The following is a 288,358-nucleotide window of genomic DNA, read 5'->3' on the forward strand; positions in this document are numbered from 1 at the left end:
GGGACAAAACAGCTCCCTAAGAATATCTCTTGAGGCAGAATTAGCTGAGATAGAAGTGGCAGCACTCACTTTATGCTGGCCCCTCTTCCTGCCCTCTTTGTAGGATCCATGGAGAGAATGCCCAGCATTTCCCTGCTTTTCAGGTCCATTCTGCTGAGGTGGCTAGAAGCTATATACCAGGGGCCAGCAAAACCTTTGCAGTACCACAAATACAAATATGGGCCAAAATTAACTGCATCCCTCTGTCTCTGTTTCCTCCAGTGGGAATTTTATACTTGCCTCCCTGTAAATTATGTAGCTTAATTTGTAAAGGAAGATATTAGAGCAATGGAAGATACTATTGCTCAAGTAGGGTATGTCAGTAAGAATAGTGCTTTGTAATCCAAAGCAGGTATATAGCAAGCATCTTAGCTGTCTTCAGAGATACTGAACTAGTTTCAGAATCTCTAGGGAAGTAAGGAAGTGTTATAAACTGGAGAAATTGAGGCACAGAGAGCTTAAATGAGGTCACACAGTTCATCTCCAGCAGGGCTAGTAGTATAACCTAGCATTCATGACTCCCAGACCCATGCTCTAGCTGCTAGACAATGCTCCTTTCAAACCAGGATGTTATCAAAAGCATTTAAGAAAATCTACCAAAAATAAAACCCTCAACATCCTTCAGTTAATCCAATTATCTCTCTCTAAAAAAAGGTTTTAACACCTCCTACACAGAACAGCAGGTTCAGTAATTTGGGGATGATAACACCGCATAATCAAGAAACATAAGGCTGTGCTAGAGGGAAATATATAGCCCATTTTGTGTATAAGAAAATGTCCTTTTACTTTAGTAAATATGTCTAGAAATGTTTAATTTTTTAATGCCTTTTGGACTATTTGCCAGCCTGATATAATTGCTGTGAATGTCTAACTGCAATAACTATAGATTGGTAAATTGTGCAGTTCCTGCTGATGGTAGGAGGATAGATTTTATGTAAGTACCACTGTAATATTGATGGTTGTCTGAAGATGGGAAAAACTCTGGGTAGTAAGAAGATCAAAGGACTGGGAGTTCAGTTACATGGAACTTTGCCCCCCGACTGGCTGTGTACCTTGAATGTATTATTATAAAATGGCATGTTTACTAGTACCTTTGATGATATCCTAGCATTAAATCCCAGATGATATTGGAACATGGCATTTTGTCAGTAAATTGCATCAAAATCCTGATAGTCAAATATGATGCAGTAGATTGTGAAATAAAACCGCTTGCAGCATTTAAAGCAGCATTAAGTACTTTTCTTTTCACTGCTGAAATGAGAATGTTATAAATTAACTGATGGGCAACAGATGTAATATAATCCAATTGTGTATATAGGCCCATAACCCATATCCTCAAAAATACCTAGACATCTATATCCCATTAAAATCAATGACAGTTAGGTGTCTAAATCCCTTGAGGATACCTTAGACATATCTAGGCAGGAGATGGGATATTTGATAAGGGTGAGGAGGTTTTAAAAGTATTCTTGGTGGGGGTGTTATATATATTTTTATTATTAAAAATGCACAGGGCCTGATGTCCCTCTTATTTTCATAATTGTATACCAGAGTTTTGGCAACCCTGTAAACAGTTACTCTTAACTAGCACTAATGTAAGTAAGAAAAATGTCAGGCCCAGACAATTTAGGATATAAAGTGTTACTCATCTAACTCATAGAATCATAGAAGTAGGGTCAGAAGGGACCTTGTAGATCTTCAAGTCTGACCCCGCGCCTGGGCAGGAGAAAAAACTGGGCTTAAATGAGTCCAGCCAGGTAGGCATCAAGCCTCCTCTTAAACACCTCCAAGGTAGGAGCCAGCACCACTTCCCTTGGAAGTTGGTTCCAGATCCTAGCCGCCCTGACTGTGAAGTAGTTCTTACGGATGTCTAATCTAAACCTCCTCTCCAACAACTTGTGTCCATTGTTCCTTGTCATGCCAGGGGGGCGCTCGGGGAAACAGTGTCTCCCCCAAACCCTTCTGGTCCCCCGTAGTGAGTTTATAGGCGGTCACCAGGTCCCCGCTCAGCCTTCTCTTGTGAAGGCTGAACAGGTTCAGGTCCTGCAGTCTCTCATTGTAGGGTCTGCCCTGTTGTCCCTGGATCATGCGGGTGGCCTCCTCTGGACCCTCTCTATGTTGTTCACATCCCTCCTGAAGTGCGGCGCACAGAACTGGACACAGTACTCCAGCTGTGGCCTGACCAGTGTTGCATAGAGGGGGAGGATCACCTCCTTGACCCTGCTAGAGATGCACCCGTGGATGCACGACAAGGTCTGGTTAGCCCTGCCAACCGTGACCTCGCATTGTCAGCCCATGTTCATCTTGGAGTCAGTAATGACTCCCAGATCCCTTTCTGCCTCTGTGCTCTCAAGAAGGGAGTTTCCCATCTTATAAGTGTGCTGCTGGTTACTACTGCCCAAGTGCAGCACCCTGCACTTGTCAGTATTGAAGCGCATCCTGTTTTTGTTAGCCCACCCCTGTAACCTATCCAGGTCTTGCTGCAGTCTTTCCCTCCCTACTAGCATGCTCACCTCACCTCAAATTTTGGTATCATCAGCGAATTTAAACAGGTTGCTTTTCACCTCGTTATCCAAATTGCTGATGAAGAAATTGAACAGCGCGGGCCCAAGGACCAAGCCCTGGGGGACTCAGCTGCGCACTTCTCCCCAGGTCGAATATGACCCATCCACCACCACCCTCTGAGTACAACCCTTCAGCCAATCTGCAATCCATCTGACTGTGTAGGCATCAATGTCACAGTCGCCCAATTTTTTAATGAGGATGGGGTGGGAGACGGTGTCAAAGTCCTTGCTCAAGTCCAGAAAGACTACATCCATGGTGACACCTGCATCCAAGGCTTTTGTGACCTTGTCATAAAAGGCAATCAGGTTGGTCTGACATGACTGGCCCTAATGAAATCATGCTCGTTGCCCTTGAGCATCATCTCTGAGGCTGGCCCATCACAGACGTGCTCCATGACGATCTTCTCAAAGAGTTTCCCTAGGATTGAGGTAAGACTGGCGGGCCTATAGTTGCCCGGGTCCTCCCTCCTCCCTTTTTTAAAGATGGGGACCACATTGGCTATCTTCTAATCATCTGGCACCTGTCCCGAGCACTCATTCATCTCCCCAGTAGTAGCAATGGCTACTTTACACCATTACATTTGTGCTCTGGGCAGTCACATACATTGCTGTCATGATTTTATTTTCTGTGTACTGCACCTTAAACTTTCTAGCCTACTGTCTGCAGAAGCAGCAGTTATTTGGTGAGACAAAGTTAAAATATCATATTATAAGAGTGACATACTCTCATGGTAAATTTATTTTTGATCTTTTTTTTTCCAGCTCCTGAGATGGGCGTGAAGGTAACTAGGTAAAGGATACCCTGGGAGCACTTATTGCTGGAACTGAAATCTTTATAACCGGCAGCCTAGGCCATTAACAATAGTTTACTCTAAATCCCAAAAAAGATGCATTCAGCATATCACAGTGCAAGAAAAATGTAATCCTGAGAAGGAAATACAACTCTGAGAAGGAAAGCTAATTAGAACACCATAGGAATATGGGTCATCTGGTAATGCAATTGGTGCTAGCAAGCCAGTGATAAGATAGGGGCAGACTACATAATAGGTGGGTGGTTAGATTTTAAGTAGATTCCTTCTCTACAGGGAAAATGACCTTAGGAAACTTGCTTGAAGACACGGGAAGGATTTGGGTCCTGGGTTTGTGTACCCTTGATTTATACAGGTTCAGTATGTGCAAATTGGCTCTTATGCAATGACCCTTTTTATACCAAAAATTCGTTATATGCGAGGTAAATTCACTCTTATGCGATCAGTGTGGTAGAAGCCTGCAGTCAGCTGCTTTGTGCGATGCATTGCGGGAGTGATGCATGCCAAAATATAGTCTCCTGTGAGGATCTGTGCTCCTCACTCATTGTCTGCGACACGTGTTTTTGTAGTTGCCATCCCCATTATGGCTTCTAGGCATCCTGCTAGCTTATCTCCTACCCCTCTCTGCTGCTGGTGAGTACCAGAATTGTCTTGTAAAAGTGGTAGAAATGGGTCTGGGGTCAGTACAGTCGAGGTCTTGGAACATATCCCTATTTGTTACATTGTAAAGTGGGTTCCCTTTATGCGAATTCGAGTTATGCGCCATTTTCTAGGAATGGATCTGCAGCACAAAGCGAGGGCAACCTGTATTTGGATGTACATAATTTCATTAGTTCATATAGCTGTTCTTTGAGGAAGTCCCAGTCATTGAACATGTCTTTGAACAGTATGTGCTCCCAAAGCCTTATCTAATCTCTATGTAATTAGACCTCTGCTAAATGACTGAAATGGGAAATTTCATTCATTCGTCATCAGTGATGATCAAAAAAAGGAAGCCCGAATCTATATATTTCTGTGATTAAAATGAAACATCATTAATCTATATTAGTAGTGTTTCATTTAAATCACAGAAAAGTGTGGATTGGGGATTAATTTTTTTAAAACCAAAAATTGGGGATAAAAAAAAAAAATCAAAGAAAATCACGATCCCCGTGTCATCACGTATTTCTCATTGTTTCTTCATTGCTGGAGTATCTCAGCGTTTACCTCGATTAAACCATCCCTCCTACCTCAACTGGATTTTTATTTATTTCAGACCAACGATGCCCCTAAATCCTCACCCCAGCGCAGGGCGAGCTCTTCCCTCCCCTGAGACTGTCCTGCAGGGGGCGCTCTCCGCCTCCCTCCTAATCCCGCTTCCAGCTTCCTTTTCCGCGCCCACCGCCCGAATCACCTTTATTTCCTGGTTGGCCAATCGGGGCTTCAATCTCGAATACATCCCGCCTCCGAGGTGCCCGCCTCCGCGCCCTAGATGCAGGCTGATTGGCAGGAATGTTTGTCAATCCCGCATTCGGACAATCCCACCGCCCCGCTCTCGTCTACTCCGCGCGGGTTGGCGGGCGGACACGTCCATCGCGGGTGAGCCCCGTCCAGCCACTACTCCCGCCTCTTGGGCGGGACGGCTAGCCCGATTCGTGCGGAGGCGTGTCAATCCTCGCTTAGCCCCGCCCCGCCCGCTAAGGCAGCCCGGAAGATGGCGGCGGCGGGTGCAGGGGCCGGCGGGGGTCTGTGAGGGTCGCGGGCGCTGCGGGCTCCGATGCCGCGGGCGGCTGGGTCGTGGGCAGCGGCCGTCGCGGGGCCTCGCCGGGGCCGCTGAGAGCGCGGACGCCGTCGTGCCGCCCTGAGCCCGGCGGGCGCGATGCCGCGGCGGCGGCTCCGGGGGCCGCTTCTGCCCCTCGGGCTCGGCCTCCGGCTGCTCCTCGTGCTGCTGCTGCTGCTGCTTGGAGGCGGCGAGGCGGCCCCGCTGCCGCGCGCAGGTGAGGCGGGGCGGAGGGCTCGTCCGGGGATGGGGACGGGGATGTAGCGCCCGTGTCCGCGCTACTCGGCTTCTGCTCGCCCGCCCCCAGTATCTGGCGCCGGTTGCTGAGCGAGGCGGGAGGCGAGTGGTGGCCTGGCCTGGCCTGGCCTGGCCTGGGGCAAGTGCCGGCCGTCCTGTCCCGTCCCGCCGGCCTTGTCCGCCCCTGTGTCTTGGCGGCTCCGCCGCGCCGCCCCGTGCCGTCCCGCCCTGTCCCGTGCCCCCGGGTTTCCGTGCAGCTCCTGCCCCAGCGCGGGGACCTCTGCCGCTTCCCTCTGGGAGTGAATCACCGGGGTGGAGGCTCCCGAGGGCAAGCAGTGCTCGCCCGCTTCCGGCCACCTTTGTAGTCGTGTCTTTTTTTTTGTTTTGTTTTATTAATCCGCATTTGTGCGTAGGTGAGAGCGGACTTCCCCCGCCGGCCTGGCTGACCCATTTGCAGCCTCCCCTTGGCTTCCTCATGCTTTGTCTCTGACGTGTCTTGTACCGTACTTCACTTGTCTCTAGGTTGCAGTTTTTTTTATGTGGAGTCCTGCTAGCCACCATGGGTGGTGCAGGGCTGTCAGTTCTGTGTACGGTTATTTTCCTCTTTCTTGTGTTACTTAATGCTTTTAGGCCCCAGCATGAGACTGGGATCCCATTTTCCTAGTCCTATCCACACACTTAGTAAGATCTGGTCTTTAACCCCAGTGACCTTTTACTTAGAATAAAACAATATGGTCTGAGGGTGAGAGAAAGGGATGCAGCACACAGGCAGAGATGCTGGGATTAATTTGTCCAGCATGCAGGTTTGCTAACCAGCTGTATGATTTCTGCTTGGCAAATTCAGGTTTGGATTTTTCTCCTCCATTTTCTTCTGTCTTGGAATGCAGCACTTTTCTTCCCCCCACGGTGTAGCTCAAAAGCAGAGTACTTTTCCTGAATACCTTTATGACTCGTTTTCTAAGTATCACTGCTTTGTGTGTCGGTTTTTTGTTTTTTTTTATATATAATTTAAATTTGCTATCTGGGTTATGCAATACATCTTGCAAAACTAGGGACTCAAAACCTGACTTGTTTAGTGCTAGTAACAAGCTTTATTCTCTGTATGGAAGACTGGGTGCAAACCCCTGTACTACAAGACTACATAGGACATAGCAGTAGTCTTATCTATCTGAATAAGCCAAGCACAAGGTGCTATGTTCAGTTCGGTTGAATAAATAAAAATTATGTATAGAAAATATCATTGAATGGGACACTGCATTCTATTTTTTGATCATAAACTGATTTGTTTAAAGCAAGCATTTGATGTTTTTTCAGTAGCTCTTACGCTTTCCACACTGGGGGTGCTGGGTACCTGTGCTGCTCGGCCGCTCCGTTTCTGTTTGTAATCTGCACCATTGGGAGGGACCTATGCTATGTTCTGGGAATGAGTATTTGTAGGAAGCCAGTGGCTAGGGAAGTCTGCGGTAGACCAGAGGACAGTCCAGCATGGAGTGGTTTCTGTCCTTCTCTGATATCCAACAAATTATTCAAAACTTGGTCATATAAAAGTCAATTAACTTTGCTGAAAGTGGAGATACTGATATGTTGCTGGTGGGAAGTTCAGCCAAGTGTTTGAGAAGTACCTTTTTCTGTTTCACTGACATCTTCGTTGCTGGGAAAGCTTCCCAGTGAATGGAGCAACATGTCAAAATGTCTTGGTATGCAGTAGACTGGATTCTAGTCCAAGTCTGCTATGTGCTCCTGTCCTGTCGCAGCTCAGGCTTTAGCAGTGTACATAACAGTGTGACCATACTGACCATGCAGCAAAAGTCAGTTGTTAGAAAGGTTCAGAGAGATTCATCCTGTAAAATGGTTGGTTAGTGGAGAACGAAACAAGCAGCCCCTATAGGGATTTGTCATACTGGACAAACATTAAAGCTATTTAGAAGAAGTGCCTTCTACATCATGTAGTGATGTATATTGGGAAGTAGTGGCTATAATGAACTTGGTTTATGAGCATCTTGGATCCCATTATGATTTTAAGGTGGATGAATTGTCCACTCCCCAAGTGCAGGGGAGTTGGACTCAGTGGTCTGTTAAGGTCCCTTCTAGCCCCCAACAACTATGAAACTATGAAATTATTAGAATGAGAAATTGGTTTGACTTGACTGATGGAAGCAGGCTCCTACACAGCACAGATGACCTTTGAAACAAAGGTGCAGTCAGTGTTCCCTGTTACACTGTTTGCAGGAGCAGTGTATGATGCTTGGGGGACATTCCTATTTATAGGACTGCAGTTAATTAAATAGCTTTATGAGTTTGTAAACAAAAGCTTTCCTTTGCAGGAAATTCAGTGGATTTTTATAATTGATTGATGCTTTTCAAAGAGCTGGATTGCCTTTCCTATTTTATTGGCTGTACCTTTACTCCAGAATCTTTTGCCAGCTGCAGTTCCTTTGAAGTATCTTGGTAGCTGACAAACATTCTGGTCTGTCTTGTTCTGTGTCTATTAAAGAAGGAAGTGGAAAGAAAAGTATGGGTGTAACTGTCCTGTTGTTGTGTTCCGAGAACAATGCAGAAAGCATAGAGTGTAGCCTGATCAGCTTCTCTTTGAGGGGAAAGCTAGGGAGAAGGGAACAGTTCCAGGCAAATTTAAAAAAAAAAAAAAATTGGCCACTTGACTAGTGAAGCTGAATTTTGTGTTAAAAGTGCTCCATGGAATTGCAGAGTTCCTGGGGCCTGGTTTGAGATGAATGATCTTACATCTTTTAGAGCTATTGTTTTAAGTTGTTTGCAGAGAGGGAGAGGCATTAATGAATTGCTTTATGGTCAGCTGGCCTTCTTGAGGTTCTTCTCAACTATGGAGCTAGGAATATCTTTTTTAAAAGAAGACGGGAAAGGGAATAAAATGAAGGAGGGCTTTGCCCTCCACATTGTTCAGAGTTGCTTATAAAAATTGAAGGAGTCCTTAAAGACAGTATCAACCAAAAGTAAGTAAATTGGCTAAGATTGACTGAGTTTTGGCAGTGAGGGTAAAAAGCTGACTGGTGACATGTATGGTTATTGTTTGATAGCTACAGTGACTGCTGCTGGAGTCTTGTGTGCAGAAGTGGTGAGGGAAGATGACTAGATATCAGCTGCTTACTATATGCACCGTATCTTTTCATCATGGACAAATCCATAGAATGAAGCAGCAAGGTTAGTTGTGCTTGGAGCCAAAGGGACATTAGCAGTTGTAAACTTCAGATTTCTTGTACAGCTTTTACACTGTGTGGGAGAAAAGTAAATGGGTTGGGAAAATAATCTTTAGTTATGATGACTTAATGTTTCACAAATAGATTATAGCACACTAAATTTATTTAACTTTTACCACCCTGAAGACTTATGTTCAAAATCAACCTCCTTCATAATGCTGTCAAATTTGCTGCTTATGTCAGATTTCATACTATTAAGAGCTGATCAAATCTGCAAAAGGATGCTTATGTTTAACAAGATTATGTGCATAGTATCAAACAGTGATTGTAATCATTATAGTGTCTGAAGACCTGAGAACAGGTCTCCACAAATATTTTTTTTACAAAACATAAACAAGGTAGAATTTTCTCAATTGGCATATTTGAGAGAGAGATGTGTAAGAAATATGTGTTTCATATTATATATTATTTATAATTCATATCTGGCCTGTCTCCAGCTTCATATATATATGAAGCTGGAGACAGGCCTGTTGAAAGTCTCTGAGTTGGGATCAGAGGGGAGAGCAACAAGGGTGATGATGTTGTGGTGGGGGGTCTGCTATAGACCCCCAGACTAGGAGGATGAGGTGGATAAGGCTTTTTTCAAAGAGCTGGTATAAGCTTCCCAATCACAGGCCCTGGTTCTCGTGACTTGAATCACCCTGACATCTGCTGGGAGGGCAATACAGTGGTGTACAGGCAATCCAGGAAGTTTTTGGAGAGTGTTGAGGACAACTTCCTTGTGCAGGTGTTGGAGAGGCCAACTAGGGGCCAACTCTTAACTTGCTGATCACAAACAGGGAAGAACTGGTGGGGAAAGTAGTATAGTGGATGGCAACTTGGGCAGCAGCAGCCATGAGATGATTGAGTTCAGGATTCTGAGGAAAAGAAGGGTGGAGAGTAGCAGAGTAAGGACCCTGGACTTAGAAAAGCAGACTTTGACTCACTTAGGGAACTCATTGGCATCATCCCCTGGAAGGCCAGTCTAAGGGGGGAAAGGAGTCCAGGAGAGCTGGCTGTACTTTAAAGAAGCCTTACTGAGGGCAAAGGAATGAACCATCCTGATACACAGGAAGACTAGTAAGTATGGCAGAAGACTAGCTTGGCTTATCAGAGAGTTCTTCAGTGAGGTAAATACAAAAAGGAAGCTTATAGGGAGTGGAAATTTGAACAAATGACCGGGTGCAAGAGAATTGCTTGGGCATACAGAGATGAAGTCACAAAGGCCAAAATGCAGTTGGAGTTACAGCTATCAAGGCATGTGAAGGGTAACAAGAAGGGTTACTACAAGTATGTCGGAGATCAGGGAAAGTGTGTGTCCCTTACTGAGTAACAGAGGATGCAGAAAAGGCAAAAGTGCTCAATGCCTTTTTCATCTCTGTCTTCACAGGCAAGGTCAGCTTCCTGACTTCTGCACTGGGCAGCACAGTTTGGGGAGGAGGTGAGAAGCCAACAGTGGCAAAAGAACAGGTTAGGGACTATTTAGAAAAGCTGGGGCCAAGATGGGATGCACCAGAGGATGCTGAGGAAGTTAGCTAATGTGATTGCAGAGCCGCTGGCCATCATTTTTGAAAGCAAATGGTGATCAGGAGAGGTCCTGGGTGATTGGAAAAGGGCAAACATGGTGCTCATACTTAAGAAAGGGGAAAAAGGAAGATCCAGGGAACTACAGACTGATCAGCTTCACCTCAGTCCCCGGAAAAATAATGGAGCAGATCCTCAAGAAATCCATTTCTAAGCACTTGGAGGAGAAGGTGATTAGGAACAGTCAGCGTTGATTCACCAAGGGCAAGTCATGCCTGACCAACCTGATTGACTTCCTTCTATGTTGAGATGACTGGTTCTGTGGATGTGGGAAGAGTAGCGGATGTGATATACCTTGACTTGAGCAGGGCTTTTGACACGGTCTCCTACAACATTCTTGTGAGCAAGCTAAGGAAATATGGGTTAGATCAGGGGTTTTCAACCTTTTTAAACAAGTGTACCCCCTCTGTCTTGGAGTTTCAGCACATATACCCCTTTATATTTTTTTCTTGTTTCTAATGGGGGGGGAGATCAAGGCCCCTGTGGTGAGGGAGGCGGTGGGGCAGGTGCTGCACAGCTGGGGCAGGGTGGGGTGTGGGGCAGAGCTGTCAGTGGCTCATCCAGGTGACATGGGGTGGGGGCATGCAGCCCAGGAGGGCACGGGTGGTGTGTGCCACCAGATCTGCATGCAGGGCAGGTTGGGGTTGTGGCAGCACTGGGAGGGGGACTCAAGGGGGGTTACAGCAAATTTTTGGGTGGCTGCAGGCCCCTTCCCCCATAGCCCCATTCCCAGCATCACTGCCACCTGGCCTGAGCACAGCCTTACCCTGTGTGCAGATCCAGGGGCACATGCCTTCTGGGCTGCATGCCCACACCCCCTCCCTGTGCCCCGTGGATGAGCTGCTTGTGGCTCTGTCTTGCACCCCACCCCACCTATCCAGGGCCTGCCTCACTGCTGTTGGCGGGGTGGGGAGGGGAGGGAGGGTGCAGATCAAGGCCCCAGTGATGAGGGAGGGAGCAGGGACTGGGGGAGTATATATACATATACAGAGAGAGAGAGATCTAGATCTAGACTTAGATAGATAGGGGCGTGCATGTGTGCGTGCATATCTAGATATATTCACCCCCATCCTTAATGTGTGATTAGCTGTTATGGGAAGTGCAGTAAAAAGGTGGACTTTGCATACACTCCATCTGCATTCAGAAGTATATGTGGGTTGTTTTCTTCCAGGGATGAGTAATATAGTCTTCAGCAAAAGATGTGTGGTACTCAGGAGCTGCCCTTATTCACTGACAGTTCTGCTATTCCAATGGGATGTGGATGTTTGGGATAGTTATGGTTATTAAATGGGATATAATCTTTTCTGTAACTTGTGCCAATTTTGTGTTGGGCTTTGAATATTAGGACAGACCATCTTTTAATTATGCAGAGAACAAAGCACGGGAGTGATGTGTATGTAACCACCTGAATTGGATTGCTGTTTTTTTACTAGTTGTAGTTCTTTAAGGATATGATTTCATTCCTAGTTATGACGTGAAATAATGCAGCTTCTTGATCTCTGTGACCACATCTGTGTTTGATAGAATGAGGTGCAGTTTTCTAGGCAGCTGCAAGTGGAGGTGAGATTCTTTTACAATAGAGGCCATTTGGGAAGTTCAGAATGCTCTTGAGTTCACAAATCTACTCTATGTGTAATAGGTTTATTTTCTTCTGAATGGAATGTGATAGGGTCTGTCTTACGTGGGTTCATCTTGCCTCTTCTCTTTTTTGTCCTGCATTGGATTTTCTCCTTCCTATGTTTTTTTCTCTCTTTTATAATAAGTGCAGTTTCTGTGTTCACTCTCAAGCCTCAGAGCACTTTTGGATGCTTTGAGGATGAGAGTTTTCCCCTATCGTACACGTTCCACTGCCTGTCGTGCCTCTCCCCTTTCAGTGCCTGTCCCTATTTTAGATCAGTTTTACAAAGCTTTTGGTGGTTTTCAGCCAAGTGCAGTTGTGGAAACTGAGCATCTGCAGAGATACTAGCACTGTCTTGTAGACATAGGCTGTCTGCTCCACAATAGAAAACCTAGGTCAGAATAGCTGTAGTTAGTGGCCCACCTTCCTGGTGTATATGGAGCCTGTACCTGGTGAATAGCTTAGCTTAATGTGTCCAGTAAAATAAGCTATATTAGCAAAATTACAGGTATACCATGTCTATATAGGTCTGTCTGCATGAGGGCTTTTGCCAGTATGTTGCCTCGGTGATACCCTTAACCAGCATTATTATACTGGCAAACATTTAAGCAGTAGACTAGCTTTTGGGGGACATCATACCCAGGTTAAATCAATGGTGTGATTTTTAAATGGTCAGCTGGGCAACCATAAGGGTATTTGAACCAGACCACTGGAGAGATTGTATGGTACATGATGTGGCAGTGATATTCAGCTTAAATGTTTTGTAATACCCAACCCTTGGGTATTTAGTTATTTCTTTCTTTAGTTTTAAATGAAAGCTATTTTCATGATTTATCAGGGGTAAGAATAAAAAGGTACCTTAAAATAAGGTAATAGCATTTCCTAGCATTTTTTAAAACCTTACATTGAATATTTTACATAATTCAAAATATTTTGTACACAAACAGTTAATTCATATAGCATTATCAAATGTGAAACTATGTTAATCAGTGGTATACTGTGGACATCTAAGATCCCATTCTAAACTTTCAGCCTTACTCAAATTGAGGGGTGTCTGTCATACTGTGTAATTAGCTCTACTGGTGTCGGTGGAAGTACTTCTTGATTAAGGTACTTACTGAGGCTGAATTAGAAATTGGTAGAATTAGGCCAAAATACATAGAACTGATATGTTTAGGTATTTTAAACACACTTTGTTTGGCCTTTGTAAGGAAAAATGGAAAGATTGAATATCTCTGCCAAAGATTGTTTAAGCTACAAAATGAACTAGGCAATGTTTCTGTTCTTGCATGTGTTAAGATTCACCTATCTGGAAAAGCTATAATTTTAAGAGCATGTGCCCACAAAATATAAATGCATTTAACTCAGATTTGTGAAATTGCATGCCTCCGTGAATTACTTTTCTTGATCTTGCCTCTGAAGTGGATACTGTTATTTTTGTGGGGGAGTGTGGAGGTGGGAGGAGGGATGGGAGACTAGCTTTTCCAGTCAGGCAGTGACTAAAACACTTTCAGGGAAAACACTGCTACCTTCCTCCACTGCGAGTTCTATTTAGGGAGAATAGACCCTGTCATCATGAAAGAGAAAGGGCTGGTTGTTTTCCAAAACTGTTGTCTCTGGTCTTCTCTCATCCCTCAACTCTGAAGGTGAGCATGAGTTAAGAGACCCATTGAATGAAGGGTAAGTGGAATATTTCAGCTCTTGTCTAGAGCATTTGGCTGGAAGTCACACGCCCTTTTGCCAGCTACTGCTCAAACAGGTCCCGTTGCTATGCAGTTGGACATGAGAGTTGTTCGAGAGTCTTGTTGAGGTCATGTATAAAGGCAACTCAGAACTAAGCAGGGAAAAGTTCATTTTGCTCTGTAAACCACATGCTGAAAGGGCCAATATTAATGTACACTACAAACCTTCAGTACAAAAAGCAAGCAGATAATTTGGACAGCTATAATTTCTGGTTTTACAAGTTCTTTCTTGAAGACTAGCGATTAACTTACTCTACAGTAAAAGGAAAAATAGAAGATCAACTCGATGAAGTGAAACAATCTTTTTGTTTAAACATATACTTCTAAAGCTAATACAGAAGGGCACTTCTGTGTTTAGTTGTGCAATTTTACTCTTAAAATGAAATGCTTTAGGAACTCTTTGAACCTGGAACTCGTATCCATTAATGAAAATTATGAACAGCTGTTTGTTCCAAAATATTGCTTTTAATGTACATATTTTTCTTTAAGACACTTGACTTTCCTTTGAATTGTGGCAGGAATTAAAAAGCCTGACAGTTTGGTCTTAGTGAGAACTAAAACTCTACTTGGTTATATCTCTGTTCCTTTTTAGGTAGTATTGAATAATGAAACATTTCTAGTTGTTGCTTGCATTAGCTTGTCATCAAAAATATGTTGTCTTTGACTTCAAGAAATTGCTAACATTGTGCTGAACTTACAAAGTCAGCAGAAGGTGGTAGAGAAATTGGTTGTGCAGCTACTTGATGTTGTTGTTAATACATGTTTACAGTGCAGGACTAGTAAGAGCTGACTGAAGCTGCCTAAAGTGCGTCCTGTCTGAAATTCTCTCCTTTTTTAAGTTTGAACTATGGGTTACATTCCTTTGCAAGTTCATACTAACCTTTGCTTGTTGCTCGGTGGCCATATCTCAGTTGAAGGTGATTGGTACTTTTGGATTAGCAGTCCTAATGGATAATTGTTAATTAAGCCCAGCGATTTTAAGGGCTGATATTATAGTGCTGCACAGCTAATCACTGGTACAGCTGCAGAAATAGCTGTTTAAGGTGTAATAGTAAAATGACATCCTTTCTGGCTCATAGCTGCTGAATGGAGTACAAAAGGAAAAATGCAGGATGACAAATAGAATAATTAATTAAATGAGTTTCAGAGCATCCATATCCTTAAGCTAGGCATGTCTACTGAATGAATATTCTGTTTTAATTTCCTTCCCTTCAGTCCCATGGATCATGTATTGAAATTATTTTCAACAGGCTCTGTTTTAAAGTTCTGTCTTGTTATCTGTATGCATTCAGAACTCAGGGACTTGAGAGAAGTAATATCAGAACTGGCACCATTGTGACCATGTATATTGGATCTCTGCTTAAAATACAGTAGTATCTAAAATATGTTCAAAGACTATAGAACAAATGAGGGTTGGTACTGTCCTAGTCCTGAAGTCAGTGATCCAAGAATCTGATTTTTGCATGAGCCATAATGTTTCTCCATTTAAAATCAGATGTTAACATGACAGCAAATGTTTCTCACGAAAGTCTTTCCATTTTGGAACTAACATTTATACCCCAAAGCTATTGTGTATTTATAGTTTAGCTATGACAAGATTTCACACTTCAAACACTTTCTCTCACTAATACCTAACTAGTTGTTAACACAGGCTGTTCAAATAGTAAGTTGTTGAAAGCTGTATCTAAGTTAGATAGTAACAGGAAGTATCAAGTATTAAAGTTGAAAAATAATGAATAACCATTGAACTAACAGCAACACCACTGAAAATGAATGGCATATATGATTTAGGGTCTGCTTTGGCCATGACTTTGTCCGGTATCACAGAAGTGTTGCATCCTGGCTTGGGCAGATAATACTGCTCACTTCCATGCTTCCACACATTGGGGCTCTGGCTTACGTGCTCATTGTCATGGTTAATACTAGCTGAGTTTGCTTATAAACAAATAAGAATACATTTCCCTTGAGGTTCTGACTCTGCTCATTGCCTATTCAGTTGGCACTCCTAGGATCATAGCAAGATTACACTTTTGTGCTCTGATAGCATTCCAGAAGTTACTGCATTGCTTCTTATTTTGCTTGGCATGTCAGTGGCTTATAGAAACAGTTTTTTGACTTGATCAGTTCTACTACCATTGCCATGTGCTAGAAATAGGTGTAGTTGCTAGCATAAAACTGCCATGTGTATGTACCTGCTCTCAAAAGAGAGATCATGGGAAAGTAGGGCTGGAAGAAACCTCTTGAAGACCTCTAGTCCAGCCCCTGCTCAGGGCAAGGTCACCCTTGATTAAATCATCCCATTGAAGTCTCTCTCTAACCTGCTGTTGGAAATTTCCACAGTTCATATAGTGGGTTCATACTGTGGAAATTCCACAGGATTTCCACAGTACATATAGTGGGTTTATTGCAACATAGAGCAAACAGTAGGGAAGTACTGAGTCTTAAAATTGGAGATCTTCCTGCAGCCTACACAAACTGAACAGTTCCTTTTTATATATAATTTTTTTATATCGCCTTTATCACCTTCCGTTAGTGCACTGAGTGGCAGGACAGTTGCAGGTAGCTTGCTTTTTTGTACAGTCTTTCTAAGCTGAGAATTGTGTGTAGTGTAAGTGTTTTGTTCTGGTTCAGTTTTTGTTTTAATACATGAACACCATGTTAATTGTTGCATTTGGAAGTATCTTGCCTTGCTATTGGAATTAGATACTCAATACACTGTAGAGATGAGAGAACACCTTTGTTTGCTTAGTTTCTAAAATTGGCAAATTACCTCATGCGTGGAAGAGTCTACTTACAGCCTCAAAACAAAATCAGACAGATCTGAGAATTGGAGCCTTTATAAAGTTTTTTGTAAGTTGTCTTTCAAAAGCAATATTGTACAAATGTTGGGAGTAGTGAAATGCATGAAGGCATCTTATGGTTATGCCAGCAAAGTTTTATCATCAAACATTCTTCACTTATGCCCAGTGCCTGTATCAATGGCATTTGGCTTCCTGGATGCACACTGGATGGTTACCTGTGGGTTTTTTGCTCAGGCTTCTTGTGAAGGGACTACATTTTATATTCAGAGGTGCTAAAAAAAAAAAACTGTTCAGAACCTATGGTATCAGATATTTAATGGGTGCTGACTGTACATGCAACTTGGATGCACAAAGGAAAAACAAGAATCCATTTTTGCAGGCCTCCATTGCCAAAAAAAAAAGTTTTAAGTGAACTAGAATCATAACTTATTGTTAAATGCTCTCTATTAGGGGTGCACTGATGGGAATTTTTTTGACCGATACCAGTGGCTGATTTTTTGAGGAGCTGTATCAGCCGATACCTATCTGATTCCAGTATGTACCTGGACAGCTTGGACACCAGTGTTGGGCTTGTTAGTCTGGTATGGGGGAAGGGGTGGATCGAGGCCCCGTGGGGAGGGAGGAAGTGGGGCAGGGACAAGTGCTGCTCAGCCAGGGTGGAGCACAGGACAGAAAAAAATCCTGCAGCACGCTTATGGGCTTGGCAGTGCTACGCTTGCTAGCACCATGGCCGAAAGACTTGGGGGTCATAATTGACCACAAGATGAACATGAACCATCAATGCGATGTTGCAGCTGGTAAAGCAAACCAAACTCTGGCTTGCATCCATAGATACTTCTTTAGTAAATCTCAGGATGTCATCCTCCCACTTTACTCAGCCTTGGTGAGCCTGCTGCTGGAGTACTGTATCCGAGTCTGGACTCCACAATTCAAGAAGAATGTGGAGAAGCTTGAGAGTGTCCAGAGAAGAGCCATGTGCATGATCACAGGACAAGAGAATAGGCCTGATGAAGAGAGGCTGAGAGCCATGGGACTCTTCAGCCTGGAAAGGACAGGCTCAGGAGTGACGTGATGGCAGCCTATAAGTACATTGGGGTGTGCATCAGGTTCTGGGGGAACGCCTCTTTACCAGGACACCCCAAGCGATGACTAAGTCCAGCGGTCACAAACTCGTCCAAGTATATTTTAGGCTGGAATTAAGGAAAAACTTCTTTACCATCTGAGTCCCCAAGGCCAGAGGTGGTGCAAGCACCTACTCTGGGCTCTTTTAAGAGACGTTTGGATGCTTGTCTCGCTGAGATCCTTTGACCCTAGCTGACTTCCTACCCTTGGAGCAGGGGGCTGGATGTGATGATCTTCCGAGGTCCCTTCCAGTCCTAATATCTATGAAATCTATTAAATTGTCTGGGGTGGGGGCAGCTCCCACCCTGCACGCACCCTGGGAGGGCACGGGGGGGGGGGAGCATGTGGCCCCAGATCTGCAAGGGCTGGAACAAGATGCTGCTGTTGGCTGGGGCCAGAGCTGGTGCCGGGCTCTTTCTGGTGGGGACTGGGCCGGGCCAGGCTGGGCTGTGCTTGGGGTGGGTGGTAGTGGTGCTGGGAGTCAGGGTTTGGGAGGGGGCTGCAGCCCCCCCCACCAAATTTGCTGTAGCCCCTCCAACCTCCCCCCTCCCAGCACCACTGCCATACACCCTAACCCTACAGCCCCCCCGCCCCCTCACAGATCCAGGGACATGCATTTCCCACCCCCTTGCCTCCTGGGGTGTGTGCAGTGGTGGGAGCTGCCCCCTCTGTCCACCTGGCCCAGCTGAGCAGCGCCTGCCTCAGCCAAGCCCCACTCCATCCCTCTCCCTGGGGGCCTTGATCTGCTCCTTCCCCCTGCTTTTTCCCCCCTCTCCTAGTCTTACTAGCCAGTGGCTGCAGCCCTGAGCTGCTCTTTTAACTCCCCCCTCTTCCCCTTCCCCTGCACTGTCTAATTTTTGCTGCCCCCCCTGCCCCCTCAGCCAGCACCTCTCAATCCCCATCCCACAGACTGCTCTGGGTGCAGCTGCTTTTATCAGTGTTCACTGCTGATAGAACCAAGCAAGTAAGTCTGGGTGGGATGGATAGGGGTAAAGGTTTGCTGGGGGGGTGGACCCCACCCCACCCCACCCCACCCTTTATCCCTTGCATGTCATGCCTGTCACCCCACCCCACCTACGGGTTGTGCCTGGCTTCCCACCCCACCCATGGGTCGTGCCTGGCTCCCCATCCCCTGGTGGGCCCCGATCCCCTCCAGTCTGCTGGACTCCCAATCTCCCAGCTAGCCTCCTCCTATCGTGGCTTACCTGATACCTGGCATGCATTTTCAGTCAATTTAACCTTCCCCTAATGCCCCCAAATGTCTATACTTAGCCAAAGATAAAGTATAACCTTTATACTAAATTTGATACTTAAGCAATAAAAGATTAATGGTTTGAATAATTGTATACTATTGTGTACATTTTACATTATAAAGCAGGAATGTTGCATTTGTTTACTAGGTTTTTTTACTTCTCCAGTGAAAGGAAGCTCAAATTACTTTTAAAATAAACACAACATATTGTTGAATAAAACTTTGTGTAACTGATTATTTAAGAATGGAAGCATTTGTAGCTAATGAAAAGATGTAAACTGTTTCCAATCATCAAGTCTTCTAAAATTTTAGAATAAGTAGATCTCATGCCCTCGCATTTTCATTGTAGGTTCATAAATGGGGAAGAAAGCAAGAGTTCCTGCTTTTGCAGCGTTAAATCAGTTACTCAATTTTGAATGAATTAGTCACTGAACTGAACCAGTTGATTAAACTGAAGTTAAGAAAATGTTCTTTGCACCTGTAGAGGAGTCTACTGCTGATGTAGCAAAGTAACAAACCCAAGGTGCTTAGTCAGAGGCTTTCACTATTTCAGTAGTTTGACTTTAAGGATTCACCAGCAAACATGTTTTGCTTGAATATTTAATGCAGTTTATTTCATTAGTCCTTTTGCAGATGTTCAGAGATGCAGACACTGACTTCTCAGGTGCTTTATTTGTCTCTCTAAACTAAAATACTGTAGCACTCATGGCCAAGGGGTTGCAATAGCAGAAATAGTCAGTTGTTAGGTGGGAGGGTTTTGGTTTCTGGGAGGAAGGGGGGGTGAAGAGTGTGGTGCGTTATGTCACAGGAAGAAGGAGTCTTATGGAAGAGGGAGAGGGAGCAGTTTAAGGAGTAGCATGGAAACATATAGCAAATGTACAAGGAAAAACTATTTGTAAATTAACATGTTTTAATTGTCATAGCAACCAATGAAAATATGCCTTTAAAAAACCCCAAAGCAAAATACAATGGGAAAGTTAATAGAAATGAGTGAGTTAAATCAGGCTTTTTGCTTGTTGATTTAAATAGACTTTATATCAGTCAGTCAATCCACCCTGCATTAAACCATAATTCTTCCAGCTGAAATGGATTTAACATCTAATTGCTTATACTCTACAGCCGTAGTCAGTGATGTTTCCAAGTCAGGTCTGAGATGAGCTAATGTTCCAACCTAGCCACTACTGCTGCTTTTTTATCCCATTGTTTCTCCTTGGCTGTGGTGCAGTGTAGCGTCTTACTGCCTGGCCCCAGCAGAGGCATGGGCATGGATGAAACTCCATGCCATCCAAATGTCTGAAGTCTCCTTGGCTTTGTGGGTTGAGTCCATTTTTCTGTCATTGGTTATTCTCAACATAGAGAAGACTGGATTTATGTGCACTTGGTGCTGTTCTGGTGAGGTAGCTTACCAGTTAAACTAGCATTTTGTTCACCTTTTGCTCTGAGTGGACTCATGAATCTGATCCAGCAGCATAATTTTTGTTCTCGTTTTATCAGGAAAAAGGTATATAGTGTGTGTGTGTGTGAGGGAGAGAGAGAGAGAAAAAAAAAGGCGAATACTTATGAGCTACGAAAAGCTTTCCAACATCCCAGAGGAAATAGATTCATGTACAGAAAGCAGGTGGGAAGGCCTAAGGTACAATGTAAACATAAAAGTATGACATACACTCTAGAAAGTTTCTCAAAATGTAGGTATTAGTGCAGTGGTGTTTAACCTCTGGTCTTTGAGGCCATGTCATCCAGCCCCTGGGGCATCCCATAGATCTAGAAATTTGGCAGTGGGGGAGTGCCTGCCAAATATCTGGAGCCATGGAAAGCTCCACAGGCTAGATGTGTGGCTCTGGGTACTAGATCATGACATATACAGTTTGATCAACATGTGATCAGGTCTAGCACGTGGGGTCAAGCTGATGTGTGCACCTGGACAGGCGCACTGGATTGCATCTCCAGACTGACCATGCACTGGGGGCTGGCCTGTGGACTGGCCCTGAACCACTCCTCTGGGCCACGGGACCAGAAGGCAGAGAAGCACTATAGTAGTTGGCTGTAAACTTGACTATAAATTAAGGTTTGATATTGTTGCTCTTAGAAATCAGAAAAAAAGGTTGAGTTATGAGGGTGAGGGTAACTTCATGTGCCACATACATTTTTATTAGGGACATTTGATTCAGGAAACCAAGAAAGATTGACCAAATTGCTGGTATACCTCCTGACTATTGCAGATTAAAAGTACGTACAGATATTATGTAGAAGACTATTTCAGTGCATATAATTAACTTGCTATATGAGGGAGTTCTTCTCATGGCTTCATAACTGACAAAAAGGCAGTAGTTGAGTAAGAGTGTGGTCTTCTAGGTTTGTGCCTAAGTAATGGACAATAATCACAATAGCAGTGTGCATATTATCTATTTAGATTAGCATGCTAGAAACATTATGCAGACAATGCGTTGTGCCAACTAGAAGTCTCTTAACATCTCAACAGTGTTTATCATTGCTACATTAATAATATTTCATAAGCTGTTAATGTCTAGAAAATGTTTGGTCTTCCTAAAACGCATCTATGATTTTTGGAAGAAATGATTTTGAGTTGTGAAGTAAAGTGAATTAACTTTAAAATCTGTAGGAATAAGTAAACGTTTTTCTGTGTCATTCTTACGTTTTGTGGACCAAGGCAAAATACTAGGTTATGATGAAACACTCAAAATACTCTTTCTGTGTTACAGTTTGTAACTCAAAGAGCTACATGTGAAAGTGTTTCCTTGTAACAAATGCTTGACCCTCAATAAGGAATTTGGTCAATCATGTAATAACTGGTGTCTCAAGAATATATTTGTGCTATGGTGGTACTAGGAACCTCAATTTATTAAGCAGTATATTAAATAGTCTCAGAACAAAAAATATGCTCCCTGCCCACTTCTAAATTAGCTAGCTCAGACATTGCCAGCAGAGTAGCCAAAGCACTGTGGAGGTTGGTGCAGGCAGCTCAAGAAGCTGAGAAGACCCATTTCCCACTACATTGTGGTTCACCTTGCTGTGGCAATGCAGTGCCCATGTTAGGGTATGGTTACACAAACAAGCTACCACAAGGCAAGTTAGGGTGTCAGTTTAAAGTAGGGTGGGCAAAAATATGGCCTACAGTCTGGTTCTATCCTACCAGGCCCTTTCATCCAGTCCTTGGTGCCCATGTGTACATATGCCCCAAACATACCCTATTGCATGTTGCTCCCACCCTTGTGGGCAGAAGGGTGCATCCAGGTGGGGCTGCCACCGCCAGGGACTTGCTCATCTTCCCCAGTGTCCTGCTCACTCTCGGCAGCAGGTAGGGAAGTGCTGGGGGGTGGGGGCGAAGCTGCAGCTGGGTTGGAGTGGCATTGTGGAGCCCATGCCCAGGGAGGTGATGGCAGTGTGGAGCTTTGGTGTGTGGGTGTGAGAGAGCGTGGAGGGGTCTGGGGCCCCTCCCACACTCCTCCCATAGTGTGCATCCTCCGCAGGTGGTGGCAGTGCAGCAGCAGCAGGTAGGGGTGCTCAGGGCGTTTGTGCCTCGCACAGGTGCTAGTGCCTGGTGGGGCACAGCTCCAGCCAGTGCTGCACATTGTGGTGAGGCATGCAGCCCCTGTTGCTGGGCAGTCGCTATTGCTGGTGCTCCCCGCCACATGCATGCAGCCCCCATACTTGCATGGCAGGGGAAGGACACATTCATGGCGCGGGGGTGGTCCTCAGTGCACATCTGGAAGTGGACCAGAATCACTTCTGGGTCTGCCAGGGAACATATGGGGCACCCCCGCCTCCAGCTCGGTAACTGGTGCCTCCTGGGTCTTGGGGGGGCCACCTAGGGTCCCTCTGTTGCCGATTGCTGAGCTGGAGGGGTGTGGGGCAGGGGAGGTCCCTATGCACTTGTTGGCGGACCTGGAAGTGGACTGGAAGTACTTCCAGCGGACTTCTGTTGCAGCGTTCATGAGCCATGCCTGGAACCTTAAGGTATATAGAAAAAACATTTAAAGCTGTGTCTGTTCTCCGAATTGGCATCAAATCTTCAGATTTGGATGTGGCCAGATTGAATCAGGACAGTGATCCAAATCAACAAATCAAATCAGTGCTGTAGGCTGCTGACTCCTGCATTTAGTTTTTCCTGCTCCTTAGTCATTTTCAGCATTACTGCTATCCTTTGCTTTGCTGCAGACTTGGTGGTACATTCACAAGGTTACTCCTTAATGAGTCTTGTAAACTAGTTTGAGTAAGTATGTAATATCTATGTTTGTATTTAACTAAAAAAAACTAGAAACTCTCATTTTTAAGATGTATGCTTTGGTCTCCCAGCTAACCGCACACACGTCTGCTTCCATTCCCACTCCTGGTTATTGTGTTGGCATCCTAACTTGTTCTCATTTTAACTGAGCTCTTCTGGCAAGGAATTAATTATTTTATTTGGTAAAATACCATGCACATTTGTGGTTCTGCAAGTAATGATAATCTAACTCCACTCCAGGCAGTATTTTTAGATATTTTTATTAATATTTCTGCTGGAGAGGAATTGCGAATCTACTTATGTAATTGTCAAAATTGTTTTAAATCTCTGAAAGTAGGAAGGATTGCTTATGAGAATTTTGTTGTGATGCTGTTGGGACAGGTTTTCAGTTCTGACTGTGCACTACTTTTCAGTTATATATTTGCCAGCATTGGTAGAAATTAATCATGTTGGCCCCTTCTTATGTGTGAGCATTGTGTAAATGTCTTAAAGTAATTGCCAGCATCTCCTCTGTTTCCCCAACTGAAGCTTAATAATTTGGCCATGACTAGGAATCATCAGCAAAAGTGATCAAACTGTCTTACAAAGTAAATAGTTGTTGGCAATGTGTATTTTTGAAAACCTTTACAATGCTCAAAAGATTAACGCCCCCTGTATTAATTTCTAGGGGAAGCAGTTGCAACTGAAGTTTCCTCCTCTTTTGTGATTTTGTCCGCATGTACTTTAGTAGTACTGGTAATACTGCTTGTGAACTGTGTATCCTGTTGTAAAGATCCAGGGATAGACTTCAAGGTAAGCACTGAATTTTAAAATGGTTCAGAGATAATCTTGTGCATTACATTGTCATGCAACTCACATACGTGAGTCAGAGAATCTTTCCATGGTGGTAGTGTTTAAGAAAGTTTTCTTACCACTGTATTTTCTTTCCTGAAACAAACAGCTTCTACACTTACCTGCTAGGGAGCACCACTGACTGAGAATAAGTACAGAACTTCATAGATTTCACAGCTGTTAGGGCTGGAAGGGATCTTGCAAGATTATTGGGTGAAGTCCCCTGTCTAAAGGGCAGGAAAGTCAGCTGGGGTCAGCTTAATTCAGCGTGTATGTTTTCGCAAGGTATTTTAACGTAATAGAGTAAAGTATCTTTGCTAGTAATCTTACTTTTTATTTAACTTTTCAAAATTGTTGATAAAATGAGGGTTTTCCATATTGCCCATTTGGGGTTTCTTTAATTGGTATTTTAAGTAATAACAGGATTTAAGGTAGCTTAAATCAGTAAGCAGTTCGAAGGTTATATAGGTTAACCATAGCGCTACTCTTTTATCTAGTGGAGAAATTTTGGTAAGTATTCAAATACAACTAACTTTAACTTCTGAAAGCTTGGAATCATTTTATCATTGCAAACAAAACTCAGCTACTTTGAGAATTTAGCCCAATCATGTTATTACAAGGGCAGCATCTTATTGAAAGATAAGTAATTTTTGCTCATCAAACAAGAAATACTTCAACCTTGTAACACAGCTTATATTAAAAGTAAAGAATGGGAAAGTATAGAGTGATTGCTGCTGTTTGTTTTTGGAAATACTGGTCCTTTCCGGAAAGCCTGTCTTTTTTTAAATGAAGTGCATTTTAGTAGTAACGCACGGTACCTTATCTTACATTTTTCTTTTTCTTAGAGACATTAGATTAATTTAACTTAAAAAACCCAAACAAACAAAGACTTCTTAAGTTATAATATACCACAGTGGAAACGGTATGAGGTGTTTGACACCTGGATTAAGGTAGTCAAGTTTGTGTTTAGCTCTGAAAGTGTAGAAGTAATACTTTGGCCTTCTAGTTTAGAAAGTAAGATTCCTTGCATTTTGTTTTATATAAGTATCTTTCCCCTTGCAGGAATTTGAAGATAATTTTGAGGATGAAATTGATTTTACGCCCCCAGCAGAAGATACTCCATCTGTTCAATCTCCTGCAGAAGTTTTCACTCTTTCCGTTCCGAATATTGTTTTACCAGCTCCGTCCCAGTTTCAGCCTCTTCCAGGTAATGGGAGACTACTTTGAATATGAAACCAAAGATGACCAGAGCTATTAAGGTTGCTTTCTAGTATATGAAATTACTGTTTAATGGAGATATAACTGAATACTTTGGATATTACTCCTCTGTTTATCTAAACTGCATGCAACTATTTCTTTGTAAATAAGGGGGATGCCTTTATTGCAGCACAACTTTATAAACTAGAACAATTATTTTTGATAGTAAATTAAATGTATTCTTACTTCCTTTCCCCAAATTTTCTGAAACACTGGGTTTTAAAAAGGTGCTTTCATAATTATATAATTCAGAAAATTATGCTCTATAGCAAATATTTTACTAATATGAGTGGAAAAATAAATGCATGCTGCTAGATGTAATTCGGACAGATACAGCATTTGTTTTAATTGTTCTGTCCCATGGAGCTATATCTTCTTCCAATGAAATTAATAGGACTTTGGCTGTTGATTTTTATATGGAAGAACGTGCCTCACACTTAGGGAATTACTTTAGGGCCTGAAATTTGAGCTGAAACCATGTTTGTTACAACATTGTTATCCTCATTGTAAACTTCCCTTGCTACAAACATGTAATACTGATATGAGATGGTATCAGCTTGATTTTTTTTTTTTCCCCCCCCGCCCCAATGGGATGAGAATTATTTTTTAAACTATGCGTTGGAAAGCAGAAACTATAAAAGAAAGTCAGTACCTTTAATTTAATTAAAACATCTCAAATATTATACAAATTGCGTATTTAGTCTATAATATGGAATTATTGATTTCATATGCATATAACTCTGAACACAAAATAATCTCTCATACGTTTGATCAAATGCAAGTGTTCATATAGGAGAACCAAAGAACTTGGTAATTTATTTTTTTGAAAGAAAACCACTGAGTAAATGGCCCTTATACTTCACTGTGCCTGTATTTGTACATGCAGTTTGCTGTGCAATTTTATACCTATGCTATTTATTAATATGGTCTTACTCAGGTTACCAGTTACTCTATTAAAATACTGTGGTTATAGAGTATTTGACCACATCACGACAGGTTTCTTTTGCCAAGCACTTAATACGTTGGCTAGAATGTGCTTTTTAAATGGTTGACCATCTTGGAGTTGAATGTGAATTGTAGATATTAGTGATTTCAGATATTTTTACATGAATCAATCAAAAAGGCCTTGTATACAACTTTGCAGGTCATCAGTTCAACAGTAGAGTAGATACTTGCACATTTTGTGTGGAGTAGAAATGATTCAGAAACTGACTAGGAACATCAGGTTATCTTGCATGAGCACAAGAAGGTTTTCATAAGAAAAAAAAAGTTGTGGTATGTCATTAAGGCCATTTGTTTTCATGTGGTATCTCCATGTATTGAAGGCTTTTTCGCATGATATAATTATTTCATCTTACTGTGACTCAGATTAGAGAATCTCTTAGCTGAGACGTGATGAATCAGAGCAGTTCCATGGGAGCTGTCCTAATGTATCATGTCTGGAATCTACCTGTTGAAGGAAGGCTGGGATAACCATCTATGCAATGGATCAATGGTTCCCCAATCTCAGTTTGTTAGGATCTGGTGATGCAATTCCTGGGATGTACTGAAGTCTGACAGTCAATTTCCTTCACATCTGTACAAACAAGCATGCTTCTGCAGCTGCGTTAAGGGGTCCAGTGCTTGAAAAAGATAGCCACTCACTACTGATCTGACTAGGTTAAGTCTAGGAAGAAACATGAAATTCTTATGCTGCCATCCTCACAAATTCACACAACTTTAAGAAGTTAAAACTTAAAAGGATAAGTAGCTGTCTGTATGCTATATTTAATAACTTCCAGAATACAGCTTTAAAAATATTACTACAGTGAGTGAACAAGAAGCAGAGAAAATACTAAGCATATTTAGTGCAACTTACTAATTTATCAATGAATAATATCTGTTGTACAGCATTTAATGAGACCTATTTCTTTGCTGTATTCCACCTGTTATTTCTTCTTCCCCTTCTGATTTCTTGTAGTAGGAAAAAAGACAGCATGTTCTAAATGCTCTTTCCTGTGTTTTTGTGATATATTTTTTTTCCAAACAAAGTTTCAGTTCTCTCTTTCCTAATGTTGTGCTCTCTTTCCTCTGCCTTTAATCTTACTTTCCCACAAAATTGTATATCTTTTATTCCCTTCCACTTTTTGAATCGGTTGTATGCATCTTCCTGTGTTCCACATGTAGATGACTGGTAAATATTTCCAAGACCTTGTAGTCAAAGGACTACATTTAATAGACACAAAAATGAGTTTGAAGAAGACCTCCACCATAGTGAGGGGCCAACTGGGGATTCTTTTATTGGGGTTTTCTCTGGATCTTACTTGTGAGCCTAGCCTGTCATACTTGCCTGCACTGTTTATACTCCAACCTCAAGAACCTTATACTTGAAATAATGGTTATACACCTGAACCTCATGTGCCATCTCCCAGTCTTTTTTTTGTAAGAGAGAAGGAATCTCTCCAGCCTCCTGGCTACAGCAAAAGATGGCTCTACCATCAGTGGTTCTCAGTATTTTTTAGAGCCAAGACACTTCTTGGAAAATGTCAGCTCTTAGTTTTCACTCTTTTTGTCTACCAGAAAGCAATAGAATAGTTTTTCCATTGCAAATAACTTAGAAAGACTAAATCTATGAATTTCTATTTGAAATCTCCGGATTTATCTGGCGAATCATGTTTGCAAACCTAACAGTGCTAATGTTGCATAGCACCCCACAGCTATGCAACATTAAAGATCTCATGCACCTTGGTTAAGAATCGCTGATCTACATCTCTCAAATAACTTAAGAAAAGAACCCCCCACAACTTTCAGCTGCACAGGTTGAGGGGTGCTGTTATTGCTGCTTTTATTTTTTCTCAACAGCAGAACAGGATTTTGAAAAGAAGTGAAAACTGACAAGTAGAGGTGCACTAGTATATTGGTGCCAGTGAAGGAAAATTAACACTATTGGCTATCGGCTTTTTTTTTGGCCAGTGTAGCTGATATTGTCACCAATAAATATAATATGCCTTCTAGCTGGGGCCCCTGGATGATGTGTGCATGCGTGCAGCTGCACTTGTGCACGTGGCCCGGAATGCAGCGGGCAGTATGGAGAGCAGTGTCCTGCAGGTAAGTCTGTGAAAGGGAAGAGGCATCGGGGTGGGGCAGATTGAGGCCCCTACAGTGAGGGAAGGAGTGGGGCTGGATGTGCAGCCCAGCCAGGATAGTGAATCGGACCCAGGGTGGGGAGTGGCATGGTGCCGCAGGGCGTGGCTCATCCAGGGCGTATAGGGAGCTGGGGGGGACAGAGGCTCTGCGCTCACCTGGGGGAGGCATGGGGAGGGCATGTGCCCCTTCAGATTTGTGCGTGGGGTGGGCTCAGCTGCGTGGGGTAGGTGGGTGGTAGTGACAGCGCTAGGAGGGGTGGCTACTAGAGGTGTGTGCTAATTGAATTTTGGGGTGGCTATAGGCTCCCCAGACCTCCCCTTCATGGAGTTCTCTGCTGTGTTGCCTTTTTCTCGGAGACCTGCACCAATTGCATGCTCCCTGCCTGCCCCACAGTAGTGGGGTTGCAAGTTGTCCCCTGCTTCTGCTGGGTGGGCAGGGAATGTGTGGCTGGCATGGGGCTCCTGGGGCAAAGGCAGCAGAGCAGATATCCCCAGCCCCACAGCGATGTGCACTTGGCTCCACTCTGTTTAACAGTGTCCTAGCGCTTAAATGGTGGCAGCAGTGCTTGAACTGAAGCTCCGTTGATGAGCTTTAATTCAAGTGCCAGGACACTGATCCGTTGGACAAACTGGCCGTGGCTGTGTCCCACTACCCTCCCCAGCCCCATGTCCCATTCACTGCCCTGGCTGAGCAGCGCCCCCAGCCTCAGCCTCTGCCCCACTCCCTCCCTCACTGCGGGGGGGGTTTTGATCTGCCTCTGTCCCTCCACAGACTGACCTGCAGGGCACTGCTCTCCACACTGCCCGACTGCATTCCTGTAAATTGATTATCGGATTGGTATTGGGTGATACGGCTGCTTAATAATCAGCTGTTGGTATCAGTCAAGAAAATCTTTATTGGTGCACCCTTACTGACAAGACTAGTTAATTCAATATTCTTCTGCAGCTGGGAAATCTTAGGAGTAGATACATTGGTGATGTCTCCAGTATTGGGAGACTAGCACTAGCTGTTAAATTTCCAGGTATGAAAAGTGTTTTTTTTTTTTTTTTTTTTTTTCCAACCTTAAAAAATGGAAACATCTTTAGAAATACAGATTTTGCAGTTAATTATTCTCTCCTGAGGTGTCCTTCCCCATTCTTAGTGAGTATACCTTTTAAAACTGAATAGACCACCATTCTGTACTGCAGACACCAAGTCCTCTGTCAAATTTTTCTTTTAAAAAAAAAAAGAAAAAAAGAAAAAAAGTCAGGGCTTGTGGAAGTCATGAATCTGCTGTGATAGGCTGTGCACCTAAATTTTTAAATATATTTTACTGTACTTTGTAATATAAGTGTATGTGCTGGAAGCAGGAAGAGGCAAATCCAGCTAGTTGTTACCTTTTCATCTGCACTGTATTTGAATATGTTTTTAAAAAAAAGGTTTACATGTGATTCATAACATTTATTATTATTATTATGATGAACAGGTTTTTCAGATTTAAGAGCAGTGTCTAATCCAGTCTATTTAGAAGTCTAAACTAAAGTAGTGCCCTCCTGGACTTCCTTTTTTTGTTTTATTTTGTTACAAGGTTTGCTTTGTTTAACTTAATACTTCCATTGTGTATGTTTACCAGAATGTGTGTGCTTTGCATTGCTGTAAAATACTGTAATTATTGATGGTGTTGTTAGGATTAAAAATAAATTATTGTCAGATCTTGCATTATTTTTTTCAATTGCAATAGATAATTTTAGCCATTTGACTGGCTTGATGTGTGTTGTGTTTTGTTTTTCTTTGTTGTTGTGTGTATAACAGAGGGATCAAAGTCTCAAGTTGCACGACAGAGTCTAAACTATATCCAAGAAATTGGAAATGGCTGGTTTGGAAAGGTGAAAAGATCTTCTTTAATATTGTAGTTCTGCAATTTGGATTTTATTTCTGATTAAGTAAAGACCTGCATGTTCTGTAAAATCATGCTGTTTTAAAGTAGTAACACAACAAGGACATTTTCAACTGAGATTAAATTTATATTGCTGTGGCTTGCACTTTGTTAGATCTGATTACTGTTTTAATGTAATTACAGTGCTGTTTAACAGAACTTATCACTTAAATAGTCACTAACTTCAGTTTAGTAGAGCTCATAAATTGTTCGATTTTAGCTTCTGAAAAAAAAATTAAGCATCGAAACTCAAATTTTGTATCTTACAGAGTTTATGTACTTTTAAATAATGGAAGACTAATGTTGCTAGTCAGAATACTTAATTTCTTAGCAGTGGAAGCATATTTATGAAAGTGTTGATTTCTTTGCCAAAAAATAAAAATCCATAAAACATATTTTGTCACATGCTCATGTTCCTGTTTTTCTTTGTTGTAATTGAGATGCTTTTATTTTTATGTGTGATTCGCTCTTTATTATAGAACATTTTTCTTTTTTTCCAGGTCCTACTTGGGGAGATCTACACAGGAACTAGTGTAGCAAGAGTAATAGTGAAGGAATTAAAGGCAAGTGCGGGTTCCAAGGAGCAAGAACAGTTTTTAAGAAATGGAGAGGCTTACTAGTAAGTATCATCCCGTAACTGAGTATTTGCAATTATAGTGTATGTTATTAAGACTATATTTAACTGTGGAAAACTATGCTGTTTCTCTTTTATAATATTTACCCCTTTATCAGGATGATAACTTAACTTAAATTAATTCATGGAACTTTGAGAAATAAAAATAATACACATTTTAAGTCTAATACTAAGTGATCAAAAATTAAATCAGTCCTCCCAAGTCTCCCTCCTGCCACGGCATTTGTTGGGGTTTTTTTTTCATTTGTTTTTGTAACTAGGTTGCCTCAAAAATGTATTTGCACTTCTGGCAGGAATACAGAGATAATTGACAGTGCTGATTTTTTTTATGTCCTGAGAAAGCAGGAAGCATATCTTACAACATATACTGCTGTAAATGTTCAGAATGTCCACTGTTGACATCCAAACTCTCAAAGCAGTATACAAGAATGATATGCGCTTGAATATTGGATGCTGTTGTTGAGTACGCTTGGCTTGCATTATCAAATTTTCCTCCGGTTAGGAGGGCTAGGAACTTACCTTTCTAACTTGAATGCTAAGATTTTCATGTAATTACTTGCTTCCAGGAGCTGGGGAATTGTGATAAAATTATTTGTAGGCAATATTCCATATATAGTGTTTAAATATGCAGACCTTTTCAGGATATTGTAAATTAGCTCCATGCCCTCTCCCAGTACCACTCCAAATTCCCTTTCCTCGTGCAATCTGCTGCTCTGTTTTCTGTTTCCTGCTGTATTGTTCTTGCTTGATCTGATGCTCTGCTTTGTGCTCCCTGCCTTGTCTGCTCTTATGATGCATGTCCCCTCCCCAATCAGCCACCTGCCACACAGAGGTTGCATGTGCCACTTCTGACATGTTAGAGGTTGGCCCCCCTGTTCTTATCTATTGATATATGTAGCAGTTGTCCTGACTTAAAATAATACTTGGTGTTTTTTTATTATAGTATTCTTCACCATCCAAATGTTGTCCAGTGCATTGGGCAGTGTGTAGATGCTGTCCCTTATCTGTTGGTGTTTGAGTTCTGTGACTTGGTAAGTAGGCTTAATAGTGAAAATAGTAAAATTAAGAGCTTATATTCAGAAAAGAATATTTTTTGCTAGTGTACTTACTAAAAATTGTATTTTTAACTTGGTTGGTGAGATGATATATCTATTTTGGAAATACGTCTTAAATATTCATGTAGGTATTTTTAGAGAGGAAACTTTTGCTGAAAACAGTACAGTAACCCAGAAAAATGATTTTTCATAGATTTCATAGATATTAGGGCTGGAAGGGACCTTGGAAGAACATCAAGTCCAGCCCCCTGCTGGAAGGGCAGGGAGTCAGCTGGGGTCACAGGATCCCAGCAAGATAAACATCCAATTTACTCTTGAAGGTGTTCAATGTAGGTGCTTGAACTACCTCTTATGCAGGTTCCAGACCATGGGGGCTCATACAGTAAAGAAATTCTTCCTTATATCCAGCCTGAAACAGTCTTGCTGGAGTTTATAACTGTTTGACCTTGTCATCCCTTGGGGCGCTCTGGTGAACAAACGTTCACAAACTATTTTTATTTACTTATTTTTTATTATAACTTCTGAAATTTTAACATTTACCCCCTTTGGGACTTTCTGAAGAGGAAAATAATTTATCATTTTGTACAATAGTTATTAGTATATGACAAAGTTCTGTATATGGAATGTGGTAAGGGCTTGCGGGGAATACATTGTTGTGGAATAAAGAAAGTGCCATAATGCATGTGCTGGACAGGGCCACGTTAAAGTTGTTCAGGCAACTTTTATTTTGTATTTCCTGACTTTTGCAGGTCATTAGAACTAGTAAGCTTTATTTACAGAGTTTTATTAGAAATATTATGGTTGAAAGCACAAATAAACAGAACCCTATTCTAGAAATTCCATTATGGAATTAAAGCAACTGTTAGCAGTAAGAGGCTGTTATCTTCTATGTGGATGTGCCACTAGAAGCGGGTGGAGATGTTTGGCTTTTTCATCAGGTGGTTCACAGCTTTTTGCTAGACTGCAAAGAAATGTTGGGACCAGGAACACTGGGATTAATCTAGGGTCTGTATGGACAAGTTCTCTAATAGTTAGATCCTTCTATTCACCTTCCCCTAGCTTCTGTGTAGTCCACTTTGCTTCTTCCCCTATTCTACTGTTGTCTTCTAAAGGCCTTTGTTCCTGCTTCTATCCTGTCTTCAACCCTATAAATCTCCCTTTCTCTAATTCCCTCTTTTTCCTCCATACTGTCTGGACAGCAGTAGAAATATTGAGACCACAGGAATCATATTGTGCATTTGGTGCCACAAGAGCCCACAGGGACTGGAAACAGCAATTATATGAAATATCAGCTCAGCCCTTATAAGCTCTGGTAGTGTATACTCAGCCTCTGGTAAGGTGGTGTATGTACCATCTGTTTCTTTCATAGGAACTGCAAAATTTTCTGTGCTTCATGGTCCAGCTTCAAAGAATTTAGCTGCTGGAATCAATTGTTGAACACCTGTGAAATGAGATTTTTTCACAGAGTAATAATTTGGTTCACTAGATAGTTGTTTTTGTTTAAGATTACAAAAAATAACTTGTACTAGGGTACTGCCCTTTAACAACTTTGCATCTGTGCTCCTATGGGCCAGCACAGGGTGTTTGCGGTGTGTGGCACTGTGCCAGATCAGCCTTGTGTGCTGGCTCCAGTGTGACCCAACCAGCCCAGCCCTGGATCCAGTGTGCTCAGCCTATCTGGCATGGGTGTCACATTCAGTAAGTGCCCCAGACCCAACCCCCTGTGCTGCGTGGAGCATGTGTGGTGCTGGTGTGAAGCACATGCCTCATGCACTACATGGGATTTGTCTTGAGACCCATAGACCAGATCATATGGCTCCGTGGACCAGAAGTTTGACACCTCTGCTGTAGTGGATCTAGAAAACCAAACAGTAGTAAATGCTTTTAAACACAGGGGAAAAAACATTTTTCTTAAAACCTGATTTTGGAGATGACTGAATTGCTTAAGCTAAAATTTTCCAGAGAATTTCATCCTGAAGCAGATGCCTCAGGATGGAAAAATTTAGCTCTCGGTTAAAATCTGGCAAAAACAAAACAGAAAACAGGGTGTTTATATTTGAAAGTGTCAAGTGATCTTAACTGTTGGTGGTGCTCTATTTTATATAACACAATATTTGGAAAAAATACGTAGCTGAATAAATTTAAAGACTAGGTATACAATTAGCTTTTAAAGGACTGCCTTGAAAGGTTACTTAAAGCAGAGTTTGTTTCCAGAATTTCTGAATACTGAAGTGAGCTCATAGCTGATGCAAAAAAAATCTTCCAGAAAGAAACCTCTTAGATTATTTATTTTATTCACTCATCTATTCATTTATTTTAATTTTTTTAACCAGTCGTCATTACAGACTTATTTCCCTGAAAGTTTTCCTTTGTGGTACAGGTCACATGTGTGCTTATAGTCAAACTGAAGTAGTTTAGATTAGAATACAAGTGTGAACTTTTTAGTTCTCTAATAGAAAACATCAGTTAACCTTTAGATGCAAGTGACTAGTGTGAATCACTGCTTCACTGCTTAAGTTTTAATGTATTCAATTAAATGAGAGAGGTTCTGTCAGTCACCTTTTCACTTTATAGGAAAATGATTTGAGCTTTTTCATAGTGAGATTCTTTAAGTCCTAATCAAAATAAATTATCTTGTTGGGCCAGGATTTTGAGAAGTTTGTTCCTTATATTAAGAATCTACTTAGGTAGCTTAGTTTTTCAAAGTGTTGAAATCCAGTAGTTTCCATTCACATAGCCCTGTCTCTCAAGCTTTAAAACTTTGGAAAAAGTAGTATTTTACATTTCTTATGTTAATAGATACAAATCTAATCACTTAACCATGACTTCTGCCATATTTTCAAGTAGCTAAATAATGTAATGCTACTTTAAAATTACTCAGTCTCCAAATGTAAAGATTGCCCTACTTGTCTTCATGCAGAATTATATTTTCATACTCATTTGATTTGACATATAACAGTTAATGCCAGAAGTTGTCATGATCCTGCAGAGTAATCCAGAAAAGGATTTTACTTAGGAGAGCAAAATACATTTTACTTTAATTGGGGTCTTTAAGTTTGACAGCAAAAGAAGTAGCTTTCATAATTTTGAATGCAATTAGATAATCTTATTGGCATGGGAAATGAGTGTTTTTGCTGCAAACTTTATATTTTTTCCAGACAGAAATGTTGAAATTCAGAAAATGTAACAATATTTGTCTTTCTCCCTAAATTTGATCTGTAGGGGATGAATCTTCCTATTCAGATACTGCATTTATTAAGTGCACAAGTGTATTTGGTGCTAGATGGACCAAGAGAGCATCATAGATACTTAATGAGTTTAGTTTTAAGCACAAAAATTCTAAGATGGAGGAGGAGGTAACGTTAAAAGCAAAAACATGAGTTAAGCTAATGGTACTGCACATGTTCCTTGCTTGATATTTTTTCTTTTTTTTGTATGGGTGGGTGGTTCAGAGAAGAAGATTGTAAAATAGATTAGTAATATTGGCATAAGGAAGGAAGGAGCGATAGAGATGACAGTGAAAGTGGGTAAAAGGAAGGGCAGCAAAGTTGGGAGTACTGTGGTTGGAGAGGATATAGCCCAAAGAGGACTCAAGTTTGGGTAATGTTTTTGATATCTGCTGCTGTTGCTGGCAAGTTTGATTTCTGGTAAATAAATGGGGAGGTAGGAGAAAATTCAGAATCTGCCAGCTTTCCCAATGCTGGCTGTTGCTGAGAGCATGGAGGAGTTTCAGAGGACCTGGGCCTTTCATACTCTGCTGGTCAAGCTTCCTCCAATTCTGCAATAGTGCTTGTGAAGTGTGGGATTTCAGAGCCAATGCATCTTGGTCCAGTGCAAGGCATTGTAGACAGCTGTTTTGTTTAGAGCAACATAATCATGAAATAAACTTCATCTTGTTGAATTTTCAGAAATACCTGCATAAAACTAAAAACAACAGAACACAAGAATCCTTGTGTTAATCTCTGACAAATGCAATCTGGGTTAAATAACACATGATTAGGGAATTTGTTAGCAAGGAAGGATTGAAATAGAGCTCTCTGCAGGGGACTGTAAGGCTTTTGATTCAATCTGAAATGAGCATCTTGTCTAGAAGTGGGTAGTAACTTACCATTCATAGAACTTTCAGCTGTAAGTTTGTTCTGCAAAGTATGTGAGCTCTAAGTCTCTTTGACTTTTTGGATGTGTCTATGCTAGATGCTTTACTTGAGATTAGAATAAATTATTGCATGGTGAGCGCTATTGTCAACACATGCAGATGCTTACTGCACAATAATTTACTCTAATCTTGAGTAAGTTTGCTACCTTTAAATACAAATAGATTTACTCAGGAGTAATTAATGAGCAGTACAGCATGTGTAGACAGCTGACTGGGAGCAAATTTGCTTCCAGGAAGCAAGGGGAGGGAAATTACTACTTGCCTTCAGGAGATGCCTGCTGCTGGCGCAGGCTCCATCACTGGAGCCTGGGTGGGGACAATGTCCTCTTACTCCCAGCCCCTGCTCAGCAGTTGTGGAGCAGGGGCTGGGAGCTCCCTGAACGGAGAGTGTTCCCCCAGCGTAGAGCATGGGACAGCTCCTGGCCAGCTGTGGGCTGTGCAGGGAAGTCTGCATGTGCATGGGTGGGGACTGTCCCATTTTAGGTAGTCCCTAGCCAACTCTGGACTTTATGTGCAGCCCAGGACTTGCTGGGAACTGTCCCGGTCAGAAGTTGGTCTCATCCCCATGCCCTGATCGCATGATTGAGGTGCGTGGCGTGGGAGGGGTGGCTCCCAGCCCCCTGCCCTAATCTGCTCGTGGGGCAGTGAGTCCCTGGCTTGGCAAGGATTCCCTAGCTAGCTCACTGCTAGCTGCCCAACTGGTGGATTGGGGCAGGGGGCTGGGACCTGCTCCAACCCTGCAGCTCTTTCCAAGCCCCCTGCCCCCAGTAAGGGAGCCTGGACCAAGAGCTCCTCCTGCTGCTGGGGCAGGGGGAAATTGTCCCTGCCTGGACTCCGGCAGCAGAGCCCGCCTTGGCAGCAGGCAGCTCCTGGGGGTAGGAAGCAATGTCCCAGCCAGGAGACAGCTGTCTCTTGGCCTTGTGCTCCTTGCCAGCCCCTGGGCTAGCACCCAGGAGAAGCCTAGAGCTCCCTGGAGGCAGAGCAAGGCCAGCAGGGGTGGGAGCAGACTGCTGACATGAGCAGCAAATCTACTCCTGCTTCCCTGCCCAGGGTGGGTTTACTAGTCTAGGGTAAATTACTTTAGAGTAAACCCACCATGTAGCACTTGCATATATAGACGCACCCAGTGGCTCTTAAAGGAACAGACCAGTTTGTTACAGAAGCTGTAATTGGTACCTCTGCGTTGCAGACTGAAGCCTAAATATCTGAGCTATTTTCACATAAGCTAGCCTGAGTACCAAAAACAATCTAGCTACAGCAGCATAGAGTTATGTATAGGCTCACTCTACCCTCAAAGCTGGTAAACTAACCTGTGTGGCGCTCCATGTTGCTGAAGCTAGACTGCTTCCGGTTTCTGATCTAGTTTATCTGTGGTACACTTAAGTCAGTGGTCATCAATTTACTTCACTCCTCTTTACAGAGAAGAACATTGAGAGGGAGATAAAATCCTATGAATTGCACAGATGTGGCTGAATAGAGAGATTGCATTCTAGCGTTTGACTTAGTAATATGAAGTGGGTAATGTTTCTTTAAAATGGTTAGTCTAGGTGATGTGCTTAACATGTACTCTCTTAAATTATCCTGTAGTAGTTTACATGATATTTTTAGTGCAGTCTTCTAATCTACAATTACATTAAGGGTGTAACATTTACTATCATAGGAGTATGCCAAGTTATAAATAGTGGTAGCTGGCTTATTAACTTTAATATATTATGTAGTTCTTTGCAGCCATTCTTTTGTTAGCACAGCGAATTCTGTGATAGAATGACATAAATTATGAGTAAAGGAAACGTATTCTGAAGTGGATGTAGTTAGTATTTGTGTTGCGAGGTTGACACGACTTATCATTCTACTTCTGTAGGAATTCTTGCCAGGAGCCCTAGTGTTTCATGCATAGATGAAGTCAGCAGTCTACAGTTGTTTGAAGTGTTCTGCATTTGCCTACAATACTCTACAGCTTAGACATTTGGGAAGGTGCTGATAGGTGTTCTTTATTGTCTTTTATTTCTCAGTTACTGTTACTTGACACTTTTGTGTCTTTCAGACTAGGAAAAATGTGTGCAGTAAAGAAAAAACAACTTTTTACCAATAAATATTTTGCTAAATCTATTGCATACCAAAATTTGCCAGACTGCTATATATCCTTGGTCTGTGTAACTATATAAGCTAGATGCTAAACATGTCTTAAGACAACTTCAGAAACTTTGGTCTAGCTAGTAGGCTCATTCATTCTAAAAACTGTCTTTAATATGGGTTTCTCAAACTGTTTCATACGTCAGGCCATATATTAATAGTCTGAGGATCATATTCCATCCCAGTTGCAAACAACATTTCTGTGGAAACTAAAGTAATTTATTCCATTGAGGAGAAGTAATGGACAAGTTCTTAATGTATTGTGTCTAAAGGCTTGATGTGGGGGTGTGGCGGGGGAGAGAGAGAGCATTAAATAAGCAATATATGACTTAATAGCTTTCCACAGACTCACATAAAATTGTCATGAGGATCTGCCCTTTAAAAAAGAACACCTGTAGTAGCCATGCAGAATTACAACAGGCAAATATGTGTCATTGTTCAACTATTTTGGACCATTTGTAATTATAAGGTATTATAAGGTAAGATGTTGCTAATAGCTAGGGACTTCTAATGAGTCATACTGAAGTTGTCTGAAACTACAGAGAGCTGCCTTTTGGTGGGGTTCTACACCTAAATTGGCTGGGATTTACACTCTTGGGTACAGTGTCTTTCAGGGTACACTCAGGGGATGAGTTCTTCTGCCTCAGAAGCATCTCTGTGGTATCCCATAAAGTTCTGTTCTCTCCACTAAACCTTTAAGATGAGCCTAAAACAATTGTGGGTAGGTGTGAGGGCCCCCTGACACATGCCCACTTCCCTACCATGGCACATGCAGATGCAGGTGGTGGGCCCACCCCCTGTGGCATGCAGCTCTGGCTGAGTCCTGGGAGTTGCACATGGCAGCAGGGAGCTGTCCCAGCCTGTTGGTACGTGCCTTCGGACCAGACTGGGCTGGCTCTGTGCCAGCATGTGGGGCTTGTGGCACTGCAGGTGGGAGCCACACACCATTGGGCCAAGCCAGGCTAGCTCCACGCTTCTGTGTGGGGCTTCCAGCAATCCAGTGTAATGGCAGGAGCCCCACATGGAGGCCCAGGGCCAGCCTGGCTTAGTGGTGCATGCTCCTAGGTATAGTGCCAAGAGCCCCACATGATGGCATGGAACCAGTCTGTCTGGCCTGATGGCACGTGGCTCCTGGTCCACGCGTCGTCAGGCTGGGCAGGCTCCATGCTGCCACTTTTGGCTTCCAGCACTCCTGTGAGCCATGCGTTGTTGGGCAGGCCAGGTTGGCTCCATGCCAGCACGTGGGGCTGCCAGCACTGCAGCCTGGCGTGTGTGCCACTGGGCTGGTTCAGGTTGGCTCCATGCCTCCATGTAGGGCTCCCAGCACTGCCCCCACTCACCAGCTGTCCAGTTGCGTGCTATCGCACTCCGTGTTCCACATAGGTCTCCTAGCTGGAATGCCAGAAGCCCTATGGAAGTGGAGGCATGGAGCCCGCCTGGTCCAATGGTACGTGACCTCTGAAAGCCTGTGCCTCCTATCAGCTTTCAGAGGAGCAGCCACAGGTTGGTAATATTTTTATTTCTTTTTGGAGTAGCCCTGGGGGGCTGGTTAGAATGGCCTGGTGGGCTGGATGCAACCTGCATGCCTTATTTTGCCCACCCTACCTGTAGACTGTGAGTGGAGGGGAAGAGCAACCAACTGCTTGTCTCTGATGTGACAGGAGAGAAAGGGCTTTGCCCTCCTGCTCCAGTCCCTCCAGTAACAGGAGAATAGGAACAGTGGTTATTCCCCACACCTTTCCTAGACCAGGATCACTGCAGTCTCAGGATGATGCAAGGAGCAGGGGAAAGGGGAAAATGTCATGGCTAGAAATAAATAGCTATACACAGCCACAATGATTATTGTTGGTAGAGTTTCAAAATAGGTGAGGATTGCTTTTTGTCATCTCCCCCACCCCCTTTAATGTAGATAAATGCCGAGATCTGTTTCTCAGACTGCCATCAGACTCCACTATTGTTGCAGCTGTGTGAAATAGAAGCACTCACTGAAATTGAAATTCTTCATTGTTACAGAATTTACTGTGAACTGACAGGAGAAAAATTGGAATTTTTTAATGCTTGATTAGTTAATAAATGAAGAGGCGTGCGTATGTTACCCCAGAATGACAATTCCACAAGTTGGGAATGTCTTAAATGTCAAAAAAACCCCAAAACAAAAGAACACCACAGTCATATAAACAGTGATGGAGGGCATAAAGAGAATTTGATCTTTTTCATATTCAATTTTACTTTGACAAATTGCTGCAATTAGTTTAGACCAGGGGTTGGCAACCCCTGGCACAGGTGCCGAGCGTGGGACGCGCGGCCATTTTGCTCAGCAAGCTGTGGCCAGCCCCAGCTCCGGGTAGCCTGGGCTGCTCCCAGCTGGGCTTGCAGTGTCCCAGCTAACGGCTGGAAGCAGCCTGGGATCCCGGCTGGCAGCAGCTCCCCAGAGCTGGGGCCGGCTGCAGCCAGGAGGCTCCAAACGGCTGCGCTGGGCTCTGGCATCAGCTCTGCACTGGTGCATGCAGGCGTGCCTCAGAGCGGGCGGTGGGGGCAGGGGCTGAGGCAGCGCAGCCCCTGTCTCTACCCTGCTCCTGGCACAGGTGATGAGCCCGGGCTAGCAGTAGGGGCAGTAGGACTGCGGGGCAGGGGCTTTGGGTGGGGGGCACGGGGCACGGGCAGGGCATCTTGCCATGTACCCCTTGTCCTCATTTTGTTTTTCTACCATGCCGGCACTCTGGCACCTTCCGAGGTAGGCATTGTGGTGTTTTTCAGTACTCTGGCCAAAAAATGTTGCCTACCCCTGGTTTTGACAAACTAGAACTAATATATTTTAAAATTCTGTAAAAAGGACCTATTTAAAAAAACGAAGATTGTTTTGTATATAAAATATCTGTAACCTGAGTTGTTTATTATATATGAGGCTTATCACACTAATATATTTTAAATTTGGCTATTGGAGCACTTCATGCACTGCAGGCACATTTGAATGAGAACAATTTCACAGAGGATAGTTTGACTGTTACTCTAGTACTTACTGCCATCTAGAGTCAGTTAGGTAATTCTGTTCTCAGTGCTTGTTAGACACGTTTCTGTAGCTAATCAATTGTATCATTTGAAAATGAGTTTTATAACAGGGCCTGCTTTTCACTTGGATATTTTTATGAAACTTAATGTTAGCGACCATATGTTTCCCTGGCAAGATAAATATCTCTCCTCTATCTTTTTCGCTTCTATTCTCTTTCTCCTACCCTCATATCCAGATAGATTTGATATTGTCAGGCTATTAAAAGAAAATTGAATATAAGCAGTAGGAAGAAAACCTCAAAGTGTTCTTAAACTTGAATTCTACTGCTGGGTAAAAATATAGCATTTCAAATACCACCAGTTTGGATAGCATGTTTTAACTTGCAGACACCGGGCTTTTTTTTGTAACACAATTATTTAAAGCAAGTTTTGTTAAATAAGTTTGGCTTTTGTTGATGTGTAAGTTAGTTTGCTATTTCTACCTCACTTGTTATGCTTTGACAAATAACAAGCAAGTATACACTTCCTTTCAGATACCACTTCTCTGCTCTTTCACAATCTTAGAGAAATACTTGTTAAAATATTACTTTGCTAAATCACACACGTGCTTGCTTGCTCAGTGTTTCTCCACAGAATCCACTGTAAAAATTGTGTGCTTAAGCCCATGGCCAAAGAATAATTTTTGCACAGTATCAGGCAATTAGTGTGCATTCATTCCAGCAATGCATTCGTGCCTCCTTGTCTTCTTTAATCATCCAAGACAGCAATTCTCAACCTGTGGGTCACAAGAATATATGAAAGGGTTACAAACAAACTTTAAAAATGGATTTTCTTTTAAAGGAGAAAAATGTGGGAAACCGGGGCTTTTGCCTTGCAGGCTGGCAGAGTTCTGGCCTGTGAGGGGCTGCTTGGGGTCCCCCCAGCCCCATACCCTGTTGGGCTAGGGCCTGGGGTCAGTGGGTCAGGAGTGAGGGGCACTGGGTTGGGACTGGCCATTGATGTTTACAAATGGGTCCTGGTACAAATCACTGATCTAAGAGATGTCATCTTCCTTCCCTCTTCCTTTTGATATTTTTTTTGTAGACAGACTGTTTATCTCCAGTTAGTTTGAAATGGGCATATTCTTTAGCTGCCGTGATTTCTGAGACACAACTTCACTCTTGTCCTTCTTTCTTTGTTATTGTCTACTTAAGGGGTAGTTTATCTGAATCCTTTTCAAAACTGCCAAACAAATTCTATGAGTTGATGCCTGCTAGGACTTGGACTCCTCTCTAACTGCAAGCAAAAACAAAACCCAACTTTTGTCTTTCTGTGAATCCTCTTGCAGGAGAGAGCCTGGGCTCCCACGATCAACAGGTCTATAGATGTGGTATAAAGTTTACTGGGGAGAGATTTAACTTTTGGTATTTTCTTTTGGTCTGTGCCCTGCTCTGAATCTTGCTAGTGCAATAAACTAGAAGAAACTTAATGTTGCATGATGTTTCTGGAGAGCTTAATCTCTTCTCTTGATCTTCTGAATCAGTTTGGGGTTCCTTAATCTCAACTTTTCCACATCTTAAAGCAAAAGCAGAGGAAGGTACAGAAGATATGAAAGCACCTGATTTTCACAGTGATCCTGAGGTGATGTAGCACACGGTGAATTTCCTTTGCTATTACATAAGCAAAGCTTGGTTATTTAGAAAAGTCTGAAGTTACTTCTTGTTGTCTTTTGAGAAAAAATGTAAAGATCATGCTAATATGGCTCAGGTGGTCTAAATGGATGGTACTGCATCAAGCCATGCTAAAAAGTAGCTGTTTCCTTGCTTTTAAAGGCCTCTTTCAGTCAAGTGATAGAAGCTGCAGATGCAGCAGTGATCTGAAACTTCTAGTGCTGCTGTATGGAGTTTGATTTGCATCATCATTGTCCTTAAGGAGTTTCTAGTCTTCTGGGTCTGCAGAGGTAAAATCACATAGGAAAGGGGATGATTACTACCTAGTAACTCATGTTCTCCAAGTACATTTCTTTGTATAGACCCACACTCTGATCCTTACCTACTACTTTGGAGACAAGCTGTAGGATGGTTAGGAGGAGTAGGGTAGAGCTACCTCTTGGGATGTTAGGCTTAAGGAATTTGTGTGCATTCCCATCTGCCTATAACACAAGTCAGAATGGATCAGTGACTTTGTGCTTAGCCTAGTGAAGGCAGTGGAGACCAAAGATAGTGAAATAATAATTCAGTTAAGGGAAAACAGACTTTTTGTTGTTGTTTATTTCTATTTTTTAAACTTGGCCACAATCTTTGCAGCTCTACAACTGTAAACAAAAGCTTACTTGTATTTAATTCCTTTTCCTGCAAGGGTTTGTGATCTATTTCTAAAATAACTGTCAAACAAGTCTCTGGATTAATTAACAGTTGTAGTATAATTTCATGCTTTTTATTTTTAAAAAATGTATTTTTTTCTGCTTATAATTGAACTGCAAAATGTTATGTTGCAGTGTAGGTATTACAGTTCAATTGGATGCTAAAATTCTTATTGTGTTAGTATTGTAACCTGCCAAAAAGGAGATTAATATTATACTTTGGAGGTCCTGTTTGAATAGCGGTAAAATATGTCCTTCTGTTGGGGAAGAAACAGAGGGTATTTGATAATTGAAGTTTGGTATTTGGCAGGGAGGTACAGCCCATTCTGCCTGTAGATCAGGAGAATGGTGGGTGCAGTCTGGCATTTTGAGGGTATAACAAAGTGAGCGGGCTGTCATTGGAATTAGAGAGAATTTGCACCAGCAGTGATTAGGGCGTAGTTACAAGGGAACACTCTGGAAAGTTCATTTGTTTCGAATTGAAAATGGATTAGTTAAACTGCATTAAATCTGTGGGCACATGCCCGATGCCTGCTCTGATGTGTGCTTATTAGTGCACGTTGGAGCAGACTTGATTTAATAGAGTCTGCTGGAGCATGCTCCAGCAGCCTCAGCATCATGTATATTCAGCATTCCTTCACTTCAAAATGACAGTGGGGGTACTGTAACTAAAGCTTATCGAACAGGCTTTAGGTAAAGCGCCTCCACTGCTTTTTTGAAGTCCGGGAGGCTAAGTACATGAGACACTGTGGGCACTTCAATTAGAGCAGCTCCTGAGAACTGCTATAATTAAAGTGCCTTCCCCCCCTTGACCCCAGAGCATGTGTAAAGTTTCCCTCATTCACTATTAAAGTATCTTTAATTTGCTTTAAATTTGCTTAAAGTAAATGAAGTTAAATGAAATGAATTCATCTTTGAATGAGTGTCCACATGGGGCTTTTCATGTGACTTAACTAATCCTCTTTAAAAGTTAATTTGGATTAATTTTTCTGGGTGTCCCAAAATGTACGAGTTAATGATAAAATGTGCCTGTGAATTCTTAATGGGCTGGTCTCATCCTCCCCTGCAACATGCACTAAAACATCTTTGTAGCATATTTGTTTCTGTCTTAGTTGACTTGCATTTGATTAAGTTATCATGCCTTAAACATTTCATGTAATTATCTACATGTAATTTTTTTATGTCGAATCACAAAACATCACTTTAAGTAAAAAATGGGAAGTAAGGTAAAGGAAAATTTAGCACTTTATTCAGGAAAAGTTCTATGAAGGTTCATCCCTGAATTTTCCTATCCGTTAGTTTTCCACAAACATATGATTTGTATTTTGTGCAGCCATTATTGTATAACCAGTATATTAAAGTTAGAATCAAGCAGTCAAAAGTTAGGTGATACCACAGGTAAGATTGCCTTAATTTATGGTAAATGTGGATTACAATGCAATACATAATTGTATAATATTTTTTCCACACCTCTGGGCTGGCTGCTTCTTCCCCTTCCCCCTTACTTTCTCACTGACAGCCCCAGAGCTGGGAAGGAAGCATGGGGCAGGGGAGAGGGGCGGTTCGGCTGCTGGATCATCCCTGTCTGTTGGCCAGGGCCAGTGGCGGCAGACTGTAGCCTGCACCTCCCCAACGCCTCCCAACCCAACAAATGAACATCTGTTGTGATGGGTGAACTTTAACTCGTGGCACTTTATGTAAAGCACTATGAGTTAGGATCCCTGACATCTGCTTTGCAACCTTTTAAATACACCATTTGAGCTAGTAGAGTATATGATATCACTTGTAGATTGTCACCTTCTATGTACCAGCCCTAGAAAGAATGAGATGATTTCCAAGAGGTGTCCCAGATACTTGCTGACATAAGAAGTTTGTTGAAACTTAGAAATCCTGGGGTTCTGTTAGTTTGTAAAGGTGTGTGCACTTTAACAAGCACTCTCCCCTTCAAGTTTGAAACGGTCCCTTCTGGATTACTTCAGTTCTTGCTGCTTGTCCTTCATTCTTTATTCTACAATTCTACTTTTTCTTGCCCATGCTATCTCTGTCTTTTTTTTATTCCCTTTCAGTCTCCAGCCCACCAGATATGTGGTGTGTAGAATTTCAGCACAAAGGTTGTTTTGGCAAAGCTAAACCTAACTGACACAAGGTCTCATTTGGAACAGTGGGCAATGTTAATACCCATTCTCATGAGTAATCATCCTTGTGCTTGTTACCTATTGAACTGAACTTTAATTTAGTGCAGCAGTCTTTGAAACACTGAGAAACTTGGGCCTCTCGCACACATTCACTGCATGGCACTATGTGATCTGTTCCCCGGTCCCAACAGTCTGTGCCTCGTGTGCATGGTGGGACAAAGTTTTGGGTTCAGGGATCAGATCCCACCCATCATGCCATTACTACTTGCCAGTGCAGGGGAAACCCAGGATCATGGGGCCGGACTCCCTCCGTACCAGCAAGTAGAAATCTGGGTGCCTGAAGAAGTAGTGCGGGTCTGGGTCTGCGACCAACAGTCACTTGATCAGTCTCTGCCCCATGATCACACTGGAATTGTAGGTTCAAGACTTCAGTGAAGTCCTGGAGCTGCAACTGATGGTCCTGATTGTGGGTCCCAGCCTCAGGAGTGCGCCGTGATTAGTCCGAGCCCTGCCATCTAGCCAGCATAAGGCTGCACGGTGAGGACCCTGCCACATGTCAAACTTCAGACGTAATGTTAAAAGGCACAAAATTATTATTCCACATTTTGTAGAATTAATTTTGTGACATTTCCCATTTTATCTTGCCATTAATTGCATGAATGTGTGACTGGCTTGAGATTAACTAGTTAACTGCATTTTAAGTGTAACATCTGCCTTGGTCACAGTAGGGATTTGTCTAACACATGGGTTCTTGAACTGTGGGTGGGTCGCAAGCAACTTAAAAGGGGGCTGCAAACTTCCTGGGGGCACGTGTGGCAGTGAGGGGCAGTGGCGTGCAGTGGTGGATGGCAGTGGTGGCTGCTGTGCGAGCTCCCCGTCCCCTGCCACTGTCGTCCAGCACTTGGGGTCATGGTATTACAAAGTTTGAGAACGCCTTGTCTAATGGTAAATGAAGAATTGTAATGACCTTTATTAATAGATCTAGTTATTGTCTTTCTGCTTTTTCTGGATGTTTTTGATGTCTGTTTGGGTTAATGTTCTCAAACATTCTGTTTAATATAAGCTGTTTTCCCAAATGTAAAAAGAGTTCTTTTAGCAGATTTTTCTGATCAGAATTCTCTTTGTCAGGATAAAAAATAGTTTAATGGATTCGGTAATTTTCTGAATTAAATGGTACTCTGTTGCCTAGTTCCATTCACGTGTTGCCATCGTTTGGTGCTTGAACTCTCATATTGGGTTGGTAGATTAGAAGACATTCCCATGATATCTATAGAGCTGGTCATCTGAATACTTTGAGAGACTCTTTCCCCTATGGCCAAGATCCTTACTCCATTAGTCTGAACACTGTTCGTTTGGAGAGTTGTCCTACTGTGGCTTCAAATATGTATGAAAAAGTGATCTAGAGTGCTAAATATCATATGACTTGATGAAGTACCTTTAAAAGGAAGGTACTGTACTTGTATGTCTTGGATACCTCCTATAAGAATCCTTATGAAGACTGGAAACTTGATGAGGAGTCTCTGTATTAAGTACAAACGTATTTATAGCTACTAATAACCTTGTTGACTGATGAGAAGTAATGCGTTTAGTTGCTTCTTCACTAAATATATGTTAAGTATAAACAGCATGTAAGGCAGTTGATAAGTGTTTTCAACTTATTTTACAGGGTGACCTAAAAACTTATCTCTGCAATGAGCAGGAGCATATCAAGGGAGAGTCACAAATAATGCTGCTACAGAGAATGGCGTGTGAAATTGCTGCTGGACTTGCCATAATGCATAAACATAATTTTGTGCATAGGTATGCTTTCCCAATAAGATTACCTTTATTATGCTGCAGTCACATGTAGACTTTTCTTTAAAGCAATGTGTATCCAAATAAAAGAGCTTTTTAAAAGGCATAATTTTCAATTTAATTAGGTATTTTCTTCCATAAGAAGAATGGATTTATATTCATAGAGCTGGTAATTGAATTGCAACACTTAAATATGCCTGATAAATGTTGCAAACCTAAACATAAGCATGCAGCCCACTGCCTGAATGGCAGTCTGTGCCAGCCTTCAGAAGATGTCATTTTGAAAACTACTTTCAAGGAAACTGATTTTGCGGTGCTCTTAACTTTCTCCTTTTACCTGACAGAACTCAGGTGCATTGCTGTGGTGACCTTCTTTCAGGAAGTATGAGCAGCAGTGGGTGTTGCTGGCAAAGTGTTTTTTCTCCACTTTAGGGAACCAGAGTTGCTTACGTTGATTGTCCTGAGCAAGAAGTTTAGAACAATTTGTCATGAATTTTCTTTCTCAAAAGATTTGGCATGTATGTAAATAGTGTTGTCTGTAAAGCTGAAGTCTAAAACCTACAGTTCATGTACTGTCAGATTGCATTACATACCCTCAAATCTCAGGTGTTAGTGAAAAATGTTAGAGAGTATCTGTGGGTGTCACTGTTTTGTCTGTGAGAAGTTATCTTTAACTTCTGGTGTCTTTCATCTTGCTGTCACTTTTTACAGTCTCTGTTTTTAAAAAGTGCAAAGCTTACCTGTAAGTTCTGTACTTTATGGGAGCTCTGAAAACTTAGAAATTGAACTTCTGTTTAACAGCCAATTTAACTTTGTTACTAAAATGGAAGAAAGAGGCCAGTGTTGCATTACAGGATGATTGATTTGCATCAGAGGTGTTTCTCTTTAGGGTTTTTTATTATTAGGACGGAGAGAGAGTTCTGTTGAATAGACATCAGCATTTTCATAACATTTTCTTCATGTGTATACTTGCATAATCAAAGTTGAATAGGTAGGGTTACAAAAATGTGTGAAGCTGTCTAATTTTTATAATAAAAACTAGATTAATTTCTTTTCTTGTTGGTTGAAATGAGCTACCCTGGTCAAGTTTGAAAATGGAATAGCAGTGGAGTCAAACTGGGGAAAAAATCATCCATGTATGATTAAACTCATTATAAGGGAACGTCTCAGTAACCATATTTCTGTACTTATTGTGCAGTCTTGCATTCTGAAATGGCTAACGTGGCAGCCTTGAAGCCTCGTCTAAGCTTCTGTAGCTGTAGCTGTAGCTAACGTAACATGCCATTCCCAACCTTCACTGGCTGGAAGCTTGGGACTTCCTGTTCCCTAGAGTCAAGGTTTTTTATTTAACATATTACTTGAATATCTTTGGACCAGTTCACTGAATTTGAGGCGGTAGTATTTTAGTACATTGCAAATGCTATATATTAATTTTAACTTTAAATGAGTCTTAAAAACAAATTTGGAAAATAGAAACTATTTTTTCTGTGTAAAGACAGCTGTGAATGTGAATCTGTTACTGTGCTTACCTCATCTTTTCTACATGCTGAGAGATGGGGGTTATTGAATTACACAGCTTGCATAAATTGTTGGGTATCAACTGCTGAAGAAACATGCTAAACATGTATTCCAAAATGAAAGGTCATTTCATATTAGATTTTTTTGCTGTAACTGTCTGAATTAGTGAGTTGTAAAGGATTTGTAAGTTTGTTCATACTTTCAAAGATACTGCATAGTTGCATGCTGACTCTTGGTTTGCTGCATGGACATATAGGGTGCATCCAGATGAGCGCAGCTGTACGGTATGTGGTGACTCAAACACATCAGCGCTACATACTGCACAGTAAGCTGTTCTGTGTGCTGCCCGTGCGTGTGCTGCTCCAGGTTTTTCTTCCGGTGGCTTTTTTTTTGATCCCTGGATATCCAGCGGTGGCAAAAAACCCAGAACAGCTTGCACACATGCAGCATGTGCCACTGAAAAGTAGAGCTGGGCCACCCAGATCTGTGCTGCAGCTGCCAGCCAGGCTCCGCCCATCAGGATCACCACTGCCGCAGCCCCAAGAGGCCTCCAGGACCCCAGGTAAGGCTGCAGAGGCCAGCACAGTGCTGGCCCCAGCCTCTTCTACCCCCACCCCCCCGGTTAACTTGCTGCATGCCAAAGTGTGCGTGGCACAGGTGTTCCCTAGGGACAAGTAGTTGCAGAGCAAGGTGCACCACAGCTGCTGCTTGTCCCCAGGGAACCAAATGTCTGCACTCATCTAGATGTGGCCATACAGTTTATAAAACACAGGGCTCGTCTTAAATATTTTCTTCTTATGACCCTTCAACAAGTCCATCAGATTTACATTTCTCTGCTTCAAAATAGAGCACTTTATACCCAAATCTACTTGCAAAGTTTTGATCATGACTTTTTTTGAGAGGGAGAGAAAATTTAAAACAACTTTTCCCCTAAAAAGTAGCAGTATTTGATGTGAAAGTATTGGGATGGGCATTAACCCTCACCATCGATTCTTTTGAATACAAGGAAAAACTTTAACACAAATAATGGGCCAGGGAATGCTAAATTCAAAGTTGCCTGGCTTCAGGAGGGAGAAAAGGCAGTTGTAAATGAACTGCAGTTATAAGTAAGTGCTTATTGTCTCTCATCTCTTTATTTGTGGTTTTGAATACACACAAAAATTAAGTATTTAACATTTATAAATGTCTTTATTCGTTATGGTAGGTTTTTGGACAAAGTTTTGGTAATGGGGCAGTAAGATTAATTTAACAGTTTGAGGTAATACTCCAGAGGATAGGCTAATTTAGGTATACTCTGTTCAAACTTTTCCCACAAAGTTTTACAGTACATCTCAGTCAGTTTTGAAATGTTGATGCTGTTTCTATATGCGTTTTAATGAGGCTTACAGTCATACCATATTAGTGGTGTTTTTCCAGGTCTAAGTACAGGTAGTGATTTACTAAAGAAAAAAAAAATCAACAAGGCATCTACTCCTCTTAAAATTTGGCCAGGATTAAAGTTATTTTTATACTCGCGTCCTTCAGTAGAGCTTTTGGTTCTGTCTCTTGGGTATCACAGCTCATGTATTGGATGTGCACTTGAAGATTGTGCCAGTGAGTGGGCATACTAAATGAGTTGATTAGCTTGAGGGATTTTAATAATTTGTTAGTTTAATGGTACTAGGTGTATATAAATAAGAAATGCCCTGATTCTGAATCCTTTTTGGAAGTTGTACTGAGTGTCGATTTGACTTCTTTTTACTTTTTAAGTTCCTTTAAAAAAAAAAAAAAAAAAAAAAGATTTTTTTCAGCTAAGAGTATGAGTGGTAACTACTGGCAGCAAAATGCATTAGATTTGTTCATTAGGGCTGTGTGAAGCTTTGGTAGCTGATTCAATGTGGAGGCGATTTGGCCCAATTTGGGGACCAAATTTCTGAATCGAATCGGGAGTCCAAATAACATCTCTGAATTGATTTGGAAAAGATGTGGCCGATTTGGAGATTTGGCCATAGACTAAATAGGTAGCTGGTAGATATGTTGGGGTTGGGTGGGGGAGGGTTTGGGGCTGGGACAGACTGCCCAGCTGGGGTGGAAGGCAGAGCAATGCTGGAAGTGGGGGCTCTGCCTCGCTGCTGTCCAGAGCAAGCTGTGCCTGCATCGCACCTCTGCCCCCCGCTGCTGGCTGGGCAGGCAGCAGCCAGGCAGAGCTCCCATGGCTCCCTCTGCCAGGACAAAGGTGGGCACAGCTGGGGGAGCTGCAGGAGAAGCCCCCATGACTGCCCTGTCTGGCCTCATCCCCTGGCTGGCCCAGCCTCTTGGCATTTAAAAAAGCCCTGCACTCGCTGGCTGCAGCAGTGGTGATCAGGGCCTCTGGGGCCTCCTGGCAGAGCCTCCCTGGACAGCCCCTGATCCCCAATCATCCCCCCCCCCCCCTTGCCCAGCCCCACTCCTGATAGCACCCCTGCCTGGCCCCAGCAGTCCAGGAATAAAGAAAATAAACCTGCAATCACTGGCTGTAGCAGTGGGGATCAGGGCCTCTAGACACTCATGGCAGAGCCCTACCCTGCACAGCGCAGGCAAGTTGGGGGGCATTAGGGATGGCCTGTCCTTCCTGGCACCTGCACAGCAGTTGCCCATCACGCGGGTGCAGCACAGCTCATCAGGGTGCCACACGCTGTCTGGGAGAACGGAGAAAGATCAAGAACTTTCTTTTTAAGGCTGGCTAGCACAGCAGCCTTTCAGCCAACTACACTTGTCCGTGTGGGACAGAATCTCAACAGGATAGCCTGTTCGCTGAAAGTAAAAACTGATTGTGTCAAACTAATGGCAGTTCAGTGGGTAAGTGTTTCAGCTGATTTACATCAGCTGGAGCCCAAGTAGTAATTTCAAGCCACTGATATAAAAAGTAGTTTCTTTAGTGTTCACACTCTGATCAAATTCTCTGTGCCCCTCAACTTAGCATAAAGGGTCTTTCTTTGTTGTCTTATGTTATCTCTTCGTAGGGGTTGGGAGGTGGAGGGAGGAAGAAACAAAAGAGATCATCTCAAAGGTTTTATGTATGAAGAGGGAACCTGAATTAAATAGTGACATTCTGAATTACTTCAATTAAATTTGGCTGCCAGTCCAAGACTTTATATAGGGCCTGGGTAAAGAGGTAGTTGTTATGACAGTAGGAAGATCTTCAGTTGGAGCTATAGTGACTGAACTGCTAGCTAGGTATGTCATCTGGGGTTCGGGATCCTAAAGCCCTTATTACAATTGTACATGGACTCAAGGTGGTTGCAAGATACTTACCTTCATTTTGTATACCAAAACAAGTATTGTAAAATTTGGGGAGAGTGTTTCACCCTAGCCAGACTATATAACTTTTAACAGTTGGGTTTTTCCAAGTAGGCTCTTCAAATAAGGCCATTCAGTTATAAAATATATCAGCATCTGTGGGACTGAAATAGTCTTTCAAGGTATAAAATTGTTGTTATGATTTCCTATCACGTGCTGTATTTAAAGGGATTTTTTTTATCTTAGTGCAAAAACGCAGGAAAGGAAAACTATAACAGTAGAGTTAAACTGCTGTGATTAGTGTCTTGATAAGCTTTGAAATCAGTGAACTAGAACTTTTTGTTACTGAAAAACTTTATTAGGGATATTAAACAACTATACAATTTTTATATTATGAGTATGCAAGTTGTTGCATTTTTTTCTTTGTTTTTTAAATGAAACATGCTGCATATGTCATTTCACTTGATAGTGATGCGTGAGATATTCAGATGGGAGAAAGTGATGTGACCCGTTTGAAGGTGTGAGATGATTAGGATCGACTCTTGTGTTCACTGGCTGCTTACAGGTGTGGAAAAAAAAATACAGGTCTTTAAGCTCAGTGTGTGCCCCTGCACTGAGTTCAGCGCATGCCCAGAAGAGGCACTGTGTTAGTTTGACCTGGCTCACCTAATGTCTGTATAGATCTCGTGCTTCAGTGCTGTATTTTGATGCTTTTATCTAATAGTTGATTGAATTGGCTTTAGATAAAAGGACCAAAAAGCTCTTTTGAAGTGCCCGATCTATACAGGCACTGGGGAGCTGGGTCAAACTAATGTGCAGTGCCTGTTCCGGTAAAGCACTGGTGTCTTGGGGTTTTTCCAGGTCTGTCAGCAGCCACTCATTCTATGCTTAGAGCTGGGAGCGCTACCTGTTATTGTAGCAGTACTACCAACAAGTTGAGGACAGGATTGATGAGCCCCAGAGCTCATTTCATCCATCAGTCAGGGAAAGTAGGAGAGGGCCTTATTTTAGCAGAGGTGGGAGTACAAAAAACTGTAGTCCTCCACTGAGGAAGAAAAAGTAAACTGTGATCTCAATTTAAGGCTGGCCAGTAGAAAAACTTAAGACTTATTTTGAGCGCCTTTTAAAATAAAAGTAATTTCAGTTTTAACTACCAAGGTGAATGATGTTTCTTTTATTATTGCAGCATGATTTTGTAAATACTAAAAATTAGTATTCTCTTGCAAAATGAGGCTAAATTTGTTCAGTAACTGACCATGGAACAGCAAGACTGTCATTGCAAATGTTTATTTCTGGCAGCACTATCCTGATGCTGTTTGAGTATGTGGTAAAGCTCCAGCATCAGTGATTTTGTTGTTAGTGGTAAATGCAAGCAGCTAAAGTTATTATCTTTATATTTTCTTCCAGGATTTTTATTCCAACTATGTTCATGTGAAACAAGATGAGAATATTTTACATTATGAGTGTTTATAGATGAACAAAAACTCTGTTGCTAAATTGTCAAGTGGTGACACATAATAAAAGGATTATCAGAAAATATGTCCTTTCAGCTAAAAAGGGAAAAATGAAGTTCTCTTCTCTCTCTCTTTTTTTTTTAGGGTTTATTCAGACTTGTCTGTATAGAGATGCACCCAAACTGGCTTAAATTAGTTAATTTGAGTACCACTAATAGAGTGCTGGGTAGGCTGCAGAATTTATCTAAGATGAATAGGTACTTGGTCAGTTAACTTGATGTTGAGTTCTCTGTGACTGCAGGCTGTATATTAGCAGTGCCTATGCTAGCTAGCTCAAAGCTTGTTTGACTTTGTCTAGGCAAACTGCAGGGTAGACATACCCAGAGGTGGAGCTGTTTCTGAAACTGCCACTGTTTGCTGCCAGTATAGCTATATTGTTGTGTTCCTGTGATGGATATAAGGTAGAAGCTGTAAATGAATATCTACGGGGTTTAAAGCTTTTTTTGGGTTGTTTTTGCTGGTAGGAATTTTTGTGTATATGTATTTTGCTTTGGTGTGTTGCCTTAGACAAAGTGCATATTAATTTCATTTTATGATATTAATATTTATAGGAATATAGTTTTAACTTGAATATTAGTTGTTATTGTTTAATTGTTCAGTGCTTATAGTATGTGCCTATACCAGAATGGATAAACTTAATTATCGGTAGCTTCACCTTACAAGAATTGTCCTAGCAGAAATGAAATGCTAGACATGTCATTATGGAAAGAAGGTTCTGCATCTAGGCAAGTTAAAAGAACTGAGGGCCTATTCACAAACTACTTTGTCAGTAGAATTAAATGAATTTGTGGAGCCAGTTCCTTTGTTTATTTTGAGCATTTTTATAGAGCATATATGGTTATAGCAGACCACAAGAAGGTGGTGATGATATTTTTAACAATTTTTTTTATGCAGTGTAACTTACTCATTTTCAGCAAAGTATGATATAAGTTTATTCTCTTGTTAGATCTAATCCACAGTATATAGTTTAAACACACCAGCTTACTTCCTAGAAATCCAGTCATTTAAATTGACCATACCCCAGTGTAAAGTCACTTTCAGGTAGGGGTGTGTGAAGTAGGCAGTATTTGATTCAGATTCAGCCCGATTTTGGGGGACAGTGATTCCATTTGCTACTCCGTATCACTGTCCTGATTCAATTCAGTTGAATCTGAAGATTTGATTCTGATTCGGAGAATCAGATGGAGTGGATAGAGTGTCCCACGGGAGTGTTGGGAAGGTTCCCCGTGCACTCAGTAGTGGACCTGGAAGTGACTGGAACTACTTATGGCCCACTTCCGGGTCTGCCTTGAGTGTGTCGGGGGCTCTCTCCTACCCCCAGCTCAGCAATTGGCCATGTGGAAGGGACCTGGATGCCCCCCTAGACCCAGGAGGCACCAGTTGCCAAGCTGGAGGATGGGGGGTTCCACTGTGTGCCCCGCGGTGGACCCAGAAGTGGACCAGTAGTACTTCTGGTACACTTTCTGGTCTGCTGTCGAGCGCATGGGGGGCCCCCCCCCATGCTCGCATGGCACACTCCATCTGCCCCACCACCTCAGCTTTCATAAGCTGTGCCTAGTATCTTGAGGTATGTAGAAAAAACATATAAAGCTGTGTCTATGACCAAATCATTGAATCTCTCCAAAGCGATTTGTAGCCTTCCGAATCAATTTGGACAGATTAAAGGGTCTCCTGATTTGATTCAGATTTGGAGATTCGGCTGCCAAATCAGGCCAAATCAGCGACCAAAGCTTTGGACAGCCCTATTTTCAGGTATTCTCTGGCATAAATGTTTGCATAAAATATTTAAATTTGATTCTTTTTTTTCTAGCTTCTGGATCATTTGAATATAATCAGACAAAATTGAAGGCTTAAGGGAAATTTTTAAAAGCATCGCTCTGAAATGACACTTCTGAAATTGTGCTAATAAACACAGTTCACATCTTGTATGACCCTTCGCTGTTTTTTCAGCCAGTTATAGTGGAAACCTTCAGAGTACTCAGTCATATGAAATAAATGTTATCTTTTTTTTAGAATAACTTTAATGCTTTATGGAATAAAAAATAATGGCAAAGGATTCATCTGTTGGCATTACAAAACAAAACCAATAAAATAAACTCTATGCATTACAAGTTTGTTCTAGTTTCCTGTGCTGTAACCTCCTTAGGGAACTTTATGATAGAAATTCTGTTAAGTTGTAGGAGTATTTTGCAACTGTAACTTCCAGTATCAGATGCAGTGGGCTAGTGCTTGGTCAGTAAGTTATAGGGGCTATTTATGCCACATGCAATATGATTGTAGCTTGAGTAGACGCAGTTGTCCTTAACTGTATTTAGCTTTGATAACAATAATACTGAAGATGTGGCATGGACTTCGGGGCACAGGCTAGCAACCTTGGCATGTTCCAGAGGCCTTGCTCAGGCTTGTGCAACTTGTACTAAGGTCTGTCAGTGGTGTCTTTGCTACTGTTACCTGAGCTAGTTAGATTAAAGCTGGTATAGCTTTGTGTATTCATGCTGCAGTTGGACATCTGATTGCAGTGCAGACATGCTCTGGATTGGTGCCTTCTGCGGGTATCTTCTATGCAGTCTTTACCAGTGGGACACTTCTGGACTTTTTGACAAGCACTGGTGTTAATTTTAGTGATAGATATCAGCATCTGCCTGTCCCTTGAATGAATACTTTGTAAAGTGTAGTGATCTTAACCTTAGCTGGCACAAGGATGGATGATTTATACTTTTTCATACAAAGAGATGCATCTGCCCCAGTAAGCCTACTGAAAGCGAAATAACGGCACATCAGTTATTTATACTTATAACCTTCAGGAGAGTGCTGTATAGAAGTGATAATTACTGCTAGTGTTGTAGTGCAATATAGTGTAATATATACTTTATCTTTGATTGGTTGTTGAAGCTGTGGTCTAGTCTTATTTTAACTTTATTACATTAGCCAAGTTAACTTGTCTCAGAAATTATACTGAAAATCCATTTGTCTTGTTTTTGTTCTATGTCTGTTTTCTAGTGACTTGGCCTTACGGAATTGCTTTCTTACATCAGACTTGAATGTAAAAGTGGGAGATTATGGAATAGGACTCAGTAGATACAAGGTAAGTAAATGTGTTTCATTTCTTTACTTAATAGTTTTAAAGTGATCAAATCGCGGCTTAGCAGTGTAAAATTAAAGTATAATAAATGTACATGAACAAAAACAAGGTATTTTATGGGGTGATCGCTTTTATGTGGGCATGTTTCTGAGTAACTTTTATAAACTAGTTTGTTTTCAAACTAGTACATGGTGTGTAAAGCTTAACAGAAAGTAAGTACAGTTAGATCACTTAATAGATGTCTAATATTGAGTACATGAATGGAAATATATGTGACTGGAGTGTCTAGTAAGTTGAGGACATTTGCTACTATTTAGGTATTTCACTTTATACGAGTATCCTGAAACGCGCCCCCCCCCCCCCCCCCCCAAAAAAAAAAAAAAAAAAAAAGGGGGGATGGTGGAGAGGTTAAAATGGAATGCATATCTTAAAAAAAAAAAAAAGGAAAATTGAGAAACTTTAAAGGAGGTAACATTTAGAAATATTGCTTAATGTAACTATTGTAACTGGTATCAATTTAAATTGCTATTCCCTAAAAATCATAAAATTGTGTAGGAAGATTTAAAAATGTATTCTTTCTTAAACTATTTTAGCAGTCAGGTTTTTAAAAGAAATTCTAATGTATTGAGTTGTTATAATACAGACTGGACTCTTAATATACACTGTTCATTTTTTGTTTGATGCATCTTTGCTGCATAGAAAATTGGCTTCATTTTTTGATGGTGTGAGGCATGTAGAAATGACATCTACACATTGGACTTTTTCAATGATTTTTTTTTTTTTTAAGGTGCATCAGGGAATACTTGCTTCTTGGTTTCCTGAAAAAAATTATTGAAAGGAAAAAAGAATAGGCTACACGCTTTGAAAGGGAAACCAGAAAAAAACCAAACCAACAACAAAAAACAAATCTGTAGCTCCTATAAGACATAAATGTTGGATCCTCTCTTACTTTGATTTCTTTCTGTCAACTTTATAGGAAGATTATATTGAAACAGATGAGAAGAAGTTTATTCCTCTTCGATGGACTGCACCTGAGCTAGTAACTAGCTTTCAGGACAGATTGTTAGCAGCAGAACAAACCAAGTATAGTAACATATGGTATGTAGTAGATTTAAAAAAAAATAATTTAATGAAAGCACTTGGATTTCTTACACTTTTCAATGTGTGGCATGCAGGGCTTAATTGTTATGCTTTAATTGTAAAGAAATAGATTAAATTGGTCTGATGTGCTGCCTGTCATCCAAGCATGAATTTTGTAACTCCCTAGTGATCTTGAAAATGAAACTTGGACTCCAGAATTGCTTAGAACTTTCCAAATCGTTACCTTAAGTCTGAAATCCAAATTCTGTACCTAAAGGCATTGAATAGTGGGATACATTTTCTAACTTAGTGAAATGAAAAGAATGCAGTGTTTCTTCATACTACTGGGATAGCAGTGGCCCATAACTTCAATTTTTAGTAGCTTTGCATCCTAACAGTCAGGTCTGGCTATTAGGCTACTCCCTGCAGTTTAAGTTGTATGTATTCCAAGTTGAATTCCTTGTTATGGCTATTCACGGTAGGATGTTCCTTTAAACTATTGGGCATGTTAGTTAATATTATCAAAATACTAATGTATTATATTCTTTTTTTTTTGCAAGGGGGAGGAGGGTTACAAAGAAGGGAATAGAGGACGGATTGTCTAGGCTGTTGGAGTTTCTCAGAAATGTAACCCTTAATATATACATAGATTTAAAAGAAAATATATGTTAAGATGGTTAGTAGATATTTCTGCTTTAACTAAGTGGCCATTATCAATCCACTTGAGCTGGTAGGAAGTCCTACATTTTTTCATTTGAAATAGGCAAATGCCCCTGTCCAGGAGTGAAATAACAATCTTTGTCATTTAGCTCATTTTTAAAGCTTTTGTGTTCCATGAGCAGAGAATTCTTTGTTTTGTTTTGTTTCTTGCAGGAAAGCAAAGGGCAGGAATAGGAGCTGTCAGCTATTTTATGTTTTGAGGAGGATTTGCCAAAAGTTAGCATTTCTAGTGTTATGTGCAGACACTTTCTTGGTCGTGAAGTCTTACAAGCATGTATATAAATATATGCATTGCATTTATACAGCCTTGAGTAAAAGAGAGGTCTTTTTACACTAATGCATACAATAAAAAGTTCTTAAATAGAAAACAATCACTTTTTTTTTTCTTTTTCAGGTCATTGGGTGTAACATTATGGGAACTCTTTGAGAATGCTGCTCAGCCTTATTCACACTTTTCTGACAGAGAAGTGCTAACTCATGTCATAAAAGAGAAACAGGTTAAACTCTTCAAACCACATCTGGAACAACCCTATTCTGATAGATGGTAATTTCCATTTGAAATTCTTCTGATATAGAAAGAAAAAGATCTTAATTCCTGAAGAGGCTTCTCAAGCAACTTAAATATTTTTACTTAAAAACCCCCAGGAAATGCTGTATAATCTTGTAATCCTGGAAAATAAATTCTAGCTAAGTAACAAAAGGAGTTGCTGTAAATAAGGAAAGAGTAAAGAGTTCTTGTAAAATATACAAATGGAAAAAAAGAAGCTTGTGTTAATTGCTTGATTGTAATATAATGCATTGAAACAATTATGGGAGGAAAATGTAGTTGTTGTAGATGAAAAATGTGGTTTGTTTTTTTTCATACAGGTATGAAGTTTTGCAGTTCTGCTGGCTATCTTCAGAAAAGAGACCAACAGCAGAGGAAGTGCACAGACTTCTAACCTATCTCCGCATGCAAAGCCAAAGGGACTCTGAGATTGATTTTGAACAGCAGTGGAATGCTCTTAAGCCAAACACTCTCAACAGAGAATCAACCAATTCTGCATTTCCAATCCTAGATCACTTCACAGGAGACAGACTTGGCCATGAAATGGAAGAAGTCCTGACTGTAACTGAAACAAGTCGGGGGCTCAGCTTTGAATATGTTTGGGAGGCAGCCAAGCACGATCATTTTGAATGTAATCAGGTGAATCCTGATGAAGCAATGACATATACAAGTATTTTCTTCCCAGTTGAGGTTTTTGAGAGATCTCTCTCAGAGCAAGGGTCTGGAGCACAGGATGAAAGTGGTCAGGAGGCATCACTTACTGTGCCTGGGGTGCTTCCTGTTTTTGATGCCCACAAACTTTCTGTTGGAAGTGATTATTATATTCAGTTGGAAGAGAAAGGGGGTGGCAGTAGCATGAACTTTGATAATCAGTCAGCTGTACTAACCACAGAAGTTGATCATCAAGAAGTTTTACTGGACAAAAATTCTCACTTTATGATTCTCAGGGATCTTGATGCTGAAGAATCTAGCACTGATGGGGACTTTTTCCACTATAACACAGATCCTAAAGATGAGATTTTGCATGCTACTAGCAGTTCTGAAAGCCCTGTCCAGAATATATTTAACGATATTGACAGAGCAGAGGAATTGGCAAATAGGAGGACATTTTTTGACTTGCCTGAAACAAATGATGACTGCATGGAATTTAAACCAGCTGCTTTAAGTTCTAGTTTAGAAGTATTGAAAGGAATCTGTCAACCTGAGAGAGAGTGCTCTAGTAATTTTTCTGAAAATGAAGCTGTTCTACATGAAGATATTACAAAGCAGTGTGACAGCCTCCTTACTTTAGAAGACTTGTCAGATAACTTTCTGTTTCTTCAAGAGAAGAACTTATTAAAGGGGTTATTGACTAACAAAGATAACAGTGAAGATTTGGGGTCAAAATCAGTAACAGGTATAAAAAATATATTAGAAACTCCAAATAGAAATACTCTGGACATTGAATTTAAATTGGCTGAAAATACACCAACCTTTTCAGAGCTTTTAGATTATCAGGTAATAAAGAAAGATGAACATTTAATCCACATACCAACAGGTAAGGAGTTGAGCATTTTGTCTCAGTCTCTCATAGAAATGCAGGTGCCTTTTAGTTCACCTGGCACAGATGAGAAATTGCATGATAACCATCAGAACCTCACCCCACTGAAAGGTGACACTATCTTTTCAAGGATAGCGGTTGATAAAAAACCATCTTGCAGTATTAATGATGGTCTCTGTCCAGAAACATCTCAAAGGGGTGAAACTGCATCTTCTGAAAAGTTACCCATTAATGCCAAAAACATTAGTACTGGAAACAGTTTAAGTCAAGAAGTTGCACTTGAAACTGGAGAGTTTGAGGGACAAATAAAAGACAGAATACCTGTTGATTCTGAAGACATAACTTTGGGTAGTGGCCTTGGTAGACAGAAATGTGATATTAGTCAGGAGGGTAGGAATAATGATTTGCAGAATAAGCCTTCTCTATTAGAAAAGGATAATGCAGGGTCGTTGGAGAGAAAAAAGGAAAATCTAGATTATTTTCAAAAATATAATAAAGATGTTTCTAAAGAAGTTACTTTAATATCTGTTACTACGCCATGTGAAAGTCAGGATAGTCTGTTGGGAGAGAGCTCATCTCCTGTGCAAACTGTAGAACAGTTCTTAGAAACTCCAGATTCTTTGGATTTGTTAGATGTAAATGAAGTTTTAGAGTGTTTAAGGGCCCAGAGTCCCCAGAAGCTTTTACCTCCTGATAAACCTGGTGACAGTGGCTATGAAACTGAGAATCTGGAATCTCCAGAATGGACTTCACATCTTACTGCTGATGATACTTCTAATACAGACACTGTACCATGTGTTGCTGGTGACAGCAGTGTTTTACCAGCCAATCCAGTAATCGTCGTTTCAGCAGAAACAGCTTGCTCAGATGCAGTAAATGACAACAGTGACTTTGAAATTACGACAAAGACTTCTGCAGTTGGAAATCAGAACTCATACAGAGACTCTGCCTATTTTTCTGATAATGATTCTGAGCCAGATAAAAGAACAGAAGATGTAAATATGTCAATACTAACAAGAGATAACATTTTCAGTAATAACTCTCATAACATTGAAAAGAATAGTACTGAAGAAGATTGTTTAAAAAATAAACAGCCAAAGCACAATCAAGTAATAGATTGCCAGGAAACCAATAATTTAGCCTCAAAACTAGAAATAAATGACAAGCTGGAGAGACGGCAGATAGATGTAACAATGCAGATGTGTCCTGAAAAATGGCTAAAAGAAACCCCGTTGATACTTGCAGTGAATTCAGAAGGTAATCACAGAGATGAAATTAAATTATCCAAGGATTCTCTCAGAAATGTCTCTTGTGTTGGCACTAATACTTCAGAATTTCTTCTACACAGAGACTTACCATCCATTCATAACATACGTCCTTCAGATACTGTTGTTAGTGAAAATTCCTTGTGCCACATAGAAGGACCTAAGCTGAAAGAGCCAGATATTGAAGGAAAATACCTTGGTAAACTTGATGTTTCTGGAATGCTTGATTTATTGGAGGATGGAGATGATGCAGATGAAGAAGATGAAAATAGCGACTCTGAGGACGATATGAGAACTTTCCATATGCATAGTCTTAGTTCAGACAGTGAAGATGAAACTGTGCATCAAGTTCCTGAGATATTTTCTGATAACAATGATGGGAAACATCTAAGAAGCTTGCTGAAACTTCCAAAGTCTCTTAAGTGTGACGGGCCATCTGAGTATTGGAAAAGTGAGAAGAAGGCTGTAACATTCTTTGATGATGTAACCGTCTATCTGTTTGATCAGGTATCTTCTGAGCTCTTATTTACTAAGCTTTTGATCTTAAACTTTAGATTTTTTGAAAATTAAAGAATGTAATCAGACATTCAAAGACCAGGTTCAATGCAATGTACCTGCACAATGATTTGATGAAAGAGTAGGTATTTTCTTCAGCCTTTACAAATTTATTTGCTTAACTAATTGAAAAAAGACGAGTAAGACTTTCTGCATGTTAGAAGTAATTCTCATCCAGGATGCCTTGGCACCCTGGGGTGCTGCCAGATCCTTTGAATGGTACCAAGAGGTGTGAGTAGATAGCAGATAAATGTAGGCTCAGACTTGTACCTGCCTGACCAGTCCCCCACCCCCACTGCCAGCCTCTCTGCATGGAGGTAAGTACTGTAATGTATAAATTAGTTTTTGAAATTTGGGGCCACTCAATTCACATAAGTTATGGAAGCGTGCTTCAAGTCCAGTGAGGGGGTGCTTTGAGTCCAAAAACACTGAAAGCCACTGAGTTAGACCTTTTGAAATGTGTTTTCAAGGTTGGATGCAGTGGTATATTGTTGGACGATGGCAGCATATTTAGAAAGTGGAATATAGTTTTGCTTTAAAGAGAATTAGGACGCTTGAATGAACATTACTTGTGCTGAGTGGAAGCTAGGATCTTAAATTTATGATTTTGACATTTTTCACAAGCATTCCTACACTTCTTACGATGTCTAGTGAAATATCTTTACACATAAGAACTGTTTTCAACTAATGGTATTTCATATTTAGTTGAGTTTAAAGATTTGAATTCTACTAATTTCCAATTAGTGTCCTCATTAAGAGCATGTCTGATGCATTGCCTGCATGCTATTTCTGGAACCACTTCTGAAAATCATGTCCTGCTTCCTTGTTTCTGCTTAGCAAGCATTAAATCCCAGAAATGGGGCCGATACCTTAAACAAGACTGAACGTGAGCTAAGAAGCATATGTGTGAGTGGTACTGGAATCATGCTCAGGGCAACTCTGAGCTTGGTCTGCTACCTCATTTGGGGCTTTGGCATGCACTGGGTTGAGGTATGCTTCTAATGATATTCCCAGGTGTCCTGTGTACCAAGTGACAATCCTTAAAGTACCTTTCTCTGTGTGTCCTGCATTGCATTCTGTAGTGCATTGCATGCACCAAAGGAAACTAAACTAAATGACTGTATTTACCTGAATCCAAGACAACCCTGAATTTAAGATGACCTTCCAGTAAATAGACTCTATATATGGAAAGTGTATTTAATTAGTTACAATTTTCCATGTGTAGAAAGACTCTACTTTTTGGAGGGTTGTCTTTAATTCACACTTCCTCCCTTCCCCACTGCTGCAGGGGGGCAGGCAGGGGTAGGTGGGGTGAGGAGGCTAAGCAGCTTTGTCCTCTCCTTGTGCTTGCCCTGTGGTTGCAGCCTTGCCACCTACCCCTCCCCCCCAGCCTCTGCTCCATACTTCCCCTTTTCCTACCCCTGACTTACCCTTGTTCTGCACTAGCAGGCTCCATCCCTGTTGTAGTCTGAGGCACAGAACATAGCTCTACCCTAGCTCCCATAGCTGTTCCCTCATACTCAGTTCCAAGATGAGGGGCTTTTCACCCCCCTGCCCCCCAATGTTAAATGTGGAAAAAAACCTTGTCTTGGAATTCAGTAAGTGGGTATTATGTAGTCAGAGTAACTTATACTTAAAATTTAATGTTATTACTTTTCCTTACTCTCGTGCATGTGATTCTTCAAGTTAGTCCGATTTTATAAATGGTTGACTTGCTTAGTAAAATTAAAGATTACAGTTCTGTTTCCTTATTTGCTTTATCAATTTTGAACATCTGTAACTTGATACTTTAACAGAAGGTGTCTTTTTAAACCATTATGGCCATGCAGACTAGCACAGTGAGTTTAGAAGTATAAAGACCTATTGTTAATTTTTGGAAATGTTACCTGGGATGACGTGTCTTTAAAAAACCCCCCAAGAACATAAAAGGATTACTGTATGTTGAACTAGAAAATGGAGGTGACACATACGTTTTTGGTTCTCCATTGGAGAAATAATCATGTTGTCACAGGAAAAAGCTACTACTTTAAAACTTGATTCTTAATCACATTTTGGCTGTTTTCTCAGTTGGTCTAACTGTTTTAAATGTTAGCTTCCTCATGTACCAGCCTACTGAACTTTCATTGTCTGGAAGCATGATTTAAGGGCAAAACTGAAATGGGAGAGGGGGTGGAAGTAAAAGATAAATTAGTTGAATAAATTCAAGTAGAGCCCCTTTCAAGCCCTTTTCACTTCTTACTATATGCTTTACCTTTTTAATAAGAAACTATTTAGAGGGTGGCGGATGGGCAGTGGGGGAGGGGGAGGGAGGAGCCCCACTTTCTGCATGCTGTATGCCCTTTTAATAAACAACTACTGTGTAGTGATTCAATATTTCAGTGAACAGACTTTATAAAAACATGCAGCTATATGTTTTCCTAAATTAAAGAATACGGTTAAAAGGCTGTGCAGTCCCTAAGTGGGTCTGATGGGAAATAATTGCATGCTTTTCGAATTTTAACATTCCAACAGTAGAATTAACTATGTTCTTTTGAACATCTTAGGAAACACCAACCAAAGAACTGGGAAATCGTGCAGCGGATTCGAAACACAAGGGCCCTGATGTCGCTTCTGTCCCTTCTTCGGGTCTTAGTTACTTGAACAGATTTACAAATTCAGAAAGCTCTACTGATGAAGAAGGTACATATTCTTAACAAAAGTGTATTTAAACAAAACCTAATTCTGGGTTTTTCTGGTTATAATTTAAATTGTGTTTTAGTGAATATCCCTATTCAGTTATAATCAAATATGTAATGCTGTTTCAAAAGTATACAAAGCCTTTGACTTTGCTTTTTATTAGTAGTTATTCTTTGACCAGGTGCTGTTCCTAGTAGGCAATGACAGCTCATACCTCTTTGAGTTTTAGTCTATAGGCATACTTGTAGATGTGCTGGAAGGCTGTTCCGACATCAGCACGTCAGAGCAGACTCGATTGAGTCTGCTGGAGTGTAGTAATTGCTGCACTCCAGCAGTCTCCTGTTTCACGTATTAGTATCCCCGAGCTTCAAAATGACAGTGGGGGCGCTTGAACTAATGCTTGTCAAACCAGATTTAGTTCAAACACCACTGCTGCCATTCTGAAGCGTTCTCAGAGCTGCTCTGATTAAAGTGTCATGCTCCCCTACCCCAGAGCATGTGTAAAATTGTCCTAAGGTGCTGTCCACCCTGCCTTCTGCCTAACTTCAGCCAAATGGAGCTGAGTACTGTCAGCTAATGGCTGAAATGCTATTTAGATAGCATGATGGGGTCTGGAAAACTATAACTGGTCCTGCAGTGAATTTTTTTACTACTTGTCCTCATCCAGGTATTTAAATGTGTCTTCCAATTTCTTAAAATATTTCCCAACTTTCTTTCCTTACTATTTTGCAAAATGTCCCTTCTAATGAGGCTGTTGAATACTTCATTTCTGTTCCCATACCAGAGGAGCCACTATGGCAAGAAGAGGAGCTAGTATTTTTTTTTTTTTTTCAGTAGTGATATTCTCTTTACTTAACTTTCAGTACATCATTTTATCCCCCTATACTTTAAAAGCAAACATCCTTATGATGCTCCTATGGGAGTTTGGAGCCTCAAATTACAATAGGAGAAAGGGAACAATGGTACAAACATCAAAAAACCCTTCCGTTTTGGTAAAATAATAGTTTCAAAAGATTTTACTTGGGAAATGCAACATGTAAACATGTTTAATAAACCCAATGGTGTGTTAAAAGTAAGAATTCTTATTTTGCATTCCCTTTCTGCTAATTTCCATAAAGTTGGCTTATCTTAAAATCACTGAGCATGTCTACATGAGACATTTACTGTGCAGTTGACTAAGTAACTATGCATTAAATGCCTCAGCATCTACATGTTATTTGGCCCGCATTGCTGCCTGTGAGTCCTGAAGCTGATCTAGGCTAGTCCTGTGCCCTTCATACAGCTCATGAGACCTGATGAGTTTGACACCCCTGCTGTGTAGCATTTAAGCTGGAGATCCAGCAGTTTTCTGACAGAAAGCAATAATTTCTAACTTTATCAGTTCAGTAACAGCCACCACAATCAGATTTTTCTTCCTACCCTACTGAGGTGGTAATAAGGATTATTGGGGTTTTATGGCCCCTGATATTGTGAACTGTCCAGTCTAATACCAGAAATGTAGTGATTTAGCGGAGTGGTTTCTTTCCATATTCATTTGTAGAACCAGTGGCTCTCTTAAAATATGAAACATTTTTGGTGACATTCCTATTTGTGATCAGCAGTTATTGTTGGTGTCCAAGTTCTACGCTGAATAAATGAAATCTTCCACTACTTATGGTTAATCTGATTTTAGCACTACTTTGAGTTGTACATCTTGGTTGATTATATAGTTGCTTGTTTGTTTTAGGTGGAGGTTTTGAATGGGATGATGATTTCTCTTCCCCGGAGCCTTCTTTTATATCTAAGGCAGCAAATAACCTCATTAGTTCGAAGCCGTCTCTTCCAACATCAAAGTACTTTTCCCCACCCCCACCTTCTCGGTGTCCTGAACAAAACTGGTCGCATTCATCACCTTATTCAAGGTTCTCTATTTCTCCTGCAAACCTAGCAAGTCTTTCTCTCACACATCTTACAGATTCAGATATTGAGCAAGGAGGTAAGTGATTTCATTTCCTTTCAAGTCGGCAATCTATAATCACTAGTACTTTTGTTTTGTTTCGTTAAGTTCTTCAAACTTGCTAACCTGATCTTGCATTGAAATCTTACGTAGTGACACAAATGCCATCAGTGCTATTGGGGAACATATTTAAGTGTTTACCTTTTTATAAATCAAGAAAAAACAGCTTTTTAATGTTAAGATCTTAACTGGTTCTTCTATTTAACTGTCACATCTCTTATGTTAAGTTGAGAATATTTGGATGCAAATTGCATTTAATTCTTGTGATACACTTTTTTTTCTGAAGAACAGTTAATAATGTTTCCAATTTTGGTTTTAGTTTATTCCCAAAGTGTAGCTAGAAAAATCTGTGAGGTTTCTTCATTAGCTGCTGCTCTGTGGAGTTGTGGAAAGAAACAAACTTCTGCAGCACTTGAAAGCCTTTCTTTCATTGCCCAGTCACAGATCATACTTGATTTATTTTTATTTTGCATGGTAAGGGCACTAAGTGGAGGAATAGATCATTGTATTGGGCTAAATTTATTTGTTTTATACTTGAGGTGTTTTTTAAGGAAAAGCTTTCCAGAGAATCACCTTGGAGTTTCAGGGGAGGAGGGTTATAACTTAAATTGGTATGGGTTGGTGGAAAGGATTCCTTTGCTTTAAGAAGAACACTGCAATCAACCTGTGGATAGTAATGTTAAATATTATAAATATTTCTTTATTGAACAGTCTCCTATATATCTTTACATCTACCAAAATGTTCTCTTTTGCCTTTTAGTACCAAAAATCTTAAGTAGTAGTAGAATACGAATAGGAACTGATTTGAAAATCAATCCAGAACGTAATTTTAACAGGAGAGTAAAAATAAATATTACTGACTGCCGAAGTTCCCTGGTGCTCAAAGTTTATTAACTGATTAAATCAGTACTACAGAGCGTTATTTGCACTTGGCATTATGCTTACTGATTTAGATATTTGTTGCTTAGTAACTTCTTGATAAGAGATGTTATTTTGGAGATCATACATTACTTTCTTTTGTGCTAAGCATTGACATTGACCCCACTAAGTTGTGGGGGGATGTGGGTGCACTAGAAGGGTGCAATAGGCTACAAGCTGACCTTGACAGGTTGCAACGGTGGGCGGATGAGAATAGGATGGGGTTTAACACTGATAAGTGCAAGGTGTTGCACATGGGGAGGAAGAACCGGCACCACACTTACAGGTTGGGGAACTCCCCTCTTGCCAGCACGGAGACGGAAAAGGATCTTGGAGTCGTCATTGACTCCACGATGAACATGGGCCGGCAGTGTGGGGAGGCAGTCAAGAAGGCCAGCCGTACCCTGTCATGCATCCACAGATGCATCTCGAGCAGGTCCAGGGAGGTGATCCTCCCCCTCTATGCGGCACTGGTCAGGCCGCAGCTGGAGTACTGCGTCCAGTTCTGGGCGCCACACTTCAAGAGGGACGTGGACGATATGGAAAGAGTTCAGAGGAGGGCCACTCGTATGATCAGGGGTCAGCAGGGCAGGCCTTATGAGGAGAGGCTACGGGACCTGAACCTGTTTAGCCTCCACAAGAGAAGGTTAAGGGGGGACCTTGTGGCCTGCTACAAACTGGTCAGGGGGGATCAGCAGGTATTGGGGGAGTCCCTGTTCCCCCGTGCGCTGCCAGGAGTGACCAGGAATAACGGTCACAAGCTGGCGGAGGGTAAGTTTAGATTAGATATTAGGAGGCGCTACTTCACAGTCAGGGTGGCTAGGGCCTGGAACCAGCTTCCAGGGGAAGTGGTGCAGGCTCCTAGCCTGGGGATTTTTAAAAGGAAGTTAGATGAGCACCTTGCCGGGGTCATCTGACCCCAGTGCTCTTTCCTGCCAAGGCAGGGGGTCGGACTAGATGATCTACCTAGGTCCCTTCCGACTCTAGCTACTATGAAACTATGAAACATTGAACTGTGAGATTTAAGCAGATGTGCCTGTGTATGAATGTGCGCCAGGTGTTTAACTTTGGAGGAGCTGAAAGTTAAAGGAGGGAAATATTAACCATGACTTCACCCAGACAAGTGTTACCCACAGTGTCAGGTTCTAAGAAAAGTCTTGCAGAGAAACGAGGAAAAACTTGTACAGAATTTGTTTTTATTATTATTAACAATAAAATTTGAATACCTATATCTTATGACTTTCCCTCTCCTTACAGGAAGTAGTGAAGATGGAGAAAAAGATTAGGCAGGTTCCCTGGAACTATGCTTGAGACGCATTCTGGACTAATATCAGATAAACTTGTGTGTCTGAATTGATATGGGTCGGCGGATGTAAAATACAGATAACTGAGAAACACGAAGAAATGAAAGTAAACACTGAAAGCAATGTTCAATCAGGACATTCATTTGAATGTGTATTTAACTTTGTAACATATTTTTAAATCAGTGCAATTTGCTTTTCATTATAAGATGATTCTGCCGCTGTTTTCAAGTACTTGAAGTATTTTTCAGACAATTGTAACAAACACTTAAAGCTATTACACTACATTATGATTTTATGTATGGGATTGTATAATCTATTTATATTTTTCCATGTAGTTCATTATCTATTTGAACAAACATCTGTTGTAGAATTCTGTATAATTGTCCTGTGCGACAGGAGTCTATATTGCTGAAACTGTATGAATGATAGTTGGTAAGTAGTGAGCCATATTTATTCTAAAAGATATCACTACATGTTGTTTTGCTTACTGCGATTGCACTATGGATTATTCTTCCCATATTCCCCAATATTATACAGAATCAAAATATTAAATTTTCCAAGAAAAATAAGACAAATTGAATTGGCCCAGTTAACCAGTTTGATTTGTCCTGTTTTGAATGTTTTGCTGTGCACGGTACTTGTAAAACATACCTAATTTCTGAGTGGTATCTTAGAATTGCTGGAATCTTATATGCTGTACCATTTCTAAGTGATAGCTGATCACAGATTGTTAATCTCCATATTTTATAGGAAGTTGGAGGAGAGAATGTTTGAGATTCTGGAATCTATTTCAGATTACAAAATACCTTTTTATTTTCACTCCTGAAAGTGAATACGCTAACTAGTTAGTTACAGTAGCACCTGCCTATATCATATTTAAGAACCTTCTGACATTTCCATTACATTATCTGCTTTGGAGAGAGGTAGGATATTTTGGCCCTACAAAATGGCTTTGAGACCAGGTGTGTTATTAAAAAAAAAACAAAAAAAAACCCAACCTAATTTCAGTTAAAAATAAATAAATAAATAAAAATTAGGTACTTTTGACTCCTCACTTTTTTTAACATCCTGTGAATTCTGAAGACCAGTTTGTTGTCTTATTTCTGTTGACTGTAGATCTGGTCTTCCATGCCTCCTCTCTCCCTCAATTACTGTAAAAACAGTTGAGTATTAGGGATTAATGGTTGGGAACTTTAGCATGCTAATAGAAACCTTGCTTTAAAGCAGAGTAGTTAGTTAATTGGCATTCAGGCTTTGTCACCTAGGGGAGTCCAGGCCTGCATGAAGACGTCTTCAGGACCCATGGGACTGCTTGAAACATGCACTGACGCAAAGTTGTAAAATAGTAGAGCTTGCCATGAAGATGTCCAAATGAAGTGAATATGGTCTTCCCTCCTGTCCAGCAGTAGCTAGCTTAATCCTTAAGTATGTTGTGTAGCAAGTTCCCTTCCTGTCTCACTCCAAAGTAAGTACTGTTGGGCAATAATCCCCTAGCCTCTTGAATGTGTTATGAAGTCACTAACTTGTGGGTAGGTTGAAAAAAAAATGAAATGAAAACTAAGCTTTGTAATCAACCAGTCTGTCTGGCTGCACAGCATACTGCAGCTTAGTGTCATAAACTTTTTACAGGGCTTTAACATAAGGCTAGTTTTTCTGTTGAGTGGGTCTGAGCACAACACAGCTAAGAATAGTGATCATCTCCCACAGCATGAAAAAACTTACTTTTTCAGCTGTGGGTAAGCTTTTATATTATATTTTTATACACAGTTTGGTTTAAAGCAGGGTATCTGTTTTAACTGACAGGAATATAAAAATAGTGCTTCTCAAGCATTGTTTTGCCCTGAGAAGCAGAATGGCTTCCATGCCCATCAAAAGATAGAGTAGTTACAGATGCTTTAAAGTTGCCAATGTATTGCTGACATGCTGAGTGTCTTACTGAGGAGCTTGGGTTCAGAGGAAGTCTGTGAACTGGTTGTACGTTAGTGTGAAATGAATAATATAGCATCAACTCTTTGTAGACCTTTCCAATGCATTTAATAAGTGAAGCCTTTTGTCATTATGTCCTTAAACTACATATTCTAAGAGGTTTAAAGGAGCCATTAGGTTGTGTACTCTTACTATCTGTTAAAATTTAAACGGTAGGCTTTTTGCAACAAGCATTGTGGCCTGTTCTATAATACTGATTTTTAAAAGTCCTTAAATTCACACACACCAGATATAGATATTTTATATCACTCTAGTACTTTTCTCCAACTCTTATTTCCGTACAGAAGTTGGGATATTCAAAATTAAGAACAAAACTCCATTTGTTGGGCTTCCAAAGAAAGCGTCAACGTGTAAATTGAAAAATCCCCATTGTTGGACAAGTTGTTCATCCTTAATTATGAATTTCTTGACTTTAAACATCGTTTCTGAGGTGCTCAAGTTGTTCGAAAGGGATGTAGAGACTCGGTGTCACTTTTGTTCCTGCTCGAATTTTAGAAATTCAGATTACTAAATTGTGTAGGCAAATGAATAGCCTTTTACACAAAACACTTCAGGTTTTTCCTCGGCTACACGGGATTTTAGCTGTAGCGTGTTAAATCTTGCATAATAAAAGTTTACTCCTGTGTCCAAATGAACTGTTTGCAAATGAACTGCCAAATGGGCATTTGTGTTCAAAGGGGGATTGTGAGGATATTACACACAGTAATATGCTTTTTTAGCTACATAAAAAATATTTAGTTAACCCTGTGAATAGCTACATTTCCTTAGTCCCAGTGGATTTTAATTTCAGTATAGTTCACTGGGTTAGAACTGTTATCTACAATTTTTTTTGGAAGTATATGTAGTTAATGTTGACCAACTATTAGCAATGTTTCGGGGGGTAAACCTGTATTCAAAGAATCAGTAGCACAATGAAGGCGAATTAAGTGGAATAATTCAAAGGTAACGCATTGGAATAATTGGGTTAAGGGGGTTCTATCACATGGGCCATACACTTAGTTCTGTAACTTCTTGCACTGGTTACTCAGTTGGTGATAGCAGTTTTAGAATTATTTGTATCTATCTATTTTCAGTAGTTTGTGAGGACAGGCTCCATTTTAATTTCTTCTGTAGTAGGAAGTCTTGATTATTAAATAGTAATGATATTGTCTTGATTTGGCTATTTAAATATTTAATAACAAAGAGGCTATTAGCAACTTAAGATGAAAGTTGATTAAAATTATTTGGCGCAGAAAGTCTTGTTTAGAAACTTGTAGAGAGAGGTCAACAAAGTAAGGATGTCCGCTTGTAAATTTTGAAACACCTGTACCATCCCAGATACCTTGCCATCAGCTGTATGTTGTGTGTGTATACTGCCATGTCCATGGAAAGTGGCTAATTAACTACTTTGTTCATATCCTTGGTGATGCACTAATGAAAGCCATTCAAGCCTCTTTCTTTTATCAGTATTTTAACTAGTAGATTTGTATGTAGTAGTGAGTCTTTCTTCCCCCCCCCTTGCTTCCCCCCAGGGGCTGGTTAGTAGGAGTTGTGTGGTTTTTAAACAGTTAAGCACTATGTTAAAATATCAGTGGTAAGTCTGGTGTTAGTGATATGGCTATTTATGTTGGATTCAGAGAGAGGTGGAATTGAAGTATATTAGCCTTATAAGAAATAGCCTTAAAATAAGAATGGAGTATACAAAATTAATTCAGCTTTAAGTCATACAAAAAACATCCTTAAATATTAGTGGGTTTTGGTTCAAGACTTTGATATGAAAACTCTGGAGGGAGAGTAAAAGATCATATAAATGTACTGAAAATAAGTATTTGTAATACCAGCAGCCTGTTTTTCAGATAAACTTGAATATGACTTACAATTATTAGTTTTCTTAAATTGTTTGAACTTGCACAGTTGTAGGTGTAACTTAATGATAAATGGTACTCGTGTGTATATATAATGTTTAATTCTATTTGTAAATGAGGAACTGTGTAACGAAATCATAGGTATGAGGTTTTCCTATTGTAATTTAATACAGGTATGAGGTTTATGGCAATATATCATAGTTAATAAAATTTCAGGTCAAATTGTCTTTAAAATGTGTACATTTTTAAATTGTAATTTCTACTGTATATTGATTATCATGCATAGTGTGATTCAATAAATTGCCTGTAATTTAAAAACACTATTTAATATTAAAAAAATAAAATACAGTTATATATTTATAACTCCTGTGTCTGTTTGTTCATCCTTAACAAACTTGTTCAACTCCTGATTTACAGTGAATGAAATTATTGCAGTTCCCAAAAGCAAAATTTAAGCATGTTCTTTAGTATGTGATGCATAGTCCCGTATCAGCCTACACACAACCATCTGTATTAGAGATTTATATTTTGATACCTGACTCTTTCCGTTTATCTCGCCTCATTTTTAACTTTGACATGCATGGACAGCCAATAGGGAAGCTGTATTCAAAGTACAAACAGAGTAGAAATTAAGTTTAAATCCCTGAGACTTCTGGGGTATGAGCACTTCATAACCCTGCAACCCCCTGGCAGGTAGAGAAATGAGGTGTAGTGCCTAAGGTTGTGGTTGGAGAGGGAGTTTCTCTGAAATTACTGGTAAATCCTGTAATCACTGGGCCATCTTCCTTACTAATGGCAACTTGTCAGAATTCATGATTTCTGCTGCTTTGATTTCTCCACAGTGCTCAGCTGTTGCCATGTTGGATCATTATTTTGGTACTGACACTGAGGGAAAGAGTTCTGCCTCTTGAATCACAATGTCACTTATTGCAGTAGCTTGGTACTCACCTGGAAGTCTGCTCTTTTATCTGAAATCTTTTCAGCCTGTGAGGTCAGATGGCATTGCAGCACCACAGGCTTGTGCGCTTGTTCCTCATAAGTCTGGATTTTTTGAGTTGAAGGCTACATCAGTTGAAATACAGTGAAAGTACGGATGAACGGTTCTTGAATTGTTTAGAGTTACTATTACATGTATTAGATACACAAAGAAAGCTGAATAGTTCATTTGTGTAAGTTCTCTGGTGGCAACTCCTTAACCAGATAGTTACTCGGGGGAGGGGGGGAACTTGCATGCTACTCAGGCTACAATTACTACTTATTTTTTGTAAATATGCTATCTGCCTAAAGGGCAGAACCTAAATCCTGGATTCTTACTCCTTCGAATGTGTACTGAAAATCAGATATCGGGTCTCAATATTGCAGTTGGGCATACTTTTTCCTTGTTACAAAAAGGACTGCGGGGAATCCTTAGCGCTTGTACCACTGATTTAGTTTGTGGATCTCATGACGCACTGTAAAAGGACTGATTCTGTTTGTAAGGACTCCCCCGCAGTGATGGAAGTGCACTTACTGACAACAGCCCTACAGTGGTGCTTTGCAATTTTCTGCCATTTTTATCATTTTGAGAATGTATCAGTTGCAACCAGGTCTTGCTCCTCCCCGTGGTTTGCATGTTGAAAGTCTCAACAAATCTCTTCAGGGAGAGGTAAGGCTTAGACAACATCCCCTTCACTGCATGGTGAGGAGCCGTGGACACAATCTCATTGTCTTCTCCAGTTCACTGCCCCTTCTGCTGCCTGTGGCACAGTCCTCATCATCTTGTGCCCTGTTGGGGATGCTGGATGACTGGTATTTAGCAGAATTCACAGATTTGTTAAAAGAGGCTGACAGGGCCACGACTGAGCCTAGCAAAGCTGCTGAGCGCAGGTCAAACATGCACCGGGCATGAGCCAGGTAGGACTAGGCTCTGTAAAACCACAGCCAGGCTCCCCACTTCCACATGCTCTGTGTCATCCTTAAGCAGCCATAGCATGAGCTGGAGCCCCCTGAAAAGAGGTGCAACAAGGAAGTGGAGGTTTTTTGCAGTAGCCTGGCCTGCCCCCAGCTCCTGCTTCTCATATTTCATAGACGTTTGGGCTGGAAGGGACTTCGAAGATCATCGAGTCCAGCCCCCCGGCCCGGGTGCAGGATGTCAGCTGGGGTCAAAGGATCCCAGCAAGATAAGCATCCAAACGTTTCTTTAATGAGTCCCGAGTAGATGCCTGCACCACTGCTGGAGGGAGTCTATTCCAGGTCCTGGGGGCTCGGACAAGAAAATTTTTCTTTACTATGTCCAGCCTGAAACAGTCTTGGAGGAGTTTATGAACATGGGTTCCAGTTTTACCTTGGGGCACTCTGGTGAACAGGCATTTCCCCCAGATCCTGATGTGTGCCCCTGATGTACTTACAGGCAGCCACCAGGCCCCCTCAGCCTGTGCTTTTCCAGGGTGAAGAGTCCCACGGCTCTCAGCCTCTCATCGTGAGGCCTGTTTTCTTGCCCTCTGATCATGCGCGGGGCTCTCCTCTAGACACTCAAGCTTTTCTCCGCATCCTTCTTGAATTGTGGTGCCCAGAATTGGACGCAGTACTCCAGCTGCAGCCTCGCCAAGGCCGAGTACAGCGGGAGGACGACATCCTGAGATGTGCTTGAGAAGCAACTACGGATGCAAGTCAGAGTTTGGTTTGCTGTACCGGCTGCGACATCGCATTGACGGCTCGTGTTCTCTCGCGGTCGGCCACAACCCCCGAGTCTCTCTCAGCCGTGGTGCTAGCATCTGACCTCTTATCAGCCCGAGGTCAATCTCTGGAAAAACAAGGCAGTGGCACTTGCCTGGAGAGGCCTCTTTCTTCTCTGCCCCAGCCGCTCTGGTCCCGCTGCTGCGGCTCCAGCCCCGGAGGAGCGGACGGTACGCGGGGAGCGGGCCGGGCCTTTGAGGCCCCGCGCTCGTTGCTGGTGCCGGCGCACGTGCATCCCCGAGGCCCGCGCCGCCCCCCGCCCCGCCTGCGGGCGCGGCCCCGCCTCCGCCTGCACAGCCGTGCCCCGGCCCCGGCCCCAGGTAGGTGCGCGCCGCTGCCGCCCGCGTGTCCCGGAGCTGCCCCTTGGCCCCCGCCCCGCGTGCCGCCCGCGCTGCTCCTCACGGGTCCTCCTGCCCCCAGGTCGCGTCGCCCGCCTCAGGCCCCGGGGCGGCCCAGGCACGGGTGCTGTGCGGGGAGGCGGGCGCGGAGCTGAGGGCGCCTCTCGGGCCGTGGTGCCTAGCCTGGCCCCCGGGCCCGCTCCGTGGGTCGCCCGTGGCACAGCCGGGGAGGTGGCAGTGGGAGAGCGGCCCTGAGGAGCCTCGTGAGCCGGGCCTGGGGCTGCGCCCCCTTCGCGCCATTGTACCAGTTTCTGGCATGTCGGGGTCTCCACTAGTGCTGTGCCGTTTGGGAGCTCTGTTAGTCTAATGCCCTCCGAGATTACAACCATCTCTCCCCTCCCTGTACAACAGCTTGAGATGGCAACAGTATTGTTGGACAACAGCTGAGAAAACTGTCACTGAGGAGCAGCCCGAGCTTTCTACCAGTCGCATACTCTGCTGACGTAGCCTGAACTTCAAAGGTGAGACTAAAAGCAAACAACAAAGCGGGAGGGCACTGGTCTGTGAACGGACTTTTTATGGATGAGAAGTGAATAAATGCTTGAACTTTGGGTAACATTTAGAGAAGGAGGAAAATATTGAGGAGTTTAGCTGGGAGTGAGGGTATCAAGAAAGGAAGGGGTGGAGGCAGAGAAGTGACCTGGGAAGCAAGGGGGGAGAACTCAAAAGGTGTGGAGAGGAGAAATCGGTGGCATTTGGAGTGGCTCCCCTCCTGACTTTTCTTCATAAGTGAATGGGTGATGCTCACTAATCTGGGGCTGCCTCCAAACAGCATAAGACACCTCCTTCATCTGAACATGTTGAAGGGGAAGAGACTAGTTTAATTTTTTAGAGCCAAAGACCAGGGTTCTAGTTTGAAATGCTTCTTTGTATGTGTAGGGCCCTCATGCCACATGGATTTGTTGCACCCTGGGGCAGAAGAATTAGAAGGAAAGGGAAGCAATTGGGAGAAATGTGGAGAGCTAGAAAGGGAGTTTATAACTAAGCTGCTGCCGCCAGTCATGCTTCCCATTATGCAACATGGTTTTTGGTTTGTTCATGCTAAAGATTATATTATTGTTTTTTGAAATCTGTAAACTAGAAAGGCAGTGTCTGAATCCAGCATGTAAATCCACTCTTTTCCCCAAGGGCACTACAACTACTACTGTGCTTTGCACTGGATTTAGATGTTGCTAGAATGCACTGTCACTTCTGTGTACCTACGGACCTGATATAACGACAGGTTCAGTCCAGCTCCACGTCACAAAACTCATTTGGCTTCTGCTTCAGAATTTTTCTTGGCAAAGAGATCTGTGAATGAAGGAGACCATTCTCTTAATCACAGTCTATGAACCATATTTCATGGTGTGCAAGTTGACGTGGCGTATAAATTGACCCCATTTTTCAGATCAAAAAAATTAGGAGTTCTCTGGATCTGGTGTATAACTCAACCTAACTTTTTGGATCAGAAATATGGGGTCAGCTTATACCAGCCCCGCTGCACCCTCCAGTGACAGAATGCTGTCGGTGAGGAAGGTTGAGACAGCGACGGGGGTCAAAAGTACTGATATGGTGTATAAGTCGAGGGACAAATTTAAAGGTAAATATTTTGTCTCCAAACCTCAACTTGTACACCATGAAATATGGTATGTACGTGTAGGGGAAGTCCCTCTAGCTTTGGTGAGACGTACTGGAGGAAGAGCATGGGGAGAATTATGTCTCCCCAAGATGCGATTGCTTCCAATGTCAGACTCCAAGGGTGTTAGCTTGGCAACACTTGCTGAACTTAGTTCTACTCAGTTGACCTTTGTAGCTCTTTGCCTATAATTAGGGACCTACCGAATTCATGATGTCATGATTTTTGCGGAAACTGCAAATTCAGTTGGTCTCCACGAGAAAGCCTGGTACCTGGGAAAAGGTGCAGGGACCATGAAAAGGTGAAAAATCAGCAGAGCAGGGGGAAAAAAAGAGCTGAAAAACCCAGAAAAGGGCAGAACGACCTGGCTTCCTGAAGCATGGAGAGAGGGAGAGCAGGGAGAGATTTTCATGGCATGACGGCCCTCCTCCCTCTGGCTGAGGGGCCCCGGAAGTGCCTCCCCTCCCTGGAGATTGGCAGATGGCTTTAGCAAATGGTCGTCTCTCCATGTCTGGGGAGGGGCAGGACTTCCAAGGCCCCTTGGCTAATCAGAGGCATGGGGGGAGCCCACCATGCTCCTCTGCAAAAATGGTGCCCAGTGCTGCACTTGCAGCACATTGTTGGGGGCAGCTGCCCTGAATTTGGGAGGTCCCTACCTATAATTGAAAGAAGAAGCCACTGTCATTCTCTGCAGAGGGATTCTCCATTGTCTCCATTCAGACAGGGGCTGGCAGCTTTCCAGATGACACTGGATGATTCAGAATGAGCCAACACTACAACTCACCATTTGTTTGGTAGGAAACATAACAGACAGCTAAAGATGTTTGTCATGTTTTTACAGTGCTTTGATGGTTAGCACCAGAAGATTCATTTAATGGGCGATCACATTTCCTCCTCATTTATTGAAACATGAAGACCAAAACCAAAGGAAAGAAGCGTAAGTTTACAGTTGACAAAGAAGCGTCGAGATTGAGTGAAGAGGAACTGGTAAAATGTTTGCGGCAGAAAGAAAAGAGAAGCAGGGGAAGCAGTAAGATTGTAGCAGCAAGGGCGAAGCATTCCTGGAACAGCAAGGACAGAGAGTCAAGAAGACTGGAAAGCAATGAGCGGGAAAGGCAAAGAATGCACAAGCTCAATAATGCGTTCCAGGCCTTGCGGGAGGTCATCCCTCATGTAAGAGCCGAAAATAAACTTTCTAAAATAGAGACTCTCACACTGGCCAAAAATTATATTAAGTCACTGACCTCCACCATACTTAGTATGTCCAATGGACACCTCCCAGATATTGAAGGATCAGGGCCCAGTGGGTCCAAATTGTACCAGCATTACCAACAGCAGCCAAGGGAAGATGAACGTGAAGAACAACTAAAAAAATACTCCACGCAAATACAAAGCTTCAGCGAAGGCAGCTAAAGTTATGTACTGGCTTTGTTTTCTCCTATCCCCTCTTTTTTGTGCATTTCAGCATTTGGAGAGTTAAGGGGTTATTTCCTCCAGTCTTTTCTTGAACAATCAGACAAAATTTAGTGACTGCATCTCATGATACACATTGAAATTATCTGAAATTGTACATGAAGATTTTCAAGGAGTTCAGTAATTTTGTTGGATGTCTCAGTGTTTGGGTCCCCAGAGAGTTGGGTACTTGGGACTTTGTGAAGATTAGGCTTCTTTAAGGTTTTTTGAATTGGCACCCAACTGTAGAAACATCTCAACTCACTAGTCTTTCTGCAGAATCCTGGCTGTAACATTTGTTCCTTCAGATGACACAATTTAGTGGAAAGTCTGGTGGACAAACAATGAAATATTGATACTCCTGTATGGTGCTTTGATAGCAGCCAGACACTTGAAGAAAATACTTAACTGATCTGAGCTGGGATAAAAGGAATAATTTGTTTAATTACAATTACAGGGAACTATACTGAATACTATATTGAATACTTAAATGTCCTGCTACTAAAGAGAAAGAATAAAGTTCACGACAATAGAAGTGTATTTGACCAGCTTGATTACTGCAGTCCAGCAGACAGGTAACTTTCTGTCATGCTAACAAAGTTGTATGGTGCATTTTGGTCCTACTTCAAAACTCACCAAAGCTAGATGTACTACTGTACTTAAATGCACAAGAATCTGAACTTTGCTGCACCATATACATTTGAAAGTTGTTGTTTTAATTTGAATACCAAGATGTCTTAGATTGTGAGCTTTTCAGGGCAAGGATGTTGATTTGGCTGTGTTGGCACAGCACCTAGCCCTGTGAAAACTTAGTCCCCACTGGGCCTTTTGAGTGCAATTGGGGGCAGTTGTAATATAGGCAAATCATTTATGATGTTTGTAAAATTAGGATGACAGAAATGTTTTATTTACAGTGTGTTGTTTGCAAGTTAGATATTGATAATATAATTAAATTGAAGTCTGCTAACAGCCTGCTTTGTGATCGGGTTGAGTTTATACTGGGTTTGTACTAGGTTCCCGTATCATGAAATTTGAATGAGGCAGAATTTCTTAAAACAAGAAGATTGTTTTCTTTTTATTCCTAAAGTTTGTATATGACTAAGAAAGCCTGAAATCCCCTCTGTCTTGCACTTTCCTCATTCCCACAAATAAGCTAAAGTCTCCTTGCTTGGAAATGTGGTGCATGTACAGTTTGTATTGCAGCTCCATCTGCCTGTGGTCACACAGTTCTGATAGTAGCAGGATAATTGCCGGACAGTTGGACTCCATGCAGCCATGAGGTGGAGCATCATGCACACTACCTCTTTCTCTTTGGTGGACGGGGCTGTGCCTGTTTCAAGCTGGGGCGGGAGGGGTGGTGTTGAAGAGACCTTTGTTGATCCTGCACCCTTGGGTCTCCACCTGCAGCTGAGCAGTAGTTCTGTCCTTCTGAATCCTCACTGCTTTAAGGCTTGATTTAATTGAGAGAGGATTTAGCCCTTTTATATGTAGTAACATGTTGTTTATTTAATTCTGGCAGGACTGGTAAAGTGATGTTTTCATTTGGAAGAAAGTTTAAGGTTTCACAGACAGGCCAGTAAAGAATACCAGTTCCTCTCTTCTGCCATAGCTACTTGCAGGTATGATGTAGAATAATGTTACATTTTATGCATTCAGCTAACAGAATTGTGGAGGGAAGGAGGGAATTGTGTTTTGCCTCATCAATTTAAGATTTTCCAATTCCAAATCTAATTTCTCTCCACCAGGGATTTGCCACAGCAGACACTGGGTGAACCAGTTAGGCATCTTACCTCATATAGTAGCCACAGTGTGCCCGTTATGTCCCTAGCCTATTGGATAACTTTCCATATGAGATGACTGTCTGTGTTGGGTCAAGTAGGATTGGGTTGTTGTTGTAGGCCTGATAGTTCAGGAAATATATATGTGAGGAAAGGATTTTTGGGTAATATCGTTTATTGGACTGTATGGTTGGGAGAGATGTTAGACAAGCACTAAGTGAACACAAGCACTAAGAACACTAAGTGCATTTGCCTAGGTCTGATGAAAGGCATTTTCTCTCACTTGCTTTTTACATGCATGAGAAGAGGCCCATTAAGTCTTAACTGCTCACTGATTTCACCTGCCACCAATCAGGTTAGAGTGACCCTAAAATCCTCTTCTGCAGCCCAGGCAGATTCTGAAAAGGAGGGGATCTGATAGACACTGAGGGTCTTCAGATTTCTTTACTTGATGTATTGGGAGAGAGACACATTACAGCCCATAAGCACTTTGCGTTGCAGGGGAACCTGTAGTTCAGGCTTGGATGGCAATACAGAATTTTGTTTGAGACCAGTGACAAGACGGTTTGCACAGGCGATACCTCCCTGCAGCACTGCAGACTCCCAAGAGAAAGCAGACCTGCTTATATTCACAGTTGATAGAGGAGCTGCATAGAGAGCCACTCTTTTAAGATGAGCTCCTGTTTCCCCCAGGTAGTTAAACTTCAGGGGTCACTGTGTATGTATATCTTTTCCTCCTTGCAAAACATCAGGGTTGAAATTTTGGCTTCATAGAAGTCAATGGTAAAACAAAAGCTTTCCTACACTTTTATTTGAAACACCCAAATTCTGGTGAATTGTCATTTAAATCATAGTGTTACATATCCAGGGGTCCAAAGTGAATTAGTTTGAGGGTTCTGATCTGCCTGCATAACTAGTGTCAAAGTTTAGACCATGTTAGCAAATGGGACTGCTCAGGATTTTGTCCCCTCGTAGAATTTGAACGACCTCCAATGGTAGCTGGAGAAAGCCAGCTCAGGAGGTATAAGGCCACGACAGCTGGGAAGCGGTCAAACTGGAAAGGCCAATAAAGGTCAGAAACATTTTTAAACAATTACAATGTAAACACTGGACTGTTTGTGTAAGTGGTGAGGCATGTGACAGCAGCAGCACAGCATCCATTACACCTGGTTCTGTGCAACAACTCCTTTTTTTCTACAGCTAGTTACTCACATTTTAAATAAAGAGAGCTACACTGTACCATTCCTGGGCCTAACGCAGCCTCATCCACTGGAGGCCATGGCAGAGGAAAGTCTTGGTAACATGGTTATCCAAGAATGCGGTCCAAATTGTTTGATCATAGGCTCCTTGTGAATCACTTTTCCCTTCCACAAATCCCCAAGGATCCCATCAGGTTTGTGGGCTACAATTTCTGGCCACAGGGGAACGATGATGAATTCTCCCCCCTTTGCTTCACTGAGCATGGGAGGAACTTGCTCAATTGATCTAGCCGCAGCTTCTTCTTGTGAGGTTCACTGTAGCAGGTGTAATAGACCCCCGCTACCTAGCTTTTCAAGACTGCTGCTGCTTACTACTCCAGGAATACCTATTCTTGCATTACTTAAAAAAAAAAAAGTTATTCTGTATGCATTTCTTGCAAAGAATCAGCCACAACAATTTTAGCAGCCATGTAAAAAAACTGCTTTTGTAACGATTATTTTACAAGGCAGTAGGAAGAATTGTGGTATGAACAAAAGCTTCTTTCCTTTTAAAATATACTAGAGAATTGATGTGAGTACACACTTCAGAGGGTAATTGACTGGAATTACCATAGTCCTTGGATTCTTGAACCAAGCAGAAAATGCTTTGGCCAGAAATCAGAGGGTACTGCATACAGTACTAGTTTTATTATTACGCCTAGTATTAGAGAAAATTAACAGTACAGCTAGTTATAACTGATATTGTGGCAGACTGTGGTTAATCTTGGAGATAGATATAGGCCCTAAATTAGTAAAAATGTAACTTGCTTAAAATGATCCCTTTTTAGAAAATCACTTATACAGATGCTTAAAGTTAAGTAGTTGTTTACTAAACGTTTTCATGAAACTATCCAGGGTTTCTAGGGACCCTATTTAGGGACAGATAACTTTTACAAAGTGGCAACAAATAGTGTCTAGGAAAAAAAATCTTCTAATTCTTGTAAGGTTCTTTAAACTTTCTCAATCCCATGCGTTACAGTGGAGATTCCCACTGTAGCATTCTGCAGACTTTAAAGTCCTTCCACAAAGGACTTTTCTGACAAGACAGCATTTTAGCTTCCATGTGTATCATTGATTGGACCTAATGCTTAGTACAAATAAGGAAGCTTTTTTTTAAGTTATTAAAGAATTTGACAAGCAATACTGCATTACATTGAACAAATGCAATATCAGGCAGTCAGTGGTACAAAGAACAGATCTAAAAGGTACACTTGCCCTGAGCAAATACTGGCCGTCAGCTGTGACCTGCTTATGACTAATGTGAACAAAACTGTTGGCTACTCTAGTACACATCCTATAATATACATGACTTCGTAGTCTCAGGAAAATAGCTAACCCTGGTGTCGCAGTAGCTCTTGTGTATGCAAATTAAACAGGGATCGCACAACAAGTAACTTATTTCTGACAAAAATCAATCTTATATTGTGCAAGACCATTTCAAAAGCTGCAGTCGACTTTCATTAATGAGCCTTTTTAGATCTGTTTGACTGTTTAAAATTAGCTTTTTGTAGTGAAGCAGACAGACGTGAGTTGGCAACCCAGGGAGAAATAAAAACATGCAAGATTACATTAATTTTAGAACAAATTTTATTGACTCAGTATTCAACACATAAGATTAGATTATTGAACATGTAAACATTGGATATTCAAAAGGAAAGTATCAATGACCTTCTGATATAGTGCAGAGAAAAAGCAAGCCTAGTAAATTATCTAAGAGTAAATGTGATAAATCTATTAACTATGTTTGAGACAACTTGTGTGATTTATAGAGCTGTGTGCATCTTTGTATTTATAGGAATTAATGCAAATACAGTGTCACTAAATATCTATACCACGATGTAGATGTAAAAATCACACAAAACTATAGTTACTTAATGGAAAGTTAGTAGTTTGCCGAAACAATATAGGATATTGGATATTTAAGAATCTTTATTTCACATTTGGACTTTTGAAACAATTTCTCTTGGCATTAAAATATGAAATATACATTTAAAATACATGCAAACAAAACAGCTTTACATCTACAAATGCCCTACTTGACACCACAACAGACTGTATGTAATTCATATAAAAATAACTCCATATATAGTCACACACACAACATGGGGAAATAGGCTGTAAACTCACACTTGAGTGCTATTAATTAGACACGTGAGTGTAGAGGCTGCTAGAAAATGGCAATTACTGTGCTCCAGCAGCCTCCTGCATCTCGTGTATCAGCATCCCCGCACTTAAAAATGGCAGTGGAGGCGCTTGAACTAAAGCTCATTGAACAAACCCCCTCCTGCCATTTTTAAGCATGAGGACACTGATACATGAGATGCTGCAGTGTTTTAATTAGAGCAGCTCTAAGAGCCGCTCTAATTAAAGCGTCATGGCATCTCATGTATCGGTGCATCAGCGACTCTTGGAGCCACTCTAATTAAAGTGCTGCCCTCCACCTCCGAAGCATGTGTAAAAGTGCCCTCTGACCCCGATTTTGCTCTCGCTGAACTCCCATGGAGTTGAAGGTACAAGATCAGTCCCTCAGCAAGAAATCTCTAAGCTTCTGACTTTGCCAAGTGTTGAGTGTCTTTCTGAAACCAGTGGCAGACAGTTGGCTTCAGCTCTTTCAGGGAGGTGACTGGCACCCACGGGATTGGTTTTAAAATAAAAAAAATTAGATAATAATTTAAGATTAACTAAGATTCCAAAGAAGGATGAAAGTGGAAGTTCTCTTTTGAACACTAGCACTACAGTGATGTGTTAATTCACTAGAAGAAGAGCTGGAAATATAATCAAGATGGAACATTTAATTCAAGCTCACAGCAGAGCCGCAATCTAAGTGCACAGGAGCAGAACTCTACATGCTTCATAGAATTAATTTGGATTTCTACCGGTATAATGTAAAAATCAGACTTATGACCTTTCCATTCTCTCTCTAGAAAAAAGACTCATACAAAAGCATGATTTGTAAGCAGTTGGAGTATTGCCCAGATTCTTAAATATATTTAGGTGCCTAACACCCCCTTACCTTAGTAGGAGTTTGTCATTTAATGCCTTTGAGTATCAGGACAAGGGAAAAAATAAAAAGCAGATTTGTCATTCTTAGGTTTGATATTTAGGCCCAGGTTCTGCCACCCTTATTCGCAGTGAACAGGACCATACCGTTCTACTGAAATCTGTGGAAGTATTTGTGAAATAGAATGTTACTTTGCCCCGAGTCAAGGTAGCAGATACTGGTCATGAACAGGCATAAGTAGGATTTGCAAAAGAAAAGATTTTCTGGTTCCAAATATGTCTTCAGAATCAGGCCATGTATTCTTTGCTATTGTGCAATTGCTTTAGCTTCCTGTAGATCAAATCACATTGATACAATTTTTAAAATCCAAAGAAACTGGAGAATAGTGTACAAGATGCATTTATATGAGGGATGTAGGGAAGGACATTAAATATTTTTTATAAAAAATAAATATGCAATGCAGATTTGCAAAGATAGTCACATTCATCTGGTTTTACAGCAGCTATGTCAAGGATCTTTTCTTATGGCTCCTAGCAGCGCCCGTTTGCCCTGACAAATTGTGTGTCAGTTCTCTCAGGTCATTCTTCATCAATACGGGTAGAAGCTATTGAATATTAAAAAGCACATTGCAAATTCCAGGTCTAAAAATACATCAAAATTATCAGAGAGCTACTTTTTTCTGAGCAGTAATGATGTCAGTTTGATAAGCCCTACAGTTTGTTTCTCTTTACATTGTTTTGAGAATGAGCAACGTCCAGTAGACAGGTGACAGAACACATTAACAACTAACAGCATTTCTGTCTAGTTCCTGTCCTTCAATAACCATAACATTGGCTTTAGAGTGGTCTCCTTTCCTTCCATTTTCCCCATCTTCTGGATCTATTGATTTTGCCAAATGTGCTTCAGAGGTATCTTGTAGAGCAACCTTAGGAGCTTCTGTTGCATTTCCTCTGACTGTAATGTGTTCCCATCCACCCTACAAGAAAATGTAAAATCATAATAAGGAAACATCATAATTCAGTTACACAATGTGATTCAATGCTTTCTTTGTTTAGAACAAGGAACTTACTGTGTTTATTCAGCTCCTGTCTAGAGAGAAAATTCCCTCCTAGGACTCTTTGAAAGACAGGCTTTCTGGTAAAACCCTGACATCATATCACACATACCGCATTTACTCACACACCACATGCACCTTTAACTCAAAGTAACCATCCAGTTGGGGTATGATTGCACGAGGCAAGTGACTGCCACACTGGAATGGAAACTTGGGGATGCTGGAATGGCTTTTGCGAGCTGTGCTTGGATCCTGGCCACATGGAACAGTGGCAGAGTCCACTTATCCGTGGGCACATCTACACAAACAATTAATTTGCAGCAATAAACTCTGGTGCACACTGCATTGGAGTATATTGCTCCTGGGCATGCCATTTGAATGTGTGCCTGGGACCACAGCACACTGAGCCAGGTTGGAGTATCCCTGGCTGGCAGAAGGCCCGGGGGAAAGCGGGAGTGTCAGTTTGCCAGCCCAGGGCTGCTCTGATCCAGCAAAATGTTCTGCAAGGGGCTGGTTGGGGCATAAGGGTGCTCTAGTGCAGGGCTAGCCAGCAGGAAGCCCCTGCACTGAAGCACCCTCATACCCTAGCCAGCTGGGTCAGAGTCTACATGTGTGCTGCTGTGCATGAAAAAACTGCAGCGGGACAGAACAAGTGCTGTCCTGCTGCAGAGTTTATTAGTTTCCTGTGGCCCAACAGGGCCACACATGTAGACCCAACGCATTTACTGCAGAGCTAACTGGGCAACTCCGCAGTAAATATCTTGTGTAGATGTGCCCAGTGTCATTCACCTTTGCCCTGTGATATGCTTTACCCTTTCTACAGCCACTGCCAAATTGCCAGTAGCATTTGGCAGTGAGGGGGGGCTGTGGAGCTGCAGATGGATAGTAAGTGATGGCAGGAAATGGACCCCATCCCTGATCCATGCAGTGAGTGAGCCCATGCTGTGGCAGATAAGACTGAGAAAAATAACTTCTGGATTCTGCTTTCCCAAAACAAGGTGTTTGTCTTATTCAGGGGGATGTGTCATGTGAGTAAATATAGTCACTTCCCTGGGGAGCTGCGTAGATTTACTGGTTCCACAACAACAAAGGGGTCAAATCTCCTAGGCTGTTACTTTCTGCGTACCTTAGTCACAATGACTAAAAGGAATTAGGCACACAAGGCAAGGAACCAACTTTTCTAGAGAATGGAGCATGGGTGAACTACTGACTTCACTCAGGTCAAGGGAAGTTCTGCTGTCAGCTTCAAAGGGGTCAGGATTTCTCTTAAAATATTAAAAAAAGCTGCACTCTAAATGCTGTAGAACTGCAATAGAGAGCAATGGGATTATCACATACAGGCCAAGACTTATTTTTTTAAATGCTGCTATGTTAGTTCCTGTATTTTAATTTTTTCTGTTCAAACCTTTTAATTTCCTATTTAAAATAATGAACCTTGAGAACAGGGCAGGTCAAAACTTCCTAACCCTTCCAGCTGCAAACCAAAATCCTGGCACAGCTGAGAGCTGTAGAACACAAACTTTTGAGATGTGTGTGTCCCAGAGTCAGCGATCTGCACACAGTGCCTCAGCTCACATAAGAATTAATCATTAAAAAATAATTTCTTTGAATCAATAATAAGACCTGAAGAAAACAAAAAAATAGAAAATAATAAATTAACAGAAAATAAAAACATTATTTTTCTCTCCAAGTCTCTTTACTGTCTTTGATAGACAGCGCTGAACAAACTGACAGTGCCCCAAAATTGAAACTATTTGGATACTAACTCTAGAACAAATTTTTGCCTTCAGCACTTACCCCAATGCCGTAGTCCCACGAGAGCCCTTTGGGTTCCAGTGGCTGAACTCCTTTCCGATGACAGACTGTCCCACAGCTTAGGCTATGACTTCCCTGAACTTTGTCAGCTATCACCCAGACCTTTTAAAAAGAAATAGGAGTATTTTAGCCCCCACAAATGAAAACTGTGACAATCCATGCAAGAACAGTCCATGTGATAGGACTCAGTGACTTTACTTACAGTATTAACCACCTAATTTGGGCAGAGAGAAACCTGAACAAAGCACACCTTGGCAGTGAAAACAATTCCAGGCAGTAAGACTTCACAAGTTTACAAACCATGCTTTTTACACTGTCTCACTGGGACAGCAAAAGGTGGTGTTACTATTTCACAGGGCATGGACAGATGTACACATATTCTGGTGTAATGTATAGCAGTTTGTATAGTGCACCAGATTTAGGACACAGACAGACAGCTGTCCACGCAATAGCTACTACTGTGCCTTGCCCTTAGGTGGTAGAAAAGCGCTGTTGTTTGTCTTTAGCAAACTGCTATCCCAGGAATGATTCATAGATTCATAGATGCTAGGGTCGGAAGGGACCTCAATAGATCATCGAGTCCGACCCCCTGCATAAGCAGGAAAGAGTGCTGGGCCTACATTACCCCAGCTATGATGTGGACAAATTAAAGCTAAGCTTGATTCTTACAGGGCCAGTTCTCCAATTACAAGGGTTTACACCATCTGTCCATTTTTTTGTTTTTAAATAAAGGTATAATACCAATTATACTAGTATATCAATATTTCATCTGTCTATGCCTTAATTCTCAGATTGCCATTAGGATGCATTTAGATCACTGCCTTATGGAAGAAATGAGATGAGAAACCAGTGTTTAATGAGGATTTTGCCATATTATTTATAATTAATGACATGGAAAGGAATTTAATACAGACCTGGTCCAGGGGCCCTACAGAAATTTTACGAATATTATTAGACACATGGTCCCAGCTAGATCCTTGAGGGTAGCTTGGTGTGATTCCTTGACGGTACCAGAGATTACCTATACAAATAGACAGGATTTAATTTATATAAAGAAGTGTGGTCTTTTACTCAGAGCGCAGATTTGATCACATAGGAGGCTGATATTAAGCACTATAAAAGATATCAGTGGTAATACATATTTATCCTTTACAGCAAGGGTTGGTAATGTTTTTGCGCCAGTGGCCACTTTAACGGAGCTTAATTCTCAGTGCAGGCAACATGCAATCCAGCCTGCGCTGCTGCTACTGAAGCTACTGTCATTGCTTCCCCTCCTACAGTGCTGCTGCTATCACTACCACTTCTCCCCACCATCCAGATGCAACAATATTACTAAAGCCCCTTCCACAACCCTCACCCCCACCAAAACAGTGCAGAATCCCCCCAGGTAATAGGTGGCCAACTTCTGCTTTAGGGGATCTGGTTGCATCCCCCGCCCCCCCATGTGTTAAGAATTAGAGAGATGTAATTCATGTTTTTGGAATTTATCCTTTTACAAGGATTCCTAAAGGATGGCACAAGTCAAATTTGTAGACCTCCTTGGGGGAAAAGATCTTGTATTCTAAATCTATATAAAGAACAAGGTGTACCAATGATGTTAAAGTAAAGCATAGCAGAAGAAATCTCTCAGGAAGCAGGTTGCACCATTAAAAACTTGAAAGAATACTTTAATTTTGTCTCTAGACAATAGACCAGTTTGTTTGGGGTGGTGTTCTGAATGTTACACTACACTTCCTGCTGTTTTGCACACTTCTGGGGTTCTGGCAGGGATCCTCAGGTACAAAACTCTTCTTTAGGAAAATCCAGCAACGAATTAAACAAATGTTGCAGATACAGTGTCCCATGTTATCTACAGGTGCCTACACACAAGCAGCAAGGCTGCTCCGACACGTTGTAATTACAGCATATTAGAGCAGACTCGATTAATTAAGTCTGCTGGAGTGTGGCAACTACTGTGCTCCAGCAGCCTCCAACATCTCATCAGCCTCAAGTGGCTGGGGCTCTTTATCTAAAGCTCATTCGACAAGCTTTAGATAAAGCGCCTCCACTGCCATTCTGAAGTGCAGGGACTAATTAAAGCATCCCCCCTGCACGCGCGCACACAGTCTCCCAGAGCATGTGTATAAACACCCCATGGTACTAGGTATGTGAAAATACAAACATAGATGTGAGAGACTACCCAGACAGAGGACCGGATAGTGAGCATAGTCCACTGACTTTAGTAGAGCAATGCCAATTTATACCTTGTCATTTAGTAACATAAATAATAAAGACAACTCACCATTTTTATCCAACACAAACACGGATGTCCTTCCTACTGAGACTTGTTTTAATTTCTGCTTCTGAGGTGACGGAATATGATACCAACAATCACCTAGAAGTTGGAAATAATTGAAGGAGGTGCTGAAAAAACAGCAATAAAAATATATTGCAATATACCAAATAAGCTTTGTATTGGACACTTGAGGTTCACAAGCATAAAAATACCCATCTATGCAAAACAAAGGTGAATCATGTATTTACTAGCCAGGCTTTATAGTGATGCAGAACAACTGTTTTCTCGTAACATACGGCAATGTGAAGTGAGTAGAAAATTAAGTGTCCTCATTAAAATGTTTACTTTTCAATGTACCATTTTGCTTGTCTGTTGGAAAGAAATCTCTCATGTAGATCAGGTATTTCAGGCACTGCTTTCCTACATATATATGTATTGTAGTTATTGATACCCATCTCTACTGAAGAGAGTCAAGTTTTCCCCAGTAGACACCTGTGTAAAGATAAATAGTAATCTTGTGTGGCTAGGCATATGATCTGGGAAAAGCTGGTCCTCCTATCAGTTTGGACCCCACGCAGTCTTTTCAAAATTGAATAAAAGGATGGTGGCTGGGCTATTCAGAGGAGCTTTGGGATTTAATAAGACTGGGTTTTCACTGATTTTTGGACTTTTTGAAAATTCCTGTCGCTACTTTTACAAATTCTTTTGTTGAAATCATAGGAATTTGTGAGAGTCTAAACTGGCAAAATAAGCTGTGGGGAAAAAAAGACTTTTGTCTGATGGGAAGGGTATGATAGGAGCTCTGGCAGAAACCACCTTAAAAAGAGTCTCCCAAAGTCTTACAGCTTTTCTGGCGACAGCAAAATATCACTAGGTGATATGAGAGGTGCTGGCAGTAAAGGCAGGCATAGCCAAAGCACCCCCTCTCGAACTACGCCTCGAATCTGCTTCAGCCAAAGCGATGTTTTCCCATCTCCTTTTCCTAACTCAACATTTTCAGCACTTTGGTGGGTGGAATACTTCCTGGTTCTCTCTAATCTGACCTCCTAGGGGTTTGGCTTGAGAAATTCAAGGTGGGATATCTTTCACAGCCTGGTAGGGGAGACTAGGAAACTTTTCTTGGCTTTCTAAGAAGTTACCCAGCTGTGTAGCAAAGAAAGAGGAATACATTCCATGGGTCTGTCTGTGCACATTACATTTATGCTTTTTAATGCACGTGAATGTAAGTTAGGGTACGCCGTTTAGACTGTACCAGCCTCACAGGTATTGCAGTGACAACATTCAAATACCTTAGCCCTGTGCCCATTTGGTGCATTATCCTTTCACTGTGAGAAGCCCTGCCGCAGAGGACAGCACTCACCTGCAGGTCTTTTAGGAGACACTGAACCACGGTAGAATGCCGAGCCGTCTCGAGCAATGGCCCAGACCTGGTAAAAAGCTCCAACTGATACTGAAATGAAGGGTTGATCTGTTCCCACATGAAGCCAGGATGCTCCCTAAGGAATGACAACAGTTTTGTAAAAACAAACCTTTTAGAGAACCAAATGATTTTATGTGCCTATTGACTACTCACCACCTGATTAAAAGAATCCTAGAAAATAAAATAGCTTTTGAAAAATAGTTTTTATTAAACCATTTGACTTGGAAACAGAGGTCCAGGTGGTTAAAAACTTATTTAGTTGCCAAATTCCCAGAACAATCAGTGACTCTGGCGAGCTTAAAATTGGACTCTGTGGGCATTTCTATGCGAGATGCTTTACTCAATATTAGCGCAAATTACTGTATAGTAAGCATCACTGTCTACACATGCAGACACTTACTGCACAGTAATATGCTCTAATAGTGAGTAAATTTGATGCCTATATATACAAATAGCAAATTTATTCATATTAGTTATTGCACAGTATGGCACATATAGACAGCTGACAAGGGAGCAAACTTGCTCCTGGTCAGCTGGACAGCAGGGGGCAGGAGATTGCTTCCTGCCCCTGGGAGCTGCCTGCTGCCAGGACAGATTTTGGCACCAGAGCCCAGGTGGGGACAGTGTCCCCCTGCCCTGGTAGCAGGGAGCTCCCAGCCCCCACTCCCTGCCCACGGAATGGGGGCTGGGAACAGGGCAGCTCTCAGCCAGCTCCAGGCTGCATTTAGAGACTTCCCCTGCAGCCTGGGGCTGGCTGGGAACTGTCTCAATCAGGAGCAGATCCCAGGCCCCATGCCCCAATTGGGCGATTGAGGCACGAGGCTTGAAAAGAGCTGAGGGGAGGGATGGAGGGCAGCATGGCCCTGCTCCAATCTGCCAGTGAGGCATCTAGCAGAGAGCCCCTAGGTGGGTGGGGAATAACCTGGCCCTCCCTTGCAGCTCTTTCCAAGCCCTCTGTCACCAGTTGGGGAGCTAGGGCTGGGAGTTCCCAACTGCTGGGGCGGAAGGAAACTGTCCTCACCGGGGCTTCAGTGACAGGTCTCAGGGGCAGGGAGCAATCTCCCAGCCCCCGCCAGAAGACAGCTGTCTCCTGGCCCCATGTTCCCTCCCAGCCCCTGGGCTAGCACCCAAGGGGAGCCTAGAGCTAGAGGCTGGAGGGGGCAGGAACAGACTGCTACCAGAAGCAACAAATCTGCTCCTGCATCCCCACAAGTATAGATGCCTGCCTGGGGTGGGTTTACTCTGGAGTAACTTACTATAGAGCAAACCCACCCTACAGCATTTGCACGTGTAGAAGTGCCCCATGTGTTAAAACTGGCGGCAGTTAGATGCCCAAATATCTCTGATGATCTGGGCCAGAGACCCTTTTTAATACCCTTTTGTTCAGATTATTCTATAGCTGAGACCCAATATTCAGTTCTGCAAACTTTTCTGTAACGGTGTTAAGAGTTCAGTCATAATTAGTACAATTCCGAGACAGAACTAATAGAAAACCCTCCCAGAAAATATTCATGAATTTTTTACTTTTTTCAAAACTTTAGGTATGAAAAGAAATGAAAAATGTTGGCCAGGTCTAGAAACAAATATTTTGTAAAATAATGCATCTTGGTCCTAATCTTGTAAAGTTAGTAACCACATGCTTAATGTTAAGAGTGCAAGTAGTCTTACTGAAGACCACTGTACTGTTTACTGGATTGAGAAACTTGTGTTGTAGTCTTTTCTCCAGTTTGTAAATAAATGTGATTCTATTACTAATTATATTAGGATTTGTAGGTGATACTGGGTCTTTACATAACAAGTCCTGTGAAGTTAATGGAAAGACTGACTTCAGTGGGTTTTCAAGTGAAGCCACAATTTGAACAGAGTCCTCTTTGGAGCAGCTTAGTATCTAAATCAGATTATTACCAGCAGTTCAAAGAGAAGGTGGCAGGAGAGCCTTCAGTGATGGAAAGGAAAGTGAAGGACATGGGTCTTAGGGAGGGGTATGGGGTAGAAGAGAAGCTGTTCCAAGCCTAGGAGGTAGCACTAGGTGAGGATGGAGACTGAGCAGTATAGGGCCAGAAAAAGGTTGCAACAGGAAAAGGCAGCTGAAGAATAACAGGGTTTACATAGGAGGGCACAGAGCTTCAGATCTGAAGCACAAAGGGGAAAACAACCAGAGAAGTAACCTGAGAAAGAAGTGACTGAATGCCGACATACACTAATTATATATAAATGAGACAGTGAAGATAAACAAGGAGTCTCACGGCTGGATTTTGCTGTGTTACTTCAAGCCTGCAGAGCACATCTCCCTTGTCACTGATTGCCCAGACAGCTATGGAGTCTTCCTCATCTGCAGCCGAACTGGGGATTATGGAGATGTCCCACAGGGTGATGGGAGGCACTTCCAGCCATGGCCCATTGGTGACTATTTTACATTTTCTGAAGAAGAAAAAACACAATGTCTTAGGAATATGTACTTTCTCCACTACATTTTCTCCACTGTTGACAGAAGTGATTAAAGTTCAGGCAGAAATAATCCCCAGACCCATTTGTTCAATGGATATCATTCAAACTAGTATTTCCTGTTTGCAAGAGGGCTGACACCAAACAGTCTGGTGTTTTTGGATCAAGTCTTGAAGCATATCAGATCAGGACAAGAGTGGTAATTTGTCAGAAATTTTTAATGAAGCAAAAGCAAGGCCTTTAAGGAATCTGCAGCTTGCTCTACTTTCCTGTCTCCCTTTTAATCATAGCCAAGCATAATCAAGACAAAGAAGAGACTGGGGACTCCACTGCAGAAAGCAAAACTCTGCAGCTGGTCCATTCCCTCCTCTGTACCGGCAGTGGGAGCACCTTCATTACTTGATTCAGGAAGGGGCTATCCAAAGACCACAGTTAGTGCGCTGTGGGAACAGCAGTTGGCGCGCTGAAGGGAAAGTGGGCAATTTCCCATTAAGACATACAGAAAAAGCTCCTTTTAATGGACTGTTCTGGAAAGCAACATTGCTTCAGTTTCCTCCAAAAAAAAAAGTATGGAATTAGGGATATACAAGCAAGCAGCATATTAGGGAAGTTGCACTAAAGTTCATCATCAGAATAGTTACCTCCCCACCACCAAAAAACAAACAGCATTCCTCCTTCCTCCAGCCTGAAACCAGGATGTAGCCCTAAGCAGTTTCCTGTTTGCTTTCAAACGTAAGTTTGTACCCTGACAGAAACGTTTGCCCCTAAGGATGGTTCTCAACTTGACTTATGTCATGTCACCCTTGAGTGTTTGAGTGCAATCTGCAGTTACAGGATGTACAATAAAACAACAGTTTAAGGCCCTCAGGCTTTGCTGAGGAGAAAGAAGAGACAAGTCCAGAGCCAAAACTTTGGCCCTGCAAGCACAAAACAAAAACCAAATATTTAGGGGAATAACATGCAATTTGTAGGCTTACAGCCCTTATTAGCGCACCTGTTTGATAGCTTGTCACAAGAAAGCACCCAGGGAAACTGAAGCTATTCAGTGTTAGCCCAAGTTCCTTTTGGAAATGCTGGGGTGCAAAGGGTCCTCCTGCTTAAACTAGAATATAATGGTGGTTTTCTCTTTTTTGTTTCCAGCCAATCAGAGTGTAGTCTGGTTTAAATCGATGTTAAGAAGTCATCAGTTACTTAGTTGGTGGTTTCTGCTTGCATTCAAGTTTATAGCGGGGTAATTCTATTAGCATGCAAAGCAGGGTTATAAACACTCATGGGAAAAGTTTATGAAAACTGTAACTAGTTAAAGTTAAAAGTCAGCAGCCTTTAAAATTAACTTGAGTTAAGTTAAAAGTTAAATATTTCTACTTTCAACCAGTTAAGAGGCAAGTTAAAAAGGGAGCAACTAGTTAAAAGTTAAAGATGATTTGTGAGAAATGCGTGAAACACAGTGAATTGCCTCTTAGCATCATTTTTCATTTTCAAATGCAATGAGTGGGTTTCTTTTCCATAAGCCCACAGAAGCCCACTAATTTACTTAGAACTCACCCTGTTTTACCTGAAGACAGTGTTATACTTGTCATATGGTTTTCAGACTAATAATTTACCAATACCTATGTAATATTAGATCCTTCTCACCCTCTCCATGTGAAGTACTTTGTAAAAGTCAATGCATCATATAGGTATACCAGAATAACAGAAAGGAGATATTCATAGCCAGGTGACAAATGAAAGCTGTTTCCACAGAAAACCTTTGTTGTTACAGTTTTTATTGCTCAAAAAGGTAACAAAAGGGTATGAAATACATCTGAATTAGAAATAATGTAAGTGTCTGAAAATCAAAATTAGACTGAAATGAGAAAATCAGTTTAAATGAGAAAAAAGAAGGTTCAGTTGCATAGCAGAAACTTTAAACATGCTTACTGAATTTCAGCAAAAGCTGCATTTCAGAATTTACATCTGACAATTTTCCTCTTCTGTCTTGCAAAACTAAACCCCCACTGCTGAACAATCGCTCTACATGGGCTGCTGGTTCTGATCTTCATTAAAATTAAAAAGTCATTATCTGCTTCACCCTCACTACTTGCTCCCAATCTTACTGGGATCAATGTCTCTGCTTGCTTGTGCTTGTTCCCTCTCCTGCAGCCAACTAACTGGCTGCCCTGTTGACTTCTGCAAATGCACAGAAACTAAGGAACTCTGGGACTTGTAGTTGTTAAGAGACCATATCTCATAGGAAAGCATACTACTCTGTCTCAAACAAGAAGTCCTAGAGTTTCAATAAAGAAGTATCGTTACATGCAAGTCCTAGAGAGCTGCTGTCAGGAAAAACTCTGAGAAAGTTGGATTTCATTTTTTTTTTTTTACTTTTAACTTATACTTTAAAAAAAAGTTAAAGTTAACCTTTTTTTAAAACAAGTTAAAGTTAAAAGTTAGCCATTTCTTTAACTAGTTAATTAACTAGTTAATTCCCATGACTGGTTATAAGCAATCTACTGACCTGGCTAACCTTGTAACAATGTGCACCTTTATGTCTTTTTGCTTAAAGATCTCACAGAGTTGCATTTCAAACCTTGATGATATTTGCTCATAAAGCCTGGAGTGAAAAATACAATACAAATAGTTGCTAAAGACCACAGACTGCCCCACTGCAGATTATGTCTTTTGTACTGATTGTCAAGTGAGTAGACAGAAGTTTTCCCCGTGAACTACAAGATATTTCAGGGAATAAGCAGGCAACTTTTGAAATTATCTTTTATCTTAGTCCCTTACCTTACCCAGCGTCTCCGTCGTACAAAGTCTTTCATTGTCTTGTGGCCATGATAGGATCTATCAAAGAAGATATATGGCTTAATAAGACCGTAAGGATTCTGAAATCCTTCTGATTTCAGGTATTGCCTGCTGGCACTGGGTCTCTTTAAGCCCATTGTTATTTGGTATCCTACTCTTTGTGCAAAACTCTCCCTGGCTAAGGACAGAAGTTAAACATAAACCAGCATAAGCAATCGGAAACTGGTTCAGATCTGTAACAAAACTGAAGTTCAGTTCATGCAAACCACTTTCAAAATGGCTGAAACTGGGTTAACATAAACCTGGATGGATATAGTGTCAGACTTAGCTGATTTAGATTAAATCACTTTACTGAACTTCTGTCCCAGATCCCCTCCAGATTCAAGTTAACTCCACAGCATGGAGAGCAGGCCATACGATGAGAGGCTGAGAGACTTGGATCTGGTTAGCCTGGAAAAGAGAAGACTCAGCGGGGACTTGGTAGCAACATATAAGTATATAAGGGGCCCACATCAGGGACTGGGAGAACATCTGTTTATCTGGGCTCCCCAGGGGAAGACTAGGACTAACAGTCATAAATTGCTAGAAGACCACTTTAGATTAGACGTAAGGAAAATTTTCTTTACAACTCAAGTGTCCACGGTCTGGAATCAACTCCCCCCAAAAGTGGTACAATCACCTACTCTGGATATCTTCAAAAAACATCTGGATGCTCACCTTGCTGGGGTCACATGACCCCAGCAGTATTTCCTGCTCAAGCACGGGGGGGCTGGACCTGATGATCTGGAGAGGTCCATTCCAGACCCTACCACCTATGAATCTATAAGCATCCCAGGATGTTTGGTGGGACCTCCCCCACAACACCCCCCCTTCCACCTGGCAGGGTGGACAGCCTAGGTTTGGCTCAATCTGTCTGCTCCAGCTAAGCAGGGAAGCATGCTCTAGCACCTGCCGCCACCCCCCAGCTTCTGGCCTGAGCTACTGCATGCACGTGGCTGTATTTCTGGAATCAAAATGAATGTCTGTTTGCTTTCTTATCAGTTCAATCTACACAGCTGAGACTAACCTGTGAAGATTGAACTGATTCAGCTTCAGGCTGTTTTAGTATCTGTATTTAGCCCCTAACTTCCAACATACAGCATTATGAAGATACTCGTGCATTGGCCTGGGTCAGTGGTAAACTACCCACTACAGAAAAACATGTGCACCTTACAATACTAGAAAACATTTGCTTGGTCCTGCGGGACTTACATTTTACCCACTGTCTACCTTCTAAACATCTATAGAGAGTAATACTTCGAATTCATACATGCTCCATAGTCAGTCCTCTCCTCCTCATTTTACAGTGAGGGAAAAATCAAGGTGCCAACACAGCATGGCAAATGAACACATATTAAGTATTCAGGGGTTAAACATGGCACATTGGCACCCAGGATATTAAGTACAAAAAATTAAATTCCTTACGCTGGAAAGTCTGCAGCATACTGCCAGCCTTCTCGGTCAGTTCCACCAGAGACATTGAAATCAATATACCAGTCAGACACCTACAGTCAGGGAATTAAATTTAAAGAGAAGCATGACAGAAAGCAAAAGTATAACATGGGAATTTCTTTTTAATGTTTACTGTCCATCTTTTGCACTTTACCTGCTGCAGAGTATACTGCAATAATACTTGTAGTACAACTTGGCATATCAAGAGCACTTTTTATTCTTGGGTCCCATGGTATTATAAACATTTAGGTTTGGATTCTTAAAGGACTCCAAGAACATTGAATGCAGGTAGGAAAGATTATCTTCATTTTATGGACAGGGAATAATGGAGGTTTAAGTGACACAAGTTATGGCAAAGTCAGGAATAAAACTTGCAGTCCAGGGGGTCTATTCAGTAGACATTACTTTTCTAACATTAATTCTTCTAAAAAGAATTCATTTAAAAACAAAATTTACCCAAGACCACTGTGGCGATGGAGGCTTTGTGTTAACTTTTGTGCATTCTTGTAAACCAGATGCATCGCTCCACATATACCGATCTGTGGGCAGACCCCTGTAGCAAACAATATACAAGCAGAGAGAATGTTAAGAGATAATAAAATCTTTCTCTTTCAGGTAGTATGTCCTGCACTCATATGTTAAACACACTCTTTAGTCATTAGATTCTCTAAATATTAAGAAATATAGAGTGAATGCAAGACACAATAAAAAGCACTTCAGTCAACATTACTTTTAGTCACCAGGAGTGATGGAGTGAGAGAGCATTCTGTTCATCCATCTATATTCCATTACGTACATCATGAGGAGAAGATGTATTAACCTATTACAGTGTGAAGAAAATGTTGTCTTCCTTGTTTAGCAAGGGCAAAGCTGATTTGGTTCCCATTATATTAAACCGTGAAAGAATGTTATTAAAGAATTTTATAACAGGTTATTAAATGTAATGCCCACGAGCCCCAGTCAGGATCAAAGGTTCATTCTGCTGAGCAGTGCACAGTGTACATGGTCCTGTTCTTCAAGAGCTCCTGATGAGTGTATGAAATGCATTCGCAAGATGAGTAACATTGCTGTACATGCCTTCTTTAATGAACACTGACAATACTAGGACCTCAAAGACCATGTATTTTCCAACCCAACTTAATACTAAACATTAGAGACGACCCATGAAATGAGTTCTAAAAGATACCTTGGATGGAGAAATGTAATAAAACTACATGCTTTTTATTTAATAAAATATAACTTACCGGCTACTATATCCAGTGACTGGATTCCACCGCTGGTTCTCATATATATAAACACATTTGACATCTGATTGCATGTAAATATTATCAGCACTACTGGCCAATCCTGCAGGAATTAAACCACTGGGATTAAAAACAATGCCAAAACTTTAGGGAAAGAAAACGCATGAAAGGTGCCATAGTCTCAATTCTGGCAGGTATACAGCAACACTTATGAATGTTTTATTGCTTGTTTTGAGACCAAGATATAAAGCCCACTTCCCCTGCAGGGATGGGATCTGCCCGTCACAAAACTCTACAGAGAAGAGAGCTGTAAGAATGGAAGATTGAAATAACTGGTTCTGCTGATGTTACACAGGGACTTTTAAACACCATGGTGGAAGAAACATATTTCCTTACCTTGAATGAAGCCTCCTCCATAGCCACCAGTATAAACCCAGGCGGTGTGATCGTACCCTATGCCCCACACTATGCCCTGGCTATTGCATTCTATCAGTCGGAGATGCCCTCCTATCTGACGCCAAAACCTGAAGGGAAGAGACAACATTTTAAAATCCATTCATAAGCATACTCATGAGCAATGCACATTTTCTGTTACACCTGAATTTTGACTGTGTAAGGGCAAAAGAAAAAGGTCAGCCCAATCAGCTTTGGTCCAAGCAGTTAAGAATGCTTCCTTTGGTCTGCTACGTAGTAACTCCAGACAGCTTGACTGCTTTTACTGCAACCCTGCAGGCTTCCAAGTGTTTCACTCTCATTAAAATTCAACTCTAAATTTCCTGGTTTGTTAAATTTCTTGTCTGTTTTTTTTTTAAATGACTAATTATGATGCTCTTATAAGGATTTTTACCATAATTATGGAGCCTCTTCTGCCCTGCATACTGATACAGGATTTGGACTCCAGATTTTCTGACTTAAGGCTTCCACATTATAAATGGAGTTGATAAATGAATAATGAATATACCATCCATTTATATGGCTATGACAATTTAGGGCCCGGTCCTGCAAGTTGTTTCAGGTTACACCCAATGAGATCAGATCAATCAGAGTCACAATACATGGCTCAAATATATGAAAGCTAAAATGTGATCCTTCATGACACGAGAATGAAGGGAAATATTTATTGGCTGACATCAGCAGCATACTGTGCATTTCATGCTGTGTGTAAAACCAATGACTTGCCCATTAAAGAAAATTCTGGCTTCATGATACCCACACTAGCAAGTGGCAATGTCAGAAATGTCTTACATTTGGTCACATGGCATCAGGTGTGGTGCAGCCTCCAGTTCTGGGCTCGGCTCACTAACAAAGATGTCTCCTTTGCATGTGACTGACCAGACTGCGTGATGGGAAGGAGGGCCTTGAATCCGTCTGCTTTCACAGCAGGACATGCTCAGCAAAGCAAGCTACGGTACAAGGATGGAACGAAGAGGTAGATGTAGGTCATGGTCTTAATGTTCTAACACGTTTCTCATCTAACACTAATGATCTAGCGCTAGGGAGAGAAAAGATGATAAGCTTCTAAACTCCTAGAACTCTGTGGTGAACTAGCGGAGTTCAGATCAAACATATCACAGTTCATTACTACTGATGCGATTAATGGACTCTGATATGTATATTGCACCTTGCAGGATCCCAAAGTGCTTCAGAACGTGTGGAGGTGTGCAAACATAAACCCTGTCATTATTGCTGAAATTCAGCAATCTCTGTGCAGTAGAGCAGGCAGACACCCAGCTCAATGCATAGAGAAAAGCAGGAAAGTTTTGGCTTACTGCAGGGGCCAGCAATGGTTTTTGGATGTGGGCCAGAATAAGCCAGCTCAGATCCAAGGTGGGCCAGCCCTAGGACCTGGCCCCCACTTCTCCCCTGCCATTGCTTCTCCACTGCCCAGAAAAGCCCCTCACCACCAAGACAGATAGATCCACTGGCTCCACATGCCAGATCCAGCCCTTGGATTGCTAACCCCTGGTCTACCAGATTAAACTCTTTATTAGAAGTATAACATCTGCACAGAGCAGAGCAAACCTTAGTTGTTAAGGTTATCTGTAGGTCTGGCCATTGCACAGTGCTGGATTTACTTACAATTCTGAAGAAAGGACAGGCTGAGGTGACCGTGCCACAACTTCTGTCTGTGGTTTCTATGACCTCGCTTACATTAGGGGATTTCAGAGGATAACACCAAGAGAATGTTTTTTTTTCATGGGATCACTTGCACTAGAGATAACAGGCAGCTTCAGATGTTTACTGTAGTGTCAAATAAGCTGTGGCAACACTTCTGTAGTATAGGTGGATTATCCTATGCCCCCCAAATTGGTTTCTTCAATGTAGAAATGGCCAAAAGAGCCAAATCTTGCAAGCCTAATGCTCAGAACTTACACAACCCGAGTGCTAAGAAAGAACCAGATTGGCAGTTACCCAGTCGTGCATCTCTTGTTCCGTGGCAGCTGCTAGGCGGATTGGCCACCGTTGCTTTGTTCTCTCAGGTGTGTACACGGCAAAGGAGTGCTTGGAGTCATTCAAAACTTCAACCAGAATGGTGACTTCATTCAGGAATGCATGGATGTACTGAGACAGTAAAAAGAGCATTGCAACCAAGGCAAACTCATGGAAAGATTCCCTCAAATTCAGTATAAGACAGCCCTATGCAGCCCCTGGTTAGAACACAAGAAGGACACAGTCTCATCTTGGAAGGAACCTTGTTTTTTGGTTGCAAGTGCTCAGGAAATGGGGCTAGCCTTATGGCTCTGTGCGACAGAGGTCCTATCTATCTTCTGGACCACTCCATCACCGTGCATCAACCCTATTCCTCTTGCCAGGCATCAAGAACTGGGCTATCAACAATATTGTTAATTGATATAATGCTCATGGTGGTTTCTGTAGACACCCACTCTGAAATACTTTTTAACAGGAGGCCAAAACAAGTATCAGAAAGAGTTTTCACTCCCTAATGCCCTGGATCAGTTTTGAACTGGTAACCTAGAGATGAGAAGAGTCATTTATGAAAATGCCCATCCTCCAAGCCACTCAACTCTCTCTTTTGTATCCACAGATTTCCTTTTTATCAAATGCAAGACTGGGATCACATTTTGTTAGGTGTACACACCTTCTTTTCCTCATGATGCATGTAGTAGATGAACAGAATGCTATCTCGCACTCCATCACTCCCAGTGAACTGCTCAAGAGCCACTCGAACGTCCATCCATTTATGAGGCTTCCAGCTTCTCCACCACTGTAAGGTCCCAGTTTTAACCCAGACAGACTGTAGCAGAAACACAAGATCACAAGAAGCTGAGAGGCCTGCCTGGCCCCTCCCCAAAATCCTTGCTGGTTCTTCCTGTACCACTTTGAGGAATAGGAAGTAGAGGGTAAAGTGATCAGCTGAAGACTAGCAAAGCTGGGTGAAAAAAACACATGTATGCCTCACTGATATATAGGGAGATGGAAAAAAAAAAATCACGAGATTGTTTGACTCTGGTGCCTTGCACACAGTATTAACTTAAATAAAAATAAATATAGTAGTTTCAGTCCAACTAAGATTGTGCTTTCTAACACCATCCTCTATTAAGTTGGATTAAAATAGGGTTATCATACAACTGGGTTTTCCCAAACATGATCTCTTTTTGGATCCTCCCATTTTCATCTGGGTGGTTTTTTGAAATCTGAACCAGTGTCTAGGATTTTGCTCTGCTCTGTTGGTGGGGCTATTGGAGGCAGGGGGCACTGCGTATGACTCCATATGCACACACACGTGACCACATGCAGCCAGGCAGGGTGGTGGGAGCAGCCCCAGCAGCTGGATGCAAGTAAGTCTATGGGAGCAGGGGTAAGAGGGCCAGGGCTTGGGGACTGTCGGGGGGTGGAGTGTGGAGAGGGGTGGGTGCCTGCCAGTGCTGGGGAAAGCTGTCTGGGCTCAGGCTGCGGCAGGGCAGGAGGGGTGGGAGGGGGATGGTGCCTGCTCTCCAGCAACAGAAGGGAGCAGACGAGCCCTTTGGAGGCAGCAGGGAGCTCTGTGGCTGGGCCAGAGGCACCAGGGCCAGTGCCCATGGTTGTGAGGGTAGGGAAGCCAGGAGATGCTGTCTGGGAGGGATGAAGACTGTGGCCAGGCTGCCTGGCATGGCACAGGAGCCCCAGCCCCGGAGAGGGGTGGGGGGCACAGGCCTTCCCTTCTCCTCCCTCCAGCCTGTGCTGGGGCTGGACTCACTCTGCCACCGCCTGCACAAATTGGAGTCACTGCTCTGGGGCTCAGTTGGGACGGGGCAGCTGGGTGCCTCCTCCAGCAGGGCTGGGGAGAGCGGGGGGTTGCAGGTTGGGAGTGAGTGGATCCGGCAGGGATGGGGGGGATGTGACTTGGGAGTGAGGGGCACCAGCAGGGACAAGGGGTCTGTGGGTCAGGAGTGAGGGGCACCAGCATACCTTGGGGGGGGGGGTGAGGGGCTGTGGGTGGGGAGTGATGGGCCCGGTAGGGCCAGGGGTCTGTGGGTAGGGAGTGAGGCGCAGCAGGGACACAGGGCTGCAGCTTGGGAGTGAAGGGCACTGGCAGGGCCAGGGGGCCTGTGGGTTGGAAGTCAGGTGTCCCCCCTGCAGGTGTCCTCTTTTTTGGAATTGGAAATATGGTAACCCTAGTTAAAAAAAAAAAAAAATCACTGTGAAATTCAAATTAAACCTAAATGTATTTTAATATTTTATAAAGATAAGACAATTTAAACAGCACTCCAATCTTCCTATAAATCTTAAATCTTTAGGAGGGTCCTAAATCTTAAATGGAATTTCTGAAGAGACCCAATTAATTCTATGTGATAGTAATGGTGAAGACAAGCTAAAATCCTATTATAATAATTACTTGGGCATGTTCTGTCCTCCCTCCTGTCATGGAGAGAACAAGTGTTACTCACTAGAGTCAAAAGCAAGCAGAAGGGCCTGAATTTGTTGAGTTCAGTGACTTACATCCTTGATAAAAAGACTTTAGGACATTCAGTGGCAAGTGCACTGGCATTGAAAGCTTTCTGTTTTCTAGCGAAGAAAGCATTTTTATGTTACTAGCCAGTGCTTTTACTAAGTGCGTACGTGCTTAACATTTAGTGGCTCCTACAGCTTCCAGTTTTACTGAGGCTTTGCCCAGATGCTCATGGACAGATCTGATTATAGGGATTCAAGGGTGAAGAGATACAAGGTTGAAGTTACAGTAGGTTTCAGGCCACATACTGGAAAATATCATCAATGATGCCCAAAACTGAAATGGTTAAATGATAATAACGGAAAAGGAACAGGAGACATCCCTACTTACTTGCTCAACTGCCTGTTCATAATGCCTAAAGTTTTCCAGTTCCCGCTTGGTCCTTTCACTTAGCTGCTGGAAAATCTGCTTTCGCCAAGCCGCTGTCTGGGCTGGAGTGATTGACAGAGAAAGGGACTGCACAGAAGACATCAAACCTAAAGCACAGCCAAAAACAGCACAGCCAAGTGAGCTCTGAGTGCAGTTCTCTGAAGTACCAGACACTTGAGGGAATACAATTTGTTTCTTTAAACACAATGGCAGTCCTGGGGGTAATATTGCCTTTACACCATCTTCAGTGGAGTTATAACAGGGACCTTGAGAATACCGTAAATGGCGTATAGAAATATTGATCAAAGGACTGTATAATCATCTAAAAAAAATACTACTCACATAATACCCATAGAGTGGAATATACATCCTATGGGTTCTTCCACTGAACTGAGAGGAGAACCAGCACACAAGACACACTGAGATGTTTTTAAATCTTGGGAAGCCACAGATTGAGTAAATTCTGGCAACCAGTTTATTTGAAAACATGGATGTACTTCCCTTCTTTCAGAGCTTCATGTTCTGACCCTCACAAGGTTGGGTTCTTGTTTATAATCCACCTCTAGCCGTAGCAGACATTTACAATGACAAATACTCTTCTCTGTCAAATTAACACACTGCTGAAGTTTAATTAAACTAGTAGGGTTATGCTATAGCATTTGTATTGTAAAGGGAATGTGTTCAAATTGCTTTTGATTTATAGGAAGATTGGAGTGCTGTTGTAAGGGCACTTTATGCCCAGAAGATTGTCCAACATCTTTTCCAACCATATGGTTAGTCTAGTAAAAGTTAGCACAAATTCCCCCCCTCCCTTTGACTCTTTTTGGTTTATATTCAATTATACAATGACACCATTTTGTTCTAAGCTCCCAGAAGGAACTAATGGGCTCCCAAAACATCAACAAAGTGATTATTTTGTGCATAATATTTCTGGCAAATGTGCCAAAATTGATATGTGTAGTAGGAAGTGCATTCATCTCATGCACAAAAGGTAACAAATAACTAGTACAAGGGTCATCTCTCGCCTTTTCTTATTTTTTTAAATGCCCAGTATTTTATTATAATTCTCTCTCTTATGGCATCGCAAATAGGCCCAAATTGTGGATCAGGACCCCACCATGAGGAACTGAAAGTACCTGGCTGAATAGTGAACCATTTCAGCGGGCTGTGCAGATCCACCAGGCAGCCTCCACCAGATACCCATGCCCAAAATGGGTGCTCATCAGTTCCATAGGGCTCTTCAATGCCAACTGGGAACAAGCCAAGGGAGGATACGCTGGATGTTTCTCTGAAGGCACTGGCAGTGAGGACTGGGTTTTTATGGGCTTCCTTTAAATCAATGTTTGTCCACTGCAGTTCTGCTGGATGGGTAACCTGATCCACAGAAGACTCAGGCTTTTCAAGACCAGCTTTCTCACTACTGCCTGAAGTAGAATTAGCTTCTTCCTGAGCAGAATCCAGAGGATCCACAGCCAGATGTGCACCCACTTCTTTCCGTGCGTCTATGCTGTTCTCATTGCTGCTGACAGCAGCTCCGGAAAGGGGAGCATTGGCATGATTTGGAGGCATGTGTGGGCTCTCGGTATCGGAGGAAATGTCTCCATCACTCTGAATGATTGAGTTTGCTTGGTCCCTAACTTCATCACTAAAGAAACAGCCAGCACTGGGGAACAAAGAGACAAATAACTAATTGGCCATCATTCACAGCACTGTTAGCTAGCACAGCTCCAGAGAGAGACAGAAGCTACTCAGGTTTCAGAACTCCAAGGCTCAATTCCATCCCCAAGGGAAGAAAGTACAACACGTGGTCTGCAGAAATAACCCAAAATATCAGACTCCATCTTACAATCACCATCTTTCTGGCCAAGAAACACCAAGCAGGACTGTCTAGAGTCTGTCGATGCTGTGGCTTTCCTCTCAGCTGGAGATGGTTTTTACATAGCTACCCTAACTCTTAGTGCATAGTATAAGACTTATGCAACATTCCCAGTCTCATGGCAGACAGGCCAACACTTGGCAAGGAGCCATTCACTTATCCTTTTTGGGAAGGAAAGTGGCAAGAAGCTGTGAAAGCCATGGTGAGACAGATAATCAATAAGTGGACATGATACCTCCAGGATAGCTCTCTGTAGTTCCTGCCTCCATAAAATCCTAGGTCTGCTCACTCTCCTAGAAGGCTGCACCATACCCCCCATGTGAGAACATCAGCTCTTACTTCAAACTGACGTTTGCTATTCACTGTACTTCTTAAAATCGAAGAAATATAAATGCACTTTGGCATATAATGGCAGGAGAATCCAAGTCTAGGGTTTGCTCCAGTGAGGGGCCTCCCTGTACTCTGTATTCACAGAAATACCTCCTGGACTCTGTCAGCATCATAATCCCCTGATCACAGAGTTCAGAGCATTTAGGTACTTTATTCAGTACCTGAGCAGACTAGTTGAGCTGCCAGTCTGAGATCTGTCACACTCTCTGCCAGATACAATCGCTTTCCATGTCTTCCCGCTTAGCTCACTCGGTGTGACACCTTGGCGGAAATAAATTGCTCGATCATCACAGGCGATTCCCCAGACCTATGGGAAAGAGAGGCTTTGAAGGGAGTGTCATTGTGTGCTAAATGAGTAATGGAATAGCATGCGGATAGGCATCATGTTAAAAAAGGAGCCTTGGGGAAGGGACAATTCAGGCAAGAGCTTACCTGAATCCAGAGTTTATCTTTTGAGTTTCTCTCTAGGGCTAGTATTTGAGGTGTGGTGCACAGCTTCTGTGTACTGTTAATGTTAACTCAAATATGATACACAAGAAACAGATCCACCAAATGCTTTCTCATTGCAAACTCATGGGATTTCATTCAGCTTTGGGTGCTTTATTAGTGGGTCAGGTATTTGGGCCTTTTGCTTATTGTAGGCCGCATTTTGGCTTCAAGTTTTTCCTGCGCTGAGCCCTGTGCATGCCCAGAAGAGGCAGTACGTTACTTCAACCCAGCTTGCCTGACATCTGTAAAGATTGGACGCTTTAGTAGGGCTTTTATGGCACTTTTATCTAATAGTTGATTGAATCAGCTTTAGTTAAAAGTGAAAAAAAAAAGCCCCAATGAAGCGCATGATCTTTACAGATGTTGCAGAGACAGGTTGAAGTAACACACTGCTTCTTCAGGTAAAGTGTGGTTTTGGGGGTGGGGAGGTGGGAGGAGGTTTGTTTTGCTTTTTTAAAATCTGCAAGTAGCCTAATTGCACAGCAGGAATCCAGGCATGTACAACTACTAAGATGTCTTACCTGGTCATTTAAGCCTACGTTTACCATCATCATTTCACCAACCATTTCAATCCAACTGGTGCCACATGGATTGTGTGAGTTTACCCCTCTCCTGAACCACACCTGTAATAAATGAAATTAAAGTTTGGATATGCCCTACCTACGGAGAGCAACTTAAAGAAGTGGTTGGGAGTCAAGGCTCTTGCGTCTTATTCTCTTACCACATGGCCTTCGGCTTATCTCTTTGCTTTAGTTTTCCTATCAGTTAAGTGGGGATAATACTGTAATCCTTAATCACCTTTGCAAAGTGTACTGTGGCAGTCTTATTAATACTTATAAGAGTGAATAATGTCCTTTACACAGCACAAGAACATGCAACTGAGGAATGAGTTCAATTGTTCGACTTGCCCCTGGAGTACCTGACTATACACTTTAAAGGCACCAACTCACCTCCAAGCTAAGAATGTCCCTGGACCCCCAGGCCTGTGCTTTTATTTGCCTTCTGCCACTTGAAGCACACATTGGTGTGCATGTCAAACATGGCTGTTAGCTGTAGCTTGTAAGGCTTAGATTCTCAATGGGGCCTAAGAGACTTAGATAGATAGATAGGTGCTTAATTCCCTTAGGCTCCTTTCAAAATCCTAGCTACAATTTTTACCATCTCACCTTATCAAAAGCTACCCTTTGCTAATTTACATACTAAAGGACTTGGCTATGAATAAAGGAGAGGATGCCAGATTTTTCATTTGCACTATGTTCCCTTTGCACCATTCTGCCAGTACCATGGCAGTTTTTCAGAAGTAAATGCCATGTCCTCCAGGTTTAGTGCCCCTTTAGAGTGCCTTCACAGTGCAAAAGGCTTACATTATGGTCTAAATAAGCGTCAAACCCATCCTGCGTAGAACTCTTCTCGGAAGTTAGAGGGCAAGTAGTCTCGGAGAGTCACCTAGTTACTTTCTGAGAAAATTTTAGTCTCTTTGGCACACTGGGAAATTACTCTTACAGCCCAACCATATATGCCTAAAAGGCTCTTAATGTCTCTGCTTTCAAGTCCCCCTTTCCCTGCATTTTTCAGTCATTTCTTAGGCTCTGATGTAATAAAATGTCTATCAGAATAACAGCAGGGTTTTTACAATAATCAAAACATACAATGAATTTAATCTCCTGTTAAAGTAACTATATAATTCTTTCCAAAACAAATCTGACTAAAGGTTTCTGTACACAGGAAAGTTTTCTAGTTATGCCATTATAATTAAAGTGGAATAATTAAATTGGTACAGCTATACCAGTTTAAGTCTAAGTCCTGCAAATTCAACATTTATTGTGGAATAGATTTAAGAATTCTGCAAAGATGCAAGTTAAACCAGAGAAAGGCCCTCTAACTCTCTTCAGGGAGTTTTATATCAGAACAACTCTAACATTTAAATTCACTTTTTTCTTATCCCAGAATAACTTATTCTTATATACAAGCCCCAGAAATTCTCATGTTTACTGTTAAAATAATAAAATTATCCAGCAATCCTCGAAAATACTGTGTCACAATAAGAACCTAGGATAATTACAGCAGTTTTAGTGTTTGGAATCAAACAAAGATTTTTTTTTGCAAGTAGACGAGATTTGTTGCTAGTCAGATTCAGAGTACAGTGTAGGTAGAGGGGGTTGATTGTAAATCAGCACAAAAGATAATTTAGGACATCACTCTGAAACTTGAAGTTGCAAGCGCATTGAGCTTGCATCCACCCATGCACACTAAGGCTGTTTGAGACTCCAAGGCTGAAGTGTAATGATGGTAGTAGTAGTAGTGGTGGTGGTGCTGGTGGTGGTGTAAAGCAGAGATTGACAACTGCTCAACTGAATCCATTCACTGCTCTTTGACTCGAGTTTGGCTCACTGTTTGTAGCTCTGCCTTGACCTACGCCAGCACCCTATTTAGCTAGAACACGTTCCTGTACTAACGAGTGGCTCAGCAGCATCTCAAAAACACAAACATTAGGGTTACTTGGCTGTTCAGCCAGAAAGAATTGTGTAGCAACCCTTCACCTTTGGAGGAAATGCTCGGACTCCCCCAGGACAGTAAAGGACTCCACATTACAGATGTTCCTGAGTGTGCATATATCAGGAAAGAGAACCAAGAACACAGCTCTTACTTTTCTGTCTTTGGTAACAGCCCACACCACATTTACTCCCACAGAGACATGCAGGATCCCATTTTCAGAGCCTGGGGATTCCACAACTGTCCAAGAAATTCCTGCAAAGACACAGAATAGAGAGTCCTTGTACACTGGATTCTTGTTACGATCTCTAGAAACCAAAGGCGCTTTTCTGTATGACAAGACAGAACTTTACCATGAGGGTTATTTCTGTCAATTCCCTCTCTCACAATAGCTTGTCCTTCCCAAAGAGTTGCCCATAAGAGGTCATATGGTCCACAGCTGATCTGTACTACTTCGCCAGGGGTGGCTACTAATGACCACAAGGAGCCTTCTGGATTGTGGTGGCAAACATCTTCTCTGTACCATACCTAGACAAACACAAAAGCTTTAGAAAAATGCTATTGCAACACAAACAATCACAACCTTTAGGACAAACATGCAGTGTTATGGAGAGTGGCCCTTCTTCAACCACCTCTCATTTGACTGCATTTGCTCTTTCCCCCTTTAAATGGCATTTGCTGATGCAGATTACTCAGCTGCAAACCAATTTCCCTGTGTACTCAGGGAGGAGACTTTTATAGATTAGCTTTTATGATGCAAGCCAAGTTGGATCAGGCACATGATCTGTTGCCACAAGATCCCTATGTGTTTCAACATTTAAAGCACATAAATGGGCTTCAGACACATTGAATAAATTAGGCTAAGTCTCCTTCTTTAGGAGAAAGTACATCATTCATATGAAGACAACATGCTCAGGTTATTATTGGACAATTTGATTAAGCATGCAGAACTGCTCACTGGGTGACACAGTTTGGATAGGAGTCAAGACTCCATCACATATGTAGCCTTTGATGGTATCCAGTCCAAACACAGTCCAATCCTGTGTTTATCCACAGCAGAGAGGTGTCACTTAGGAGTTCTGTACTTGCTACCCCTCACCATGTCTATATGTTTTCTTCTTTAGCATACATCTGTAGCAGGAAGGTTCAGCATGAAAAGCATCCTTTGATCTATCCATGTTCCTCTTTGTGGCGGATAATGAGCACAGCATTCTTACATTCATGAACATTTTACTTTTGTAGAAATCAATGCACATCTATACCATAATGCTTTGGAAGACCTAGCTTGGGTATCCTGGCAAAGCACTATATTGGTGTTGTGTAGATATAGTTTTAGTTATAAATATATAAGTCTAAGGCAGGGAGCTAAACTGAGGCATCCAGGGTTTGAAGCAAGTCATCGAAGGCTACAGAGCCAGTTGGTAGTAAAGTGGGCACAGAATCCAGAAGCATCTGTTATAACTGCTTGATTATAATCTCTTCCAGTACCATAACTACTAGGGCAGGGCAACTGCCCCCCCAGTGCTGACTCGGTGGGCCATGAAAAAAACTTGCGATCATGCCAGCAGCATGGCAGCAACTGGAAGTTTCCACTACCCCTGTGCCCAGCTGTGTTGCTATGCTGCTGCTCACTTCTACCATGTAAAGCTATTTCTAGGCCTGAGAATCACATGATAGGAACAGTCCAAGGACAGAAAGAGGGTAGCTGAGATTACACCATAAGAATGAAATAAGAAAAAGCAGAGCAAGATTCTTACAACACTGGGAAGGATTCAAGAGGCTTATGGAAACAATGCCAGTTGCTGAGAATTTTGGCCTGGAATATTTAATTATAATAAAGGTTTTATAGGGTTGGATTCCAAGGATAGCTCACTGCCAGCTCAGAAGGATTTAATCCCTTCAGCAAATTTAACTTGTCCCTCTGGTATTCTAGAAAACAATAATGGAGCTAGCCCTTGAGGAACTATCTAGATTGAAGGAGAAAAATGCTTATTTAAATCAAATTAACTAATGTGACTTAAAACCCTGTGAAGGGGTAGACTACCCCCTGTGTTAGACTGGTTTAAAGTAAAGGGTTATTTTAAATGACACCTTGTACAAGATACATTCTTTTCCTTTACACTTTGCATTACACATTTAGAAAGTAAGCTGTGTAGGCCAAGGACTGTCTCAATATGTTTGTACAGTAACTGGCATAAGAGAGCCCCTTCTTGTTTGGCTCATAAGTGCTTAACTTATTAAATATGATAAATAATGTAAATTAAATCAACTCAGTTAAAAAGATGCAGAAAGCTGCCTGGTCACTCATTGTGGATTAAACTGGGTTTATTTTGGTGTGGTTTAAGCCAGTTTGGACAAAGAGACGCTAAACCAAAATAAGCTTCTCCTTAGCGTCCTGTCACTCCTCATCCTCCTTTCCAGATCCTACCCTTCCACTTCAAACAATTTCAGAGCAGTGGCACTCAACCTTCTGGCCCCTGGGCTGGATGAGTGGTGCAGAGTCAGTCCATGGGCTGGATTCATTGTGGGGCTGATGCAGGAGGCTGGCTCCAATCTAGCCATGTGCCAGCCTAATCCCAATCCAGCTGCATACCACTCCATCTCATGCTGCTTCAATCCCATGCCAGCCCAATCTGGGCATACGCTGCCCTGATCCCACACCACCCCGATTCTATACCACCCTGATCCAGCCACACGCTGCCCTGATCCTGTGCCACTGCCCCAACCTGCCTATGCACCCCCACATCCTGCACTACCTTGCTCTGGCTGCAGGCCAGCCCATCTCTTGCTGCCTTAATCCCATATGAGCCTGATCCAGTCACATGCCACCCTGATCCCACAATGCTTTGTGGACTACCATAATCCTGAGTCATTATGATCCTGCTCTGCCCTGGAGCAGCATGTGGACAGATCAATCTCACCATGTGCTGTCCCAACCCCATGCTGGCTTTGACTATGGTGGGACAACTCATGGTGTAAAACAGGGCAGCCCAGCCTGTAGTATGGGTGTCACAGGTGGCATGAGCAGTCTCTGTGTGTGGCATACAGCAGATTGAAGAGAGGACATACAGCACAGTGACAGATAGGCAAGAGAACAAAAACCATAGAGTCAGGCCAGGTAGGGAGCAGAGAGTAGAGCTGCAGACTGGGTAAGGGAAAAGGATTGGAGTGGCACTCAGGAAGGGTGCGGAGCTAATTTTTGGCACCCCTGCCATAAAGCTTAATACTTACTGGTGTAAAGTAATGTTCAACACAAGCAAAAGGACTAAAAAACACCTACTTTGAACACCTTCAAGAGAAATTTGGATGTTTATCTTGCTGGGATCCTATGACCCCTGCTGACTTCCTGCCCCTGGGGAAGGGGGCTGGACTCGATGATCTTCCGAGGTCCCTTCCAGCCCTAATGTCTGTGAAAATTTTGCCCTTTTTGCTGGTTTAGTTTAACATTCAGAAGCAACTTTTTCCTATGGGATAACACTAATGAACTCTCCCTCTTTAGTTTTAATTTAGCTGAATCATTCAGCAGCCTGTCACATCTTCTGTCCCTCAGTCAGATATGCAATCAGCACAGATCCTGACAAGCATGTGATAGCAATGTGACAGAGCATCTGTCTGGGTTCAAATCCTGGAGTTCTTAGCCTCCTACACAATGATGACTTAAATACAAAATAGAAGAACAACACACATGAAAAAGATTATACCCTTCCTTGTAAAGAAACTGCCCAGACTGATAAACGGCCAGCAGGCTCATCAGTGATTTCCCATCCTCCAATGGAGATATCATTGAAAGGGTCTGGCAGTTGATGGGGATTTTCAAGGGATATAATCTATAGCAAAAAAAAAAAAAAAAAAAAAAAAGGAGTTAGAGAAAAGGAGGAAGAGGTAAAACCACATATTGTACCTGCAGGGAAATGAGCAACTTAGCTCAGTTGACTGCTGGTCAAATGGTTGGGCATGGAGGACAGTCTAATTGATCTCCTCCTTTTACTCAAAGCTCCATCCTTCAGGCAAGGGAAGGACACACTGGTGGAGAAGCATGGAGGAAACTTTCACTCCTGCTGCTGCAAAATATCTATTCTTTGGCTCTACAGAGGACAATCAAATCTGAGGCCTGGGACAAGCAGACAGAAATCCCTTTCCCCTCCAGACCTATATGAGCATACATAAGACTGGGCAATTGCCTGCATCCAAGTTAGACCCAAATATGCAGACAGTTCTTAGCCTTTAATATTAAAAAGTTTGGCAGATAGTGCTGGAATTTGCAGAGGAGCTAAGAGTTAGATATATAAATCCCACTGAATTTTTACAGGATTTGGACACTGAATAATCCCAGCCTTGAAATTATAATGCTAGCAAGAGGTGTTGCATTTGCAGCTGTGGAGTTCAAGGTCCTGTCTTTTCTTCCCACAGCATATAAGCAGTGACAGAAGTGTAGACTTGCCCACTTTCATGTCATCATTTTCTTCATACACTACTTAAGATAATAAGTGCATTAAAAAAAAGATAGAGACCTTTGCCCAAGTGTCTCGTGACTTATATCTCCTGTATCTGATCCATCTTCTGCGTCGGACACAGGAATTCCATTTCTTATCCTTTGTGTAGGTAGCTGGAAAGTCTATTGCATATGTCCAACCCTATGAACAGAGGTTTACTTTCATAAAGATCAGAAGTGGAGGAACACATTAAATAACATCTCAGAACATTTCTACAAAAGAGTCTCCCCTACAAATGTAATACAAATTACTGTGCATGTAACTTTGATCAGTGGATTTCCTAGTTCTGTATCAGTTAATGACTCTACAGATATAGACTGCATTTCAAATAACCCATCGCATACATACAAAACCAGTGAGCACTTTATTTTTGCTGTAATACCAATGTTACAGGAAATAGTAACGGCATTCAACTGCTCACATTTTAGTGCAAGCTCCAAACCTACTGAAGTTAACGGTGATTTCTTTTGGCTTTAAAGTCTTCTACAATACCCCACCAGTGCTATACTGCAGGCAAGCTACTTCCTAGAAAAAAAAGTAGCTAGGGGAGGATAAGAAATGCCTTTTACTTTAATAGGATGTGGATTCCCAGAATGGATCCCTTGCCGGTATTGTTCACCTACCCCTTTCTCTGTTGGTTCCCCTCCAATATTTTCATCCACATACCAGTCAGACTCCCACTCCCAGTGTGGTGAGGGCAGTGTGAAACTGTCCAGTTGCTGATGTTTTAGCCCGCTCACATCACTCCATTGCCAGCGATCACTGGGCATTAATTTCTCACAGAAGCCACCAACTGGATTCCAACGCTGCCAAGAGAAGAAAGGAACAACGATCACAATGATGCAGTGCCTTCAAGGTTGTGCTGCCTTGTTAGATTGCAGACAGAGCCTCAGAGGTCTTCAGTGGTCTATCTATCTTATTCTGCACCAGTAAAGGGTGTTGTTTGTTATCCTACCTCTTTCTTGTTCCCTGAACACAGCAAATCTTTTACTGCTATAATTCCACACAGGATCATAGGGCTGGAAAGGACCTCACAAGGCCATCTAGTTCAGCTCCCTGCTCAAGGCAGGATCATCCATCACAGTCATGTTATGATTTTTGCTAACGCAGTGTGGCAGGACCGATCTAGGGCGCTGTGACCTCCCCTAGCGTCCTTGCCTACCGTGCCAAGTCTGGGTCCTGAACACACCCTGTGTCTCACCTGCCACGTCTTTGATCTTTATATTATCAATGGGAGGCTGCCTTCCTGCCCTTCTTGGCATGGGGCCGGTCTTACTATACCGGGACTTTGGTTCTAGTCCCTGTGCTGGTCCTCTCTCGAGGCCTACTCAATGTACCCGCCCCGTCCTGGGGTGTCTCTCTGACTGCGGCCCTTCTCGCCCAGCCCGGACTTCCCAATGGGCTTATTCCCCTCTCGGGGCTTCGTATCTCACAGGCAGTGCCCCACTCGGGCCTGCCTCCCTTATGCTCTGCGGCCACTTGCGTACTGGCCTGCGCCCCATGCTCCCCGCGGTCTCTATGCCCACACTCAGGCCTGTGGTCGCGCCTCTCGCGCGCCCCGCCCGCACTCGGGCCTGCCCCGCCCGCACTCGGGCCTGTGGTCGCGCCTCTCGCGCGCCCCGCCCGCACTCGGGCCTACCCCGCCCGCACTCGGGCCTGTGGTCGCGCCTCTCGCGCGCCCCGCCCGCACTCAGGCCTGCCCCGCCCGCACTCGGGCCTGTGGTCGCGCCTCTCGCGCGCCCCGCCCGCACTCGGGCCTGCCCCGCCCGCACTCGGGCCTGTGGTCGCGCCTCTTGCGCGCCCCGCCCGCACTCGGGCCTACGTCCCACTGGGGCTCTTCCCAATTGGGGTTTCCAACTGGGGCCTGTCCCGGTAATGCACGCTGGGCTGGGGTTGGGACCCCCCACTACTTAGACCCACCTTCCTGGGCCCGCACCCTACTGGGCTTCCGCCCTACTGGACCCTTCCCGAAGTCGCCCTAATGGGCTGGGGTCGGGACAACCCCACAACACGGCACGCTCCGTGGTGCCAGGAACTCCCCCACCTTACTGGGGAGATCCCTTGAGGCCTCCTCCACCCCTACAGCCTCGCCCAGTCCTCCGGTGTAATAATCACAACACCCCAAACAGAAACGCAAGGCCCCTAGGCCATAACACGAATCTTTAAGCCAACCTAGCTATCCTTCTCTCATCCCTGTCAGGGTCCTCTCCACCCTGGATCTGGATGCTGCTGCACAACACCGCCCTGCTCAGTCTAGCAGAGCTCTCACTCCTTGAGCTGCCAGAGGGGAACTGCCTCTGGCCTCAGCCTTCCCTGCTTATGAAGGCCAAGCCTCGCCCCCTGGTGGTCAGCTGATCCAATTAGTTCCCATGTCAACTGCCACTTGCTGCCCTAATGAATGGCAGCTGAATCCATTTCCTATTATCAGTAGCAGGCACCCTAGTGCCCTGCTACACGCAGTTAGGGCCATTAGGGATGCGTTTTTTAGTTGCCATGTTGACACAACTTTATAACGCAGAGCACACAACACTGTTACTCTCAGTCAGAATGAAATAGCTATCACTATTCTTTGGATGGGTGCATCACATCTTATGGAACAAAGATCAAAGTGTATTCATATTTATATAAAGTATTATCTATACCTGCTGGACACCAAGCTAAATTGCGCTACACATTTATTTTCCCCTTCCCCCACTATTCATGGTCTGGTTGCTATGACTCTTTTTGTTTGTTTTCACAAAAAACTTCCTTTTCTGTTCTCCAATTTCTATTTTTCATGGTTTTAAACTACTTTGTAACCAAATGTTCCTTTCACATTTACATTCACAGTTGAGATAAGAAGATAAAAAGTTACGGTTTTCTAACCAATAACATGTTTCATGGGAAAAGGAACATTCTAAAAAGGAGTGTGTAATTAAACAATATATAAAAATGAGCCCAAGAAAATATTTAAATACCCTCCAATATTTAAACACAAACATAATCTATATTTATCCATCCATCCTTCAGAAGACAAAAGAAATATGCAGGAAATAATCTTTCAGTTTTAGCTTTGAAATGATTTTTACCATGTATATGAGAGTTTTTGGTTTTGTTCATTTTTTAAAATTGTTTTTCTTTACAATGCAATTATAAAGGAAAATGTCGATGCTCCTTTTATAGAGAAGCTGATAGTATGTGACAAGTAACAACATTCTATATTTTTTTAAGAACTATATAATGGAAAATAGCCTCCTATAGAATTGAAATCAACAGGAATAACATTTGCTAAAAAGCTATATAGGCTTTGTTGTTGTGAAGTGATATGGCATCAGTTTTTGGTCAGCAATGGGACCAGGTGATTCTGTCTGCAGTGGCTAGTGTTCAAGAGCGCCCTGTTTGCAAGTGATGTAGAGATTAAGTTTTCCTGCTGGGGAGCAGGGAGATATTTGGGAATGTGATCCTCTGCTGAGAATTGAACCATTAAAGGAATAGCCTGCTATTTGCTGTAAAACAGTTCTTCAGAGGATTGAAGTATGGATTAAAAATAAATCAACCAGTGACTGCTCAGGATGGTGTGTAGGACACAGAGAAGGCAGGGATCCAGCACAAGCTTGCCTGTCTGCCCCGTTCAATCTGAACACCAAATATGGCAACTTCTTATGCTTCTTTTTTGAATTCTCTCATATTTACCATACTGCATTGCAAACAACTTTATTACTGGAAAACTGATCAATATGGACAACTGAATTCTGATCTTACTGCTAACCCTGCCTGAAGAATTCATGGGAGTTTTTGCAGGTAGGCTTGTGACTTACACACCTGATTTTCATAGGTTTCCTCCTGGTATCTAATAGGAACATCAGTTGAGAATACATAGGTGTAGACCTGGTGATCACAAGCTATTCCCCAACAGCACTGTTTGACCGCAGAGACCCGTTTGAACTCCAGTTGCCCATCTTTGCAGAGTTCCCAGTACTGGCCTGTTGTGGCAAGAGTGTACACCCTCCCAAAGATATCAACTGCCCACAAGAGGGAGCTTGGCATCGCCATGGCTGAAAAACAAGAAAGACATTAGCAGAGAAGACCCTTATAAAAGGAGGGCTTGAGCTCCAACTTCAAAGTCTGAACAGTCCTGAACTCTGGGATGGTTCAAACCTGGACTCTGAACTGAACAACCTTGGTTATCTCCAAGTACATCAACTTCAAAAGTTTTGAGGGAGTCTATGGTGGTCAAGCACCCAAATCCCATTGGCTTTGTGACTGCTGGTACCTTACTACCTTTGGCTCCTTTGAAAATCTCAGTGGAGAACTTTATTGTCAGTGAAGAGGGATCCATTCTTTGATACAAATAGCAGCCAGAGTGTCCGGCTGAGGGGGGAAGTCAAAGGGCCTTGGCACGTTGATAAAGGAGCCTGCAAGAGCCGCACTGCTACTGCTTCCTTGCTAAACACAGCCCTTCACACTTCAGAGTGACACATTTTCCCCAGTCATACTATATGTCTGGCCCCACAAATTCATGGGACTACCTCATCAGCTTCCTCTTGCTTAATGGCCTAGATGACCAGGTCAGCTCAGAAGGAGAAAGCTCAATGGGGAAGCTGACTGTGAGACATATTTTCAGTCCATGATAGTCTTGTGACTCTGGGCAAATCCCTCTGGGTGTGACCTGTTGTCCTATACAGGTTTATGCCTATACTCACAGAATTCAATTAGATTAGTGCATTTTATCAGCACCAAGTCCTTTTTTTTGGTATGCTGTGCACTTCCTACCAGTGAAACAGTAACAGAGGCGTGTTCAGGATCACTCACTATGTGGGACAGCCACTTGGGTGTATTTGGGTGTTTTTTTAAAACTGTGTGATATGCAACCCATGTAGCCAGAGGCCAAGAAGGGAAAAGGACCAAATGCACAACAATGAGGAAGCACTGCCTAGAACCAGCATTCAGCTATTCAACACACTATTTCTTTGTCTGTTAAGGGCAGCTTTGCTCTCACAACATAGTCCTAAAGAAAGTAGCTTGCTTGCCTTCTTGTTGGTAATCAGCAGTGAAAGAGAATACCCAGTCTTTCTGACAGTGAACATAAAGTAACTGAGAGGGCAGAGAAAAGTAAGCCTGCATCTGAGAGCGCAGAACATGTTCACTTGGAATTTCAGTCCATGATGCTCAGGCTTAGACTCTGAGATGCTGGGGACTTCAACTCCTAGAGGTCACTAAGAGCTGAGAGTGCCAAGCACTTTGCAGGAGTGAGTGGGTGGGACAAAGACCAATAGAAGAGGAAATGTGCCAGAGGGAAGGAGATAGCAGCACAGAATGACTCCAACAACCAAGACAACATCTACCCCATCTTCTTGGGGGATCTTAATTTGAGCTCCAGACCTTCCCCTTTGGTTGTAGCCTGCTCATCCCAACAGATCATGAGCTGAAGGCATTCAGAAAGACTACAGCAATGAGGGCCAAAAAATACTACAGATTTAAGAGAAGAATAATTTTACACTTAAAAATGCAAAAGGGAAATTTAGGAGATGTCTTAATAGACTTCTGTCTGCACATAGGCAAATCATTTCTCCTCCACACCTCAGTTTCCCCCTCGGTAAAATGGGAATTGCAATCGGCAGCCTAGGGTTCCTGTTACTTCAAGGGAAGAAGTTGTAGCAGGTACAATCCAGGCAGCTGAACAGAGGTGAACTGCAAAGGAGAACACAGCAAGGAAGCACTGCTACCTAGGTGGAGAGCTGCACACTAAGTGAAAGGGGAACAGTTGCAATCATTCAAGGGAACACTGCCCACAGAAAGGTGGCTGCAAGAGAGCAGGCAATTAGATGCAAGAGCCAGGGTCCGATGCCCACAGCCCAAGTGGGCGAGGAGCCTGAGAGGGGCAAGATGTAGGTCCAGGGGCCCAAAGTCCTGGAGGGGTGAGACCAGGGCCAGGGACTCACAGCCTAGGGAGGCAAGAGCAGGCCAAGTGGCCCAAAGCCCCAGATAGTGAGACCAGGACTGAGCCCCAAACTACGAAGTAGGCAAGATGAGCTGAAGCTCAGAAGTCAGACACAACACAGTGGGCAGGGGCTAGAAGGTCCAGTGAGAAAAAGGAGCAGAGGTTGGGAAGGCTGAGGCCCCAATACAGGGGAAGTGACTAATCGGTAATATCTGTGAGGCACAGGCAGGACTGTAGGGGTGGCCAGAGGCCATGAACAGCCTGCAAGGCAGGAGGTGCCCTGGGGCATGCATGGGCCAGGAGGGCCCACCGAGTGAGAAAACTGGATTGGGTCTGCTAGGGTCTGAGAGGGATCCACTGGCAAGAAAACAGGGCAGGGCTTTCTCTAGGGCCTTTTGGCAGCTTCCCTTTCCAAAATTAACTAAGAACAGCAAGGCATGGCAGGCGGGAGTGAAGGGCAGAGACCCTAGAGCCAGAGCAGGACAGGAGTTGCATGGCCTTCAGGGGCTTCACAGCCACCCCTAGAGTGCTAATCGTGTTACAGACAGAATTATATTTGTATCTCACAAAAGCTTGTGCAAGCTGAAATTATTATTTGTAAGGAACATACTAGCTTTGAATAACAGGTACCATGGACAGTGTTGCTGTAAATGTAAGTACTTATTGCAAGTGGAAAGTGATAATGCATGAACCACTGGAAGAATGGGACCCAAAGAAAGGAGCTTTTCAAAATTAGTTTTAAAAACACTGTAGTACAAACCACCTTTCCTAACAAAAGAAAATAGCAAGCATTTAACCCAAGCGAGCGTAAACACAACAACAAAAATAATCACTATTTCTCAAGTGTGTTGGTAGGATTCCATGACTTTGGAACCTAGGAATAAACCTGGATTATGGTTAAGTATTTGACTGGTCAAATATACTTGGTCAACTGACTGATTAAATACTGGTCAAGTATTTATTAGAAGAATAAAGAGAGACTTTAATCTTCAAGAGGTTAGACACCTATGCTTATTACAAAAAAATTTAGCTGTTATGAATCAATTAAATTAAATTCTAAAAGCCATAATAATTTATTACAAGTGACAGTTTTAGATAAGTATAACTGTGGATGGTATTAAAAACTGAACTTTTCTTCTCTTTGGCTTTTATCCCAGAAGCCCTGCTGCTAGCTAGTTTTGGCTCCTCCCTCAGTACAGCATAGCTATTGCAGCCCCAGATGACTTAAAGTGGGAAAAGGAAAGGAGGCTGGAAGAGCTTAGGAGAGAGGAGCAGGCCACAGGAGGTACCCAAATGAAGTGTGTGCGTGTGTGTGCGCGCGCGCGCGCACATGTGTGTGTGTGTGTGTGTGTGTGTGTGTGTGTTGACTTCTGCAGAACCGGGGGGCAAGGAACTGTCATTCTTGTCCTTGCTAATAGATGACAACATGATGCAATAAGAAACGTAGACCACTACCTACCCAAGGGCTTTCTTGGCTTTGTGGAATACTTGCCCAGTCAAATAATAGGCAATCAACTAACATTATTCAACTGGTCAACTGACTGGCTTGCCAACTCAGGATCTGGCTGACTCAATGAAGATATCTGCCAAGAGCACAGCATCCATTAGAGAAATGGGATGCAAAGAGGACAAACAAACCTCTTCATATAGTACAGACATTAATCCACATATGGGCCTCTCTTTGCAAGAATACGATCAAGAAAGATAGAACAGAGATTGAAAAGATTCAGAATGTGGCAATGAAAGAGTTTAGCTTTGCAATGGGAATACAGAAGATCATCATGTTACTTATAGTTGGAAGAAGAGTTCGGTAGGACCAGACTGAGATCTAAACAGATAGTCAGGAAAAGGGAAAATGATCTATACTTCTTTACTCTTTCTATATAAAGCAATGAAAAACAGAAAGGCAACAAGTGTAAATCCAAATGAACAATAGACAAGTGTTAAAAGTAATTTACGCATATAGGACCTGAAGCCACTTGAAAATGGGACTGGGCATTTGCACAGCCTATGTCATTCACTGCGGCAGAAAGAGGAATACTGCCAGATTTTCAATGGCGCCCAGCACCTGCAGCACACATTCATTTCAGTAACTCTGAAGAACAAAAAAATATCAATGTTGTCCAAATCCCCTCCCACCCGTTAGGACAACTGGATAATTTTAACCATAAATGTGCACAGATACTTACATTAAGATATGTACAATTTCCTGCTACATGGTATAACATGATTGCTAGAACAGTCAAGAAAATACTGACCGCCCTTTCTACAAGACTGAAAAAATCATTGGGTTCTTCATAGAGGGCTGTTTCTCTCTTCGGGTACTGGCAGTTTCTGGAGGCAGGACACATGATGAGACTGTCCCCGTGTTGTGCCCCTATGGTAATTCTTCAGTTTCAGGGTAAACTCATAAATCTTTCATTCCTTCCAGATAAACATACTTGGCCAGCTTTTATAGTACTAACAGAAAAGGGCTTTAGCATAATGGTCTTGCTTAAGGGCCTTTCATTCAAATGGATCTGAAAGCACTCTGCAAACTGTACATAACGTGGTATATGCAGGTGTAGCCGGAATGGCCTAGAGGAAAAAGCAATCAGGGCTCATGGACAGAGGTGATATCTTTTATTAGACCAACAAGATTTTTGCAAAAAAAATGTTCTGCAAATGTTAAAGAATGTTTTTTTTTGCAAAAATCTTGTTGGTCTAATAAAAGATATCACCTCTGTCCATGGGCCCCGATTGCTTTTTACATAACATAAGAGCATTCATTTGCCTGTTATGGAAGGGGAGCTGCTTCCTGGGTGGAAACAAGGCCTCCCTACTGCACTGGTTATTCAGCCTCACTAACTCGGGTCCCCCGAATCCCAAATGCTGGAAACTCCAGCACAAACAGCACAGAGATCTTTCCTTTTGCCACTGATGATGCAGACAGGATTTGTCTAGTAGGAAGGACAACAGCTCAGTAGCACTGCACTGCCTTCGCCTTGCAGATGTCAGCAGACGCTCCAGATGGCCCCTCTTCAAGGCTCCTTCCCTCTGGAAAGCGAAAGGGAGCTGAGCGCGGCGCTAGGCTCAGTGCCTGGCTCTCCTGGGCGGCGACAAGGAAAGCATCGCCTCGCCCCTGGGACAGACAAGGGAAGGCCGGGCATGCTCATGACCAGGGACCCTGGTTTCCTCCAATTAAAAAAAAATCCCCCCTTTTCGGTAAAAAAAAAGTAACTTCAAAACCACATTTTCCCGTGATTAAAATGAAACACTACTAATCTATAGATCTATGTATAGTAATGTTTCATTTTAATTGTGGAAAAATGTGAATTTACTTTTTTTTTAACCCGAAAAAGGGATTTTTTTTAAACCAGAGAAAACCAGGATCCCTGCTCAGGACTGAACAGCCGCCCCTGCGAATGTGCGGAGCAGCGGCCGCCCCAGGGGGGAAGGAGGCAGGCGGAGCAAGCGCAGGGCGATGCCCGGGGGCAAGGGGCGGCTGCAGGCGAGGCCGCCCCCCCCCGGCAGCAGAGGCAGCCCTGCCCCTCCCCCGCCCCCCGGCCCCCCGCGTTACCTGCTGCTCCGCGCCCGGGCGCGCCGGCGGCAGCGACTGCGCCCACAGCTGCGCCGGGCACCGGGCTCCGGCAGGAAGTGCATGCCCTGGCAGCCGCTCGCCCATTGGCTGCTTGTGCTCCTCAACGCATGTAAGCGCCACAGCGATTGGGCAGAAGTGGAGGGGGCGGACTCGGATTCATGGCGTTCCGCGCGCGGCCGCCGGGGAGGAGCTGTTCGGGCATCCTGGTCCGGCCCGTGGTGCTGAGCCGGGCGCGGGGGCTGCCTCCAGACACCGCAGTGCCTGCCCTTACCATCTACACTGCTCGTGTCGCCCTGCCTCCCCTCCCCTCCCCTTCGTCTTCCTCGTTTCCAGCCGTTTCCTTTTGCCTTGAAGAACTTAATGACAGTAGAGTCTCCCTGGCTTACCTTTGGCATTATTTCCCCTTCCTTTCCTCCCTTCCCTTCCCTTTGTTTTCCTAATTTCCACTTCTTTACAGTCTCCCTGACCTCCTGTCACACTTTTAGCTTCTCTCATTCCTTGGAGAGCTCAGACCAGCAGACTCCCTGTGCCTGAAGAAGGGTGACAGCCCAAAAGGTTGTAAGAACTTTTTCCAACTACTCAGTTGGTCTAATAAAAGATACCACATGAGACTCCCTATGTCTGGACAAGGGTGATTGAACCCCAAGGCTTGCTAAAAACTTTTTTCCAACTACACAGTTGGTTTAATAAAAGATCTAAAGAAGCTTGCCTGCCTATATCCTTAGGCCAACACAGTTACAGCCAAAACCCCTCCACATAAATCACATGGTGAGCCAGAATTGCAGCAGGCAGGGGTCTGCGCGGCATGCTGAGAAATGCCCAGGAAGGTCTGCTCGCCTGTACACCCCCACGCTATAGCGTGGTATCCAAGCATGTTCCAGCAGAGCAGTGGTTTTCTACCGGGGCTCCACAGACTATGTCTAAGGGGTCCGTGAATGGCAACTATGACAAATCAAAGTATGTGAATACCCACGCTTACAAGTCAAAAGGGTCTGCACCTGCATTTGACATTTTTTGGGGGTCCGCAGATGAAAACAAAATTGAAAACTATTGCTGTAAAGGGATAAAGGAATCTGGAGAAGACAGCCATCCATGCCATCACTCTCACGTACCAAGCAAATGCTTACCTTCTAAGCTAATTCTCAACCATATCCCTTACAGACAGAATTGGCAGTGGTTATTGGAGTTAGATGTTAGCAGGCAGTGCCCAACTCAGGCAGTGGCAGATCACTGAAAAAAAATGCCTGAACAGGATCTTTTATGCAGCATAAAGAGACTGGAGTGAGGTGAGAATCTCAACCCATCTCATCAGTAAGTTTTTGGAACTTTACATTTCTTATGAGGCATTGGTTGAGGACCCTTTTATGTCTTGCCTCTTGAGCTCAAAGTGGTTTAAATCTGGTCCAAAAGGTGATCTGACAGTTGTTTCCATATACTATAACCACATATTCTATACTCTCCAGTGAAAAGAGCATCTGGTCACACTTTCACATTTTAATGGAAAAATGCTAGTCAACCAGGCTCAGTGGTGCTACACTAGCTATAGTGAACCACATCCGAAAGGGACCTAACGGTCATAATTCACCATAAAATGAATATGAGTCACCAGTGTGATGCTACAGTTAGCACAGCAAACAATACACTGGCATGCATCAACTGATGCATCACAAGCAAAACTAAGGAAGTTATTCTCCTGCTATGCTTGGTATAGGTGAGGCTGCAGCTGGAGTACTGCATTCAGTTCTAGGCACCACACTTCAGGAAGGATATGGAGAGGCTTGAGAGAGTCCAGAGAAGAGCCACTTGTATGATTAGAGGCCTGAAGAACAAGCCATATGAGGAAAGGCTGACAGATATGGGACTGTTCAGCCTAGAAAAGAAGACTTCAGGGGGATTTGGTGACAGCTTATAACTATATCGGGGAAGAATATCAGGAGCTAGGTGAACAGCTATTCACCCAAATGCCCCAGGGGAAAACCAGGAGCAACCATCATAAACTCCTAGAAGAAGGTTTCAGATTGGATATAAGGAAAAAATTCTTCAAGGTTGGTGTGACCAGACTTTGGAATAGACTCCTAGTGGGGGTGGTGCAGGTGCCTACCCTGGAGATCTTCAAAAGGAGACTAACTGTACACCTTGCTGGGATATTTGACCGCAGCAGTCTTTCCTGCCCAGAGCAGGGGGGCCGGATCCAATGATCTCACGAGGTCTCTTCCAGCCCTATACCTTTGTGAATCTATGAACTACAGTACTAACTGTTGTTGCTTCAGCAGAAAGATCAAGGACTGACCAGACCTGGAGAAAATTTCAACCCACAGTGGTTAGCAACCTGGGGGATACTTTGATGGTGCTAACTCCAGCTGCACCTGTCAGTGAAAAACAGAAACTTTGGATGCCAGGGCTGAAATCTGGACCTTACTGAATAGTAGAAATCCCATACTGGATGCCTTGCATTTATAGATAATATACAGGATTGAATGGTCACTTACAGACAAGGTCTGGGACTGAAAGCCATTCTCATATAACTGTTTCACTGTTCAGATATTATTTGGAGGCATTATTTGAAGGAATTATCAATAGCTTCTGAATCTGAAAAGTGATTTATAGCCATACTAGGAGTAATAAAGCTGCCATATATGACATTATCTTTACAATATTGAATGCTTATACAGGCATATGAAAGGATTAAATATCTATTTTACAAAGCTTATTCTGAGTTTTGATAAAAGATATTATAAAATACTTAATCAGGAGTGAATGATTCATCTTTTTACCAAAACTTTTGGCCCAAGCCCTGATTTCCCTGGTTATATTCTACTGCTTTTCATTCTTCTTTCCCGAGCATCGAGCAAGTTGCAAGACCTAGTTTATGTCTAGCAGTTTTAATCCACATGTTGTTATTTCTCTCTGCATCAGGTTTTCATAAGGATTAAGTAACCCTACCGAATTTCAGTACATTGATCTGTGAGATGACCTGTTACCAAGTTTCAAATAAACAGGCATACCTCGGAGATATTGCGGGTTCAGTTCCAGACCACCACAATAAAGCGAATATCGCAATAAAGTGAGTCACATGAATTTTTTGGTTTCCCAGTGCATATAAAAGTTATGTTTACACTATACTGTAGTCTATTAAGTGTGCAATAGCATTATGTCTAAAAAAACAATGTACATACCTTAATTAAAAAATACTTTATTGCTAAAAAATGCTAACCATCATCTGAGCCTTCAGCGAGTTGTAATCTTTTTGCTGGTGGAGGGTCTTGCCTTGATGTTGGTGGCTGCTGACTGATCAGGTTGCTGAAGGTTGGGGTGGCTGTGGCAATTTCTTAAAATAAGACAACAATGAAGTTTGCCGCATCGATTGACTCTTCTTGAAAATCTGTTGTTTAGTGTAGCCACCTTCATCAGTTATCTTAGCTAGATCTTCTGGATAACTTGCTGCAGCTTCTACATCAGCACTTGCTGCTTCACCTTGCACTTTTATGTTATGGAGACGGCTTCTTTCCTTAAACCTCATGAACCAACCTCTGCTAGCTTCAAACTTTTCTTCCGCAGCTTCCTCACCTCTCTCAGCCTTCATAGAATTGAAGAGAGTTAGGGCCTTGCTCTGGATTAGGCTTTGGCTTAAGGGAACGTTGTGGCTGGTTTGATCTTCTATCCAGACCACTAAAACTTTCTCCATATCACCAATAAGGCTGTTTCGCTTTCTTATCATTTGTGTGTTCTCTGGAGTAGCACTTTTAATTTCCTTCAAGAACTTTTCCTTTGCATTCACAACTTAGCTAACTGTTTGGCGCAAGCGGCCTAGTTTTCGGCCTATCTCGGCTTTCGACATGCCTTCCTCACTAAGCTTAATCATTTTTAGCTTTTGATTTAAAGTGAGAGACGTGCGACTCTTCCTTTCACTTGAACACTTAGAGGCCATTGTAAGGTTATTAATTGGCCTAATTTCAATATTGTTGTGTCTCAGGGAATAGGGAGGCCCAAGGAGAGGGAGAGAGACGGGGGAATGGCCGGTCGGTGGAGCAGTCAGAACACACACAACATTTATCGATTAAGTTTGCCGTCATTTATGGGCGCGGTTCGTGGTGCCTCAAAACAATTACAATAGTAACATCAAAGATCACCATAACAAATATAATAATAATGAAAAAGTTTGAAATATTGCGAGAATTACCAAAATGTGACTCAGAGACACGAAGTGAGCAAATGCTGTTGGAAAAATGGCGCCGATGGAAAAATGACGCCGATAGACTTGCTCAACGCAGGGCTGCCACAAACCTTCAATTTGTAAAAAACGCAATGTCTGCGAAGCGCAATAAAGTGAAGCGCAATAAAACAAGGTATGCCTGTATTTGGATTATTTATGAAAAAGTTACAAAAGAAGCTTCTCTGCAGCTTAGCCCTGGTAAGAATAACCTCCCTTAGGTATTAATGTAGATACTTAAACATAAGACTTGCTTTTTAATTAACTATGTATCATGTGGGCTTTAGATATTCACACATTCTAGTCTCACTTATGCTGGTACAAATGAGGAGTAGCTTCATTCAAATCAGCTCTACAGTTGTAAAGAAATCAGAATTAGACACAAAAAAGAACATTAATGGTCAGCATCTAGTAATATGTGTTGCTATACATAGAACAAGAAAAACTGAAAGTGGCTGGATATCAAAACTGGAAAATGGAAAAAAATGAAATGTTTTTGAGGACAATAAGAATGCTGTGGGGTAGTGTTGTTGTCCAAGGAAAAGATGCAAAGAAATCATTAGCATTAGTTGGAAGAGCATCAAGTAAATATGGGGTCAGATTTTCAAGGATGCCTATAGGATTTGGATATTCAACCATCAGAATCCCTTAGGTGCCATCAGAAAATTTAGCCTATGTATACAGATTCTTACATTTTGAATAGTTTGGGTTGCGTTGGTAAGCTGTCCAAGTTGACCCATCCTCAGGTGACTGGGGCAATCAGCTTAACAGTCCCTTTGAACCAATGGAGTAGTGTGGACAGGTCATATTGGTGCTTGGGATCTGACACAAAGGCCCGGAGGCATATTTTTATATGGGTTGGGTTAAATATTGTTAAAGCTGGTGAGTCTAACAACTGCCTTCACGTGGGATAAATAGGAGCAGTTAAGGCTATTGAAACCATAGCAGCCATCACCCAAAACATGAGCAAGTATCACTGACCAAAATGACCCATGCAAGGCATGTGACAGCTGAATGGTTTCCTGTACATCTGTGTGCTGGTGAAAAAAACCCAAGGAAACAAGAGAGAAAGGGCAGTAAGGCAGCTGCTGAAGCACTGGACTCTGATAATTAAAAACTATGAAAGAAATTTTGGGTAAATGCTGCCTAGAATGGCCCCTGGATGGGGTCCTAGGAAACTCATCCTTGCTGTTTTGGTTCCACGTATGTTAAGGGAAAGAGGACTTTATATTTCCTTGGCAAATATGCAAGATTGTATCAAAGACAGCCCCATCATCAGTATTTCATAACAGAAACAACCAGCAGGACCCCAGGTTTGGGCTAACTGGTCAGACAAGAAAAGGTTACTATATAGTTAAGCGTTTGCCATCGTTAAAGTGGGAAATTTCCTCTTTTATTCATCTCTGGAAAAGCTCAGTCCAGCTGTATAAAAAGTAACGGTCCCCGAGCAAATACTTTTCTGGGCTTAAATCAGAAGTGAAAGCTATCAAGTCTCAAACTGTCAGAAAGTGATTTCACCTAAAAGCACTGAAATTTCTACTTCTGTGGTACGAAGCAAAATATAGGGGAAAAGCTTGAGAGACCCAAGAGAGAAGGAATGACTCACCTCCTCCCCTTTACTGGAATATGGATTTTCTTATTAAGCCTTAAGAAAAGCTAAATTCTAAAAATGATTGGAAAAGGGTATAGGGAGAAAAACGCTGGAGCCATCTTGATTCTTTGCAATGCATAAAGAAAATCTGAGAGTTTGTAAAGGGTTTGGATTTTTTACTTTGGATTTCTGGCAATACATGTCAGAGATTGCAAGTTTATTTTTACTTCTTTCTGGCTGAGAATTTCTTGGTGCTCTGGAGAACTGAGGTTGGAGCATTCTTGATCATCAGGTTCAAGTGCTTTAATTTTTATGGGTAATTTAGGGTTTGTTTGTCATAGATGCTCCATCTTGGTGGCCCTCCTCTGGACCACTGTTTCAGGGTGGGACAGGATTTGACACATACTGTAGGGCAAACTCTCAAGTAGAAACTTCCCGTTTGGCTGATTATAACGTAGGGCAGGGCTGTCCAGCTGGTGGCTGTGGGCTGCATGTGGCCTGCAAGTGTTCAGTTGTGGTCCCTGAGCTCCAACCTGGTCCATTGCTCTGGCTGCAGCACCAGCTGGAAGCTCCAACTCCCTGCCCATACACCCTCCCTCCCTACCAGAGCAGGGTGGTGCTGCACAGCACAGCCTTCAGTGGTGGGGAGCCTGCAGCCTAGGGTGCCTGAGTGGCATGATGCAGTGGCAGAGCTTGCAGTAGGGAAGCTAAGAGGGAATTGGGGGCACTGTGCAGCAGGGAGGCACAGGGAGCAGCAGCAGGGAGGGCACGTAGTGCAGAAGCATTGCAGGAAGCATGGGGGGGCACCTGTTGCAGTGGGGAGGTGCAGAGAGTACAGGTGCAGTGTGAGGGCATGGGAAGCAGCAACAAAGGGACACATCTTGTAGTGGGGGGCACACAGTGTAGCGGAGGCACGGAGAGCCTGTAGTGCAGCAGTGGGGTACAGGGAACAGCAGTCGGGACGTGGTGTAGCAGGGGGTGCATAGGGAGCAATAACGGGGGTCATGCGATGCAGCATAATGGGTGCCTGGGAGCATGGTACAGTGGGGAGGTGCCTGGGCACAGGATGCAGCAGCAGGGGGTAGGGGGTGCAGTGGGGGGGCAGCACTTGGGTGTTGAGTGCAGGGGGGGCATGCAGCCCCTGGGGACCATGGCTCCCGCTCTTGTGGCTGCTGCTAGGGTGGCCTGGGGGGCGTGCAGCCCCCAGCCACTTAGAAGTTGGAGAGCCCTAATACAAGAGATCCAAGGAGAGCTTGGCTTACTCTCTTAAAGCTTAATTTGGGCCCTACTGAAGTCAGTTTAGCCCCTGGTGAGTATCACAAAGGGAGCAGGTCTGCAGCAAATTTCACTTTTGGGTGACTTCCTCCAAATTCACGAGGTTTCTGTCAAAAACTCCTGGCCTTTTCACCCCTTGCAGTACCTTAGCCTAGCTAAGCACAGAGCCCTTTGCATTGGTTCCCTCAACCCAAGACCTTGCATGTCATTCCTGCTGTTTTCTGCAAGGCCGATGGATTGGAATGCTGGTGTTCCTGAAAAATGAATTTCTCTGCCCAAGGGTTCAACAGCAAATTGAGTTTTGGCTCTGCTCTGACTCCAGAGGGGTGCTGTGGGGATCTGCTTGTATTGATAAAGTGCCATATAAAGGTTCAGAATTATTTAGACTTGCATGCTAGGAGATTCACTCTTTGAAATTTGAAGGCAACTATGGGCCTGATAATATTGACAATTAGGCTTTTTCCTTTAGCTCATGGATCAATTCAATTCCTGCTCAAGTAAATGAAGGGACTTATATACTCTGTTTAGTGTGCCCTTGTCAAGTATGATTTGAAGGGACAGTCTTTGTTTTTCTTATGCTGAAACCACATCCACATGACGTTAGTGTGAGTTATTTCCCAAAAGATCACAAGTTGATTGCACAATGGAGCTTCATTTAGAAGGTGATACCAAATAAAAACAGCGATAGCAGTGGCCATAGCTATGGCTGTGTGTAACTTATCTCTTACAACCAGTTAACAAATGCATTATCACCCTCTCTACCTCTGATTCTCTATGTGAAGATCCACGTGACATCAGATGGGTACAAATTATATCCCTTTAATAAGTGAGACTGTACGTCTGGATGGGGGAGAAGTAACATGCATGGCTGTCCCTACGTGCCTCCTTCCCCTTGTCTTGTGGTTGTGTCACTGGTTAGGAGGCAGCTATTTCTCCTTTCTGGACGGGTAGCGAGTGATTCTCAGAGGAGCACCTGGGCTAAGCAGCACGGCTTTGTAGAGGAGGAGCTTACCACAAGTGCAAGTAGAGGGAGTTGCTCCCTTGCAGCGACTCTGGGGCTGTAACTTGCACAATCCTCAGCCTGCAGTGTACAATTATTTGTAAGGAGTTTTTACACCTCTCCTTTGCAGGAGGAAGAACTTTGCTCAGTTTCTTTCACAATCAAGGTATTTAAAATCTTATCCATCAATTTTCTCATGGAAATCATCCCTTGTTGAGACACAGCCCATTCTGCAATTCAGCAGTTTCAAGGTAAATAATTTAATCCAGGATAAAGACAAACTTCCCCTAAAGAGTCTTGTAAGCCCTATCTAGTTAGTTTTCCTTCCGTCTTCTTATCTCTTCCAATCCCTCCCCAATTTCACTTCTGTAGAAGGGGGATTTCTCTCTATTTAAGATTCATTTAAGGAAGTGTCCTTATCCCTAATGAGAAAGGATTGTGTTACATTTGTGTTTCAACAAGACTTCAAAAAGCTTTTATAGCTTATACAAAACATACACAATTAATATACATCAATGGCACCTACACCAGGAGTAGGATTTAGTTGCCCCTGCATCCCTCCTAATAAGGGGAACGTTGCAGGTCTAGAGGAGAGAGAAAGGGTAGAGGCCCCTGCTGCCTCCCTTTCCTTTTCTCATGGTCCCAGAGCAAGACTGGATTTCAGATATCTGAGCTCTATTCCTGGATATCTGAGACTTGGTGTGTGATTTGGGGTAAATCTGTTTGTGCAGTGTTTGCTTGTTTTTTTACTTTTGTTTCTCAAGTGAGAATCCTCCTTCCCTGCCCTGTACAGCTGTTTGTGAGGATGAATCCTTCAGTGTTTGCCAGTGCTTGGTTACCAGTGACAGAGGCCAGGCTGGTTCCTGGACTGACAGGCAAGCCAGGGATACGTCAAGTAGAAAATGCTGGTGTTTCATACATTTCACAGAAGGAAGAAACAGTTCTGAGAAGGGCCATACTTGGAGATGTTTAAAATGTGGTCCAATCTATCCAACAGCTAAGAAGAAAGATTTTATAAACCAGAAATAGTCAATGCACCATGACATCACCAGTTCAGACATGTTCAAATACAGGCTATTCTTTAATTGCTCTCTCTTTTCTCATCTCGCCATGTTTCTTTTTAGATCCTGAAGACGTCTTTTCTTGCTTCTTTGGGTTCCCTTTGCCTGCTTGCTGTAGTATATCCTCTTTAAAATGCTTCTCTCATTCCTGTCTCCCATAAACCCCTTTAGCTCCCCTTACAACTCAAGGGGTTCACGCACACACAAGTTATTGCAAAATCACAGGTCTCATTTTTTCTTCTGATGTGATCGTTCTGCAGTGGGGTCCGTGCAGACTGACTTTACCCTCGTATGGAGCTTGCCGAAATCACGTAGCTTCTGCTGGCATACAGGGACAGGCAAGGCTTTCTTAGGGCGATGCATTTTATTGGACCAACTATGTATGTAGCTGAGGATAAACTTAGACAAGCTCTCAGATGTAAGCCTCCTCAGAATGGTTTACATTCGAAAGCTTGTCTAACTTTATCCCTACTACACAGTCGGTTCGATGAAAAATCTTGCCCCGAGAAACCCTTTTCCCTCTCGTAATTTCTGGACCCTGGCGGCTGCATCCCCTTAACACCACTGCATGTAGGGCTGTCTCCAAACACAGGCGCTCCTCACTTTACGTCGTCCCGGTTAGCGTGATTACACCGCGGCTCTGTTGGAGAAGATGCTCGTTCAAAGTCCTGCGACGTTCACGTGTGACGCTGTTTGGTGGCAGCGGCCTACGGGCATCGCTACTGTGACGCAACTGGATTCCCTGAACATCGTTTTTCAAGAATGTAAGGAGGACGTGAAGCGAGGAGGAGTAGCCGCATCCCCTCGCTTCCCTCGGGTCCATCCTTCCCGAGCTGGTGATCTTTTCATTCTGCGCAGACCCAGTTGGCCACCTCAGGGGAGGACCCTTGGGACAAGCGAGGTTGTTAAAACCTCAGAGGCCCGGACAAGGTCCTTTGTCCAGCAAGGGAAACCAACCCCCCCCCCGCCAAACCCTTGCTTTGAAGGCGCCCCAGCGCCACTCCTCAGGCCTGCGCCCTGCGCGGTAACAGGTGGGCGGCGCGCGCGGCGCCGTTGGGCCCGGCCGGGGCGGGCCGCGTGAGGCGGGGTTTCCTGCCCCGCCGGGAGCCGCGTCACATGAGCCGGGTCTTGTGACCAGCCCCGAGCAGCCGCCGCCGCCGCTGCCGCTGCCGCGTCCACCACGTTGCCGCCGCGCGGGGCGGGGGTCGCTTTGCTGCATGCGCCGCCCGCGGCGGGAGGTCGGGCGCTGAGCGGGGCCGGGCTCGTCCCAGCATGGACAACAAGCCGCTGCTGCAGGACAGGCCCCCCGCCTACAGCCCGGCCGCGCACGACTACGGGCAGAGCAACTACGGCGCCATCCCCGGCGCGCAGCCCGGCTTCCAGCCGCCGCCGCCCTACCCCTACCCCGCGGCAGGTGGGTGGCGGCCGGGGCCGGGGCCGGGCGGGGAGTTGGAGCCCGGGAGAGCAGCGCCCGGCGGCCTGGCTGCCCCGCAGCCTGCCTCCCGCCCTCGGGAAGTGCCGGGTGTTTGTTGTGGCCGCAGGGAATCGCGGAGTAGAAGAGAGCCGCTCCTTGGGGCCCGGGATTGCGGCACGGTTATAGCTTTACCGTTGTTGGGGGCTTGCACATGGTTGGGTCCAGCCCCTCTGAGCTTGGGCAGGAAGGACTGTCATTGCTTTCGCGCTGTGCACTCCTCTTTTGAAATCCTCGGGTTTGTGTTGTGCATCGTGCTTGCCTGGCACCCTTGAGGGTGGTTGTGGTGCCCTGGCTGTGGGTCACTGGTTTGCCCGTGTTGAATGCTTGGCCTGGAGTGTAGAGCAAGCGGTGGTGAAGTTACAGGTGATACCCAGTCCCTTGCCATCCCCCACTGCTTGAGACCGCTGCTGAGGAGGGATGTTCTCCTTTACCTCGCTGCAGTTGTGCTTTGCTTTCTGGAAGATGCTCCTTAATCACCGAGTTGCTGTGCAGAAGGTCAGAGCCTGCCGTTGGTTTGAGGTGGGGTGCTGTTGTCGGGACAGTGCGCAGAGACTCACAGTAGCACCTGAATTTTGATTCCTTCTTTCCAAAGCCGCCTCCATCATATTACCTTCTGCTTGTATGTCTGTGCTCATGTAAATGCACTCGTGTTGGATCCTCAGCAGGTGAGCATGTCCACTGTTCTTGGCTCTGAGGTTGGTGGCACTTTGATCTAGTTAAACACAAACTAGGTAACATCACTGGCAGCTTTTCATCTTGGATCATTCCCCCCCCCATTTGCAAAATTAGTGATTAGGTTCAAAGGGAAAAATCATGTGCTTAGACTTGGGCTCTGGTCCTGTAACTGTGATTTGGTCCACTTGATTTTTGGTGTTTGTGCTTGAATCTCTTAAAAAGTTGAGCTTAAAGATGATACATAGCATTTCAGAGTGTACTTGCCTGCAAAAAACCCAGCTGTTGTTCTCAGTTACTGATTCCTGCCCTCCATCCCCCCCCCCCCCCCCCCCCCCCCCCCCCCCCCCCCCCCCCACTGAGTTAGTATATTTTTCTGCGATTTGCTAGGGAAGAAAGCAGAAGTAGAGTTTTTCTGAGAAGTTTATTAAATGTGCCTTGGGTGTGCCCTCCAATTTGGTAGTACGTTGATGACATTGTTGTATAGAGTTTGTCATTGCTTTTCTAATGCGTGCACGGTAACTATTTGTAAAGTTGTTTATGCTTTTAAATACATATATTAAAAACACAGTATGCATACTAGTTGGGCTGATTGGGTTTTCCAGGAGACTTCATTTCTTATTGTGCTCCTCCATTTCCTTTTCACTGTATCCTGCCTCCCCTGTGTTTGTATTAGTTGCAGTTTAACTTGGCTAGAAAGTATCTGGCTAGAAAGAGAGGGGCACATTTTGTCTCAATTGGTACGTGTGCCTTGGTGGGACAGATAGCTAATAAATAACCACCAGACTTGAAAGTTGTGACCGTTGTTCAGCTGAACTGTTTTCCCTTTTTCCCCCCCCCTTCCTCTTTTCTGATAGGATTTTGAAGACTTTTCAAGCTGAGTGCTTAAAGTTAATTATTAGCTTTCTGTGCAGTTTAGGCTGAAGTTGCATTGCATATTCAGGTCTGTAAAGTCCTTTTGCTTGGAGATAGGCTGTTTTAAGTGTTCTAGCTCAACCTTTGATACAAGCTGTTGTGTATGAGCTCCTAAATCCTGAGCCAAACACTTCAGGAGTCAGTCTTGCTGCACACTGAGTTTCTTGAGTCGTGTCCAGATGGCAAGTCCTTTTGTTCATTTTAACCAGATTCTCTAGCATCTGGTGTGTTTCCTTTGTGGAAGGATGGACCTTGTTTCCCACTTTGTCATTGGCTGATGGAATTTTTGCTGCCCCTTTTGTTTCTTGTTTTAAATATGTGAAGATTTCATACCCAATAATTCACTTGCATTTCTTTTATTTCTAGGATATGGTGTTCCACCAGGCCCGCCGCAGCATAACTGTCCCAATACGTACACCATCATTCAGCAGCCTACTACCACCACCTCTGTTGTAGTAGTTGGAGGCTGTCCTGCCTGCAGGTACAGTTATTCTTTTCACTTGCTTAGTTTTTTTTAAATAGATTCAGTCCTATTTATATACGTCTATCCTCAAAATGAGGTACTTTAGTTTTAAATGGATATTATTACTGAATTAGTTGAATTAAGTAATTAAGTCAGATGCTTTGACTCAGCCTGTCAGAAGTGCTTGCCAGCTGGTAAGAGAAATAGATTTGTGTCAGTATAAATCCATTTTTTGTCATGGAGGGGACATAATGTTTTTTGTAGCCTAAGCAATATTTTAATAGAAAAATTTGTCTAGGTTTTGGCCAGTATTTGGGGGAGGGAGAGAAGTTTGTTCCATACATTTGGTTTGAGACTTTTGCGTAGCTTGCATAGCTCTTAAGAAAACCTGAAATGTCCATTCCCTGTCACTACTGAACAAATGCCCAAGAATGGGCAGTTTTCTATTTTAGTATGGGTTTGCACTTTTGAATTGCTGAAACATCTATCCTGCTACGAGAAGTACATTTTGAAGAGAGGGGAGGTTTACTTGCTGCAGAAGAATTGGTAGATTAACAGACACGAATTGGTGCGAATCCAAGATGAGACATGAGATTCAGAGGAAACAGATGCAAGCTTTTTCCTTTTTAATTACAACAAACAAACAAACACTCTCACAATCTGCCCTTTGGAAACTAGCAAGAGCAGTGGTAAAAAAATAAGATCCTAGAAAATAAGATGGGGAGCATGCAACCCTATATGTGCATTTTGTATTCTTACTTGTAATATTTTTGTTCAATTCCATCCATTCCTGCTGCAAAAGAATAGAACAGAAAGAGGGTGTTAAGTGAGGAGTGATATCAGATTGATCCAAAAAAATGTGGTTTTTTTTTTTTTTTTGGATCAGAAGCAGTCTTAGGATCTGATTGTAACACAGTGAAAAGGGCTACAGTTCTTTATTTTACAGTAGGGGTGGATAGGAATTGTACTTAGCACTCTGCAGGGCTGAATGCTTCTGAAGCTGTTGAAAATAGGCAAGGCCATCCCTAGAGGGGGGCAATTTGGGCGATCACCATGGGCCCTGTGTGTTGCGGGGGGCCCCATGGAGCCAGGTGGAGTGGTGCGGTGACTCTGTGCTGCTGCTGGCTTCGCTTCTGGCACTCCCTCCCATTCCCCTGCTGAATCTGCCGCCAGCTTCCTTGCATCTGGGCATGGGGCCCTGTGCAGGCTGATTTGCCCTGGGCTCTGCACCCTCTCTGAAAATAGGCATTTAGGATTGGCATCCACCAGAATACCCTGAATGGTATTAAGTTTCAGGATGACGAATGAATCTTGCCACAGTGTCAAAATGATGTGGTCTGAGGCATCCTTTGGCCTTGGTGGGATAGAGGGGTTAAAGCTTGTCTTTGGGAAGATGGATAGGAAGGATTGATGCTTTTAGAATGTGTATTTAATAAAAGGATAACTAGTATGACTTGTTACGTAGGGATATGGTAGATTCTGTCCCTGAAGTCTCTTTAAAACACAGGTTGGATAGCATTTTAAAAAGATGCTCCAGCTGAAGCAGAGAGTGATGCAAGATTTACTGGCTAATTCTGTTGCCTGTGTTGCGCAGGAGGTTGGTTGTTTCGGGAATGCATTCAGGAAATGAATCCCTGGGACCCCTGTTAACCATGTGACTGATAGTGTTGACATTATGCGGTGTCAACAATGTTGCAGTGGTTGCAATGTTGCAGTGGAGAGCTTGGACAAAACCTTATTGTGTTTGGCATCAGATGGTTTGTGATAGGGCTGAAGAAGACAACAGGCTGCATCTGCTTTGACTAACCAAAGAATTAATAGTATTATATCTGAAGCACAGGTCAAAAAAAGGGATAGACATAAAACATAACCCACTTAGGAAGCATAGGGGAGGAAGTCCTGTGCTAGGGCGACTAATACTTTCTTATTTGGTCTTCCCTGCCTCTTTGTAGCTTGGGAGCAGAGCTTTGAATCCTCCTGCCTGACTTCTGAAAAACTCTGCAGTAGTGCTGCTTTTAGTTCCCTGGCCTGGAGATGTACATTATATGTGGAATGATATACTTATTTACATAGTACACTGGGTTGAACAATGTGGGATGCTTAAGAGGGTACCAGGGTATTGTATTACAAAAAACTTATGGAATATTTAAAAAAAAAAAAAAAAGTGCCAAGCCAGCTTTTCTCTCACCTTCATCATTGTCCTTAAGTGGCATTACCGGAGAGGGCTTGCCATTGCAAGATAAACCACATAATGATTCATGTTTGTAGCTTTTTGCTTGCAGCCTTGGGGAAATTGAACTTTGAGGAGTGCTACTACCAGCTTGTGAATTTGTCTTCATATATAGTTGTGGGATGCAACTTCCTTTGTGCTGTGTTGGGAAAGACTGCCTATGCAAATTGAAATAAATTACCTCCACTCAAAATGTTCCTGTGAAGATCAAGTACATGCAGTCCTTGTCTGCCTTCTGGATCATATTCTACTTCACTGGCACATGTCTTGCTCTCATGAGTAATTATCCTGGGATGACAGGTTAACATAGCCTAGTATTATAGAACGTGGCAGCCTAAAATTAAAGTGGCCAGAATCCAGAAGTGGTTGATGGTGGTCAATGTGTGTATGTGTTTCTGGTTAAGTATATAGGAAATTCTCCCACCCTCTGAAGGTATACAGACACCGTCCAAAATGGGAGGGGATTCTCTTGTGCATTTTACTTCTGGCCTAGGCATGGGAGAGCATTGTTGCCAGCCAAATATTCATAATTCCATTGGGTCAGTGCATTTAAAGCTGCATGGAGCCACTGCTGATTCCAGTGCCTACACATACATTCCCTGTTTGCTTTGTCATAAATCCAGAGGCCCCCAACAACCCTGTTGGCTCAGGCCCAGAAAACATGCAACCACCTATTTTCTCTCCTTTTCTAATCCAACCCCAATCTGTAGAATCCTTTGCAAGTAGAAAACCAGACAGATTTTTATTGAGCAGTAAGCTTTTTGGGGAATCCCTTTTCAAAATGAAAAGATGTTTAAGGAGCACTCTTAACTAATCCTGCTTTTAAACTGTTTTATGCCCCAGAATTGCTTGCCCTGACAGCTGCAGATTCTTGCCACGTGTGGGTTTTTTGTTTTAAATATTTATGTTGGAAAATGAAATCAAGAGACTTATTTAGTTAGTTTCACTTTCATTTTTCTGGTATTGCAGCTTTTGGGTGGGGAAACAACAGGGAATATTTCTTTGTGTGAAAAGCAGTTTGCATTGCCTGCATGTGTTAAATCTAAAAAATTGTGACCGTTTTTCCTGGTCTAAGGCTTGCTAACGCCTGTTCTGTTGTAACCTGGGCTGGATCCTGTACCTGCTGCCTTTCCAAAGCAGTGCAAATCTGGTTTAAGAACCAGTGCAGTAATTCTCATGCCTAGCCCCAGTTGTTTTCTGCAGCCCCAGCTCTTGTGGCAGCAGAAGGCCTTGTAGCCAGAATGCTACTGCTGATCCCACTTGGGGGCTAAATTGGCCTGTTGTCCCAATAAAGATGGCATGTATTTTGATTTAGCTTAAAGATCAAAGTTGAAAACTCAAGAAGTTAAATGGGGATTTAGCTCTTTTTAAATGTTCTTAGACACATTTAGGGAAATGGGTGAAGTTCACATTTCCAGTAACACCTGATACTCAGTAATAAACATGCAGTTGTGTTTTGTGAGTGAAACCACCTTCGGGTTTCCATGTAAGATTGTTATTGATGCAGTTAATATAGCAATAGGGGCTGCTGCACTGTAGCAAAAGCAAGACCTGACTGAGGAAAAAAACACACATTTTTCAATTTGTTTTGCATACATTTCAGTTTGTGCTGTACTGTGCAGCCTGATACATCCCTGTTATGTGTTAACAGTGGTGCTTTGCTACATTTTGGCCACAGCAGTTGGAACACAGAATATACTGAAGGCTTATACAAAGTCTAGCCAAAGAAAGTTGATGTAGCAAATTCAGCCATTGTAGTTAATTCAGTAAGAACACTAGAGTGGTAATCTAGGAAGAATGCTAGAGTGGGTTTGTGCCTTTCTTACAACAGTGGATATGAAGGATTTGATAGAGAGACAGATGATTGGGTGGTAAACCTCAGTTGGGTCACAAGTGACAGCTGAGCACAGCCAGTTCAGAACTTTCCTCTGGGATTTGCATTCTTCTGAGACCATCTGGCTTAAGAGGAATAAATTAAACAGTTGGGTATTTTGCTAATAAAAGTCTTTCAGACAGGCCTGGTTAATTGCACAAATGCCTTGTTTAATAGGCTTCTATAAAAATACTGACTTAGAACTGGGCTCCCAGGCTTTAATGCAAATGATTCCCTTCTTTGGATACTAGAATGCCTGAGCCAATGGAGGGACCCTTGTCCAGGTATCGGTGTATAATGGCAAGTTTGTACAGAGGGGAAAAGAGCTTTTTACCTATTGGGTCCTTGTATGAATCTGGCTCATCGCATAAGTGACCAGAGCTCGTACTAATTTGATGGCACATGAGAAATTAGATGCTAAGAATTGTTCCGTACCAAGCAGCCCGAGTCCTCCTTACATAGACCGTTGTGTTTGGTCCATGCATTTAACATCTTGGCAAAGCAGCCGAGGAGTTCAACAGGGAGGACTGAAGCCACGGAAGTTGTCTCTTCAGGGGCTGCAGTGCATGGGTTTTCCATAGCGCCAGTCCTTTTTTAACAATTCCGGTGTCCTAGAATCTTGCCCTAACAGCATGCATGCAGGTAATCCTGGCTTTCACTCATGGGGAAATCTGCACAGAAGTCAAGTTCCCTCCCTGCTTGGGAGAACCAAACACAGCCTCTTTGGTTACCTGACAGCCTTTGTGCATCTCTTTCTGCTTTTTAAGGGGTAAAGAAGCTGATCGAGATGGGTAGTAAACAACAAATTCTCAAATATTTTAATTCGGCCTTCAGCATAAAAGTACTATGCTGTTATTTAAAGGGTAGTAATTTATGTGTACCTGGAATCTTTTGCTCCTGGAGCTCTGGCCCCTTGTGTGTCCTTAAGATACTGATATCCTGAGCCTTGACTTCAAGATAATGTTTATCTAAATGTTTAATTATCCTTATTGACAGTCATTTGAAACGAAATGACTTTTCTTCACTGCTTGAGCAGCTGTAGCACAGCCTAAATCTGAGATGCGGTGTGCAGTATAAATAAACCTTCCCTTTTTAGATTTGGGAAGTGGTGTAGTTTTTAAATCGCCTTAAATCTGCTTATGCTGTAGGACAAAATTTACTTTTAGTTAGATTAATAAATCTGCTGATTTGAGTACAGTTAAGTCCCTCTCTGCTCTTGTGGCTCAGGTAATACACGTAAAACAAATGCTAAATTCCTTGCAATCTGTGACTCCTCCTGAAGTAGTTTCCCCTTCTAAATTGAGCAACTGGCTAGGACAAGGCAGTGACTGCATAGACACACTTCACTTATAATTAGATGGTGACACTGAAGCAACAGGTGTCAGAAAATATCCACATAGTGGCTATGTAGTGAGCATACTGCTAGAGACGAGCCTTTGTTACGAGAGCTGACCCTGAAATAATAGGCTTGTTGTAGGGGAGGCCACCCAGCATGGTCTGCTCCCGTTCTGCTTCCCCAGTGGCAAAGTGCCAAATGCAGTTGGCTTAGCTACCTAACTGGGAGCCACATCCACGTTTCTCCTCTGTTCCCGGCACTGGGATGCTTTGACATTTTCAGTGTCTTATACTGCCACTGACAGAGCTGCCAGTTCTGTGTCAGAGGTTGGGTATGGCTATGTCTGCTTTTTTACTAGTAAAATGTTGTGCCGTTTGCAGTGCTAAAGAGGTATTTCAAATAACTCGGGTGGTGGAGCGGGAAAAGAGGGTGAGGATAGGGAAGCTCAAAACAAGACTCAGTTAATACAGCAAGGACACTTGCTGAGCAGTAGAATCAGGTCTTGCAAGCTTGCTCTTAAGAGGGTTAATTTCAAGAGCTTGGACCGCAACCATCCATTCTCCGGCTTGTAGTCATTCAGGGCTGACCAGAAATGCATGAGATCTATCAAGGTATTTGTTTAATCATTGTATTTGTTTTGTATTCCTTACTTTGATCTAGCCTTGAATGGCCTTAAGGTCTCAAAGTGTGGAGAGAAATGGATGTATAGTTATGGAAGGATATGGAAACAATGTTTTAAAATGGTATTCTCAGCACTTATTACATAATAAGTGCCTGCATGTCTGATAGGAACACTGAATGCATGTGAATGAGGAAAAGATACTATTAATATAATGCTAAGATCACACAATTGGGACATGCAAGGACTTTAAACTTAGTATGTATCATATATCCGAAGCAGAGGGTATGTTGCTCTTGAAAACTCATTACCTTAAGTGTATAACATGAGCTGGCTAAAAGGGGGCTTGACCTTTTTTCCTCTTCTAGCAAGCAGATAGATGTTCAACCCTGAAAACTGAAGCACTCCAATTGACTAGTCAATCTAGAAAATGCAAGCGTAATACATATTTTTTTAGGCCAGGATAGAGGTCTTTGCATACAGAGAGACACAGACATTATATGCCATATAGCCAGGCCACTCCTTCCTATTTTGTTAAATTTCAAAACTCCCTGAAGCAATTGCCATTGACTAGCAGTTCTTGTGAGTTCTTAGTGCTTCCATAAATGAGACTTGTTATAATGAGGTGCTTAACCGGAGATTGGAGAATCTAACTTACAGCTCGCAGACATGAATATTTTGGCCTTCTCTATCTCCCCCACCCCCCGGGTATAGTCCAGCTCTGCCTAAATAGCTGTTGGAAATCTTTTAGTATTTGAGGCTGTCCTTGTAGTCTCATGTCTTTAGGTAAATGAAAAGTATTGAAAGCTCTTTAATGGAAGGAAGGCAATACTGGACCTTGGACATAACAATTCAGAAAGTTAAAGGCTTGTATTCTATGCAGATCTTTCTTTCTAGTCTTCTAATTTAGGTGACTGAACTAAAATAAGGCTGTTGAGAAATCTAGCCACTGCATGGTAAGAAAACAGGATAATATATACAGATGCTGCTGCTGGAGCTGATGGTGCAGATTGTTTCGGGGATAGTTAATAGTCTAGTGTTGTCAAAATGGGTCTTGTCAAGGGAAACAGCTGGGGTTGAGATGACCAAATAGAGAACCTCTCTCCCTTTGCTTATAAGGCTGTCTAACTGAAGCTTCCCTGCTCTGGAGCAGAACATTTTGAACTTTGGCTCTGCGTCTTTCTGTGGGTGGCAGCCAGCTTTCAGGCAGTTGGGTGCACTGATGCTGAGTCTGGTGTAGGATTTAGCTGTTCTTGAGACTGCTGGGCAGGGGGGGCAGAGTTGTGTCAGAGTTTACCACATGATGATATTTCTTTCAGGCTCATACTGGGTCCATCTCAGTCAGTACTTCATCTTGCAGTGGCTTTCATGGGCCCCTCTGCATTATGGGGATCAAGGGAAGGCTCAGACATTGCTCCCATTGTCTGAGTGATTCTGGGCTTGAGCCACCTCTGGAGCAGAACTTTGACATTTTTGTTTTTCTGGACACTCGCGGATAGGTCTGGATACCCTGTGTACAGAAGATGCTTGCTTTTCAACACTGGGTCCTTCCTTGTGGCTGTTAGGAACTATCTGGCTGGGTTGCTTTGCTAGTGAGTTGTGTGTGCAGGGAAGATGCAAGGTATGAGGCATGAGTCAGTGACTGGCCCCACTCCAAAATTGTTTGCCTGACCAGACCACAGCAACCTGGTTTTTTCTACCTGTTAACAGACATTGTTGTGTTTGTAGCTGGTAGGGCTTGGATTAGGCATTCCAGGAGTTGCATTAGAAATGCTTTGTGGACACATGGCTTGTCATCTATGGAGTCTTTTGTAGATAACTGTTACCTTAAAGCTTTGGTTGGTAGAGGTGCAGAAAAGGGTATTCCTTTGTACATCTGGTGCTGTCTCCTTGTTTAAGGAGACTATTTATAATGCTGACCGGTGTGTTCTTATGGCATCGGATGCATAGACATATGAGTTGTTGAAAAATTTTTGGATAAGGAAGTCTAGCAGACTGCATCATGAAGATTTCCAAGCCTGTATCCCAGAAACATTTGGTGGGTTAGTTGAGGTTTACGATAGTCTAGGATCATTCCTGGGATCACTCTCGTTGATGGCTTCTGAATGTGGTGTTTTGGGTTGGAGTAAGATTGTTTCTCCTCTGGTGTAACCATGTGATGAAAAATTAGTTACTTGACTCAAGTAGAGTGATCTTCCTCCGTTCAACCAGGTAGAAGGGTATGACCAACCCTGCATTTTTCGTCTACAGAGTTTTAAAAAGATTAACTCTCATGACTGCAAACACTTGGTGAATGCTGCATGTACTAAGGAAGGAGTGACGGACTGAAGCTTGTCTTTCTTAGGAACCTAATGTTTCTCCTCTGAGCCAGATATAGCAAAAGATGAAAATCATCTAAAAAGAAGAACCTTAAACATTGAATCTTGATGATCTGATGATGAGGAAGTTCATGGAAGTTCAAATTCATTCCAGATTTGAATTGGTGGATTAACCTGTTGAAATGTCAAAGACCCAGGATGAGACACCAATACTCTCCCTTTTTGGATTTAGAAAATAAGGAAAGTAAAAAGCCCTATCCTAGAAGCTCAGGGCATCTTTTCCACTCCTCTTATTGCAACAGCATTTTCTACATTATTTTGCAATTTTTGACTTCATTTTTTTCAGAAAGGAATGAAAACCAACAATTCTGGAATTCCCCAGGGTTGAAGTGGGGCTGGTGAGGAAATGAATAAAGCTCCTTAGAAGGTTTGGCTCGACTCTCCACTGTAGTGTGAAACCTGCTGTCAAGAGGATATCAGAGATGAGAATGGGGTGGTGGATCATCTGGCAGCTCTCTGGTTTCAGTGCCCTCTTCTGTCCCATTGTAAGTAGAAAGGGCTGCTGCCCAAAAGAGGCTTGTGGTCTGTCGTGCTTTCTTGGAAGAGAGAGTAGAACATACAGTAGAGAATGAGCAGCAGCAGCGCTAGAGCTTACAGACTGTTCAACTCAATGGGAAGATGGTCTCTGGGTTCCTGGGTAACCCATTGACTGGAGTCCAGATGACATTTGCATGGCCCAGTCAATAGCGTTGGGGAAGGAACTGGATGTTTCAAAGCAGCCTCCCTGGAAGCTGGTTATTGGCTGCTCCTCTAGTACGTTCCTGTGCTGTGTGTCTACCTAAAATAGTGGCAGCTTGACACTGCACTAATGCTTTTTTTTGGCAAAAAACCATTTTTCTGTGGGAAACTCCCCTATTGGAGGCTAACCAACTTCTCTGCCCCTGTTGCTTGAGTATTTACTGAATCAAAAAGGGACTAACAGATGGTTGGATCTTTATGCTGATGTGTGTGCTCATGAGAGGACACCCAGGCATTCAGTGCAGCCACGACAGTGCTGGCTAGAAGAATCTGATTTGTTCATGTACTTGCACCAAGAGTAGAATCCATGTGGACAGTTGCTCAAAGAAGCATCGTGTCTTTTAAGGTCCTTAGACTGTTCTAACAAAGGTACCTCACTTGGGGAAATAAAATTACAAATGCTTCAAATAATCACTGCTAGTATAAACTCTAATCCTGCGTCAGGAATGCTTTGTAGATGGACATGGAACAACTTGAGCATCAGAATGTTGAGAATATTATACAGCATAGTTTGTCCTATATCTGAAATGCATCTGAGTTGAAATGCAGTTTCATAGATTTCATAGACATCAGGGCTGGAAGGGACCTCAGAAGATCATCGAGTCCAGCCCCCCGCCCAAAGGGCAGGAAGTCAGCTGGGGTCATAGGATCCCAGCAAGATAAGCATCCAATTTGCTCTTGAAGGTGTTCAATGTAGGTGCTTGAACCACCTCTGATGGCAGCCTGTTCCAGACCTTAGGGGCTCGGACAGTAAAGAAATTCTTCCTTATGTCCAGCCTGAAATGGTCTTGTAGGAGTTTATGACTGTTCGACCTCATCATCCCTTGGGGTGCTCTGGTGAACAAACGTTCCCCCAGATCCTGGTGGTCACCCCTGATAAACTTATAGGTGGCCATCAGATCACCCCTGAGCCTGCGCTTTTCCAGGCTAAAGAGCCCCATGGCTCTCAGCCTGTCGTCGTAAGGTCTGTTTTCCTGACTTCTGATCATACGCGTGGCTCTCCTCTGGACTCTCTTGAGCTTCTCCACATCCTTTTTGAATTGTGGAGCCCAAAACTGGACGCAGTACTCCAGCTGCGGCCTCACCAAGGCCGAGTACAAGGAGAGAATGATGTCCCGGGATTTGCTTGAGAAGCTTCTATGGATGCAAGCCAGTGTTTTGGTCACTTTACTAGCCACAGCATTGCATTGCAGGCTCATGTTCATCTTGTGGTCAATGATGACCCCCAACTCTTTCTTCCATAGTGCTAGCCAGCATAGCACTGCTGAGCCTATAAGGATGCTGCAGGTTTTTCTTCCCAAGGTGGAGAACCTTGCATTTTTCGGTGTTAAACACCATCAGGTTCTCATCCGCCCGTTTGCTGGGCCTGTCCAGGTCAGCCTTGATCACCTGCCTTTCATCTAGCATGGATGCTTTGCCCCAAAGTTTGGTGTTATCGGCGAACTTGGCCAGTCCACTCCTGACTCCAACGTCCACATCATTAATGAAGATGTTGAACAGTATGGGTCCAAGGACAGAGCCTTGGGGGACCCACTGGTCACAGGACACCATGATGAGTGACTGCCAACAATTACAACCCTCTGGGTTTCGAGGGGCAAAGCAGTGGCTTTTCTGCTAGGTAAACTAAGTAGCCAAACTCAGTAGGTATTTTGAGAGAGGCAATTCTTCTAACCACTGCTGTAGACTCTGCACTTGTAAATTCCCTTCTTCGCTTGCTTCCAATCTGTGGCATTTACAATAGGTGCCTCTGATTTGCTCTGTCCTTGGAAACATCACAGCAGTTGAGCATTAGCACCTTGCTGTCAAAGCATGATTAACTGTTGCATTTCAAGGTCACTCCAGCCCCATTCTCTTTAGCATTTATTTTTTTTGTACAGGGAATCCAGGAGGATGGACTCTTATTGAAGTGGCACTGTTAAACTTAGATTATAATTTAAGCCTGTTTAATGGTATGGTTCAATTTTTTTCTGCTTCCTAAATCCTGGGCATTAGCGGACTTGGGATATATGTTTTAGGTGTGAGGTCTTGTTTTGGATGCTCAGTTGCATCATATGCGCGCACACATGCACATGCTAGGACAGTGATTCTCAACCTTTCTAGACTCAAGGCACCCCTGAGTAGACCAGAGAGACTTGTGAATAGATTCAAGGCCTCCCTTGGAAAATGCCCAGCTCTTAATTTTAATTCTCTTTAAGTCCTACAAAAAAATAATAGAGCAGTTTTTCTGTTGCAAACAACTCAGAAAGATCATAGCTATGGATTTTATTTGAAATATCTGTGTTTGTCTTGTGAATCATGTTTGCAAACCTAATGCAGCTTACATTGTGTGGCACCCTGCAGCACCCTTGAAAGGATCTTGAGGCACTCCAGGATATTGTGGCACCCTGGTTGAGATCCCTGTACTAGGAGCTAGAAACAAATAATTTTCTTGCTGATTATATATCAGTAGATGACAGATATCTGTAATTATTTTATTTTTAATATTATAAGATCACTTGCATCAAACCAGTGATGTAAGGGGGAAAACCCATCTGGTGTTGGAGATGCTTGCATGCGCGTTTACAGTGCCTGCATGTTTACACGTGCGAGGGAATGCTGCAGTGAAGTATGGCAGTCTGCTCTGCTTACACAGCTGTGAAAAACATTATGTATTATTGTTTGGCACATGCCCAGCGCCACCAACCGTGCCACGGGTGTACTTACGGTACAAGTGCAGTACTGCCTTACCAGCAGATGAATCTAGTCCTCTCATGATGTAGCATGTCTGGGGTGTAAGCATTGAACTTCGTGGTTGTGTTCCTTTGTACAGCCTGGTGATGGTGTCTAGACCTGCCCTGGCACTCTTACGCCTTGGGGAGAGCGGCAGCAGGATGGTCCCAGGCATTTCTAAGGGCACGTTGGTTCTAGACCCAGGAGCAGGAAATGTTGATGCTTCTACATGATTCAGCCTCTGGATCTCTCTAGCAGGGGAGCCTCAAAAACAGTATCAGTTACAGCCACAGGCAGATTCCTACCTTTCTGCGGGAGAGAAGTTCCTGTGACTTGTGAAGCACGCATGTGGCTTTCTAAAGTCCCAGGCCTGTGTACAACTAAGTTCCTTAATCTGTAGCTCTTGTAATGAAGTGTTGGTGATTTTCACCTAATTCTTCAAAAATGTAGACCTGTGAATCATTCTCTATTCCTGGGTGGTGGCTTCTTTTCAGCTACAGTAGTTGTTGAAACTCTGAGTGGCCACAACCAATCAAGCCCTTTGCATCCTAATATTTGTTCTTCATCTCCCGCCACCACCCCAGAGCAGATCTGTGACCCAGGTAGGGAGTGTGTTGACAGTTAAAAGAACCAGGCATGCCAAGCTGCATAGTAGGCTGAAGCAGGAGTTTGTGCCTGTAGTTGTCTTCAGTGCTGGCTCTTCTGGTAGCTGTGGATTGCTGCAGGCAGGGTTGTGTTGTTGTGGAAAACTGCTAGGGGTTCTGGGATGTTATATATATAAAAAATATTTTTTAGGGCCTGTTCAAGGGACCTGTTTAAAATACAACATTCATAATCCTGACCACTGCTAGAGGTCCTTCCCTTCAAAGGTGAAGCATGCAGTCTGCATCCTTGAGGGCATACTTGCATTCATGAGACTGGTGATTACCTAGCCACGTCCTGAGCAAAGCCTTACCTTCAAGTTCTCTGAGACTGCTGGGTGAAAAGCTCAGTGCAAGCTGTGAGAAAAGAGGAGGCTGATCTGTTCAGAGTCATGTGGCATCATTACGGGATCTGGCAATGGAAACCTGGGTCTCTTGGAGCCAGGAACCTTCCTTGTGATGATTTTCTTGCCAAATGTATAGGCTACCAGTGAACTGTAACAATGGCTTTTCTATAGTGTGTGTGGAGCCAGGGAGGCCTTGGTGTCTGCTTCTTTAGATCATGAGTATTTCTAGCTCCAGTGTGAAATTTTAGTTCATTTGTCCTGAAGTCATCCAGGTATTCTTGACAATTTTTAGGGATTTTGAGTAAGGCATCTACATTCTGTTCTTTGGATTCTGTTGTCCATCCATGCAGCCAGGTGAACTCTTCTAGTACGATGTACCAAGGGCTGAGGGTGAGTAGAGGTAGACTGGATTAAATGATTCCTAATTTGGAGTAGCTGACTCTGTGGATCCTATTACTCAGGAGGATGGAGTCTGGGTTTATTGAAGGGGCGATAACGGCTTGCAAGAGCTCCTTTCTAGGTCTTGGCAGCTGAATTTTTACTTGTGCTCTACTTCTCAGTCTTTATACTTCAACTTGAATGTGGTGATCTGTGGAAACGTGGGAAATCACTTATTTAGGGACAGGTCTGAGTGAGGGACACCTCACTCTCCAAAAAGTGATCATAGTGTTTTACCACTGCAGGGTGGTACGGTCTAAAACATCCTCAGGGTCTGAGGGTGTGCCATCCTCGTGGTTTAGTTTGCACCTAGGACATGCATACTCTAACTTTGAATGGTTAGAATCACCTGTACTTATCTTGGATCACCTACTTGGCTTTTTTCTTGCTCCTGGCAACTAAATCCCACTGGAAGGTAAGTTCCACAGTTTAAGTAGGTTTGAGGGTTTTTGCCTGTTACATTAATTGTCCAACGGGTTCAGTTACCCAGGATGAGAGGCTTCAAATCCTAGTTTTAGGTCCTGTAAATGTAGTGACTGGAAGCTGGACAAGCCTTTGGATGGGCTTTACAACTTTGGGCCACATCCTCAACCTTTCTCACTTCAGGAATCTGGATGAGGAATACAGTAGGTTGTGGTATAAACTTTGGTGTGAGGTGTGCTAGGATGGACCAAAGCAACCAAGAGGATGACTTCAATCCATTCAATCAGTGCAGTTAGAAATCAACCCATATTTCTTCCCAGTGGAGCAAGAAGCAGAGTTGGCATCCAGGGTGAAACTTGTGGGGGGAGGGCCTGAGAGCGGGGAAGGGAGGCAGTGCCAAGAACTCCTAAATAATCCATGGCTAAGCTCCTTCCCACCCCACTATCGCTCTTAGTGTTGGCAGCAGCAGCTGCCAAGGACTGGTTTGGAAATCCTGCCATGGGTATGCTATTGGGATGCAGGCTGTGGAGGTGGGGGCAGTTGCAGCGCCCCTTCTGCATTGGCACCTGAGGGGTGAGCAAGAAGGGCGCCACCTAGTTAGGCTATTATTTCTTCCCTTGGAGTGCTGGCACGGTTTGGAAGTGTAAATGCCGAGTTAGAGATTCCTGTCGGTTCCGTGTGCAACTCTTCAGTGATTGGTTTGTACCCCTTTTCAAAAAGAAAATCCCCAGCATTGCAAAGATAATATTTTACAGCTAATTTGTTTTGCTCTGTAAATATCATTTGCCTTTCTGCCAGACTGGCAGCTGCGTGATCATGTTTTGCTTAGCAAGTATAGTTTGTTTTGTCTCTTTTTTTTTTTTTTTTTCTCTTTAAAATGTATTTCTCAAAGAGAGAGTCTTTAAGACCCATTATTGTCTGTCAGCTGACATCATGGGAATAAAATATTGAAACATCATGCTTACATATAAATAAATGATCATGTGCAATGTACTGGAGATGCTTTTAACCAGATTTGAGTTGCAAGGCCTGCAAAACTAGGAGGGCCAAGGTAGAAGGAAATTAGTACAAATTGTAGGAAATGGCATGTCTCTAATGGCACTGTCAGATCAAAGAAATCCTTTTAGTAAAACTTCCAAATTTAAAATGTTTATATGTATTGCCAATTCTTATCTGTCTTCACATTTTAGACTTAATTCTGCTAGCTTTTTATACTCCTTTTAGTCTCCTGATCAGATATACATAGTAGAGGTGCACCGATACACAGTCCGATATGAGAGCACCACTGATATAAATAAAACTGACTGTATCAGAAATTGGCCTGATGTGGCCAATTTAGTTTGGCTGATAAATGCCTGTGCATGCGTGCAATTGCCCATCAGCTTGGAGACCTGTGTGCAGCTGGTAAGTCTGTGGAAGTAGAGGCAGGCAGATTGAGGCCTTTTTTTTTTTTTTTTCTGTTTTTTTGCACCGGTCCTGGAAGCACTGCAATACCAGGTCAATGCATGGAGTGGAGGGAGCATGCTCCGGTTCCACCACCCAATACCAAAAAGAATCTGCTCAATATAGACCTCCTATGGAGGACATATCACCCAGAGTGGGCAAATGCATCCCTGCAGTGAGGGAGCGGGAGGGGCTGGGGTAGGAGCCACTGCTTGTCCCAAGGGGCAGCAGCTCCTGCTGCTGTACGCACCCCTGGGAGGGCACGGGGAGTGGGGTGGAGGAGGGGCATGTGGCCCAGCATCTGCATGGGGTGCAGGTGGGGTGGGCTGCAGCTGCACTGGGCTCTTCTTGGTAGGTGGTGGGGGAAGTGGGTTGGGCTTGGGCTATGCTCAGGGTGAGTGGCAGCGGCACTGGGAAGGGGGGCAATAGGAGAGCTACGGCAAATTTTTGTGGTGGCTGCAGTCTCAGCCCCTGACAGGAAGAGCCTGCTGCAGCCCTGGCCTCAGCTTGAAGCAGCAGCCTGCCCTGCCCCTTCTCATGTCCTCCCAGGGTGTGCACAGCAGCAGGAGCTGCCCCCCCCCCCCCAGACAAACTGTGGCTCCATCTGGCACCCTGCTGAGCCCCAACCCCAATCCTCCCTCACCACAGGTGTGTTGATCTGCCCCCACCTCCATGGCCCGGCCCTTCCCTCCCCTCCCCTCCCCCCTGCCCTTCCACCACAACAGACTTACCAGCTGCACACCGCTGTATCAGAAATTAGATTGGTATTGGCTGATATGCCTCCTTAAAAGTTGACTATTGGTATTGCCCCCAAAATCTCTCAGTGCACCCCTAATAAATAGTTTCCCTTCTCCTAAGAACTTCTGCCCTTACCTGTGCTAAGAAAGAAGTGAACCTTTTGTGCGTCTGCAGCTCTATGAACTTTGTGCGAGAACTCCAGAATCTTGGAAACAAACTTGATAAGTAAAAAATCATCTTAATACCTACAGTCAGAAGCACATAGTGATAGCTTTTTCAGTCCTACATCAGGGTTTGCAGTCTGAAGTTAGTGAAAATTGAGCTTCTAAATAGAACTTGTTAGTGCCTTTTGATCATTATTTAAACTCCTGAATCTCTATTTATACCACCTGTTTGTGTGAACCTTTCCTATATATTGTGCCTCAAGATACTGCAGATAAATTTGGGAACGTTTGAATAAGGAGTCTAAGACTCTGCTCCCAGGGAAGTGGAGTTGAGAATATGGCCAACAGATTCTGCCATAGTGTGCATGCGTGCATTTAACCCAATCTGGGAATCAAACTATGGTAGTGATAGAGCAGATATCTGAATTGTTCAGGACCTGTTACCCTTTTCGGGGGAACAAAATAGCCTTCCCCAGCTCCACACTCCACCCCCACATTGACCCATCCCATTTCCTAACTCAGGAATGAAACTGATTGCATTCTATGTACATGGAGTAGCTGACTTCTACTGTGCCAGTTTTCATGTGAGCCGGGTGGCTCATGGGGACATGATGTGCAGGCAGCCAGTGTCAGTTCAGATGTAGCCCTTGGCTGGAAACTGAGGGGGGTGGGAAAAGCACTTTGGTACTGTATAGCTCATGTAAACAGTTTTTAACTTCCAGAAAACAATGTGCTGTTGGAAGCTTTAGACCCTCTGAAAATAAAATTACCTATGTAAATGTTTGCTAGAAGCAGGATTAAAGAATGAGGAGGCAGAAGAGTAGTAGATGTTGGGGACTCAGCTTCCATAGGTAGCCTGAGCTTCTACCTTGTAGAATCTCAACTGCAAAGTCACATGTTAACTAAGCAGTGGTAGTAACTACCAGCTTCTACAAATATTCTTTTGATTAAAAATTAGAATTCAGTGTCCATATTCACACCATTTGGATTGATTGGTGGCATCTCGCGTCAGTCCAGAATATCCAGTTCTGCAGCCTACAAATTGAAAAAATTAAGGTATTGGCTCAGGTAACCTTGGTTCTTGTCTTCAGAGCAGTGCCTAAATATGTCCTGGGTGTGCAGGGTCAGTCAGGAGCTCTACCTTGGAGCCAGGTAGTCTGGCCAGTCTTCTAGGAGGTGCAGATTTGGACCATCTCCAAAGAAAATGTCCAAACCTTGAGAAGTCAGAGTATAAAGGGGGCATTGCTATTTCTTCTTCTAGTCATTCTCCAGTTTCTTGTTTTGAACTAATGCCCTCTCAATACCCCAAAGATCTGGCTGTTCTCATTTAAATTAGCCTACTTCCACATACTCTGGGAATCAGCAGTATGGTATTGAGAGCACAGAAGACAGCTTCTGCAGGCTGGGTTAAGGCCCAGACAAAGCACAGCAGTCCAAAAGGGGAATAGCTTGTTCAGTTCTGGGCTGGAGTATGTGGAGTAGAGACGATTTTCAGGGTATATACACTCTGTGGTCTAATAAGTATTTGAACGTGCAAATTGCAGCTTTTGGTGAGGAATTATTGCTTGGTACGTCTGTAATACAAAGGCCACCCATGCCGCATTTCAAATCCTGTTCCAATACAAGGAGGTGGTAGATCCTCTTTCAAAAAAATGTTTGTTAAAATTGAATATAGGCTGGGGGAGTGGAAAAGGAATCCTTGGTTCTTGGAAATGGCTGACCCTTTCCAGAACCACTTTGCCTGAAACAGAAACCCAGAATTGTAAACTTTCCCCTCAAGTAATTAAAACTTGTCAAAGTTGTATAAGCTGTGTTCACAGGGTCTTATAATGTAAGATGTTGGGAAACTTCAGAGGTATGATCAACATCCCTGCCTGTGCTAGTATATCCATGGAGTCTGTAATTGAACTTTTCCCCTGCTTTTTTACAGAGTTGGGGTACTGGAGGACACCTTCACCTGTCTCGGCGTCTTCTGTGCCATTGTATTCTTTCCAATTGGAATCCTGTTCTGTCTTGCACTGAGGCAGAGAAGATGCCCGAATTGTGGGGCTGCTTTTGGCTAAGGGATCAAGATGAATCTATTTCTGGAGGCCAGCCTTGTTAGAGTACTCTTTCTAATGTAAATGTCATGTACAATCACTTTATTTGATTATGCTTCAGACCTGTTTTGTAAAGTGTGAAGAAATTAGTTTCCTGCATGTAATTTAAAATGTAATCTTTTATAAGCATGTGTATTGCAAAACATGAAAACCCACCTTGTTTCCATGTTAATGGCACCTTTTGAAACTTAAATAAAATAGCTTCTCTTTTTGCAATCTTCAATGTGTGGCTAAACCAAATCACATATTTGAAGTTACATCATTATCTGCTGGTTTTGCCTTTGCATCTTGAACAAAATACCTTTAAACAAATGAAGAAAAAAACCCAAAGTTTGCCACTTAGCATCATTCTTAAATAACCAGGGCTGAGTAAAAGTCTGCTCTCCTGGTGTGTACACACACACACACACACACACACGTACACACACACACACACGTACACACACACGAAATACTAGAGGCGTGAGTAACAAATACTTATTTTTGAGATTTGAAATAGTGATGCTATTTAATTACATGAAGACAGAGTAATGGGGGATTGGTTACCAGCAAGAATCCAGATTTTAAAATTGGAATGAGAATAAAGTGTCTTGTTGTCTTTGCATTGTTTACTAGTCCAGGTTTTGTGTTTGTTTGTGTTTTTGCTTGGACTACCTGAATCCTGAAATCTGTTACTTTTTCCAGTGCAGTTTTAGAAACAAACTGGGTTAAGATGATAATTCACAAGTTAACCTGGGAAATGAAGATAATAAAGTAAATTTTTCCCCCCTCAGTTATGTCACGAGACTCTTCCAAGACCAGCAGTTTCTTCATTAAGAGTGGAAAAGAAGGGAGTTGGAAAAAAAAAATGAGGATGGTTACTAAGGCGCTGCCAAAAGCTGCAGAATGAGGCTTCTAAAGATAAAGAAGAATGGATGCTCAGGTTAGAGGTAACTAGGGCTTCTCTTATACACAGATTTAATGCAGTATAGCCCTGATACGTGGCCATAATAAGTGGAGTATGGCACTGATTTTAAAGCAATGCATCTAACCAGAACTTTACTATTTTAAATATTTTAGAGATGCAGCTAGATCAGGGTGGCCAACCTGCCATGTGGCAGTTCAGGGAGGGGGCAGGCAGCAGAGTAGCAGATTGAAAGGGAAAAGGGATTAGAGAAGCTTGATTTCTTTTTTTGTTTGCTGAGAAGGTGGCCTCCACTGAGCTAGCTGAACTGCAGACTAAAGCTAAGAAACTTTAACTAAGGAAAAATGACAAGTCAGTGAGGCAAGTATTGTAATGATGGCCACTACTTTTTGTTCCTCATGGAAGTAAATGCACGCTAGTTTCTGTCTTCAAAACTGACGGCAGGCATGAGGATGGGTCAATGAAATCTTGCTTTGGGATTTGATCACTTTAGAAAATCAGATGTTGGATACAATATTATCTTAGGATTTTTATTGGTTTTATAAGGGTGATGCCATTTAGACTGAAATATTTGGGACAACACAGAAGGTAATTGAACAAGTTGGGAAAGTACAAGGTGCTTTAACAGGAAGCAAATAGCGCCTTTTATGAAGTGTTTGATCCTAAGTCAGTGGTTAATAGTGGTATTATTTCTCTCCTATTAATGTCTCTTATAATGCTAAAGAAACTAAACAGATGAACACTAGTTAAAGGTGGTAAGTCAGATTAAAAGCTTTCATTGTTTCATAGCCACCCCCACAAGAAAAGAATAATGTGAAACAGCGTAATAGGGGAAAATGGAAAGATGGGCTGAGGCATCAGGGATTGACAACTATGATTAGCAATTGAGTAGAGTAGTAAAAAGCAAAGCAATTTTGGGACCCTAGAGGCACAACATGGGTAACCTCTGTGATACCAGGGCTCTTAGCGTATGGGTTCCATGAGACTAAACTGTGATGTTAGGAGTTCAGATAAGCACAAGAAGCAAGGGAGTCTGAAGAGCAGTATAGGAATATTAACTAAGTGCATTTCTGCTAAGAGAAAAAAATGCATATGGAGTAGAGTACTACTGCTCGAGTGTTGCTAATTACACAAAGGGGTCCACCTTTTGGGTTGCAACTTGAGTTGTTCTCTCTGTCCATCTCCATTAGTGATTATCAGGTATCGAGGAACAATCCATATGGATTCACTAAGGGCAAATCATGCCTGACCAACCTGGTTGCCGTCAACTATAAGATGATTGACTCTGTGGATGCAGGGAAAACAGTGGACATAATGCACCTTAACTTGAGCAAGGCTTTTGATATGGTCTCTCACAACATTCTCGCCAGCAAGCTAAGGAAGTATAGGTTGGATGAAGGGACTGTAAGGTGCATAGAAAACTGACTGGATCCTCGGGCTCAAGCAACAGTAATAGTTTCATTGTTTCTAGGGCCAGAAGGGACCTGAGTAGATCATCTAGTCCAACCCCCTGCCATGGTAGGAAATAATACTGGGGTCAAATGACCCCAGCAAGATGTTCATCCAACCTCCTCTTAAAAACCCCCAGGGTAGGAGCTAGCACCATTTCTCTTGGAAGTTGGTTCCAGATTCTAGCCACCCTGACCGTGAAGTAGTGCTTCCTGATATCTAGCCTAAACCTTCCCTCTGCCAGCTTGTGACCGTTATTCGTGGTCACTCCTGGCGGTGTTTGGGGGAACAGTGATTCCCCCAATGCCTGCTGATTTTTTTCCCCCCCCCAACTAGTTTATAACAGGCCACTAGATCCCCCTCAGCCTTCTCTTTTGGAGACTGAACAGGTTCAGGTCCCGTAGCCTCTCCTCATCGGGCCTGCCCTGATCATGCGAGTGGCCTCCTCTGGACCCTCTCCATGCTGTCCACATCCCTCTTGAAGTGTGGCGCCCAGAACTGGACACAGTACTCCAACTGTGGCCTGACCAGTGCCGCATAGTGGGGGAGGATCACCTCTTTGGACCTGCTCAAGATGCATCTGTGGATGCATGACAAGGTACGTTTGGCCTTCCTAACTGCCTCTCCACACTGCCGGCCCATGTTCATCTTGGAGTCAATGATGACCCCCAGATCCTTTTCCGCCTCTGTGCTGACAAGAGGGGAATTCCCCAACCTGTAGGTATGGTGCCGGTTGTTCCTCCCCAGGTGCATCACCTTGCACTTGTCTGTGTTGAAACCCATCTTACTCTCGTCCGTCCACCCTTGTAACCTGTCTAGGTCTGATTGTATCCTGTTGCTTCCTTCTAGTGTGCCCATGTTCCCCCACATCTTAGGTGTCATCAGCAAATTTGAACAGGGTGCTTTTTACCCCCTCGTCCAAATCACTGATGAAGATGTTGAACAGTGCAGGCCCGAGGACCGAGCCCTGGGGGACCCCACTGCCCACGTCCTTCCAGGTTGAGAAGGACCCATCCACTACCACCCTCTGGGTGCGGCCCTCCAGCCAGTTGGCGACTCATTTGACTGTGTGGGTGTCTACGGCACAGCCCCCCCAGTTTCTTAATGAGAACGGGGTGAGAGATGGTGTCAAAAGCCTTGCGGAAGTCCAGGAAGACTATGTCCACTGCTACCCCTGCATCTAATGATCTGGTGATCTGATCATAAAAGGCCAGCAGGTTGGTTTGACAGGACCTGCCACTGATGAACCCATGTTGGTTGCCCCTAAGCATGCAGGCCCCTGCTGGCCCCTCCTGGATGTGTGCCAGAATACTTTTCTCGAACAGCTTGCCTAGGATCGAGGTAAGACTAACTGGCCTATAGTTTCCCGGGTCCTCCCTCCCTTTTTTGAAGATGGGAACCACGTTGGCCCTCTTCCAGTCCTCCGGTACCACTCCAGAGCACCACGAGTGCTCATAAAGCCGTGCCAGGGGTCTTGCAATGACCTGGGCCAGTTCCTTTAGAACTCTAGGGTGGAGATCATCCAGACTGGCTGACTTGAATACGTCCAACCCCTCCAGAAGCTCCCTAACTAAATCCTCGCTAACCCTTGGCCCAGGTGTGCCTCCCCCTGGGCCCGAGGGGGGCCCAGCAGGGAGATGGGTGTTCTGGTCCCTACTTAGGAAGACGGAGGCAAAGAAATCGTTAAACCTGTTAGCTTTGCCGTCTGGTGTGATGACCAAGTTACCCATGTCGTCCTGCAAGGGCCCCACATTACCCGGGACCTTCTTTTTACCCCTTATGTATTTAAAAAAGGACTTCTTATTGTCCTTAACCTGGGAACCTAGTCCCAGTTCCATCTCTGCCTTGGCCTTCCTAACTACCCCCCTACATCCCTGAGCAACTGCAGAATAGTCCTCCCTGGTGATGACCCCTTCTTTCCATTGGGTGTAAGCCTCCTTTTTAGCAAGGAGACATTCCCAGATGCTTTTGGTGAGCCATGGAGGCTTGTGTGCTCTCCTGCTCCCTTTGATCCTCATTGGGATTGCCTTCCTTTGGGCTTGGAGAATTGTCTCCTTAAGGAGCGACCACTCTCCTTGGACACCTGGCTCCCCGCCCCCCCCAGGACCTCAGCGCTTCTCCAGCTATCCTCCTTAGCTTGCTGAAGTTTGCCCCCCTAAAATCTAGGGCTGCTGCCTTACTGCATGCCTTTGCCACCTTGTGCTGGATGGTGAGTTTGCATGTGACACTAAGCTAGGGGTAGTAATAGATACACTGGAGGGTAGGGCTAGGATTCAGAGAGAGGACTGGACCAAAAGAAATCTCATGCAGTTCAGTAAGGACAAGTACAAAATCCTGCACTTGGGATGGAAAAGTCCCATGCTGAGGGTGACTGGCTGGGCAGCAGCTCTGTAGAAAAGGATCTGGGGATTACAGTGGATAGGAAGCTGAGTAAGCCAACAGATGCCCCTGTTGCTAAGAAGGCTAACAGCATAGTGGGCTGCTTTATCAGGAGTGTTGCCAGCAGACTGAGGAAAATGATTATTCCTCTTTATTCAGCACCGGTGAGGTCACATCTGGAATAGTGTCCTGTTCTGGGCTCCCCAATACAGAAAGGATGTGGACAAATTGGTGATAGCCATTTTTATTGTCCTCCAATGCACTAAGGGGCTGGGGCACAGGACTTGTGAGGAGAGGCTGAGGGAACAGGGTTTATTTAGTCTGGAGAAGAGAAGACTGAAGGGATTTAATAGGGTGGTACCAAAGAGGATGGAGCTAGATTGACACAACAAGGAGCAACGGTCTCAAGTTGCAGCAAGGGAGTTTTAGGTTTGATATTAGGAAAAATTCTCCCATACGGAGGTAGTAAAGCATTGGAACAGGTTATTCTCCATTCTTGGAAGTTAAGACCTGGGCTAGACAAAGGTTTGACTGGGATGATCCAGTTTGGGATAGTCCTGCTTTGAGCAGGGGGGTGGACTAGATCTTCTGAGGTCCCTTCCAACCCTAAGTTTATATGATTCTAAGGATTACCTGTTAAGATGTTAGGATGCAACCGCCTGCATGATCCTGTAATAGTACAAGTGTAGCAAATCCACTCCAGCTTTGACCCTGCTTGATTCGGGGTCAAAGCTAAGGCAGTTGTGCTAAATTGTATTGCTGTAGCATCATTAAGGGCAACAGATGCATCCTAATAGCTGATCTAGGCTCATGGAGTGTTTTAATGTGTATGGGCCAATCTCAGAAAACATTTGTCTGTGCCCTCAGTCTGACACAACAGATTAATTGTCCCAAGAGACTACAATTAAAAAAAAAAAAAAACAACTACAGAAGCGCTAGAAGAAATCTTGCGGTGTTGCAAAAACAAACAGCCAGCATAGATAAAAATCAACAATTAAAAAAAGACTGAATTTTTAATTTCAATCAGATTTTTTAATTTAATGATATTTAAAAAAATTTAAGATGCTTTTTAAAAAACAACAACCCTGTATACGGATAGTTTTAATTTAAGATCTGCTAAAGCTCAAAGATATCATCATGGAACTGAGATTATAATTTCTAATTATATACTGTTTGAGACAATATATTCATATAACCTCGTTAGAAAAGTTTTATAAATAGGTCACAACAGGCCATGGGCTATATTAGGGCCCAATCTTATGAGGTCCCAGAGGCTCCTCTACAGATTAGTAAAGATTAAAGAAAACTACTCTACCCAATGGGACTCAGTGCTCAGTCTAGAAGATCCCATTAAGCATCTCAGTGGTGCTTAGTTTCAGTTCTCAAAATGGATTTCTCTCCAGAGATAACATCCTTGTTAACAGCAGTATATGGAGATGAGAAACACTAGACTTGATTACTTACCCATCAGCTCTCTTGACTGTGTACACAAATTTTCAGAGAGACAAACCTTTACCTCTCTAAAAGTCCAGTTTCAAGACTTTAAATTGATAAAGGATATGAAACGACAGGACTGCATTTTTAATAGAAAACAGTGGTTAAAGCAAGGCTTCCTGACCAGTGATTTAAATCTATTTGTTTTAAATCAAATCCATCCTGAAGATAGAGGAGAATTTTCAACAGGCCTCCTCTTTAATGGGTTCTTCTATCACAGAGAATGTAAGGGACTACCACTCCCACTCCTTTCTTTATGGGGGAGGAGGAGGAACAAAGAGAGGTGGGCCTAACTTTCCAAGCACCACCCACCTAAGCTGATGCAATCTCATCCTTGCTCTAAAATACATCGTCTTTACTGGGCAAAAGCACAGTGCTGTTTTCCTTCAGCCTAGAAAATTGTTGTTAATAAGTAGCCTTGCCCTTTTATACACTTTCCAAACATCTCCTTAAGGAAATTTGGAGAACTATTTGCTCTGGTATCAGTTGGTCACCACATGGGCAGGAAGTCATTCTTGTGAGATCTAATATTGCCCACTTCAGAACATCATGGAAACTTAATTTCTAAAATTCAGTGTGTTTGCTATGGTCAGACAAAAATCACTTGCTGAACTAACCACCAATCCATTTAGGTACAGGATTGCCTGTGTTTTGTTTGTGCCAGTTACAGAAATCTGTCTTCAGATCATTGCATTTGACCTTTTCAAAAGTAGAGTCCATATCCATTCTCTTATATAGTGCAGATATGCATCCATCTACCCCCTCCAGACTAATGCTGAAGGACTGCAGAGTTGTTGTTGTTTTTTTTTTTTTTTTACAAACTAGATACTAGAACTAGTTAGCTTAGAAATTCAGCTATTTACATAGCTAGTAATGACCATGCAGTTTTAGAAAAGGAGTGAAAAAGTTTAAACTGTGCAAGAGGCAGAATGTAATATTCAAATTAGGGTCAGGATCCTGGTACAGATGCAGCTACTCTCATAACATGTGGAATGGGGTCCTTAGTGAGCAGAAGGGGCCAAAGCCTGTGTTTGGCGTACAGTGTGGAAAATGTTACTCTCAACAGTACAATGGTGCTCAAAACAACTTTGCTGGAGTTGGGTAAGTAGAGATCCAGAGGGGGAAAACTTGCAGCACCATACATTTTTCTAGAGGTTTCCTTACCCAAACTCTGCCTACCGTAGGAGATCAGAGCCTGAGCTAGCTGAGGATTTGAAGTCGTAAGTCATTACTGCCGCCACAAGTAGAATTCAGCTTGGTGGCTCAGTTCTACACTCACACTGGCACACGTAGAACATGGTTAAGTGCAACTGTAAAAATACAATGGAGGGAACAGTCCTGCAGATCCCGGATAACAGATGGATGAGCAAAAGAACCAAAATGTTTTCCATTTCTGTGATTTAAAGGGACACCACCTACATGCTGTTTGTTAGTAAACATTTTTTGGTGATATTGGACATGTAAGTACATTTAAAAATCTAGCATATTTCTGCATTTCTCTTGTGTTATTCTGTAAACTGCATTTTAACTTTTGGATATGGAGGGCTGCAATGTTTCAGGCATAGGAAAATTGTTGAAAAGGCAACTACTTGCATTAGAATTTAAAAAATCATGGTAGCGCTTTAAGTTTTGTGGCAGTAATATTTCTATAAAAATTATAACTTGACAAATTTAGGTTGACAGTCCCTTTAAAGTTATTATAGTGCTGCAGGAAAATATTTTTTCATTGAAAGAGCATTAGTTTTAAAGTAAAGTAGAATATTACTGAAGAAAAGGAAAAAAAAAAAATCAGACCTTTTATAATAATTTTGTGCTACACACATTTGAAATGCTATTTGATATGTGAACGTCAAGAAAAGCATGATGCATCTAATCTCATTTATAGGATAAATATTTATTTATTTATTTATTTATAACCTAGAACATCTTTATATTAAACAAAATAATGAAATACATAATCATTTTATACAAGCAAACATATTTTTCAGTATTAAGGCAGTTATTGTATTATTCTTTCCTATTAAAAAAATCATTTTTTTTGGTCTAGTCAGTAAATATTATATGGAAACTTAAATACTAGAACTTATCCAAGGTAACAGTTCATGGGGAAATAATATAAATGATAAATTATGCTGTTAACTACAATGGTCACTTTCCCCCTATAATTTCACAATTATCTCTCTGATGAGGGCATAGTGTAAAATCAAGCGAAAATTCTCACACACACTAACCCAGAGCAATTATGCATTTAGGAAGCAAGTGAATTTTTAAAATCAGAAATCTATTCCAATATTTTCCTACTTACAGTAATTACATTTAAATAAAGTTTAAAAGCAACTTCAGATAGCTTTTATAAATCATATTGCCAAAAAATGCTGTTTAGAAAGAGTAAAAATATTTAAATGTTACATTCATCGAATTATTGGTGCTGATCTGTCATTTGTTACTGTTGGTCGGAGTTTCACTGTGGCAAAAGGATTTTCTCCACTGTAAAGAGAAAAAATTACAAATTACTACAAGCTCAATGGCAATAAACAGACAACTAGCATGACTAAAGTAACTCAAGTGACAGCACAGTAAAGCAATGTGTCTGTGCTTGTGTGCTTTGCTGAAGAGAGGTGGATTTAAGTCAATCCTTAACATGTTTTATTGAATGGGTTTTAACACCTTTTTTAAGGAATGGCATGTATTTTCTCTCTAGGATTGACTTTTTAATAATGACATTTCTATTTAGCCAAAATATACATGGAACTGAATGCCCCAGTAAAAACTTACAAGTCAGCTGTACAATAATCACAGAGTAAGATGTGTAATATCCTTTCCTCTTTGATACTTGTTTGAGGAATAAGTCATAGTTTTAGATTACAAAACACTATGCAGTTTATCCTGTTTTAGTTAAACTAGACTAAAAAGAATCCCCAAACACTTTATAGGTTCAGGATAAGGACTGTAACATATTTTTTCATCCAAATAGTCCGACACAGCTTTCACTTCCCCATTCTGGAATTCAGATAAAACTAGCTAGTTGAAATACAGTAAAGGAAAATTAAGTCATGTTCTCCATGTTTCTTCACTTTAACCCCAGCTTAAGAGCCTGATCCTGCTTTCTTTCACATAAATGGAAATTCTGAATAGGCTGAATTTCCTTTATTTTACCACTGACAATCACCAGCCACCGTGCTTAGGAAAACTTAAGTGTGATGAATTTGAGTAGTGCTGTTTAACTAGCACATTTAGCAGGAGGCATTATGAAATGCAAAACAGATTTATACCTTTACCAATACAAATAAAACCATCTTTAGTATAGTATATCTTAGGGGAGTTTAATTTAAAACAACCCGTACCTTAGGAAAGGTGGTTTTGTAATGCCATTTATGTCAGGTTTCTGTAAAAAGAAGGAAAGGACTTCAGTATAGAGTTTACAGGTGAATACATAAGCACAAATGAAGAATGAGGAGACTCGCAAAATAGAGATAACCCTTCTGTTGTTGTCATCAGGTTCAGGATCTGCAAGGAGTATCTTTATGTAAGTGCTAATTGGGCATTTAGAAGTCAGATAATGAATTATAAAAATTGTTTGTAACCAGATGCCACATAAAAAGTAAAAGGAGAGTCTAAAATGAGAGAGAGAACACTGGATTAGACTGATTTACAGCATGCTGCAGATTATGTTGGACTTTTTAAATCACTCCTGAAAATGTAAAAGTCCCATTACTTACAGTAGTCATTAACATGAACAGAGTTTAAATTCTGGTCATCACGCTGATACATAAATGGCTGCATCTAAACATGTTCAGCTGCAACAATGCAATTACAAAGGCCAGCTGTTGATGTTTCATTTTATAGAGGGTGTTACTGGATTTTGTCCTAACATACCATGAATCCAAGTGAAAGAATCAAAATAGCAGCCAAATTTAATGGCATGTTTGAAATTAAAAATAGGAGGGACCTAGTTCTCATTTGTCATACCAGCCCAACTGCACTCCCAATTGCTGGAATACAAGGTATGAGATATGTGTTTGTAACTAGACCTTATCAATCAAAGGCAGAGTTAGCAACATTACATGGATGTGTCCTTTCTCCACTGTATATAAGAGGATGATATACATGCGGAAATTTGATTATCCATCTCTAGCATTTCAGTACATTTACAACAGTACAAGTTAAATATGATACATGACATTCTTTCTGTAGAAAAAATAGTTACTGTGTATTATTTTCTGAATGAAGTTGATACTTTTCATTTTTGTGAAGTTGTTCAGATAATCCAGGAGATGGCAGTATTACACCATCATAATGTTATTACCATAGTCAAATTTCCAGTTGAGATAAAAGGAAAACTTGCATCAAAAGTAATATTTTTCAGATGCCTATTCAACAGTTTTGTGGTTATTAAATATAGTTTCCACTGTATTAGTACAGATGAGAGAAATCAGAGACTAAATCGACTGTATAAATCAGTACATTAAAATTAATTACACTGCAGAATAACTCTAACACTGCACAATTACTCTAACAGGCATCAAAAGGAAAATGAAAGTGGCAGCTCAAAAAGAATGAAAATGTACTGTTAAATTTGAATATACATATACATATAGCTACAGGAATACATGATCAGCAACTAGGTAAATGTGTGACTCTTCATTTGGTCTACAGTAAAAACACCCAGTAGAGGGAATTATTAGGTTTACACACTTGCAGTGTACAACTATCAGAATAAAAAGTATATCACTTAAAGTGTGTATGAACCCTTTGTGCTTTACATACATTAAGGTTCTAACTTCCATAATTTTAGTTGGGTCCAAAGGTATTTTGAAATCAATACTGATGGAGGCCTCAGTTCAAGAGGCTGAATCTCATGACTAACAGTGCACCTGAGTAATCCCACTGAAAGCCTTTAGGGTTAGGTACATGCTTCCATAACTTCTAAACCAGAGTTCGAGTTGCATGCTGTTTCTGATAAAACACAAACAAGCAAGGAAAAACAAATCTTTACCTGTGAGCTATCAAGTATTTTTTAAAATGTGGGCTGTTATACTAATCTTTTTAAATGAAATAGTTCCCAGGGATTTTTTTTTTAAATTAACGAAGGTTGGACAACTAATTTAATCAGATTTAAACCAAGAACACAGATGAAGAAACCCAGGGGCTAAGCCATTAAGGCTGGATACAGATGTTCAAAAAGCCCCTAGCGCAAGTACTCTTAACTATCGTGCTTTACTTGAAGTGCTGTAGGACAGAGAGGGAGTGAACCCAACACATGGCTGACACTCGGCAGAGGGGCTTATAGCCTGCCCACACTGGTCAAGGCCACCAAGCTGGGGGGCTCCTGCATGCCTTCTGGGGACTACTGGAGTGTCTCCTTCCCCCAGCCCTACCCCTCTGCCAGCAGGCAGCTGTCAGCATGGGTGGCTGGGGAGTAAAGAGAGGGGAGGGGAGAGAGTTCCCCCCCACAGCTTGCTGGCTGGGAGCTTGTGGGGATGAGAGGTTGGGGCCAGGCAGCCCTGTGCTGCAGGTGTCAAGAGGCTGGGGGAAGGGGGGCACTGAATGTACCCTAGCCCAGCCCAGCCCCCCTGACACCCCAGCCAACAAGCTGTGGGGCGGGGGGTCCCTCCCCCCCGGCCACATTTGCCGGCATAGCAAAAAGCTGGGCCAGGCAGCCCCATCCTGCAGCTCTGGCTGCAGCATTGCGGGGGCTGCTTAGGGAGTCCTGCCTGCTGCGAGGTCTCCCTCCCACAGCTTGCTGGCTGGGCTCTTGAGTGGCTGGGCTAGGTCCAGCTGCAGGGGGACTCCCTACCCCACTCCCCCTCCACCCCGTCTCTTGACAGCTGCAGCCAGAAGCTGCAGCACAGGGCTGCATAGCTCGGCTTTTTGCCATGCCCAGAACTGTGGGTGGGGGAAGGGAGTCCCCCCGCTGCACTGATCCAACCTGCCCCCCCAGGGACCCCAGCCAGCAAGCTGCGGAGGGGTACTTGCGGTGGGGTTGGGGAATGGGCTGTTCCCTCCACTCCCTACCTGGCCACGCAGGGAGGAGACAGAGGCTTTTCTGTCTCTTCTCTATGACAGAGCAGATTAGCATTGACCAAGGCTAGCAAGCTGCCCAGCAAGGGGCCCCTGGGATGCTGGAGGAATGTCACCTACATTAAGTCAGGATGGGATGTGGTACAGACGTTCGTTAAAGTGAGATCTGCCATTTTTTAAGTGCTTTATGCACCGTGAGCGTCTATTCTATTACAGCCATAAGGCACTTTCTTTGTGCTTAATGCATGTTAAGTGTAATTTTTGTACCTAGCCTAGGCTATCCACTTTTTAGAGGTCATATATTCCAGTGAATCATACTATGCTTCATTACAAGTTGCATACTGTTGTAGTGTTCACATGGAACAAAATATTTCAAAATTTTACAGACAGCTTCCTGTCACACTGAGTTGGTTTCCACAGCCTTAGAGGAAGCAGGGAGAGGGAGAGAGACTTGCACAGAAGCGGGTGAGGCAGGGAGCAGCTCTGCATTGTACTCCTAGGTAGATTCCCATGTAAACTTCACTTGCTCCAAATTCTGTATGTTCTTTAAAGGAGCGGAAGTAGATACGGCAGGTAACAGAACTATGGAGCAGCTACAGTTTCCTTGCTATGCTTACATTTTGATCTCACTGGCAGCAACTTTTCTCTACAGCTCCCTTCTCTGTTGTAGCCAAGACAGGGAGCAGCATATGGCCACAGAGGAAGTTCTCCTGGCAGAGGTTGGGAGGGGCCCAGACAAGAGCGGTGAATCATAACCTCTCAGATGCTGTAGGATCTGTTGAATTCTCTTTCCTGGTAGACATTTAGGATCCACAGGGTTTTCCAGTCTTTCCTTTTAAAAAAAGCCATAAGCTCACCCTACTCCCAAGAAAACTGGCTAGAATTTTAGAAGGGATTTTCTTGTTCCTGTTGGTTTTGTTTTTGCACAACAGAAGCATGGGGGCTACTATTGTTACACTTGCTCATCTTAACAAAACGTGGAGTAAATGTTGTTTAGAAGTTACTGGAGCTAAATTGACCATATAAAATACAATAGTACAATGAGACTGAGACAAAACTGATGCAGTCATTTAACTGTTCTACAGTAAGTCACATTTTTGCCTGTCTCATTGCAGAGAACTCACTGTATGTACTGCTTGCTTTGCAACTTTTACCGAGCTAATAAATCTTTAAACCATTGCCAACGTAATTACAGCAAAAGGACATGTTGATTCAAAAGGTGATCTGAACATCAGTTGGCCACAGAATAAAATGGAACCAATATATAATGCTGACACTATGTAACCCTTAAGACACATTTTTATCCAAAAAGTAAAATTGCAGCTGACAAAATATAGGTGCTTGGTTCACATAATTGTTTTGGAAGCTCCTAGATCCTTAAATCAACAAACTGTCCAAAGGCTAGAATATAAATCTTTTTTCTCGGCAATCCATTTCATAGAGTGTGAAAGTATATTTCTATAGAAATACATTGTCCTAGAAATGCTACATCACAGTGGGATTATGCAGTTCTTTGCAGCAGATTGTCAGTAATGAGTAAAACCCCTAATGAATTGTGGCTTCAAAAATAATTTTGGAAATGGTTTACAAAGAGCCTTCACTGAACAATCTGAATGTACTCTTCATAAATTAAAAGGCTCCTTATAGGGAATTTAAGAGACCCTTCTGCCTTGAAAAATAGCAACTAGTCACATCTGTTCAAAGTATAGAAAACATCTGGTAGGGTAGTAACAAAACATGGTTACCATTTCTTTAGCAGTATAATACTTTCAGAAGCAAATAAAGTGATAGCCCAGTTGCCTACAGAGTTTGTAAGAAGTGCAGTATGGCCATTGAGAAGCATTAATACAGAAGGTAATTGTGACAGGAGTTCTAGCAAGTGTTGCAATGGTAATTGCTTCCTCCTTTCCCAAGGAACAGGCATGCACCTCAAAAAGTAACATGCTGCCCTAAAAGAAGTATGTGGGAAGGCCAGGAAAAAGAAAAAAAAAAAAAAGAGAGAGTGTTGTTATTTTAAGTTACACAAAATATTTCTGAAATATGAGCACTGAATGGATTGAAATGACCTAACAGAAGTGACTATATAACCAGAGTACTGCTTATAGGGTAGCTGAATTACTGTTTCTCTTTTGAGACTATAGTTCTGATAAGATACCAGAATCTATCTTCTACTCTATATCCATACAACAAAATAATTCTTGAAAATTAATAAGTATAAGCAGGAGAGTCTTAAGTGGGTATGCAATACATTATATAGTATTTGACACAGTTTTGTTATTGGCATGCCACACACCAGGTTCAGTAGATTCATTGTTCTTGGAGACCATTTGATATTCTTAAACTTACAAATCTAAATCTTATCAGAAAAAGATGTTTATTTCAGACTCTAGGCACCTTTGGTAATTACATAAAACATAAATAATATCAGAAACAAAACCAGCAGCAAATGTCACCATGTTCCAACAATAACCAGTTAACTGCTGCAGGAATATTTTTGTTGTTGTTGTGGTTGCTGTTTGGGGTTTGGTTTGAAGTTCAACTGTCTCAAAAACAAAAAGCACTTTTTCAGACCAAAGAGAGGAAGTTGGGAATTTCTTAACACAGGATTCCCACAGGGAGATGACCCTGCCAAGCAACTGCTTCTTCTCCTCCTCCTCTGTACTCAGTTTGATCTCAACTGTAGCATTTGCTGTTTTGTACAGTCTGACAGTTATACATCTTCTTTTAATGAAAAATACTGTTTTTCCCCCCCTCTCAAAACTTCTTTGGCAGGGAATCTAAGTTTCTGCATCTGCAAATGATATAAGTTTGGCTATAAAAGGAATTCTTCTGTGTGTGGATGCTGTGGAATATCTTAAGTCAGACAACAGAGGATCAGCAGAAGCCCACTACTGTACAGTGGATTTAGGAATCCAAATACAAAGAGAGGGCATTACCAGAAGACCCAGGTAGCTGAGCTCCTAGCAGTTTTTGAGGCAATTGACTTTATTTTTGCAGTTGCATCTTTTACTACAGGTCATGTATTTCATTAAAATAAAAGTGCCAGTTTAAATTTTGAAGTTATAACAACTGATTTTTCCAAAACAAAGTTACTTATTCCCCAGAGAAAATTCAGACAAAGTTATTTCTTTATTTTATACGTAAATGCTTCCTTTTTTCTTTACCAAACATTTAGAGAATAGACTGCCTAATCTAAGTGCGTCTACCCCCTCTACATACCTCCGAATTTATCATAAAAAAGGAAACAGGGAAATAGAAAGGCAGTTTATTTGATTAAGGCTACTATTTGTTTTCTATAGCAACAAGGTTTGCCAATATATCAGAGACCAAGTACTCTCATTTGTATTTGCATCCTTTGATCATTCTAAGCAGGTTATTTACTGATCCAAAATATACTTCAATAAAACACTCATGTCCTTAGTCTATTAGCAGTTTTCAACATACATCATTGTTTGAACATTGATTTAATGGATTCATCAGAATATTTATTTTATTTTACCTGTATTTAATTCAGTTGCGTTCTTGAGGGTGTAGACTTGTATATATGTCTATCTATCCTTCTGCCAGCAGAAGGTTATTTGAAGACTTTCCCCCCCATTTTTACGTACTACTGTTAACTTCTGTGGAGTTGCACAGGTCTTGTGGAATGCCACATTTTGCTCCATGTTCTGAATTGTTTTAAGATTATTTAAATCAGGGCTGTCTAACTTCTGAGTGGCCAGCGGCTGGAAAGGAACATTTGGACTCATAATATCTGATTAAAAGTCACGATGCAGTTTTACTTACAGGAGTTGTGCTGCCTGGTCTTTCTACTGGTACTTTCACAATTGCATCCTTGGAAGAATCCAGTCTCTTATCTGAAACTGCACCCATTTTCAAGGGTCCTAGATAGTCTGGTGGAGGGAGGACAACACCGCCTTTGTCTGCTAGATTTACAGAACTGATACTTCTGATTGGTACAGGGCTACAAGGAAAACAGGCAAATATTAGATTAATTAAAACAATTAATATTACTTTCTGGACCCTAATCTGGCAAAGAACATGTGTGCTTAACCTTAAATATAGGAGTCTTTGCATGGGGGAGAATGGTCACATAATCAAGAAAAATATATTACTGAATGACAAACCCCAAGAGAATTAAAAAAAATATGGAGAGAGAATTTTTGTAAAGTTTAAACATTGTAAAACAATGCAAACCTTTCTTCAAACTGACATCATTACCTTGGCAGTGGCGCAGGTTGTCTGTTTTCAGCTGGTTCTTCCAGTGGTTTTGTGTATGATGATGGAAACCAACCTTTTCTGTACATAGGATGAAAGAAAAGGACAACTTAATGTTTTCACTTAAATATATTTTTAAAGTTTGGTATGGTGTAACATTAAGCTCAGCATAGTAAAGTCTGGATAGTATCTTAGCCACTTGTTTTGGCTCTTGATAGTACTGATAGTATTAAATGGATTTTGTTTATGTATTGCCTTTTGTAGGGCAAATCTATATATATCAATATATATATCTATATATATGTATCTATCTCTATCTCTCAACAGCACCATTTTACTGACCACTAAGGAGTTTTCCCCACAGTCCAAAAGCAGTGACCTTCAGCAAAACCCCCCCGCAAAACTGGTAAGATACATTTGTCCCTTATCTCAAAACTGGGCAATATATTGACATACACTTTAGTCAAGTCATGTTCCCCATAAAGCCAGCCATCCTTTTCTTCAGCTACAAGAAGTGTGATGATGTCTCCTTGTGCAAAGCTAAGTAAGGTCTTGTTGCTTCCAGCCGTATGTGGAAAGATTGTTTTTACTTTTGGTCTTTTCATTATATTGAGCCCTGTGGCAACTGAGGTTGAACGGCATAAATTAGCATCATCTGAATTACCTGTTAAAGAAAAAAAATAATTGTGACGTTAACCACAAGGTAACAAAGGTAAAAGCTGCCCAATAAAAGTACAGTAAAGCAGAACTAAAATATAACTAATTTTCCTACTATCTGTTGTTCTGGTGCAGGGAATTCCAGTTACAATCTTCACAGGTGCCATTTGCAAGTTTTTAACATTACCACAATATTTATGGTGGTTAATATAAGAAATACTTTGAATATTACAACCTTAAACCAGTAGATATAAGAGTTTTACAGGCTTTTAATAGCCACTGCTGGTTTTATCTAGTGGCTAGATGTTGCTAAGGTACATACGCATGAAAGATTTTCTTTTTACAGGTTTCCCTCACTTTATGCTGTACACATATTCCTGGAAAAGGGTGCATAAGTTGAATTCGCAGAAAGGGAACCCACTTCACAATGTAACAAATAAGGATACGTTCCAAGACCTCAACTGTACTGACCCCCAGACCCATTTTTACAAGACAATTTTGGTACTTGCCAACAACAGACAGTACACACAAGCACAGGGCACTATCATAATTGGGATAACAACTGCAGAAACGCATGTCGCAGACAATGAACGAGGAGCACAGATCCACACAGGAGACTATATTCTGGTGCATGTCACTCCCACAATCCACGTCTGCTCTCCCAGGAGAAACTGAATGTCTGTATGAGGCTTTGCAAGACATTAACATCTAGGGAAAAAACTCCAAGCATCCCTCCAGTAGACATTTCTCAATGCCTGTTAGAACGCCATATAGTCAAAACATTGGACTGGTGACTATCTTAGTAGTCAGGAGAGATGCACTAATGTTTGATAGACAACAACATATACTATTTGTACTGCTTGTATATCCATACTGAGATAAAAATGACACCCACTTTCAGCATGAAAATAAGGAAAAAAAAACTCACCTATTGAATTATTTAGTCTTTCTGAAGGTGCCTTTTGAACTGCTGCTGGATTGTTAAACATATCAACTAAAGGACTGGTATATGCTCTACTTGTGGGAGCAGGAGGCACTTTTGCTGCATTTTCATTAAGAGGATAATAATTTTTTCCCATCTACAGATGCAAAAATTTTAATATAGTATTAACATAGCAATGAAATGACATGGACATCTTGGATTATTTGCAGCACTGAATTGCCCCTCTGGGAGTACGTGCAGGAGCCGGCCCCCTCCCTCCCTGCTGTCCCCCAGATGAGCTGCCTGGCAGCAGCAAAGGGCACAAATTTGCACCACCACCTTTGCTGCTGCCAGGCAGGTAGGGGGTGCCACACCAGGGCAGCACAGGGCTCACAGCGTAAAGTAGCTTCCCTGCTTGGCTGCGCTCTGCCCTGCCATATCAGGTCCTGCCCACTGGGCCACGGAGGCCCCACAGAGAGGACAGTAGGGTGTGGAGCCCCAAACCCACAGCAGGTAGCCTGCCTCCACCTCGCACACAGATCTGGGGGGGACCTCACCAGGGGGGCAGGGGGCTTGCAACAGCATGTAGCTTTCCCACCTGGCCCGGCTCTGCCTTGCCATGCTGGGTCCTGCCAGCTGAGCGCGGAGGCCCCAGGGCGGGGGGCAGCAAGGTGGGGAGCCTGAACCCACAGCTGCCTCTGCTGTGCTGCCCCTGGGGGAGTGGGGAGCTGGGCTCCATGCTCTGCTGTGCTGCAGCAGCTGCTGCCTCCCACAGACGGCAGCTGGGGCTTGGGCACTGCAGCTGGGGGGAAGGTGGGGGCTACCTCCAGCAGGGATACGGGGTGGAGAGATGTGGCGGGGGAGTGAGGAGCACCAGCAGTGGTGGGGGGCTGTGGCTTGGAAGTGCGGGGCCTGGACCTGCATCCTAATGAGCTAAGGGGCAGAGGGAGCTCTGATTTTCCATGGTAAAAATCCCCAAATCATCAAATAACAAAAATTTATAGGTACTTAGAATTTATTTTACTATCATGATTGAGGCACTGGTAGGCTTCCAAATTGCTTTAAAATTGTAAATTTATCAATAAAACATTGTATTCAGTTGATACACACGTCTCATTTTAAGTGCAAATTTTGGGCTTTTTAAATCAGAGAACTTGCATTTTTATTAGAGAATTTGTGATTTTTAAACAGAGGAAACCAGGATCCCTGCTAATGGCAATAAGGCTTTGTATGGGTCTATGCATCTGTCTAATGAATACAGTTACAGAACTGAGGGTCCAGCTTGTTACTGAGTTTTTTTCACCATATGCAATTCCAGAGTCTCAAGATTTAAGTCATAAAGTTTACACACATACAAACTCAGGGAAGTCAGTCTTTACTTGCAATTAATGAGGAAATGCATACCACAGTATTTCTTTCTATCATTGGTGAAGGTTGGGGAGTTCCTGATATTGGAGTGGAACCAGGTGTCTTTATCTCTTCTATCATACTGATAACTTTCTCTGGCACTTTTGTAGCATCACTACAGGTTTCCTGCCACACAGGCAACTTGGAGTTAAGTAAATCTGTACACTGCAACCAATAAAAATGGAGTTATAAAACATGCATATTTTTGGGTGAAAACAACATTTGAATTACAATGGACTACATTCTAACTTCAGTTATACCACACCAGTGCAACCTCTATGAAGTCTTTTAACATTGAAGCTTTAATATTTAGCTAGTATATAAACTAAATATATCAATTTAATACTAAGCCATGTGATAGAAATAACATTTAGTGCAAGTTATTTGTGATATTGGAAATACAAGTGGATTGGCACAAGTCTTTCAGTCCTTGGTTTCAAAAGTAAGTAATTACTTCTTTGCTTAAACAAATATAATATAACCTATTGAAAATGTCTCTGTTCTGATGAGACCCCCCCCCTTTTCTACCTCTGCACTTTAGAGCAACACTGACCTGTATATGATAATAGTTCATGTGCTGAGTAAAACTGCAGTGCTTGTCAACCAAAAAGCAGAATCTTCTTTTTTCTTCAAGGAGAGCTTCTCTGCAACCTTCAGCAATAAATCTTTGAATATCACTCTGTCGAGAAGTGACTGTTTCCAAATACTAAATAAATACATAATTATAATATGAACTGTGTGCAGGCTACAAGTTTGACTTCTGACTTGACTGAATTTGTGAGGCAAAAATATCAGCAGTGTTAACATCATTCCTAAAATGGCACAGTAAGTTTTTGCTTTACATGTTTTACATTTAAATGAGTGCTTAGTCTCCTGATGCCAAACAGCTCAGACATTAGCGGATTGACTGGTTTCAGTAATCAAATTTACCCTTAAAATCATTTTGAAGCATGAAAATATTTATGCCTTATTTTTAAAGATGGAGAACTGAGTCAATAAGATTTAACCAAGGTCAAAGACATATGTGTAAGGTTGAAAAACTTCAATCTGAATCCTTAGTGGAACAGGTTAAGCACAAGACAGTCTTTCCTGTACTCATCTTAGGTTAACAGGCAGATGATTACTAGCTGAACATTTAGACTTGATTAAAACTTAAATGATTTTAAGAGAAAAAAGGGAACTGAAAATATATGATAAAAGATAACACATGAAATGGAAAACATAAGAACAAATCACAAGGAATACAATATCACAAAATCAGAGAACTCTGGCTGAAAGGGAATTCCAGAGGTAATCTAGTCCAGCCCACTGCCTGAGCCAGGATCATCCCACCAGTCCAAGGCTCTTAGCTCCACCAGTCCAAGGGTGTTAGCCTGCTTGACAGTATACAGGATAATGGTGGGCATGACCACCCCACCATAGTTGGCATAGATCTTGTGGGGAAGCATCTACGAAGGCTAAATATCTACGAGTCAGCAGGACCAGGTGAACTATACCCAAGGGTGCTAAAAGAACTGGCCGATGTCATTGCGCTATCTGTGGCAAAGTTATTTGAAGACCCATGGTGTTTGGGAAAAGTCTCAGAAGATTAGAAGAATGCCAATGTGGTGCCTATCTTTAAGACAGGGAGAAAGGAGGACCCAGGAAATTACAGACCAATCAGTTTGACCTCAGTCCCTGATAAAATCCTGGACAAAATGATCAAAGAATCCATTACAGAAGGCTAGCAGAAGGCTATACACAAACTATATAGAGGTATAACTTCACCCATCATTAGCACAAGACAACTACTGTTTAACAATCAGATAGAAAAGCTAACAACTCTTTTACCAAATTTTGACAAAGGAGTAAGTTTGCTCACATGCAAGGGTACTTAAGTGCACACTGGGCATGTCTACATGTGCTATTAATTAGCATTAGGCTTACTGTGCAGTAAAATATTGTGCAGTAAGCCTTCCTCAGAAGCATGTCTATACATGTTCTCCATTGGGAACAGATTTGCTCCTGCCCTGCCCTGCCCCCCTGCAGCAGCCAGGGGGAGCTCCAGGCTCCCCCAGGTATTAGCAAGGGGCATGGCGCCAGGAGAGCTCTACTGGCTGCAGTAGCAGCTGTCTCCTGGCCCCATGCACATTGGGAGGGGACCTGATGTGCATCAGGTGAAAAGACAGCTGCCCCTGCAGTGCGTGGAGCTCTATTGGCTGCATGCCTAATCAGGACACATAGCTGCCAGTCCTCGGCACAAATCGGCCTTCTGGGTACGGCTTTCCTGCCCGGCAGGAGGTTTGCTGGAAACTGTCTCGTGTGGAACAGTTGCTGGCAAGCCTCCTGCTGGGCAGGGAGGGAGAGGAGGGAGGGGTCTCTGGCAGCTACCCTGCTTTGTGTGGAGCTGGCTGCTCTGGAACCCAGCCCCCACTCACCTTCCAGAGCAGCCAGCTCTGCACTGGGAGCAGGACAGGGGGTAGAAAGGTCCCTAGTCCCAGTGCTGATTAGCTCCTGGCTCCTGAGGGGAGCTGGGAGCTGAGCAGCACCAGGACTGGGAACAGAGAACTCCCTGTTCCCTTGGCCCCCTGCTGCGTAGGCTGAGTGGGAGCAAATTTGCTCCCAGTCAGCATCTACATGAGTGTTACTGTGCAGTAAATCTAGTACCTATATTTACAGGTACTAGCTAATTTACTGTGCAGTAAAGTGTCTCGTGTAGATGCACCCACTAAGAGAAGCCACACAGAATTAGTGAGAAGTAGCTAATACACTGCAAATGCATGCCCTCATTTAGGGTAGCAACTTCCTAATGTAGATTAACCCATAAAGCTGTCCCCATTCTTTTCCCAGTATAACAGAAGGTTGAAAGGAATTATAAACTGTTTGCCCCCTTGCACCCCACCTCTTCACTTTGTCTGAGCCTTGCTGAGGAACAGAGGTGAATTCAGTATTAGAATACTGAGTTTGCCTCTTAATTGTAGGCACTGGTGATATTATTTAGCTGTCCTGCTTGATTATCATAAAAAATTTTTATGATTAGATGACCAAAACATACTATTTACAGCTACATCTGATTGAAGATGCAGCTTTTTCCCCCATTTTTCAAGATTCAATCCTACAAATGCAGTGCAATCAGTGAGACTACCTATACATCATATTTATTCATGTCCCAAACTACCTTCTCCCCACCCCCCCAAAAAAAATCAGCTTTCCAGAGTAGGGGTGCATGTCTTAAGTGGGAATGCTGATATTCTTTGCTGTAATGAAAGAGTAGAAGCACAGAGACGCTGTAAAATTACTTCCATACTACTCCCCCTGCCAGACTCATGGACAGAGGGGGCGGAGTTCACTCCTCAGAGTCGGAACTAGTGTACCAACCCTTTCACAGCTGCTGTGGAATTGGCAGTAGTTTTTGGCTGAGCAGCCAACAACTGCTGCCCGTTCACCAGTGGCTGTGCAAAGGTTAACACTTAGCTTTTGACTGAGCAATTCAACCACAGTCAGGAATCCCTGCAGTCAGAATTTGAAATAGACTCTAGAAAAAAATTATTTATAAACATTTCTTCATTTTTGTGTGGTATACCAGATAAAAGTTCTATAGAACTAGGCCCTAAACTGTAATTTTCATTGTGTGAGTTCATTTGCTAACAGTGTCTTTAAAACAAAACAGCCTTGGGGAATCAATAAAGCAATGTAACCTGTTTGACGTCCTATTGTCTTACTGTTGCCAAACAGCTAAATAGAAGAATGCATCTAGACAAGTAATTACACTGCAAGCACAGAAAATAGTGGGCAGGTTTTTTTCTTTTCTTAGAAAGAAAGAAAAGCAAAGAAGTCAAGAGAAACTAGATTCAGGAGATAACTTTGATTATAATATTTTATAACAATGACTGATCTTGTTAAGAGACTTCCATAAGAGCAGCAAGCAATCCATGGGGATACAGTACACAAACCTCAATTTCTTTATACTCATATTTCATTGCATTCCTTCCACCTTGACTTTTCCTTTTGATTTTTTTCAGCTCAGCCTGTGACTTCTCCAGTGAATCTAACCTGCTTTTGTGTTCTGTTTGGTATCTCTTTAAAGTTGCCTGCAATCAAAGAATTTAAACATCTTACCATTCATGCTGTAATGCAACTATCAAAGAACTATGCAAGCAGCTAAGAAATGCCTTGAATGATAAATCTTGATTAATAGTGAATCAACATATTTGTCAATGGCTTTTCTTCATATTAGCAGCTCTAATTCAAAACAGAATTCTCCAGCTAAAATAAATTTTCCATTTTTACAAAATAATGTTACATATTTTTCAAATTTAGTATTTAGATCATATTTTAATATATTTTGAGACTAATGATACTAAATCATTTCCAAGATAAGGGGAATGTCTTTTAACACACTTTAAGAGTGAATATTATATACAGTCATGTGCTGCAGAAACATGTTAAAGCAAGAGACAGGGTAAGGAAATGAAATTGATCTGTTGTGGTATCAAGGTTCAATGTACTTACATTCATATATTTTACATCCAGCTCTGTTTTCTTCTCTAGTTCAGTAATAATTTCTTTATGAAATTTTTTGAACTTTAAAAACAAGCAAATTATGTTATGGTTATTTACAAAGTTATGAAATATTCTTGTACAATTTCAAAAAAATTAATGAAATATTTACTTACACTTTCATCTAGACTGTCATTCAGTTTCTTGTGCGCGATTGATATCTCTACAAGAACTTGCCCTGTTGATAAAGAAACCCGGTGTTTTTCTTATTTATTTACAGATGTTTGATATTTTGTCAATGTAGAGGAAGAGGTTGAGGAGGAGGAAGCAGCAATACTCGTATAAGTAACAGAGACAACGTGGAATAAGATTTAAAAAGGGTTTCTTCCTGAAATTATTCAAAACAGCAGTCTTATTCTGAACTGAATAAATTACATGTGGCCACAGATTTATCAGGTAATGTACATGTATGGCAGAAAAAATAATCAATGATTTATTATTACTATTCAAGAACAATATAGAACCTGCCCATGCCACTTGGATTGCTAGGCCAGAACAGATGAAGTTTAGTGTTCTCCTCTCCCAAGGGCTGAGCACATTGCCTTGGTAGTAACCTCTTCTTGCTGGATAAAGGAACAGTGCACGAGAACTAGGGACTATGCTTGATCACGAGTCTTATTTATTCCATAGCTGAACATTGGGACAATTCAAAACATAAACAGCTTTTAAGGTTTGTTAGGTAATCCTATAGCTCATTAAAGTATACGCCACCCACAAAGATTCTGATCTTGTACCTCTCAACTTAATGGAAAAACTCCTTTTGATTTCACTGGTGCAGGATCACACCCATTCTCTACCTCGTTGATTTGTTTTTCTTTATACTGCACTGTGCTCCTCCCCTTTGAAAATACTTAGTCTTACCACCCATTATATATGTTGCTCCACAACTCTCTTCGTACTTCTCTAATTATAGCAGAGCAACACACAAAGCTTTTGAAGGGGGGAAAAAAAAATAAATCACCCTTCTCCCTACAGCACAACACCTCGCCCAACAATAAAACCCTTTTCTTTTCAATAGATGTAAGTGATTCAGAGCCATCAAGCTAGGTAGGTAGCTAGTCTAATTGTGTGAACATATGACTATTACCCTTAGTCCCCCTCTTCTTTCTTCTGACCACCATATTTACTCAAATATAAAGTGACCCTGACTACAAGACAACATCCCATTAATTAGGCTCTGTACATGGAAAATTTATAAATTTGTTATAATTTTCCTGGTATAGAATCCAAGTATTGAAGGGTTATCTTGACTACCCCCCGCCCCACTGCTACAACAGGGGAAGCAGTGGCTGACCCCTGCCTCCCCCGGCCACTGCTCCCCATTGCCCTCTGCCCCACCCACTTCTTTGCCTTGCAGCCTTCCTGCCCTGTCACCTGGACCCCCTCAATCCCTGCTCCCCTCGGCCTCTGCCCTTCCCCTCATTCTCCCAGTCTCTAACTCTTCCCCCAGAAACTCTGCCTCTTCTCCCATTGCTCCCCAATCTCTGCCTCTCCCCTCTGCCTGCCCAGCTCCCCAGTCTCTGCCTCTTTCCCCCTCCCCCCACCAGATTGCCCAGGCTGCTCAGTCCCAGACCACAGCACATGGAAGATCTGCCATTGACTGGCCAAGCAAGCAATACAGCAGTGTTGGCATTACTGATTGGCCAGGCAGGGGAAGGACTTTTCTTGGGCTTCATGCTGGGAGAGACCCCAACCTGACCTGAAGCTGAGCTTTGCTTGTGTGTGTAAGGGCGGGGAAATAGGTGAGAGGCAGAAGCTGCAGAAAAGCAGAGGCAGGGGCAGGAGGCTGCTGTGGATTTCACTGGCCCTGAGCTGGGCTCAGGGCCAGAGTCAGAGCCAAAGCAGCCGCCTGCTCCCCTCTCCACTTTGTATGAGATGGAGGGCTTTTTCCCTTCCAGTGCTGATGGAGGGGGACAGACGGGGACCTCATCGTATATTTGAGTAAATATGGTATTTATTTTACTGAAGTTATGCTGTCTTTCTACTTAAATCCCTTGACACCAAGGGAAGTGTCCATGACATTTGGAAGAGGTGGGAGTATAAGATTGCCATGTTGACAGCTGAATTTCCATACAAGCAGGAGGCAAGAAATTTACCTGTGTACCCAGATCTTGAAAGAGGCATGACTGATGACTGGGTTATGATTAAAGGGGATTTCTAAGCTTGTGTTTTTCCAAGCATTTCCTTCTACGTTACATAATGCTGCTATTGTTTCTTTAGTATTCTGTGTTTCTGGTTAATACAGCATGCAAGGGGAAATACAACGCAAGGTGAGAGTTACTATAGTAACTGATTATTTCATATGCAACAGAAAAGTAAATACAGTTTAGTTACATACAACATTTGTACAGTCGATGGCATGAGTACGTAGCCTGCTATGTTGAGGGTGCACTAGTGGATGCACTCTCTGTAGTGTCTGGATTAATAACTCAACTAGAACTTTTTAAAGGTCAGCGTGGTATTTCCAAACAAAAGGAATCTGTAGAACTGAGAAGGCCTGTAGACATTTATCCGTAATTCGAAGGGAAAAAACATCAGTACTTTAGAAATCCAAAAAATTCAAAATTTAAGGATACTTTTACCAAATGTTTGAGACCATACACAGTTGTATGGTTATATGGTAAATGATGAAAGAGAAAAACTGACAGAGTAAATATGGAATAATATTTAGACCCTCACCCAGAAAAAAAATATTTGATTTTATAAAGACCTTCCACTCCTTCATAAAGTATGTTTTATGCCAGTGCAATGTACTTAGCTAATGGTTGGCAGCATTGTAAAGATTATTGCAGTAGATCTTGGAGCTCCCAGCACTGACAGCTGTCCAACATGTACTGACTCAACTCTCATCATCCTTTTACACTCCCTTCCTCTGGTTTACCCTGCCACCACAATGTAAACGCTCCGTCAAACAACCCATTCACATGGTGCATCAAAAGTGGAAAACCTGACGTTCAGGGTTGTTATTCTTGTCTCAAACAGTGCTCACACTGACTGCAGCCCTCAAGGCTTCAGGGTCTGACTACTTGGTTAGAAACACGTTTTTTCACTCGTATTACAACCATGTTTACTGCCAAACCATGTCTCAAAAGTGAAAAGTACTTTAAAAACTGCATGTTATTTTTAAAAGTTTGGACTTGTTTAGTTTACAAATTTGTTTTCTTCATATTTGTGATCATTACAGACATGCCCCAGTATTTTTTTTAATGATTATTAGATATCAGTATCTAGTTCTTGAATAAGATTTTTTACCCTCCCAACTACAGAGAATCCCTATATTCTGCATATCAGAAATAAAGTCTGTTTTATGCTAGAAACTCCTTATTGCTCCCCATAATCGTAAGGCACTGTATGTACTGGCTCACCCATCTCATTTCCTCTCTGGTGTTTTGAGTCAACATTTTGAGAAGGAGCCCACAGTAAGTACATTGTGATCCAAGACATTTAAGTTATAGGACAAATTTTGTTCCTGAGTGTAAATCTGGAATGCTCCTCCTGACTACAGAATTTTGCCTCCTATTGTTAAATAGGGCCTTTAAATACCTCTAAAAGAATTTAATCCATGGTCACTTCATCATCAGATTAAAATAATGTAAGGGCCATATTCTGGCCTTCTGTTTTTGGGTAAAATTGTTCCAAAGCAAGGTGAGTTTAGCATGCATGAAATAGTTCTCACATTTAAGGAAAGAAATAAGCTTCAAGGTCATTCTCACGTCTACTGATCTCACTGACACTGCTGCAAGTCTGGTGTGACTCAAGAAAAGACAAAGTAGTCATTCTGGATTTACAGCAACCTTCAGATTTTGGTCAAATCATAAAACGCAAGAATCACAGAGTGTCTACGTGAATATATAAACACATATTTGTCTTGCAAGATGTGTGAACAGAGAAACATTCTGCCATGAATTAAAGCTTTTCAGGATCTGCTTTATGACCTACAGCATATTTATGACACGCAGTCACCAAATCTTACCCCATTATCACTTATTAATAAACACAACCTATATATTCATTAATCACTGGGTAATATAGCTTATGTAACACTAACATAAATATTAACTCCAGTTTGCATAAGATGGACCATAAATATGACTCATCCTACAGAATCACATTACGCAAAGAAATCAATACAAAGAATCATGATACACAAAGAAAATGTCACTAATGATCATGCTACTTTTGTCTATTATGCTGTATTTCTTTGAATGAAAAGGATTTTAATAATCTGGTAATGCATTCCAGGTATAAAATCTCAATGACTGGAAAATATTTGGAGGCTAAGTAACGTTTCTCTGCCAGTGATTTGCAGCTGGGGACCTCAATATCTGCTCTGGGGTGCTGCAACACAGGTGCTGCTGCCACAGGAGGAGCAGGTAGACAGAACTGACCCAGATGCAGTGTGTCCACGCCTGCTATATTAGCGCTCTGATAATCCTGAAGCAGACAGAGCTGGCTTCAGCTGCAGCCCTTCCTGGTCTGACCACCCTCCCCACATTCCTCCCAGAAATAGAGGTGCATGGGATAGTAAGTAATGTCATTTTTATAAAGTCTTCAGAGTAAGTGTACATTTACCTACATTTTAAAAGCAAGGCAGAGGAAAAAGATCAAATCTCCCCTTAAGAACTTGTGATCAACATACTCATTGTTATGGTTGGTTTACACACAACTACTGTACCAGCTAAATCAGTGTAATCTCTTAGTGTGAACACACACATTGATGTAAAACTGTTTGACATTTTAATTTGCACAATTCAGTTTAAAGACAAAAATAGAAAGATTAATCTTCAAAATTCCAACCTGAAACAAGTGTGTGTGTGTATATAGCAAACCTTAGCATACACTCTGAATAAGTAAAATGTCTATACTAGAATTATTAATAGTAATACAATTAAATATGTCACGTACTAAATAAAGATCACCTAACTATTGTTTCTATTATGGATGGATAATTTTTTAACAAATCAAGTCACTTCAGTAACATTTCCCCATACATAGGGAGGTACTTTAATTACTTCACTCAGAATCACCTTCTGTTGTCTCACATTTTGCATTTAGAACAGGTATAATAATCTAATATCTTGGGTCTGAAGCATTTACACAAATTCATTAGGAATGTGAAGGAGAGTCTTAATAGTCGATGCTACAGTTGGAAACAACATAGTTCCAGACTATTTTAGGTCCTATTTATACCAAAAATGTCTCCCTTGTACAAAGTTACTTTTTATTCAACATTATGATCGAAGAATGCTAAAAAGTAAAGTTCCTTGAAGGCATTAGTTCTCAACATGTAGATGCAGCAGGTAGCATTAAAGGAACTAAGCACAGTGCAACTACGTACATATTAAAAGAAGGCATTTTTAAAGCCTACAAAGTGTTAAGTTTGTCTCCCTTTTATAGGAAAGATTTATGGTATGAGGAAAGTTCAATGTACAACATTCTTTAAAGAATGCTAAAGAGGTTGAGTTTAACTTCGGGGAAGTTCAATATATATCAGTGAAATGGGAAGGGAAGATAAAGCAGCATGACAAACTGTTTCCAAAGGCTGTATTTGACTTCCAATACAACCAACCCAGACATGGCTTAAACTGTAAATAGTATTTGTGGAATTAACATCTAAGGTGCATATAGACACAGTCTGTCCTTCTCATTGCACAAATGCACTTAAAACAATAAGTAAAGGGTACTGTCTCTATGCCTCATTTTCAGAAACAGCATAGATATATGACTATTCAGTGCCATTTTACAAAGGTGACTACAGAAGGTAAAAAAAAAAAGTGTGAAATCAATAAGACACGAAGTGATGTAGGTTAGCAATACAATCGTAAAAACAACATTTGAATTCTGGTATGGATACTAGATCAACATTTAAAAAAGTATCAGTATCAGATGGATAATCCTACGCTTTGGATATTCAGACCCCCAACCAGAGCAAAGACGTTAAACTGGGAACAAAATGACTAAGGATTTCATACTGAAGTATTTTAAAAGGGGTATTATCATTAAAAATACAGGTTTTGTAAAAAGAAGCTTCTATAAAGACTAAGGCATCAGAAATATTACCATGACCTGAAAATCAGCCAGAAAACTTTCCAATGAAAACAGATTTTATAATGGCAAAAACCCAAACGGCCGTGAGCTATATATTACTGCTTTTTTATAGGTGTTGAAAACTTACAATGATATTGACTAGAAGCTGAACAGCCTGGTGTTGGTGGGCAAGCTACAAGAAATACAGAAGTTGTGCGCATGCTTAATATTGCATCTTGTAAGTAAGTTCCACTGAAGTTAATGGATCTACCTCACACTGGGCGCGTCTACACGGGACACGTACTGGACATTAACCTAATACCACTGTGCAGGAGCCTAGCAGTTAAAAACCATGCTAATAGCCTACTGCACAGTGTTGTGAGGCTAATGTGCAGTAAGCATCACAAAATAACCGTGCAGCAGCGCTACTGTGCAGTAACTCTAGTTACTGCGCATTTATTTAATACTTTATTAAGCAAGTAGTAAACTAAATGCACAGTATCTAGAGCATATGAATGAATGTGTAGACACGTCCACTGCAAACTTAAAGACATACATTTTAACAGGACTGGGGCTTTTCAGATTTTTAAAACTGCTTTCAGTTTCAGTATTTTAAAATTTGTGATATTTGCATTTCAAAACTATACACTTTGAAACTGGCAACTTTCTTTACACTCAAATACTGGCACACAGTAAAATATTTTCCAAGAATAGCAAAGGAAATAGCTTCTATTTTTCAGTTAAGAAGCAGACAGAAAAGTTTCTATTTATAAAGAGAAAAGGCAAGCAGGGAAGGCAGTTAAGACAAATACCACTGAAATTCTAAAAGTGCTTGAAAAAGTTGGATTTAAAAGAGTTTTTGGTGTCCAATAAATCTTAAAAAAGTAATTTTTCTTTCTATGAAGTAGTGATGCCAGGAAAGGAACTGGAAAATAAATCAGAAGCCAAAACCCCTAATCCTGAAACTGGATCAACCCATACAATCTCTTGTGTCCAGGGGGAGTTCTACTGAGGTGATGGGGTCCATGTTAGCAGACTGTTTTGCAGAATGAAGGCCATAGTTTACATTTATAACAACAGCATTTGACCAACAGACAAAAACCAACGTCCCTCCCCCAACAAGCCCCCCACAAAACCTTGGCTATTTAAAAATATATATCACATTCAGTCCTTACTATACAGCTTTATTAAGCAAATGATTAAAAGTTAAAAATGCAACTTGTCTCGCTGATACCAATGGGAGCATTTACACCAGTAATATTAAGTACATGCTTACATGGTTTGCTGGACTGGCGCTTGCATGTACAGACTAATACAAGGAGTTATGTCCACACCACACTTTCAGAAGTCAGCCTTTTCATAAATTCAGCATAATTGCTAATGGGAATAAATTAAATGAAATGGACACACACACACACACTCTTACTGCTCAAAGCATTCAATGCCAACAATTGCAAAAAAAAACTATGCTATCACAGCATAATTTTTTTAAAATTAGAAACCTAGTAAAAGTAGGAGTATAAAAAAAAGCTTGCTGCAACTGTTGGTTTAAATGAACAGATAGGCTTACAATTCTGATTGCATTCCTTAGCAGTGGAAATCTTTTTACTGAACTGTTCTAAAAGAAAAACTACTTCTCTATATACATACTCAAGTTATATGAACTGTTGTGTTTTAAAACAGGTATTGTCAAATTGATTTTTTAACTGTTTTCTTTTTTTACAAGTCTAAATTTATTCTTATCTCAGTTTCATAACCTTTCCAGCTATGTGCTTCTTCATTATGTAAAACTGTTTCCTAGTATGTCAACCCTTTTGGACCACGTTAAATGAAGTCTCATTGAATTTGATGCAGAAGTGAGACAGACCCTTCTCTGATGTAGGCGAGTAAAAAGCTCAAGCTTTCTACATCAGGTTTTTTCCCCTCAAAAAATGAATTCTAGTACAAAACTAAAGTAATCTATTCACTCTTGCATGAACTTTTCTATACCTAATTGACCAAATTCTTATTTAAAAAACAAAGACAAAAACCTAAGCAAACCAAAAACAAAAAGTCCAGTTTGTGTTTTTCTAATCACATAATTTCTCTGAATCAGTGTAACCAACATCTGTGTTGCTCTTCTGAAGAATCTTGTGGAACTTGCAAACCTTTAGGATACTGAAAGAGACCAGACAAAAAGGTAGGTCTGAACTACACAGTAAACTGAAGTAGCCTGCACTCAAGTTACTTCTCTCAAAGCACAGACAAAAGTGACAATTTTTGCCTGATCTGACCCCTGAAAGCACTCTACAGCTGTCATCAAACACAAGTGCACAGCTGCAGAGTGCTTTAAAAGGGCCTGATCCTGCGAAAATCAGAACCTTCACTACGTGAGGTTCGGAAGAAGGCACTCCAAAGTGGAGTGCCCTCAGCATCTTGTGTTACTGCCCTCAGTAACTTGTGTCTGCATGCACCAGGAGCAAGGCTGAGCTGCCCTGCTTCATGCACTGTTTTCAGAATGGGCTGTGGGGCAGGGGGGCAAGGGAACAGAGAGGGAGCTTGTTCTGGAAGTTGCCCGGGCAGCAGTGTTGGCAGGTGGGATGGGTAGATTGGAGGCTCCCCCCACCTCCTTGAGTTGGGGGGGTCTCTAATCCACCCAACCCACACTCCAACACAGCTGGGGAACCCAGAACGAGCTCCCTTCCCTGCCTTCTCCCCATCTTCCTATCCAGACAGCACCAGAGCTGCAAGTGGAGCTAGGGGAGAACCTCTGCAGAGATGCAGTCTTGCTCCCTAGACTGGCTCCAAATTGGAGCCAATCCTCCACCCTTCCAACCCAACAGCTAACATCTGTTGGTTCAGAGGGATCAGTTTAACTCCTGACTCTTTCTGCAGAGGATCATGAGTTAGACCAGGAAGCTGCATTTCTGTCTGCGCCTTCAATTTAGCTTAGATCCAGTAAGAGGTACCCACACTGCAAAATATGCTAGAGCTGTTTTTCCTCCCAGTGGCACTTCATTAACTAGTGTGGTTCTAGGACTTCTAGAAAGGAGCATGCTTTACGGTTCTGCAGGAACATCAGCTGCTTTATTAATTCTTTCCCAGTAAATTGTGGAAGATAGTCTACATCTAAAACACAGTGTGGTCATGTTAACATCAGACAAGTTGTGCTCGCTTGAGCATTAGCCTGTACCAGTCAACTTGAGCTGAAAGCACCACCACATTCACAGTAACACTGTGTGTGCATGAACAGGACTTGAGTTTGAGGCAGCATACAAGTTATAAATTGTCTTTTCAGTGAAAACAAGCCCTGAATGTTAAACATCTTGGGACAACTTTGTCTTGCCTTTCTATATCGCAGTATAACCTCAGATGTATCAAGGAGAGACGGGGAAAAAAAACTACAGACACCCTTCCAGGTAAAATGGTCCTGTGTTCCCCTCCACTTGCCCCTGCACTCCCTCCTTAGTTGGAAGGGCTTCAGTTCTGGTTCTGCGCTGGCTTGGGACAAGCAATACATGCTGGCTCTGGCTCCCCCCTAGTCATGCAGCAGTGGTCGTGGTGGCCGCAGCTCCTGCCCCAGCTCTGGCTCCAACCCAGGGAGCATGGCCAGGTGGGACTGAAGCCAGCTTGTGCTCTGTAATCTGGACTGGAGTGGAGTCAGAACCCCAAATGACAGTAAGGGGGGCGGTGGAGAAAGAGGAAGGATGGGATATAGCGGTGACAGGGAGGTGGTGGGGGACTGAAAGGGGGAGGCAGCAAGCATGGTGCTGACTCTGAGCTTCAGCGTCGGTCAGGGCCAGTTGGACCCACAACAGCTGCATCCCCCCCCACACACACACTTCCAAGACAAGGGTCCTTTTCCCCTCCCCTGTGTTGATCAGGGTAAAAAGCAGTCTTGGATTCAAGTAAATTTGATACTTCTTTAGTTCATGGGGAAGAAGTAACGATTGGGGAGGTCCTAGTGAAAGGATTCCATAAGCACATGAAAGACCACATGAATGTGACTACGTGACAATTATCACAAGAACTAAATTAGACCTTTTCTTAATTTTTTAATATTTGATTTTCCGAAGTTAGTATTCTATGAACATCAAAGATTGTATATTGTTCTGCTATTTTCATCTTATAAAAATGAGTCATAACTGCATTTAATATATCAACCAGACTATTTTACTTAAAGGTACAGATGAAAATTAACGCTGAAGACAAATAGTGAATGTACATTTTATGAATCAATCTGATTCATTTCATTATCACCAAGACAGGTGGGTTTAAATAAGGGCGATGAACATTCATGCCCCACATGCTTTCCATACAACAACATATGAACAGTTTACAACCTAGACACTGCCATACAACCATTTCCAAGAGAAGAAAAATACATAAAATATTTATAACAAAAAGTTTAGTAAATTTTCAAATTATTCAAGAAAGGACCATTTTTTTTAAAAAGGAATATGAAAAATATTGGTTAATGTAACACCTTTTTAAAAAAAGTAGATTTAAATGCCGTTTTTATCAGCGTTTTAGCTGTTTCTCTGAATTTTTTTCCACTTTGTTTTGATCTCCCAAATCTTATTCAGGCAAAATTCTCAACAGACTTCCCACTGAGCAAGGGCTGCAAAATCAGACCTATAGTAAGTTCCACAGTGTATATTAAAAAAAAGGATTAGAAGATTAGAATTTTCTTACCTAGTGTTATATCAAACATATGTAAATTAACATTAAAAATTTATCTCATTTCAAATAAGTGATAAATTAAAGGCTGCAGTAAATAATTTTATTTTGTAAAGAAAACACACACAAAGCGGGCACATTATAAATAATAAATGAAAAATGTCAAACTTGTTTTTCCACTTGTCACAACATTATTTATAACTTTAAAAGACTGCTACAGGCACATTTTTGGCCAAAATATAGGAAGACACTGCATATTAATATATATCAAATAAATGTATATAAAAGACTGACATTCAGTAAAGGCCCTGGAAATGTCACATGCAGTGGCTTTGCATGTTTGAGCACCAACCTAGGTAAACAAATAAGCACCTAGCAATCCTTATACAAATCAGGCACAAAAGAAAGTAAGTTACAACACAAGTCACAAGCCTGAGCATGCCTGGATGAAGCACTGTGGTTCTTCAGGCAGATTAGTAATGGAAGATCACACAAATGAGCTGCTTGTGTACAAGACCAGCACAAGCAACACAGAGACAGCAGGATATGAAGCTTAGTGCAAGTTATCAGCACTGAAGAAATTAAAAGGATAATAGGGAAGTGGTAGATATGAGTTATAAAATAGCTCTGTAATAGAGCAAATCTGGGTGCTCCAATTCAATTTTGACATTGGGGCTGTCTGTACAGCTTACCAGTTCCTCAATCTCAGCATTGCCAGAAACATCCAACTCCAAAATGTAAAGAATTAAAAAAAATCTCAAAATTAAAAACTTATTTTGCATTGACATCCACTTGATAATAGTTTTTTTGGGTCCAACTATATGCTTTTTCACCAAGGACTGTAGGCATTTTGTGTCTTGGAGCTGAGAATATTAAATCTTATTATTTTGTGCACATGCTTAATTGTCAGTTGCCTACCTTCTGTAACCTTATTTAGGTTTAGCATCACCTAGTTTCCACTCATCTGCAAGAGAAGCTTCAATAAAGTCACTCACTTATTTCTTTATGCATTAGCAGAATAATCCTGAGAAGGAAAAACGAAGACTGACAAATATTTGGCCAGCTATGCACTTACGTACAAATCTGTGGGAAGGCTTACGACTGGCAGGAATTAGTCAAGAGGGAATGGACCCCTGCCTGTGATTTTCAATATACCAAGCTCAACATTATATGACCATGAAATCCTGCGTTTAAGTTCTGCAGACAGAGCACTGGCCGCAATCAGGAGCATGTTCTACATACAGTAAAGAACATACAGCAGATACCAGAGAAATGGGATACTAAAACATACACTACAGCTATTCTCTTTATAGTCTGTCACACTATGAGATTACCCTTCCTTGGTGTTTTCACTACTGCCTTAAACCCTGGGCATATCATGAAAGTGCCAGGCTAGCACACACCCACCACAGATGTTTTTAGTATGCACTCTTTGCCCTGAAGGGATGTTGTCACAGCTATGATTACAGGTGCGAGATACTCTGCTTGGGACAGTCAGAGGGTGTGTTGCAGGCATGTGGACATGTTGGTATGGTTACTATAAAATGTAATGAATCAGAGAATAGAGTGCCAAGCAATATTACATATGCAATTTGCATATGCAGTTTGCATAATTGGTAAATTAACCACCCTGACAACAAATGCAGGAGAACACACAGAGAGGCTGACTTGATGGTTATAGCAAAATCTGTTTGTCTCTAGGGCCCAGACAGTTTGCTTCAGAATATAGGTAGTGCTAAAGAAGATGCTCAGATTTGGTTGCCTGAACTTGTCTTATTAAACTACTTACAAACTTTCTTCAGTTTATAACATACAGAATAATGAACATGGAAGAGCAAAAAAAGGTGTTACGTTTTCCTCCAGCCCCAGTATATTTCTAAATAAAACTCAGTTTGTTTCATCTTCAGAACTACTGATTAGAGTAAAAGAACCAGAAGGAAAAGGTACCATCTTTTAACAGCCTGAATTTCTACTAGTGTCTAAGGCAGGATTTAGAAAGGCCCTCTCAATAGCTATTTCAGAGTCAAGTGAGAGTTGACATAGTACAGTAACAGGTCAGTTCTGATAAGGGTTATTGAAATATTAGAAAAAGTAAAGCTCCACCTCCAAAGAGTTCAGAGGTAACCCGGGTTAATAAGATAGGGTATCTAAACAGTATGGACAATGCTACTTGTTCAAAAGAGATGGAATATACACCCATGCAGCCACTGACCAGAAATGTAACATTGGGACCAAGCAATAGGCTAATTAATTCTAAATTAATAATGAGGTCATTACTTCTGTATAATCTACCTTTAAATATTTTCCCTTTTTAATTTTTTTTTTCAGTTATTGATAGCAAAACTTTAGAACTTACAAATGGACAACTGAAATGGTGACTGGTAAGTAGATGACATGAACAAGCACATTATTAAAGTAACTACATAATTATTTACCACACCTTGGTTAAAAATGAAAACAGTCTCAGCTTTACTAGATAACATGCAAGTGTACACATGCAGCTGTTTTAACATTGAGTAAAAAAAAAAGCAGTTTAGAGCTTCCTGTTCAGCTTCTTTAAAAATCAAGTTTCAAAACATTTTATGTTGAAGAAGGTGTTCTTTAAGCCCCACTTTGCATTTCATTTTTGTGATAGCTTTCTGAATCTTTTTAAGTCAACATTAAACATTCTTCTTCCACTTCAATTCAAGGAAAAATCCAGTTTATATGTATTTTAATGTTTTGTAGGAACTGGCCCTACATAGTATCTGTCACTACAGTAGGAAAAGTATGATTTTCCAAAACTTCAACAGGATGGGGCACTAGAAAAATCCATCAGTTGGTTGCACGTGGACAGCAAGGCATATGGCAACAAGTCTATTCCAAAAAGGGGGACTTTTGTGAACTATACAAACAGGGGGACAATCCTGCATAGGGCAAGAGATGTGAGAGGATGACCTGGAACCTTTCTCTCTAGATTTAATGAGCTAATGAAGAAAAAGCTCTAGGTGTTAGCTTTCTAAGGCTGGTGAAATAGGATTCCAGTTGAAAGGGTCAATTTTTGCCCTGGTGCAAGCAGGCATGACTCCAGTAAAGTCAATGAAACAGCATTAGCTTAAACCAGGGCTGAGTTTAGCCCAGATCATGTAAGCAAGCTTTCCTTTTTCTGCTTAGGTTTCTCAGTAATGTGAACATGATATCCAAGTCATGTACTTGAGTTGGTGGAGAGGAAAATAGCACTCCCAGATCTTTAAGTTAAGGCTCAAATGGCTGTCTTGTTTATTAATCAGAAAACGTAAAAAAAAACAAAACAAAAGAGCAGTCTTCTGACTTGCATTTTTGCAATTTAGAAACCAATGTTTTGGGTAAACAGCTTAAGCTTTTGCCTTACATTAAGAGTTACAAGGTGGAACATTTTCAAGAAGAGCTAGAATACAGTGGAAAATTTAAGTAACTAACTAGCACAAGCTAGTTTTATTATTATTATTATTGTTCTGAAGTGGATCTGTGGGAGTTGCTTGTTACATTTGCAGGATTATATGCAATTGAAATGTGACTGCTCAAGAAGAGCAGTCACATTTGTTACAGGTGTTCGGACAGAAGAGAGTCCATTAGATTCTTAACATTTAGACATGAAAATGAAAAAGAAAAAGACATCCCTTTCAGAGTATTGTTTGCTTGTCTGACTAGTTCTATAGAGTACAATAAATTTGAATTTACAGTAACAGCAAATTAAGGCAATCCCAATTTGTTTTGAAAGACTAGAGAATCCATCATTAGCAACTGAAATTTCCCTATGATTCAGGCATCTTTAGCACAAGTGCTGTTTAACAGCACAGTCTACATACAAGGCCGAAAAGAAACAACAAATAGAGGAAATTTCATTTGGATTTCATAGAGAAGCGACTCTCACCAGCTATCCTACAATTTTAAAGAACTAAAAATTATCAGTAATTCTACTTCAAATACACATATTTTCAGCATTTCCAAAGCAGCAAACCAAAACAAATAATAGTTAAATTTAAAAACTCTCACTTGAATGGAATACGAGGAAGGAGCAGCAAAAATACAATTAAGAGCCAAAATTAATTTGTCTTTCAATCATCCCGTGGTGGCAAGGTCAGAAAATTTATGGCAAGAAATAAAGACATGCAATATGGGCAGCACAATCGTTAGGCCTGCTTAATTGTAGACATAAGTAATAAAAGTCAAGCACTAGACCAAGACTTTAATAATAAAATGAACCCTCTGATTTATAGTGATTTGGTCACTGAGAGGTTTTATGCCAAAACTGAAAAAAATAGTCATAGCTGATAAAGTACACATAAGTGGTATAAATGAGCTTGGCCGTCAAGAAGACATGGCTTACTATAACAGTTATAATATCACCCTAATGGCTCAGAAATAGGAATAGCTAGTTAAAGACATGAGTCCCAGTCCAGGACCCATGGAAACCAAAGGTACATAGATATTGGCTCCAATAACATTAAAGCTGGAATGTCTCAATTTGTAATGTGCTTATACTCAATAACCCTGTAAATAGGAAAGTGCCATTCTTCCCTTCTTACAGATGGGGTACAGGAAGTAGGTGGCACACTCAATAACAGACAAAATATATGGCAGAATAGGGCACTGAACCCAGATTTCTCAAGTCCTAGTCTAAAGCTCTAAGCCAGGGATTCTCAACCTTTTTAAACTTAAGGCATCCCCTGGATAGACTCAAGGCACTCCTTGGTGCCAGCTTGTAGGTTTTCACTCCTTTTCACTTCTTTTGCAAATAAGTCAGAAAGACCACAACTGTGGATTTCTAGTTGAAATCTCTGGGATTATCTTGCGAATGACTTCTGTAAACCCAACAGTGCTAACGCTGAGTGGCCTTCTGTAGCACTCTGAAAGGATCTCAAGGCACCCCAAGATGCCATGGCATGGTTGAGAATAACTAAACACTTGCATAGAAGCTTTCAGTAGGAAACTCTGGGAGAAGTCTGTTTGACTTTAGTATAATAAAAAAGTCCGGGGGGGGGAAGGGGGGATTTTCACTGCTGTTTGACAAAAAACAGAATAATTTTTTTTTGGTAAAAAGGTAATTGTTTTTTCCTTATTATGCTTGAACGTGTTTGGCTTGTAACAAAATATTTCTACCTACCATGTCTGAATTAAAAAAAAAAAAAATCCCGCCCCCCCACCCCCAACTCATGTTTCTAATTACAATGTTACTCATTTGTCTTTTTGTAACAATTTTACTTAATATTACACTTATTTTTATGATATAAAATATCTGATTACTGCAACAAGATGAGCACAAGATATTGTTGTTTCAGGAAATTGCTGTTTAAAAAAAGCACGAATTAATTGGTTTATTAGGGCAATCACAGATCTCAATAGTTACGCGAAAGCCACAATAAAGACGGTAAAAGTTAGATTAATCATCCATATAAGGATTTGAAAAATACCCTGTCACTAAAGCACATTATTAGTTAGCATTCTGAACACCCTTTTAAAATCTAGCTAGCAATTGGGGTCCATTCCTTTACAATTAAGCAGTTTTATCTAAACAGTGTAACAAAGGTTTGGTAATAAATGGTAATGGTAAAGCCTTTTGAAATCAAAACTTTTTTGGAATAAATGCAGGATCCAGCATGCATAAACTGGAGTGAACTTTGCTGTTCCTTTGGACAGGAGTGCATGCAACCTTTACATATCACCTCTTGCTGAGTGATGGCCCAGTACTTCCCCTAAAATAGTAGGACCAGTCTCTCCTACTGTTTGCAGACATACTAATGGAGAGATTCTGTTCTGCCGCTTGGCATGAAAAGAGGGTTCCTTCTACCCTCTCTCTACTTTGCAAACCAGCATGGCAAAGTAGGACTTGGTTTACAGCAACAGTTATGTGACTAAGTGCTACCGCCACTTCTGTAATACAAACTTAGTTCATCTATGAAAGTAAAAGCTTATAAGCAAAAGCATTACTTCTGATTTTCCAATTTCTTTAACTTTAGTTGCTAGGTGATAGTAATATGGTTTACAAGCATCTGTTTCTAGATAATTCTAAAAGTTCATAACTAAAATAAAGAGAAGCCCACAAACTTATGGGATATTTAAACCTAACTTCCAGAGTTAAATGAAGGAGGTAGAGTATCTTTCAGAATTTGGTGGTCATGAACTAACTACCAGAGCCATAAGAAAAAAAACGTTTAGTCACTTAATTGATAACAAAACTCCAACTGTCTTCAAATGTCCCTTAGTTAGATTTCTGATGTAGTGCACATTTCCCCATCATGACAGAATTCACCCTTATAACATTTACGATGCATTGCAAACAATCCTGAATGCATAATTATAAATATTACACACACACTTGACTCCTATTAACCATACTATTCACTACAAAAGCTTTAAACAAGCCTGCTTAATCAGTTAATATTAGCTGTGGTTGGCCAATTGTCCCAAGAAACATGATTTATTTTTGTCACTTTTCACTTTCTTCTAAAAATTACATTTCATTGATGGAGATGATAACTCATAAGGAACCTATGATTCTTTATTTAACTTCCTTCCCCCATCTTTCATGAATTAGCTGCTACTTCACTAGAAATAATCAACATAGGGTTATCAAGAAAAGGAAAACTCTGTCTTATAAATTTAAATTGATAAGAAAAAAATAGTATAATAGGGTAAGCTGCACGCATACTTTACCATAACCTCCAGATTGTTTTCCATGTAATGGGTCATCATATACAGTATTTATTTTGAGGCCCAGTTCCTTGGGGTGAAAATTGCTATTAATGTTATTGAGAAACGTTGCTTTACTTCCTAAAGGCAAAAGAAATAGCTACCAGTTTTCATACAGCTGTCTGAATTACATTTTTCACTGGGTAAAAGTCAGATTTCCTTCACAGGGAAATATGAAGAATGACAGCAGGTGTAAGTGTGTGGATGGGAAAGGGGAGGCAGGAGCTCCTTGCATCCCTTGGTCTGTGATGAGAAAATTTCAGGTTGCAAGAGAATACTATCAGTCTACTTTTATGAGCCCAATTTTGCTATCTGTATTCTGTTCTTCTCCATTTCAACCCATGTATCACTATGGGTCTTCCCAAGAAACAAGGAAGCAATTGCCTGACAGGGAAGTAATTACTGGGAGTGCTATTTTGCAGGATTCCAACAGGGCTGTGTGAATATGTAGGGTGGGGAGGAGGCTCTAACCAAAGTTTCATGCCTAGTGCACAACAGCCATCAGATCTCATAAGGCTTCAGAAATTTTTGTATTCCTTTTTGACTCAGCCTTTGATTTCTCCCACCTTCCTAAGTATATATGCTACAGGCCATTTTATATGTTGATAATAGATGGCTTTTAATAAATGAGGGCACTAAAGAGGGAAGAAGAAAAAAAACCTCTTAGGTTTTAAAAACTGAAGAGGTTTTTTAGAAAACCTCCTCCTTCCCATTTACCTACTAGTCTTATACCCAAGGTCATAAACAGAACTGAAGTAACACTGATCCAAATGGCCATTAGATCTAGCAACAGCCTCCTACAAGGTTACGTCTCCTCCTTTCCTATCCTAGCAAACAATTACCCTGGTTCTTACAAAGTCTGTATTTGAAACTTGTCTGCTATCAGCAACTAGTGGAGTTTCTATGCTGAGTGGGCTCCTCAAAGCTCTTTTTTCCCCCCACAATTTTCCTTTCCTTACAGTAATCATAACAGTATCTATAGGACAGAAATTGAATAAGTTAGAAGATAATTGAAGAATAATTACAAAATTCCTTAAAAAATATCACACACAATATTTTAAAGGGATTTTGTAATTATTCTTTCAATTATCTTCTAATCTTTTAAGTCACTATACAAATTATTGTAGCTGTCTTGAAAATAAAAGCCCAATCCTTATGATACTTGCTTTTATTCTCAGTATAGATATTCCATATCTTTCCATCATTTTTTATACAGAACTTCCATGGGGTCAATGGGACTTCTGTTCATGAAACAATGGCAGACTATGGCTAAAATGTAAACACCACCACTCTGAAGGATTACAAGTAGGATACTGAGACCAAGAACTATGGAATTAGATTCATTTGAATCACAAGTATAAAAAGCATACACTTTGGTGTCAGAATTCCAGATTCTTTACTGCTTTTGAAAGTTCTTTGTACAATTATATTCTGAAAGCAGTTTTATTTTATAGAAGACATGCAAAACATTTTCAGTGTTTTAGAAAGTATATGTTCCAACAATATCTGCTTATATTTACATTAACATTATCAGATATTATTATATAAAGCTATCTGCTCAAGTGATGCCTCACAGAAGCCAACCAATATTCCTTATCTTGGAAACATCACAAATGTTTACAGTACTAAAGTCTGAATCATAATACTGATGTTTATTTAAAAAAAACAACCCAAACACAAAATCCTAGCATACCAGTTCTATAAGAGATAACTTTATCTTATTAAATATGCCATCAAAGAAACAGCTGTAGTGTTTTGTAACATAATTAAAAATAAATAGAAGGGTACAGATTCATCACTGCCTGTTTAAAAACCAGGTTTTGAGTCCCTGTCTCTACCTTCTGTAATAGGTACTTGTAAAGCCAGAGTTTGAAGATTTAGAGCAATTTTGATTTTAGAACATCACTTTTTGAGATTGTTTTATTCCCTCATGAAAGTATAGTGCTTTTATAGATACAAGATTATACCCAGCAGTCCTTCCTCAAATTAAATCCACAAGAACTGCAGGGTGTGGTCCCAAATAATTACATTTAAGAGTCTGGCAATCATACCATAAAATGCAGTGAGCACTATATCACAGTTGTTACGCATTGCTTCTTTTGTGTTGAGATGAAGATGAACAAAAGACCATCCAGTTTACTTGAAAACTGCTGAAATTGAACCCAAAGTTTCAGTAGCTTCGGCTTATTTTTTCCCCTTCTGAAACTGAAACTTTCCATCTCGCCCTAAGGGGGAAAAAAAGTTGTTCTCTCTGACTTCTGGATATTTCATCTAACTTGTGTCTTTTCTTCTTCTTCATCTGTGCATTTTCCCCCTCTCCCATTTTCTTCCCTGACCCCCGTATACCTGACTATAGCCTTTTTAAGTCTCATTACATTTCTGGTTATAGCCTCTCCTACCATGTCCCGTCTACTGGATCATTCCAGGGAGACAAGTGTACCACTTCTTCAAATTCACACCTGTTTTCTTATTAAGGCAGGGAGATATTGGTTGATTCAATTTGTGATTCCATTCTTTTTTCCTACTGATAGAACACGTACTCCAGGTCACCCAGTAGGCTTGGGTTCAATGATAAAATGGTTCAACAGAGTGTTTTAATATCTATTTTTTTCACAAATTTTAAATAAAGTTACATTATAGTATGCCAATTTTCAAAACCTATTTTATAACTAAATTTGAAACATGATCTCAAGAGTCTTAACTGGCAGGACTTGAGTCTACCATTCTATTTTACTTCTACAGCATCTGATGGCCTACCAACCTTTCAAGTGTTAGTGATGCCATCATTGTTGTATAGCAAAAAGAAAACCTTGAATTCGGATGTTAGCAGGCAAGTTCAGCAGGAAGCACTTTTCTAAGGTTTTGTTTTAATACAAACAGTAATATTTACAGCAACAAGCACTATACATTCAGCTGGGGAGAAGCCTTGTAACAAAACTTTCTTGTGCCAGCAATACCCTGAGTGAAGGGAACTCATCTGGTTTGGCTACATTGGTAAGGAAGTCCTTACAGAATCTGTTTGCAATCCCAGATGGGGCTTCTTCTACTACAGCATGCGCAGCAGGAATCAGGAAAAATGGTGGAACAGGATCATGGATCTTTGGCTATGTGAATCCTCTGGTCCAGCACTCCTGCACTCAGGGCTGTCCCTGGGAGAGGGGTTGCAAATCAGGGCGACTGTTCCGGACCCCATGCTTTGGGGGGCCCTGCAGATCTGGGCAGAGCAGCAGTGGCGCGGAGCTGGGCGGAGCAGTGGCTCTGTGTCCAGCTGCTTGCCGCCGCCCCGTCGGGAGCAGCTTTTTCGGGTCCGCGGCCCGCGGGATTGTAGACATTCACTGTTAACTCCAGAAATGCAGGCACATTCCTGCAGTGGCTCAGGCCAGAAGCTGGGGGGCACTACAGCAGCCCTTGGAAGCTGTGCTGGGGAGCGGGGTGTGGGCAGCCCCAGAAGCAGCCTTAAGTGACCTGGCCAGGGAGTGGGTTTAATGCCACACTCCTTGTCTGGACCCAAGCTGGGGTTTGCCTTGCGCTCCCCCCTTGCTGCTGCAGTGGCAGGAGTGGGGGCATGGTCAGACACCGACTGCATGGCCCCCTGAGGCAGAGGGGGCTTATTCCTCCCTCTACCCCCAGGGGACTGCAGTGGGGTCTGCCAGACTCAACCGCTGATCACTCCCTGTGTGGGGCAAGCAGTGGGATAAGCCTCCTCCTGCCCCCTTCACCAGACACCGGAGGGGAGAAATAACATCCCTCCATGCCCCTTCACCTAAGAGGCCCTGCCAGCCAGCTTTTGGCCATGCCCCCACCCCTGCCACTGGAGTGGCAAGGGGGAGCGACCGTGACAGGGGCAGCAGCTCCTGTCATGGTGTCTAGGAGCACGAGCCTCTTCCTAGGGGGGAAGCAGGAAGGCAGGAGTGGATTAGTCAGAGCTGCCATGAACTGAACTGGATGAGGGGTAGCACTGAAGCTCGGAGGGGTGGCCATAGCTGCCCTAGTGAGGGTTGCTTCCCCATCACTGCTCCAGCAGCAGGGGTAGGGGTGTGGCCAGAGGCCAGTCGCAGGGCCCCTTAGGCGAGGGGGCAGAAAGGGGGGTTATTCTGCCTTCCCTCCAGTGTCTGGCAGAGGGGGCTTATTCTGCCACTCGCCCTGCGCAGGGAGCAATTGGTGGAGGCACTTGGGTCTGACAGACCCCACAATGGTCCCCGGGGGGCAGGGAGAGGAATAACACCCCTCCCTGGCCCCTCTGCCTTAGGGGTCCATGCTGGCCAGTGTCTGGCCATGCTCCTGCCCCTACCACTGCAGCAGTAAGGGGGGAGCCAGGTGGACTCCAGCTCAGGTCCAGACAAGGAGGAGGGCCCTTCCCTGGCCAGTTCACTACAGGCTACAGCTGGGGCTGGCCACACCCCTGCTGCTGCAGCAGTCAGTGGAGAAATGACTGGCAGGCCCATGCTGCTGGGACAGGGTAGGGAGGGTGGGAATAAACCTCTTCCCTGCTCCTTTCCAGGGCTGGGGTCTGGCCCAGTCCCCACCCCTGCCTGGCCCTGCTCTGGCTGGCGAGCAGAGGGATGGGGCCAGGCCTGCTGTGCTGGAGCAGAGAGCACAGCCCAGCCCAGAGAGCATGCTAGGGTGCTGAGGGACTCTGGTGTATATTAAACCTGGAAGGCGTCTGGGACAGAAGTTGCAAAAACCTGGTTGAGCTCCAACCGTTTTTATCTCAAATTGGTTTTGGCCACTTTGAAACTGGTTTATGTGCGCTGAACTTATGTTCTGTTGCAAACTGAAACCAGTTTCTGATCACTTAAACCAGTGTATGTGCAACTTTTGTCCCTAGCTGTGAAGAGGAGCTTCTGATATTCCACAGGTTGCAAGAAGGGGTGGGGAGGAACGGGTGATCTTACTTCCTTTTCTGTAATCCTTGTATTGCACACTCCGCACCCCCCACCACTTAGTAAATAAATGTTTACACATATGGTTGGCACTAGGTCTACAACTTCGTCTCTGAACAACTTGAGATCTTGAAAGTATATTATTGGGAGATGACAGATTTTAGAAATTTTGACCAAGATTTTAGGTGAATGGGGGCCAGATCCAAAAAGTTGGGTGCTTATAAAATAAGATTTAGGCACCTAAGTCTACCTAAATCCAGACTGGAGATCCAAAAAACTCCTATTCAGTGGCTGCTTATGCCCAGAAACACCTACACTGCCAAGATGCCTCTCTGTTTGGCTTGGAAGTTTCCCAGGGGCTGGCAGTTATGCTTCTGTGTATGTGCAGAAGTGCTTAGCCTGAGGTTAGGTGCCCGTCTCCTTCCTAAGCCCTAAATTAACTTAGGTGTAATTTCTGGATTTCAGGTGTCCCAGTCCTGTCTGCATGCACAGAGCCCACTAACCCACACTGACAAGATTGGGTTCCTCACAAATTTCACCCATAGCTGCTTCATTTCTAAGATGCAGTCCGTAGTGGTGGGAATGCTGTTTGCCTCTGATGTAACAGCTGACCGGTTAGAGTATTTGCTCAGAAGTGGAACACCTGGATTGCAGGCCCTCATCACCTGAGAAAGCTCAACCCACATCTACTTCTTGGGAGAGTGCCCTAACCACAAAGCCACAGAGTGGGTGGGGGGGAGGGGTCAATCCCCACCCTACCTGTTGAAACTGTGGGGCCGTATAGAAAGGAATGCATGATTCATGGATCCTACAGGAGAGTTCAGTAGAGAGTATGACTAGCATACTAGTGAAGGCACTCACATATGGAAAAGAGGCGTGCTGGGTTCCTAATATAAAAATAAAGCACTAAAATCAACTGAAATACATTGTGGGAAATTAGTACATAACCCTCAACCCCCTACCACCACACACACACACACACACACTCTGTATAGGATCATAGCTGATTAAAACTGACATGACCTCCTGTTGCTGGGGAAGGTAACAGAAGTGATCTGGTCAGGTTGCTGTCGGTCAAGAATAGAGCCCATTGGCAAATCTACAAGGAAACTCACTTAAGAAATACAGTTCTCTCTGTTACACTAAGGTGAGTCTGGCCCAAGAATAATACCAGTGAAGTCACAGAATGTACATAAGTGTTGCTGACTTAGCTCAGCAAGAGTATGAGTAAGAGTCACAGAGAGACTTAGCATTTAAACCAAGATAAAGCACAAGGACCTCTTACTTAGCTTTAGAAGTATATGCCTTTGCTTCTAATGGCTTGAGAGCTGCTTCACTGCCGTTTAGACAGCCTCTTTAAAAATGTGAGAACGGTTTTTCACAGGCTCCTAAAAATATGACAGTGTTTCTTCCAGTGTTCTCTGACCTTTTGTACTTCTACATGAAGTACTTTATCACAGACCAACCTGGAAGAAATCCAAGACTTTCTCAATGAAAAAATAAATTCTACAGCAGCAGCCTCAGCATAACGTGGATTGAAGTGTAGCATTAAAGCTTTGATCCTAATGAAGGCCAGAATGCACATTTAAAAAAAATCTATTTTCAGGACATTTCATAATTACTGGGTGGAAAGGATTAATGAATGGAGTAACGAACATTGTCAGTGAGGCTAGCCCAAACTAAGCTTTTTTTTTTGGGGGGGGGGGGGGGGGGCACGCACGACTTTCCTTTACTAAAGAAAGGGCAATAAACAGAGTTATTTTTAGTAGTTAGCTCCAGATTACCCAGCGACGTAACTTTGAAAAGAGGGCAAGCCTCCAACTACATGACTTTCTGTAAATATAAAGTTTCTGTGCCTTTTGACCAATTCTTTGAAGGTCAAAGAACTGGTTAGCAAAGGCACAGAAATGCAAAAGGCAGAACTAAGTTTTGTTACCAGTAACTATAATTTTTCCATTTATTTTTATACAACTGCATTCTTGTTATGGTCTATAGCCCAAAATAGAAAGTATACTTTATGTAAGTTACTTGGAAAGGAAAGAAAGAGAATGATTGTTATGAACTATTTGCTTTATGCTGTTTGCTGTTATACCACTCCCACCATTTGTTAGCAAAATGTGAAAAGTCGCACACAATGGCAGCGTTAGAATAAGTCATGAAAAGACAGACAGGCACAAAAAATCCAATCCCCCAGAATAACTTAACTCTTGCCATCTTTTTCCACAGATGTTAAGGAGAAAAAAATTATTACCTCTCACTCTGTTTTAATATGTAGTAATTCAGGGAAAGGCTTTCATTACAGTATAGTTGAAACAAGAGATACTATTAAATGTATAAAAGAACAGAAAACTTTACAAAGTAACTGAGAGACCCCCCCCCCAACAAACTAGTTTCTTTTTGCTGAATTCTGCAGTGATGTCATACTTCTTATTGAAGACACAACCCCAAATATTTCCACAACAGCTGTGTTTTTGTTGATTGAATGTTATAACTTCACTGCTTCCTAAAGGGGAAAATAGGGTATGGTACTAAAACATCAGGTTGTTTGGAAATGTGCCTGAAGTAACAGGGAGTTAGGAAACTTAATTTACTTGTATATTGTTACAGAGTATTGTCACAGATTTTAATCCTTCTTTGAAAGTTTGATGTTACTCTTTCAAAAGACTGACCTTTAAATAGAATATAGTTAATCCTCTTGTACAAACTGAATAACCTTACTGAAGAATGTAACTGAAATTTCTAATGTAAATTTTAATATGGGGATTAGATTTCCAGCTATATGATGGTATGAAATGTTGCAATTAAACAACATATGCTAATATACTTTATCCCAATCATTTATTTCCTAAAATTTCTTAACTTTTATATCTGAAATGAAAATGAAATATAATATTTTTCATTTATATACAGCAAGGATATCAAGATCCAACCCTCAGGCCATATCTGTCCTGTGGACCCACTCATCCAGTCCCTTTGGTTTGAGTTGACCCACATGTTTCTGGAGTGGCCCCAAGTGCAGGGCTCAGGATGTGCATCACATGCAGTGCCCACTCCAGGCAGCTCATGATCCCTACATGTGGTGCCCACTCTGGGACTCATTCTGCACATGACACCCACCCCAGCCAATCTGGAATCTGCTCTGCACGGGTCACCCAACCCACTGGCCTGGTCCAGGACTGTTCTGCATGCTGTGGACATTCAGGTATTTCAATGAACTGCTTTCAATTTACTGGTTGGGAAATGAGTTCCTTTTTACTTCCTGGCAATACCTGAATTCTCTGCTCTCTCTGACTCAACTCCTTCTGCTTCGAAACATTTTTCAGTTGTTTCTTTAATTACCTAGTTGCTCCTATATAAAATATCCCATCAGACAAACTAGAACAGCTAGAAGCCACCTTGCAAGGAAAACACATTTTTGCATGGATGATCACATGAATTCTCTGCAAATCATATTTTATAAAGTCCTGGGATTTGGTCACCCCACTGACCTCCTAGAGACAGCCCTACCAAAAAATATTTTTAACAAGAAGCTCTATTTCAAGAGTGCCTGTGCTTCCAGACAAAGTGAAGAAATAAGGAATATAATTTTTTATTTCCTATTTAAAAGGAAGGAGAGAGGTAGCAAATTTAAGTGCATACTTATGCTACTGATATGTACCGTGAAAAGCAGAAGTGTTTAATTTATGAAATCTGAAATGGATATGTGAAGGCCAGGAGGCGGAGATGGGAGTTTACCCCCAAATTGAAATTGACACTTAGTAAAAATCTGGTGATTCTAAAAAACACGTTTTGCTCTTCAGAACCTTATTGTGAGCCTCACTAGTAAGATTTTGTGAATGTGTGCTGAACATATTGTATATCAAAGCTAATGGTATAAAATACTCCATCCTGTGCAGGGCAATCATCTAAAAATTTCCCTTCAGCATAACAGAGTTTGCTAAGGGGTTCACTTAGCACACAGTCAGCCCCAGGACTCTTTTCAGCCCACCCCTTTTCTGTGAACGTCTAATTAGTTTTGTGAATAATCAACTGAAAAGTAAAAATTAGAAGCATCTTATGCTGAAATTTAATAAAATATGATTTACAGTTTTACTTACCTAATTCTTTAGAAACAGGAGATTCAGTTGCTATATCTCCAATCTTTGCAAGGCCATCATAATATGCTCTTCCAGCAAGTATCATAGCTACACGGAAAAAATAATGCAAAATTTGTACTCATTAAAAACAAAACTGGTTGAAGCATTCAGTTTCTGCAACACTTTCATTGGGACAATTTTTGGATCTGTGGTATGCAGAGAAAGAGTCTCAACACTCTACAACACTCTGGTAAAAGTACTAGCCTGCGAGTGATTCAGGTTCAAATTTCTAATCTGCCTGGGATAAACTGGAATGAAAATCAAGTCAGAGAAGGGACATGAATGTGGATCTCCCAAACTCCAGGATACTAACCACTAGCCTTTGGAGCATGCTGTACAAAAGGCAGTGAATTTTAAACCAGAGATAAAAGCAATAATTTAAATATTTTACCAAGGGAATGCTGCATGATATGTGGAAACTGATTCTACCAACACACTTTTGTAAACATGATAAACACTCTTTAGTATATGGATTTTTATAGACATACTGTGTATTTATTATAATTGGACAGAAGATCAGCAAGATTGTGACAATTCACAGTGCAAAATCTAAAATGCCTGGTGTAGCTCAGTGGAGGGAATGTTAGAAGGGACTGGCAGCAGTGAACCCTAAATCCCACCCCCAGTCCAAGTAAGTGTGAAGGCACTAGTCAGAGAGGAAAGCATATCTGGGCAGATAAAGAATACATGCAAATGAAAGAAAAAAGGGTTTTGCTCCTTGCCTTGAAGAAGCCGGGGCAACAGTTGACTCAACTCATCTGCACACTCTGTCCCCAGTTCAAGGTTTCCCTGGGATTTTCAGGGGCTTTTACCTCATTTGGGCTACCCTGCCTACCAACTTGGTGGAATCGACAAGGAACAGGCTCCCTGTTGGCCTCGTGTTTGTGAGGTTTTTCATTTTTCTTGCAGAATTGGTGAGATGCAGGCATGTTAAAAAGAAACAGGAATGAGAAATCTGTTTGGAGAACACATAATTTGTTGCTAGTGTGGACAAAGGTTAAAGGGTCCATTCCTAAAAAGAAGTCACATTCAGGATTTCACAATGGACCTTGTGCTTCCAAGGTTCCCTTTACTGGGCGAACAGGGTGAGAGGGAGACATTTCAGAAGTGACCTGAAGTGTAGGAGAAGGTGGAAGGATCTATCCTGATGTATGGATTACATAGCGGGAGTTCTGTATTCTGACACTGTACCCACTTAAATGCCTGGTATATGAAAAGCACTGGGAATAACACGCCCCTCTTCTGTGTCCAATTCTCAGCCTACCGGTTAAATTCATCCCCGTTTCTTTCATTTGCCCGTGTGTCTGGATCAAACTTTAGAATAATCACATCTGTATAGTGAAAGAATGAAATAAGATAACTTGAAAGCCTCTTTCTATAACTTTTCAAAATCCTTTCAGAAGAACTTCTAGTCAGAGGGAGGGGAAAATAGCTGAATAACTGAATTGAAACTGGTACTGGCTCCATAGATTCACACATGTCTGTCATTTTAGGACTCTGCAGAAAATCTCAAGCATGACAAAGTGCTCATTTCGATGACTATCACAGCTGGTCACACCAGTTCACACAGGAACATAAAAAAGATCAGCTTAATCTGTAAACAAGGTGACCAAAGAGAACTTTTAAAAAATTGATTATTCCCAATAGGTTGCCATAACTTGAAAATGGAATGAATGGTCTTAATGGAACAAATCCTGCTTCACGCCCCTGGTTACGAACAGTCCCAGAGATAATGCAGATGGAGGCAGGATGTCAGAATGTGATGGTGACTATGGCCCTGCTACTCGTGCTTCCTCTACCCTCTGGGACAAGGGAGAAGAATTTTCTCCTCCTCTTAGACTCTCACAGAGCTCCTTTTATGGACCCTGGCTACTCAGGGTTGGTATTTGGGAGTGGTGGTACAGCCCTTAGAGTAAAATGCTATTACCTTAAACAGGAAGTTATGACAGAACAATTCACAGGCAATTAGGCAGCTATAACAAAACAAAAACAGCAACACCAAAGAGGTGACTGTAAAAAGCAAGAGGTTCTCTAAAATGTTATTAAAAACAAACAAACAAAACCAGTACTAAGAGAGATATCTAAAAATAGTCCTATGAATACTGCAACCAGTGGAAAAATATTTACCATTCCATGGCTAGTCAGTACATCTGAAGCAACCCGCTAATGACATACTTTCTCAGATTTGGATGAACTAAACCCATCTGTCCTATATATTTCATTTTTTTCCCATAGAGAGATACTACAGGAATAAGGCTGTACATTTTGACATACAGATAATGAAACACAGGTAAGCTTTTGTAATTTGTTCTCTCAGCACTCTCTTCAACTAATTCTCCAAGTAGGATCCTCATGGAAAAGTCTTCATTTTGCATATATAATTTTCTGAAATCACATAAATTTTGGGGCTATTAAAAAGCAATAGCATGACACCCATAACTTCCAATTGTGCTAACTACATTTGTCAATTGTACATACATTCTGCTAAACCTTACATGTTATCCTTTTTAATATTTATACAGATGACAGATGGTACCCCCGGAAAGTAATATCTCATGTATTTCCATGTCGTATATGACTTTTAAATAAGATTTAGAAGATGACAATCTGAGTGTTTTCTGCAGCCAGAATAATCATTAGGCTACCAAATATAATTCCAGAACCTTGTAACAACTGATTTTTCTACTTTGACTGGTAAAGAATTCTGGATCTCTCAAATCGTGGGACTTGAAAAATTAAATTCCTGAAAGGTGATTTTCAAGTTAAGGAGACTTATACTAGATAATCAGATTTGGCATTCTTATTTTCATTTTCAACGGGTGCAACTAACGCTCCCGAAGCTATAAGTAAGCTGCTTGAATATAAACATTGTAAAGTCTGTAGTTTAAGATAAGGTTTCTACTTTCTTTGGCAGATCCAAAGAAGATTTGCATTGAGTACTGTCTGTATATATCTGTTTGTCGATCATAAATTTTCTCATTCAGTAATCAGTCTCCTCACAAAAAAGCCTACTTTTATCTATCCAGATCAATGAGTCTTAACCAGGGTGCCACAGCATCCTGGGATGCCTTGAGAGTCTTTCAAGGGTGCTGCAGCATTGTTAGGTTTGCCAACATGATTTACAAGATAAACAAATAGGAATCCATAGTGGTAAAAACATTCTGATCTTTCTGAGTTCTTTGCAACAGAAAAGAAGGCTGTATTATTTTTCCTTAGGTCAAAAGACAAGTGAAAACTAAGAGCTGGCATTTTCCAAGGAGTGCATCGAGTCTAATGAGGGGTGTGTTGGATCTAGAACGGTTGAGAACCACTCATCTAGATCTTCTCTTGTACATAAGAACATGTTAAACCTTGTCTGAAATACAGAATCACCAGAAACTGGACAACCCCCCACCCCCCCTCCTATTAATTTCACATAACTCTTAGTTGCCAAGTCGGTCTTTTTAAAAATAGAACACACTGCAAATCCATTATGTCCTGGAGGAGATTGAGCATGTGCATGTGAAGTGGCAGCCTATTTGAACATCTGTTACAGTACTGTCCCAAAATAGGTAACAAAATGGCTTTATTTCTTTGCCTTTTATGATAGTTTATCCTTCAAATTAGAGCTTAAAAATGGTAATCCTCTTTTCGTATTTAACTTCTCCTACACAATTTGTTGCCAGAAGTGTAGATTCCCATAACAAGACGCACTGTTTCTGTAACCTGAAAGTTGGCATGCTGTAAAATGTCTTCCTCCTCTTAATACCTATGAAGAAAGAATTTCATTCAAAGAGTTTTAATTCAGCTAAACGGCTGTTATTGATGTTATTGATTTTTCTGAAGTTTTGTCAATCAATTTTGCTCAGCCTTTTCTGGTCACTGAATTACAGGAGCAGAACAAACTACCTCCTGCACGCTTTATGGAATAAAGCAACACGTTTAAAGCTCTGAACAGCAGCAGGCTAGTCATACGGTAAGACACAAGGACGGTGCACAAGAACAGGAATTCCCAGAGAAGACACGTGACCAGATTTTAACTGCTTTGAAATCAAGGCAACTTTACATGTTTGTTCACATTTATTACATCCTGGCCGAGTACAAAGGTAGCTTGGTTTCTGGCATTTCAGGAGACATTAAACTCTTAGTATTTCGAAGTAGTGGTGGTTTCAGTTATTCCCTGTTAATGATTTCTTCCTTTGTATCTGGCCCCCACTGTTTAAATCTAATGCAGTTTTGCTGGAATGTAAATGGAAGCATCAGCATCCAAACTAGTGAGGGGCCAACAGCAAGCAACTGCAATGCATGTGCATAAGCCATTTTATACCATGCAAATCTGGCTTTGCCCCATCTGCAAGGCATCTGAAATGCACCTGTATTTCATGAGAGTGTGGAGTAATGGCAGAAATCAATAAGCTATTCTTGCAAATGGTGGTGATTAATATGCTTTGAAGGAATTTGCCTCTAAAGAACTAGGGTTATTTAATGTGAGGAAGAGAAGACCTGGGTCTGGGGCGGGGGGGAACAGGACACTTGATAACAGGTCTTCAAATATCTGAAGAGTAGTTATAGAGAGAATGGAGGTGGGCTTTTCTGTGTGGCTATAAGGGACAGGACGTGGGACAATGGACTTAAAGCTGTAACAGGGAACTTAGGTTGGAGATTAGGAGGAGCTGTCGGTCCATGAGGGTGGTCAAGCATTGGAACAGGCCATCTAGAGAAGTTTTGGAATCTCAGTTTCTGGACATTTTCAAGAGCAGGCTGGATACATGGCAGGGCTGGTTTAGTCAGGGACGATCCTGCCTTCAGTAGGGGACTGAACTAGATGACCTTGTGAGATCCCTTCTAGTCTTACCTTTCCGTGATAATTCCTAGGATAACTTTTACCCCAAAGTACAATCTAAGCAGGCCTTCTCCTTGGAACTTCATGATGCTACTGTTGGACGTACTGGGTAGGGAGTGGGGAGAGAAAACAAAAAGGAAGGGAACCAGCCTGTTATAGGTGGTAGTTCTCTTGGTAAAGGAAAGATCATTTGCTACCCCACAGTTTATCACTGAGGAAATACATCACAAAAGCAGTCTGAGGTACAGGCTTCTGACTTCCTCAGGAAGAGGAGGAACTTCTTGAGTTCAGTTCCCTGTTGCATTATACATGTCTTACTCTTTTCTGTGCCATGCTCCATAGATTTTTGGTGCTCAAACTTCGTGAAGAAATGAAACTACTGTATATTGATACACTGATCATAATGCCAGGCTCCCCCTGCACCAGCAAGTTGAAAGAGGAGTGCTTGAAGATCCAGCCCAGCCCAGCCAGCAATCTACTGCTTGACAGCTGGCTCCTGAGACCCACTGGGGACTCAGACTGGCTTCAGCATGGTCTCATGCCAGGCTGACAATCAACTGATTGTTGACCCTGCCTGGGAGATCCTCAAGTCTGGTTTGAGACTGTCAGCCTGGTGAGGAAAGCCGTAATCACAGCTGATTTAATTATCAAAACCCTGTGCCCCACAGTCCTGGCTAGGCTGCTGCAGATGGGGGAAGTCAGAGGCTCCAGGCAGGGTTGAGGGAGGGACCCAAAATACTTCCTCCACTGGGGACTTTAAAGCACCCAGTAACCTTTGATTTCCTGTGTCAGGCAGCCAAGCCAGAACTGCCGGGTAGAGGGTTTAAAGTCCCTGGCCTGGAAGCTGCATCAGTAGCACTATTCAAAAGCTCTCTGTGTGGGCATGGATAGCTGGGATGATGGGAACTCCCTGGAAGTGGCACCTGCAGCTGGGGAGCAGGGAGCTTCCAGCCCCACAGGTTCCACTTCCACAGGCACCCTGGAAATTTAAAAAAAGCAATTGTCCAGCTGGGGCTCCCAGCTGTATGCCCATTTTTTAAAGGTCTAGGCCACAGTGAGTCTGAGATTGGGAAGACATTCCCTGATGTCAGGCTCATGGCCTCCCTCCCCCTCCATCATCTGCCTTCAAAGATCAGACAGTCACTGAGTCCAGGACCTGATGCTGCCCCTGGCCCAATCCCACTGATCACATAGGGGATGGCTGTGTCCAGGACTCTGGGGTTGCCTTATGTTGGATCCCTAAACTCAACTAAGTGTGGGGATCTGTCATCGGTCAGCCCTAAAATGGCACAGTTTCAATTTAAAGGTGAAATAGAAACAAGCCACAAAGATGTTCCACATTATATGTGGAATATCTTTTAGCCTGTTTGCTATATTATCACACCTTAAGTTGGCTTGATAACAACTTGTGGCCAGTTTCCTATTTATGGTGCTATTAACATCATTGGCAGTCCCCCAACATGAGGATGACAGTCTTCCAGTAAATAGGGAAGTCACTGGCGAGTCCATAGATAACAAAGAGAGCCTATCTGAGATGCACGTTAGACTGTTGACATGGCAAATAGTTACAAGAAAAGATCTTCGTGATATTGGGGCACAGCCTTTTCCCTTTGTTTCTCCTGTCTATCCACTTCCATAGTGAGGTACATTTGCTCAAACTGATCAGTGCTTTGTCATACATCATGGCAACACTAGGGATGATTTAGTGCTCGAGTCTCACAAGTATTGATGTTAATATTGCATTTTTTTCAGAACGGCCTTCAAGGTGTCCTAGAATCTCTTCATTTGCCCACTTCTAGAGCAGTGACCATCCATGAGTTGGGAGTATAAGACCTGTTTTGGGAGCTGGTTGTGAGGCATCCTTATGACATGTTCCGACCAATGGAACTGGTGTTGTACAAACATGGCTTCAATGCTGGTGGTGTTTGCTTGAGCCAGGACACCGGGATTTATTCTTCTAGTTTTCAGTTGCTACAGAAAATTTTCCAAAGACAACACATTAAAGGTATGGCTCCTCATATGCTTGGCCCATAGATAACTTGAATCTGTACATATAAGGGCTGTCAGCAGACTTTTGAATCTCTTTTGCTTTGTCCTTCCACCACTTGTTCTTTCACTCTTCAGTTTTCCTCTGGGTCTTGGGATTAATGTAGCAATAAAAGGCATTTGTACACATGCTTGTTCCACAGTGCTGGGTGCTTTTAAAAGTGCCTAGTACTGTGGCACATGCAGTTGTATAAGTGTCAAAATGCACGAGTGCTGAGGAAATGGTGGCAGTGTGCTTCTGAACTAAAACACATCAAAGATGTTTTAGTTTAAAAATGCACCACTGCCATTTTCTGTGCGCTGATGCACATTTTGCCACTTGTGCAACTGCATGTGGAGCAGTGGAGTGCATTTCACTTGCATAGAGAGCAGACTTGATTAACTGAATTTACTCTGACCTATTGGATCCCTAGTGTATTGTGGGACAAATAGGTATGTGTATAAATGCCTAAACTGGTGATAAAGCCTCCCAAGATTGCAACTTGGACATGGTGCAGGTGACGTGCTACCAATGACCTTCAGAGCAAAGCTTCTTGGAGTGTCGCACCCCTGGTAAAATGACTCACGGTGACAGACTAATAGTGATTAAAAAACAAACAAAAAATGTCCTCAATGGTGGACCAGGCAGATGAAGAAAGAGTACTTCACAACGGGTGCAAAGGTGGATGAAGGCTACAGTGTAACAGAAACTTCAAGCTGTCTGAGTTTCCATCAGATTAAGGTTTCTTCCAGCAAAGTATCATGTGACTGCTGATGTACAGTGGCATCCCCACGTTAGAAAATGACACACGCAGACATCTTCCTTCAGTGGCAAATCCTATGGTGATGGGCACGTGACCACAAGGGCAGGTTCTAGTGATTACTGGAAGCACCTAGTCATGGACCTACACAAGTGGTGACTGTATGATAGTCATGTTGTGTTTGGAACTGAGACAGGTGCAACTTGGCAGATGCAATCATGACTGAACAGGCCTATTTAGAGTCCAATCTACTCACCCCATATTGGAAGGGGGCTAGAAAAGGTGCCCTAAACAGTCTGTCTCATGTCAGCTGACTGGAAAGTTGCATCCAGTGGGATCGTTCTATCTACTATCCAAATCAAACAATTAAGTTTACAACTGGGAAGGTCTGCACTCTCATGGACGGTCATAACAGCAACCAACTAGTATGAAGGATACCACTTATGGCCAGAGATCTGGAATAATTTGATTTCTGTACTTGATGAGACCAGATGTGCAGGAAGGGGACCAGCTTACAGAGGCTGGCAGTGGCCATACTTTTTTTGGATGGGGGGGGGGAGAGAGGCGAGGCGGGGGGGGGGAAGAAAAGCAAAAAGACAGACATATCCACAGGTTTTGCTATCAAGACCAAGACTGTTACACAGATGTCAGAATGTCTGGTTGGCATCAATGAGTATCTCATGACTCGTTGCCTTCAACTGATGAACAGACAACATGCAGCAGTCATTAGTGTGTACACCCTGACCCTTGATGCAGATGACAAAACCCAAAAATTTTATTCTATTCAACCAAGTCCTGTAATCTGTCCCAAAAGAAGATCACAGAATCACAGAAAGTTAGGGTTGGAAGGGACTTCAGGAGGTCACATCTAGTCCAACCCTGCTCAAAGTAGGACCATCCCCAACTAAGATGGGATCATTCTGCTTAGCGATTTCAATGCTACAGTGGACCAGCAATTTGTACAATGGAAAGGAACAGGAAGGGGTGGGGAAAGTCAGTTAAAATAGAACTCTTCTCCTGAGCAAGCATTTGAGATGTGATTTCATCATCATAAACTTCTTATTCCACCAAAGCATCATTTGTTACACTCTGCCCGTTCATATAGCCCCAAAATGACAAAAGAAGTGGCCAAGGATGAGGTTCAATATAGAATATTTGAAAGACCCTGCTAAAAGCAGTCATCTTCAGCAGTGCCTCAGTGAGCAACTCTGACCTTCCTGATGATCTTGGCATCACTGATCAAAAGGACAGCCTCAAAAAGGCATCCATGAGGAATGTGAAGAATATCTATGCTTCTTCACAAATAAACATCAGGACAACTGATTTGATGAAAATAATATGGAAATACAAGCTTTCATTGACAGAAAAAGGAGAGCCTTTAATGCCTGGCAGAATGACATCTACTCCAAACAGGACATCAGCTCCAAACAGAAGCCAAGACATTTATCAGTGCGATTAATCACCCTAATCACATTTTCAGTGTAACATGTACCAGGGCTCTGATTGTCTACACTGTCCAAATACAATCAAGTGATTTGGGGCAGATGGGAGCAGAATTTTCCCTTATGATAAGTTCTCTCAGTACATACAATAAAAAAAAAAAAAAAAAAAAAAAAAAAAGCTTTCTTTTTAATTTAAGATTTTTCTGTGCTTGAACAGGTGAATTGTTTTTCATGGGAAACTTTGTTAGAAAGGTGAAAAGCAAGAGATTTGCTTTGTTAGCCCCAAAGTACCTAGAAAGTATATGACAGCTCCTGTGTGTCAGATTTAAAGGGTTTCATATTCCTTGTCAGTCAATTCTGACTGGTGATAAGATCTGGCATACATTCACCTGCTGAGCAGCAGGTTATTTGCTGTTTGTGACAGCCTCATTTAAACCACTTCATGTTTATGTAAAAGCATATCAGTCTTCTCTTCTAAGCTTCCATAAAGATGCCAGTTCCTCATCATCAGCTGCAATTAAATATTTATTCATATAAAATCAAGTGTACATACAGGATACAGTTTGCTCTTAAGAGCCCATTTTCTGGAACTTAATACGTGCCTACTTCCCCATTGCTTGCTGTACAGAACATGTACACAGTATACCATGGTTACAGAGTGATATTTTATGAACACAGATATAGAAAATTTGGCAGAAGAGGTTCAAGGCTGACTTTTCAAACATGAGTGAGCAACAAACAATGCACAGAACAGGGCTCTTTCAAGCTGGCATGAAAATCTTTTCAAAGAAAACCTGAACATTGCTGTTGCTTGTGTCCAGTGGTGCAGTTTGTAGAAGGGACGCAGTGCAACAGACATCCTGTAATATACAAGGAAACTTCTTTTGTCTCCATCAGGCATTAAACTTCCTGGACCCAACATTTTTATTTGCTAATTCTGATTTTAGCCAGGCTTAAAAATAAAAGATGCTCTCAAATTAAAAATGTAGTTTAAAAAAAGACAAGTCTCACTCATGCAGCTTGTGCTTTGACCAAAATTGTACAAGCAAGTTTAGGCTAGTATATAGCCTCTAGTACCTCGAAATGAGATATGCATTATATAAAACTTTCATTTCCAAATACATGTATGAATATAACATAAGGAAGACTTACCACTGACAGCTTTTTCATAATTTTTCCCCAGGTTTATTAAGTTCCTTAGCCCCGGATTGAACTGTTCCATAACATTCTAATGAAAAGAAAAGTCATGTTATAAAAAAAAGAAAAGTCAGCAATACTGATATTTCAGATGCATGATACTGATCTTTAAAAGCTGCCTTGTAGATGTTTGAATGCTGTAATGGATTTCTCTGAAGGTGAGCATGGGATTAATGTGTGTGTTTAGGGGAGAGGTGGAGAGGGATGAAGGGGAGAAGAGGTGGAAGGAAAATTATCCTCTGCCCTGTGTGGGTAGAACACATCCTATTTCAGTGGAGTACTATCTGCTGAAAATCTGATGCATCTCAAGGTCGTCTTCAGCCTCAGAAATAATCATCGTATATATTTAAGACCAGGAGTCACAGATATGGATATGGAGGGAGTAGGGAGAGTTAAGAATGAAGAGATCTCTTTTCTCCAGTGCTACCTGCATATTTCATATCAAGGTGAGAGAATGCAGGCTCTTGTTCAGAATTTGGATTCTCCTTCCAAAAAAAAGGTTAAAAACTGAAAAGTTTCAGTTTTTGGACTGGCAGCTGCTTAGGAGGATTTAACACTTTCCAGTTAAGAACAATAAAGTAATGGGCTTGGTAAAAGGTCATTTTTGTGCATCACTGCCTGGCATTTAGAGACAGTAGTTCAGGCAATGCTTTAACTTGAAAATTCAGTGCGTTTGATAGCAAATAATTGCTCAAACAAGAAAATAAAAAAAGAAAATGAAAGCTACCAACCTCATTCAAGGAAAGAAAGGGGGAAAGCCGTACCCGCTACTCTTGGTTGCTAATACACTTATTTTAGCTACAGCAAACAACATTTGAAATCCAACAACTCAACACAACTGCCTTTACAACCAGTAAAGTCTGTAAACAGATGAAATGGCAAGGATGGTGAAAAGTAGCTATATAATGCAAGAAAATAGCAACACCATTAAAAAACCCACAAAAACAAAAATCTCCACCTCACGTAGAAGTGAACCCAAGACAAATTATGGTATAGGTTTTCAGTTTCTAAGTTGAGACATGTTAGAGGGCTGAATTTTAGAAAGTGCAATGGCAGTTCCCTGAAAATAAGGTTGATTAATGGGACTCAGAATTGGATATCAAAATTGAGGCATTTAATCACTTTAAAAAGTTGGCTTTAGTGGATTGTTGCTTCAATGATAGGCCTAGGAATTTATATCGTTATGGTTTTGCTGTAATTCATACTGACATCACTTATATTTAAAAAGGAAAAAGAGATTTCATGGTAAACTTCCACTGATGCAAATTGAGAGTTATGCCTGAGCAAGTAGCATAGGATCTATTTATGTTATCCTGAGAGGGGTCATTTTAAAGACTAGCTACAACAGTACACCTCCTATTTCTTCTCCTTCATGTAAAAAATAAAACAGTGAGCCACCGGTAAACGTTTTTGCAATGCTTAGAATTATAAATTTAACATAGTTTTACATACAGTGCAGTCCTTACTGTGCTACTGCAGTGTTAAATCTCAAATGTCATTGCCAAAGAACAATGAAATTTACTGAAACTGCATCACTGAAGAAATTGTGTCATTTTAAAATTGAACAATTAGAAAAGTTTGTGCATCTTACTGTAAAGCTTCATTTTTTCTAGAAGTTCTCTGAGTTAGGTTGAACAGCAGCTGTGAGCAGAGTATTTTATTAATGAAGTATTTTGACTTCAATTTCTATATGCTTGCTACCAGAGTAAGTCCAGTTCTCTTCTACTTAAAAATGACCTATGTTATGACAATCGTATTTCTATACATCTTACTACAAATACAAGGAGCATAAAAATCTGTTCATAGGCAAGCTATTTTATAAAGGGCTTAAAGATTCTGAAGGACTCAGAACAACAACAAAGACAAGACCTTCTAATATGCTCTAGAAACTACACCGTAAATTGCAGCCCTCAACACTGCATTGTAAAGTACTAACAAAAAGAAAAAAAAGAAAAAAAACAGGTTCGTTAGATATCTGTAAGTATGCAAACTCCCTCGTTCATTCGCTATCTTTATGGCCCAACGCACTAGATTTTATATATTGTTCAATAGTTCAAGGTGTTCAAAACAGGTACCTTCTATTGGTAAGGCACAAATACACACAAATACCTGAAATATTTTACCAGTAATACTGGTACCAAACAGATGAAATTATACATATTTTATATATACATACACCAAGAAAAGTAAAAACATTTGATCAGTTGCTTGATAAATGCTTTCAACTTTATCCGGCTGCAAGTTTAAGCTCTATCTATCAGCAAGCCACCACATTAATGTAGATTAGAAGCAACAAGACATATAGATATTGTCTTGCCTTTCCCCTTTCCAGTAATGTGAAATAATTTTATTTAACAGACACACATACGTGCATGTGTGCACCCATGTAATGATAGAATATACTCTTATCTTTGCCCCACAGACTAGGTCCAAATCTCTTATTACTAATTAATATAAGATGAAAATATTGACTTGGCATTGCCTTCTTTTTAACAGGACCATGAAACTTCTTCCCTTGAGCAAGTAATACATAATCAAGAGATCTACATTTAATATTGTTAAATTTCAAACTTTTTCGAGGCATCTAACCTTCAATTTCCAGGTAATAATATTGAAAAATGTGAGATCTGACAACTACAGTGCCATTACTTTAGGACTGCCTTGACACCTTTCAACTTGGCTTTCAAATTGAAAGACTGAACTAGCTTCACTGTTTGTCTCCTTCTGGATGAATAGGAGAAAAAAAAAAGATGGCTTTTGGCCTCTTCCATCAGCAGACTTCAGATTTTATTGATTTACCTACAGATGTTGGTAGATCAACAAGACTGGGAGTATAGTGGGTCCACTAATATACAGAAAATTATCAAGAAGAGTTTTACTACATCATATCTGCCCAGTAAGGCTGCTGAGAAAGTGAATAAGAGAATTTATGCGGCAGTGCTGTAACACAAGCAATTCATAGATATTGTCTCCATAAGACTTAGAAGACTCTGGAAGTCTCCCACCCCATGCAGTGCCACAGAAGATGATTGTTAGCAGCGGTACTATGCACAGTTTTTAGATGTGAAGGTCCAAATATCCCCCTTGGAAAGCCCAGTTCTTGGGAATTTGCTTTTCTGGTTCAACAAATAGCTGACCTTCAAGGTACAGTAGGTTATCTGTTTTCCTCAGGTTTTTACCAGACTTGGGAACTTAACTGCCTGCACTCATCATAGTTGCGGATACCTGGCCTTTCTGCAGTGAGGGAAGCACAGATGCAGCAGAGGGGAATGCTGCAGAGGGACGAGTGATATGGCACAGTTCTGTGCCACTGAATCCCCCATGCTGGACTGGACCTTTGCAGGCTGAATCTGGCTTAGGCTACATCCCTGCTAGAGGAAAAAAGATACAAGCTTTAATTTTTGTAGACTATACCATAATGGCAACTCATTAATTTATAAATGTCCCATATTGTTAATCTAAAGAAATGTGAAAATGAATGTGACAAAAGTCAGTTGTAACATTTCATTAGAGTTTTATTTAAAAGTTAGTTATGACTTTGTTTTAATTTTAACAGACTGTTTTGATTTTAATTAGAACAAGCACAAACAAAGTAATCTCAGAAAAAAATCTCTCTTAAAAACCAAGAGAACCGCTATTGGCTTTGAATGAGACCAAGGCTCCATCTTCTTAAAAAACACAGTTCAAAACATATAATAAGAAACAACCCATGCTTTGAAGAGTTTAATCTAAATAGGCATGGCAAACAGAGTTGGAAAGGAAACAAAGGCACAGACAAATGAAACGACTTGCCCGTAATCACACAGCACATCAGTGCTAGAGCCCAGAGCATAATATAGCTTCCCTGTCTGCCCAGCGTCCTATACTCTGGTATCACACTGCCTCTCATAAATAAAATACGCAACTAGAAAAGAACAGTACATCAGATCATATAGCTTTCTGATTGTTTGGTTGAATGGAAAATGGGAACAGACAAGAATGATCTTTTTATGTAAAATACTTTAGAAAGCCAAAGCAACCTGCCTGACAGAGTTTAAGAGAAACAATTTGGTCATTCATGGAGCAATTAAACTGTCACATAAGAGTCTATTGAAATGTGAAATGTTTAGTATCTTCAACTTTTAAGTATGATCATTGGGAGCAAATTAGGCTGGAAGTGAGAAACTGGAATTAAAAAGCAATAAACCTTGTACTCCCACTTGTTCTCGCTGTGTGTACGCTCTGCAGTTCCTGCTCCTATTACAGTATAAGCAATTTTAACCTTGTACACAAATTAGGGCCATTGTTGGAGTTCTTTCTTGTAAATTCTCTGCTTTTTTTTAATTCCCAAAACACACCTCCTCAGAACAATAGCTCAGCAGGTATGGACACAGCTAAACAACACACAGAAACCCTGCTGCTCTACATCCTGCAAACACTCCATTCAAAAATAATTTATATATTACTGATCCACATCTAAATACACTGCATGTGTGTTTTTCTGTGTTAAACTTCTGCCTTTTCGAATTAATACTATTCATATTACTTTGCTTACGGATATTTATGTGGGCAAAACTGAATCATACCTTAGTACAGTTTTTGATCGCACTATTGGTTTGTATTCAGAAGGACAAAACTTGCACTTAATAAAATTGTATGGTATTCAGCATTGTTATGTTTAAAAAATCTTCCTGACATTTCTTTAGTTGAAATTGTTTAAGTAGGGAGAGCCCTATATAAAAAAAATATTTTTCTGTGCTAGTTTTTGCATGATCATACTATTGTTTCTTTAGCTTTGGAGATTCAACTATTGGCTTCAGTGGATAAAAGATCAAGCCCTAAAAACCCATTTTATGCTGATGCAAATGCACAAGTATTAGGAGAGTTACATTGGTGTAAAACAGGTTTAACAAAGTGGAAAACCAGAAACCTACTAGTGTTTATTCAAATCAGATTAGCTCTTGTGACTAATTATCTGACAGCCGACCTTTTACTGTTTAAAGGAGAAACGTTTCATTCGTCAGTGTATTTCAACAGTAAACATTTTCAGATTATGATCCTGCGATCCATGAGAAAATTCTAGATTCAAGTGATGTTTTAAGTAGACACAATGCCAATGAGGGAGAAAAAAACCATGCATTGTTTTATAGTAAGGTAAAATTTGGCTCAAGCTATGAGAGCTCAACGTATATATTTCAGTAATGTAAAACAATTATTTTACTGTAACATGCTTCTGAAGCTGAGGGCAATTTTACTTTGTTTTAAAAGTGAACATGACTGGCAATTAACCTAATCCTAGGGCATTTTTAAATAGGAAATATAAAAACAGTTATTTTTATTATTTTAATTAAGCATATTTAAGTATACATTTTTATATTGCAACATTAGGATCAACCAAAAATAACTCCAGTGTATGGCTGTTTACCAAGCAAAACCTAGTAGTCCATGTAATAGTCAGGATGGCTGCAATAGATTTTAGGACAGCATTTAGTTCTGAATCTAGGATACGTAATAGTGACACCTCACAGGCCAGGGTTAGGCAACCCCCAGGACATAGGCCAGAGTGTGGCACATGAAGGCACTGTACTTAGCGCATGTGCCTCTGGGCAGACAGCAGGGAAGGGGCTGCGGCTGTGCTGCCACAAGAAAGATCAGGCCTCTTGCAGCTCGCCTGCCATCTGCCCCTGGCACGCCAACATCTTACAAGTCAAGGTTGTGGGTGTTTTCAGCCCTCTGCCCAAAAAATGTTGCTGACCCCTGTCATAGGATTATCATTCTTATCAAGATTTCTGGAAACTTCAAACTACAAGAGCAAAGTGTGAATAATTTGTGAAGCCACTACAATGCAGAACTGGAATGACAGGAGCATAATTCAGCTGTCTGGGGCTTTTGATTTAAATTTAAATTTTGTGATACACATGATCAGATAATATTTTTACCATTTTTCCCCCTATAGTATTGCTCGCATGGAGTCACATTAACTGTTTTGGTGTCCCAACAAGTGACAGTCTATCTGGTATCACACAATGCTGCCTACTCTCATTGTAAAGCCTACTGATCCATGGGTGCAGCAGCATCACTGGTGAATTCCAAGGGTTGGGTAATGTCATACCAGTGAGTTAGCTGCAGAATTGCTCACAGTTACCCTAAGAGGAAGGTTGTATCTCCCTTGAGTCATGAGCTTTCACACCCTTACGTTGCATTCTGCACATGCCAATGCATCATGTACTCAAAACCCATGTAATACCTAAAGGACAAGAGAGCAAGGTTAAATCTTAATTCTAGGGCTAGGGACAGAAATTACACATAAACCAGTTTAAATCTGTAACACAAGAGAAGTTCAGTGCACATAAATCGCTTTCAAAAGGGCTGAAACTGGTTTAAAATAAATTTGGATGGATGTGTATCAGACTTAATGGATATAGATTAGATTGGTTTATTGAACTTCTGTCCCAGATCTCCTCCAGATTCAAGTTAACTCAGCACCCCAGGATGCTTTGCGCCTCCCCACGCCCTCCAGGTTTTGGCTTGGGCTACTGCAGACACGTGGCTGAATTTCCGGAATCAAAAGTGAATATCCTTTCACTTGTTTATCAGTCCAATAAATGCAGCTTAGATTAACCTATAAAGATTGAATTGATTCAGCCTCAGGCTTTTGGACTATCTGTACTTAGTTCAAGAGTTTAAGCATTTTTTATTTTAGGATGGTATTGTAGTAATAATGGTAATGGAACTGTTTTGGGGTGTTTATTTTGCATAAGTATATTTAAAAGCTTCATACAATATGTATAAATATATAGTTAAGGACATCCAGCACATAGATACTGATGTTAAACTGCAGGGAGGGTGGAGAAGGAAGCAGCTGAGTAAAGGAAACATTGCTCCTCCCTTTCTATTTTCCAAGTTGCCCTCAAGTTGCATATCTTTTAAGACTGAGGACCAGTAGTAAGCTTTCAAGTCCCATGTCAGTTTTACCCCATTGTTATGCTACACCAAATTGACTTCTCCAGAACCAGCATTTCTTCTTACAGATTGGGGAATACAAATACTGTAACTGCTGACTTCAGTGAAGTCATTGAGACTAGTATTTCACTGCCGTACTCATTTGTGACCCATCACAGCAGCATAGTGAGAGAGAGCACCTACTGCTCGGGTACCAGTTGCTCTCTACCCTGGAGTCCACGGGCCCCACAAATTAACATTCCCTGTCTTACTCAGAAGTATCTTCACCTGTGTGGAGCTCCAAAATCCCAGTACCACCACTCTTATTTAAAGCTAACTTGGGTACCTGCATACTGCAGTCTGCACTGCAGGCACATGCAGACTTAAAACAAATGAGCCCAAACAAATCACAATACTCAGTATATTCAAACAGTGCTTAGGCGCCCTGTCTAGATAAGTTTCAACTCTTAATCACGGTGATGGCACAGCAGGAACTCGTTCCCAGGCCTTTTAGACCTAATAGGATAAGATGCCACAAACATACTAAACCTCTCAAGATACCAAAGTACAAGACATTTTATCACAGGATCAACATTAACTTGTATTGTCTGGCTTTTGCTGGAGGCATCAATCGTGGTCCCTGCTTTACACGAATATTTGTTAACGCGACATGCACGTGCACACAAACAACAGTAGTTTTTAAAAACTGAGACGGTTTTAAAAACTGTATTTAGAGGGATGATACTAGTCGGTCTAATAGATATCCCACCTACCCCAAGGATCCTTGCCTGCCTCTGTCCTTAGACCAACATGGCTACAACCAGCCACCCGACAAACACTCGGCAGCCCGTCCATCCTGCAAACCCTGACTCAAAGGCAGTAACCCTATTAGCAATAGGACTTCTTGTCTGACTAAAGGGTTTGCTGATTTGACCGTGATAGGAACTGTTAGGTCATATACACAAGACCCTGTGTCAGAGGCTCGGTCTTCCGCAATTTATCTACCTTGTCCTGTCTCTATTTACACACAAATAACCTGATACTCCTCCCAGGAGTCCATCCTTTGTCCAAATTAGTGTTTTGTTTTGTTTTTTTAAGCCAAGACAACACCACACCGAAACACCCGGGTGACTTGCCAGTCATAAGAGTAACAAGGCATAAATTAAAAATACTTCAGGTCCCCGAAAGCTTCCTAAGGATTTCCCCCCTAACTAATAAAAGACATCACATCCCCAAAAGAGCTCCCAAAGAACCGGTCTGCCCAATACACGCCGCTCTCTTGTTGGATGGGAATAACGATGAATAAACATCCAGTAAAAGTTTTCAAAACAGTGAAAAAACACCTCTTCGTCTCGCCGTGCAGGACGAGGACTAACAATCCCTTGCTCCGGGTGGGGGAGCTGCCAGCCCCTCTCTGCTCGTGCGAGCCACGGTCCCAGGGCGGCGCGACGAGGAGCGGCTGCGCCAGCGCGGCCGGGGTGAGGGGTTGTCTACACGGGCGCGCGGGGCCAAACTCACCTTGTAGGTGCTCTCGGTGAGGCGGCTCACCTCCTCGGGCGCCCGCGACATGGCGGCGGCACTACCAGCCCCGCGCTGCTGCCCTCGCCCAAACTGTCAAACTTGTGAAACCGGCCGGCCCGGACCCACCGAGAGACGGAGGGACGGACGGACCGCCCCGGGGTGGGGCCTGCGCTCGGCGCTCGCGGGGGCGGGGGCGGGGCGGGCCGTCCTCTCAGCCCTGGGCCGCGGGCGGACACTTCCCCACCGCCTCCGGGCCTCAGGGGGAGGAGGGGGGTGCGGGGTAAGCCTGGTCCTTGCTCTGGTAACCCCCGGCTCGGCAGGTCGGAGTCGGAGTCGGAGTCGGAATCTGCACAAGGAAGGAAAAACTTCTTGACAGGTCGAGGGTTTGGACCAGGCCGCCTTAGCGGTGGCAGGTCACTGCGGTCAGACAGGAGCTCGGTATTCGGGCGGTCCCGTTGCCCCCCTGTGAATACGAAACCCGGCCTCTGTTTTTCTCCTCAGCGTGTCCTGATGCTCGGGTGGCGTTGTAGAAGACAGTCCCATTGTCCTCTGGATATGAAACCGGACGCCTTTATGGCCTCTTTTTCCTTTAAAGAGAAAAATAGAGGGTATAAAGGTGCCTGGTTTTGTGTCTGTAGCGGATAGAGGACAACAGGACCATCCTTGGGGTGTTTATTTCATGAAGAGAAAAACAGAAGACATAAAGGCGTCCGATTGTGTATTGACAGAGGACAGGGGACAACCAGACTGTACTTGGGCTGTTTATGTCCTCTGTTTTTGTCTTCAAGAAATAAACACCCCAAGCACAGTTCGGTTGTCCTCTGTTCTCTATCAATACGAAACCGGACGCCTTTATGTCCTCTATTTTTCTCTTCAAGAAATAAAGGCATTGGGTTTCGTATCCATAGAGGATGGAGGACAACGGGACTGCCGTCTGTGATGGCCACCCTAACATCAAGACACTGAACAGAAAAACAGAGGACATAAAGGCACTGGGTTTCGTATCAGTAGAGGACAGAGTAGCATAAAATTGGAAATGTCCTCTATGATGGCCACCGGGGGGGGCAGCAATCGGGGGGCTCCCCCTGCAGCCGATTGGGGGGGGAACCCCCTGTGGCTGATTGTGCTTTGTGGGGGGTTCCCCACAGCCACTCACACTGTCGGGGGGGGGATGCCCCCACAGCTAATCATGCTGTCCAGGGATCATGCCTACTTGGGGGGCTGGACCTGATGATCTAAGGTCCCTTCCAGCTCCTACCAACAACTAGTGGGCTGTGGAAAGACAGGTTGGGAACTGCTGATGTAGTCCCTGGGGCAGGTCCCTGGCTGGTGTTTGTGAGCATAGTCATCCTGGAGTTGTGCCGCTGGACGCCGCTGGAAGAGCTGGCCATGAGGACCCTGGCAGATGTTACACTGTAATAATTTTGTGGCTGGTTTCATTGTGCCTTAAAATGAATGTGGGCCCAAATGGCCACCAGTGCAGTTGTCGCCAGCTGATGACCCCTGGCAGGATTGGGACCACACTGAAATGAACCTCAGTGCAGTCTCAGCTGATTGTCATCTGGCTCCAGGGGCTCAAACTAGTCTTTTGGGTTCCCAGAACCAGTTGACAGCTGATCATAAGGCACCTTTGCTGTTGCAGATGGAACCTGGGATCGTGGCAAGTAGGGCGCAACTGGAATCTGATATCTGATTCCCAAAATCACAGATCCTGTAGTACACATGTGGCATAGCTGGTGGTGCAGTTTTTGGGATCGTGGATCAGATCCCATCACTTCTTTAACTGAATGTCTCTCAGCAGTTTGCATTTCTTTCTTTTCCTTTCTTCTGACTGGTGCATTACCACAGTGGGAAAACTCACAGTCCTGCTTTAAATTCAGGACTCCTTCCAAAAAGGGACGGGCAATTATTTTGGGCAGAGGGCTGCTTACTGAGTTTTGGGAAGCCATCAAGGGCTGCAAGACGGGCAGCCCAGGGCAGATTAATATTAATTTTCTACATTTTTTAGGGGTCCTGTGGGCTGCATCCAGCTCCCGGGCCATATTTTGCCCACCCCAGAATTAGAGGCAATGTGAATTGAGAGTACCTGTCTTGATCTTGAGAATCTTTCTTTAGGCCTCCAATGCTTACTCAGGCTACACACTCCGACCCATTATAAGCCTCTCCTCAGTCACTATTGGGATTCAGAAAAAAGTCTTCCTATTTAGAGAGCATTTGTCTTCAAATCTAAGGGCTTATTTGAATTAAGGTAAACTTGTTAAAAGGTTTCTTATTTCTACCTCTGTAAGTGTTGGGTTTCCCTCTTCTAAGCTGCCTTTTTTCTCTTTCAGTTTGTTGTGAGAGATCTCAGAAGGCATGTAATGATAACTGGACTTAGAACAGAAATGCAGATGTTGGACTCTAACCCGGGAGGAGGCTGTTATCAGGTTTCAGTAGTTGTAAAATGAATTGTGTTCAAGCGTATGAAGGTGTTTGTGTTTTTAAACCTATGCTCTTCCGGCTTGGGGAAAAAATAGCTGTGATGGCACTATCTTGAACACAACTGAAGTTGACAGGAATGGAGGAAGGCTTTTGGGACATACCCTCCCCTATTAAAAAAACACTGTTATTTACTGTACGAATGATGGGAAAGTAAATTGATTACTATAGGAATCTCCTGGTAATTAATAATTTGAGATCCAGTCTGGCAGTTTTTATCCATACTGAGTGGTACTTAGTCCAATTGAACTTAATAAGGCTATTTGTGCAAATAAGGGATAAAGAATCAGGATGCTTGTTTCTGTTTCTCTTAATATCTTTCATTTAGATTCCAAACTATTTTACAATTGGAGAATCAAATTCTGCCCAGATACTCTATTGATCATCAAGGTAGCTTAAGCAATTAAAAGACACCCTACTTAGCATCTCTCCAGGGCAAGAAATCACAAGCAGCCAATCTTTGGGAGCAAGACATCCAAAGAAAGCTGTAGAGGAGAAGAGGCCATGGGTTCCTTCCCTCATACTGGTCAGCAGGTACATTGCAGGAAATGTGCTACATCACCTAAAGAAATGTAGAATAATCTTGCCATGCTGTCCCTGTGGATTGTGGAGCTATAGAGGGGCCAGTGTGAACCTTTAGCTAACCGGTATGATAGAGCCCTGGTATTTACATTTAGCACTACTAATTTATGCTTATATCCATTGACGCTACTCTGACAGTGCAAGGGGTTTTAAAGCCTGAAGTGCAACCACTTTTAGCATAAAAGATAACAATCCACATCTGACAGACGCACTATACAGCAGTTTAGGATGTTCAATACAGTATACTATGGCCAATAGGAACTGCAAGGATAATTTATGTGGGCAAAATTAGAATAAGAAAATGTGTTTTTACATTTACATGTGGCATGGGCTTGTAAAATATTATGATTCTAAGTGCAACCTCAATAAGTCTGTTTAATAAAGAAGGCACTGCTATCCAGATGAAATGCAGTCAAATAGTAAAGCATTCCCTTTGGCTTTTCTGTTCTTACATTCACCACTAGATTGCATTGTAGTTCAGTGATTAAAAAAGTCAATGAATGCGACAGAGAGCAAAGTGCTAGCTTTGGGCACCATGGCCCAAGACTTTAGATGTTTATTCAATATATTCATTTCTACAAAGTCCCTGTTACATTTTTGGAAGTGGTCTACAGAGTCCCTGCTACATTACTGAAGATCTTTTACACTGTTCTTGCATTGTGGACAACACAGTAGTGTCTGCAATCTTCATATAATTGTTTGGTTTTTTCTGCTTGAATTTATAATCTTAGAAGGAGATAAAAATCTAACTTACTTTCTTTTTTAAAATTTTTCAGAATCATAAAAATAAGAGGAATGAAGGTACTGCTTTAACAAAATAAACAATGTCATTTACAGAGTGATCAAAAAGGATCAAAACCTTTTTAAAGGTAAGGAATTCCTACATGGGAAAAAATAGCTGGTAGGGGAGAACTCTTAAATTGGATAATGATATTTCTATTAATCCATTAATGCACAAAGTAAGAAGAAATGGTAATAAATATTTTGGATAGTTGAAATGTTCTCTCAATTAAAGTTGTACAGTCTTAGGAATAGAAACACTAAGCCATGTTTATTCCAGGTACTTAGAATCTTGTTGAGAGTATAGTAACAACTTACAAAACCAACATGTTTTATGTTACTTTCTATTGGAAAAATATATTTTTAATATTAGGTGTTAACAGGTCTTACGTGCTATTTTCCTTTTCTTGCACAGCAGTGAGGACAATTATCTCAGGTCTTATGAACATTAGTTGTATATAGAAATTTGAAAAGTTGACAATATCATTCTGTTCTATTTTTGAGGTACTATAAATACCTGTAGCCTTTATAATACACTGAAGCATTGTTCTATGTTAACTGTCCTTGCATTTTAGGGAACAACATTAAAAACCCTTACCTGAAATCTGACAACCTGCTTTAATTGTATATTTACAGGCTATATGTCAGAAAATCCCGAACTTAAACAGCAGGGTCTTTTCAGAAATCATCAGCTGAACTTGACAGTAGAGCTTTGTTATAGCAATAATGTTGGCCTTTAGATTTTACCCTAGTTTTACGTCAGTGATGCCCTTTGACAAGTTACAGCAAGGGGAGTTTAGGTTAGATATTAGGAAAATCTTTGTCACTAGGAGGGTAGTAAAGCATTGGAACAGGCTACCCAGAGAGGTTGTGAAATCTCTGTCCTTAGAAGTTTTTAAGACCTGAGTAGACAAAGCCCTGCTGGGGATGTTATAGTGGGGGATGATCCTGCTTTGAGCAGGGGGTTGGACTAGATGACCTCCTGAGGTCTCTTTTAACCCTAATTTTCTATGGTTTTATGAATTGGAGTTAATCTTGATTTGCACCAAATTAAGTAAGAATAAGTACTGTTTGCAAGGTACTTTTTGTGAGTTGCCATGGGGGATTTAATGTTAGGCATAGACAGAAGTGCTTTTTGTTAGATTAGGGCAAAATGTTCCCTACTTGCAGAATCAAGTCCTTAATCCAGTGATTCTCTACCAGGTTGCCTGGAGAGCCTTTCAAAGGTGCTGTAGCTCGCTATGCAATAGTAGCATGGTTAGATGTGCCAATGATTTATAAGGAAAACTCAGAGATTTCAAGTGGGAACTCGCAGTGTTAAAAGCATTCTGACCTGTTGTGGTCTTTCTGAGTTCCATGCAACAGAAGAATTGCTTTATTATTTTTCTGTAGTCAAAAAACAAATGAAAACTAAGAGCTGGCATTTTTTGAGAGGTGCCTTAATTCTAACAAGCGATATGTTGGGGCTGAAAAGCTTGAGAACCACTGCCTTTATGACTGTTCCCTATGTATAAATATGAGAACAGGCAGTTCCATTCCCCTGTTCATTTAAAGAATATTTTTCAAAAGTGTCTTCTGATTTTGAGTAACAGTTTGTGAGTGCCCACATTCACATACCTTTGGCCTGGTTTTTAGAAATGTCGAAAGCTCCCAGCTCCTACTGATTTAAGTTGGAGTCATAAGTTTTATGGCCTGCTGAAAATGAGGCCACAGATATCAACTGGATTAAAGAATCCAGAGTCAGAGATTGTTTTATAAAAATCATTTTCTTATTTGGAATCTTTATGCAATATTTATAAACATGGTGTAAATCATGTTGTAACATTGGGGTTTCAGAAGGAATAAGACCAGACCATTTTTTCTAAAAGTCTAACACAATGGTGCCCAGCCTCTGGCCCATAGGCCACGTCTGCCCTGTGGGGCTCCCCATGGGTCCAGAAATTTGACAGTGGGCCAGTAGTGGCACCACTCTCCTTCTGTCAAATTTTGGGATCTGGGGGGAGCCCAGGCCTTGTGCACTAGATCAGGCGCTTGATCCTGGTGTGTGGGGCTGGATGGGGGCAGTGTGGGCTTCCAGGAGCCAATCCCAGCATCCAGTGGCAGCACAAGGCCCCAGGGTCCAATTGTGGCACATGCTGGAAGTGCTGGGCTCCAGGGTCCAATCCTATCCAGGCATCTGGGGCCAGGCAAAGGCAACACCAGGCCCCAGGACCTGGTCCTATCTGGGTATGTGGGGCCTGATCCTGGCATGTGGGACTCAGTCCAGCCTGGGGACTGGCCTTGCACTTCCCATCAGGCCTGTGGGTCAAAAGCTGAAACACCACTGGTCTAACAAAGTTTTGTGTACCTAGATCCTGAAGAAAGGAGCACCTGCTTCCCCTAAATTCAGTAAGTACTATCCCTAAGCAAAAGAATACAGTTTCAGTCCTTTTCCTTCAGCCTATCTTTTAAACTGAAACCACTGCAACTCAGCTGATGGGGGAAGGAAGCTCATTACAGTATATTAAGTGATGTTATTGTTTCTCACTTGGTTTGGGGCTTGATTGTCTTCTCAGCTTTCTGCTTTCCTAACTGACTTGTGCCTCCACAGCAGGACTCTTCCAAGCTGGATGCATACCTTGGTATTAGAATTCAAACACTACCTTATAGAGAGAGAAACTTTCCCCTAACCCTTTGCTCCTGCCTCTCTTCATGCCCTCTAGCCCTTTACATGTGCAAAAGTATCTTTCACATATGGTTGTAGGATCTGGATCAAGTGAATGAACTGTAATTAACTCTACCATTTACTTCCTGACATGGCCAGAGCCTTTTTGTATTACTGTATATGTATTTAGAGAAGTCCCCCTGAACTTGGTAAATTTTAACAGGCTGGCTGTAGAGATACTTTGTCACAGATGTTGCAAGAGCAGCTGTGAAAGCTTCCTTATGCCTGTCTCAGCATGCCATAGTTTTGGCAGCGTAATGAGGTAATGCTAGTATCCATGTCTTCAAAAATAATTTGATTCTACTCTACTGGAGATGTTTATGGAGTTCCTATAAACTTGTTAAGTTTGATGCCTATTTTCAGAAAGCGCTCTATGCCAATTGTATATATGAATATACATTTGAAGAACTATTTACACATTCTGTAATGATCCATTAATTTCAGATCATCATTAAATCTTTAACATGTCTTTTACACAGCTAAATTTGACTGTTACTAATTACATAAATAGCTGCTAAGCACCTATTGCATATGTATGACAGAGCCAGCTGCAGCCTATTTCATTCCCTATGGTCATTAGTAGAGATTTAGCTCAGTTAAGAAAAAAAATGTGCAAATCATGTTAATTCATAATATGAAGTGATAGCTAATAATTATTATCAGTATAGAATTCTTCAAATTAGAAGTTGAAGGGACACTTGTCAATTTGATTGTTTTTGATTTTTTTCATCTAGACTACTTTTTTTTAAACTATTTTTTTTCTTTTTCTAAGCTTTTGAACAGTATGTTTTGAATATTTTTAGTATTTCTTCCCACATGTCTTTTAAATGGGGTGGTGCTTCTGTGACTTTGTAGCTAAGAAATTGTAATTTTTCTTTTTTGGTCCAGAGACTCTTTAGTCTGTTTCATTCAGCTTTTGGGCATTTTATTGGTGATGCCTCAGTGTTCTCCCGTCTGGTGGATTATTAAGATTAAGTAAAGGAAAAATGGCAAGTTGCTGATTTCTTCATGTTTTTCAGACAGGAAGAAAATGAGAGTGCATTTACCTGCAAGATACCAGTACTGTATGGACTTGCATAAAACATTCTTCAAATTTTTCACTTGCCCTGGCCTGACACATGGTGGCAGGGGAGACTTGTGACTGCTGTCTCTACTACTGCAGATGCTGTTCCGTTGGCAATTCCACCTTCTTAAACCAGCATCACCAGAAGCATAGATCTTTCTTGATTTATTTTATCTCTCCTCTCCGCTAGATGGCAAACAAGATATACACAATAAAATCAAATAGGAGTTTACGTAATCCCCTTCATATCCAAGGTTTCCTCAAAGTGCTTTACAAAGTAGCAAGATAGATACTGGCAGTAAGTAAATGGAGCAACTATTATGTTGTTTGCACATAGCTTTCATTTTTTTTTTTCTCCTTGAGGAAGTAAATTTGTTAGGATGTTTGTGCTATTAACTCTAAAGTGTCTTGGGAGATTTAACTTTCTATTACAAACCAGCACTGAGTAGAAAGCTCAAATCTGTGTGAGGAAGTTAACCTACTAGACTTCTAGTCTGCTGAGGTTTTAAGTGCTACCATATAAACCATGCCAGCAATATAAGATTTAGATAAATATGTACTCCTTATTCTTTGTTTTGTAATTTGTCAAGTGGGGTATTAGCTGTCTAACAATATGTGTGCTTTGTTCCAAGAGGATAAACTGTTTTTGCTTCAAGGAATATTTGCAGCTCTGAAGATAAATGTGAGTTACCCACATTGCAGCTCACATTACTGTCAGCTGTTTGGATGTTAACATTATTATTATTATTATTTGTAATATGATAGTACTCTGAAGTCCCAGTCAGGGATCAGTACCCGTTTTGTGTTAAGCACTGCACACATATAAATTAAAAGATAATCTCTAGTGGCTATCTTCAAAAGACTCAGCATGCATTCCAGCTCAGCTATTCTAACCTCTTATTTTAAAAGTGGAATCAAATAACAAATAGTAGGGTAGTTATTATATCATCTTCTACTTGTAAAAGTTGGCAAAAATTTCACAAATCCTTTGATTGAGGCTGGTAATGATAAATACTTTTGACCATAGAAAAACTTATAGTTAATTAAATATGCTCTTTTATACATCTTTACTTTAATTGAGGATCACTAGAAAAATGTTCAGTGAAAATTACATTAATATTATTAATGATAACAAATACCATTGCATCCTTTATCTGTCTTATCATTTAACTGTTAAAATACTTAGAAACTGCTAATGCATGACAGCAATCAATTTTTATTTTTTGGTAACAACATTAAAAATATAAAAAACTGATCCAGTGGATTGATCCAGCTGCATTAATTTTGAATGTTGTAAAGAGCTCCAAAAACAGTTGGATTTATATGAAGTTCAGCAATTTTTTGCTTTTCATGGCTTCATCAGACATTTTCTTCAGGCTTGATAGATGCAGGATTTCACTTTCTATGTTCCTCTTTCACTGCATGTAAAAGACAAGCACAGCACTTCACCTGGGTTTACATGAAAATCACATCTATAGTTCAGGCTTGCCTGCAACTGGAGAAAAATATCTCAAACCCTAATGAGTCTCAGCAAATCTGTCTTGTTTGAAGATTGTTACAAAATCTGATGAATTTTAGTTTGGGGTTTGCTAAGAACAATTTTTATGTCTTGCTCTGAAAATGGCTAGTAAGTGCTATGCAGAAAGAATGGAGATATGTTCCTGTAACTGGGGACCCAAACCCTATTACTTAGGTATAACAGAAGAGGAGGAGAGGGGACTGTAGCAAGGAGCCAGAGGGCTCCTGTCCCTTTAAGATGGGGTGAGCAATTATTTGGGCTTGTGTGTAGTTCTGGGGAGCTGTTACAAGCTGGTCAGCACCCCCGCCATCCTCACAACAGCACGGAGCCCATGTGCCAACAGCGCACAGCCCCATCCCCGCCCCCAGCTCACCCTGCCTTATGAGCAGGTCAGGTGGTGGTGGTGGCTCTTTCTGGCTGCCACTGCTACTGGCCCCAGCCAAGGTACTAGGGGGGACCTGCATGCACAGCCTCAACCCCAGCCTGCCCCGAGCCTGCTCTGGACTCGGCCAGCAGAGCGGACCAGCTCTGGACCAGCTGGAACCCTCATGCACAGCCCTGCCCCGGCCTGCCCCATGCCTGTTCTGCACCACCCGCCCACGCCGAGCAGTGGCAGTGACCAGGCAGAAGTTGTTGCTGGGACTGGGGGAAAAGTGGCCCCATAACCTCAATGATGCCTGGCCCTTCTTGTTGCAGCTGCCCAAAGTCCATGCCCGATCTGCCCTGCTGCTCCTCTCTGCTGCTGCCATTGCTGCTGCCTCCGGCCTGCCCAGGGGGACAGTGGGGGCAGTGCAAAGGAGCTGCAGGACAGCCCAGCTGCAGGATCCAGGTGGCTGCAGCAGGAAGAGTCCAGCAGCAGTGAAGGGAAGGGTTTTCCCTCACGCAGAGCAGCAGCTTCTGCCTGGATGCTGCTGCCGCCGCTGCTTAGCATGGGCGAGCGAGTCTGGAGCAGGCGTGGGGCAGCCTGGGGTGGGACTGCACATGGGTTCCAGCTGATCTGGCCTGGTTTGCTCCGCCGGGCTGAGCCCAGGGTGGGTGTGGGGTGGGCCAGGTTGAGCTCAGTCCCTGCCAGTACCATGCGGCTGGGACCAACAGCAGCAACAACCAAGGAGCTGCTGCCACTTGGGCTAGACAGGCAGCGAGCTGCGGAGCTGCCCCAACCCTGATGCATGCCTAGATGGTGGCAGGATGTGCCATGGTCAGGACAGCGCCTGGGCTAGGTGGGACCAAGGGACCTGCTGCAGGCTGGACAAAGTCCCTTTGTGAGCTGGATCCAGCCCATAAGCCTTATTTTGTCCACTCCTGCTTTAAGAGGATGCAGCAGGTTAAGCCAGCTGTGTGGGGCTGCAGCTGCAGGAGGGCAGGCTAGCACTTAATTAACAGGGAAAAGGCCTGTGTGGGGCTGGGGAAGGCATATGGCAGAAAGGGGGTGAGGTTTCCAGGCTTACAAGCCCAGGGCCTGAGCCAGAGCAGGATGTCTGGCCTGGCATGCTGCAGAGATGGGAGCTCCTGAGTAAGATGCCTGCAGCAAACACTGGCAGGCACCTGAGCTGTTCCCTGGAGCTGCCAGGAGAGAGCCAAGGGGAGCATATGGACTTAGTGAGGCCACAACCCACTTTAGTTGTGAAGCAGTGGCTTCTGTTTATGTTATGATTTAAGCTTGAGACTGGAGGACTGGAAATGGCTAATAGGGGAGGTATGAAGGCTGTGGAGGGGTGCCTGGTGGTCACTCAGTAACATCTTAGCCTGGGATCAGGGACCCAGAGGCATACACAATGTATGGGGTGGGGATGTGGAGGGCCATGTTTCCCCCCTTGAAATTGGCCCTCACTGGCTGGGGAGTGGGGAGTGCTGGCTGATGCACCCCCTGAGAAGCGCCAGTGGCACTTCCGGTTTGCCACTGGTGCTTCCAGGTTTGGCGATCAGCTGCTGGGGACCCCCCCCCCAGTTGGTGATCAGCCACTGGGGACCTCCCAGAGGCATGAGGCACCAGTCCCCCATGCCCAGAGGGCTGAGGCTTCTGTGTTCTATTAGGTCAAGGCTCTGAGAGCTAATGTCAGGGTCAGGTAGTCAAGCCTGGTGTAAGGGACTCTGAGGACTGTGTGCTAGACCAGACTGAGGCTAGGAGGGCCAAGGGCAGAGGCAGCAGTTCAGTCTGGGGTCAAGGGCCCAGAAGGCTGGAGGCTGAGAGAGGGCTACAGCTGCCATGTGAAAACCAGGAGCCCAGAGAATGGAGACCTGAGGCCAGAGCAGGATTACTCTGAAAGTGCCAAAGCCTGTTGAGGGATTAGGGCCAAGGGCCCAGAGAAAAGAGAGAGCCTTGCCAGGGCCAGGAGCCCAGCAGGCTGACTGGAGTATGAACAGAAGCAGTCTGCCCTGGGGTCAGAGACCTAGGAAGCTGAGGACTGGGGTAGGACTACAACAGCCGGTGAAGGTCAGGGGCCCAGAAAGCAGAAGGCTGAGGCCACAGTAGGGAGGCTGAAACTGAGCAGGCTTGAGCCAAGGGGGCCTGAAGCCTGGAAGGGGGACTGAGCTGAGCAGAGCAGCCTTGCCCTGGGTCAAGAATGCCAGGGCATTGTGTGGGGGTGGGCTGAGCTGAATGGAGGGCATTCTTGCCCTGGTTCAGGGACACAGTGGGGCTGAGCCAAGCAGAGCAGCCTTACCTTGGATCAGGGATGCCAGGGGGGTTGTGACAAGGCACAAGACAGGGCAAAGGGGCCCAGAGGTGCAGAGAGGGCTGAGGCTGAGAGAGCTGAGTCCAAATCAGTGGGACAAGGCTGAAAGCCTGCAGCCAGAGAAAAGGGGGGCCAAAGCCAAGAGGGCTGAGGCCTATACAAAAGGACAGAACTGTGGACAGAGTAACATCTGTGAGGCATGGATGTGGCTGTAGGGTTAGAAGGAGGCCATTGATTTAGCCCTTAAAGCAAGGAGGGTCTGAGGAAATGAGCAGAGAGAGAGGAAGAAAGAGAGCACCTTAGGCTTACCAGCCTCTGAGGGCAGCTTCCTCTTATTACCTTTTAACACTGAGGTGTGGCAGATGAGGAAGCAGGGTAATACCCTGGAAGGTTGGAGCAGGAGACAGGCAGGATTGCAGCAGCCTTTGGGTACCATCCTGTCACAGTTCAATAAAAATCCAAGTTTTGAAATAGAGAATCTGTGGATGCATCTACACATTCATTAATGCACAGTAGTTACTTGCTTAATGAACTACTAACTAAATGTGCAATAACTACAGTTACTGCACAGTAGTGCTGGCACACATTTTTTTGCGACACTTACTGCTCAGTAACCTAATGCTATGATGCAGTAGCATATTGGCATGGTTTTTGCCCCCATGCTACTCTGCAGTGTTGTTAGGTTGCTTTGCATTAAGTGTCTTGTGTAGATGCGCCCAGTATGTACCTTAGTTGATCTGTAATAATGAGGTTTTTACTTGGGTTAGTATTTCTTCACTGTGTACATATAGGATTCAGTTCTGCCTCAGTGACTGAATATATAGCTTGTGTTCTACACTAGTGGCTCTTGGTGGAGTTGTGTAGGGAAGGACCACTTCTCAGCAGAAGCACAGCAGAGCAGGTCTGTGTCCTGAGCAGCAGCACATGGTGCTCCTATACATGTGTGCGGAGCCTGCTGAGATGCTGGAAATTCAGTGCATTGGAGCAGATTCGATTAATCGGGTGTGCTGGAGCACAGAAATTGACATGCTCCAGCAGCCTTCTGTGTCGTGTATCAGCATCCTACTGTGTCTCTGTGCTGAAAAAATGGCGGTGGCTCGCTTTGAAATCAAACACATTCAGTGAGGCTGACAGAGAACCCTTTTGGGTGTCTGTCACTGTTGTTGGGATTGTGCAATACTGCCCGTTTCCTCTTGTACTCACCTGCCACAACTTTGATCTTATGTGGGGAGGAAGGAGATTGGTATAGTGTTACTGTTGGTATTTGCGGAATAACTTCCCCAGACACGTCAAGTCACTCCACTGATTTTTAATTCCCTTTTCTTTTACAGTGGCTCAAGTTGCAGGCAACAGCCTCATTAACCTTCTCCCAAACCGGTCATGAGCTCCAGGGATGATCCCCACCCCCGAGAACCTCAAGATAAGTAGCCGCTGGCACTCCATGTCGCTAATTAACTCATTAGCGAGGCACGGTTTCTGTATCTTTGCCCTGTTGCCAGCGTCTCTGCCATGGCAGCCCCTTTCCTCAGTTATCCTTCCAATTTTGCTGAGCTGGCTGGTACAGTCTGGGCTCAGCCCCCCTTGTTCTCAGGAATTCCCCCACCTTTTGTCGCTCCTCAACTCACGTTGCTGCTTCCTGCCGGTAATTGACCCATAAACGGTTGCGATCGTCATGCCGTTTTCTGCTCCACTCCTTGGAGTTGGGAGCGTCTCTGGCTCTTGCTCGCAGCCTGCACTGGTCTCTCCCAAGCTGGGACTCTCCTTTGGTCACAGGGTTCCCACCAGACCACATTGCGGAGTCTTGACTCCTCTGGACTCACCACTGTGGCTATGTCTTTGGTAAGTATCCATTCACCGCCGTCCTGCCGGTCTTCCAATGCCCAAAGGCATTCTCCCTGCATCTTGCCTCTGCTTCTGTTTCTGGGATCTTTAGTCTGTTGGCCAATCCTGAGCTAGGCGGAGAATTCTCCCCACCTGACTGGGTCTCGTCACTAACGGCGTCCAGGTGTTCATCCAAGTAACAGGGCTCCAGTCAGAGACCCTGTTACAGTCACCTTAAGGGCTGGAGAAGGGAGCTGCCAGGTGGCTGATGAGGCCAGCCACTTTAGGGCCCAGCCCTGAAAGAGAGCAGTTTGAGACCAGCTAGCAGGGAAGAAACAGCTCCCTGCTGAGCTCCGGCTCCAGGAACAACTTGGAGTTAAGGGTGAGGCTGTGGGGAATGAGGAGGCCTCATTGGTCCTGGGCATGACCTGAAACTATCCTGCTGGGATAGGTTACAGAGGTGGGTGGGTTATATAGAGAGTTGAGAAGGGTGGGGGGAAGCAGGTAAGCTTAGAAGTGCCTGAGTCCCATGGTGTGTTGGACCCTGGAGGTGGGCCAGTCATGCTCAAAGAGGAGCGCCTGACCCCAAGGGGTGGAGGAACCCGGGCCCTAAAGAAAGGGCCGAGGAAGGTCAGGCACGCTTAAGGGAGAGAAGCACCTGAACCTGCTGGGGTGGAAGACACCAGGCCCCAGTGTAAGGGGTGGAGTTGTGACCCAAGAGAGGGGTATAGTGGTCTGGGGTGAAGTAGGCCTATAGTTGATCAATCGCTCAGTCCTGTTCAGGTGAGAGAGGCCCAAAGACTGCACCAGGGCTGACCGAAAGGTGGAGAGCAAAGCCCGAGGATCTTTTGAATAGGGCAGAGTGAATGTGGCCTGGATAGGCATTATGCAAGAGGCCAGGTAAGAGCTGGTGGAGGCCCCAGTGAGAGGGAGGTGGGGTGTGTGTGTGTGTGGCCCCGAAGGGGGCAGTATGTTAACGGCCCAACTGCATGCCCAGTTTGCCCCAGCCTTGAGCTGGAGTATCATCAGGGTGACACCTGCGAGGCAAGAGGTGCCTGGGGCTGCTGCCCTAGTTGCCTCTTCTCAATTACACTCTGTTTCCCAGGTTAGTGAATAGAAATAGGTCTACGTGCCATGAGGCTGTCTTAAGTCCTGTTAGTGAACTCTGTGAAAGCTGTGGTTATTGGAGCCACAAAGATGTAGATTCCCTTGCTTCACCTCTCTAACCATCCTTTACCTTGTACAACATTGTGCAAGAAGTCTTCACATACAGTAGCTAAGCACCATGCTGCACAGATGTGCTCTGTAGGTTATGTCTGCTGGTCAGTACAACTGCAGCTCCTTAGAACCTCCACACCCAGAAGTGTGGTAGGTGGACACAATTATATACTTGTACACATGCATAACTCCTAACAAAATCAATGGGGTTTGGATTTATCTGAGACCAGTTAGGCCAGTAACATTAATTATTGATAAAATCTTTACATCTGTATTGATGTGGGAACTGGACACTTTCAATTTTAAAGACTTACTACTGACTTCAGTGTGGTTACAAGGACAAAGCCTAAAGCAGAAAATGACCTTAACTGTGTACAGAGAACTGACGTGTTCTATTTTTCATAGACCTGTATTCTGATATATATCTGTAGCTCCAAGTAAGACGATAAGAACTTTTGCTTGATCATGGAATGACAATATTTGGTCCAGAGCATTTTTAATACTAAGAGCAAATGCAGAAGAAATGCTTGATTCCATTAGTCATCTCAGTGTATAGCTTGTACTGATAGATATTTATCAGAATTGATTTTATATTTCCATTTTGCAACTTACGTGCAACTCCTGTAAATACTAAGCTGAATTAGGTGAGTATTTTGGGAGATTCATTTGAGTTTCAAGATATACTGCCAGATGTATTTAAGATTTAGTGGGTAGTATACATAATGGAGTGCATCGTAGGTATACTGTGTATATTGTATATTAGTCATTACCTATCACTTTTCAAATTGTCACAACACCCCTATCTGTGATATGAATAAATAACACACACAAGATTGCAAAGTCAGCTATGCAAAAGTTAAGTTCCAGAATTATGGTTATTTGAGAAACCTTAATTTTATTTGGTTTTTACGGTGCAATCTTTAATTATATCATCACCTGCTATAGACTCCATGGGAACTTCTGCCTCAGAAATAAATTTCTGTAGCTTGAGAGTGGTCTCTCTTTCAGTTTTGAGTAAACTGGGAAGCGGGTAGGCAACTTTTGTTCCATACTTTAAGGTACAGAATAGATCTAAGAATAGGATTGATGCACAGGATCCTATTCTTAGATCCTGTGATCCAATCTAGTGGAGTTACAAAGATGTAGAACCCATTGCTTCACCTCTCTAGCCACCCTTACTTTGTGCAACAGTGTGCAGGAAGTCTCAACATACAGTAGTTAAGCACCATGCTGTACAGCTGTGCTCTGTAGGTTTTGTCTGCTGGTCAGTACAACTGCAGCTCCTTAGGACTTCCAGAAGAGCAGTAGGTGGACCCACCACTGCACACACTGTACAAATGCTTTCTAATGAGTGCCTATGAATAGCCACTGTGGACATTTTGAATGATTTTTATTTATTGTACTAAATGACTAAGGTTAATTTAATGAGAACTGGCACAAACTTGACTTTGGAGTATATACTAGGCCCACATGATGTGTACATGATATTTTCCTTTTCTTTGAAACCTGCTCAGATATTATCCTTGCTTTTGATTTCTACAGAAGTATTTTAGAAACAGCAGATGGACCCTCCATAAGGCACAACACTCCGGCAGTCCACTCCAGTGAAACTACTTAAAATGTTATGTTCTCCTCCTGCATATGCAAGCCAATGGAACAGGTTTCTATACTGAGCAAGAAATCCACAAAAATTTTCTTTGATCCACTGTTCAGGGAAGAGTAGATTGCTAGGTCTTGCATGTATCTTTTGTTCCCATTACTACTTGTTTTGCGTTAGAGCTGGAGCTTAAGAAATATGAACTGTTTTCATGTACCCAATTATATCAGTATTATTCTGGACCAACTCCACTTCAGTCAGTGAAGTTCTTTTATACAAGATTTACATAAGACTTGTACGTAAACTCTACTGGATTCAAACATAAGCATGTTTCTGTCTATCTGACTACAGAGGTCTGATCCAGCAGGCATTGTTAGATGCAAGAAGACAGAAGCCCGTTTCTATATCCAAAATCTAGTGCGGGGTAGGCAACGTATTTTGGCCGGAGTGCCAAAAACCCCCACGATGCCTACCTTGGAAGGTGCCAGAGTGCTGGCATACCAGAAAAACGAAATGAGGGCAAGGGGTACATGGCAGGATGCCCTGCTTGTGCTCTTTGCCTCCCAGCCAAAGCCCCTGCCCCACCAGCCCTGATGCCCTGTGCCACCCACCCCAAACCCCTACTTCCCAGCCCTGCTGCCCCTTGCTCCCCACCCAGCGCCTCTGCTCCCAGCCCAGGTTCCGTGGCTGTCAACAGCTACCCAGAACCTGGGCTGGCTGTAAGTATCTGCTGCCTCTCTGCCCCGGTACCAGCCCCAGCCCCAGCCCCAGCTGCCTCCCAGCCCCAGACCTGGCTCCAAGGCTCTGGGGAGGCAGCACATACCAGCAATGCTCCTTGCTGTGCTGCCCGTGATGCTTCTGCAAAGCAACGCTGGAACCCGGCATGGCAGGGCACAGCGGGGGGGTGCAGAAAGCTGCCTGCTCTGAGCTCCCCACTGCCCTGCAACACTACCCCTGTGTGCATGGGAGCAATGTGGGCAGCAGCACAGGGCTGTGCCCCTCGCTGCTGCCCCTGCCTGCAGGGGAAATGTGGCCAGGGGCATTGGGTGGGGAGCTGGGTCTCGGGCTGGGAGGCAGCTGGGGTCGGGATGGCGAGGAAACAGATGTTTGCAGCTGGCCCAGGTTCTGGGTAGCTGCTGATAGCCACAGAGCCTGGGCTGCTTGCATCAGGGCTTCCATGGGAGCAGCCTGGGCTCTGTGGCTATCAAGAGCTGCCCAGAGCTGGGGCTGGCTGAAGCTGGGAAGCTATAAACAGCTGTTGCCCTCCTGCCCCAGCCCCAGCCCTAGGCTCCGGGAAGGCAGCAGGTGCCGTCATTGCACCCACTGGGGCTGGGGCCAGGAGGCAGCGGCTGTTTGTAGCCTCCTGGCTGCAGCCAGCCCTGGCTTTGGGTAGGTGCTGATAGGCATGGAGCCTGGGCTGCTCCCAGCAGGGCTTGCAGTGTCCCAGCTGCCTGCTGGGAACAGCCCGGGCTCCCTGCTGGCAGCAGCCACCCCAGGGGCGGGCAATTATTTTGGGTGGAGGGTTGCTTACCCAGTTTTGGCAAGCTGTTGAGGGCTGCATGGATAGCTGTGCACCTTGACCGGTGCCCCAACCCCTGGTTACCATCTTGGGACTAATGTCCTAACGTCTTGGGACCAATGTCTCAGGGCCAGCACTGGTAGGGCCCAGAGTGGGGCGCAGGGGTCTGTGATGCTGGGTTGGGCTGCATGAGCAGGGAGAGTGGGGAACTGGCCCAGCTCCGTAGACCCCCTGGTGGCCGGGACTCCTGTACTTCTGCTGCCCTGCTCTGGGCCTCACTGGTGCTGGCCCCGGGACACTGGTTTGGGCCCTGTGCACCTGCTCACTCCCAGTGCCCCCTCAGCCCCGCGGTACAGGCGGGGGACAGTGTGCAGCCTCAACTCCTGCTCCCCGGCAAGGAACGAGCTGGTGCTGAGCATGGGGAAAAGCAGCCCCTCCCCATGGCCGGCACTTCCTGCTGCAGCTGCTCGTAGACCGCGCAGGGCTGTCCTGAGCAGGCACAGGCAGCCCCACGTGGCTGCGAGTGACTGCAGTGTGGGGCACTGGCCACAGGGTGGGGAGGGGTGGCTTTTCCCATGCTCAGCATCAACTTGTAACCTCCCCCCCTCCCCCCGCTGGCACTCTGGGCCCTGCGCCAGGTCCGGGTTTGCCCATCAGGGCTGCTCCAGGGCAGTAGCAGCTGCGGCCCCCCCTGCTTGCCACACCAGGCACTGTTTGCCACCACCACCTCTGTGCTGCCCCGTGTGCGAGCTTTGGGTGGGCAGCAGCAGAAAACACTGCCTGGCGTGGCAAGCAGGGGGCCGCAGCTGCTGCCGCCGTGCGCAGCCCTGACAGGCAAGCCCGGAGCTGATGCAGGGCCTAGGCTGGCAGCGGTGGCAGGTTACAAGCTGGTGCTGAGCTTGGGTAAAGCTGCCCCTTGGTTGCCCTGTGGCTGGTGCCCCATGCTGCAGCCTCTCGCAGCCTGCCTGGGACTGCCTGTGCCTGCTCCGGACAGCCCCACATGGGCTGTGAGCAGCTGCAGCAGGGAGTGCTGGCCATGGGGTGGGTGAGGAGCTGCTTTTCACCAGGCTCCTTCCTTGCCCAGGGTCCTCCCCTGCCCTCCCCTTCTTACCTGAGTTTCCAGTGCGGTGCATCCACATGGTCCCTGTTGGGGCTTCCGGCTTGGTGGGGCGGGGACAGGCAGTCCCTGCTGTTGTGGGAGCCCACCAGGCTTCTCTTGGCTCCTACTGCCCCTGGTTCCTGTCATTTTTTACAGGAATCAAAGACATAAATATTAATTTTCCAAATTTTTTAGGGGCCCTGTGGGCCAGATAGAATAGCTTCGTGGGCCAGATCTGGCCCATGGGCCGTATTTTGCCCACCCTTGAGCTACCCAGAGCTGGGGCCGGCTGCAGTTGGGAGGCTGCAAACAGCTTCTGCCTCCCCGACCCAAATGTGTACCAAGGAAAATGACCTCACCTGCCATGCTCAGCACATGTGTGGGGGGTTGCCAACCCCTGATCTAGTGGTTAGAGCACTCACTTGGGCTGTAGAAAACCCAGGTTCAAATCCATCCACTGCCTGAGATGACCTGAACCCACTTCTCCTACCTCCCCAGGAATGTACCAGGATATAGTTTAGTCTAAGTTCAGTCTGTCTCTACTATTGAAACTGCTCCACTTGTTATAAAATACTCAAAGATTCTTTGGAGTGGGGACTAGACTTAATGCTTCTCCTTTTCCACCTTACCTACTCCCCTAGGGAGTCACTGATTTGTCTAACCCAATGAATATTTCATTATTTCATGCCAGGTTGAACAGCTTCAATAGAGAAGATTTGAGAGAGCTTGCATTGGGTTTTAGGGCAGGCACTCTTGTAGAATGTAAGAGGTGTGGATTTGAGTCCCTTGAGGCAGAGGAGGATTTGAACAAGGGTTTTCTTTCAGTCCAGGTAAGTGTTGCAACCACTAGCTACTGGGTAGAGAAGGATAATGGTGGCAGCCCCTCCCCTATATTTTATGAGAAGCATTGACTTAGATGTCAAAGTACACAAGGGATACTGATAGAGGGTTGTGCCTTTTCTCAGTTTTGGGTCACATGCCTGGCTCCTTGAGGGTCGGTCTTTTTTTTATGCTTCAGAGTGGCTCAGCAAGGTGGCTTTCTGTTGACCATTCTGGTTTTACCTATTCTTAGATTCATTCTGTACATTAAATAAAACTTGCAGGCTTTGGTGACTTCCATTCCTATGTACATAACTTTCTCTATGCTTAATATAGGAATGGAGGTGCCTAACTCAGGGCTGTGGATTTCAGAAAGTGACATGGGTTCCAGGAGTCATACATCATAAATCTGAGCATTCCAATGCCTAAGTCCTTTTGTCAATCTAGTCTTGGCTCTCTAAAGAATACTTGCTAGGCAATCGTAGGGAGAAGAACATTCTGTTTGTAACTTCTAGGAACAGAGTTCTTCCCTGGTGTAACTCCAGTGAATGTCATGGATGTGGTTGTCCCTCAGTGTTTCAAGTCTGTGCAGCTTCCTGTATTCCCAAGTCCATCTACATAAGGACCATTAATACAGCGGCTTAGGGGTCAGATCTAATACTGAATTGCAGTGGATAAATTGAATCCTTTGCTGTTTACTGAGACTCAGCTCTAAAGCATATTGAAGTAAATATGAAAATTCCCATTAGCTTCAGTGGGTTTGAAATGAGGCCCTATGGCCACCTATACACATGACAGACTTCTGCTCTGACATGCTAATTAGCTCATCTCAGAGCAGACTCAATTGAGTCTGCTGGAATATACTGTTTTGCATGCTCCAACAGCTGTCACATCACATGTATTTAGTGTCCCTGCCTTTCAAAATGGTGGTGGGGGCACTTTAACTAAAGCTTGTCAAACAAGCTTTAGATAAAGCACCCCTGCTGCCATTTTGAAGTATAGGAGGCTCAATACACATGACACTGTGGGTGCTCTCAGAGACACTCTAATTAAAGTGCCCCCTACCCTTCACCCCAGGCCACATGCATAGATGCCCTATATGTGTATTTGGATGATAGCTTGTATATGAAAATGGTTTTGCGTAACCTGCACAAGATTTCTATCATCCACCACAACTCGAGAAAAATGAAGCAGCTACAATGGTGGATTTTTACTTAAATATCCCTGTATGTGAAACTCAGGGTGAAATCATAGTCCTGCTGAAGTCAATGGGACTTTTATCATTGACTTAAGGGTGAAAGCCTGGCTCCTTTTATTTTCTTTTTAATTTGTCCTAAACATTTAGTAACATTGAAAACTTTAAGTGAAAGAAGTTCTTCAAAAACTTTTTCATGCACTAATGGAAAAGTGTTCAGGCGACATCATGTGTGATATATATCCTCCTCCACTTTGAAATGCCAACAGATACCTATTGAACATTTCACTTTTTATTACCTACCGAGCATCGATCAACTGATTATACTGTATGGATAGACGGAATCTCTTTGTAAGGTCATTTTCCATTAGCATCAAACTATGCACATATTTTCCTGCTTAGATCATATATAAAATCATAGGAACGATTGACGGCCCACATCATTACTATTGTAACACTGCCTAGCAACTAGAAGTAAAAATGCATCTCACAAGTGAGGGGAAGGAGGGGGACTCAGCTGCGAAATTGAGATTTGAATTTGGATGTGAACTTTTCCCAGAATTTGGTCGTGTTTGGATCTGGCATTTTGGTTTTCAGCTCAATCTCTCCTGACATTGTTTTACAAAGAGAGCCAGCTACATCGTTTTCTGTAGAACATTCACAAACTAAGCAACGGTAACAATATGAGAAGAAGAATGCAGCATATGGATTAGATGGGGTATAACACAGTAACTAAATATAAAAATGATCATTCCAGTGTTCTCCTTGTGGGAAGACCCAGAGAAGGACCGCAGAGACAGTGTCCTACTTGTGGAGTTTCTTTTGGGTCCATCTACTAGAAGGCTCTTCTACCTGCAAAATTCTTTCTCCTGAAATCTGTTCATCTTCCAAAATTCACACTGATCTGCAAGAAACTTTTGGGAGGTCTACGTCTTCAATCCTGTTTAGCTTCTTTGCATCCTGACTACATGGGAGTGGTACAGCTGGGGTCTTTTTGTACAAATTTATTATGGAATGGGTGCAGAATTCCACCAGCACTGTTGGAGGATAATGTATGCAGATAGCTCAGTCCTCACCCTCACCACCCAGGCCTAATTCCCTCCCAGCAACAGAACTGCTTTTCCACGAGCATCTCTATTTGCTGCACTTCCTTTGCTTCAATTTCTCCAGTTTTCTTTTTTTATTCCTTTTCTAGACCCCTCACTCAGTTTTTCAATCCACACGTGCACTGCCAGGTGAGAAGTGGCGAGTTCTTCAATTTTCACAAGTGTATTATAGACCAGATCCAATTCCCATGTAAAAGAACTTGATCAGTTGTACCCATTTTTATCTCTTTGAATTCCAGGGAGTTGCTATTTTTGGAATGTCTGTATTTGGTAAAATTTGCATTGCAGATAACAAGGATGAAATATGAGCTATCATGGCCAAGTTAATGAGGACACAGGCGGGATCACATCCACAGGCTGTGGGGAATCTGCTTTTTGTATTTATTGTGGGTGTTCACTTACCCATAATGTGATGGTGATATCATAAGAAGAATGGCAGCTTTGACTGGGTGAGGGATGAAAATAGCACTAGCTGCAAACACAAGTGCTTTGAAGATGAGTGTCAGTGGGTGCATCTACAAATGCTATTCATGTGAAGCAGTAAACTCTGGCGCAGTTGCACTGGAGTTTATTGCTCCCAGGCACCTCGTTTACATGTGTGCCTGGAACTGCAGTATGTTTAGCTGGGTCAGAGCCGCCCTAGCTGGCAGGGACCCCTGGGGGTCAGCCTTCCAGCCGGGAGCTTTTCTGACCTGGCTCAACATGCTGTGGAAGGGCTGGCTGGGGCATGAGGGTGCTCCAGTGTGGGGCTAGCCAGCTGGCAGCCTCTGCACTGAAGCATCCTCATGCCCCAACCAGCACCATCAGTTTCTACACATGTGTTGTGGCACAGTCAATAATGTCGCCATAAAATAGTACTTATGTTTGCAAGTACTATCCTATGGCGGTGTTTATTAGTTTCCTGTGGCCCAATAGGGTCGCATATATAGATGCTAAAACTTTACTGTGGAGCTAATTAATTAGTCAGCTCCACAGTAAACATCTTGTGTAACCGTGCCTAATATGTAGAACCTGAACCTACTCAGCAACAGCAGCAACTGAGAATAGGCAGCACACTTATAACTACAATCACATTTTATCATGTGCATTTGCTAATATTTGTCAGATGGATATTTTCCCATTTGATGCTCAGAAATCCTCAGCTCTCTGAACAGTGCCAACATTTTGTGTCATTTCAAACATTTATAATAAATGTTTGCTCCTCCTTAGTTCCTAGATACCCTGGGGCACATTCAGGTCCCTTTCCCAGCAATCTAAAGTGGCCAGGAAACTGGATTAATTGGCTACCTGTGAACTCCTCTTCTCTTGTATATGAGGAGCCCCACACCGGGCTGGTTAGTTATGGTTACTGAGGTGGTGTGCTGTGTATGTAGTAGAGTGGTGACACCTATTTATATATTTATGTGAAAGGAATTGTCCATGAAGTTTCTTGTTTATACCATTTCCATCCCTTTTACTTATTCATTCTCACCTCTTTTCTGGGATTGCAGTGACCTTGCGGAAATGTAATGTGACCTGAATAACTCTCATTCAATATTGCATTATTGTCTGGATGGGAGAAGAGATAGTAGATACATTTGAAGTGAAAGTACATCATTATGTGGCTCTATTGTTTTTGGAAGTGTGTGAAAATGTGAATTACAAGCTGCATTAACAGCAGAATAAAGCAAAAAGGTCTCCAAGAGGCTTAACCCACCTACAGTATGCACAGTGGGGTGAAGTAAATCTGGAATGGAAACACTGCCATTATTTCCTGTTATTTTTATTGATTTCAGTCAGGCTCTTGGGGTTCCAGTCTTAGCTTGATGCCTGCAGATACATCAATATGGTATTATGCTACTTGTACTCTGGAGCAAATAATTAAATGAATTACTAAAGCATAAAATGCTCAAATTAAACACTCCACTTGATGCAGCTATATATAACTTAATGTAATTATAAGACTAAAATAAGAGCACAGAATCTTCTTAGGATATCCTGGCTTTCATCCCATTAAGAAGACCGATTAACAGAAGATACCGGTTCTTCCTGGGATTAGACAGACTATGCCCCCAAACATCCATGTAATTGATAGTAGCTGTAAAAAATGCTAGTAATTACCCTGGTCAGTGCAGGAAGCACTGTTACATAATGTACATGTTTGGAGTATTGCTGTCAAATATTATGCTACCAATTTGCCACATTTATGCTATCTGTAATAAAATAGGAACTTAATCTGGTGATTTATCCAGCACTAGCAGAAGCGTTGTGGCTGCTTTTCATGGGTATAGTAGTTAGCAAGGAAGGAGATAAACTAATAACCCATCACATGGACTGGTGAAGCAATTTCTATATGGATTTTACTACTGTGAAGGGACTGGAAATTGTTGCTTTTACAGAAGGAAATATGAGAATGAGATATCAAAAGATTTAAGTGTAGCACACACTTAACCTTGGATGTCTTGGAGGTCCCTGGGGTGTTGGCCATTAGGGTGGTTATTATAAGCATCAGAGACATAAGAAGCTGGAACAGACATGCCCCTTCTTCCCTCTTCTCAAACACTTGGTGTTTCTGTTTAAAAAACTTTCTTAATAGACTTGTTGGTCTGACCCAACTCCTATTGACTTCAGTTAGACCTGGGTCATCAGTTCATCTCTTTGAATTAGCTTTCCTTCATGAACACAAGAAACATAAAGTGGTTGTTGTTTCTTCCTACTGCTAGTTGGGAAGGAAGAAATAAGATTGCACTATCTTTCCAATTCCTGAGAGAGACTCGAATACTAGGATAATCATATAAAATCTAAAATCAAACAAAATGGTATTGAGTTAATGTTTATATTCTCTCTGACGAGCTGGATTTTTATGCTTTAGCTAAGAGAGGAAAATGATAAATACATTAAGCTGCAGCACACTGTTGATTCACACTTCCTCTTGTACCAAGTCTCCATGTAATAGAGATTTTGAACAGATTCTACACTCCTTCAGTTTCACAGCTAGAATCAATTTAGCAGATCCACACAAAGTGTGAGAAACTAATAAGCTTTGTTCATCTTTCAAGTAGCTCTTGCGTCATTCTGTCCATTCCCCCCTGGAAAAAAAAAATCTCACCTTGATGCAAATGATAGGCTTTAGGTCAGAAAAATCTAATGTTAATTAACATTTCTGGTCATAGAGAGATGTGCAAATGTAACTTAGCACTGAAGAAAATTGATATGACAATGTTGATCTAAAATACAGAAGTCTGAGGCACATTACAAGGATTCTTTTGCCTTCAGAGGGAGGAAATCCCTTGGTTTAACTTAAACTAAAATTGATGTACAATCTAGAAGACATTCTCTTTGCTTTATAATAAATGAAATAAAACTGAAAATTATTTTAATATAAATTGCAAAATGTATTTCAGTGCTTAAAGGTTGGTACAATTTTATATTACAATAAGATATGTTATAATATCAAAACGTTTGTAAAAGATGTTACTCCCTGTCCCCTTCCCAAACTGGAAAATCACATACAACACGTTCCATTTAACTTGGATGAAGCACTCAGGCCTCATTGTTATGCACATGCTTAAAACAGTGATCTTTAATATGTGTATGGCATTGCAAAATCAGGGCCTGAATCAGTGGTACATTGGGACTAGAAATCAGGTGTTCTGACTCCTGTCCTCCAGTGTCATGGGCCAGAAAATACCCTTCTTGTTCGTATTTTTCCTTAGTTCCCCTTCCCCTCCATTTTTTTTTCTTTTTCCAGGAAAAATTGCATTCAAGGTCTTGGGAGTTTCTAAAACATATTATTATACCTCCCCAAACATTTCAGTCTGGTAACATTTTTCTGTGGTAGTTTTATTTATTAATGCTTGTGTAGTCTGATTCCAGGATGAGAAAGAAAGCATATGTGCATGGCAGTAGCCAAGTAAGAATAGTCACAAAGAGTCAATACAATGCAAGCACACAGGTGATGGCTTAAAGAATATACAAAGGTCCAGATTTTTCAGATGTGCTAAACTACTTGGGTCCTGGCAGGATGTGGGTTAAAGAATATACATGACATCAGGAAGGAATGGTAACAGCCCTTAAAGTATAAGCAGCATACAAAAGTAACATATTAGTTAAGTACTCAGTAAATATTAATAGGGTTAAATACAATAGGCTTCTTCCCTATGTATATTTTTGGCTTTCTTCAGGTGCTGATCCTTTCTACTCATGAATGAAAAGATATCTTTGCAAATTTCCTTTAGAGGTTTGAGTTGAATTAATTTACAAGTACAGAATTACACTTTTCAATTTATATTCAAATAATATTCATTGTTGTTTTCTGTTATTATACACCAAGGGAACCCTCTGTCTATCTTCCTTACAGTAAGCACAAGCATTCTCTTTTGCCCTTGAATATTTTCAGTGGAGACAGAAGTGGAGTTGGCTTCCAAATGAATAAGCTATCCTTATTCAGTACATAGGCAGCCTTGCTGCTTCATGCAGGGTTCTGGATTCTGCCTCAAAGGTCATATACTTACAAATTAAGTGTTGCAGTGCCTATAGGCTCTTAAGTCCCACGTTGAATCTAGCTGTGATCTTTAACGTACAACAGAGTTTTACAAGTTCTTTATTTAATATATTCTACTTACCTAATGCTATATGGTTTATGTAACATCTGTCATCCTTGGTATCCCTATGAATCACTCCCAAAATAGGCTCTTATAGTGCTCATGTCTTTTCATGGAGTTAATGTATTTTTCATTATTGTTGACCAGAGTCTGTAAGCGCTTGTGCTACATTCTGAGACAATATTATGTATGCTGTAGGGCATGGTAAAATACTATCTTCCTAGAAAAGACCATAGTTATGGGAAATTTCAGTAAAGAGGTTTTAAAAAACATTGTATGTGTAGAAGCGTAAAATTATTTAATAGCTCATTTATTTGTTCTATAAATACTGAAAAATGTAGTGTCCCACTGATAGATTGCAAAGCTTCTACTCCACAGCTAGTTAACTCCCTGCTTAACCCAACCTGCTCCTCACATGTGACCAGGTGGAACTATGTGGACACCAGTGTAAGTCCCCTTGTGGGATGAAGAGGATGTCCACTTGTTTGCAGCTCCCAATCCGGAAACTCATAGCTTCCTGATAACTCTCAGTCAGCAACAGTTCACTAAAACTCCTTATGTAGGATGGGAGGTGCACCCCCCATGCAAGGGGATGTTCAAGTATAGGACGGTTGATCGGCTTCCTGCACACCCCTGCTGTGGGGGTGGTGTGTGTGTGTGTGGGGGGGGGGGGGGGCGGGGAACATAAGACTGCCTGGGTGCTAGGTCCTGGGAGCTGGGCTGGGGGGAAGGGAGAGGGTGTGTACAGCACAGCTTGCCCAGGTGGTGTGGTCCATAGCTGCCCCCATGTGCCTCCATATGGAGCTGAGCCCTGCCTGCTTCCACCTGGAGCAGCCCACTCTGCACTCCTACCCACACCCACTGGTCCGAACCTGGCCAGCGTGCACAGCTTACTGGCATGGCTGCCCCTGGTGATGCAGTTTCCTTCACTTCCAGTGGTGGCTCCATCTCCTGCTCCTGCTGCACCACTGTAGGCAGGGGGGAAGCTGCAGCCAGATGCTCCTGCCCCAGCATGGGGGACTCTGGTTTCAGCTCCAGCTCCCAGCCATCTTCCACCCACTCTGCCTACCTGGTACGATAAGCAAAAGTTTGGGATTCATTTGGGGATGATATTTGTGTTTCAATTACTATAAGCACTATATAAACTAACAATATACTGTCACCTTAAGGGGAGAGTCTTGTAATAGAATTTCTCCTTTCTAAGGCAGTTATAACTACCAGTGAGAGTAAGATTGGAGTTCATTACAATTTTCTATTGTAGGCATAGGTGACTCTTGGGGGGGCAGGAGACATGTGCCCCCCCCACCGAGGTTGGCTGCCGCTGCTGTTTTTGTAGGTGGTCACCACTTGCCACCCACCTCTTGCTGCCAACATTGGGAGTCACCACGCACTGCTCACCACCACTGCGGCATCTGCGGGCGGTCCCTGCTTACCTCTCGCTACCCCCCCGCCTCGCTGCCAACGCATCTGTGGGCGGTCGCTGTTCGCCACCCCCCCCAACGCTGCTGATGCCACCAGCGGCATCTGCGGGTGGTCGCTGCTTGCTGGTGATGCTGCCGCCTACAAATGGTGCCCCCCCAGTCTCAGGAGGCACCAGTCGTTTGGGATTGTAGGTAAGAGTCTTATTGCAGTTTCGTGGGATACCTTGATTCCTTGTCCATTTATTCATATCAACTCCAAAACAGAGTAGTAGTACCAGTGGAAAAGGTAAAACAATTACTGGCATTTTTATAGCCCCTTTTATCCAAGGATGGCAAAGTGCTCATTGAGAACCTAGGCAAACCTCACAACGCCTTGGTGAGCTAGGTAGATATTATTCTGGTTTTAATGTTAGGCAAACTGAAGAAATGAGTGAGCTTGTGTGAAGGCAGAAATGGAACCTATAAATCCTGATTCCTTGAGTAAGGCTCACCTGAGAATGTTTCTTTGCTCTCAGTTATACTACTTTTCACTATTATTTGACTCACTAAAGGGAACTAGTTTTATTCTACAGGTTGGAAGAAAGTGCCTATATTTCAAAGGTTACTATCCTTCTGTCATGTACAAATGTAATTTCTTTCTTTATTAATTTACAATTCCTTTGTGGGCTTTTTTTTTCTAACCTAACATTTATCAGAGTAAATTAGAATTTTATATATAGTGTTACTCAACTTGTTTTTGAATTGCTAATATTTTTATCCTGTTCAAGCTGATAGTTTTTAAACAAGATATTTTCCAGTTGCATATAATGCATTTATTGTCTCAGTGGTTCTGCAAATGAATAGTTATTCTTTATGTGTAGGGCTCTGTAGAAGCACTATAATATTCATTAAAGTGCTTACCAGTAATCTTAGTGACAGCTGTACCAGTGGCAGGCTCCTGGAGATTTTCGTCATGGTAATATAACTTGTTTGCTAGCTGTAGCACTTTTGGAAAAGTTAAGGAAAAACTCTTCATTTATTAGTTAGTGGTAAGATGTTAAGTGAAAGTGGCAGCAGCAGTCAAATTCTTCTATCACTTAAACTGTGTATTTCTGGAAGTAACTCCTTTGATTCCAGTAGAGTTGATTCATCATTGCAATGGTGTAACAGAAATCTAAATTTAGGTTTTTTTGTCTTTGCTCCCTATTTATGGTTGCTTCTGTAACATTGACTACCATTAGCTGTCATCTAGGATTGATCTCATTCACAATATTGAGCATGGAAAGGTCACACTGTTACCACTTCAAATTAAGGAGTAACTCCATCCACTAGATGGGCCAGCCACTAGAGAAAGATATGAGACACCATGGCTCCTAGCATACACTTATTTAAAGGTATCATAGGATTTAATCTCCAGTCCCAATGATCATTCCTCCTCTCATGTCACATGTGTATGGCAGGAGGTGTGTTTTTGAGATTGGGGATCTGATCCCATTCTCAACTTTTCTTTGATCCCAAGCTCCCCCTGTACCAGCAAAATGAAAGCTGGGTGCTTGCAGATCCAGAGTGGAGGCTGGCAATCAGCTGATTGTCAGCACTGGGGCTTGACCTGCTGCATGTTCAATTTAAGATGACATACAAACATTAAAATATCCTACATTATATGTATGAATGACTTGCCATCAAATCATAGAAAGTTAGGGTTGGAAAGGACCTCAGAGTTCATTTAGTTCAAGCTCCTTCTCAACGGAGGACCATAAAAATATTGGAACTTTCCATATTGGGAGTCAAACCCAGGCCACCTGGGTCAAAAACCCAGAATCCTATCTGGGACTATATGGGAGGCTGTTCATTTTATGGTGCCTTAAAATGGGTGCATGTGTAACACCCTTGCTATTTATTCCATGATTAACACATTTATTGTAGCATAAATGTAATGTGCAGAGGGGGTGTTAGATTCTGATCCTGTAAACAGCTAACCATTTATTTTTTTACACTGTGAATAATCCTGGTTATTTGTATGTGACAGAGAAGGATAGTAACCTTTGAAATACAGGCACTTTCTTCCAACCTGATTCCATTACAACCAGCATTCAGGGAGTTAATTCTTTACTAACTGATCCTACATCAGCAGGGCTACTAAACACGGCATGTAAATAAATTTTCAAGGAACTGGTTTTCACCTGAGTGTTACATTGTCATAACCATAATTCTTCTACTCTGCATGTAATATTTGCCTGACAGCCATGAATCACAATTTGTGCAGAATTCATTTTTTGTTTTGTGGTTTCTTGTGGGTAGGTAGAGAGAGAATTCGTTTTATTTACTTAAGAGTGAGTAGGAAAAGGTTTAAAATATTTAGTGCAATCTTTTTGGTTTTTGGCCAGTTTTAATTTGATTAAAGAAACAAATTATTCTCTTACATAAGCACTAAAAGAGACTTGTGCATTCACACTGAAAACTTGAAGGATAAAGGTACATTCTTAAAATGCATGACAGAGATGACCCCAACTTCCTACAAAGCCCTCAGAAGGGAACTTTGGAGGAAAAAATTAATTTGATGAAGATCCCATCATAGAAACCACATCCATCTGCACCATACCTCATTGTCAGATTAGGAGCTTTCCCCTTCTGACCAAAGGTCCTGGGGGTCCCATCCTCAGACACTGAATTTCTAGGATGCATGATATCCCAATGCCATCTCTGCCTCCATGTTGGCTCCGGCCTTTCTGCTATACAGCTCCCTAGAAGCTTGGCTTCAGGATCAAGGCTTAGAGGCGATAAGGGATTCAGTAGCTAAGGATATTATAGCCCTAGGCTGGTTCATGCGTTCCAGGGAATTGATTTTGAATAGAGCTAGAGGGGGATAATGGGCCCTCATTTCAGTCTGATCCTTCAGAATAACACTGGCCCAAACACTTCCCTCCATGGTGTAGTCAGTCTGTCCCTGGACTGATTTAAGAGTTACAGAGGGCGATGAGCCCAAGAGAGTACAAGTGTACAAGAAAACCAGCTGACTTCTGTTACCTAAACTTAATGTTAGACTTTAGATGGTGGCAGTGAAGTCATGAGACTGGTTGGGACAAAAATAGTCCATTCTCTGAAGAGAGCATTTATTGGGTTCAGCAATTATCAATTTCAAGCGTAGGACAGAGAAACAACAGAAAACTTCACTTAAGCTAAGAAAGATGCAACAACATACTACTTAGGCTAAGTTAAGACACAACAGAAACCTTGCATAAGTCTGTATAGCCCTGAGGACAGTGTGTCTCCCTACAGCCAAGCGTTTACGAGTTTTCTGGGGGTCTGCAGTTCTTCTTGGGAGGTGGGAGGAGGTCCTACAGGTTTCCTTGTTGCCTGAGCTTTTATGGGAGATCTGTACCTCTTCTCCCCCTTGGTTGCCTTGACAACGGCATGTCTTTTGCCCCTCTCAGGATGTTTTCTTGGTCCTAAAAGCCATGTGTGCCAGGGCAGAAAGCAGCAGCATGAATTTGTGCCCCTGCTTTTTTCCCCACAGCAACCACATGCCCCTGCTTGTGGGGTTAGTGTGGGGAAAAATGCTCTGGGTGCAGTAGGGGAGGTTGAGGTCAGCACCTAGGCTGGCCCCAGAAGCCTTTCTGGGGTCCTGGAGGCCTCCTGGGGCTCCAACAGCAGTGACCCGGGTGCACAGAGCCTGACCAACAGCCAGTGTGGTTCTGGCCATCCAGGCTCTGGTTTCGGGCGGCACATGCTGCTGCCATGTGTGCTGCCCTGTTTTTTTCTCAGCGCTATTTTTTGATACCAGGATTTCCCAGTATCTAAATCTGGCTCCATGCTGCAAATATGCAGAGTACCTACTGCCTACTTGGAAACCTAGTATGTTGTAGTCCCTTGCTTTCTTAAAGCAAGAGATCCTAGCTCCCATTCAGCATCCCTGGACCATATTTTATGTACAGCAGAGGCTCTCCCTACCTTTATGAACTTCTTTTTTTATCCATGATTTTGTATTTGTTGCTTTTCTCAAGCAGGCAACCACTTCTTCTAGTCTAGCCATGCCCAAGTACTTTTCTCTTTCTGGCTCTGTTCTTTTGTAGATCAGCACTTAATAGTATTGCTATTTTTTTTGCTCACTTCCTCTCCTGTCCTGTGTTATCTGTTGATGAATCAGGTCAGCAAGAGAGAAACGAATGTGTCATGGGCATTGATGGTGTGAATCCTTGTGCACCATCTTCCTGTTCTACTTAAAAATTGAAAAACATTTTCTTCTGTGAACTTCTGGGGCTCAGATATCACCCATGGAAAACATCTAAAATTACTCAGTAGATCAGTGTAGGTACAGTGTCTATAATTTTCTTGCACAAAGTTTGTGCTTTGATTGATTAATGTACTGCTGTAATTATCTCAGTGTAAGCACCATGCATTCTGAAATTTGACTGCCTTATAGCTGAATATTCTGTATCACTTCTTTGATATTTATCCTTATAGTATTTTATTTTAAATTAACAGTTTAAATGTACTGAATACAAAAAATTATATGAAAGTTGGGGCAATGAGGCCCAGAGTGACAAAGCTTTGCAGCTGTTAAGCTCGTGACAAACAGTTTTGATTTAATAAATGACAGGTGGAGAACAATTTAAAAGAGTCCCATATTCCAACTATTGTAAAAGAGAATGCATAAGCAACTGTCTGATGCTTTTAAAATTTATACTGTTTCATTTTCATGTTTAGCTAAAATTAATTTTCAAATCCTTCAATGTTTGCCCATATTAAAAATATATATAGATACAGCCACATACCATTAAAGTAATATGTGGCTGTACTACTGACCAGGAACTCCTACCTATATTATTGTAGTTTGCAGGCATGACATAGTCTAGTCTAGCAACATTTTTTCTTCATAAAATATCCTAAGCTGTAAACACCTATTCATTTAATAACTGAGTAATTTCAAGTTTGTCTAATTCAGAGATGTGTTTTTATTATGCTATTACATAGGTGTTTAAAATTGGCTACTGCTAAAGGCTCTCACAGAGTTTAGAGTCAGATTAAGTTTGTAAACTGTCCTTTGTGTAATGGAGAATAAGGCTCTCAACCTGATATTATAGCAGATGCCTGATAGCATCAGCAATATTTAAGATTATTTCAGGATTTTCATTATGAGAGACAGCTTTCTGAAATTTTCCAGCTATATTGTGCCTGCCATTACCTGTAGAATTTCCTCATGGTTTTCTGGAGGAACTTGTAGTTAAATAATATTGTCCTTAATGTGAAATTTTTCCGTGTTTGGTTTCTGTTTCAGTGGTGTTTTTAAACTGGGGAACTGAAAAAGGATGCTGTTTTCCGATTCCAAAGTACCCCTGTAAGGTGATTTTCTGTTCCTGTCACTTTGCATTTAGTCTTTGCATTTGCAATCATCATTAAGGACTAGGCCCTGTCCTTCCTTGTAAAGGATTAAAACGATGTATATCGGAAATGTTTATTAGCTTGCTTTTTTATTAGCTTGTTTTCCAGAGGTCGAATACTATGATTCTATGAAGTATTAAAGGTAGTTAGCATAATGGGTATCCTCTACAGGGAACATCTCAAATGTAGAAAGTTTTCTGAGCAAAAAGTTTTTGATTCAGAAACTGATTCTGACTGAAAGTTTTATCTAGGCAGTAGTCGGTTCTCTGTTTAATTCTGAGAGATCATAAAGGACATTTTTAATTAAATGTATTGGTTTGCTAAAGGGAGAGGGAGCTCATTAAGCTCTACAACCTTAATATAACGGGGATTTCTCTTTTTCTTTTCTTCTTAGGGAAAATGTTACATTAAGTTATAACAAATGACATGGCTTTAAGTTTGGAGGTATGGGCCGGAATGCTGCTAAGAGACCTTTGTGACTACTCCAGTCCCAAGTACCTCTGATCTAATGGGGGTGTACCCAACTGAAACAGCTTGCACAGTCAGGTCAGTTAATACTCTGAAATCAGGAAATGCAAAAATGTAAATTGAATGTGCAACTCCACAGGAACACTTCCCCTTATGCTTATTCTGTGCCATAGCCTTCAATTGTATTATTGCTGTACTATTTTTCAAATATAGAATCATGCAATTTTCTCTGGAACTAATTTAGAATCCAGCATGTCCAAGTGATTTACATTTTCATTGTCCTGTCCCTGCCTAAATTGAATTTAATCTGACATTTTATTACCTATTTCTATTACATGCTCCTGAAATTCTTCATAATCTTTCCTAATAATGTCTAACTTAAATAATTTGATGTTATCAACAAATGTTGACATCTTATTATTTAGCTCTTCCAGATAGTTAACATAATGGCATATCTATCACAGTATGGTGCTCCTACTCATTCCCTCTTGACCTCTTGTAGCCAGAGAATTAGCCATCTCTGGTTCCTATAACGTAATCAGCTTTGAATCCTTGACAGAACTTCCCCACTGACTTAGTGGTAACTAAGCACCCTTAATAACCTTGTGTTGAACATTATCAAAAACCTTTTGAAAGTCAAAATAAATTATATGAACCATTTCTCTGCTATCTTCTATTTTGTTAAACCACATACAATTCTTAGAGATTAAGGAGACATGATTTACTTTTACAGAAGCTCTGCTGATTTGTCCTTTTTGTTATTACACATCTGGGTGCTTTTTTTCTTATATTTAATCATCTCCATGACTTTTCTGGTAGTGAACCTTTGTTCTACAATTTCAGGGATCACACTGACTAGAATCTTTTAAAAACTTGACTACAAAGTTGAATACCATTCTGTCCTCTGGTACAGTAGCAGTTTTTAATACAAATTTTATTTTTGTTACTTTTAGGTCTTTGATCATTTCTATAAAACTACCACAAAGTACAAACTGGTTTGGGGAATTTATTGCAAGTTAATTTGTCAGATTTGATTTCTGCACTTAGTTTCTTGCTTCTTTTTTATACATCTACCTTTGACAGTGCCTCAGTGTTACTACCCACAGAGTAAATCCCCAAGGTAGCCATTACTTTCTTGAGCAAAAACAGATGCACAAAAAAGTCAGTTAGCTTTTCTGCAATCCTCTTATTATTTTTGATTGTGGACTTCCCACTCTCCCACAGGCTTCTTGATTCTTGTGTTTTTAAATAGAAAACTTTTTAATATCATTAGCTATTTGTTCTTTAAACTTCTTATGTGTCCTCCTGGTTTCCCTTTAGCATTTTACCATCTTATTTATGTTTTGTGAATGCATAGTGCAAACTCTTGTACTTATTAATAATATTCTGGTGATTAAAAGTGCCAGGTACACTACAGCTGACCCCAAGCATTTGGAAGTCAAAAGTTGGAATGCCCAAGATCACAGGATTGGTTTAAAATAGTGAAATGTAAAAGTTATTTCTGTTGCTTTAATTTTAATTCCCCCCCCCTCTGAAATGTGTGCACATGCACACAAAATTTAGTAAGGAATTTCAGTTCTAGAAACTTAATCTGAACTACTCCTCAGTTGGAGGAGGGCTGGTCTAGATGCAGATGATTCGTCTATGATGTCACCACTCCAGTTTTCCATCACTTATCTTGGTAGCCTGTTATTAAGACAATTTTCCCAAGTAAAAACTGTATAGTTGGTTGTGACCTATTTATGGGTATGTAATCACCTTGTCTCTTTCACATCTCCCTCTGTATATCTGGCTTTCACTACATCTCTACAGACCAATAGAAAATTAACAGTTTTTGGTTGTGAACCTCTACCTGTGGTTATATAATGAATTGCTAGTCTGAATGTTCAAATAAATTTTCCCATGAATCCAGTTGTCGCAAGATGGTGAAGAGTTTAACAGTCATGTTTGATACCATTCATTTTAACAAGCATCTGGAACTCTATTCAGGAGCTCTCTTCTTGCAAACAAGGGCTTTAGCATTTCCACCATCTGGACTGAGCTAGCTGAATTTATATTGAATACTTCAGGCCATTTAACTTGTCTACTGCATTCAAAAACATATGCCTCTTAAAATGTTCAATTCTGTGTCAGGCTGTGGGGTGGCTTGCTACTCCTAAGAATATAGCATATTTAGTCATGTATGGTGTTTAATTACAACCTCAGCATACTTTAGCTATTTTTATCAATTCCTGGCTACCAAACAAAACTACTAGAGAAGACTTTTGCTTTCTTATGCAGAGAGATAGTCAGCTGTGTTAGTCTGAACTTTGGGCAGAAGGTAGAAGAGGGTAGTACCTTAGAGACTACTGTTTGGAGATATGGGCCTTTGCAAACAACAACCTACTTTGTTATTAGCATCTGACAAAGTAAGTTATTGCCTATGAAATCTTAGGCCTCTCTGAACCTGTTAGTTTCTAAGGTGCCACCCTGCCCTATCTTCTGCTTTCACATGTGTTAAAGTTCTGATACTTTCCTGAAAGGCATCAGTCATCTTGCCCAAATGTTCATTTAATGATTGTTTTGGGCTGAAGTTCATAATTTTTGAAACTTGCAGATACATTATGATTTTCCATCCAGCTGAATCTTGCTCAGCTATTTTTTACTAAGTAATACAAGACCCTCTTGCTTCGTAACAGATATTACTGCAAACATTATATACTTAATATTACTTTTTTCATAACAATTAGGGCTGTGTGAAGTTTTGGTCCCTGATTTGATTTGGCCTGATTTGGTGGCCGAATCTCCAAATCTGAATCGAATCAGAGGACTCTTTAATCTCTCCTAATTGAATTGGAACCCTGTGAATTGATTTAGAAAGATTCAGGGATTTGGATATAGACACAGCTTTACATGTTTGTTCTACATACCTTTAGGTAGCAGGTGACTCTTGAATGCTATGATGCTGGGGCACATGGAATGTCTCACAGAAGGAGCAGACCCAGAATTGGACCAGAAGCACATCCAATCCACTTCTGAGTCTGCCAGGGAGTGCGTGTGTGGGGCCCCCCTCCATGTCCCCTTGGGTCGGCTACTAGTGCTTCCTGGGTTGGGGAGGCATGATTGCTGAGCCGGAGTGGGGACACGGGGGGGGGGGGGGGAGGGGGGAGGCCCTCCGGACCCGGAAGTGGACTGGAAGAACTTCTGGTATGCTCCCAAGTTTGCCACCGACCATATGGAGGGCCCCCCTGCACTCCATACAGCCCAGCATCACAGCATTCACAAGCCATGCTGGTGTACCTCAAGGTATGTAGAAAAAACATTTAAAGCTGTGTTTATGTCTGAATCACTGATTCTCCAAATCAGCATTAAATCTTCGGATTTGTATTTGACTGAATTGAATCAGGGACAGTAATCCGAATTGAATAGGACCCCCTTCGCACACCCCTAGTAACAATACTTAGGCGACCAAAGATTCCTCCTATGTTTGTTTTTAAAAGCACTGAAATGCTGATAATCCTGCAGTGAAATTATGAAAAACAGCAGATCTTGCATCTGCTCCATGTTAAGTCATATTTCTTCTATTTGTTAAGGAATCCAGAGATTCCGATAAATAGTTTTTGAGGTGCTACAGTATTTTTTTTGTGTACCATGTTGTTGTATGCAAACTGATTAATTTAAAATCCTCTGGTATTGCCTTGGTAAGGTGACAGTCTTACTTTTCTTTTTTTGTACCTTGCATTTATAAGGTGGTGTCTTTGTATATTGTGGCATCTCTAGTGGACGCTGTGAGTACTGGGGTGCCCTCCAACTTTCCTGCCATGACTTGCTGTTACTGGATGAAAGGAGGGGTTCAGTGGTGTTCCTCTTACCTGGTGATGGAGGTACTCGCATTCGTGCTGTGGTGTTCCTCAGGGCTTCATCTCCCCTACTCCCCATCCACTCACCAATCGTTTGGGTGTTCCACCAGTTGCTCCGCTGATTTCTGTGAGCCCCTTTGCTATGGGGGTCTGGCGTTTGCTTCAGACAACCGGCTGGTTGCTCAGATGTTATCTTTGCTGGAACTGCAGACCCTGATCCCAAGGGACTGTGCTCCTTAGTTGCTCAGCATCCTTCCCTCCCCTCCACTGGAGAGGGACTCTTTCAATAAACTCTTAAGGTTGCTGGGCTGGGGATAGTCTGTCCCCAGCCTAATACCTGATACTGCCTCTGCCCTGCCGTAGTAGCGGGGCAGTGTTCTTGGCTGTTTTCAGTACCCTGTGGAGCTGCTGGGGCCTCCTGACCTGCGTGCTCCTCGCGGGCTCACACTTCCTCCCCTTCTTCCTCCCTTGCTGGTTTCTGGCTGGGCTTTTAAGTTTCCTGTGGTGGCAGCATCAGCTGCTGCAATCATCTGGGCCCTACCCTGCCCATAGATCAGCTGTTTGAAGAGCTGGCATAATGCCAGTTTGCGTGGCTGCGGGTGTGGCCACAGCTCCGTCTCCGTCTTAGGTCCTGCTCCTGGAGGGAAGTCTACTAGGGTGTGGGGGGCCTGTTTATTTACTGTGGGGGTTCTTGAGGTTACCCCCAGCCCCCTTGGCGCCTGTGGGGGCTCCTTGCCGCCACATATATCTTTTGTCTGTGTCCAGAATTCTTGCACTTTTTACAGAATGTGTCCTTTAAAATAGGCAACTACTAGCACGCAAGACTGTTCCTCAAAATAAAAACACAGTCTTCAAGTGGCCTTCAGGTTGTGTTGTCCCTACTTTTATTTGTTGCATAGATTTCATAATTCTCTTAAGTCTGTCATCTTTAGTAGCGTCTCCACTGAAGCAGCAATTTCTCCTACATGTTTTAGAATCAAATCAACTTCAGTCAATTATGGTTATTGGATTACTTTTTTTTGCATATCAAACACTAACCAGTTTCTTATTGCATCATTTAACCTTTCTCCCAATTGCAAGTGCTCTGTTAATTTTCTTAATTCAGCCACTCCACAAATGTGAATAAAATTATTTTTTCTTTTTGATTCTGTCTGCTCAGGAGAAAACATTCCAAAACCACTGGTAGCTTTGGAGATAATTGATTATGTAGGATTTCCACAATCTCAGGAAATGATTGACCTTCTATTATAACAGGAGTTGTTGGGCTGTGCGTCAAATTATAGGCTTTAGCTCCCTTTCACTCACTGAAACTACCACCTTTTTCTCATGTCTGGTGTTAGGCATCTTATACTGTTTCAGGCTCTCATGTTAGAGGCACAGTCTCTCAGTGAGTTACCATGTCCATTTTCCCCAAATGGATAAACATTTTCATTATTTTTCTTTCTATCCAAGTAGGTTCTCCCAGGTCCTGTCTGCAATTTTAGTTTAATTTTCACTTGGCAGCCACATTGTATTGCACTATATTCCTGGATTAGGATTTTGCATTTGTGGCTAGTTGGTAACCATGCTTACTGACTATGTACAAATGCATAAGACTGACCTAGCTACTTATATATATGGTTGCTTTGGCAGGCTTGTGATCATCTGCTTCAATAGAAGTTTGGGAAGCACACTGGAGGGCAATTTTTGACAAAACAACTAATGTTTTTTAGGATACTAGCAAAAGCATAAAATATATGGAAGCAATAACTGGGCTTGAAGAGGGAATATTTCCTAAATATTACAGACTTTGAAGGGATATTTTTCAAAAACTATAGAATACACATTATTAAGATATAAGAAGCTAATTGTCTTATCAGGAAATTCTTTCTTAAGTAGGCTGATCAGCATCTTTATGGATGTTCATATATATTTAACTCTACATTCCATAAGATGAGACAGTAAAAAGAAATAAGAATAGACATTTTGTCCTGGAACATAGAAAAAGGAGAGTGCTATTTACTATACTAAGTCATTTGTACCTCACCAAAATGTTACCTCACTCAGTTTAACTTGAGTCAGAGAGAGGGAGCATTTACAAACTCTGCAGGGGATCTTATCCTAAAATAGCAAATTAAACAGGGAAGGAATTTGCTTATTCCAGAAAATGTGCATGCTATGGCCTGAAGCTCGAGAGTAGTGGCTTCTAAACCTCAAATGGGGTCAGAGCACTTCTGAGCGGCATTATGATCCCCAAAGACATTTAGTAGCTGTGGACAGTTTTGGACTGACAGGGTCACAAGCTTTGGAGTGTACTTGGGTGCCAAAATATTGGGAACTTCTTTTGCAGAGGACAGAGAGCTTACTGATACCATTGGCTGATGAACAAGAAATGAGGACAAAGACATTGTATAAGGTTTTCTGCCAGTATCTTTTGGTGAACATGTTCATATTTTTCCCCCCTGAGAACTCCAATTAGATGGACACTCCCTGGAAACAGAACTTACTTCCAGTACTTACTCCCACAAACAACTAGGGAGGAGTATAAGAACATTGCTTGGGGATACAGGGATGAAATCAGGAAGTCCAAAGCACAATTGGAGTTGCGGCTAGCAAGGGATGTGAAGGGTAACAAGAAGGGCTTCTACAAGTATGTCAGCACCAAAAGGAAGATCAGGGAAAGTGTGGATCCCTTACTGAATGGGGGAGGCAACCTAGTGATAGATGATGTGTGTCATGGGGAGAATCAGCTGGAGGAGCCCTAGACTACACACAAGGGACCCCTAGGGCGGGGACCATGTACAAAAGAAAAAAACCCCACAAGATAAACACTTACCTGCAGCAGGATCCATGGCACAGCTGGAACAAAGGAGGGAACCCGCGCAGGTCATAAGCCACACCTTTATCCAGCTGAAGCCGGCCAGTGATATTATTGGCAATCACTGTCCAGCGGAGATTAAAAGGACCACCGGTAAAGATGGAGGAGGAGAGAGGGAGAGAGAGTCAGGGAAGACTCTCAGCACTCGTGATGGCAGAAGTAATCAAGAGGAGAGAGAGCTGGCAGAGGCTCTCTGTACCAGTAACAACCGGGGTGTCAGGGAAGCAGGAGAGCCAGAGGAGGCTCTCTGCACTGGCAAAGGCTGGTGTGTCCAGGGAACAGGACAGCCAGAGGAGGCTCTCTACACTGGCAAAGACTGATGTGAGCACCAAAAGAGAAAGCCTAGCAGGGCCGTAGTAGACTCAGCAGTGGCTCACGGCACAAGCAGCGGCCGAACAGTTCAGAAAGGACTGCAGGGTGCTGGAAGCAGAATGCCTCTGACGACATTGGAGGAGAGTGATTCTGTAAGCTGCATTCGATGGCACGAGGGGAGTAATGACCCGGGGAGAGGAGCCATGGCCACCCCTGGCCAGACGACGGGTCATCTCCCAGTGAAGTCCCAGGTACTGGGAGTGACATATTGACTATCAGGGACAAGGATGTAGAGATATTTAGAGAGAGTGAAGAGGAGGCGCCTCTGTATCCTAGCAGTAGGGCTGGGGAAGGAAACTAGATGGACCCTCCCCAACTTGTATTTTTAATTTTTTTTTCTTTGCCCCCTTTTGGAGGGGTTGTGTGGCGGGATAAACAACGCCAGGGGACTAAGTCCCCTAGCCAGAAAGGCAGTCCCAGTTAAAGGGAGAGAGCGCAGAATAGAGGCGCTGGCAGTACAGCTCCTTTCCCTCTCTTCTTTTTTTTTGCTCCCTTTTGGTAATTCTTTGATCTTTTTGGGTACCAGCTTAAGGCAGAAGGAGGCCTGGCTTAGGGCATATAGCGAATCAGTTGAGCCACCACAAGAGAAAGTGCTGGAGTTGCAAGGCTCAGGAAAACATTGAGGTCCAGAGCACGACAGCATTGGAGGAACAGCTGACAAGATTCAGTGACCTGTCGAAGGTGGGTGTGAGGCTGGGGCTTAGGGGAGGTGGAGCCCCACAGACAGCCACCTAGCAGACTACGTGCCATTGAGGAACCCCTGGCGGTTTACCCCACACACTGAAATTACATTCAAAGTCGTGGCAGGAGAGTCTGGGGGCGGCCACCTAGGTGATAAGCATCTACCTCACAGATTACAAGAAACCTTGGGATGTCCATTGCCGACCGTCTGGGCCAAGGCCGCACACAAACGGGCCAGGCGGTCACAATGTGGAAAAGGCTGAATAACTCATTGCCTTTTTACCTCAGTCTTCACAGGCAAGGTCAGCTCTCAGACTTCTTTACCTGACAGCACAGTTTGAGGATGAGGTAAGCAGCCAACAGTGGCAAAAGAACAGGTTAGGGACTATTTGGAAAAGCTGGATGTGTACAAGTACATGGGACTGGACACAATGCATGCAGGGGTGCTGAGAGAGTTGGCAATGTGATTGCAGAACCACTTTGAAAACTCAGGGTGACTTGAAAGGTCCTGGATGATTGGAAAAGGGCAAACATAGTGCCCATCTTTAAGAAGGGAAATCTGTAGAACTACAGATGGGTCAACCTCACCTCAGTCCCCAGAAAAATCATGCAGCAGGTCCTCAAGAAATCCATTTCTAAGCACTTGGAGGAGGGGAAGGTGATTAGGAACAGTCAGCATGGATTCACCAAGGGCAAGTCACGTCTGACCTACTTGATTATCTTCTATGGACTTGTATGGTTCTGTAGATGCAGGAAGAGCAGTGGACATGATATACCTTGACATTAGCAAGGCTTTTGATATGGTCTCCAATAACGTTCTTGCCAGCAAGCTAAGGAAGTATGAATTGGATGAATAGACTGTAAGGTGGATAGAAAACTGGATGGATCATTAGGCTTAGAGGGTTGTAATCAATGTCTCAATGTCTAGGTGGTAGCCAGTATCAAGAGCTCCAGGGGTTGGTCCTGAGGCTGGTTTTGTTTAATATCTTCTTCATCAATGATCTAGAAGATGGGATGGAGTTCTCCCTCAGCAGATGACACCAAGCTGCGGGGAGCAGTAGATATGGTGGAGGGTAAGGCTAGGATTCAGAGAGACCTCAACGAATTGGAAGATTGGACCAAAAAAAAATCTCATGATGTTAAAGCAACGGTCCATGATGTTCACTTGAGCGCTTTGCCCTTTCTGGCTGTTTGGACACAGGTGCTTCCTTTCAAGTCGACAGCTTGAAAGATACCTCAAGTAGTCCAGTAAGATACCTCAAGAAGTCCTTAGGGATTCTCACCTGCCATGTCTTGTTGTTACCAGTTATTGTTGGGAGGGTGTTTTCGAATCCTGCCTCTCCTGGTTCTTTCCTTCAGCTCTCTTGCTTGGACTTCTGTTTGGGGACTCCACCTCCCCTACACCCCACCTTTAACCAACCAGAAATGTTGGTCCTTAACTGAAGGTGTGACGAAGTTCACCAGACATGGTAGGGGCCATAGCCCTTATCTAGTCCTGTTTAGATGGTGTACCATTCTGGTTCAGGCCTCACATCAGCCTGGTTTGCTTACCTATTTGCCCCAGGATGCCTTATTTCCAGGCACTTTCCCTTTCCTCCCAATGACTACTTACAGTTTCAGACTCTTCTTCTTTCTCTCTGCCTAGGCTTACCACTGTCCCAATCTACACCAGCTATATCTGGGATCCACGGTCTTGTCAAAAGTAAGCATTCAGGCTCCACAGAGCCAGATTTATCAGGGCCTTCCCCCTCCTGGGGTTGCCACCAATTGCCCCTCTTGGGGCAGTCATTTAATCTCAGCTGCTCTGGGCTTTCCAAGGGCTCACTTCTGGTGTTCCCCAAATGTTGACCAGTGGGGTTTTTATTCTGCCCCTCCAAGGGCCAGTTGGAAAACTGACGTCAGTACGCAGCCATAAAACATGCCCACGCCGGTGTGGCTGAACATGCCGGCTCTCCCGCAGTTTGCTGTGGCAGCATCTGCTCTCCTCTCTCTGGTCTTGGTACAGTTTGCCTTCCTGCAGCAGCCTCTCTCCCGCCGTGCCTTTGATCTTCAGTGGTGTCCTGCAATCTCTGTGTCCCTCTTCACTCTTGGCTGAGAGGTAGGTCTTGGTCTGTGGTGGTGTCCCTGCCAAAGTTCAATAAAGAGAAGTGCAAAGTCCGGCACTTAGGACAGAACAGTTCCATGCACCAGTACAGGCTGGGGGCTGACTGGCTAAGCAACAGCTGTACAGAAAAGGGTCTGTGGGTTACAGTGGACAATAAGCTGAATATGAGCCAACAGTGTGCCCTTGTTGCCAGGAAGGCTAATGGCATTAGTTGGAGCTTTGCCAGCAGAGTGAGTGAAGTGATTCTTCTCCTCTATTTGCCACTGGTGAGGCCACATCTAGAGTACTGTGTCCAGTTTTGGGCCCCCCACTAAAGAAAGGTTGTGGACAAATTGGAGAGCATCCAGCGGAGAGTAACAAAAATGGTTAGGAGGCTAGGGCACATGACTTTTGAAGAGAGGCTGAGGGAACCGGTCTTGTTTATTCTGGAGAAGAGAAGACTGAGGAGGGATTTAATAGCAGCCTTCAGCTATCTGAAGGGTGGTTCCAAAGAGGATGGAGCTGGATTGTTCTCAGTGGTGGCAGAACAAGGAGCAATGGTCTCAAGTTGCAGTAAGGGAAGTTTAGGGTGGATATTAGGAAAAAACTTTCTCACTACAAGGGTAGTGAGCACTGGAGCATGTTACCCAGAGAGACTGTGGACTTCCATCTTTGGAGGTTTTTAAGACCTGAGAAGTTAAAACCTTGGCTGGGATGATCTAGTTGAGTATGGTCCTGCTTTGAGCCAGGGGTTGGACTAGATGGCCTCCTGAGGTCCCCTCCAACTCTAACTTTCTATGATTCTATTAGCAAGTATGAGAAAGAACAGCTATAAAAAAGTTACATTTGCATAAGGTTTCTATTCAGAGACCCCTCAGCTGATACTTTGCGAAGTTAAAGTTTGAATCAGTGGGGTAGAGATACTGAAAGGAGAAGGAAAGGAGAGGAGAGGGGCTCCTTTCTAGTGCTGAAGATCTTGTTCAAGGGTTCTGTGGGCCTTTGATCTCTTTTTTGAAGACTTTGCTTAGAGGTGACTTTGTGACAATGCAACTTGCAGCTTCATGGTGAGACACAGTGCTGAGTTGGCTTTTCGCTGAAGATAGGGCAGCAGCAGAGCCGAGGACTGTAGGGTGTTCTTACCCAGGACCTAAACACCTTTCTGTGGAGCCTCTGCACCAGATCCACCAGCTCTTTCACTAAGGTTTATAGACAGGTCTACCTCAGTCTACTCAAGTCTACCCAGACTCTGGGGCTCTTATAGCAGTCAGTAGTGTGGAAGAGCAGGAAAGGGAAGAAGGATATATTTAAGGGGAAATTTACTTCTTCACTGCTCCCAATTGTAAGTGGGGATTTGAGTTGAAGGACTGCTGGTAAAGATATTGTGGAGGTAGATGTTTGACATGTTCATTTATTGGTCCTGTGTTCTCCCAAGTTAATGCTGTGCTCCTTTGTCTCTTAGGAACATTTCCCCCCCTTTTTTTTTTCTTCTTTAAAGCATAGATTAAGTATTTATGACTCAGGAAGTATTGCTGTGAGGGGTGCCCAGAGAATGAATTTATTTTCCCCAGGTGTCTGACAGAAACTTCAAACAGGTGGTGTTTATTTTAGTCGGAGCCCCTCCGTACTTGAACCAGGCTGTTGTTGCTGCTAACAATGCCTGTCAGAAGGATTATGCTTAACAAAAAAGAAAACATATGCTGCCACTTCCTTTCTTTTTACTGCTGTAGTAAGATGCAGCCTGCATTATCCCGATACTGAGCCATTACTGTAATACAGATGACCAGAAAGGAATTTATTCTCCGGAGTATCATTCATATTACATAACTTCATGTCATTTTCCATGCTAGTGTGAAAAATGTAGCTCTGTTTGTATCCAGAACAATTCCCGAGCATGTTGTACTACATACTGTTGCCAACGTAGTAACTGTATGTTTTCTGACGTTGTTTAAAAACACAAGCAGTGCCATTGTTTTTCACATGCTGCTCATTCTTGTGCAGCCACATAAAACATCTTGCCAGAATATTGTGAGGTTAGTATGAGAGTGGGTGTGTCAGGTTCTTAGGGGAAGGACTGTTACTATCTCATTGTGAAGTAGGAGTTCCTGGAAGTCTGAGCAGTGTCTGATAGAGCTGCACACTTCTTTTGTTAAGGAAAGTGCCAGTTCTCTTCCCAGAGCCTGGCATTCTCATTCAGCATTGGAAATTTCATTGTGGGCAGGCATTTACTACAAGTTGGAAGCTTCAGGCCTAGGACAAAAGAACATCGAACTTGAACATTTGCCAGTTCTTAAGAAAAAAAGGGACCAATTCATTTGTGATGCCTCTTTAAGAGGGGCAATTTAGAAATATACTTTAGAGACAACTTGATTCTATGCCAGATTCTTGCATATCAGATATTGTTCCCTGTATTTTGGATAAAAGTGAACTCAGTTTCTAATGAACGGCAGGTGTAGATATTATAATCTAGCTTTAATACACATTCTTATTGGGTCCTGTTCTGCAGAGCTCTCACTGAGTAAGAGTTAGTCACAGGAGTACTTCGACTGGAGCTAAATACCTTGTCTAATAGCATAGGAAGCCTGTGACAGAGCCAATAAATGAATAAAAATTGTCTTCTAGTTCTGTGCTGAGACTATCCTTGGACTGCAGTTAAAAAATAGCTTTTCAGAGTGCTCACTATGAGTAAAATCATTGGCATGTTTGAGATGAAATACATGCTGACAACACTTGTATTCCTTATTTCAAGGACAGAACTGAAAAACAGGAAACAATGCAATAACAAGCCCTTTTAAACAGAGTGCTCTTCAGAGTGATGCTAGGGCACTTTTACCTTCTAAAAGTAAAAACTACTGAAAGTTGGATTTTTTTTTAACTTAGTTCTAGGTAGTATGTCGCTGGAAAGACAGTCTTGTAAGTGCTGTGGTAGACCATGTCATTCTACTTTTCTGCCTCCATTTCCCAGGCTTAGTGCCTCTCATGAATCCTGTATTATTTCTTTTTACCACAACCAAACACTAGTAATAATTGCCTATGGAGATAACCTGTTCTAGCAAAAAGGAGGGGGAAATGTGTATTTTAAACCAGCTGTTCATCTTGCCTGCTGCATTTGACAGCATGACTTTGGGAAGTGATTGTGTTGCACAAGACTGCATATGGAAGTAAGTAGAAGACATCAGTAATACCACATGGACTCTTGGTTCTGGCTGTATATCTTCAACTGCCCAATATAACCAGAGCACTTGAAACAGATGCTGCTGTGGACATACCAATGCAACAGGCTTTATCTGAAATGCAGAGTCTTATAAGTAGTTTGGAGCTATTATATCAACATATGGTGTAACTATTTAAATGAGACAAACAGGATCATTGTTCTGGTACAGACTTTGTAGATAAGAATAGCAGACACAATAAAACTAATGAAAGGCGCAGAGCCTTATGGAGAGATTTACAGATAAAATGGATTTGACAAAACCAGTCGAGTCTAAAGAAACAGCAACCCACGAATTAAACAGTGGAACAGCTTTTCCTTACAATGTAATGATCAAGGCAAACAGACGAATGTAGGAGGCATAAGATAAATCAGCTGTTAAAAGCCCTTTAAAAGTCATTAATTATTTTAAGGGAAAATACGGTTTCTTGCTGCTTTTTTTTTTATGTTTTGGACTTTTAAAACCTTTTAATGGAAGAAATTGATTGAAAGAGTATCGCTTGCTTTTCTTCATTCTATTTATTAGGGCTGTGTGAAGCTTCGGTTGCTGATTTCATTTGGTGGAGATTGGGCCCGATTCAGTGGCCAAATTTCTGAATCCAAATCAAATCAAGAGATCCTTTAATCTCTCTGAATCAAATTGAAACCTTCTAAATCAATTCGGAGAGATTCAGAAATATTCAATGATTTGGACATAGACACAGCTCTGAATGTTTTGTCTACATACCTCAAGGTACCAGGCAGCTTGTGAATGCTGCGATGATGGGGTGGATGGAGCGTCCCACAGGAGCATGGCAGAGGTGGGGCCCCAGTGTGCTTGGAAGTGGACCAGAAGCACTTCCAGTCCACTTCTGGGTCCAATGAGGAGTGTGCAGGGGGCCCCCCATACCCTCCCCGGCTTGGTGACTGGTGCCTCTTGGATCTTGGGGGGGCACTGGGGGTCCCCCCGCAGCCAATTGCCAAGCTGGGGAGTATGGGGGGTGCCCCAGTGTGCTCCCTGGCAGACCTGGAAGTGGACCTGAAGTACTTCTGGTCTATTTCTGGGTTCACCGCTGAGCATGCGGGGCCCCTCGCCACGCTCCTGGTGGACACTTCATCTGCCCCAGCATCTCAGCATTCACGAGCAATGCCTGGTACGTCATGGTATGTAGAAAAAACATATAAAGCTGTGTATATGGCTGAATTGCTGATTCTCTGAATCAGCATTGTGTCTTCAGATTCAGATTTGGCCGAATCGAATCAGGACAGTGATATGAATCAACAAATTGAATCACTGTCCCCGATTCCGCCTGAGTCTGACTCTGAATCGAATACAGCCTGTTTTGCACACCCCTACTATTCAATTAATTATGAAATTAAATACCTATTGCCTAAAGCTGTGGGTTCATATATATAATAAAAAGTAGTATGTTAAAATCTCATACATTCTAACAGGGGTTGGGAGTGAGACCTCAAGATTAATTGCTAACTAGCTGGAGAAGAGGACTCAACTGCCATCAGGTACCTTGGATATGGGGATGTGCTGCCTTCTTTTCTAGCCCCTTACAAACCACAGCCTGGGTAAAAGATGCCATTTACATCATGACCTGAAGGTTAACAAACTCAGGTGATGCAGAGAATCTTACAGAACATAGATTGTCTGGTGAAAAGCATCCTGTTACCCTAAAGTCTAAAATGTGCTTAACGGTTGTATGTCAGCTGATTAGATAGCAAAAGAAAGGAGTGGGCATACCCCCAGATACCAGAAGCAGGTGTGATGTTGCTTCAGGAATAGCAAGGATGTGGCCTTTTAACTTTCCTGGACAAGTATTGCTAACAAAGATGTTCTGAGCAGGGTGCAGGGCCCAGGGCAAATCAGCCTGTGCGGGGCCCCACCCCTGGATGCAAGGAAGCTAGTGGCAGATTCAGCATGGGGAGTGCTTGGCAGCCAGACATGAAGCCAGCGGCAGCATGGAGTTGCCACGGCCACTCCACCTCGCTCTGTGGGGCCCCCCAAAGAGCGGGGCCCAGGGCAGTTGCCCCAATTTGCGACCTCCAGGGATGGCCCTGATTGTTAATGTGTATTAGTCTCTAAAACATACAGCTGAAAACCTTGTATTGGATGTGAAATCTCCCCCATAGAATCCCAGGTTTGAAACTGATTCATAATTAATTGCTAGCTGACTGGTGGGTGAATCTGGAATATGTCTTCTGTGTGAATCGTAACATTAACAGAAAAGGTCTTTAGTTGTAGTTAAGTGTCTCAGCACTGTTTTAAGCAATTTATGTTGCTATAGCCTGTAGGCTGCTTACAGATCTTAAGCAGCTTAAAAATAACTTGCAATCTTGATACATTTTGCAGTAACACTTCTTGTTACATCATGGTGAAAACTAACAAAGCTACTGTTTAAAATGTTTGGGATGGTTTTGCTGGTAGGTATTACCCATGTGGACATATTCTTTTTGAGTAAATCTTTTAAAAATATAAAATAAGGTACTTATGATGGACTAACATTTAGGCCCCTGGCACAAGTTATACTTCTGGTGTGATTAGCATGTTAATTGTTAAAGCTCATTGAATGAACTTTAGTTAAAGCACCCCCACTCCCATTTTGAAGCACAGGGATGCTGAATGCATATGATTAATTGAGTCCGTTCCAATGTGTTCTAATTAGGACGCATTGGAGCAGGCATCGAGCACCTGTATAGGTGCCCCAGAAACTCTTTTCCATTCTATGAGCTGGGGAAGTTCTAAATGAAGTAGAACTCTGACATTCTCTTGCAGTAGAGAGGCCATACTGTAGGGAGCATCCTGTCCCTTGCATACTGTGAAGTTAGGTGTGCTTGTTTGAATTCTAATTAGAACACAGATTAATCAAGTCTGCTCTGCATTCTAATTAGAATTAGAATGCTTCAGTATCACCCCACCAACATGCATATTAAGTCCCTATGAGTTTTACAATGGCTGTGGGGGCCCTTTATCTAAATCTCATTGAATGAGGTTTAGATGAAGCATCCCACAGCCATTTTTAAATGTGCAGGGCTTAATACATGTGATGGTGAAATGTTTTAATTAGAGCAGCTGTCTGGGAACTGCTTGTAATTAAACTGCCCTCCTCCCACCACCAAGCACACGTATATAAAGCCTGTAGTGTCTAGTGGCATTGGGTATGATGGGAAAATGGCCAGTGGATCCATCCCTATACAAGCGCACATGCCCATGTCCACCACAAAAGTGGGAGTTCACAAGAGCCTTATTTGCTCTTTCAGCCCATGATCTTGTAGTAGTGGCAACAGGACTACTGTGCAGTCACTTTACACCAAATTCTTAAGACTGGGTAAGGGAATCCTCCATCTGAACCTGACTTTGTTAACATCTGTTATGCCGAGTATTTGCTTACATGTGCACACAAACTCCCCAGCTTTGCACACCCTATTGAAACAGCATCCACATTTAAAATCTGGGTTTGGTATTTTGTATTAACTGTTTTTGTTGCAATTTGCCATTAAAGAATAGATTTTCAAACACAAGTACAGATTCAGCTGGTGAAAGCAGACAGCTGAATTCATTGCTCAGTAGCAAAGGTTGTATATTTGATCATTACGTGGTGGATGAAGCTAAATGCCCTTGTGGTTGTGGTATATGTTCTGAATATTTATGTGTCTGCTTCATCTAATGACTGCCATTTTGCTTTAATTATTTAATGTTCTGCTGCCCTTTCATGTTTTGCAATCAAGTGAGGAGACCCAGGTGTAGCAGGAACCCGCTGAGGTATTTTGCATATGGATTTACAGAACCTTGAAAATAATGCTCCAGTTACTTAAATAATAAAGAGCTATAAATCATCATCATAAATCATTTAGAACTGACTACACAATCACTTAAAAAATATATTTAAGAAGCTTTAAAGTAAAACAGATGTCCCATTGTACACAAGAATAGCATTTAAAAAGTCCTGCAGACCTTTCATTTCATTGGGTACAGCAGGTCAGATTCTGATCTAATTTATACTGTGTTAAATTCAAGTAATTTCTATGGCTTTTGTTGGTGTAAAACTGAGAACTCTATTCACGTTGCAAGTTAGGGAATTATTTGGAATTTTTCTCATTTTAATAGAAATCAGAGTCTTTATATTTCTTACTTTTCTCTTTTTTTTTTTAGTGTTTCTTTTTCAGAATCAGATTATATTTCTCAGAAATCTTTGGTGGGCCTTGGAATAGGGTCCATTTGCTTGGTGTCTTTCTGTAAAAATCCTTAGCACTAACCCAGTTACTGCCAGTAATAAGGGAAAAATATGGTTTAACATAAGATGCTTTCACAGAAATATCCTCCTGCAGGGATTTCTCATTCTGGAATTAGAAATCTTTGTTCTTTATCTTTCCTGGGAATAAGCATTTCTATTGTGTGCCAGCCATTGTCTGTCATAGTTGCCCACTGACAATTGCATATATCATGTAGACATTGCCATGTAGTCAAGGAAGCTGAACGCTATAAAGGTTCTTATTCATCATTACAGTACTATGCTGCTAAACTCTGTTCACTGTGGTGCCTTTGTATTTCCAAAATAATACCTTTGAAGTCAATGAACTTACTCTGCATTTTCACCAGTCTAAATGAGAACACGAGGCACATGGTTTGAACATTAACTTTCTTAATGTTTTATCTTTAAAAGCAGGACTGTATCAGTTGATGTGGTTCTCATAATGTTTAAATACATACAAGGACAAGAGAGAGCTTGCTTCTCAAGAATAAGATGGAGGCTTCTGTTTACAAGCACAAGGATTATGATAGGATGATAATCCTATCATAATCCTAGCTTTTGGCCAACCAGTATTTCCTGTCTGGTTCCTGAATATGACTAGTCAGAGGAAACTTCACATATTGCTCTTCTGGGCTGAAAAAAAATACAGTGTAGCAATGATGTAATAATGTTCTGGAATGGATCTCCTATTTCTTCTTCACTCAGTAAGAGAGAGAGAGATTATAGATTATACTTAAAGACCTTGCAAAGAAGGAAATAGTAATTTTTTAGCAAATTCAGCTTCAGTTTTAGCTGGCCAGAAAAAATGCTTCATGTGACAGTAACAAAAACTAAATAAAAACAAGACAACATAAAAAACATTGCTTTCCAATGATCTAATTTACTAAGTGAAATGCAGCAAATTTAGAAATGGTAAACAAGTTGCATTCTTGGTATAACACTGGAGTTCCACCAGGGATACCTGCCCCAATATGGGCTGAACACCTACTTTGTGATGTTTACCTATTCGCTAATACTTACTTAACCAAATGTGATCGGTGCAAAAGCTTAATGTACTTAATTCGCAATGTTTGATGGCAGCACTGCAAGGATTATTTAAAGAAAAATGTCATTGTCTATCACAAGAGCTCAGAAGCCCACTGTGTCCTCTCTTCAGACAAATTGTCTTACCTGGAGAGTTCTATAAAATTAGGCAAGTCCTGTCCACCTCATTTGAACTCTTGGAAGGTGTGACAAACAGTGGTAAATTTCTGGTGGAGTCAGGGGGAGAGAAAAAATTCCAGAACAAGGCTTTCATATCCTGTAAGTGCTGTGAAGGCTGTGCTCTACTGGGGCACCCTATGCCCAAAAATACGTGAGGAGCTTGGTGCTAATAGAGCCACGGTGACATCAGGGTTGGTGTAAAGAGGTGCAGAATGCAGGATCAAAGTTCAGAGGGTTTGCAAAAGTGTAAAAGAGGAAGAATTGGTCAGCAGGGTGTTCAATTCCTGATGATGATGACTGAGATGAAAAGCAACCAATTTGGCTTAAGCTTAGGGTGCATGTAAAGAACCCGTGTATGTAAAAAAACCAAGCCAAACTAAACCAAAACCCCTCCAAACCCATGTATTTGCAAATAGAGTGAATTTAGTCAGCAGATACTAAGAGATAATTAATGAGGAACCTCCACCAGGCTAATTTACCTTCCAGGGTAAAATTTCAGTTGTACGTAAGCCACCCTGACCTGTTTTCTACATAAACTTTGGATAGTGTTTGTAGTTTCATAGTTTCTAGGGTCGGAAGGGACCTGAACAGATCATCTAGTCCGACCCCCTGCCATGGCAAGAAAGAGTACTGGGGTCAAATGACCCCAGCAAGGTGTTCATCTAACCTCCTCTTAAAAGCCCCCAGGGTAGGAGCCTGCACCACACCCTTTGGAAGTTGGTTCCAGGCCCTAGCCACCCTGACTGTGAAATAGTGCCTCCTGATATCTAAACTAAACCTACCCTCTGCCAGCTTGTGACCGTTATTCCTGGTCACTCCTGGCGGTGCTCGGGGGAACAGGGACTCCCCCAGTGCCTGCTGGTCCCCCCTGACTAGTTTATAACAGGCCACAAGATTCCCCCTCAGCCTTCTTTTTTGGAGGCTGAACAGGTTCAGGTCCCGTAGCCTCTCCTCATAGGGCCTGCCCTGCTGTCCCCTGATCATGTGAGTGGCCTCCTCTGGACCCTCTCCATGCTGTCCACATCCCTCTTGAAGTGCGGCGCCCAGAACTGGATGCAGTACTCCAACTGCGGCCTGACCAGTGCCGCATAGAGGGGGAGGATCACCTCCTTGGACCTGCTGGAAATGCATCTGTGGATGCATGACAAGGTACGGTTGGCCTTCCTAACTGCCCTCCCACACTGCCGACCCATGTTCATCTTGGAGTCAATGATGACTCCAAGATCCTTTTCCACCTCCGTGCTGACAAGAGGGGAGTTCCCTAACCTGTAGGTATGATGCCGGTTGTTCCTCCCGAGGTGCATCACCTTGCACTTGTCTGTGTTGAAACCCATCCTATTCTCATCCGTCCACCCTTGTAACCTGTCTAGGTCTGATTGTATCCTGTTGCTTCCTTCTAGTGTGCCCATGTTCCCCCACATCTTAGGTGTCATCAGCAAATTTAACAGGGTGATTTTTACCCCCTCGTCCAAATCACTGATGAAGATGTTGTACAGTGCAGGCCTGAGGACTGAGCCCTGGGGGACCCCACTGCCCACGTCCTTCCAGGTTGAGAAGGACCCATCCACTACCACCCTCTGGGTGCGGCCCTCCAGCCAGTTGGCGACCCATTTGACTGTGTGGGTGTCTATGCCACAGCCCCCCAGTTTCTTAATGAGAACGGGGTGAGAGACAGTGTCAAAAGCCTTGCGGAAGTCCAGGAAGACTATGTCCACTGCTACCCTTGCATCTAATGATCTGGTGATCTGATCGTAAAAGGCCACCAGGTTGGTCTGACAGGACCTGCCACTGATGAACCCGTGCTGGTTGCCCCTAAGCATGCAGTCCCCTGCTGGCCCCTGCTGGATGTGTGCCAGAATACTTTTCTTGAACAGCTTGCCTAGGATCGAGGTAAGACTAACTGGCCTCTGGTTTCCCGGGTCATCCCTCCTCCCTTTTTTGAAGATGGGAACCACATTGGCCCTCTTCCAGTCCTCCGGTACCACTCCAGAGCACCATGAGTGCTCATAAAGCCGTGCCAGGGGACTTGCAATGACCTGGGCCAGTTCCTTTAGAACTCTAGGGTGGAGATCATCCAGACCAGCTGACTTGAAAATGTCCAGCCCCTCGAGAAGCTCCCTAACTAAATCCTTGCTAACCCTTGGCCTAGGTGTGCCTCCCACGGGGCCCGAGGTGGCTGTCCTGATCCCTACTTAGGAAGACGGAGGCAAAGAAATCGTTAAACAAGTTAGCTTTGTCGTCTGGTGTGACGACCAAGTTTCCCAACACGTCCTGCAAGGGCCCCACATTACCTGGGACCTTCTTTTTACCTCCTATGTATTTAAAAAAGGACTTCTTATTGTCCTTAATCTGGGAAGCTAGTCCCAGTTCCATCTCTGCCTTGGCCTTCCTAACTACCCCCCTACATCCCCGAGCAACTACAGAATAGTCCTCCCTGGAGATGACCCCTTCTTTCCATTGGGTGTAAGCCTCCTTTTTAGCAAGGAGACATTCCTGGATGCTTTTGGTGAGCCATGGAGGCTTGTGTGCTCTCCTGCTCCCTTTGATCCTCATTGGGATTACCTTCATTTGGGCTTGGAGGATCATCTCCTTAAGGAGTGACCACTCACCTTGGACACCTGGCTCCCCTCCCCTCTGTGTTGCATTAAGATTCAGATCCTGCTCACACACTCTAGCAAGTTCAGTTCCAGGGGTAGCCATTGACACTCCCTGGCGACCATGCAACCCTTGCCCTGCTCCAGCCCTTTTCACTCGCCTGCCATGCATCAACGTATTTATTGGATGATTGAAAGGGAGACTGCCTAAGGGTTCTAGAGTGAGCCCCACTCTTTCTGACAGCCAGCAGGTCCATCCCAGGCCCCACTAATTTCAGTTTTGCCCCCCTCAGGCTAAGTGGGCCCTCCTGACTGGTCCATGCTTTCCAGGGTGCCTGTAACCTTAAGAGCTATTCATGGCCTCTGACCTCCCCTACAGCCATGCCAATGCCTCATAGGTGTTACTATACAATCACTCCCTTGTCAGGGCCTCAGCCTTCCTGACCTCTGCCTCTTTTCTGTAGTTTGGCCTTTTAGCCTAGGCCCACTCTACTGGACCTGGCTTCTGGGCTCCAGCTCTTGTCTTGATTACTTTTACAGTTTCATAGTTTCATAGTTTCTAGGGTCGGAACGGACCTGAGCAGATCATCTAGTCCGACCCCCTGCCATGGCAGGAAAGAATACTGGGGTTAAACAACCCCAGAAAGATGTGCATCTAACCTCCTCTTAAACACCCCCAGGGTAGAAGCCTGCACCACTTCTCTTGGAAGTTGGTTCCAGACCCTAGCCACCCTGACTGTGAAGTAGTGCCTCCTGATATCTAACCTAAACATACCCTCTGCTATAGGGTACTATAGTAGGGTGCTATAGTCCTGGGATTCCTGGCCCTGTCTCCACCCTGCCTTGGGCAATGAGCTTGCTTTGGCTCCCTCTGTCTGGGTCCCCTGGCCCCCATTTCTGCCCTGTTCTGGGCTCCCCATCTGCCCTGCTGTGGATGCTGAGCCCATTTTGGATCCCTCCGTCTGGGCCCCCTGGCCCTCTATGCACCCTACTCTGGGCTCTTGTGCTCTGTCTCTATCCTGCTCCCGGGTACTGCTGGGAACCCCACTACCCCTTAGTCCTGACCCAAGCCACCAGCATAACCACATGGTAAGCCACCTGGCTATAACATAAATTAGCTCCACAATGGGTTCAAACCTAAGTTCTAGTTTGTAGGCTGTACAACCAGGTTTCCTCCTACTCTGGGCTGTATTCCCCTGTAAACCATCAGCACCTTGTTTGCTATTCCCCAGTGCAGCTCTTCTGTCAGCCAGGCTCTCCTTGCAGCAGTCAGGTCAGGAGCTCTTTTCTCTGCAACTTGCAGGGCTAGACTGACTGCCCTGGCTCAGACCCTGGGTTTATATGCTGCCTAAGCCCTGCCCCCTTCCAGTCAGTTAACTCAGCAGCCATACACAGGGGGATCTGTTATGAGCCTGGTGATCTGCCTGCTTTCCCTTGCTGCTGCTTTGATGCTGACCCCTGGCTAGCACTCTGTTATCTGCTAGTTTGTTCTTTTAGCTGATAGTCTCAGACTGGCTGTAAGTGTGCCCTTTACCTGGAGGCACAGGTTCCTGCCTAGGCAGCAGCACTTCTTTGCTGCCTTCCCTCTTACAGCTGGCCCCTGCTTAGCTGTTTGTGCTCCAGCTGCTGCAGTTCCCGCCTTAAAGTAAGAGGGGCTCTAAGATCCCTGTTATTATACACATGCTACTAACTCTGTGTACATTTATAGTTGCATTAAATCTGGATTATCCAGGTGTGTGTTTGTAGGCTTGGGGTCTTCATACTCACAGAAAGCTGTATGTATTTGCAAAGTTATTTTCAACAATAAAATGAAAATAATAAAACCAACCTCCATGGGGACCGTATGAGCAATGTTTTAAAAATAATTTTTCTTTTAATTTTTTTAACTGATATGAGTCTGTGTTGGAGCCTTATGATTCAGAAATGTTGACTACATATGCTAGGCCTATCAAGAGACTGAACAGCTTCCACGTGAGATGTCTGTATTAGATCCTGAAAATAAAGTGGGAAGACAATACCAAACACAGAGGTACTGGAGTGAGCAGGACTGATACACTTGGAAACCACTGTCAAGAAGAGGAGGTTGTGTTGGATTGGCCATCAGGAGAATGGGAGGAGACCATATTCCCAATAATATTTTGTATAGCGAGATTCAAGATGGCTCTAGAAAGTTGGGTTGCCCTCTATGGTGGTACCACAATGTGTGTAAAAATGATATGAAGTTGTTCAACATCAGTGTAGAAAACTGGGAGGAGCATGCAGAATCCCGTCTGATCTGGAGGGAACAACCTGCACTGGGTGCAGGTCAACATGAAGCAACTTTGATCCAGAGGATGGAAGCAAAGCAAGAAAGAAGCACATGTTGTAAACTTGGGCTCCAACTCAGACAACACACGGATCTTGAAACTTGTAACAAGCTGTGTCGCTCTCGAATTGCGCTCGTCAGCCACAAACGGATTCATCAGACACCTGACTAGACCTCTTACACAAACACCACGATCCAGAGGATCTATGGTTACCTACAGGAGCCTTACACAAGTTAAAGTTTTAGGCTTCCATTGTATTGCTGTATCAGTTGTCAAGAATTTTCTTATGCCATTGGGGAAAAACCCTCAAATATATAATTTCATGAAAATATAACTATATCTCTTAGAATTAAAATCGTATTGTATTTTATAGGAAAGGACATAAAGTAAGAAAGATTTAATTATATATTTTTTTCATAAATTTTTAGACTTTTTCCTTTGCGTCCCTGATTCAGGATCTTTTCAAACCCAAGGGAAAATGTTTCTCATTTATATCTGGTATGTTTTTAATATATGTATATAAACTCTGTTTTTTAAGACAAAAAGATGGGAGTATTTTTCAGGTAATTTAAGAAATGAATCTTGATGTTTCTCTTATTCCAAAACAACCCTTGAAAACTGATGTAAGGATGTCATGGAAGCCAGCTTTTACATTTTGCATGGCTCCAATTTGGTTTCAAGTCATATACGAAATGAAAAGGAGAATTACTTCAAAGATTTTTATTATACTTGAAGCTATTCAGTTTATTCCTACAAATGGAATTCCTATTCCTTTGTGACTCAATAGAACTGCTGTTATCAGGGGCTTTCTTTCTCCTTCAAAATCTCACAGGTTTATTTACCTGAGAGAGTAGTGGTCTTGTAGGGTAAATAACAAAAGAATGCATTTACATTTTAAGTCTTCTGATGGAAACATGCTACTTAGAACTGGTTGATAATTTTTCAGTCAAATATTTTCTCCTTTCTAATGGATTTTTTCTTTTCTACCGCTCATAAGGGATATGCTATAAAGAGTTATCTGGGGCCACTCACCAATGCCAGCCAATGACTATAGGGGCAGTAGGCATTAATGTAGTTGTGAGTGACTTATCTTCCTTCAACTCCTATTAGCATCAGGAGGGCAATACAAGCTTGTCCCTCACCTCTGTTGACTTTCCTACTCCACAGTATTGTTGTTAAATTGTAAAGGTTTGTAAATTCACACAGACTCATTGAATAGGATTTCATGTGACTAATCCTGCTCACATTGGATTCATTTGTAATTTTGGTAATGACTTCAATTGAACAAGAATAGGCCGTTAAGACTCAGGCATGTTCCAGGGCTAAATAGATACCTTTCAGTTACTAATCCAACTACAAATTAAATACCTAAAACAGTGTGTTAAGTGACACATTATCAATACACAGTTATACAGAACCCTGTGACGGCATCAGTATATTTGTTGTATATGTTTCTTGGTAAAAAAATTATTTATTATGATAACTTCTTCATTATATGTATAATATTCTACTTATAAGGTTCAGGAGATCTACTTCACAAACTATGCACCTAAGTTAGTGAAATCTGAAAATCTGTACAGGCCACAATTTGCTATGATGGAGAAAATACAATGTATATAATAGTTATCTTTCTGTGTGTGGTCCTGCTTCTGCAATTGGATGTACATGGTAGAGCTATTATATCAGTATGGGGCCCTGTTGAAGTCACTGGGGCTCTGTATAATGGTATCCATTGCAATTGCAATCAATTTTATTGATGTGCCTTGTAATATCCAGGGCCCTATTTTGGACAACTATTCATAGGCAAGGTGCTATAAGGATAGAAGAAAAATACAATCCCTGTCCCGAAGAGTATATACTCTAATGCTACAGACGGATGTTCAATTCTAGTGCTACAAATTTCTGGGATATTTGAGGCATTCAAGCTTCCTGGCTTGAGAGCAAGAAAGTTGCCTTAAAGCTCATTTGCTGTCCCTGCCCACATGGCAGTCAGGCTGCCTCCAGCTGATGCTACCTGCCTGGGCAGCAGCTGAAGGCAGCTTCTGGCCAGGGGAGAGGCATGCTCCCTTTTCCTGCCCATGTTCCCTCCACTGTGAGAGAACAGGGGCTGTGCTTGCAGCTTGCCTTGTTGTCCTGGGACTGGAGGCTACAGCAGTGGCTGATAGGACCTGGCCAGCTGGTGGGGTCGGGAGGGAGGGGGAAGTGGCCACGTGCAGGTGAACTGGGGCAGTGTTTATAGGCACAGCTATAAATCCCTGGGGTCCAAGGGCATCAACCAGGGCTGTAAAATCACAGCTCACAGCGGTTGGCAGGAGGAGAAAGGCATGCTTTATGCTTCCCTGGTGGTTCACCCATGTGGATGAACTAGCTGTTCTTGCGGGGGCTGGGGCAGTGGGAAGAGTTACCTACACAGGGGAGGCAGCTGTTTCTGGGCTTCCTGTGGTGCAGGAGCAAGGGACCAGAGCTGCCCCCGACCTCATGGGGACTTTTTGACAGCTTGATTTTGCAATGCTAATAATGTGGCTTGAATGTGGGTTATTGTGTGTGTTAAATGTGGTAAATTAATGAGTGCCTTTCTTTATGTATACATTTTGAAGGTGTATTTTCTAGGAGATAATGGAAGAAATGACACAGCAGTATTTGAGCTAATTAAAACAAGTGAATTGCTCTGGTGAGAGCTTTATAAATGTTTCTGTTTCAGTGTTTTTTTTGTGTTCTGCAACAGACATCAAAAGTTGCCTTTGAGTCCTGATTATATGTTGTGAATGCTCTTAGATCAACTATACTGACATGATTTTAAATCTCCTATAAATTATATTTTACTAATAAATTAAATATATCTAAAAATTCAACTATTAGATTAAAAATCATTTAGCTGCTGCTTTTGAAGAGCCAGATAAGATGTTATATCTGTATGAAAATTTTGCCTGTAACTCTGGGATCCAGTGGTTGCGTCTACTGACATATATTCTTAATACCTCAGTTCTTATTAATGTGAATAGAGTCTACATGGTCTTTTGAAGCCTGAATACTTTAAATGCACATTTCAATACATAAAACTAAGGTAGCAACTTCTGCTTCTCATATTGCAGCTTACTGTATGAGTTCAGATTGCCAATGTCTTTAATATAAGAGCATCCTCTTTCATCCTGCTGATAGCTAACGCACATTCTTCTGTGATCTTTTTGCATGGGGCAGTATGTTCTTTATACAGCTGATCTTTTTGTTGTGTCACTTCCCCTACAATTCACAAGCTTACTTCAGTTTCAGGGTTTTAATATAAATATTGTTTTTAGCATGTTGGTTCCAAAAATGGGAACAAATCTCTGTGAATTTTTTTTTAGGTTTCTGAGATATCCTATTTGTTTGCATTATTTTTTTCTGAAAGAAACAGTTTAATTTGATGTGTTAGCCCCTGTGCAGTCTAAACAGGATATGCCACAAAGGAATATTGTTTGCTATTTGTTTGGAAAATCTACCTATTTTGCCTATGCATCCAGTGCCCTTTCCATCAGTCAATAGGAGCCTACTGTTACATAATCATATAAGAACAACCCCTTCGCTGATGTGAGTGAGCATGGTTCAGTTGATTTCAGAGGAGCTGCACTGATTATGGACACTGAGGATTTTGTGCATGGTGATGGTGTTAATATTTGATTATTTAGGCAGTAGCTGTGCTTAGCTTTGGGCAGAACAGCACAGTCATGTTTTCTGCCCCGCAGCTCTACGGAAGATTGGGATTTCTCTGAATCTACACTAATGTCACTGAGATCACACTCTGATTCCGTGCATATGAAATATTATGAGCCATGTTCTGCCTGTGTTGAGTCACTTTGAGGCCAGATTAGGTGAAAGCTGCCTTAACCAGCTGGCTGAGAATTTCTTTAACTTCACTATCCCCAGGTGGTGAGGAGCCAGAAAAGGGAGTCAGATCAGAGGCTGGGTATTGAAACAGGATAACTGGCATACTGCTGTGCTCAGTTGCTGGAGCTACCTGTTGGAGGCTATATTGAGCAGATTCTTTTTGGTGTTGGGTGGTGGAACCGGAGCTTGCTCCATCCACTCCATGCATTGACCTGGTATTACAGTGCTTCCAGGACCGGTGCAAAAAACCCAGAAAAACCTGTTGGAGGCTGTTAGCAACTAGTACAACTTAGAGCATTAAATTGGTGGCAATGGATAAAAGGTGAGCTTGGCATGCTCCCTTTCCCCTCAGTTGTGCTGCATGCAGCTGAACTTTAATTGAAGATTCAGCCCTGAGAATTTCATTTTTTCCTTGAAAAACAGAGGTGTATACCCATTTTGATGAGTACTGCTTTGTATGCAAGCCTTGGCAGGCATCAAGAGGAGACTATTCTCCAAGGTGTATTATTACTGCTTCAAGTACATGGTTTTTCAATTCATTAAACCTTTCTCTCTTGCGTGAAAATGTTAGTTCATGTAAAAATGTGTAACGCAAATCAATAAAATGACATGTATAACCATGATGCAGTTAATTTCTATTAGTTACATTCCAGTTAATGTGCAATTGGTGAATTTAATGGCTGTTATTGAAAGAAAACTATTTAGTGTGCCCTTTTAGTGACATTGAAAGGCACATTAAAATTATTATAATTAAAAAAATAATTCCTATCATAATATAAAACTTCTACGGATCACTCTACACCAAATGGGAATCTTTTAGGAGCCTATTTGCACCCGTCTGGTTTGGTATAGGTGCTCTCTGGCAGACCTAAAGCACACGCTTAGTTCAGACCATGGGGTGTGTCCCCAGGACTAGGGTGTTGGGCTGTGTTCACCCGCGAGGGAGGCCCCGACACTTGCCTGCCATAACTTGATCTTCCCTTCAAAAGTGGGGCTTTCCCTTGCGGGATCCCATGGACCGGGTGCTGCCCTTTGTGGGTGTTCTTGGGGCTCCACGTCGCCTACACCACCTCCATATGCCAGCCCTCAGGATGACCAGGTAATGGATCTCCAGCCTGTCTCTTTGATGTTCCCTCCTGCTCTTGTCCCCTCTTGCCCATCCCTCTCTTTGCCCCAGGTGTTTATGGGGTGTGGGACTGGTCCTGTCTTGACGTCCGCTCTTGACCTTATTTTTGAGATGTCACACTTCACGGAGCTGCCTCCACTACTTTTCTTGACCCTGCGGGTTGATTGGGGATGCCTTCCCTGGTTCAGGCTCTGGGTGCCCTTCAAGATGACAACATAAAGCAGAAAAAAAGAAAGAGAAAAGGAAAACAACAGTAGGGGTTTGGGTCTCAGCCCACCTCACTCACGGATCCAGCATCTGCGGTCATCAGGATCCCTCGACGCCATCCTCCTTGGCCTGGCTTTCCTGATGTGCTGAGTGTGTAGCCCTTTAAGGGGGCTGGGACCCTTCCTGAGAGTCCTTGTCCAGTCCCTTATGGATCTGGTGATCCTGTTGATTAGCCCAGGGAGCAGCCTCGCCTCCTGTCTCTGTCTTAGCTGCTGCCTGCCTTGTTCCCCGGCTTTTAAATGAGCCAGGTGGTGGTTTCTGATGATGTCATCTGCTGGTGCAGCTCCCAGCTGCAAATAAAAGCAGCTGATGAACCACACCAGTGGCTCTTCTTGGCGCGGTGCGGCTTTTCCTATGGAAGACCTCTCCTTAGGTCTTTTTGTTTCTTCTTTCTGGCAGCTCACCCCCACCTTGTGTCCTGCCATGGGACTATGTTCTGGGACCTCCATTTGTGTCCCCTGGGACACTATTGTACCTATTCTCTGATGGATAACTGGTTTTCCATTTATTTCTGTGAGCAATTCAGTGTACAAAGTTTGATATATAAAGCTGAGTGTGTCTGGGGTCCTAGCTATCCAAGATGCTACCTTACTTCTCATGTAATACTATGGTAGAAATGATTAGCTGCCAGTCCGAGTAAAACCGTCTCCAGATTTAAATGGCAGAGGTATAGCAGTTCTCAGTGGAAAGCCTCACCCCACCTACAACATCCTTTTCCCACTGCATTTTCTGTTTTTTTTGGAGCACTGGTTAAGATGCATCTTTTTTTTAAATTTGACTTTCATTTGTGAGGATGCTCTTTTTTAGGAGGGAAAAGCAAGAGGAACTAAAGAAAATCATTTCTTTTTAAAATTTTCCTCTAATCTCATTCGCTACCTATTGTGTATGTTTCCACATAGCTTAGCCTATTCCAGTCTTGCTTATAAGAGTAAAACAAGACTAACTGTACTGAATTTAATGTCATTCCAAAGTGGAGGCTCCCATTGTGAGCTCCTCAATGGCTTCCTATCATCAAGAGCTACAGGTTCAAACCCTTAACGTCTTACTTTACCTAGTAGATGCAAAATTTTCCTCTGCTTCATACAGGATAGATTAAAAAAAATCTATATTTGGATAGCCAGAGTCTGTAGTTGTATTTATTTTTTTTATATTTTTCTTCTCATTCTTAATAGTGGTACAAACTATATCACATCTCAAGCACCACTACCTAAGTGTTTCACGGAGAAAAACATTCAGTCCAACCTTTCCTCACTAGATTCATCATCTCTTATTTAAAGGAAATTATAGGTTCACTTGCTTCTTTAAAAAAAACAAATA

General features: G+C 42.5%; 5 protein-coding genes, 2 long non-coding RNA genes and 2 pseudogenes across 14 annotated transcripts; 6 read left to right on the top strand and 3 right to left on the bottom strand.

Annotated features, from left to right (window-relative positions):
- Positions 1-5,089: 5,089 nt before the first annotated feature.
- Positions 5,090-73,520, top strand: LMTK2 (lemur tail kinase 2). Of its 2 annotated transcripts, XM_090024050.1 has the most exons (14): positions 5,090-5,388; positions 23,650-23,774; positions 24,876-25,020; positions 29,988-30,061; positions 30,612-30,730; positions 31,689-31,776; positions 47,241-47,374; positions 56,659-56,743; positions 57,717-57,838; positions 58,935-59,084; positions 59,408-62,399; positions 64,991-65,126; positions 66,850-67,098; positions 69,295-73,520. In XM_090024050.1, the coding sequence occupies exons 1-14, from the start codon at positions 5,271-5,273 to the stop codon at positions 69,321-69,323; spliced, it is 4,566 nt and encodes a 1,521-aa protein (XP_089880176.1). In that variant the 5' UTR covers positions 5,090-5,270; the 3' UTR covers positions 69,324-73,520. The 2 variants fall into 2 exon arrangements, with proteins under 2 accessions (XP_089880176.1, XP_089880177.1); XM_090024051.1 differs by lacking the exons at positions 5,090-5,388; positions 23,650-23,774; positions 24,876-25,020; positions 29,988-30,061; positions 47,241-47,374.
- A 98-nt stretch (positions 73,521-73,618) lies between these two features.
- Positions 73,619-80,653, top strand: BHLHA15 (basic helix-loop-helix family member a15). Its single transcript, XM_090024441.1, has 3 exons — positions 73,619-76,206; positions 76,636-76,745; positions 78,741-80,653. The coding sequence occupies exon 3, from the start codon at positions 78,809-78,811 to the stop codon at positions 79,310-79,312; it is 504 nt and encodes a 167-aa protein (XP_089880567.1). The 5' UTR covers positions 73,619-76,206; positions 76,636-76,745; positions 78,741-78,808; the 3' UTR covers positions 79,313-80,653.
- Positions 80,654-83,942: 3,289 nt separating this feature from the next.
- Positions 83,943-124,499, bottom strand: TECPR1 (tectonin beta-propeller repeat containing 1). 4 transcript variants are annotated; one of them, XM_090024436.1, is made up of 25 exons: positions 124,440-124,499; positions 118,762-118,994; positions 115,584-115,766; positions 114,979-115,101; positions 114,169-114,294; positions 110,821-110,995; positions 110,622-110,722; positions 108,496-108,597; positions 107,647-107,792; positions 106,356-106,882; positions 105,181-105,326; positions 103,000-103,155; positions 102,312-102,461; positions 101,145-101,302; positions 100,296-100,423; positions 99,900-100,002; positions 99,112-99,208; positions 98,629-98,708; positions 97,147-97,203; positions 94,179-94,353; positions 91,873-92,008; positions 90,519-90,611; positions 89,152-89,258; positions 88,220-88,339; positions 83,943-86,344 (listed from the first exon to the last, which is right to left on the bottom strand). In XM_090024436.1, the coding sequence occupies exons 2-25, from the start codon at positions 118,990-118,992 to the stop codon at positions 86,147-86,149; spliced, it is 3,618 nt and encodes a 1,205-aa protein (XP_089880562.1). In that variant the 5' UTR covers positions 118,993-118,994; positions 124,440-124,499; the 3' UTR covers positions 83,943-86,146. The 4 variants fall into 4 exon arrangements, with proteins under 4 accessions (XP_089880562.1, XP_089880561.1, XP_089880563.1 ...); XM_090024435.1 differs by having other exon boundaries at positions 118,762-123,916; positions 124,440-124,485; XM_090024437.1 differs by lacking the exon at positions 124,440-124,499 and adding an exon at positions 123,070-124,153.
- Positions 124,500-134,695: 10,196 nt separating this feature from the next.
- BRI3 (brain protein I3) lies at positions 134,696-155,899 on the top strand. Of its 2 annotated transcripts, XM_090024442.1 has the most exons (4): positions 135,474-135,566; positions 135,664-135,736; positions 137,025-137,139; positions 155,129-155,899. In XM_090024442.1, the coding sequence occupies exons 1-4, from the start codon at positions 135,489-135,491 to the stop codon at positions 155,259-155,261; spliced, it is 399 nt and encodes a 132-aa protein (XP_089880568.1). In that variant the 5' UTR covers positions 135,474-135,488; the 3' UTR covers positions 155,262-155,899. The 2 variants fall into 2 exon arrangements, with proteins under 2 accessions (XP_089880569.1, XP_089880568.1); XM_090024443.1 differs by lacking the exons at positions 135,474-135,566; positions 135,664-135,736 and adding an exon at positions 134,696-135,011.
- LOC149854969 (U2 spliceosomal RNA) lies at positions 152,314-152,442 on the bottom strand (annotated as a pseudogene).
- Positions 155,900-163,396: 7,497 nt separating the features above from the next.
- BAIAP2L1 (BAR/IMD domain containing adaptor protein 2 like 1) lies at positions 163,397-224,544 on the bottom strand. Its single transcript, XM_090024440.1, has 14 exons — positions 224,390-224,544; positions 215,906-215,981; positions 205,665-205,751; positions 179,404-179,465; positions 179,240-179,311; positions 178,681-178,818; positions 175,302-175,454; positions 174,746-174,913; positions 173,348-173,498; positions 172,219-172,426; positions 171,766-171,843; positions 171,331-171,508; positions 164,868-164,908; positions 163,397-164,010 (listed from the first exon to the last, which is right to left on the bottom strand). The coding sequence occupies exons 1-14, from the start codon at positions 224,438-224,440 to the stop codon at positions 163,935-163,937; spliced, it is 1,539 nt and encodes a 512-aa protein (XP_089880566.1). The 5' UTR covers positions 224,441-224,544; the 3' UTR covers positions 163,397-163,934.
- On the top strand, positions 175,438-210,884 carry LOC149854971 (uncharacterized). Its single transcript, XR_016438749.1, has 10 exons — positions 175,438-175,573; positions 179,508-179,683; positions 183,530-183,811; positions 185,448-185,552; positions 187,410-187,493; positions 188,655-188,712; positions 192,302-192,354; positions 204,478-204,769; positions 207,939-207,993; positions 209,576-210,884. It is a non-coding gene; the product is annotated as an uncharacterized LOC149854971 (long non-coding RNA).
- A 58-nt stretch (positions 224,545-224,602) lies between the features above and the next one.
- Positions 224,603-234,061, top strand: LOC149854972 (uncharacterized). Of its 3 annotated transcripts, none has more exons than XR_016438771.1 (4): positions 224,603-224,672; positions 227,199-227,404; positions 228,229-228,321; positions 231,956-234,061. It is a non-coding gene; the product is annotated as an uncharacterized LOC149854972 (long non-coding RNA). The 3 variants fall into 3 exon arrangements; XR_016438770.1 differs by having other exon boundaries at positions 224,622-224,672; positions 226,723-227,404; XR_016438769.1 differs by lacking the exon at positions 224,603-224,672 and having other exon boundaries at positions 225,247-227,404.
- Positions 234,062-285,740: 51,679 nt separating this feature from the next.
- LOC149854973 (U2 spliceosomal RNA) lies at positions 285,741-285,897 on the top strand (annotated as a pseudogene).
- Positions 285,898-288,358: the final 2,461 nt, after the last annotated feature.

This window comes from Crocodylus siamensis, chromosome 12 (assembly GCF_052110815.1).
Source record: "Crocodylus siamensis isolate JL-2025a chromosome 12, ASM5211081v1, whole genome shotgun sequence".
Classification (NCBI taxonomy): Eukaryota; Metazoa; Chordata; order Crocodylia; family Crocodylidae; genus Crocodylus; species Crocodylus siamensis.

What these genes read in the sequence shown, in the direction of transcription:
- BAIAP2L1 (XM_090024440.1), bottom strand. Translation starts at nt 224,440, where the DNA reads ATGTCGCGGGCGCCCGAGGAGGTGAGCCGCCTCACCGAGAGCACCTAC. An exon ending in TGATAGAAAGAAATACTGTG is followed by an intron (nt 173,499 to 174,745) that starts GTATGCATTTCC and finishes TTGCATCTGTAG; the next exon opens with ATGGGAAAAAATTATTATCC. An exon ending in GACCAGGCAGCACAACTCCT is followed by an intron (nt 164,909 to 171,330) that starts GTAAGTAAAACT and finishes TTCTTTTTACAG; the next exon opens with AAACCTGACATAAATGGCAT.
- BRI3 (XM_090024442.1), top strand. Translation starts at nt 135,489, where the DNA reads ATGTTCTCCTTTACCTCGCTGCAGTTGTGCTTTGCTTTCTGGAAGATG. An exon ending in TCGTGTTGGATCCTCAGCAG is followed by an intron (nt 135,737 to 137,024) that starts GTGAGCATGTCC and finishes TTTTATTTCTAG; the next exon opens with GATATGGTGTTCCACCAGGC. An exon ending in GGAGGCTGTCCTGCCTGCAG is followed by an intron (nt 137,140 to 155,128) that starts GTACAGTTATTC and finishes GCTTTTTTACAG; the next exon opens with AGTTGGGGTACTGGAGGACA.
- LMTK2 (XM_090024050.1), top strand. Translation starts at nt 5,271, where the DNA reads ATGCCGCGGCGGCGGCTCCGGGGGCCGCTTCTGCCCCTCGGGCTCGGC. An exon ending in GGCCCCGCTGCCGCGCGCAG is followed by an intron (nt 5,389 to 23,649) that starts GTGAGGCGGGGC and finishes ATTAATTTCTAG; the next exon opens with GGGAAGCAGTTGCAACTGAA. An exon ending in CCGTCTATCTGTTTGATCAG is followed by an intron (nt 62,400 to 64,990) that starts GTATCTTCTGAG and finishes TGAACATCTTAG; the next exon opens with GAAACACCAACCAAAGAACT.
- TECPR1 (XM_090024436.1), bottom strand. Translation starts at nt 118,992, where the DNA reads ATGGCGATGCCAAGCTCCCTCTTGTGGGCAGTTGATATCTTTGGGAGG. An exon ending in TGCATCATGAGGAAAAGAAG is followed by an intron (nt 102,462 to 102,999) that starts GTGTGTACACCT and finishes TTACTGTCTCAG; the next exon opens with TACATCCATGCATTCCTGAA. An exon ending in TAACACAGCAAAATCCAGCC is followed by an intron (nt 92,009 to 94,178) that starts GTGAGACTCCTT and finishes GTCATTCCTTAG; the next exon opens with GGAGCATCCTGGCTTCATGT.
- BHLHA15 (XM_090024441.1), top strand. Translation starts at nt 78,809, where the DNA reads ATGAAGACCAAAACCAAAGGAAAGAAGCGTAAGTTTACAGTTGACAAA.